Raw genomic sequence first — 283,713 nt, 5'->3', positions numbered from 1 at the left:
AGAACTATTGCTGCTGTACTAGAGAGGAAGCCAAATGGGTCAATGTTAAAACTAGACAGCAAAATCATGAGTTTAAATCTAGTTCAGCAAACAGAATATAGCGTTGTCTCTCACAATTCCTTCAACCAGTCAGTGACACATTTTCATTTCTCTACTCCTGATAACATCTGTTTGTACAGAACTCTTCCTTTATTTAGTTCATGTTGTCTTTCAAGATATCAAGTAGCAACAGTCAGTACTTCCTGAAAAACTACTCTGGAAACATTCGATAATAAAGAGCAACATCCCTTTCCTCCTACCTTTGCTTTATTTGCCTCTCGTTTTGCCTCCCCAGCCAAGCTTCCAACCATAGCATCTATCTGTTGTTTACTACGGGGCATTCCATCAAATATATCAATGTAGAGATGTTCCTGAACAATGTTCCAGATCTGGTTGTTCTGCTTTTCCTGAAGATGCCTCTTCAAGAGCTGGTAAGAGTCACGGGAAATACGCAGAACAAACTTGCTTGTTCGGAAATCCAGCATGGTCTCATTACCTTTCATGTGTTCTTTTTTGGTTAAGCTAGATAATACACGGAGGTCATCTTGGTAATAACATTCCTGATCCCCATGAAATCTATTGAAACAATTTAACATGTGGTAAGAGATTCATTAGGAAAATATTATCTCCTAAGTGCACCCTTAACTACATAACTTTAATGTGAAACACAGTAGCTTCCAAAGGGTCCCCATAGAACTATATATGGAATGATCTTTCTGCTGAAATAAAATTCCTTCCCAAGGAATCAACAACTTACAGTACGTGTTAAAAGTAATCAAGAGTTCAAAAAAACAAGATGAAGAGAGTACACAGAAATGCATATGCACAAAGGGTTATTGCCTGCATATTATTACACTAATATACCTATTTACATAAATGAAACTTCAATTTGTGGTACAATAAAGTACAAGGCATTTCTTATTATGCAAGACTACCTGGGTGTATTTATAATTGATTCATCATGTGGATATGCACATTTAACAATGGATACATTCCTCACTTTCCACCCACGTTATCTAATACCTGACACACATCTAGAGATATTTTCCCTAAAGTTCCCACTTTTAATTCAAATCATTTATAACATACTTGTAGCAGGGAACACTTTAACTATTTAAAGAACTCCTTTTTCTGACCATATCTGAGGGATAAACATGGGTCAAAATGCTTCATAATTGGTCTGATCCCAGAATACAAATCAAACTTATCCTCAAGTGATAAAGATGTGAAACACAGTAAGAGCACAGAAAAATGTACATTAATGATTAACCATTTCCTTTAATCTTAGATGAATTTAAATACACGTTCTATGATATTAGTAAACACTTATAGACTGCACTGCTTTGGATCTCAGTGCAACTTTCAAGTGCTAGAAAATGAGCCCATGACTTTTCCCTAATGCAGCATCATCTCTTCATTGCAACGAGGAACCCGCCACCTCAGTATAAACAGCATGAAAATCTGCATGTGTACAGTTCAAAAGCATGGAGTTTGCACATCTTTCTAATACTGGAGGTTGGAAAAGGATAACAATTACAGCAATCCACAGATTGTAAATCACTTCAGCATTACAAAAGAACACGTTTGTATATGTAGATATGCACATACACACACACACCCCTATGCCAGCCGCTACAGCTTACAGTCTTAATAAAAGTAGCAAACACCACACAATGGAATTACACAAATTAAAATCACTTACCTTTCAAAAAAAGACTTAGCTTCACTCTCATGTTGATTGTAGACCAACTCCAAGTACATGTGCACAAAGAGAGGATAAAACAGCTGAGACAGTTCTGCTCGATGACAGTCCAGGGAACACTCAATGAAGTTTTTTAAACCACTGTAGTACTCCTCGTACAGCGTTGGGTCCCCCTGCTGATTGTAGGCAGACAGCACTGCACTCACATCTGGCTGATCCTCCACAACAACACCTCCTCCAACTGCAAAAGCATTAGCATATAAGAACAGATTGTACAGCTGCCTCAAAGAGCAATACACCAATAATAAATACAGCGGCTAACAACTCCTATGCTAAGGTGAGACACTGAGAATAAAACAGAACATTGTCTTGTGTTTGTACCTTTAAGTGGTACAATAGAGAGGACGGGGGCCCAGCATCTGATTCTTCAAGTACCATTTGTCATTTTTTGTGCCCTCCCCGCCAAAAGTTGCCTACCAGGTATGTGGAAAGAAGCTAGTGTCAGCATCACAATCCTACACTGCAAGGGCTAAAAACTGTCAAATGAGGAGCTGAATATTTTTAAGCCCGTAAGATGTAATCACTATAATTATTTTGCTTTTAACAAGCAAGCAAATTAAGTTAATCAAGTGAACAATTTACCAAGACCACTACACATCCATTACAGGGCAGTGACTTTCTGTCACTTCCTAGCACTCTCACAGCAGTCATTAAAATCATTAATCTACGAAGTGATGCCAGGAACAAGCTGACCTCATGTTGTACTCCTACTGCCATTCAGACATATAAGTTCCTGAAATGCTTCCACTATTACATAAAGCTACCCCACAGAATATCTTCATTAAAATTTACTACCCTCACGTTGTCCGAGGAACATCTAAAGCTGCTGTCAGCTTGCACTGCATGAAGCCTTCTCCACAAGTACCATATTGCTCTTTCTTCAAAATGCAGCAGCTTGTACATCGGGGCTCCGGCATCATCCCTGCAGCCATCCCCTCTAACTACAAAGAGAATCTTCAGCCTCTCGTGATGCTCTTGAGATGGTACCCAAAGACAACAGGAAGCTCCTTTCACTCCGACACTGGTCCCAGCAAGTAAAAGACACCCAATCCTCGGCCCCTCCTCTGAGAAGGTGCACCCCAAAATCGCAATCTCTTCCAGAGCTGCGTGGGGGACTGCCACAACCCGTTATTTCCGCGAGGACTGGGGTGCAGCCTCATCTGTCCCCAGAGGAGCCTCAGCCCCGAGGCAGCGGCAGGCACACCGAGTCCCTCCAAGCGGGTCCCCTCCCGCAACTATCGAGCGGCTCTCACCTTTCCCCGGAGGCACTGCGGCGGCCGCCGCCACCCCCGGGCTGGAAGAGGCGACGGGGGCGACGCTGCCTCCTATCGCGATGGCGGCGGCAGCGGTGACCCGGCTGAGCAGCGCCTCGCTGCTGCTGGCGTCCCCCTCGCCCCCCGGGGCTCCCGGGAGCCCGGCACCGGCGGGGCTGAGGGCGGCGGCTCCGAGGTCCTCGCCGAGCAGACGGGCTTCGCGCCGCAGGATCTCCTCGGACTCGCGGAGGTTGCTGCGCCGCAGGAACTGCAGCACGGCCACCAGCGTCTGCCGGTCCAGCGCCGCCGGGGAGGCGGCCGGGCCCGGTGCCGAGGGCTTAGCGGACGACGCATCCCCAGCGCTCCCCACCGCCTCCCCCTCCGCCGCCGCGGCCGACGGAGCGGGGGGAGCGGCGGTGGCGGGGGGAGCGGCGGGGGGCTGCGGCGGCGTCCCTGCCTCCGGGTCCGGCTTCACCGCGGCAACCTCCGCCGGCTCCTCAGGTACCGCCGCCATCTTGCATCGCCCCCCATTCGCCGGTTACGGGCGGCTGCCGCCAAGCGCAGATGCTTTTTTGCGACAGTCAGGGCTCAGGAAAGGCGCTGCCTCCTGTCACCGGCAGAGCGTTCGTAGCTTCATTTTGCGACGCTGCCGGGAGGGCTTTACGGCAGCAAGGCGGTCTGCGGTCGCGATGCGCTGGGTGCGGAGCTGCTGCCCCGCGGGCGCCCGACCGACAACACGGAGCAGTGACCGTGTGGGCCCGAGCCGGGAGGCGCACCGCCGGTTACCGTGCGTGTATACAAGAGTTCGTATTCAATGTGACAGCGATCTTGTATTAACGAGCCACAACTGGCGTCCTCCCTGGAGAAGACCGTTATGAGGCTGGTTCCGAATTCCATTCTTAGCCGGAGGAGCGAAGAGCGCAGCAAGGCCCTCCGGACCGCACTATGATTACAGGGCGGACTCCCAGCCCTGTCTGCTACAACTACATCTCCCGGCACGCCTGCTGCGCATGCGCGCTGCCTGCCGGCCCGCATCCACCAGCACTACCCGCGCGTGCGCGGCCACCCCAGCGCCGGCTTATCCCGCTGCCCGCCCTCGGCCCGAGCGATGGACGCTGAGGCAGACGCGGGCTCCGTGGTTTCGGGGCTGTCGGGCGGGGATGGTGCCGGCGCGGGCCCCGCCGATGAGGAGCAGGAGATGGAGGGAGCCCCCAGCTGCTCGGGGTCGCGCTCTCTGCCCTTCGAGTTCGAGCGCAGCCGCTCGGAATCCAGCGGCGATGAGGACGATGAAGACGACGACGAGGAGGAGGAGGAGATGGAGGAAGAAGAACTCGAGGGGGACGCCGGGGTTCGCTTTGGTACAGACGACGGCGAGCTCGATTCGGACGACGACCGGGAGGTAAAGGAGAGGAGGGGTGTAAAGGCGGGGAGCGCTGAGGTACGGCCGTCCGACGGCCGTTGGCGGGGCAGGCGGGCCCAGCTCCCGGCGTGCCCCGCGCGGCGCGTGCGGCTTGAGGCGGCGGCGCGCTTAGGGGAGGAGGGGGCGCGGAGGGCTGGGGGCAGCCGGTGCTGGGGGGCTGGGGAGGATTCGGGGTGGGAAGACGAAGGATGTGGTAGTTTGGAAGCTGGAACCGGGTGACTTCGTGGCTTTGCGTCGGTGTTTAAATTCTTGTCAACTGTTTTTGTTTGTAGCGTATGATAAACCTCGCGGAGTTGACCCCTTACATCCTGTGTTCCATCTGCAAAGGTTACTTTATTGATGCTACGACTATCACGGAGTGTCTGCACACCTGTAAGTACCGGTGCTTCTATTCTAAGAACTCAGCTGCCAGTGTGACCGAAAACCAGATGTTGAGGTGTTCTGACTAAGCAAAGATAATCTGCTATTTAAAGCTGGATCGTTCTTAAGGAAAACGTGCTGTCAAGCACCAGAAAATCTTTAACTCAGTCAAGGATTAAGTCAATTTAGTTGCCTAGGTTAGGAGGGAGGTAGGGAAGGATGAAGCCCAGGTAAAATGAAAGTAGAACTGTTACATACGTTAAGCATGCATAAAGTACAATGAAAATTGCAGAGTTATTTCTTACCTCGGTTCTTCTTCTGACATTGCTTGTAGGATGCTTTTCAGCAAACCTTTGATCTGTAGCAGTCTGTCTGTTGACTTAACTCTGCTTTTATCCTGGGTATTGCACTTAGAATATTTAACACCTACCTTTGTATCAGTAGGATTATAAACCTATGTGTTGTAACCTGTATGGTACAGGCTGTTAGTGCTGCTGGATTACTTTATTTTGTTTCTAATGAGCTATTCGACAAGTCTGAATGTAATTGCTTCTCTTGCTTAAGCAGATGTTATTGTGGAATGGACACATGACTTACAAGATTTTATTTATTTTTTACAGTTTGTAAAAGCTGCATAGTGAGACACTTCTACTATAGCAACAGATGTCCAAAATGCAATATAGTTGTACATCAGACACAGCCCCTTTATAATATCAGGTAATAAGTCTGTCCCACTTCTGTAGGCATAACATCACGTTTTGCTGTTTGCTTTTGGAAGTATGATTTTACAGCCTGTAGTGCTTTCCAGTTCCAAATGAAGGAGCAGTTACAAGGAAGTCATAGTGTTCTTTGTTTTTGTAAGCTTCATCTCAATAGTGACAATAAAATTATTCAGTTTCTTTTTTTCCTCTTTCCAGGGTTTGCTTACCCTTCCATCCTGGGTAATTTTGTGCTCTTGTGCAGTGTTGTAGATTATGTGAGAAAGATCTCAAGCTATTTGCTTCTATTGACTTTTAGACCAATCTTTGTTGGCCTGGTGTATTTACTAGGTCTGAAAATGGAGTTTCAATTTATTGAATTGCTCTTGTAGGGTGCTGCATTTTGGTTTTTTTTAATATGGCTTCTTCTATTGGAGCTCTTGGTAGGACATGAATTTAGGCAGGTGGAGTTGCTGCTCTCTTACATCATTTCAACAGTGTATTTAGCAGTTTTCATAGAATTTGGTGAAATAAAGAATTCTTTACATTAAAGACTTTTTTTTTTTTCTCTTTGATAGACTGGACAGGCAACTACAAGACATAGTCTATAAATTAGTTGTCAATTTGGAGGAAAGTAAGTCCATTTCTTTATTTTATTGCCATCTAGAGATTGGGAAGAGTGAGCAGAAAGGACAGTAATTCAAAGTCCCATTTTAACTCTGAGCTCCTTAAAAATAGTTTCACAACGTTTGGCTATCGATCCTAATGAATTATCTGTGCCAAGTGGTGTTTTTCTGGCTGCTAAGTTTTGCTATGCATGGCTGTGTGTACCCTGGACAGGTCTATACGTGTAAAATGTAACATGATATACAACAGAGATCTGGAAGTTCTATTTTTAATTGCTATAATGAAGCAGTTGTGGTGCTTAAGTGAGCCTTGTTAATGGTTCCAGATTCCTATTTCAGGCCTGATTGTATGCAAGCTAATGTGCGTTTTGTTTTTAAAATAGCAAGTTTATTTTTTTGTGAGGGGGTTTTTTGTTTTTTTTTTTTCCCTAAAAACACCACAGCAGGAAAAAGCCTCAATTCTGATGATGGACACTACAGCTGTGCTGAAGATGTATTGGTTTGTTTTCTATCGTGCAAAGCAGGTGTTACTGTGTCTGGGTACATATACAGATCATTTTCCGTAGCCATGCTTCATGCTTTGTATAAGTAAAGAAAACGTCATTTCATCTAATTGTGAGTTCATTTGTCTCAAGAGGGGGAGGAAAATGAAAAACAAAGCAGTTGCTGGGACTGACAGATTCTCTGAAATCTTGGTTTTATTGTTTTTATTTTTCAATCTGCAATGCTGTTATGTTTTTCTTTCTGACTATGTACATTCACTGCCTCGTGTCCATTACTGTGTACCTGGGGAGCCATTGAATCTATGCAGTCTGCTTGGGTGGACTGCATGTATGGACTCTGAATGGTGTAAATGTCAGAGTAGTAACAAATCAGAAGGATCCTGTTTTGTGCAGATAATTCAGTATGATTTTTGTCCAACTTAAAGCTTTTTGCTATGTCTGGGTATTTTAAGCAGTTGAACGTCGTATGGAATATTAATGATAGTGGAAATTTGTTGGCATTTGGAAAGTTTTTCAGCTCTAACCATTGGAAACTGTCTGTATGTTCTCAGTATCTGAAATAACATTTCAGTCTGTTCTGTGTGGGTTGTTTTTCAGGAGAAAAAAAACAAATGCATGACTTCTATAAAGAAAGAGGATTAGAAGTGCCCAAACCAGGTGAGCTATAATCATTTAGAGGATGTTGTTAAGGAGATACTTACCATCCCATTTATTTTTAGTAGATTTCCTTGAGATATTATTTCACAACTAAAGTAAATATGTGGTGTTGGAAATGTGAGATTCTTGGTTACCATAGTTCTCAAGTTACTAAAGCAGGACGTGGAAACTAGCAACACTGAAACTTAGGTTGTGTTTGGGTATTTTTACAGTTTATATTTTACTTTTGCCCAGGAAAATATGTGAATTATTTGCTAATTGTATTTTCTAGCCCCTAATAAATATTGTAAGTTAGGGAGGTCTAATGGGTAAGAACTTTGAATGTCCATTGACAGATAAGGGATTATCTTAGTTGTTTGTTTGATAGTAAGACAAAAAACATCTTTTGAGAATTGCTGTGCTGAAAGCTGACAAAATGCTGGTTCAAATACACAGCAAGAAATGTATACAGAGCTGATTTAAAAACAAAATGAGTATCATGGGTGCTTCTTCCCTTTGAGCTCATCTGTTTTGGTTGGCACGTTTTAGCATCTTACTCCGTTTTTTATTTCAACCTGTGTTTGCATTTTGGCTATTTGAATATTTTAGCTGTCCCACAGCCAGTTCCAGCGAGCAGAGGAAGACCTCGAAAGGTTCTGGGCTCCGTGTTCCGGATTCCACCAGAACTTGACATCTCAATACTGCTCGAATTCATTGGGTAAGTTGTGGACAAATGTCTGAGCAAACTGCTGCTGTGAGGGTTCTGCTCTTGGGCTGTTTTTAACTCTTTTGTCTTTATTGAGTGTTTACTTCTTTCATCTCAAGCAGCAGATGGGAGGCTGTTTTCAGCTATTTTGCATGTCTAGGTGATGCAGATAAAATATTTAAGGTATCTTTTTAAGGAAATAGATTTTTTTAAAAGCTTAGAACTTTACAGTTTACATTCATTTTGTTTTTTTTAAAAGTAGTGCAGTTTCTGTATATAGAACAACATTCCTGTCTCTAATGGTTCCTTTCACCCTGTAGGTGGCAGTACTGTTAGTGTTGACTGTACTAGATCTTGGTCATGTAACTGGGCAGCTGCAGTTGTATGTGACATTCTGTTATTAGCAACAAAAAAACTGTTTTCTAAGGATGGCTCACCAGGAAGGGTTGTAGCCCTTCTGAACTGGGGAAAGGGAAGCAAAGGAACATCTCTGAAATCACTGTGGTTGCAGTGATTTTGTTTGGGGCAGTACAATTTCCTTCAGGGTTATAGCACATGCAGATGAGTGACCAGAACACTCTAGTCTGGGTTACAAATTGTATTGCAACTCTGACATGTGCCTGGGGGAGTCTGTTACTGCTTTGCTGAGTAATATAGAGCTCACTGTAGCCAGGCTTTACCAGTTAAGTATTTGCAAACAGTATGCCTGAAGCCATGGTGCTACTTTGGTAAAAGAAATGTGTTCTTGATGCGATGTCTACCAACATTTAAGGGTTAAGAGCAACTCTGACAGTGCGCTGGGAACTTGAGACCTACAATGAATTTGTTAAATGCGGTTAATGGCAGTTAGACAATTCACAGGAAGCAAGTTTTATTCTAAATGTATCTGACCAAAACAAGGTAGGAAACCTGAGCAGCAAGAGTAGCATTCCCCTAAATGGTTTAGATGGGACAAATAGTGTAGTCTGCTGTCAAGTCTGCCAGACAGTTTCTCAGACTTGAATGACTTATTGCTGAAGCTTTCTTTCTTTATTTTTAATCAGACATCACCTTTAGTCATAGCTCATGGAGGGGAAATTCCAGTCCAAGCATTGGAGCGGTTTAAAGGAGTGTGGGAAGCAGAAATTGTACTGCTTTGCCTATCTGCAAATTTACAGGGCAGTGACTGAGAAATGATTATGTGTGGAATAAAAGCTGTAACTACCGAGTGCACTGCACGGTGCAGAACTGATTGAATTGATGGGAGGATGCAACTTGATTCTTGTGCACTGCATATTCTTCCATGCAGATTGCCTCTGCCTTTGGCCTGGCTGTCTGCACAGTGTTCTGAGAGCTCACACACATAATGTTGCAAAACTGTTACATGAATGAGGTGAGGTGTTCAGAACTTGGGAAACTCTAGTAGCAAAGTGTACCAACCTTGTCTGACCTTACTTTTTACAGAGGTTGTCCTAGCCTTTTTATTTCTTAGCTCCAATCTTTCTACTGTGCTTTCTTTAATTCAGTGTACAAAACTTTGATCATGTAGGTGGTGTGACTTGTTTATTTTTTGTTGCCCATTATGTGGATTTTTGTTGTGTACTTTTCATTTCTTTAGATAGTTGAGACAGGAGATTGTGGGATTAGAGGGTGTTTTTCTTGAGCTAAATATCTACAGGAGAATCCCTGCCATGCTATAGAATATGCTTATGTCTCCACTTAATTGAATTCCATGTTAGTTTTCCATGCTTGACTGTTAGGATTATTTTGTGCTCGCATGTACATACATTGTAAAGCAGTCAGGGTCATGACTAAGACTGTACTATGAAGTGTTCTGCAGACAAATTCAGTTTTAGATGATGTCTCAGGTTGAACACATGGCTGTCCTTTGGTTTTTTTTCTGTCTTAGATTCTTTTTAAACAATGTATTACATTGCTGTTCTTCTGAGTAGGATGATGTTGGAACACATCTCTGAGTTGGAAGAAGTGAGATAAGGAGGAAATTAATGTTTTTTTGTTATGAGCAGGATCATTACAAGTAAAGCCAAGAGTCATATGTTGTACAAGGAAAGTGAAGCAAAGTTCAGTGTGTATTGTACAGAAAACAGTGTGAGGGATGCTCATTTTGGGACCTGTCAGGTAGCAGCCCGTGCTGTGCTGGCCCACCAGGTGGCAGAAGGAACTTGCTCACCCCAACAGTGCCTTCTCTTTGAGTGTCATATTGCCAGTTACGATGTGAAATGACTTCAAATAAGTGAAACTGGATTCCAGTTACGTCCCTTTCAGGTTGGAACACTGTTTCTTGATCCCTGTGTAGAAAGCTTTGTTGTGTTATCTTGTCTGCAGGATCTTATACAGTTTGAATTAGTGGTGAAAGTACAGTGATTTAGAGCTCTACTGTCATGGTTCCTGGTTACTCCCACTGTGACCCTGGGTGATTTTCAGCAGGTACATTTTTCTCTTTTGCAGAGTAAGAAATGGAAGGGCAATTTATACCTCACAATGAATTAAGCATGTACATGCTTGTATGTGGATCAAGATGGCTTTTGAATCTATGTTGCATTTGTTTTTCTGGTAGCTTTATTTCAAGTTTCTATTGTAGTTTAGCACCAGAGCAAGTGCAATTGTGCAAATACAATCTACAGTATGCAGACGTGTTCTCTGCTTTCATTATTTAGGTGAGTGAAGACAAGAAAGATTCAAATTAAAGAAGGAAATTGACTTAATATCTGTTTTGCAGTTTATGTTAGGGTCTTTTTTAATGTTTGATCTTATTTCTGTGTTTAAGGTTTAATCTGTTTTCTTCCAAGGTCAAAATCAAAGAGCTTATCTTGGCAGTGGAATATTAAGAAAGCCCTTTGGAGTAGGTGGAACAATCCAGCGATAATTGTTACTTTATAAGCTTTAAATTCTGCCTTGTATTTAGATGTATTGAACAATGTTCTGAAACAGTGGAACTGTATCAAAGAGAGTAACAAGAGTGGAAACGCTTGTCTGTTTGCTTCCTAGTAACTTTACATTTCAATTCAGTGGCAAAAATCAGTGATAATGCTACTTAAATCTGTTTGATAGCTAATTACACTAATCTGCAAGTGCCATGCTAGTGTGTGGTCTGAACAAGCATTGCTGTATTAAATAGTCAGTAGAAATATTGGCAATCTGTATTGATATTTCTCCTTGGCTCTCTTCAGAACAGTGAAATACTGTATTTTTACCTCTGTCATACATATGCACTTGCCACAGTAATGCAAGAGTAGTGAAATGTCATGTATTGGGCTTAATTCAGTGAGAACTTTGTACACTATGCTATAGGATGGGAATGCTGTGCGTAGATAAGTGGGAGCTCACATGCTCAGGCTATCCAAACCAATGAACCTCCATTGAGACCAGCTGGGAATTTGGTCATTTGCCACCTCTGTGTTTGACCTTCCAGAGAAGTTCTTGCTGCTTTCCTGAGTTCCTAGATAGCATTACCATTAATCCTGTAATTATAGTCTGGAAAGCACTGAAAGCCTCTTTAATGATTGGGCATGTTTTGTCAGCAGCTTCTAGGAACTGTGTATTAAGGTTCCAACTGTAGAGGATGATGAAGTATGGATATTTAAACAACATTCATAGGAATAGATTGTAATATCAAAACTTACCTGATACTGTATGTGAAATATGGCTTTAGTGTGTGTTGCTTTTTTCATTTCATATAGATAAAGTTTGTCAAAGTCCTGAGTAACTGAATTCAAAAGAAAGAAATGGGGGTACCAAATAAAGGCTAGGAGAAGATGAATAACTTTCAACTAATGTTGTTTCGTATACTTGATTTTAGTGAAAGGAATTTATTTTAAAAATGAGCTTGATATGCCAGTAATTAATAAGTGATTAAATAGTAATTACTTAGTAATTAAATAGTTCTTATAATAAAGAGCTTGAGGGTGTTACTAATTGTTAACCTTAGCAATACTGATTGTGTTTTCTCTTGTTTTTCAGAGCTAACGAAGGCACAGGGAATTTTAAGGTGCAGATGTGATTTGAACTTTTCTCTTATACGTATTTCTGAAGTAAATCATATAAACTGAACGTATTTAATTTAGCTTGTCTTTGTTTTTCTTACATTGAGGGCAGCCTGAACTTTTAGCAGCATAATGGAAAGCAACAAATGCTCAAACCTGTTGTCGTGTAGCATCACAGAGTAGGAAGTGAATACTTCCAAGGTGAGGGAATTAGGTATGGTAGGAGAATGGAACTTATGTTGATGAAACTTCATCTAGGTTATTATTCTTATATCTCCCACCAAAAGATGCATTAGTATGGCTTTTCTTGGAATGCTAAGCAGAAGTGTAGTCATTCTCTAAACAGGTTTTTGAAGAAGGATGTCTAGTTGTGACAAGCTTGGCTATGTAAAGCTGCAAATGTTCTGGACAGCACTCCCATAGCCTGCAGCAAACTGCTTTTCTGCATCCCTTCTATGATAAAGCTAGTTGTTTCAACAGTGGTTCTTCTGATGAGTAAGAAATAGCATTCCCTGTCCTCCTAAAGAATATCTCTTCTGCTGTGCATTGTTACACTAAACTGAATTAGTTGAGATCTGTGGAAGCACTGCTCATTCTTTACTGCCTGTGTCATTTCATAGGCTGTAATTAGAGATCTGCAGACTATGCTATTCCGCTGTTTTGGCTAAACATCTAGAAAATAAATCTCTGTTCAGGGCAAGGAGGGGATATAATTCCAAAGAACACAGTGAATGTTGCATTTCATTGTTTTGGGGATTGTAGGAATCAAAAGATGAAATGGCCCAGAATAGCAATGAGATGTTTTACTGTTAATGCTAGCAGCAAAACTCTGATTTTGCTGCATAGCTGTATGTATTACTAGTTGCCTTTGTTCTCAGCTGAGTTGATTTCTAATCAATATATTTTCAAGCACAAAACTGAAGTGTAGGATACGAATACTAACAACATTCAGTATGAGAGAGCTTGGGAGGCAATCTGAAACTGTTAGATAAGTAAGATTTCATGTGCGCAAAGTGTGAAAATTTAAGTTCAGTTTCACAAGTAGAACTTTTTTTCTGTAGAACAGAAGCAGTGATTCTAAAAATGTACCTGTTAATTTTATTCACCTGTTTCTCCCAAGCACCACCCAGCATTCTGTATGTTCTTTATGCTCCTTATCTATCACACTATTTTTCTTTTTCCCCAGTGTTCTTGTTTTTATATCACCTCCAATCCTTCATGTCTCCTATTTGCCCTTTTTTTGGTTGGTTGGTTTTGTTTGGTTTTTGTCTTTTTCATTTTGAGCCCACCACAAATGGCTCTCGGGCAATTCAAACGTTCTATTAACCTGTGTTTTCTAATTTTAAATCTGTGTCAGGCATTTATTCCATCTGATATTACACAGAATCACACCGAATGATCCGGGTTGGAAGAGACCTCAAGGATCATGAAGCTCCAACCCCCCTGCTTGGCAGGGCCACCAGACTTCCACGTTTACTAGATCAGGTTGCCCAGGGCCCCATCCAACCTGGCCTTGAACACCTCCAGAGACGCAGCATCCACAACCTCCCTGGGCAGCCTGTTCCAGGCTATTCTTCATGCCGTTCCAGAAGGAATGGTTTGGCCTTTTAAAACATGTTTAGCTCTTAACATAATTTAAAAAAAAAAAAAAAAAAAAAAAAAAAAAAAAAAAGATACTCAGAAAAGGGATTTTGTGTGTATTTTTCCCTTTTAACTAATAAATAGTGCATTTCCAATCACTTTAGTGTTCTGGTTTTCTGAGGATGTTGAAGGCCAAAGGCTGCCCACTGTAACTCTCAGGGAATCATTCTGTACTGCTTATAATGCAGTACATTAGGCTCCATAGACTGAAGTGCCATTGATTTTTATAGAAATACCACATCTTTTAACAGGTATTCTTCTACAGCATCTCCAATATTTTTTGCTGTGTATTACCTCCCTACTTCAATACATTTTCTGTATCTTCATGCTTTTTATTTCTATTTCATGATTAAGAGGTTTACTCATCTACCTTCCAAGTCCATCTCTTCTCTATTTCTCATACATACTGTTCTGCATAGTAGAGGATTTTAATGGATTCCGGTATTTTATGGACTATTAAGTTGATTCCAACCCAATCTGTAATACTTCTAACATGTTAAGCAAGTTAAGTTCCTTGCATTACAAAGTGATAGCATTTAACTGAATTCATGTCTGATGTGCAAGCCCAGATTGGTGAAAGGCAAATCTTAGGGAATCTCTCATGCTTCTGAGTAAATGCTTTTTAGAAGTAGAGAGGGGTTGAAGGGAAGAGTTCTAGAAATGCTCTGTAATACCAATTTATGTGTTGAATTAATAGGAAATCCCATTCTCTTTTATTTCATTAGTGAAATAAGACTGAAGTCAATAGTTACTTTTAAATTGTTACTTTTAAATACTTGTTTCAAACAGCAGAAAGTTTGAATGCAGAGTCTGTTAATACATAGTTAGTCCTTTGCAAATGAGGTAATCTGGAAACAGATCCAGAATTCCAAACCTTAAGCTGTCTTCTGCAGTTAGTGGGCCTTCAGTCGGGTTCAGGGATTGATAGGGATGATGGCTGAAAATGTTCAGTGTCTGAAGGTCATACGTTTATTCTTTGCAGCCTTTGGAAAAGAAGTTTGTGCGTGTTTCAGGGGAGGCAACAATTGGACACGTGGAGAAATTCCTCAGAAGGAAGATGGATCTGGACCCTGCTTGTCAGGTATGTCAGCTAGTTCACTGTGATCTAATGCCTGTGCCTCTGTTGTTCATAGCTGCAGAAGTAGGAGCAACTCTCCCAACTGATTTGCAATGTGTTTAAATTCTTATTATTGTGTGTGTGAAGCTTCTGTAGTGCCATGTAAGATTTCAACAGGTGAAATTCAAAACAAAGAATAACCTTCTGTTTCGAAGATAAAATTGAGTGGGTAGGTAGGGAAGTATATGAGCATGAGAGAATATGAAGGCAGAAACTGAGAGAGGAGCTAAATGTAAGTAAAACGAAACTGTATGTTGAAGGGAAGCAAAGAAGGTTTTGAAAGTTGTGAATGGATGTGTTGGAATGAAAAATATGAATGCAAATGTAGGCAGATCTTTCAGATTTTTCAATCTTGAGCTCATCTAATACACTAAACTTGAGATGACTTTTTTTTTTTTCCTGTTCATTACTTTGAGTTGGGAGAAAATGAGAAGATTTGTTTTAATGTGTGTTTTCCTTTGAACTCATCCTGCAGTAACGTTGTACTTCTTGGCATTCACTCTGTAAGGACAGGAGAGACTCCAGAGAGACTTGCAGCTTAGCTGATCTGAACATTTTTATGTAGAAATAGGAATGTTCTGCACTCAGATTTGTGTTCCTGCAGGTGTGTGTGTGAACTGCAGCCTGTGGGGTAAGAGTGGAAGAAAGTCTGTTCTCATACACTGTCATTGCTGATACAGCCTCTTTGTGCCAGTCTTAGCCCATGGAACAGATGTTTCTGGTACCTTAGAAAAGCAAATCAGTTTTTGAATAACTATCCCAAATATTCATGCTGACCTCCAAAACTGTTTTCTTTGTCCTTCCCTGGATTGGGTTGGCATAGAAACCATTGATTGAGATTTAGTGCTTTCTAGGCCAGATTTTCTCTTGGGGTTGTCCCTTATATGACCATTTTCCTTTTAAGTTTGTCTTACTTGCTGAGTATAATTTGTAATTGCCTGTTAACATGTTCTTTTGGGGGAGGTAGCTCTTGAGTGCAGTACGCATGTCACCTAACAAAAATAAATGCTATAATGGAAAGGCTACTTTGTTTTAATGAGATTTTTTCAGGTTGTGTTTGAGTTAAGTAGCTGCACATTCATTTTTCCTTCAAGCAAAAGGTCAAGCTGTATTCAGTGCTGTCTCACTTGTCAGTACTGTTAGCTGCAATTTTACCAGCTAGTCAGGACTAAAGTAGATTCACATCACTTGTGTTGCTGGTTCTGTTCATAACAGAATATAGTAATTTCTCTAAGCACAGGGATTCCTTAGAGACATGGGTTTTGCAACTGATTTCCATGCTGACCTAGGATTTTTTATTTATTTATTTTTCTTTTGTCATTACAGAATGAATCCTAGTAGAACAATTAGCAGGCAGAAATTCCGCCTTTGGTGCTAGAGAGAGAGGATTAGGAAATAACGTGAAGAGCATATGAGGAGGTGAATGTGGGGGGGAAAAAAACAATCTGTTAGAAGGCACTGAATCTTTAGTGACTGCTATTTGAAACTGGGGCAGCAAGAGGGTCAACTATGGGATATCTTGAATCAAGAATTCTCATTCTCTTTTGAAAGGATGTCAGCAGTTGCCACTTTGTTTACATCCTATATTGAGCAAATAGATACTTATTTTCCACTTTCTGCAGAAAATGTAAAGTGTGTGTATACATGTTTATATCAGTGAGAACAAGATAGAATTTTTCTTTCCTTTTGGTATGAAAATTGTGAACATAGCTTTTAAAGGAGAAGTCATTAAATTCATACATCACTGGAATACAAAGCAGGCAAGTCTGTCTTCCTACAGTAAGAACTGTAGAGGCTAGAATGCCAGGGAAAGAGGAGAAACAACTGCAAACCACTTCAAAAAACAAACAGGAAAAAGAACAGAAAAAAACAATCAAGATTTGAGGTGTTTAACAAACGTACCCAAGTGTGTATGTATTTTTTTTTATATATGATATCGATGTTTGATGTTACGTCCGGATTAATGTTTTCTTTCTGGCTTCTTTTTGCAAGCTAAAAGCAGCAATAATACTAAGCAGTTTATATCATATGTGCTTTCTGGAACCAGTATTTAAGATTTGTTCTGATAGAAATGGAGCATTCCACCTCAATTTCATAGTATATACATGAACTTATCTCTAAGGATTAGAATTCTTTTGTTCCCAATGCTCAGAACAATACAGTCTGCAAGCATCAGACACAAATGTTTCTAATTTTTTTTCATGAAGAGTAGGAGAAATGTCAGTGTGCAAAGGAACATACATAGAGACAAACCGAATGGCTGAAACACAGGGTGTAGTGGGAAGTGACTGTATAACCATGTAAGAGGATAGGCAACAACACTGCAGTATATGCTCCCTGACCAGTGTAGTGGCAAAGTCCCTCCCTGAAAACTGCATAACAACATGTTAGCAATGCTTTTAATTTTGAGGTTTGATCATTGTAATATACAAATGAGAGCCCTCTTTAGGAGTTGCTGAGAATGAGAATATAATAAAGCTGCAGTTGTGAGAGAAACAGTGCTGGGTTGGTTGCTCTAATAAAGAAGCCTATTTTTTTTGTAGTACTCAAGGCAAAAGGAGTTTGGATACCTCACTATGAATCTGTGTTTTTTCCCCAAAGTAACACTTCGGGTGCGCAGCTACTTAACAAAAGTGCATTGTCTGGAATTGCAGATGTTGGTGTAGTTTAGCTGCAGTCGAGGATGTTATTTGGAATTGCTGAGTATGCCTGTTACTTCCATCACTGAAATGTTGATTACATTTTGAAGGACTGTGCGAGAACTACTTGTTGACAGTGATATACAGTGAGCTTAATCTGTTTTATTCAGATCTTTCTTCCAAGCAGTCAAGCAAATTTACTCATGTTTTCTTTCTCAGAATAGGAGTGAGGGTGGTACTGGCCCATTACTTGCTGAATGCATTTTGACAGCAAAGTTAAAGATTTCTGTAGTGTTAATTGTGCTGTGATGGAATTCTAAGCAGCTTTAGTTTTACTTTGTGAACTATCAAATTTAATTGGCTTAGATATTGTCTTGCTAGTTCAAAGCCAAGTTAAACTTGACAATGTTTGTGTTCTCCCACAGGTAGACATAATATGTGGTGATCACCTGCTAGAACACTACCAGACACTGAGAGAGATCCGACAAGTCATAGGAGAAAGTGCTGTACAGGTATGTGTGGCAGCTGGGGCTTTGAGCTGTTTTAAAATAGGCTAAGAAATATTCTATCAGGTAACACCAACTTACCTGAACAAGTTACTTACAAAAACTTTCAGCTTATGCAAATTGTTCTTTAGATTGTGAACATAGTTGAAAAATGTATGTAGTTTTTTACTTCATCGTTGCACAAAGTATGAAAGATGCTCTTGGGAAATGACTGTAATGAAAACTGCTTTGTTTGAGTTTCTTGGCAGAAGTGGATCTGACTGAAGTTCTGTGGCTTTCATTTCATGTCAAAATAGGGTCTTCCTGATTAATGTTTAGTGCTAAGTACCAGTCAGCAGCTTCACGAAGAGAACAGTTGTTTAAGGTTCTGTTCTCCAAGGTATATCAAGTCTCACTATTACAAAATCAGTATGGTAGTGATGACTTCTAGCAAGCCTGTTCTCTTGAGAAAAGAAGAAACATCTTTGCTTTTTGCAAAGTCTTGTGTTTTCACTCGACCTAAAATTCAATGGTTTTCTTGGTCCAGTGAGACTATGGCAACACAGGAATGTTTCACAGGTATGTTTTACATTAAGCTCCAAGGGCATTTTGTGTCATCGTAACCTTCCTGCCTCAGCAAACAGGTATTGCTGGAACTGTTCCTAGCAGCTCTCACCAGGATGTAGAAATGCTTTTCAAAACTGCTGTTGTCATTGACCACATTCTCATGTTCACTGTAGATTATTCACACTGAGAAAATAGCTTCCATAGCTACTTTCTTCCCCTTTGCTGCACGAATGCAATGTGATCCCAGCTGCAGGTTATTTTCACCTATCCGAAACTGCCCTTCTCAAGCTCTGCGTCACTGAGGGATATAATGGACTCACACATGGGAAAAGCTAAAAAGAGTAGCTTCCTTTATGTCCCCAGCCCTTGACACAGAGGTCTTGCAAATGATACTTTTCCCTTTGCAGCTCTCACCTTGTTGTAACCCAATCCCATTGTGTTTTTCCAGTGTTTCCTGAACTGGACAGTAAGAACTCTGATCTAAGTTAATTAGCATGACCCTCTAGCACACATCTGCCATGGAAGTTTTTGGTTTTTTTTTTTACTCTTTTCTGTGGAAATGCTGGATTTGGAAAGTGGGGCACTTCTTGTTTCTGCTGCTTTTATAACATCAGAAGGTGCATGTGCCATGATGCTTCTGTCAGTCAGCTCACTCTAACACTTACGTTTGGATTTAACAGGTTTGGATCCTTTCCGATTTAGGTCAGGTTCACAAATGTCAGGCAAAAAAAAATCCCTGAGGACAGAGCTGCTATGAGAAGAACTGATTATACAGTTTCTCTCTTCTCTCTAGGATGGTTTACTTGTGCTGCACTACGGCCTGGTGGTATCTCCGCTCACCATACCTTAGAGTGCTACAGTATCAGGAGGTGAAAGAATCCGAAGTCATGAAGCTCCTTCACTGCTGTTTCTCACCAAAGAAAGCCGTCATATTTTCTGTGACAGGAAGCGAGTAAAAGAAACTACCACTGACTGCTGTATGCTTGTAACTTAACATCTGACTTTACCACTGTTTTTTGGTTTTTTTACAGTGTCCTATATATACAGCTATCGAATTTCACTCAGCTCAGGGACTTTAAACGCTCAGAGTTGCTGCATTTCTTATAATACTTCCTAAATCCACAAGATCTCACAGGGTGAACAGCCTTTCTCCCTAAGCTATGGGATTTTGTTTACTTTTAAGTGTCTAGCTAGAACAGTATTCTCAGGGATGATCCTCAGTGGGCAGTACAGTGTATTCTGGGGTGGAAACAGTCATTTGGTGTAAGAAAGCTAATAGTGATCATCTGTCTTCAGATGTGATTTGGGAGAGGAAGGCAGTTCTTCAAATGGAGACCAAAATAGGTTGGATGATGTTTCACAAACTTTATTCCGTTGTTTTTCTTGAAGAAAAACAATTTTGTTTGCACTTGAAAAATATTTGCTGGTAGTTTGACTTGCACCAAATTGTGGGTCATGCATCTCTAGTCTGAATGGAGATGAGCTGGCTGTAAGCTGGTTAAACTATGCATGGAGGCGGGGGGGGGGGGGGGGGGAGGGAAACAAGTAGCACCTCTTTCTACCTGCTTGCTGTGTTTTAAATAGCCTAGTTCTGCTGTCATGTAAAATCTGTCAAACGACTCGACTAGCAGGAGCACGGGTTCCTTCATTTTAGCACACATCTTTCTTGCAGCAGTGAAAGATGGTGGCTTTTCCCACTCTTGCCATTATGTGTTAATGAATTGTAGTGGAGAGCAGGTTTGAGGGGTTAAATAGCATAGCGTGTGCCTGTTCCTACCACCTTGATGCAGGATAGACAGTAGGTAATGTTTCTGTTTGTTTGTTTTAACATATTCAATTACCAGGTTTTGTGACAGCTGTCGTATTTCAGTTCTGTTCTGTTGAAGCTTTTCATTGTCTGTTGTGCAGCATGAAGGGACAGAGCTTTCTGTGCAACCCTCTTGCTGCACGTTGTGTCTGATGTGTGGGGATTCATGAAAGCTACTGTTGAGAACCAGGTTCCCTCTATAGTCGGTGTAGTAAAGGGAAGAAGATTCTTTAGTGAGGCATTTCAGAGCACTTACGTTAGCTCAAATGTTTGCTTACCGTCCTATTTGCTGCGGTGCTGTCAGCACAGGAGTACTGGCAGCTTTTGTCTAAAGAAAGCTTTCATGAATCGTTCTTCAGGCCTTTACAGTAAGTGTTAAGTTTTGCCTGTAAAGGCAACACCACAAGAAAAGGTCTTGATTTGAAGTAATTCTTGTAATGCTTCTAAAAAAAAAAACCCCAAACAAAGACATGCCTAACTACAGTTGCCTGTTTTCCCTTCAAGGTTTGTACAAAAGTAGTGTTTAAAATGCATTAGAAAGCGGAATTATTTTGTAAAGACTTTGTGGGTTGTGTTGATAAGAGATTCTATATTGTGATGGTAAAATAAAGTTTATTTTAGCCAATTTTACATTGAACTCTCATTTCCATTTCGTCTTCCCTTTGTCAGCCTCGAGGTTGTAGCAGTTCAACACGAAAACTGCTGGACGTGCTGTGGTGTTGCCAGAATCACACATTTCAATGAGAAGGTTTAACGATGGAAGATGGTTTGATAATAAGGCTGTCCCCTGGAGCTGACTGTAGTGTCATTACCTGGAATGAAATGAAATCTCAGCTGAATTTTCAGCACAGATACAGGACAACGAATCCTGTAAGGGAGACCTCATCATACCCCCTGTGAGCCAGGCCTTTCTCTGCCGCTCTGATCATCCCTGCTATGTATGAGGTGTCCTCCTTGACCACACTGACACTTGTTTCATCGCTACTTACAGTTTTGTTTTCGATCTGTAGCTCTATTATAGTTGCATCTTATGTTGCAAATCCTTCCCCAGTCCAGGCTCGAGCTTCGTGCCTACCAGAGGATTTTGCAGAGCTGAACAGCCATACAGAAGCTGGTAGTTGATTCAGATTTTTATCTTTCTAGGCTAATGCTGCCTTTTGCATGGCCGCAGCACTGCCTGTAGGTTTGATGTGAATGTCAGGCTTCGTAAATAAAAGCTAATGGCAGAGAGTCCAGCTAAACTGCCTGCTACATTGTTCCACTCTGAAGCAGTAACAGTATCAAGGGGGTTCTGCAACATTGTTACAGAGTTTATCCATAGAGTAAACCACAAAGCACTTAAAATGGGAAAGTCAAGACTTCATTCTTCCAGTTACTCAATGATGAAGGAGCTACAGCTGGAGTGCATAAAACTGCATTCAAAGCCAGAAATGTTGCCTGGAAAATTTTGCACGAACCCTTGGTGGCTTTTTATTTCCCATTTGCCCATTTCTTTCTTTTTCTTCCTCAGCTGCCTCCATGCAGCGTATTCTTAGCAGAGTTTTCTTGGCTGAACATTCTGCTTGCTTCTACCTTACAGCGTACCCTCAAGGCGCTGCTGCTTTATCTGTTCTCCAGCTCCCGCTGTACCCCCTGGGGCTCCGCTTGGCACACCAGCAAGCAGTGGGGGTGACCCTTGGCAACTGTCAAGGCTGAAACGTGGGCTGTGCAGTTTCCTGCATAATCTGCCCACTTGCTTCAAAATGTGCCAACCTTCTTTCAGCTCTGCTGCTGCTGTTTTGTTTCTGTTGGTCTCTTTTTAACCTTGGCTTTCCTCCAGCTGCTTGTGGTTCCGATGATAGAATTGCTTCTGTAACAACAGGCCGCCTAAGGGATGGAGTCTCTGCCCTCATGGGAGATGAGCCAGCCTCATGCTCAGGAAGTGAGAGAATGGGGGCTTGGGCTTGTTCATTGGTTTACAGACACTGTATCGTTTCATTGCATGATAAAGTAATTCTGGTCTTATTTTATGGTTACCAATTTAGCAATGACGCAGCAGAACTGTAAGCTCAAAATTAGCCAACTCCTAGCAGAAGACCATGAGCCGTGGTGTCAGGAGCTCTCATAAATGCAGTCGAGCTATGGTCGGGTCATGAGCACTGACCCATGTAGGTTAGGTTCTGTTTTCCTTGCATTTAATCTGGATTTAGTGTAATCAGGAGGTAAGTTTCGAGAGACTAATCAAATATACAGCTGAGCTATCTTTAGAATGGAGAGGCTCTGTGATAGGGATGTATAAGTATTATTGATTAATATTGCTCTTACACCTGGACCTGAATTGGTACAGAAGCAAGGAAGCACCTTAACACTTCTTCCCAAAGACTATGGAGCAGCCAATGAGTTTCACTGGAAAGTGCTTCAAGCTGAATGTTACTGTGTATTATCTTTTGTTTTGAAGGAAAGAGGGTCATGTTATCCACACGAGTCTCAACAGAGAGAGGTTACCGGGTGCCCAACTGAATGTTTATGTTTAAGATGCTGTTGTTCTGCTGTGCTGGATACTTGCTGGGAGATGGAGAATGTTGCAGACAGTACTTCCTCACCACCAGCTTTTTTTTCCCTCTCTCTTTTTTCTGTGACCAGTTCAGCACAAAGAGAAGAAGGGGGGCTGTAAGTTGAATTTTGCTCGTCACCTTTGGAATCTCTGCTGAATGAGCCAGCAGATCTTACGTTTGCTTCAGTTTCAGAAAGGGGCTGTGGATGCAGGTCGGCTGGTTGAATTCTCTTGTGTTGGGGGTTGTTTTTTGAGAGATGAATAGTAATCCCTGGTGTGAGATGTGGTGCTGATATACCGCCCTGCGCCTGCGGAATTCTTGCTGAGGCATCTTCATTGTGTTTTGATTTAGTGTGATGTGTCAAAGCAGCAGTGATCTGCAAAAGGCACGTCTCCCCAAGTGGAAGGGAGATGTTGTGTTTCCTACTTGCTTGATAAAATAATCCATTTGGAAATGAAAATCTTAAACTGTCTGTCTTCTACCAAGGGAAACATTAGTTTTAGAAAAGGGGGTGGTGAGGATTTGGCAGAGATTATGAAGAAAATAACGTGTACGTAAGGGAGCTGCTTTGCAACCCTTCCTGCGCGTTGCTGAGAAGGCGCCAGGCAGTTCCTCGATAGCACGACGTGCTCAGAGCCTGCTGCTGGCAGTATGATTTGCTGTAGGTGGTCCTTTCTTGTGTACGGTGGGGACTGAGAGGTAAGATTTCTCTGGGTGGGGATCTTAACACCTTCTGTGCTCTGCTGGGTGCATGGGGGCAGGCTGTTGGGCAGATGCTGCTTCGTTCTTGTAGAATAACAGGGTTTTTTTCCCCAGCCTCAAAATGGAGGTGTTTCCCTTTGGCAGGAATGCAAATGTTTGTTGGGTTTTCCTTGGCTTGTTTTCCTTTGGTTTCATCCTTAATGGATTCCAAACAAGTCTACCTGACAAAGCTGCTCCTTGTGCACAGTGGTTCTCCCAGCCTTTGAGGCGCTGTACATCTCAGCACTGTACATATCAGCACAGTTACTGCAGAACCTCCAAGTGGTGCTGAAGGGGATCCTGCATCCACCGTCCTGTTGGAAACAATCTCTTTCATCACTGGAGCAGCAGGAATATGACCCAGACCTACCCCAGGTGGCATGAGCTGTCCCATCTCATCCTCATGGAAATGAGCACAGACAGGAAGACGCAGAGCACAGCTGCGGGGCCAGTGTTTTCTTCCAGGAAAATGCAGCCACCCAGGTATGTGGCTGGAGCTTGCACCCCTGCGTGGGGGCTGATGTTCTCCCCAGCACAAAGATGAAGGCAAAGCAGCATGATGGAGGAGCAACCATTCACTGCTGCTTCCCAGGCTGGTGGTGCAGTCAATGCCTGCAGCTGCATTATTACTGAGAGGCCATGGCTTTGCAGAGGTATAAATCTTTTAAGCAGCCTGAGTGTTTAACCTGGTAAGAAAGACTGAGCTACAGGCGAGGCCTTATTGCAGCACCACAGCCTCCTTGGAAATCTGGAAATGCAGGAAATCTCCACTGCAGCCCCTTTACAAAGAGCTGCAGCTGGTTCCAAAGCAATGCCTTGTCCTCCCCCAGGCTCCTTTGTTCTCCTCCATGAATGCAGGCCCTCCACATCATTACTACCAAAGTAAATCCCAGCTTTGTTGGGAGCATGTGGCCAGCTGAGCAGGCAGGGAGCTGGACCGAGGCTTGGAATAAAGGATAGGTCAGGCCCTTCACACTCAAGGGACTGACACAAAGCCACACAGAAGGGCATATAAGCTTCAGATTCTTATTATATCAGCTGCCCAGTCCCATCTGCCTTCTCTTCCCCACCACGCCTGCTGGCCCATGGGCATGCTGGTGACCATCAGACCGTGTCTCTGTGGTGCTGGGGCAGGCTGTGGGGAGGTGGCAGGGAGGGGAAGACCCAGGACACCCCACTGTGGCAGGGCCATCTGTGGGACACTGCCTCCAGTGCTGCTACCTGCAGGGCTCTGTGGCAGCCCTGTCCCTGCTCTCACAGGGTTTGTTTGGGAGATGGGTACACCCCTCTGCTCTTCTGGGGTTTCCCCTGCCATAAAGTTCCTTCTTGTCTGCTGGCCTTTGTGAGAGCTGGGCCATAGGGTCTGTCACTGAAACCAGGATGTCCTTGATCATGGCTGTCTCCTGGGTAACTAGTGACAGAACAACAGGGAATGGCCTCAAACTGCGCCAGGGAGGTTCAGGTTGGTTGATAGGAAAGATTTCTTCTCAGAAGGAGTGGTGAGACATTGGCACAGGCTGCCAGGGAGCTGGTGGGGTCACCATCCATGGGGGTGTTCATGTGAAGATGTGGCACTGAGAGATGTGGTCAGTGGGCACGGTGGGGATGGGCTGGGGTTGGACTGGATGGGCTGGGGTTGGACTGAATGGTGGTCTTTTGCAACCTTAATGTTTCTATGACTAAGGGTGACACTGTGTGAAGCAGGAGGAAGGAAAGAAGACAAGAACTTTTGGTTCACGTAAATATTTCTTTCTTTTTAATTATTAACCTGTGCCTTACAGTACAATAGGAAGGAGTGTGAGTGAACAGTTTGCTGGTTCCAGGAACTACTCTGGCAACACTGAGAGGGCAATAAGGTCTTGTGATGGCAACCTCGGCTGGGCACCGACGTGTAGCACACACACACACACACACAAAGTCTCCGGCTCTTGCAGAAGCTGGCAATTTTAAGGCATTGAAAGAAACCTACAGTTGTAAATCCTACATCAGATTTGGCACGTGTTGGAAGGCTGGAGCGGAGGTGTGGATGTGGCATTTGGCAGCACCCAGCCTTCCTGGCTGTATATGGTGACAGGTACTGGGTGCTGGTTCCCAACCAACAAACCCCATGCACATGGCCAGGCTAATGCTACCAAGAAACAGAAGAAGTTGTTGGAATGAAAAAGAAGACATTCCTTATAGTTTAAAATATAAGTGGCTCACAGACCAGAAACAAGGTGTGTTTATGGCTATTTCTGTGCTTCTGGGTTGAAAGTGGATGGCTACACCTTGAAGAGGATGAAACACTCTAGCTACACATGGATTTGGACAGTAGGTGAAGGGCTGTAGCCTTAACCCTAGTTGCAGTTGAGTTCCAATGCCCTTGCCACCCCCTCCCCAAATTGCAGCGAGTCCCCTGCTCACTGCCACAAACCCCCGTGCACCCACAACACCCACCAGCATGCACCCAGCGACCCGTGTGGCCGCCACCTGACTTGAGAGGGAGCAGTGTGCTGAGCTCGGCCCTTGCTTTGCCAGAGGCTTCTGAGCCTTGACCCTGTGGGGGTCCTTGTAATCAGAGCTGCTGAGCACAACCTGGTGCCCAAGAGGCAATTAAAGGGCTGACTGAAGACTGCTCCCCCTCAAATGCAAAAGGGATGGGATCCTCGCCATTACACTTTAGCATTTGCAATGATTCCTCCACGCACGTTGAACCTCTCCGCTTTCTTGGCAGTTGTTATGGTCCCATCAAGCATCCCAGCCTGACCAGGTGGTATCTTGGAGCTTGCTCTAACCGCCTCTCTTTGCTCCTCTTTCTTGAAGGATGTAGTGGAGGAGCGTGGCTGGAAAGAGTAGGTGGGGTTGGGGAGGGGGTTCATGGCTGGAAGGCCAGCACTCCCCATGCTGAACAGGTTTTCCTCTCCCTCCAGCAGCTTCCTGCAAGCACAGCACAAGTGAAAAGGTTTAGGTGGGAGTCACTTCACAAGGCACCTTCACAGCACCGGGATGCAGCTGATTTGGATAAAAACAGACCCAGGTCTGATTCTGGTGCCAGGCTTGGCGGCATGGAGCGGGGTGTTGAATTGGGCTCAGAAAGGGCCAAAGCACCCTACCTGTAGGCAGTGATCTCGATATCCAGGGCCATCTTCACATTCAGCAGGTCCTGATACTCCCTCAGGTGCCGGGCCATTTCAGTTTTAGTGTTGCGCAGGTCAGCCTCCAGCTGCCCAATGGTGTCCTGCAGGGAGGCAATGACAAGGGTTCTCAGGATCGTGTTTTGGTTGTTTTTTTTCCCCACAGCTGTTCAGCTCTGCACATCCCAACCAGGAGCTTCAGTGCTAACAGAGATGAAGAAGCAGGCAGAGTGCTGGGCATAGCTTGTAACAGCATGCAGTGGGAAGGGGCTTTAAACATTGATGGTTTCATATATTCTTCAGTAAGTTTAAACACCATCAGAGCAAATATGGAGTTCAATGGGACCAGACAGAGCACCCAGCAGATGGCTGGGACACAGCTCCAGGGCAATGGAAGGGAAAAGCTTGCAGCAGGAGGGGAAGACCCAATCCTCCCTGGCAAATCCCCTGAGCTGATGGCCTGAAAGCAGCAAAACCCACTCCCACGGGGGAATCTTACCAGGCCAAATGCTTTCCCATGTTGGATGCCCCACTGTGTCACCAAGGCTGCACGATGGGCACGGACAATGAGTAAGCAGTTTGCAGCAAGTGCCTGCAGAACCTGCGGTGGCTGCTGCAAACACCAGCTCCCATCTCCTACAACCAGCCCTTTCCACTGCCTCTGCCATAGCACTGAGCATCATTTAGCTCCTAATCAGGCACATTGTGCAACAATCTCCCTGTCACACTCACAGCAGAGCCTGTGGGTCACGAAGCAAGAAACCACTGTTCTGCAGCTAAATCAGTTTGAAGTACAGTGCTGTTTAACCCAGCTGCACTGTTGAAGATTTTTAATTCCAATTTTATTCCAAATATAGGTTTCTCCCAGAATTCTTCTTTTCACTCAGCATTAAGGCTATTTAGGAACATTATTACATGTAATCCTTTCATCCACTGCAGGAAACATTGCATATTGTCCATTTCCACAATATTTACTGAAGGCCCCAACTACCCTGCGAGACTGCAAGCAGCGCAGAGCTGCAGCCCAGCTTCCTAGAGAGCCTGGCAGGATGTGGGCTCCATGACACAGCAGTACTTGGCAGAGGAACAACAGCAGCCCTTGGGTATGAAGTAAAGCTGTCGTTTCATTATCAATATGGAAATGGCTTGATTTGGAAATCAGAGATCACTTAGTAGACGTGTAATACAACAGTCTCAGGATTTATTACGTTCTAAACCATGGACATTTTCCCTGTAATAAGAAAAAGGGGTCATATTGTATTAATGGAATAAAAGATAGGGAGTGCTCAGTGTCCACCCCATAAATCTGTCCAAGGACACAGGATACTGGGATCTGGCTCCTTTTGCATCTGCAGAGCTCCAAGTTCTGCAGTGCCGGTGCCAAAAGCCAGAGCCCAGGGCAAGTGTCCAGCTGTGGGCAGGTGGCTTCGAGGAATTACCCACAGTGGTGGGGAGTGACCGCAGACTTGGGGGACAGGGATGGAGCGATGTCCCCAAGCAGCACCGGTGTGCGCACAGAGGTCTTTGTCCCTTGCGACAATAGGCTTTGCAGAGGGGCGTCCATGCTGATCCCTCCCGAAAGGCCTTTCCTTCTCCCCAGGGTGCTAAGTACGAAGGAAGGGTGAAAGCAGCGGGCGATGCTCAGGCAGGGCAGATGGAAGCCCTATACCGGGGAGATGGCTGCAAGGATGAGGGCACTGCGCAGAGCGGGGACACCGCAGCCGCGTGGGGCGGGCGCAAGGCAGCGGTGCAGGGGCAGGGCGGCGCCGTGCGAGGAGCCGGCGATGGGGCAGACGGTTCGGGAGGGCGGGGCGGGACGGAGGGGACCCGCTCACCTGCAGCCCCGCGGCCTCGGCGCTGTGCCTTTCCTCCAGCTCCTGCAGCTGCCGCTCGAGGGACTCATGTGCTCCGCGCAGGCTCTCCATCTCCACCACCCGGGCCTGCAGCTGCCGGCGGCACTCTCCAGCCTCGCGGCGGCTGGCCCTGACGGCCTCCTGGCTGCGGGCCGCCCGCTCGTGGAGGCTGGCGCAGCGAGCGCGGTACCAGTCCTCGGCCGCCTGCAGGTTGCGGGCCGGCAGCGCCTCGTACTGGGCGCGCAGCTCCCGCAGCGCAGCCGCCAGGTCGGGCCGCGCCGTCGGGGGTCCGGAGGCCGGGGGAGCGGCGGCGCGGAGCGCAGCTCCCAGCTGTGCCAGCTGCTCGGCGTGGGCGCGCCTCAGCTCCGCCAGCTCCTCCCGCAGCGCCTCCGCCCGACGCTCCAGGTCGTCTCGGGCTCTGGCCGCCCCGTCGGCCGCCTGCTGCCGGGCCCGCAAAGCCTGCTCCGCCTCGGCGCGGCCCCGCGCCTCCTCCTCGCAGCGCGCCCGCAGCCGCTGCGTCTCCTCGGCCAGCCGCGCCCGCTCCAGCGCTGCCTGCGCCCGCTCGCCGTGTGCCTCCTCCAAACGGGCGCGCAGAGCCCGCAGCTCCCCGCCCAGCAGCTGCCCCAGCCGGCGCGGCTCGGGCGGCAGCCGCCTTAGCTCCGCCAGCTCGCCGGCCAGCGCCCGGTTGCGCTCTTCCAGCGCCCGCACACGCTCGATGTAACCGGCGAAGCGCTCGTTGAGGCCCCGCAGCTGCTCCTTCTCGTTGGCACGGCGCGGCTCGACGCCCTCGCTGCGCCCCGGGGCGAGCAGGCGGCGGGAGGAGGCGGCCAGGGCCGACGGATCCGCGCTGTAGCTCATCGCGGCGGAGAGGAGAGAAGCGAGGCGGGCGGCGGCGGAGAGCTTATGTACGGAGGCTCGGCGCGGGGCGGGGCGCGGGCAGCTCCGGCGGGGGGTGCGGAGCGGAGCGATGGGATGCGGGGAGGGGCGGTAGGATGAGGAACGGAGCGATGGGATGCGGGGAGGGGCGGCGGGATGCAGAGCGGAGCGGTGCGGTGCGGAGCGGAGCGCGGAGCTGCGGCGGGGCCGCCGCGGAAGGAGGAGGCGGGAGCTGTCCACCAGGCGCGGTGCTGAAAGGCTGCGGCGGGCGGGTGTGGGGATTGATCGTTAGGTTGATGGATGGATGGGTGGGTGGGTGGATTAATAGATAAATGGATAGGTGGGGGGTGTAGGAGTGGACGGACACATGGGCAGAGAGATGGATACTGTCAAACGCACACAAAGAGCCAGGTGGATGCACAAGCACTCAGAAAGGCATGGACACATTCACACGCACACATACACATGCTGAGTGGCAGACAAAGGGAAGAGCAGACGTGCAGAGAATTGCGCACACACGCACAGGCAAGGAGAGGCAGAGATGCTTAAAGAAGCAGGCAGAAACGGGCAGGTGGAGAAGCATAGGCAGACATACAAACAGGCAGACACACCATCGGGTGGGCACACACCATGTACATGCACAGAGCACTCGTCCCCACCAGTTCTAAAGGGAAATTACACTGTGTGTTTGTGCCGGGGTAACAGTGTCCTGCGTGCTAGTCCCTGCCCCACCCAGGACGAAACATGCAGCTGGGCTTCCTGCTACAAATCCCTTTTGCATTGAGCAGTGAGCTGGAGCCTGGTTTTCCCACTCTTCCTGTCCCCATTTATCCTCTCCGGTGGCAAGAGGATTGTGTCAGTGAGGTCCAGATGGTGAGTCAAGAGGGTGAGCAAGCCGGGACTGGAAAGACTCATTGCTTCCATAACAGCTGCTGCTGTTTCAAAGAGACCAACCAAAGCAGGAGCAATGGTGCTGGGATTCAAATCCCCACAAGATCGGAACCTAATCACTATCATGGCTCTGGAGGAAGCCCTGCAATCGTGGCAACAGCTATGGCTTGTATAGGAGCCCACATCCCAGCTAGCACACTTGGAAGGTGATCACAAGGCAGAAACATCCCTTTTCTTTGTGAGTGAGGTGGGTGCAGCACTACACACACCACTGTTCACTGCTGCAGCAGGCTGGTCCCAGATGTGCTGTCAGGGGTTGGTAATGGGATGCACACGCATACATATAAATCCTGCCTTAGTCTTGTGCATCTGCCTTGTAGCGTATGGGGGGAATAAGAAGTGTCAGCCAGCAGAGACAAAATGAAAAAGACAGGAAGTATAAATACAAGAGACTTGGCTTGTGCACTGCTTTCCAGGACTCAGATCTGCTTGCTTTCCTAGAAACATTTGGTCTTTCTGAAGCCCATTTTAGAACAGCCATTGTGAGGCCGCAACACTTGTATCTTCCCTGCCCTGCCTCATCTGTAGAGGTGTTCAAGGCAGGGTTGGAAAGAGGCTTTGGGCAACCTGCTGTGGTGCAAGGTGTCCCTGGACATAACAGAGAGCTGGAACCGGATGGTCTTTAAGCTCCCTTCCAACCCAAACCATTCTGTGATCCTGTGACCCAAGTGCATATGTTCTGGTGCCCTGCTAGGCAGGGGGGTTGGAACTACATGATCCTTGAGGTCCCTTCCAACCCGGGTCATTCTGTGATTCTGTGGTGGCAGAGCAAACCCTGCAGTCTCATCCTATGGCCCCGCAGTGCCCACCTGGCCTAGACAGAAATCTTCACTTTGATCTAGGCTGGCTGTTTCTTTCACATCCTCACACACAAACGTGTTTCACTACTTCCTTGACCTCTGTCATTTTGCATTACCGCATCGCAAAGTGAGTTTTCTTTCCCGGCCTTCCCACTTGTGCTGATTTAGCCTCGATTTGGCAAAAGGGGTGAGTGCGTGTTTTGTGTTCCTGTTGGAGCAGGAAGCTGCTGCAGAGCTGAGGCCTGGGCTGCGCTCATTCCGTGCGGCTGTCGGTGGGGCGCGCTCTTTGCCGACGCTCCCTCTCCGCCCGCGCCCATCCGCCGGCCTCGCACACTCTCCCCGCTCCCTGGCGCCCGGAGGGGGCGGTGCCGATGCCGCGCATGCGCGATGCAGCCGCCTGTGCTCTGCGGCAGCGGTGCGGGGTAGTTCTTCCGAGCGCGGCGGGAGGTGAGGAGCGGCCCGGGCGCGCGGGGGCAGTGCGCGCGTGCGGGTGCGCGTGCGCGCGCCGGGCGCGTGGCGGGGACCGTTGGAAGCGACCGTTCGGAACCGGGGTGGGGGGGAGGTGGGGGAACGGGCGGGGGGAGCCGCTCCCCTCGGGAGCGCAGCCGGGGAGGGGGGCTCCGTGCGGAGGGGGAGCGCCGAGAGCGGAGCTCCGGCCGTGCGCCTCAGCCACTTCCCTTTCGGCCGCCGAGGGGAGGCACCCGGCCGCCCCGTCGCCACCTTCCCGTCCCGAGCCGCTCTGAGCTACCTCGCTCCGTGGGTGCGGGACCCCCTCGGGCGGGATGAGCCCCGCGCCGCCCCCTCCAACCGCGGAGCCCGAACAGCACGCGGCTGCTCGACCCGACCCGCGCTCGTGTCTCGTTTTGTGCCGAGAACGATGCCGTAAGACGCGCGGTGCGAGCTTCCCCTGTGTGCCCGGGGACCGAAAGAGGCAGCTCGGTTTCTTGGCCGTGCAGGATGTTTGAGGCGTTCCCGAAGTGTGCGATGGTGAAACGCTCGCGTTCGTTCCGGTGCTGCCTTTCAGAGGGCTGCCCTGCTAAATGGCCGGGAGCCGTTCGGAAACGGCCTTGAGAACGTTACCCCAAGGCGTGAGGACTGCTGAAAAGTTATTTATGTATATATTGTGTTAGTTCTGGAAGGTCTAAACCACAAAGATCGCAGCGCGCTTTCTGAGTGACATATATAAACGTAGCGTTTCCTGTCTGCCTCAGTGTAGGATCACACCTTATCACCGGCTCGAACACGCTGAGTTTGGTGGTTGAACCAGATGATCTGAAGGGTCTTTTTCTGACCCTAACGACTCTGTGATCCCATTGATCCATCCAGCTGTTTGCTTTGGGGACTGGGCGGTACGTGGCGACTAGTGAACAAAAGGGAGATGGGAAGACTTTGCAAGCCTTCTCAGGTGCTGCATGGCTTTGCTGAAAACCAGAAGCAGAACTCAAAGCTACGTGTTGATCTTCAGGTTGCACATCGTGTTTGTCATGCTGGCACAGAGGGAGAACTGTCGTGTTGTAACTGCAAGCTGATCAGCCTGTATCAACCTAAACATACTTTAGAGCAGGGCTGCTATTTAAAATAATCTATTGCCTCTAGTCCTGACTCCAAAAGATCATTCAGGAACTTGCTGGTTTGATTAACAGCAGTTGGAGTTTGTTCAAGCATGGACGTTGTTTCATTATATAGTACAATACAACCTTTACTCTGTATAGCGTCATTCAAGCAAACTGTATTGCAAAATGCGCCGCTGAATTACGTTTGAAATGCTCCATTGAATGAAGTACAATTGCAGAGATAAATGGGGAGAAAAATTGTAAGAATGGGACAAACGTTTTCAGCTGAGGTTTGAGATTTGGAGCCTGTCAGTACATTTGCTTTGGTTGCATTAGTGTTATATACCCTAACTAAAACCACTAGAAGTATTTGTCCTGTGCTTTTTTAACATCACCAGGAGTGTTTGTTTGTGGAAAGAAAAACCACCCAAAAAGCTCAGTTTGATGTTTCCTGGTAAACACAGCAGTATTGTAACCTTTAGAAATACACTGAAAGGAATGTTGTATTTCCCTTAAAACATACGCGTATCTTATTTGTGCATCTGAAGTAAAAAGGAAACAGACTTTAAATATGATGTTTTAAATGATACTCACTGAAAAAGCAGATAGGTTTATTTGCTCGCCTCCTACCTGTGATTTGTGGTGCAGCTTAATGAAGCGATGCTTCTGTTAAAAAATGAAATGCGGCTTGTTAGTTTGCAGAGCTGTTATCAGGAGATGGCCTGGGGCTGATGCAGGGTCGGCTGCTGCTTCCCTGGGGCAGAGTGAGCTGACCCACAGCCTTTGAGTCCTGCCTGGGTTGTGGATTCTGACTCACAAGGAGGTGCAGGAAGAAGGGCTGGCTGCAGCTCTGCCCAGAAAATGGTGGGTGAGAGACAAAAGTGGGTGTGCTCAGCAACCTCTTCTTTTGTATGGTTTCCAAGTGAGGGAATGCTGTGGGATCAGCTCCACACAATGCAACCTGCCATTGCTTGGACGCTGCTGGAAGTCGTGCTGAGGTCTGTAATGACCCACGGAAGTGTTACTGTGTAGGAGCTACTTGGCCTGAGGAAGGTGGATTAATGGTCTCCAGCCAAGCTGCAGTGGAAAGTTGTCATAGGAACTGGCTTGCTGTTTGGCAGGGCCATGCCTTGTCTTTAGCCTGTTAAAAGCACACCTCTGTAACTAATCACCTCGGGATAAGAAGGGCTGGTGTGCCACCCAGCACAGAGCCATGGAGGGGACAGGCACGTGGGCTCAACCCCAAGGGAAACTGAGGACAGCCCAAGTGGTGCACCTTGGGACGAGCTCACAGGGCCTGCTCTGCACCGTGTCCTTGCCTCGGGGTGACTTGCCAACGTGGGTGTCCTGATAGAAAACAGCTGTGGTTTTTTTAGCAGTGAGAATAATGGGATGGAAAACTGAACAGAATGTGCCCGGAGTGGAAGTCTTGTCTCACTCCTCAGGATGAGATGTTACTAAGTCAGCGCGTGGGAATTCTTTGCTTATTGTCTGCACTCCGTCTAGTGTTTTAATTTTATTTCTTATGTCAGCAACACAAACATTTGAAATGGCTGCAGTCATTTCTCTTAAAGCTGGCAGTTCTGTATTTGAGCACATCTTTTCATATTTGCAAACTGCATTCATATAAATACTTCTTACTCTAAAACGTGTTTCCCACTTCTAAAGAAATTACTATTATATGTCATGTTATGATGCTTGTAGCAATGATCAGTATTTTGCTTTTTAATCACTATGTGTCGTTTACTGGAATGGTTCCTAAAACCTTGGACTGTGTACTCTGCCTAGAGAGTGCGTATAACATGACTCTGCTTAACACAACCACAGAGACAATCCAGTGTGCACAATAAATAGAACTTAATGTACAGTAAATAGACCTTAAGCAACATCTGGAAAATATTGCGTAGGTATTTCAGGTAGCCACTGTAAGCGATTGCTAATCCAAACCTGGCTACGTGAGGGTAGTTAATAAGTCTTATGAATGCCTTTGCAGGACTAAAAAGGTGCTTGGGAGACCTGGGTGCGCAAACTTGGTTGCTTGCAGTGACCCCCGCTTATCATTCTCAGGGCATGGCTACCTGCTGCGGGCTTTACCAGCACAGCCAGCCCTTTTTTGGTCGTTTCATCAGCAAGAGGGTTCTGTCTGAGACAGGGAAGTTGGAAACCCCACTGAGCTTGTTTGTATGCTGCTTTCTGTTAAGGTGCAAGTAAAGAAGGCGGGCAGGTTGTTATCCTGTGCCTCTTAACAGCGGAAACTGCTTTAAATTCTGCGAAGGTGTGAGGTGCATTCGATGTGGAGAGCAGGAATTGCAGTAATGAAGTACCTGTAGTGGTGATGCTGGGTCGTGAATGGTCTGTTCGTTTCTCTTTTGGAAACAGAGGTTGCACCACTTCTGTAGAGCAATTGAATAAGAAAGGGAGGCCTAGTCAGATGTGAATCTTTAGAGATTGGCAGGTGGCATCAAAGTGAAGTAAACTGGAAGCAAATGTGTGGGGACAGTGTACCCGAATGCTGCTTACGTTGTACTTAAACTATACTTGAGCAGTTTCAGTGTCCAAAACTACCACTCCCCCTCATCTTAGCACTTGCAATTTGTTTCAAAACAAAGGTTCCTTCAACAGAAGTTGAGGTCATTATGCAGTCTAAACTTAGCCTAATTTAGTTACAGACTATTCACAGCTCCCAGCTGCGGTCCAGATATTTTCAAACAAAGGCCTACTATTTCACACATGTGCTTACTACTAGATTATCATTTAACTTACTTGGCACATTTGGTTCAGCGGAAGGGGGAAGAGAGGCTTCCTGTGTGCGTTTCTATGAGAGGCTCTGAAGTAGAGTGGTTTTCCACTGTTTACTTAAGAACAGCCCTTTGGATTAGCTGGTTTTGACCTGGGCCTTGTACTTCTCTGTGTTAACACTGGCATAATACATAAAACACTTGAGACACATTATTGCTGGATTTTTCAGGAAGAAAATTCTTGCTGAACCCTCTGTGAAGGTGCATTTCCAAAAAGTCTTTTTTCAGCCAGGACGGTTGGGCTTTGGCATCCGTGCAAGGCAACTCTGGACTGTGGGGCCTACTGAGTGAGTTGTCCCTTCCTTGGGTGAGCTGCTGCCTTTCCCCAGGCAGCAGCAGATGTCTGCTCTGCTGGAGTAGCAACAGCTGCATCCCTGCTTTGTGCATCTGGTTCACGGGGAGGTGGGTTGCTGGTGAGGTAGGGTTTGCAGCTTAAATTGGTATTCTTCATCTGCTTTGCCAAACAGTAGTAATGGGTGGTAATCAACTCACATGTTACTGCTTGGACTGAGCTCTTCTTGGCCTTTCCATCAAATGTAGCACATCTGGCCACAGCATGTAACAAGATAAGCTTTCTATTCAACGTCTAAAGTAACCTAGAATAGAAGGTAAACTCCAAAGAGAGAAGACTGATGGCTTAGTATAAAGCATGACAAAATCCCATTGCCAGCTGAATTCAGCTGGTGTTTGGGTTGGTTCAGCTGGTGATGAGTTGCATATCGATGTGAACAGCAATAATTAGGAACGTGGGGTCAGAGAAGAGCATGTGAATGTTCTGCCCTCAGAAACCCAAAGAAGTGCTGAGTGAGATGTATGCCACTGCTTTGTAAACAGCGATCGCCAGTGGCAGCATTAAAGGGTAAGTGCTAGTGAACTGCAGGTAATTTTGGAAGTAACTAAGTGGAACCAGTTGTAGTTAAAAGCAAATAATCTTTCTGGATGCTGTTCTTCGTTTTCTCCATCTGAGACAGATTCTGTCTTTTTTTTTTCCTCCTAAGGAGGAGCTACATATGTTTGATGTTTGCAGCTCACTCATTTAGATATTACAAAGCAATTCAGTCTCAAGACTGTGTGAAGATGTGTTTTTTTGAAGTCAGAGTAAAAGACTGCAAGGATTAATCCTGAGTGTTACGGCTAAATCGTGTGCCTTCTGATGTGCTGCAGTGTTCACTGAGTGTCTACAGATACCAGTAGTAGTTGCATAGTTGTTTATTTTTCAGTGCTTGTTCATTTCAACTCATTTCATGTTATAGTGTGTATGTGCTACTAGGTTGGGATGAGTTCATTCCCTGAAGAGAACCAATTAGTTGAACATAAATTTCAGGTGCCCCGAGCACCTGTTAGCTTGAAGCTGACCCTGGAAACTGCCCTTCCAGTTCAGTTCCTGTAGCTTTGCCATCATTGTAATCCAAGTGGCTGAGTGGTGTTGGAAAGAGGAATTGAAGATAGAGGCAAGCCAGGCTGGTAAATCATCTGTTCGTTCTGCTGTCTGGAAACTGAGGCAGGAGTCAGATTTCAGTTTCCACTTCACTGTTGCAAGCATCTGTCAGTTGGTGCACTAGTGGTGTTAATGGGCACCAGGAAAGTACCTGTTCTGTGTCTATGAGTGTTAAGGGCTGGATACTGCATTTGCACATTTCCACAAAGAAAAAGAAAAGAAAAGAAGAAATTGTTGCTGAAAGCCAAACACAAATACATTTGTGATCTAACCTTTCCTGTTTTCCTTTGCTTTGGCAATAGATTAGGCAGGTTCTTAACCTCTTCTGTTATGTGTATTATAACTTTTCTTGCAATATTGCACTGACAGTTTGATGAACTGAGGCCAAGAAATCTGCTAGCTGTGCTTGAGCAATCATGAGGGAAGGGATGATAAAACTCAACCAAGTTGTACTCATCTGCCACTCATTTTTCTTCACAACCTTGTAGCAGGTAGATATTAACAAAATAATAAAAAACACCTGCAGTGTTTGTAAATGTATGTATTCTGGTGTTGAGAACAAATAATTGGTGAGGATAGGGCATGCAGGGAGCTGTCTTCCCAAAGCCCAGTGCTGTGGGTCTTTGAGTCTCCACTAATGAGTTACTTTGTGTTCCCCAACGAGAAGTCATGGCCCAAGGGGGGGTTCAGTGTTGGTAACTGTCAGCTGTGATTCTGGGGTAACGAGGACCTGCTGACAATGCTGCTTTAGTTCTTTTTAATGTTCTCTCACCCTTCAGGCTGGAGTGTTTCTTCCAGGTCACAGATGCAGGAGTGGATTTGTTGCTTCATCCGAGTCCTCTCTGAGCGCGGTCTGTGTTGGGACAAGTACAGGGAGAACATTGTGTGTGCCCTCCTCAGCTCCTGCCAGGGAACAATCTCCTGCGTCAGCAGGATTGATTTGATGTATTAAAAACTAGTGAACTGAAGGGTCCATGGAGGTCTGGTTTTGTTTTCCCCAAATGAACATGGTGTTCTGTGTTGTGCTTGGGCAGGGTTGCAAAAAGTTTGTGAAGAAAAGAAGGAAGTTGATACTGTTAGAGAACCGCTTAATGTAGGCCTTTGGTATCAGTCGATAAAGCTGAGACAGTTAGGTTATCAAAGGGAAGCCAGAGACTGAGCAAAAGCTCAGTCATCAGAGGTGTTGGGTTACTTGGCTGATGAATTGAGTTACATAGGTTGCGTAAGAAGCGCTGTATGAATTAGCAGACTTTTGGAAGAGCATGAGAAAACTGCACAGAAAGGTGTTCATAAAATTGATTTACTCACAGAGTTTCTTGAAGTGATGCCTCAGTAGTACATATCTGTCAAGATTAAATGAGATCTGGGGGCTGATAACATGTAGGTGGGGACACTATTGTGCCCTAAGGATAGGTTTGTAATTTCATTTGCAATCAGACAGACTATAATTACTACATTTGCCTCTGATTAAAAAAACAGGTCAAAAAAGGAACGAGTTGTGCTCTGTATGCAGAGGGAAACTGCACACTGCTAAGAGCACTTTGAAACACCTCCAGACTTCACACTACCTGCCTTGCAACCGCTCTGCTTGTTATTGATAGGTAAGATCTCAAAAGGAGAGACTGAATTTATATATAAGCGGGATGCAGGGGATGGTGCTGGAAAACAGAAGTGGTAGCAGTGGGGGAAAAAAGACTTCTAACTGATTTTGACAGGGCAGCTCTTGAGATTACCGCGTCATCTGAGCTGTTGATCTCAGCATTTATTTTCAGTAACTTTATGAAAGAAAGTTGAAGCATGCCAGCTTCTTTGCTGAGCAGCACGTCCCTGGGCTGGTGCTGCGATGCCCATAGGACTAGTGCGGTGCAGCCAGCTGGCTCACGGCACCTGGGCTGGGCAGGGACAGCTTCCAGCCCACGTAGATGGGAACAGTCTCCAGCCTGCAGAGATGGTTCAGCTGCTGATTCTGCTGTTGCATCTGCTTTTGCAGCTCGTAAACATGTACAGAGGGCCCATTCAGCGTGGAAGATAGTTCAAGTGTCTTTTAAAAATCATCCTTATTTTCCCTTCTACTTTAAAAGATGAGAAGTCAGAATAAGCTTTCAGGATCTTTGCTTTTTTTGTGAAATATTAGTGAAGTAGGGACCATGCTCTTCAAAGACACCTCTCGTCTTGTTTTTCTCATACTGGTAAGCACTGTCAGCAAGGGAAGCCAATAAAAATGTTGTCTCCCCCACCTTCCGTGTTTAGAAGATAAAGAAGGCTTTTGGCTGTTTGCGTTATCCAAGCTGACCCAGTTGCATGCTTTCAGAATGACTGTGTGCCTGATCTGAACCGTGCAACTCAAATACTTCGTCAGTTACCACCACACTGCTGGAAGGGCTTGTTAAGGCTGTACTTGCTTCCTGAGACACAGCAGTATCGAATGAAAAGCATCATTGTCTTGAAATACCATGATCTGCAGCCAAAAGAGTTACTGTTGTATAATCCCTATTAGCAGGTTGGAGTGGCAGTTGTTCCTTGGTCTGAAATTGGTATGTGGACTAACGGCTTCCAGTTTTCTCACTGAGGACGGCACGTCTCATCATGCTCACTCTCTTTGCGAGTCACAAACTTGTAGGGTTGAGCCATCATGATCTGGTAGCAGCTTCTTACACAAGTAATGTTCCAGTTTGTTCTGAAGCAAAGCAGTAGAGACAGAATAGAAAAGTTTACTTTGGCTTTCCTTTTTGATTTGTGGAACTCAGCATGTTCATTTCTGTGCTGACATTTCTGCCTTTTGTGCTATTTGTGTTAACCTGCAGCTCAGCTAGCACACTGTTATGCTTCATCTTTGTAGTAATAAAATTAGGATCTGCAGATATCACTGAATCCCCACTATAGTGGGCATCTGCATCAAAGCTTACCCTCTCAGTTTTAAGCTAAAACTTACACATGGGAATCCCTATATGTTTCCTTTAGGGTAGACTTTATCACAGCAGAGAGATCAAACTCAACTCTGCATTTCAACCTTTTAAGACCTTGTGCAAGTAGAGCAATTGCTTACAGGAAGAACAGCACGAGCAAAGTATTTGAACTATCTTCTGGGTTTCTTGCAGGAATGTAACAGCTGGAAACAAGCAGCAGTGAGTACATGATGTTATTAGCCAGGTCCATGCTTGCTGTTGGCAGGTGGTCAATTGGACAACAGCTTGGGAACCTCTGCAGCAGAGGCTGCTGCAGGCTGCTGGGCTCTTTTCCTGCAGAAGGCCTCTTAAGGAAGTGAGTGGCCCAAGAAAAGCCTTTGTCCGTTCTCCTTCTCTCCAGGTGAAACCTTGGAGATTTCTCCTCAAGATTGCTGGTTGTCTCTTATTCCACTCCAGTTTTTCTCTCGTAGCTTTATTCTTTCCTCAGTGTAATCACAGTCATTGCTCTTAAATGGGGACAGGTGACCCAAAATAGCCTTCCAGCAGTGTTTGTCGCAGTGACAGATAGGTACATAGAGTCCTGCTTAGTGGCCTTTCGTCTGCAAGGATCAGATTTGATCTGCAGTCCCAGCATTTCTTTGAGTGTTTGTGTTAGTTTTTGATTCTCCATGGCATGGCTCCTGCTCTTCTGGATCAAGTCTCACATTCCTTAAGCGTACTCTGCCTTCTTTTTTTCTGGTGGTGAGGCAGTGCTGGCCACACTGGGCTTAGAGAGAGGGAGAGCTGGCACTACCTCTGGCAAATTGCTGGTGTAATGAGCAGCATGTTGGAAGTAACTTGACTGAAATGGCAACTCTGCAGGAGATACTGAGAAGCATGAGCTGTGTGGAAGCTGGAGAATGTTCTCATTAGCTTACTGGAGAATTTGTGGTATCCATTTGAAGGTAGTAAACTCAATTACAGGTGATTCAGGCGAATAGATGGTCTCTTGATAGTCAGAAAGGGTCAGGTTTGAGGTTTGCTCCTCCCAGAGCACTGTGGATTTCAGAGTATTTTTCCAGACTCCTTTCTAATCAACCCCGAAATTGGTGGTAATTAAGTCCTATTTAAAATAATGAAAATATTTTAAATGACTCTTGCTCTTTGAAGTTCCTGAATGAGCAGAACTCCTTGGATAGAGATGGGGGGAAAAAAGCCTAAAAAACCTCATTTATCTGTCCTACGTATTTTACTGCTTCTAATACATTTTTGCTTACTGGATCATTGCTGGGGCTCTAAGCATGGCTGAGGCACTCTGTGGATATGGCTGTCACTAGAAAAAGTCTGATAAAAAATACTCATGTAAAATAAAACAGAGGTTTGTTGAATATATTGTATTTTATTGTTCAATAGCTGTTAGTTTAAGATGTAGATTCACAGTAAAATTCAGCCTGGAATTAAATGAAATCCTCTAACAAGCTGCACAAGCAGCATTCTGCCTTCTTATCCCTTCCCCATCCAGAAATAACCCATAAAATACTGTCATCTATCAGTCAGAATGTACTCAGATAAGTGTACAACTGGAAATGCTTTTCCAGTTTCTCTAAAAGCTTTCTCTTGGAAATGCAGCATCACTGAAGTCCATTCTGTGGTAGAGCACAGGGGAAGTAGGTATCCTTCAGAGGGAAAACTTGGAGCTGGTATTTGAAAGGGAAAGCTGGGGATGGGAGGATCAGTGCAATCCATAGAGTAAAGGCTGTATTATGAATCTAGTGGGATATAATAGGTTTTTGAATAAACTGTGAGTGCATCTGTATTTATTATTAAAAGGTATTTAACGACAGATCTCTACCTCTTTAGTACCGTGTCATGCCCATACAGTTACCATTCTGAAAGCCTACCTCAAGTACAGTTGAACTTGAGTAAACTTTGAAGTTTCTTTTGGAAGTAATTTAGAATTAGAATAGGAAGAGACTATTGTCCTTTCCTGCCATGTGAGCCTGAAGCTGCGATGTCAAAGATGCAGATATGAGATGTTCCATTCTTCAAATGAATAACTTAACTTTAGACACAAAGAGAAAAATTACAAGTGTATTTATTGTTTATATCGCTTACAAACATCACTACTTGGAGACAGGAACATTACAATACATACTAGGGAGTCCTCCCATCTCTCCACCCATTTCTCTGTATTGTTCTTCCTAAGCAGAGTGTGAGTAGATTTCAGCGTTGAGCTCACATGAATAGTTCCCTTGGGTTTCAGAAATGCCACCCACTGGATTTTTTTCTCCTTAGTTGGCACTTTTGTTTCTAGAAATTCTTCGTTACTTTGCCTCCTGGCAGCCCTGAGGTGTGTCAGAAGTTTGCTACACACAGAATGACAGAATGATTGGATTGGAAGGGACCTCAATTATCATCTAGTTCCAGCCCCTTGTCACAAGCAGGGTTGCCAGCTACTGCATCAGGCGCCAGATCAGGGCCCAGGGCCACATCTAGTCTGGCCTTGAACACCTCCAGGGCTTCAGTGTGTTTGTGACACGCTGAGCTGGAGCTTGTGGAAAGTTTGAGGGAAGTTTGAGGATTGTTCCCTATGCTGTTCTATGCCCTGTTATCTGTTGCTGACAACATGGGGACAGCACCTTTGGCTGTCTGTAAATGTGTTTGCAGTGGAAGAGAGTTTGCAGAGAACTCTGGGATGGCAGGCATGAGGTCCTGCCCTCATGGTGAAGCAGGAGATGCCACTTAGGAGGATTACAGAGTCCAAGCCACTTCTGTACGCTTTCCATCCCAAGGTGTCAGATGCTTCAGAGGACCGGGGGGATGGTGCTAACCTGAGTGGGCTTCACCTCCTCTGATGCTAGTTGCCCAAAGTGTCTGGCCTAAGCTTGACACAGATGCAAGTTTCTTCTGTGCACAGCTGAGGGAGAAGGATGCTCCTGGCAAGCAAGCTACTCATTCTGAACCACAGTGACACAGACAGACCTCGCAGCAGGCAAATGTTTTTCCCTTCTCATTCCCAATTTGTGAGGCCATGCTATGACCTGGGCCTGGAGTTTGAACTGTGCTTCGACCGAACCAACCCTAATTCTTCTCCCTTTCCTTTTCCCCTTTCTTAGGACCATTAACTCCCTCCTTGCTGAGATCCCTGGGCCACCTGGGATGAAGCAACCTTGCAGCCAGGGGTCAGGAGCATCTGGTGGCTTGGCAAGGCACCAGGAGCTCTGTGTATCACTGCCTCGGGCCAGACACAGAGCCTTTATGTACCAAACCTTAGCTGTGATCATTGATGTCCCTGTTCACTTTGCCCACGTGCACATAACGCGTGTGGGTCGTGCTGACAAGATACCAAGGATTCCTAAAGCAGCATGTGTGCGAAAAGGACAGATGTAGTGCGTGGCAAATTGGTGCCTTGGGATTGGTTTGTTGAGAGTTTGTTTTCTGCTCCATAAGCTCTTGGACAGGATCCTGGAAAGAGTGGACTCGTCACTGCTGTTTTGTTTATCCCTACATTTTGGTGTGTATGCCTCTGATTTGGCATTGCATCATCCAAGTGTTGAAAACAAACTCAGAAAAAAATACAAGCGGTGCATTTAACCCAAACACATCAGGTATTATCAGGTGCAGAAGTTTCTAACTATTGGCCAAAATAGATGAAGAAATTAACTCGTAAAACTCCTTGAAGGGGAGTGCCTCTATGCATGTTGTTTAACCTGTAGGAGTGTCTGAAAGAAATATACTATCTGTGCTTCTTAAAATCAGCTGAGGCTTAACAAAAGAAGCACATTACTTTCTTACAAAATATGTGTTAAAGATCTCATGTTCTTCTGGACAAAAGCACGTGTAATGGATAGTAGCTCTGGGCCAAAGCTTTGACGTGGAGTTTTAAAATACTTTTTCAAAATGAACCCTGTGCCCTAAACGCTATCAGATGTTTAATTAAGACTGCACCAGCAAGGAGCATGTTTGCAATAAATTATAGGGAGGTGTTCTAACATGCTTCATCTATGTAAAGATTTCTATTTTTATGTGAAGCTATTTACAGATTATTGATTTCAAAAATAGAGATCTGTAACTAAAGAAAGATGCATCGTATTTCAGTTACTTGGAGTTGGGGATCTTGCCTGGCTGGCTGCCTGCTCTCTTAGATGTTTATTCCTGTGGCTTACGAGTGCATGGAGTGATTCACCCCTTCTTATTTTTCTCCCTATATTTGGCACCGCTGTGAAGGGGAATATTTGTATTCAGGGATCAGGTCCCATGTCTCTTCCTTGCTCAGGTTGGTTGGTTTTGGTACCTTGGAGCACTGGAATTCAAGTCAGGAAGACTTCTTGTGTGAGTGGAATTTCTAGGTGGGGAAGAGGTATCACAATATCATTTGTAAGTGATTAGTGTTTTATTTGAGAGTAGTAAGCTATCATCAGAGCTCCAGCACAGCCTGCTAAGCTGTAAGAGTGCCTTTGAGGTTATGTAATACAAAACTGCAGTAATATATATTTTTTATTTTACGCTATGTGAACATTAAAAACAACTATTTTAATAAATAAATCAGCAATGCCTGAAGGCAGAAGTAATGTCTTTTATTAGAGCAACTGATAGACTTTGAAAATTTAGACAAGCTTGTATGCCCAAGAGCTTGTCTATTTTTTCCAGCCATACCAGTTGGTCTAATAAAAGATATTGCCTCTGTCTACAGACCTTGTCCTCCCTTTGAACTCTATTCATCACAGCTACAGAAAAATAACTGCTGGAACATTAAAATAATTCATGTCTTTCTTGCTTAACTGTGGAAACTCAGATCTTTGTGGCTTCCTTAAGGCTTGGATTTTTGAATCCTAACACTCAGTATGATTCTGTCTGATCTCTCCTGAATAGAAGAGGGCTTCGCATGGGAGCTCAGACTGCTTCACCGACTCCTCATTTTAGATGGGACGCTGACAGAAGTAACCTGCTAACAGTCTTCTACCATCTGGGCTTTAGGATTCTTTGTGGGATGCTGTTGGGGAACTATCAGATGTCTGGCATGGATGACCATTGGGTACAGACCTGTCCTGGTGCCTGTGTCAGCACCTCTCTTTAATGTGGCGTGATAATGATGGGAAGCAGGTGAAGTGGGAAGCAGCTAGCATAATGGAAAGGCTCTGATTTTGGCCATGGTTGTAAGTCTTCAGATCTTGGTGGGCAGTTTGCATTCAGCTGGCAGATCAAGATCTCACAATCAACCATGCAACAGTTTTGTAGAGCTATTTGATTTTCCTTTCAGAGGTCTTGAACACGTATATCTTTTAGATCTGAATCCATAGCTCAAGGCTAGTAGCTTTACAATGGCTCCGGATAAGATGACAGTGGTGGTGATAATAAACCACCTCAAAATGCTTATGGGATAACCCATTTTCCACCTTTTGAAGACAGGCTTTCTGTAGCTTTCAGTCTTGTGGTACCACAAGATCCTGAGGCCTGTCATGTGTGGGCCTTGAGCTCCCTAAGCCCTCTCCTCCAGCAGGGCTGTTGCAGAAAGCCCCTGGCAGGCGGTGCTGTGGGCATAATGCCCCACTTTGAAGAGAAACAGGTTGATGCTCACAGGCTGTTCATTCCCTTACTGCCTTTGGGCATTGCTTAAATTGCTGGTAATTGCTCATAAGCCCTTAGCGGCTTGGGCTGGGGCTATTTTGGTAGCTGTGTCTCCCTGCATGCCCTGTTGTTGAAGCTGTGGTTGGCTGACGTGCCCGCATCCCTCTGGCTGTGCTGACCTCCTCCCTGGGGGTGCTGTGGGGAATTGGTGGCAGGCAGCTCTCAGCACAGGAATGCATCCCTGTGGCTGCCTGCCAGGGCCTAAATTTGGTGACCTTTAGGATATGGCATCAGATGCATTTGTAAACGTTGCTTATAGTAACTGAAAGACAGGCCGTGAATGCTGGGGGAGGGAGGAACGTATTCTTTACAGCCAAGCTATTTGCCTCCTGTTTGATTTTTATGACCAAGAAATAGTAGGTGAATGTACTAGCAGATGCTGTGATGATCACAGCTGTTGGTCTTTAATCAAAATTAAAACTAAGGAATGATACAGATTGCCTCTAGGAGAGCGAGCACTCCCATGACCGCCAAAAGCACAGTGACTTCCAGTTGTAACTTGGATGCATGCTGTGATCTCTGCTTTGTTGAAATCGTGTTTTCTTTCTGTAGAACAAGGGCAGGCTTCTTTTAAAGGTGTCTAGAGATGGTTATGGTGTCATTACCCATCTAGCTTGTGGGTGGTTGTGTTTCTTTTAAGGAAGAGCAAACAAGGCAAGCCCTGCGGTCTGGCAGCTGCATGATTGCACAGAGCTGCAGTTCTGTGTTGTGCCTCACTTGATGTCCCTGTGGGACATGTCTCCCACCGGTGTGTGAATAACACAGGGGGGAATGTACCCCTCTTGCTTCAATGCACGGCCTTCCTGAAGCTTTCTGCAGGTTTAGTTTTGACAGCCACTTCTTGTGAAGGGTTGTGGATGTTTGTGTGTATCAGCATGGGTAGCAGTGCAGTTTGAGTGGGTTCTCACCTTGCCCTAGTCGGGCTGACCTTCAGAGGACAAAAGATAATCTTTATACTTCCCTTCAATTTCTTCTGCTAAGTTGGCATCAGTCTGAAGTACTGTCTTTGCCCAGAGGCCAAATGAGAAACAAAGCCAGAGAAAAGGCTCCGTATTTTTACTGTGGCAGATGTGACAAGGTTGGTCCTGCTGGAGTTTGTAGGGTTTACTTTGCCTGATCTATCTCACGTGCAGGGGTTAACTTTTCCAACAGTGATAGTGTAAGCATATTTGTAGCTCTTAAGATTTAAAAAGGAAAAAAAAAAAAAAAAAGTGACTTTTCAGCAATGAAGGCGAGGTCTTTGTTCCTAAATGCATTTTCACCACAGAGGGTAGGTATATCTTAGAAGTTTCAGCCATATGGAAGAGCCTTCCCTACTCTTGTCTTGGCTCCCCGTCTCATCTGACATCTCAGGAAGGCAAAGTACTTTGCAACACTTCCTGAGTAATATTGCATCTCTTAGCATCAGGAAACAGACAATTTGTTGGTGAAACAGATCTCCAATTTAAGAAAGACTTTCTCTTCTGGCTCTTTCAGAAATAAAGAAGCATTTAAAGATGACAACCTCGTGGAGTGACCGACTCCAGAATGCTGCAGATCTCCCTGCAAACATGGATGGGCATGCTCTGAAAAAGTACCGCCGGGAAGCTTATCACCGGTAAGTCCTTGCTGGAGCTCCACAGCTGAAGTGCTGAGAGAGAGGGAAATAAACTAAACACAATCCTTACCTTTCTTGTTTCCTACAAGCTGTTACAAACTGAAAGGTCATTCCCACCTCCTATCCAGAAGTGTTGGTAGAAGATGTTTTAGGATGTAATGCTGTATTTGCCTGCAGGAATGTACAAACAGTAGAGGTGAGATACATGTGCTAGAGCAAGTGAAGGTGTGCTTTCTGAATGCAGTTGAAAGATTAATTCCAGGTCAGATTTTGGGATAGAAGCTTTGGAGTCAAGAAATACTAAGTGACAGAAATGTTGTAGTAATTACTGTGCTGCAGAGTGAAAGAGCATAAGCTTAGACACTGGAATGCACAAATAAAAATAACGAAGAATCAAGTAGGGCAGCAATTGAGTGTTCAAGAATTGTGTATCTACATATTGACCTCCTGGCTTCCCTGTCTATGGTAGGTGCTTAAAACTGTCTTTGCTGTAAAAAAAAAAAAAAAAAAAACAAAAACAAAACACAACAAAAATCAAACAGAAAAACAACAAAGAAAACAATCTCAATAAACAAGATTATGGAATAAAATAAATGTTGTTGCTCTCATTTTATCTCTTAGGAATCAAAGTACAGAGACTAGATTGTTTTCATAAGATTACATTGGATGTTTGGTTGAGCCAAGAATTCAGCCCACAGCTCCCAGGGTCCAAGACCTCGAGCATAAGGTGCTTGCAGTCTGTATCCTCGTCAGATGTCTGGACTGTTACAGCATTAAAATCAGCAGTATCTAGTAATTGTCAGTATTCTGACTGTGGGAGGTGTACCTTCAAATTTTAGCTTGTTTAATTTGAGAAGTCCTGCAGTATGATAATCAGAGTATGTTCAGCAGGAGTTGGGGAGATGGAAATCTGATACAGAAATAGAAAAAGATGTCAAGTTTCCCAACCTCATGCTTAAATGCCATGTTGCGTTTGTGATTCATACATGGTGGTATTTCTGAGGAAATGCTTAAGAAGTGTTAGATATCTTTGAATCTCCAAATGGAATCTAATTAGAGAAAAATGCCTTAACATGATATGATAGGCCAGATTGTGCAAGTTGCAATGTAAAAGGCTGAGTAATGGATCTTGTGATGCCTTTCTGAAGCTTTCCAATTTCCATTGAAGGATGTTTGGGTATGTGTCTTAAATGCTGACGTTATTTGATTCTCTATTGTGTCAGCTGGCTTGTCAAGATATGAAGAGTTCTGATGTAACTGTATAGTATGTAAAGAGATATGGATTTTATACTGTTCCCTCACAAAAATCTTAACCTTGAAGTCACTGACAAGTTTGTCTTTGAGTCATGATTTTATCTAGTTGTGTTACTTCTGATTTAGACTGATGTAAATGAAATCAGAGTAAGGCCTCTGCTTATTTATTTCCTAAATGTTAGCTCAACGTTTACTATAGTTAGGTGCTGACAGGTTGCTAAATGTAGTACAAGATCTGAGGGACGCAGTACTTGTCCTCAAGAGCTCACACATTTAAGTACTCTTCATATTAACCCTTATGTGTGCAAAAAATCTGTATTTGCAGAATCAGCTTCCCCATGGTAAATGAGAATGCACTCATATAAGGGAGGGTTTCGCAAAGCAGTTGGGATCAGGTAGTCTGAAATCGGTGTCTTTCATGGTTTAAATATCCTGTTATAAAACCTAGAAATATCTTATTCAAAACTTGTTGAGCAGAAATGTGGCTAACTCTTCAGGTTTTCATGGAAAGCACGGCATTTGAAATACATTAAGGGGAGGCATATTTTCTTTTTGAAATTACTATTCTTGTTAGAGAGGGAGGAAACGTGAGAGAGAATGAGAGAACCCAGTGCCAAGGCTGTAGTATAAATCTGTGCTATTAATGGCTTCGGTGTACCAATTTCATGGGAGTTATTTTAATAATCCAGTATTGTAAGAATCTGAAACAACTTCATTCCAGAGGCAGTGTTGTCAGACTTCTATTTCGGTAGTTTTTGTGATTTTGATGCTAACAGATGTGTTGTTGCTTAAAAGATAAATGCAGGCTCTATGTGACAGAGTGGGAACAAAGTTATTTCTCCTTGTTGGTTTTTTATTTGTTTTGTTTTTAGTATTTCATTAATTGTTCAGGTGTAGGATATGTATGCTTGTCACAGCCATCTCCTTTAGGATGTGAAGGATCCCTGTTTGCTTTGACTGTTGGTTATTGCTGTAGCACTCTCAGTTTTATGAAAAAGAGAGGTGGAAAATGGAAAGTATTGAGATTCACATTCCTTTCTTTCATGTACCGCTAGTTAATTCTTTGAGCATCAAGAAGGACTAATGGCTTAGAATCATGAGTGTTTGAGTCCATCCTTTCTCTTCTTTCTGTTTCAGTCTCTCTGTTTTTCTGTCTCTTCTTCTTCTTATCCTAGCAGCTAAAAAAAAAAATAAAAAATCCTTGGGGATGCAAATCCAAAGAGATTTAGGAATGCAATAAAAATAACAAATTTAAGACTATTATAAATATATATATTTACCTTTAAGCTTGTCCCAGTGATTTTATGGGCCCCATCTGGAAGGCTGGAAGGACTTGGCAGCAGTGCCAAACTCAGACATAAGCATGGCTGGGTCTATGCTTACCTCCATGCTGGAGTCCCATTTGTGCTCAAAGTCACTCACTGGGATTTTCTGATTGCTGCTACTAGTGCTTTTCTGAAGTGTGAAATGTCAAAAAAGATGCATCGCTGTTCATTTATTTCATGCTTAATTTGTTATCAGTGGAGATACTTAAACCAATTGATTTCACTTTCTGCTTCTCATGAAGTAGAGCAGATGCGATATGCTCGAATTGTAAATGTTGAAACAACAAAAAGTGAGGGGAAAAGTTTCCAAGCCAAGCAGTATAATGTACCATTAAGATGCTCTCATGGGCTTTGAACTTCTAGAAAACTTTCTCTAAAATGAGCTCTGAAGTTACCATTCTAATACTCATATTTTACTGTGATTTTTCTTTCCGGGAATCTGTTTTTTCAGGTGCTTCACTTCTTAGTGTATCTTATTGATGGATGGATCCTCAACATGTAGTGCTGTTGGCAGAAATCCCGTTTGAGACTGGTTTAACTGGTGTAGTGCTTACTGACTCAGAGTGTAATGACTATATCGTAATATGTCTGCATGCCATAGGCAAGAATGCTCAAAATCAATATTTATAGCTGCTTTCCTCCCTGGGTTTTTGCTTGGTGTTTGAATTAATTTGTATAGCATCTTGAGAAATTAGAGTTTTGAGGTTACTGAGGAAGCAAGCAGAGCTTGAGAATGTGAAAGTGCGTGCTATGCTGTAGTGCTCAAGGGCCATATAGGCAACATCAACAATGAAAAAATCTGTAGGGGAGGAAAAGGGGTGGTTTAATATCGTCAGAGTATTTCTGATCGCTTTAACTAAGACTGCACGTTGGGTAGTGTTGCAGTAAGCCACAAACCTAGTTATACAACATTGTTGGCGCCTGTTGGAGGTGAGGTCTAAAGATGAATTAATATACAAGCTAGATGTTATTCATTCTCTAGCAGAGGTCACTGGTAAGAGGATACTGCATCACTGCACTATTAGCAACATGCATTTTAATTCAGAAATAAAATGGACGTGTAGCTGCTAGGTGGTTTTTCCTTTGTGTGTGTGGTTGTGAGGCCACCTCCCTCATGCTGCACTTGTTGACTTTTCCGGGTAGAGGATAATCACCAGGTCATTTGTTCTGGAGGAGTACTGTCATTTAACGTGATTGTAATTAACCAAGAACTAGGCTGACTCCGAGCCACCAAATTGCCTTAGTGTCTATTTTTTAACTTGGAGTGAGCACTTCTAGGCACCCTCTGGATTACCTCGCATAGCTCTGTAGGGTTTAAATAGAAACCGCATCTAGTTAAAGCAAATAATGGAAAAAGTTGGTGTTCCATCCACTCTTGTTACTGACAGTTCCCAAGATCCAGGAAACAGGTATTTGCATTTACTTTTATTCTGTGGTTTTGGCTTCGCAGCAAGATTGGGGAGCCGTTTATGTTAAACATGTGGGCTTTTGGATGCTTTTGCTATTTTGCACCAAAGTCATTTGAGGCTCCTCGTCCTGAACGTGAGGTTTCTGCTCTGTAGTTTTGTTTTGTCATGGAGCTGTTTACTGGCTAGCTCAGGGGATGTGGCATCACAGTTTCTAATCATAATTCTGCTGCTGACTGATCACAGACCTTCAACTAAGTTGCTTCATAGCTGCATGCTCCAGTTTGCTTTTAAAGCATCTTATGGTGTTAGTATGAGTTATGCAATTTGAACTGTTAATATACTTTGAAATCCTGTGTCAAAACCAATGGAATATGCTTCAGGAAGAACAAAGCAAAAGGATTACCAATCAGTTGTTACCATTTCTAGACGTAAAGATGTATTTAAGATATGTTTCAGCATGTTCAAATTTGTGGATCCTGTGTTATTCACTGATATTTTAGTTTCTTCGTTTTGTTGATTTGGTGGTTGCAAATAGCTGAAAATGTTATATAGACTAAGTTAAGAGATTGAAACTGTCTACTTGGTTAGCTGTATATAAGGTCCCTTTAGTAATGATCATTTGGATCAGGTGGCAAACGAGAAAAAAACACTATTATTAGTCTGAAAATGCTGTGTACCTCTTCTCTTCAGACACGTTCCTGTAGGCGATAGGTGGAATTTCCCATGTAACTTCAAGTGGCGCAGTTCTGTAGGCACTGCTGGCTCCAGTCTGTCCTCATATGTCTTGGTGCAGCCTCCGTGGGCTCATGCAGTGGCATGTGTAGAGCTGCAGGCAGCGTGCGCCTCTGTTATTTATTTTGCTTTAGTGCTTTCGACATTGGAGAGAGGGGGAAGAGGGGGTGTTAAGGCGGCAGAATGGATGAGCTTATGAGAAAGCAGAACACTTGCCAAATTAATAATAAAGAAACGACTTTGAAAACGTCCCGTGATCTGTAATAGTTTCACGGAGCAGACGGGTGTTATTTTGGGATGGAATCCATACATGAGCTTCTTGGCACTTTGCTGTTGCCTGGGGAAAAAATGCAAACAATGGAAATAGAAATGGTGAAGGCTATCTGCTTCCCTCTGAATGCTGCTGGATTTTGGAGGGAAGCGCTCATGGTCGTGTTGCTGGATACAGCCTCATCAGACTTCTAAGTTCCAGCTGTAATCTGATTTCTCAGTTTTATGGCAGTGAGATTATGTAGGGAGGGTTGGTTAGTCTTGGGAAATTGCTGGGTGCTGTGTTAGGAATCTTACTACAAGTTGCCATAGAACTTCAATAACTTTATTCTCTGTCTCCTATCTGAAACTGTTTCACCTGCCTAAATAAATCTCAGACCCAAACACTCACTGTTAATACAATTACAAATATAGCTGTGTGTCTGTACCTCCTGGAGGTATCTCACACAATGTGTGCGGGTTGGGTGAAGCCACTGAAGGTTCATCTGAGCTCTCAGTGCTACTAGCAGAGCCACCTGCAGCCAGAGCTGTCTGTCATGTGTTGGGACCTCTCCTCTAAGCACACATCTGGGGTCTAACTGGTAACAGAGAGCACCTGGTCATCCTATCAGTGGTGATATATTTTTTCATTATTATCATTTTAAAAAGGCTTTGGGGAACTTGAACAAGGGAGGTTCAAACCAGTCTGCATAGTTCCCTCATGTTTCTTTATAACTCTTCCTGCTTATTAAAACACAGAAGTTGTCCGTAAAGCGAAGAGTGCCTCAACCATGAGGAAGCAGGAATCTGAGCCCCTATGTCATGGCTGGCTCATACCCAACCATCCAGCACAATCCTTTCTAAAACCATACATGCTAATCACACATAGCCAGCTCCCATTGCATTTGATGTTCCATTCAGCAGGGCTGCAAGTTTTGTTGCATTTCTAGTGAAACACACCCCTCTTAAATTAACTTTATTTGCTGCAAAATATTTCTGGACACGTTTTGAAAATCATTATAAAGTGCTCTGTCCCAGAAATCTCTCCTATGAGGAGTTAGGAGCCATCTGCCAACGTTCCTCCGTAGATGTGTAATTCTGGCGCATTCTGTTTGTTTTGTTGGTCACATTACCACAATATTATACATGCAAATTGCACTCGGAGTTCAGCGTGCTTCTGAGACTTTGCACAAACAAAATGAAAACGTTTCTCCCTCTCTGCCTGTGTTCCTCTCCTGTGTTACTCGAGAAGAGATAGGATCTAGATTCCTACCTCAGAACTGATTGACAAGAACAGTAACAAAACCCTGATCGGTTCACTTGTGAAAATATGAAGGACTGTGAATTGTAGCGTTGAGGATATCAGGGCTCTGTGACTCCTGTTATGTGTGCTCAGCAGTTCCTTCTTCCTTGCCATTCAACGCATTTTTCTCTTGTTCAGCACAATTCTTAGAGCTTAAAAAGAAAATAAACACTGTCATCACTGAGCGCCTTCTGCTGCGGCCAAGCTGCAGGCTTTAATCTTTGTGGAAGAGCTCATTAGTAGGGAAATTAGCACAGAAGCAGCACCTGAAGTCTGTTTTTTCTAAGGCTGCGTATCTGTTGTGGGCTTAGCCACCTGCTCCCAGCCTGGCCAGGGTTGCTGCACCAGGGATGCAGATCTCTGACACAGTCACAAGGATATTCCTCCAACCAGAGGTGTAATGCTTGCTTTTTCACCAGGGAAGGATAGGTGAAGGCAAGAGAAAAGCGGTGTCCTGGTGAGGGAGATGCCTGGCTGCTGATAGATGTGGAGCTGGGAACAGCACCAGCGTGGGGATGCAGGAGGTGATCTCATGCGGTGCCTGCATTTGGCTGGTCATATTGTCCAGTGCTGGTGAATTTCAAATCAGCTTAATTTTTAACTCCAGTGCTCCAAGTTAAAACAATTATATTCTGAATGGCAAAGACCAAAATCTGGGGAAGTGAAAGCATGATTACTTGTAATTCTGGCAATTGGAAAAATGACTTGAGGTTAAAATGTCTTTTCCTAAGAAGGTTGTGTGATATTAGTTTTCATCTTACGCTGACTCCTTCTGCAGACCTTTTATTAACATGCAGGGCTTACAAGCTCTTGTCACTTCTTCCTTCACCTAAGCTGCTGTGGTGACATTACATTTTTTGCACACCTGAGCAATATTACTGAGATCAGCTGAGCCTACGCTCAGTCAGCTCTAAGCATGGGGCTGAGCTGCAGCTTCTACCAAGCACCTGGCTCTTCCCAGAAACTGTCCTGATGATTTGATTTCAACTTTCACGTTCAGTTTCTAGGATACTGCAGATATTTACTGCTTTGAGTAAACCCTCCAGAATTAAGTTAAGCTGGCCAGCCTCTGGGAGTAAATTTTTGTAAGTATAGTAGAACTGTAGAATTGTTTAAGTTGGAAGGGACCTTTGAATGCCACCCGGTCCCATTCCCCTGCAGTGAACAGGGACCCCTACAGCTCCATCAGGAACTCGGAGCCAGTCCAGCCTGACCTTGGGTGTCTCCCGGGATGGGACAGCCACCCCATCTCTAGGCAACCTGTGCCAGTGCCTCACCATTCTTACCACAAAGCACATTTTCCTAATATGCAGCCTAAATCTCCCCTTCATCTACTCAGCCCTATGTGCATAGATATCCATTCATAGATGTCTTCCTTTACTGGGATTTGGAACTGTGCTTCTGAGCACCTACAAAGGAATGGAACATCTGCCTGGGCCTGCACGAGATAGGTGAGATTGCTTCCAATTGCTTTGCCACTGTTTAGTCTGCTCTTTAATCTGCCTTCATGGATCCAAATTTAAATCGATTCACGTGTTCTTATTTCCTGTTCTGAACATGTTGCACAATAGCCTTATTTATTTTTTTTAAGACTTATTTGCTCAGTTTCACTCCAGCACTGGTGAGTGAAGCAATCATCCTGCCAAATGTGTTGGTGGATGCCTTGAAGTCTGCCAGGTCCCACAGACTGTCAGGATACGATCAGCCCTTGCCACATACAGTTTCTAGGTCACGGGAGATATTTACAGGTTGATGGAGAAAGATCAGCCTTCACCAGCTGTTACCAAGTCAGGACTGGTATAGTGAATTTCTTGTTTTAGACCGAAGACCTGTTTTGGAACAAAAAATATGCTTATAGATGTTCCTTTCATTGCCTTTAGTAAACTTTCCCAGATCATCGGTATCACCACGTGCTGTATGTTTTATTTAGTCCCAGGGTTCAGTTTGTAAATATTCGGAAAGAAAGTGATGAAAAAATGTTGGAGGCTTAGAGATCTTTCCATGGTTTTGGTCAGTTTGGTGTCGTCATCATCTAAACATAGGCATGCTGGACTGGAAGCGATCTCCTGGGTCACAGCTCCCTTGTTTTCGCCTTTCCCAGGCACTGTTGTATTGCCCTTTTTATAAGTGCATTCAGCTCTGTCTCAGCAGCGCTTGTTTTCTGTCCTCGTTTGGGAAACCGTTCCCAAATGTTACAATTCTGAGTCGGCCTTCAGACTCCCGAGCTTCTTTAAATTTCCCTTCCTATTCCTGCTGTGTCCAGAGGGGACGGGCAGTCTGGGCGTTTTGCTTGGACAGAGAGCTATGCTCCAAGGGCTGAGTCTAAAGGAGAGAACAAAATGGGACTCCGCAGGTTGGACAAAAAATGTTGCTAGCGTTTCCCAGAGGTACGTCATTCCTTCTTAAATATCTCTTGTAGAAACAAACTGCACGAGGATTAGGACAGAAATCATGTGCTGGATTTAAATAATATCAATAGAACGCAGTTGTCTTCATTATACGAAGTATGAGATTCTTCAGTACTGAATAACATTTTGCATTGCCTCTGCTAAATCAGAGCTATCGAGATGTTAAGGCAAACAAGCACTGATTCAGGCTGTGGATTTGGGTAATGTGCTCCACCTACTTGAAAGCAAAAGTGCATTTTTGCATCGTAAGAGTGAATTTGAGTGATTTATGATCCCATTTTGTATTTCCAAAAGGCTTTTCTTTACCAGTTTACAAGGTGGTGTTTTCCCCTTCCCCCCCCCCCCGTAATTTTGTCTCGTTTAGGTAATCCATAAATCTATCATTAAAGATAGTCATCGCTAACCTCTGTGGCCCCTCGGTGACAAGCCCCATTGTCAAAGGCAGGCGATGTGCCAGGAAACTGTGACTCCCAGAGAGAGTGTGCAAGGTTAGGGGCAAAGCATGCAATTGCCAGAGAAACTATTCCGAGTGGATTTGTGTGGAACAACAACGATATCCAGTGACTAGTTAAATTAGCCACAGATGTGTTTTCTATAGCACTGTCCAAGAAGATACACAGTACTTTAAGGCTCGGTTGAGGCATAATGATCTTCTGAAGTCAAATCAGATCCAAGCAAAACTGCATCTGTACTAGGAAAGCTTTTAAGGACTTGTGTAACATGATTCAGGCGAGTAGATGAATCAGACTGCTGCACGCTGAACAAGGAGCACATCGGTGAGAGATGAGGTAAGGCGACTTGCATAGAAGCGTGACAGTTAGGTGTTAGTTTGTGGTGAAATCGCTGGCTTTGGGGGTCGGCACGGCGGTGGGCTGGCACTGCGTGCCTCCTGCCTGCAGCCGGGCTTTCCGTGAGCTTTCCAGAATATCTGAGCGCTTGGCTTTATACTTACCATCTCCATTGCTCGGGTTCCTCTGTGCCACTCCTCCTTCTCCTGCCGAGTTTGGTTTCTGATTACTCTGCTGAGGGCATTAGAGATGTTAAATATTTGGAAAATTCTCACGTTCTGAAAGCGAAGTACAGGTGGAGGACTCGTGGCTGTTCTCATACAGACCTTTCCCTCGGCATCACAGGGAATGATGAGCAGAATGAGGGATTTCTGTCTGAGCTCATTGCTGAGGAGCTCAGCTTCCATCCCGCACCAAACTCCTGCCTGTGCTGCTCAGTCTCATCCGCAGCGTTCCGATAACAGGCAGTGGGGAGAAGCCCTGCTGAATTACAGATCTGTTGTGTGCTGTAAAGTTCTGGGGAAACATGAGCTTAGTTACTGCAGCAGTTGGAGCAGGAAGCAAGAGAAGCTTTTGTTGCATTCCCTGACCTATTTCTTTACTGTGGTATTTACTTGAATTTAAATTGAATATAGTGTATTAAAATGTCATGATCAAAAAGAGCCTGGAAGTACACAGCTTGGATTCTCATTGCAATAAGCATTAACAGCAAAAATGGAATTAAAAACTGGTATTTTTTGAGGAGGAGAGGCAGATTTTATGATAGATATAAAGAACATTTTTTCCCCAATAGAAATAATATGGGTGAAAATTTCTTTCTCTTTTTTTCAGAGATCTGTTAAATGTTTATTAACTATATTGATATAAATGTGGCAGTGAGTATTTGCTTTGAGTTTCCAGATAGAATTCCAAAAAAGGTTTGGATGCTGTCAGTTTATTCACGGAAATGTTGTTTTCTTTTCCTTCCCTTCTTACCTCTTTGTAATCTTTGATTGTAATCAAGCAAACTGTAGTGCTTGCTATCTTCTGTTTGCATTTGAATTCTGAATTCTGCTTCAGGAGCTTCTGCACTTCTATTCTTAGGAATTTTTGCAGGTCACATGCAAAACCATGTGTGTGTGTGCATGCATGCGTGTATGTCTCTTGATGGCGTACCAGTAATTAGGATAACCCTGCAAAGTCATGGCTTTGCTTCTGGAGAACTCATGGCCAAAAGTGAATCTTGCCTCTGTTTTCAGGTATATTCTAGTTTTGACCTATGACACCAGGCAGATATATTTGTTCTAAAATATGGCTGTGTTGAAAATACTCTAACCAATGGCTTTGTTTTTTCTCTTTTTACAGGGTCTTTGTAAACAGAAGTTTAGCTATGGAAAAGATCAAGTGCTTTGGTTTTGATATGGATTATACGCTTGCTGGTGAGTATCTTCTTGCTCTTTGTCACTGACTTAGTTTGGAATATTATTTCTTGTTGAGAGAAGACCAGTAATTGATTGGGCTGCTCCAGTTAGCAGGTGCTTCCTGTGTTAGCAAATATGTCATTCACTGTTCGTTCCACTTTCATTTCAGGTGTTTAATTTGTTATCTGGAAGCTGTATTTGGTCACAAGCCACATAGCTTTAGTACAGTTTCAAGGAAATTGAAACTTGAAAAGTGTATTTACTTGCTTATATTCCACTGTCGTTTGATACTGTCCCTTATGAAAGCCTGGTTTTGACTAACAGTGTGATTTTATTGTCCTTGGTGCCTATGATGGGCTACACCTTTAGTCAACAGATGTTCTTGCATCTTGGGAGGGTCATTTTGAAGTAAGTTTTCCTTTTTCCCACTCCTCTCCTGGCCACATCAGTGATGTGTTTGTGAGAAGCAGCAAGGCAGGGGACTAGTGTTGGTTGATGGAGTTAATTTAGAAAGCATTGCCCATTCTTTGTGGCAGAAAGTCTTTGGGAGGTTGCATAAGATTTTCATACAGTTTTATGCAGGACTTCTCTATCTTTCAAATACTTGATAGGAAACTTCTCTGAGACTTCTGCTGGAGGAGAGGGTAAAGTTGCAGTTTTCTGTGTAATCAAACTTACATGATGTTACATGTTTTCAGGAAGGAAAAGATAAAAATCCCACTTCCACTTTCCTAGGCTGTAGTGTCAGGTAGGCTGTGACTAAGGTTGTCACATAGAATTCTACCTTCTTTCTCGCTACCGCTCCAATGTTGTGGATAGAAAATTTCTATCACTCAATATTTCAACTTAAAATACTGAGGATACACTGAGATATATTAAGTAGAGTAAGAGGGTCACCTAATAATAGGTTAATGCAGCGTGTCAAGTTGGGTCACCTAGTTACTGTGTCTACTGAGTAGATATGAGAGATGCTATGGGCAGTGCAAGGGATCAGTGGGTAAGTGAAGGTTAGGGGAGGCTCCGTGTGCTCACATGGTTAGACACAGTGCTCAAAAAGCAGTTTTGGAGGCTATGGCAAGTAATTGATGTTCAGATTTCAGTCATTTGCTTTGGTGCAATTTGTTTTCAAGCAGTTGTCAATGAGGTGCTAGTAACATGTAAAAGGTTTGGTTATTTAACACCTTATTTATAAATCTGCTTAAAATTCCTGCCACTTTTTAAGTCATAAAGTGTATCGCTGTTAATCTGTGCTGGATTTTCCAGATACAGTTCCAAAGAGGGCTCAGATACGACTGCAGGCACGCGCTTTCCGTGTTTGCATTTCCCAGCTGTGACAGCCTTATGGCCAGGCTTTTAGAGAGAGCAAAACAGTTCAAGAACAAATGCTTTAAAACAAAAAAAAAAAAAAGAAAGAAGTTGTGGGTTTCACTTCCGTACAGAAAGAACAACTTACTTCGACAAACTGGCAGCATTTCCAAGGACGCGGGTGATCCCAGTGGAACAAGAAGCGTGTTGCTAACTGACAGAAGGAGAGTTTCAGCGTTCTCCTCACTCCTCCGACTGTTCATTTTACTCAAGTGTTGCATGTTCCTGTAAACACAGAGCAAATGTGTTGCTATCCACAAAATGATGCTCAGTTTGATGAGAGGAAAGATGTGAATGCTTCGGGCATCCTTAATCGGTTCTTTGGGATGTGGTAATGTGAGGCTTCCAAGGCTGGAAGGTCACAGCCACACAATTCAGCAGGCAGTTGGTGCATCTGAGGGAGCTGAGTGGTAGGATATGGTGCAAAAAAAGAAACAAGATGGAATCTGAGCAGAAAACAGGAAATCTGGACCGCTCTTGGGTAAGCTGCTGGCCTGTGCCTTCTCCTGGGGTACAACAAAGATAAGAGCTGTAGGTCATTTTACAGGGAGTTGTAAGAATATAGTTAGGCTGGAAAGCCTTTCTCGGATGAAAAGCCTTATGCCTGCTAAGCACTAGTTCCCCTTTCTGCTTTAATCAACTGAAAGTATCAACTACCTGTTCATCTTGTTATTGTGTCTCACCATCATCCCTTCTTCTCCTTATGGGCTTTTGTTATTTGACCATTATTTGCTGTGCAAAACTGTGGCACACAAAAATTATTTATTAATAGCAGGGGCTTTAAAGAACACAGTGTAATTTCAGGTAATTAATTGGAATTATAATGAAGAAGTGGTGAAGTATAACATTAATGCATTGTAGTGCATTCATAAGACACCGTCATGTTTTCTGTATGGGCAAATTATCCCCCACAGACTCTTTCACATGGATATGTTTACTGTCTAGACTTGTATATGTATATTTATTTATACACACACTTATATAAAGCTAGTTTATCCACAGTTTAACACTTGGAAATAGCGTCTGCATACCAGGTGATGTATGGTGAGCAGATGCATTTTGGAGGCCTGTTCATGGCTTGTGTGAATAGATGAAGAATGGAAGCTCCTCCAGTGTCCTCATCTATTTTCTACATTTGTGCTTTCAGATGTTGCAAAGTCACTTTTGTAAAGCTGTTTAGATGTATCCCAAGTGCAGTCTTTTTATTCAGTGATTGACAGCAGTCAGATCCATTAGACCTGTCTAAAACTGTGTTTTTGCTCTGCTCTGTTTCATGACCTTTCACATTATCTGTAATCTGATGGCATTCATGCTGTAGCTGCCAGTCATAGATTTTGACAGCTCAGGAGCAGATTGGTTGTTTTTGAATGCCCTGAATTACCCATCTTGTGAAGAGGATGTGTCAGTGAAAGAGAACACAGTAACTCTCTTAACTCTCTTTCCTCCCAAATCAATGGCCACTTGTGGCACCAAAAGCCTCTTTAGGAAGTGATTCAGTACCAGAGAAGTCAGAATCTTTCTGCACTTTAGAAGCTTGAGATGGTTTTGTATTTGTATGAGTTTAAGCAGACAAACCTACTCATAATAGCACTGATTTCTGTCTGAAATGAGCTGATTTTGGTAGGAATGTGATATTTCCATTTGCAAGTATGTATGGATGTAGTAACACCTACTACACACATGCTGCAGTGATCATGCATTTTGCTACTTGCATGACTGAGAGTGTCAGCTTGCCAGCTGACAGCAGTGTTAGTATCATCATGTTACATTGCAAATAAAATATGATTCCAGACATTTGTTTCATAGGGTAATATTTCTTAACCTTATTAAATTAAAAGACCACTTGACTTGAAAACAAAATGATTTGAGGCTGCTCAATGCAGCACTGTCACAGTGATTTTGTTTGCTAGTCAAAATTGTGTAATACTTTAAATTTTGTTAATAACTTTTATGTTTTCTCATTGCGTTTGTCTCTTTCCCTGCATAGGGTTGGGAAATACTGTTAATGGAGGTGGGTTGGGCAAGTAAAGTCTTATTGAAGAAAAGAGCCTGAAGGTTTTAGCCTTCTCTTCTGAGAAATTATGAACATTAAATTGCTGAATTTAACTGTGGTTACAGCTGGAAATAATTTGGCCGCTAGGAGCTCAAAATAAAATGGAAGCAAATTGAAATGACTCTTTCAGGTTTTAGATTCCACCTTTTCCCCTCAAGGATTAATCCTCATGGGGTGAACGAGGTCTGCTACATGCATGGAAGCGCAGTGCTCCCTGGGTTGTTGTGCAAGGTATGTTAATACCAAAGGCTCCAAAATCTTTGTAGGACATCAGTCTACCTGTCCCCCTGTCTTGTGACCCTTTGGAAATGCAGCTGAGAGAAATGGCCTTTAGGGGAAATTTTGCTTGGCTGCTTCTTTCTCAGGGTGAGCTACACTTTTAATTATTAGGACTGAATCTGAGTAATGCAGGAGGCCTTGGCGTTCCGGAGTATTACATGGGATGGGTTGCACAATGAGGCAGTGGATAGCTGTCCCTTGCCAGGCACAGGGCTACAGCAGCAAGGTTTTTGGACTGGCTGTAATTTCACACCAGGCCATTGGCAGGTGGAGAGGGAGTTAGTAAGTATGACAAACTGGGTTGTGCTTGAAACAATTCCTCAGTGACCACCACCCTTCTCCAGACGTTAGAGCCATGCTGAAAATTTTATCTTCCAGCTCCAAGGTAGATAGGACATAAGATCAGCAAGATCAGCATTTGGGAGGCCTTCCATGTACTTAAATCACTGTTACTTTGCTTCCATGTTCTCCATTAAACTATAATAAAATCATCACTAGTGGCTGCAAACTGTTTCAATAAAAAAGAAGGGGAAATGAAGCTTGAAAAATACTGTTTTTATTGTGTGCAAATATGATTAATTCAACATAATCTGGAATGTAGCTCGTGTCCTGGAAACGTTACCAATGTAATGCCAAGATTTGGTGCACTGCAAATGTTTTATTGCAAAATTGCTTATGCTTTCAGCTACAGCATTTCCCTTCTTATCATATGGGAAAGACATGGGAAAGGCAGCTTTAGTCATTGTTTGTGGCTGCCTTTCCCAGCTCGCTCCAAAATGCAACATGCATAAACAGGTTTGGCCCCTTCCTCACATTCATGCCTAAGCCATCTATGCAGTCTGGGGGTGAGCGAAGCGTTACACACCTACATCTTATTTGGAAACGTTTGACTTTACATAATGGCTCTGGAAAAGATCCACCCAAACAGTCAGTAGGATTGGCTGCAGATCTGCAGGAAAAGGTGGCCTCTGAGAACTGGTTCTTGAGTCCATCCAGTGTTTGTACCTCCGTCAAGTTTGTATGTTTCAGTTTCCATAACTGAGAAATGGGACTGACGAATTTGTTCCTCGTGTAAGACTTTCTGGATTACGCAGATGAAAAGCAAAGTATAAACGTGGGAGTTTTACACATGAAAGGTTGAGCTGAACACTTAACAAAGCTCATAATGTAAGCAGCTACAAAGAAATATTTGTTCTGCTCAGATGCCACTGCTGCATGTTTACTGTTAAATATGAATGTTCTAACAGAGCTCTCCTGCTTAGGTTAAAGGTTTGTCATCACTTTCATCATGGTGTAAGGATTCTGGGCCTGGAAGCTCAGCAGCTCTACTTTTATCCTGGGTCTCTGAGTAATTCAGCTCTGTGTGTCACTTAGGCGTGTGGTGACTAGGGAGGGGGAGTGGTAGATGTGACAGCAGTGGCCTTCAAGCTGTCCTAGCAGACACTGAAAGATGCTTTGACTCTTGCACATCTGCTGTCTGCGTTTTCATGTTTGCACGTTTCAGTTTTAACAGGTGCAGATTTTGCAGATTTCAGAAGCTGTTATGCCCATTGGTGTTTTAAAGCTGAAGGCAGATGGAGAAGTCGAGTTGTTCCTAGTATGCTTTGAGCTGGATATTTTTCACATACCAGTGCAGTGCTAAGGGTGACTGTTGTCCCTGCTCTCCTTGGGTGGCTGCTTGCAGGAGTTTGTCCGTGTAAAGCTATGTACAGCAGCAAACCCAAGATCTGGAGCTGTGGCTTTTCAGAATGCTGGCATTGGAAATGAGGAGTGGAAGAAGCACGTGTTGCTTGCTCTGTGCCAGTAAATCACTGCCTGACTGTTCATCAGCCATCAGTGGATTCTTGAAGAATTGGAGCATTAAACAGAAGCTGGGGGAGGAACAAGCCCTCACAGTGTAAGGAAGGTTTCAAAGGCTGTGGTACTCTGCTGTCTTGCTGTCAAGAACATGAGAATAACCCTGGCTGGGTCAGCAGTTCCTGCTTTTGCCAGACAGATAGAAATATGGAGGTATTTTTCAATCTAATAGATGCCCTTATCTAGTAGTCTCAATACCACAATAGAAGTACTATTAAGTTGCAAATACCCCAGTGATGAAGCAGATAGCTTTCTCTGTAGGAGGAACCAAAGCTGAGAGCATGGAAGGATTTAACTCTGAGATCACATGTGTGCTAGTGCTTTGTGAATGCTTTATTTTAGCACATGGCAGAAAAGCTTGTGTATGCGGCTCATTGATGGCATGGGTATTTGTGCTACATATATGCCCAGGTGCATACTGTTAAACATATTAAATGTGTAGCTTTAAAGGACCACTCTCTTAAGTGAATGTGGCCAGGCAGTGAATCTGATGGAGCTGGGGGAGATGGATGTGGAGAATGCCTGACTTTGAGACTCCTACACCAACCATGAGTTTTGTTTTCTTCTATTTTAAAAATCATATCAGAAGGGAAAGTGAGCAAGTCCATCAACAGGCAAGTAGAAACGATGTGGAGAGAAGTAACAAGTCTCATTTACTTGGATGCTGATATGCCTGAAAAACGCCTTAGATATAGACTATAAATGGCTGCTGTGCCTTTAAGTCATTTTATTTCTAGATGCAACTGAATTATTTTTCAACGTGAAGCCCATGCAACTATTTCTTCCCTGTTCAGGAAGTCTTTATTGAACGCTAAACCCATATTTTGGCACAGTAGTTTGTTTCCATGGAAATGGAGGGATACTTCCATTATGGGATTATGACTCCCAGTGGGCTGTATCTTGAGAGAGGTGAATTATGAAGGCCACTCGGTAAGCACAGAAAGATTCTCTTGTGCCAGGGGAACTGTAAAAAAAACTATTTCCCCTAAAGAACAGGTGACTGTGCAGTCATCTATAAAATGCTATTCCGGAGCAAAGGGATGTTATGCCAATGATTAAAATTGACAAATTGAAGTTTCTTGAAATGCAGAGTCTGTCTGAATTGCTTCTCTCAACATGCAGAATGTCACCTCAGTGCCGTTGTTACCTCAAGCCATGCATTTTTATTCAGTAGAAGCAGTGTTTCCAAGATGAAGCTCTGTTTTGCTGGCCTCTGAGGCATATCCAAGCAGCCCCAATCTTTGTTACATCAAAGGCAAACAAAATGCAGCAGCAGAAAGCTAAAAATATCTAGCATTTACCAATGAGAGCACTAACAAGCCTGCTTTGGGAAGAGTTAAAGCTGATGATACTTGACAACATTTTTTCTTAGTGTTAAACAAGTAGAAACACAGCACTAAAGCAACCCGAAGTGTACAAATCCAGCAATTCAGAGCCAAGCTGATCATACAATGGTGGGTCAGTCTTCGGAGCAACAACAAATGCGGTCTTTACAGATCCTTTTAGCATGCAGAGTGGGAGCACAGGAGCTGATACAGTTCCAGGTTAGAGGTTTTATAGCTGAAAGCTGTGCTGTGCACTTGGGAATGTGTGCGGGAGCATTAGAGGTGAGGAATTTTCCATCACTCTAGGCTGCAGAGTGGGTGCCGAGCTGCTTTATGGGCACTGCTGCAGTTGCGGACTGCAGTGCCTTTGTTCTCCTCTGTAGGTGTGCTCTGATTACCACCCAAAACCAGCACTGGACTGTCTGAAGGGGCACTGGGCTGCCACTGAAGCTCAGATGTACAGGATCTAAAAGGTTTGGCCCTCCAGCGTGTGGTGACTCTTTGCCTCGCTTCCTGTTATCAGATTCACCATCAGAAACATCTGTGGCAGCACAGGGCTCAGTGCAAGATTGGCTCTTCATGCACAGAGAGCAGCTCCTGTGTGAGGCATACAGAAATACAGCCGGAGGTTTTGTTGAGGTCTTGATCGCTGATCACCTCAAAAACATAATTTCTAGTGAAATAGAAAAGATGCATTAAGTATTGAAGCATATTTAAAGCTCAGCTTTGTCTTGCTGGACAGAACAGTGCTGTGTTTGATTGTGTTTATTTGGATAAATGAAAGTTATGATCGATATGACAGTGATTTTTTCCCATTTCAGGTTGAAAACTTGGCTGCTCATTGCCATTTTGTTTGTTCAGTACTAGGAAATCTCAATTCAAATAGAAGCTGAAATACTGCAATTTTGTTTTGCATAATACAGTGTGGTTTTATGTATGGTCTAGTAGTTAAAATCAAACAGTGAGATTGAAGAGAGCTGGGTTCTATTCTTGGCTGTTTTTCAACTTGTTTTGACCTCGGACGAATCCCTTTTGGTCACAGTTCAGCCAAGTCCATAAACAAACGACAGTTGGGTGATTCACCACGTTCCTAGCTTAAAAGGTACGAGCTGTCCCTTGGGATTTCTTGAGGTTACGACCAGGCACGTTTACCAGTTTGTTTGCAGGCACTGAGCACCCAGGTCAGCACAGCACAGCACAGATGTGGGCCCTCAGCACTGAGAGGCAGAGCAGGCCCTTCTCCTTGTGCTGTGCTGTGCTGGGTGACTTGAGATCTGTGCTCTGCACAACCAGGCCTTCCTGCAGTGGTGTCTGTGTTCTCCCCTGCACTGGGGGAGGTTGCTAGGTGGTGAAATGCCTGCATTTACCATGGCAGAAGTAACAGTGCTCAGACTTCAGTTTCAGGGCCAGCACCTGACTGCAGCTACCCTGGTTAGAAAAGGCCACACAACACAAGCTGATGTCATGTTTATCCTAGAGCATTAATCCTATTCTTTAATAATTGTGTGTGCAAACGGATGGTAATAGACTTCCTAGAAGGGGTTTGGTGTGTAAATTACCATCATTATATGGTTATGTCTGGGGAGTTCTCATACCTCTGGGCTTACAGCTGAGACAGGCTTTCTTCAAACCATGGCTCTGTGGAATGCTCGCCCAGTGCTTATTAACCTGTTTAATTGGAATTCTTGCCTCAGTGGGGTTTACTTTCTAATTAAGTCCAGTGTGACAAGCACCTCTGGGTTTGGTTGCTCAGTTTCCTTCTGGATTCTGAATCGGAAGTGCCAGAACACGTGGTGGTTGTGTGGAACATCAGAGATCTGGTGGTACATCACAGTGGTACGTGAGTGTGTGCCCGGTGTCAGGGCTGTGTGCAGAGAAAGTGCTGACAGAGTGGAGAACAGTGGGGAGAGATCTGTCCTGGTCTGGGATGCTCAGCTGAGATCCCATTTCATAGACCATGCTGGGGCTGGTTCCATAGGGATTTTTACTGCCATGACAGACAGGTTGTGAAAGGACATCTCCTTTCTCAAGGCTTTAACTAAGCGCTTTTCATCAGCACAACACTGATAACAATGTATTCTTGATATGTATTTGCATTATGTATTTGTGATGCGATTTAGAATGTGGATCGATACTTCAGCAGAACTTTGATCCTGCTCTTTATATGCAGTGTGCGTGATTTCAGATATGTGTTTGCACAAGCTCAATTATGCATGCTGTGCCTGTATAGAAGAGCAGAAACCTGGCTATTGTTCCCACCTGCCCATATAGGTCCTAACTGCCGGATTTGCATGCCCCGGCCACTGGGGAATAGGCAGCAGCTGAAATAACCTGTTTCTAGTTATTTCACTTTCAGTTCTTCAAGATTTAACACAAAGTACTTGGGCTGCATTTCCTGTGCTTCAGAGGCAAGGCTGACCCCTCACATTATCTGTCTGCTTTTTGACTTACCTGTCTTTGTGTCATCTCCAGAGAACTCAAATAGCAGGACAGAATTTCTGAAGACTGAGTGTTCCTAAAGCTTCTTGCAAGCCATCAGAGAAGGTCATCACCTGTAGTTTGAGAAATGCTGATCTTATCTGAACGCCTGAAATTAGGAAGTCTCGTAGTTTCCATCTGCCAGCCAGAGCCGTGAGGGTAGTAGGCTAAGGTGTTTCAAATCCCAAATCTCAGCTACCAGGGCCAAGGACAGGGAAGCCCACAGGGTTGGTGCTCTCAGCACCTGCATTTGAGCCAGAATGTGTCCAGGTGTTGGGGCAGGCAGGTCCGGGCATATGCCAGGGGCAGCTGGGGCTGCTTGGGGCTCCCAGCCTGGAGCAACTGGCTGAGGGGATGAAGGGGTGGCACTTAAAGGAACCATGAAGAGCTGCCCTGCCTGTGAATTTGAAAACGTGTGTGTGGGGAGGAGGAACGAGGAAAGAAATGGGCAGCCCTTAAAGGGCTTTCTTCTCTCCACAGCTTAAACTGAGCCATCAGAAACACTGCTACCTCACCCAGCTACAGGCATTAAGCACTTATCTTCAGAGCAGCCTTCCAGGAGGTCTACATACTTCTGTGGGTCCTTTTTGCAACCACAGTCCAACTTGCCTAGCTTTGCATTTGGTGCCAATTTGATCTCGAAAGCTATTTCTGATTATTCTGTGCATACCTTGTTGCAGAGAGGTCTTGCCTTCTTCCTGTGTCTGCTTGCAAACCAGAGCACTGCAGTAGGCTGCAGCAATGGACAGGATTGATACTGCTTTACGCTTAGAAGCTTAAATGTAAACATAAGTGATAAAGAACGTGATTGAATTTGGATGCGCTGCATCAGACTGACTCCATGTTTGAGGCTCTTGCTGGGAGGGCAAAATTCTCTTCTCAGGTTCCTGGAGTAGCTCCTGACTGTCTCCCAGGTCTCCTGCGCTGACATGTGCAGGTGTTTTGTGCTGTGAACGAAATGGAGTGCCCTGACAGCAGCAGTCTGTGACCAACTGAGGGATGGGCAATAATGGCAAAGCCCAAAAAAGAGCACGAGACCCTTTCTTGAGTCACTTGCTCCATGTCCAAGAGAAACCTGAAGGGTTTATGTCACTTGGGCAATGCACATGTAGCCTCATCCTTCTAATTACCACTGAGCTGATGATCTAAGGCTGCTTTGTGGATATGAGGACAGAATTTTGCCTGCAGGATGCACGATTACCAACTGTGCCTCCTCTATAAATCAGCTGTAAGTGCATTTGGAATAGCTGCCAGGTCGGCTGCCGAGCTTACCCGAGGACACAGCTCCAGCGACACCGTCCCACGTGGCACAGAGCTGTTGCAGTTTTAAAATCAGTCTGATTTTTTTCTTTAACAGGGGAGCCCAGTGTAACTCCGTCAAGACTGGAGTGACACTCTGAATCTGCATCTGCCTCATGTGAGTTAAAATCCTGGCAGCGGCATTTTGCATAAGCTGGAGCCTCTGTAGAGATCTTTTTTTTTTCTTTTTTTTTTTTTTTTCCCTTTCTTTCTTTTCTTTTTTTTTTTTTTTTTTTTTTTTTTCCTTTTCAGGAAGGCTATAAAATTGTTACTGTATGTGTCTTGGCAGCAAAGGTAAAAACAACCACAAAAATGCATGAGAATGGCATACCTTACTGCACAACCCCGCTCCTTGCAGCTCGGCTCCCTCCTAACACTCCTCACAGACCAGAGGCTTGCAGCGTTCACTCCCGGGGTCCTGCTTTTAACTTTCACTAGTGTTGTTTTAAGGCAAGTGACGATGTGAAGGGGAAGCTGAAATGCTGTCAGCTGGCTGCGGTTTGTTAAAGGTTTGGTTGTTTTCTCTCAAGCGCAATTACATAACGCACAAGCGTGGGGTGTCCATCACCCTGAGCCATCGGAGCATCTGTCTGTGTTCAAGCACAAATGATTTTAATAACTTTTCTGTTGGAGGAGAGGACTTGGCACGGTGGCAGAGACACGGCCATCGAGCAGTGAAAAGGCAGAAAGGAGGTCGGGGTGAGTTGCAACACGTGCTTCAATTGTACTCTCGCCCTGCGTGCTTTGGGCCGAGAGATGGCAAGGACACTGTGGGCTGTGGTGTGGTGGTTCTGCTTCACCTTCATTGGGATGGGGCTGCTCAGAGAGGTGAGAGCAGAGCACAGGATATACTGCATGGCAAACTGCCCAATTCCTGCAGCACCACAGCCTGTGAGTTACCTCCTGTTGTGTTTCAGCACAGGACTGGGGGGATTCAAGCTCCCAGAAAGGTTTAAGCTATTGTTTTCATTGTCCAACTGCAGAGGAAAGTACTGCTGCGCCCTCTCTTTATCTCCTTGGATGCCTGAAGATAAGATGAGAAAGCAGGGCCAGCCCTGAGTACAATACTAGAATACATTTTCTATCTAGGCTAAGCGGTCTCTTAATGCATGTGGCGGGGGCATCATCCCCAGATGTGCTGCTGTCATTGCTGTACTGTTATCCTGTTCATGTTTGGTCTCAAGGAGATGGATTGCTTGTTTGTCTGAAAGCTCACGTTGCTTAAACAGGTGTTCACAAAGCTTACAAGAAGCGTGGGCTGTGGTTGGTACCGGCTGATGCAGCGCGGGCTGCGGTGTGGTGCTGCAGTGCAGTCTAGGAGGGCTCAGTCATCTCTCAGTCTGTTCCCAGCTGTGTGTAATTAAAGGAAAGTTTGTCTTAGACAGTATCATGGTAACTGGGGAGTGCTTGTTGTCCCTTTCCCATCCCCGGGAGCTCAGTGTCCCCATGTAGTTTGTGTATCAACGAGAAGGCTCTTGTTTTCCAGGTGTGGTGGAATGGTAGAAAAATAAGGAAGAGACGTGAGGTATGAATGAGCTGGTAGCTTACTTTTATGCAAGGAGGAATCAGGGAGGTGCTTTTCGTAGCTTGAGAGGGAAGGGGAATCATTACAGCCCACAGAAATTAGAGTTCAGATTAACCATGTTGTGGTACTGTCTGAGCAGAGACTTGGGATGATGAAACCTGTTCTTCAGTCTTTTTCCTGCTGGCGTGTCAGCTTGTTTCAGTAGGCTCAGAGAGTTCAGGGGAGGTTTGCAGTGATAAATGTGATGGAAAGAGAAATACAGAAGGGAAGAAGCTGAGTGATCAGCCGCACGTGAGCTGTTTGCTGAGCAGATGCACAGGCTGTGTGACTGAAAGCCCTACGGTTTGCCTAGAAGGGTTCTGCTGGAGAAGCTCACAAACCACGTTTGTCCAGAGGAGGTGCCAGCATGCTCCTTGGTGTTTGTTATGTCTGGGCCGTGCCATGGTGGTTGGTGAGTTCGGAAGGGCAGGGATTTCTGGGAGATGTTTTATTGGGAAGTGATGGTTTATGGACGAATTGGTAATGTGGTCTCAGGGAGCTGCGTGGACACAGTGGGGAGTAGAGGCTACTTCACGTGATGGGGCCAACTTTGCTATGCTCTCGCCCTCTGAGAGTATGTGCAGGTGTATTTATCACTGTTTTCCCTGGGAAGTATCTCTGTTGTCCTGCATCAAAGGAGTTCCTTTTTCCAGATGATGCTCTGGTGTCACTCTCACAATGTTCATCACCTAACTGCCTTTTGCTCCCTCCAACTCTAGCTCACTCCCCAGGATTGCCTTGTCAGTCACTGCTTCCTTCATTAGCTGTAGTTTTTGATTGCTTATTCCTATCTGTAGCTCAATCAACCCTACCTTTCCTAAAGGACAGAAAAGGCTACGTGCACTGAGTGTAATATCGTGTTATTGATACATGATGTTTGTCACTGGTTTAATGATGCTTGAAGATCTTGGTAATTATTTGGCTTTGGTTATCTGTTCAAGAACATGACCGGTTTGCTTTTTGCATTTGAATGCTGTTGAGTTTAATGAGAAGAATGAACTTACAGAATACTTCCGGATTGTTAATAGATACGGGACCCCTCTCACATGGTTACTCTGAGTCTTATTTCTTTGATAGTTCCTACCTTTTTAGTATTTTCTAGTATTTTATTCATTTGTTTTCTCCTTTCAGATTGAGCTTCTGTATTCCACAGTATACATATGGTGGTGATTACCTGGGCAGTATAGACAATGGCATTAATAGGCATTGTGATGCCCACAGATGTGTGAGCTACCTCTCAGGAAAAGCAGTTTGTCTTCTAAAAAGCTTGCTTACTTCTCAAACTTAGCTGAGTAAAATACAACATATGCAAGAATCAGAGACACAGCTGGACCCATTGGACCCCCAGTAGGCCTCACTGATGTAAAGGGTTTTGTTTGACCTCATTATATCTTAGAACCAATTTAAGACAATGTCATGCAACAAATATTAACACACTGTCACAGAAATACAATGATTTCCATCTGTCACAGACACACAGCAATTTCCTTCTAAATATTCAGTTAATGATCTAATTAAATAGTAACATTCCCAGTGCATGGGAAGGTCATCTGCAGGAAGAAGACAGTCCTGAAGGTAGGAATGACTTGGTTGAACGAGTCATTCGTTTTGTGTTGAGCTAAGGTGTGTGTCACAGATGAGCAGCTTGTGGGAAATGTGGGAGCAGCAAGCTCGCCTCAAAGAGTAGCATTTAGGTACAAGAATAATAGCTAACAGATTTGTACAGTACCATATGGTGTTATTAACAAACAAACCGTATGTTAAGTTGACAGCTCTACCTTCAAGCTAACTTAGTCTGCAGCAAACATAAATTCCCCTGAGATGAAATCTGAAGACAAAGCTAAGCTTTGGGACTGTATCCAGTAGCACAGCAGCAATGAATTTCAGGCTTTCTAACCATGAATACACGTGCTCCCAAAATGTATTGGTTTCTTCACTGGCTTTGTGAAATCACAGCAAACCAAACCTGATCTGAGCAGGTGGAAGAGGGAGAGTTTGTGCATCTGTGTAACGTGGAGGAGGGAGGAGGGTGAATGGGAACATGACTTGTAACTGCCTTCTTGTTTAACCCCCGAGCTGTGTGCAAATTTTCTAACTGAAATCTCATCTTGGTACAGTGTATAAATCCCCTGAATACGAATCTCTTGGATTTGACCTGACCGTAGAAAGATTAGTTTCCATTGGATACCCTCATGAGCTGCTCAATTTTGTGTATGATCCTGCATTCCCTACCAGGTAAATGACTAACAGATACCAACCCAGCCTGCTCGAGGCCTTGAATACTTGTTCTGTTACGTTCAGAGGTGATGCACTGAGGCCAGGTGTTCAGAGATGTGCCTTTGAAGCCTGTGGTTGCCCACAGATCATGGGGAAGGGAGAGGACTGCTCTGGTACATGGAAGGCCTTTGCACGCTGAAGTCCATGCTAGCAAGGAGAAGGAGAGCAGGAGAAGCTGCTGAAGTCACGGTCCAAAAATAACTTTAAAAGCAAAAACAACAGAGACACAGTGGGACCTGGAACAAAATCAAAATCAAGGCTTGGAAAGAAGGAGCTGCTAATGTCCATGAGGCCAGAAAGTCTTAGAACATTTTCTGTAATTATTTTAATGAATTAATGTGTTTTCCTTTGATTTTGTCAAGCCAGATGCAACAGCATCCTGGTGCATAAGATATCTTGAAAAACTAAGCTGATAGTAACCAGCAATAAGAGCGGGACTTAGCAGTGCAAAGTTACCGAACACTTACATTTAGTCTGTTGGTAGCAGAAGTTAGAAGGATATTGCTTGTTCCAAAGGCTTTTAACCTAACTCGGTGCCTTTAAGCCATTTCCACTTGTGTCTTTGCTGCATTTTGTTTTTGGCTCCTCTGGGGCCTTTTGCTTTTTACAAAAGACTGAAGCAGAAGCTTGGTGCTCCAGTTTTAGTCTGGCAGCCTCCTTCCTTCCTGCCTGCATGATTTACACTGAGACTGGTGCTGTGTGCTCCCATACCCGTAACAAAATGTTATGAGCATGTCACGAAGACTCCTTAAATCCCTCCCGTTCATCTCAGGGAAAGGCCAGGAAGGGTGTCTCTGTGGGAATGCTGCTTTCTCATGTGCAAGATACCAAATAAGCGAGACAGAGTTTTGCTGGACTTGGAAAAATTGTCCCAAGCATTCTGTGCCATACGTACACACCTCATCTGGCTCTGTCTATGACAGACAGATGGAAAGGAGAAATTCCCTTATTCCAGCTCCCAGCAGGGCTGTCAGTGACCAAAAGCGCAGGTTTCAGATTCGTGACCCTGTAGAAGAGGTCCTGGTAAATGCACAGCTAAGCCTGTGCCAGGTTAAATGGCTCCACTTTCAAGTCCATGCAGAGCAGATCAGCTGTATCTTTTACCCTGGCAATGCAGGGCTTTGTTGTTGAATACCTGCACCCAGGTAAAAAGCGAGCACCCATCTGCACAAAAAAAGCAGCTTTGGTCATGTGCCCTCTGCCAAGCAAGTCAGCTGCTCTAGAGCTGGGTTGAAAAGAACTGGTGTTGAAATGGTCACCTCTTTCACTGTTCTCTGCTTCATATAATTAATCGCTTTCTTAACAGAGGCCTGGTGTTTGATACCCACTATGGAAACTTGCTGAAAGTTGATGCCTATGGAAACCTCCTGGTGTGTGCACATGGCTTTAATTTCCTCAGAGGGTGAGTGCTTACTTTTGACCGCTCTTTCTGACTTAATGTGATCTGTAGGGCATCTATTGCATAAGGACTTGTGAAGACTTCCGATGCTGCGTCTAAGAAAATTCAAGGGCCCAAGGTCAGAGGCAGCCAGAAGTCTTTATGCAAGGCCTGCCTGGATGCTTTCCTGCTCAACCTGCTGTAAGGAAACTCTGCTGATCTCCAGAGGTCACTTCTAACCCCTATGATTCTAGGTTCTGTGATGGATCGTGTGCCATTTCCTGCACCCTTTTCCATCTGCTTGCTTTCCTTGTGCCCCAGAGAAGGTGCTTAGGGAAGCAGAGGGGGCTGCAGTGCTGCAAGCCTGATGTATCCCAGCAAATCCCCTCCTACCTGCAAGGCAGAGGAATGGAAGGCAAGCACGGGCCAGCTCCAGGGCCTCAAGGTGATGAGCCTGTCACTGTAGGCATGTAAGTCCCTGCAGCAGGAGGTGAACATTTTATAAAAGACCTTATGAGTGCAGTCAAGTTCCTCCTCGAGTCAAAGGTGATCTTCTGAAGCTCCAGAAATGAAGGAAACAAGAACAATTGAGTGACTTTTGTCATCACCACCCTGCTGGTTAATTGCAGCAGGACCCAAGGCTCCTGCAGCACAGCCCTGTTCTGCCCTGCGGGAAGCTGCTCAGAGGGATGTTCATCAGCACATGGAAAGTGGGGGAAAGTTTAAGATAAGCAAACAATGAAAGTGCAGATGATGTAAGGCATACCCATAGCCAGCAGCATGGGGCTTAAGGTCGAGTTGTGGACTCCTGACCATGGTTTCCCTCTGGGGGCTTGGCTCTCTTGCTGACTCAGGATGAGGGCTCTGTGCCCGGTGCTGCTGCAGCCAGCACAGTGACAGTGACATGCGGTGGGTGCTGTGCACGTAGGAAAGCTGGGTGTTGGTTAAAGCACAGAGATACTACTTGCTAATGGACCCTACTAAACCCATGTTCTGCCGGTCAGCGTACTGTATCCACAGTATGTTTTGTGGCTTCATTCTTCTCCACCTTATCTGTTCTCAGGCCTGAAACACGGGATCAATATCCGAACAAATTTATCCAGAGGGATGACACAGATAGGTTTTACATTCTGAACACATTGTTCAATCTACCAGGTGAGTCCCATATGACTGTCCCTGTATCTTTTGAAGCCTGTAAAGCTTTGCTAATGTCTTACTCAGCTGTTTGATTTATTTGTTTTTGCATGAACTTTCTTCTTTCAGGCACAGGGCCCAGATTTAGCTGGCTGTGTGGTGTTATCCTTGTTTTAAGTCTTGCTTTGCTTCTTTGCAGAGACCTACCTGTTGGCTTGCCTCGTGGATTTCTTTACTAACTGTGACCGGTACACTAGGTACGTGTCTCCTCTGGTTAGACACACTGATAGTACTGTAAGATTGTTGTTATAAAATGCAATATATATAATACAGATGCACCTGCTGTTAGTATCTCTGAAGACCTCTCAAGTGGTTTCAGTGGGGAAACATTCAGACCTCTTTTGATATTAAGAGAATTTAGTGCTGATGAGAGGGATGAACCAGCTGAGACTGGTTATGTGGGTCTCCTTCACAGGGCATGCCAGTGTCACTGTAGTGACTGACACAGGTATTTGGGACAGTTTCTAAGACCACATACATATTAAAGAGTGATTACAGCCACTGCGCAGCTCGTTTTCAACCCATGTCCTTTGGATCCATGTTTGAGCAGGTAACTGAGAGGCAAAGTTTCCTCAGCCAGTTACCACAAGTTATAATTGAGGACTTTGTGTAATCAGAAGTGAAATATTCAGATATTCAGTGTAGTTTAAAAGGCTATTTCAGCAATGTATGTATTTTCCTAGCTTTCAAATAGATAAAAACATAAAAACAAGCTGCAAGTCTGAGTGCTACTGTGCAGCTGACTTATTGATGGGTCATTTTTGCATGTTTTGTGACTGGAAAGGAAAAGTTTGATCATGTAGTGTATCCATTGCTGCAGTAAAGGAGTCAATGAGTGTGGTAAGATAATGCTCCATAGGTTTTGAACTCTGCAATTGACCGCTGCAACCTCTCCTCTGTCTCTCCACAGCTGTGAAACAGGGTTTAAAGATGGAGACCTCTTCATGTCATTCAGGAGTATGTTCCAAGATGTCAGAGATGCTGTTGACTGGGTTCATTACAAGGTGACTGCAAGAACTCCTCGAGACATCTGTAGTCATAAATGAGTTAGAAGGACTGGTTTGTAACTCTTAGTTAAGATATTCTACTTTTGGGCAAGGGCCTTGCTTTGCCACCTAGTGAGCAAATCATAAACTGCAGTTTATGCGAGGGAGTCAAAATAATTGGCACTGCAGTATATCTCTGCTGGCTTCCTATTTCTTTTTGTTGTGCCTAGACTCTGCTTCCTTGCTATAATTGGTGGGTTTTAGAATGTGTTGCCACGAGGATATTTGCACTTACAGTTCACAACTTGCACGTTGTCACTATTTAAAAACAAAAAGCAATTTTATTGTAAATATGTCACAGTGGTGCTATCTTATGTTGTCTAAAAGCTGCCTGCATTAAACAGAATTCATCAGAGAGGAAGCCATTTTTCAGCACACTTGTGTGCAAAGTTAGAATGTAGATCTTGTGAGCATTAATACCTCGTCCAGGACCTGATCTTCTTGTTCTTCCGCATTCAAGAGGTCTGTGGGGTGGGATGGGGAACTGTCACAGGACACCTCTGCTCACAGTTGTACTTGTGGTTGTTTGAGTCATGCAGAAGCTGGGAATCTGTTTTTCTGTCTTTATGCAGTGTTATATGGTACATGGTGCAGTCGGCCACTATGATGGTCAGTGTTGGAGACAGGTCGTTGACTGTCTTGTTTGCTATGGCAAATCTATTTTTTGTTTGTTTCTATTGTATTCCCTTCTGAAAGGGTTAAAATGCTGTTGAAGTGGATTATTTACCATGGTGAGGGAATCGATGGATCACAGAGTTTGTGATGGTCCCTGCTACTCAAAGCCTCTCATCTCTAGAGTCACTGGTTCAGATTCGCCCTGGTTTGTACTTTCACAGCATTTTGAAGTGTGAAAGTTGGCATTACTTTGATGTCTCTTACATCGTAAGTTTCCATCACCTCACTGGATTCTGTTGTTTCTATTTCAGGGATCGCTCAAGGAGAAGACCCTTGAGAATCTGGAAAAGTACGTGGTGAAAGATGTAAGTGTGAAGTTGCTTCACTTGTGCTACGTGACATTCTGTACTGAGTAAGCAGGCAAGAAGTAAATACGCTGATTTGCTTTACTACATCACAAAACAGATAACGCTGTGATTTCCATTGTAATAACCAAAGACAAAGTGGAAAGTTCGGACGCAGCCTTTATTCTGAGCCAGTGATCCACGTGATTTCGTATTCACACGCGCGTTTTTTACGTAAAATATAAAAGCCAGAGGAATCGTTATCATGGGACACAGGTGGACATGCCGGCCAGGCTTACGTTGTTTCTTTTGGTGCTGAAAGCAGCTGGAGTCCCTTGCCCACATTTTCTCTGCCCAAACAATCCTCTGCTGCAGAACTCTTTCTAAAAGTAACAGGCGAGCATCATTGAAACAGAAGTATTCCTCCACCATCCAGCAAAGGCTTTACACATCTCTTACAATGAGGGGAAAAAATTGAGGGGAAAATCCTGAGAGACTCACCAAAGCCCAGTACTTTGATAAGCCCCAAAATATGTGTTCAGCACATCTAACTGAGCAAGCTCCGGTGGCTCCCTTATGTTCACCCTCTGCAGTGCACAGGGCCCTGCGGACCCATCATTTTATAATTATTATGCAGTTTAAATGCTCTCTGTGGGCTTCTCCTTTGGAGGTGGAATACTGTTTTGAAGCAGTTAACCTCGTTTCTAGTTACATGCCTGCAAAATTCTTAGGAAACTGTCCTGCGAGGTGATCAGCTCTTATGGCAACAGCCCTAAGATTTACGATTCCATAAAAATAGCTCCGGGAATAAATTCTCTCTAATTTGAGGTTGGAATCGTAACACACTTCAACTTGTGGCTCACGCGAGCTCAGATTTCACCTCCTGTGGGACCATTTTGGGAGGAGATCAGGGGCTGGAGGGTGGTGGTAGCAGTGCTTCCCTTGTTTTGTCTGATGGGATCACAGCTGAGCTGTGTTTTGCCCATAGTGTAGCTCTCTGTGTGTCTGACTGTTCTGTTCTCTGACTTGCAGGGGAAGCTGCCACTGCTGCTGAGCCGCATGAACGAAGTTGGGAAGGTGTTTCTTGTGACAAACAGCGACTACAAATACACAGATGTAAGTGCTGTGTGAACTGGTGCATCAGTATGTAATGGAATGAACAAAAGCCAACCACCTAGTATATGGGGTTTGGCAGGATAGTAGGGAATTGGTGGGGGAATTGGTGGGGAAGTGGGTGCTTTCTGAGCCGAGATGGTTTAGTGGTGAATGCCAATTAGGTGGTGAGACTTCTCTTTTATAGTCCTGGCTCTGCTACTGACCTGGGGTAGGCCTGGCTTAAGTCGCTTTGTGCCTCTGTTCCGCAGCAATTAAGAAGGTGAAAGAAAAAGTGGTAATCTGCTCTTCCAAGTGAGACAGTTCTTAGTAGGGAAAGGTCACCAAACCCATGATCTTGGAGAGGGCTGGGAGCCAGAGCAGGCTGTGTGCTGTGCTGCTGGCTGAATGTCAGCTTGTTGCCACACTGCTAAAGTATAGAATCACATGCCATTATAAAGCATTGCAAGATACAGCTGAAGCAGTGTGCAGATTCCTGAGGCAGATGTGTTCTTCGATTATATTTCCTTTTACTTTAAGGTCAATCCATTCATTCTGTCTCCAAACCTTAGGCTGACTTTCCTGTAAATGCTGAAAATAAAGTTTTGTAGCCTGAAAAGACAAGAGCAGAGAAGTATGTTTCTATTACCTAAACTGCATTAAAAAATGCATCTTTGAATACTTTCTGTCTTTCAGAAAATTATGACTTACTTGTTTGACTTTCCACACGGACCAAAGGTATGTGGTTTCTAGATTGCAGTTCCAAAAGGAGTTGATGTGCCTAATTATCTGTGTAGCTGGAAAGCATTTTAATCCTGCTTCATCAGCTGCATGGGATTAGTTGCTTTAATCTGGTTAAAACACGCTTGCTGTTTAGCACCCTATTTGAATAGGATCAAAGCAAATACAATATAACAAAGAGAAAAGAGGCATCATCTAGTCTCAAACAATAATCTGTGTTAGTGATAACATTATTTTAGCATTAACACATTTTAGCTGTGGCATTTTACAGCCAGATTTCTTCCTAATCTTATACAGCGGTTTGTTAAATAATGTCTTGATGGAAGGGAAGGAGTTGTGTAAAACAGCAGATGGCCTTGTTGTGCCTCTGCTATGGTAGTTCCAAACGTTTGCCATGCTCTCCCTTCTATCCCAAGGATGAAGCTCAGCCCCGAAACTTCTGGAGAGAGGCTTAGGAGCTGAATTCATGCTGCTTTCCCCATCTCTCATTAGGAGACCATCTCATATTCAAAAGATGTGTTTCCACACTGTGCACTGAAAGTAGAAGAACAAGGGAGAATTCTCTTCTTCTCTTCTTCATAGGAAATCACACCTGGTGTCCGTCAGGCAGGGCTGTGGTTTTGAGCTGCGCTCTGTAGAATGGAGTCTGGGCATTTTCCAGCTCTAGGCGAGTGTATCAGTGTGTGTCTGAAAGGCTGAAGCCACAGTCACATCTGTAACGTTTGGAAATGGTGGCAGCAGTGTCAATTAGTGCATCCCTTGCACGACAGCTATGCTGTGACATGGCTGTTAGTGCCGTTCTCCTTCCTTCCTCAGTCCTCGCTGCTGGGCTGGGTTGGGATGGCTTTGCCAGAAACAAGTGCTTTAGGAGATGGCAACCAAGGATCGTGCCACAGAGGCATGAACTAAGAGAACTGGTGCATTTGATGGACCAGCTGTGTAAAAGATGATGGCTGTGGGCAGTGACGCTCCAGTTAAATTCCATGTGATTGTTTATGTGGTGCCCAGTTCTAGGGTTTGTTTTTGCTTTTGCAGCCTGGGAGTGCCCATCGGCCTTGGCAGTCCTACTTTGACCTGATCCTGGTGGATGCACGGAAACCCCTCTTCTTTGGGGAAGGCACTGTGCTGCGGCAGGTGGACACGGTGAGCACCACACAGAGGGCGCCTCAAAGGCTGGAGGGGCTCACATGCAGTCTCTTAATGGGAATGGGCAGTGCAGTATTTAGGCTGGCCTTGCCCTAGAAAGAGAGTAAAGAAAGAATAGGACGGAAAAGACTCAGAGCATCAGCTGTTCTTTACTAATGCATTATCTCCTCCTTCAGGTGACCGGGAAGCTGAAGATCGGTACCTACACTGGCCCACTGCAGCATGGCATCGTGTATTCAGGAGGTGAGGCAAGCAATTCTGGTCCTGTGAAGTGGCTTTGACATGCCCTGGTGGCCTTCATCCACTCATGAGGACACATGCAGGGTGGCTGTGCGTTATGCCAGAATCTAAGCAGGGCTGTGTTTTGTGAAACACATCATTTTGTGCCTTCTGTACCAAAAAAAACTATCACTATTGCTGCTCAGAGCTGAGAAGAAAGGGAGCTGTTCCTCAAGGCCTTTCCTTGCCAGGAAGGGCCTGGGAAATGCCACTGCAGGGCTGGGAGTGGGGAGAGATGCAGCTGGTCCCGTTGGCAGCAGTGAGGACAGCTGGGAATGCTGCATAGAGTGGCTGCAGCAGGGAAATGCAGTGGCTGCACGGGGCTGTCCATAATGCCCTTGGCTCCATCAGTTACATAGTCAGGAGGCTACAAGGTCCCTTTGCTGCTACACTTGTATGAAGGTGTGTTTATATTCCAAGGGAAGGTGAGTGTGCGGTGCCCTGTTATGTTTAGCAGCTGGATATTTCTGGGAGGAAAATGAAGCAGCTGCATCCCTAACCCTGATCCTCAGAATGAAGCTCTGCATTTCCCTTTAGCTCCTCATTCCAAGCCAGTCTGTTCTTTGTTTCAGGCTCCTCGGACACAGTCTGTGACCTGCTGGGGGCTAAAGGGAAGGACATTCTGTACATTGGAGACCACATCTTCGGAGACATCCTCAAATCCAAGAAGCGCCAGGGCTGGAGGACCTTCCTGGTGATCCCTGAGTTGGCACAGGAACTACACGTCTGGACTGACAAAAGTGGTCAGCAGGGGGCAAGGGGGCACAGGGGGGAGATCACTCCATCTTGCAGCCTTTCTCCCAAACCCACCTTAGATCCTTCTTCCCTGGGATGGGTTGTTGGTGCAGCTGGGTTGCTCACAGGGTCCCAGGTCATTTGCCTGTGATCACCCCAGCCTTCTCTTGGCCAGGGGTGAAGCTGCTGCTGATTTGGTTTGGGTTGAGCTCATCAGTCCCCAGCACTCCTCTGCCTCTTGTCTCAGTAGAGCCATGGCTTGTCTAGTAAAAAGTATCTAACAAGATAGCCTTTTTTTTCATCCCTGTATCACCCAAGCCATGACTACTCTCCAGCCTGCAGGGAATCCCTGTTTACCAGGCACTTCCTCTTCCTTCCTCCTCCTCTTCCTCCTTCTCCTCCTTCTGCTGCCAAAATGCTGTTTCCCATCCTTGAGCACTACTGCCTTTCTCCCAGGTTTGCATACTGACGTGTGAGTCAGTTTGGGGGTTATGCACATTGTCCCATGACTGGCTGAAAGGTTTCTGTGAGGGCTGTGAAGGTTCAGTCTCAAAAACTAAAGTGGCAACCAGAAACTAAGCCCAGAGTTTTCTTGATGGCATAGAGCACAATCAAACCCCCTCCCTGCACAGTGGCTGTGACATACTACATGCCCCACCACGGCCACCTGGGCAGGATGGTGCATTTGCTTTCAGCTTTTTCATTTTGAGGTTAAACTTACCTTTTCCCCCTTTCTTTTCTGGATTATCCAGCCCTTTTTGAAGAGTTGCAGAGCCTGGACATCTTCTTGGCCGAGTTATACAAGTGAGTGTTCAAACACTGACAAGTGTACTGCTGCCTCTCCCAGCCTAGCGACAGCTAATGCGTGGCTCTGGTTGAACCCTTGGGGTTGGGTTGGCAGCACTGCTGCCAGAGCTTTGCCTCAGGCCTGGGTTCCTCCCCTGAGACCAACCTTCCCCTCCAGACCAGCCTCCCTCCCTAAGCCCCCATCCCACAACATCTGGTTCTGAAAGGCTTTTCACAGCATGTATTTACCTTCTCGCCTGTAACTAGGCATCTGGACAGTAGCAGCAATGAACGCCCTGACATCAGCTCCATCCAGAGACGCATTAAGGTACCAATCATAAAAATCCCTTCTCATCCTTTTGGATCCCAAAGGGCTTGACAACCCGACCCACTGCTCAGCCCTGAAATGCTTTGCTTTGCCTTTGGGTGGGCAAGGCAGGCTTGGCAAAGCCGTTCTGTCTGTGGACGCAAACGGAGGAGCTTCCCAGCTCACTGGTGTCACTGGCACTCCTGAAAGGCAGCCTGGTCTGGAATAGGGTCTCCTTCCTCATGTACGTAGCACCTGCTTACAGTGCTCACTGCTACAGAGCAGGGTGCTGCTGTGTGCCTGGAGGGGCCGTAGCCTCTGGTTCAGCCAGCCCTGTGTGCGAGGTCCCAGCCTGGGGCGGGTGCTGGCCCTGGTGCCACTGCTGCCTTCCTTTCTGTTAGCTGGGGCCCGGCTGTGCTTTGATGCCTTGGGATAAGAGCGCACAAAAGCTCACTGGAGATCCTTGCAGGCTTCACGTAGCCCCCAGCCTTCAATGATGCTGAGGCAGGGTCAGCTCTGTGCTGCCGTGGGCCCAGGCCAGGATTTAACCTACCCTTTGCTTGTAGAAAGTGACCCATGACATGGACATGTGCTACGGAATGATGGGAAGCCTTTTCCGCAGCGGCTCCCGGCAGACACTGTTTGCCAGCCAGGTGATGCGCTACGCCGACCTCTATGCAGCCTCCTTCATCAACCTCCTTTACTACCCCTTCAGCTACCTCTTCAGAGCCGCCCACGTCCTGGTGAGTTGCAGATACTTGGGAGCACTCCCACGAGCTGGCAGCACTGGGAGGATGGGGTGGCATGTGCTGGGCCTTGCGCTCTGGTTGCCTCAGCATCACCTCTCTCTCTCACACTTTTAGATGCCACACGAGTCCACAGTAGAGCACACACACGTTGACATCAACGAGAAGGAGTCGCCCATGGCCACGCGCAATCGCACCTCGGTGGATTTTAAAGATTCTGACTACAAGCGGCACCAACTGACCCGCTCCATCAGTGAGATCAAACCGCCCAACCTCTTCCCTCAGGCACCTCAGGAAATCACACACTGCCACGATGAAGATGACGATGAGGAAGAGGAAGAGGAGGAGGAAGAGGAGGAGGAAGAAGAATAAGAAGGAAAAAGTAAAGCATTTCTGAAGATAAACCATGACTCTAGCAGTGATCAGGAGCAGATTCCTATGTTGGGGCCCTTGGGGTGATGGGTTGGGGGTGTGTGATTCCTGCAAAGGCACATTTTGAGAGCGGCCGGAAACTTTCAACAAATTAACACTAATCAGGAGGAAACCTTTGTTTTCAGTTCTGCAGACGGTTCAACGAGCTGATGGATCTGCCTGGGTGGTGCAGTCAGATGGCAGCGCCCGCCCGTGCTGTAATGCCGCTCCCGTTCCATTTGGGGATGCTGCATGACTTTTCCTTTCCCATGATGTGTTTCCATTCGAACGGTGTCCTGTAAACGGTTTTTGCCATTTGTTACGTTCATGTGGAGGAGGAAGGGATTTGCTGAGCCCTGCGGGAGGCGCAACAATCCAACTCCTGCTGTTTGGGTTGCCACCCTTTCCTCTCCTGCATTTAAAGCACCCCCACCACGTTAGCCAGGGCGCTGCTGTGGCTTCCAGCTCCACGTCCACGCCTGCTTGCAGGAGTCTCCCTGTGAATGGTTCAGTTCCTCCGTCCACCACAGATAGCAGCAGGATTTCGGCCCTTAGGTGCATTTTGCAGCTGTACACATTTTGGTTTGTAGGCGGCGTTGTCTCCTCCCTCTGCTTCACACTCTCTTCCATCAGCAGCATTCAGTGCCTGACTGCCAGCACGTTTCCCAAACAGCGGAGCCGCACGCTGTGATTCTCAACTCAACTCCTGTACTTCCAACAGTAAATATTAACCCCACAGCTTCAAGCTACTGCTTTAGCATTACATTAGTCAGCTTGTCTTCCTCGCTGCCTGTTGCTGACCCTTCTGTCTGCTCAGTGTCCCAAAGACAAAACCAGCCACGGTGAAGGGCCCAGTCTTCCAGGGTGCTGCGGGCCACGCAGCTCTGCCCTGCAATAGGAAACAGCGTAAGCCACAGCGGTGGGCAGGAGGCTCTCATCCGCCCGCAGCTCCATTGCCTTTGTCCCAGTGTGGAGCACAGCGAGGGCCACGTCCTGGCTGAGGGGTGACTCACGGCTGCCATGCGGGGATGGTGTGGCTGATGGTGCAGCTCTGCCATCGCTGGTCTTTCTTTGTGCTGTGGGTGCAGCTTCCCTGAGTGCAGCCTGTGCCGTTCACATGTGAAGGGATTACAGTGGGGGCCTCTTGTAATGAACTCGACTGCTGTTTCAGTACCATGAGCGCATTTAATCTTCTTTTTTTCCTTTTTTTTCCCTCCCATTTTAAAGTACCTTAGGAGAAAATAAAAATAATGCACACCACCACCCTCTGAGCAGGAAACGCTGCTACTGAAGTGGCAGTTCTTCAAGTCAATAAACCGTGATGTTTCTAAGAAGTGCCTGGTGCAATGTGGCACGGTGCTGGGCCGGGGGGTGGCCGGCACTGGGCAGCAGGTGGCAAGGGGGGGCAGCAGGTGGTGTGGGGGGGCAGCGGGTGGGAAACAGCCCCAGCTGGAGGGGAGTGCCAGAGCCGGCCCTGCATCCTCGCACTGGAGGCCATGCTGGGATTTGCTGTGTTTGACCACCATTTCTCCAAGCAGAGACACTTGGATTCTTCAGGCTTTAACCCGGCAGCTGAACGAGGCACGAGGCTGTTAGCAGGGCCGTGTGGGGGGCACTGCACATTCCTTCTGCCTCTGTAGTCCCACAAATAGCTCACTTCCAGCCCAGGGCTATTTCTGCCTGTGACAGGGAGATGTTGAAAGGCTGGAGCAATTCCCTCACATTTGGGAAAGCAGAGGCAGAGCCAGCCAGGCCCTTCTTCCTCATCCCACCTTACGGGGCTCTGAATCACAGAGTCATTGGGTTAGAGAGAATATCTTAAAGCCCACCCGGTCCCACTCTGCTGTCATGAGCTGGGTGCCACCCACCAACTCAGGCTGCTAAGGATCTCATCCAAACCAGCCTCGGGCACCTCCAGCGATGGGGCACCCACAGCTCTCTGTGCAGCAAAGCCAGGGCCTCAACTCCCTCTGAATAAAGAATTTCAGACAGCACACAACAGCCAACGCCAACACAGCTGCCATCAGGACTGTCCAACAACCAGCAGGCTGTCAGTCCCCGTGCCATGCCCAGGGGTCTCTCCACCCACAGGGCTGGGTGTGACTGCTCCACCAGCACCCACCTGTGGGACCACCACTCCTCATGAGCTGCTCACAGTGACCTGGCAGTGACCTGGCCCTCGGTGCTGGAATCCCACAGCTGCTGCTCCAAAGAACACATGTAGAGATGCTGGGTGCATCCTGGGTGCTGCCAGCACCGCCTCAGACAGTCACACTACACAGCAGGAGAAAAACCACAGTCTCACAGTCAATAAAACCCTTTTTCTGCTGACTTCTAGGCACTGCTTGGCAGCGATGCAGCCAGGCCCTTCCTACACCAGGATGGGGCAGACAAACCATTCCCATTCCCCGGCCTCTTGTGCCCACCCTGCCCCATTTCTCTCCCTTACACTCTCAGTCTGGCCACACCAAGACCCTGCACGACACACAGTGGGGATGAGGTAGGGCTAAGCAGATGGCGTTCCCACTTCCCAACAAACAAATATGATGTATGGCAAGCATGTTGTAAATAAGGGACTTTTATTAGAGGAAGAAAAAGGCCATCAGCATTGAGGCATCGCTGCCTTTGCCTCTTCCCCCTCCCCCCAAATGGATGGCCCCCAGGCCCCAATGCAAAGAACACAACCTGGCCCTACAAGATCTGGCATCTCCGTGGCTCCCAACAACTGCTGAGGAGGTAAAAGCTGCCCAGTGCCAACAGCAATTCCTGATCAGCAGAGAGCTGGGGCCGGGGTCACCACCATCAGCCCCCCACCCACGTGCCAACAGGCGGCCCTTTGAACAGGGGGGGGAGGAACGGAGGAGGGAAAAATGCATAAACCGCAATGTCCAACAGAAACAAAATCATCATTTATCTAGAAGAACAGAAATAAACAAAACGCTTTTCAACAAAATCACAACATATACAAATAAATCAGGTACAAAATAAATAGGAAAGGTTGGAAATCTACAACAAAATTAGAATAATTATAAAATCCATTTGTATGACAATCAGTATATGAAACGTATACACTTCATTCACGATTTCGGTTGTGCTTACTCGGGTTTATGTACACGCATGGAAACACTGTAGTCAGAACACTACAACTCCGGAGACCCGACATAATGTACAATATGATACAACCAGCACAGACCACGTGTGATGGGCAATGGGACGTGGGAGGGACCAGGGGAGCACTGGGCTCAGCCGGGCTGGGGCTTTGTGCCATGCTCCCGAATGCAGGAGGAAGGTTTGGTTTCAGAGCCCACTGGCTGCAGAGAAGCAGCTCGGTGTGGTTTCCCGGTGACACAGGAAGGTGCCCTCAAGTACTTGAGATTTTGGACTCAGTCTGTTTGGCATCCAGGTGCAAAGCAAGCTGCTCTGCTGAGGGCACACGGACAGAGCACCCACAGCGGGTAAAGGGATCCAGGCCTGGCTGCAGAGCAGTCACCAGGAGCCCCGCTGTCCTCCCACACTGGTCTTTGGACAAAATCCGAAGGCATTCCTTCAGTATTGGCACTTCCAACTAAAGGCCTTTGGCTGCTCATCTGACCCCTAGAGTTCTCTCACTTGAATTCAGGACTGGGTTCAACAGCCAACCCTGGAGGATCAAAACTTCCTTTTTAAAGTTCTGTGATCTCCAAACAGCAGAAAGGCGATACCAGACCTTTCCACCAAGCACTGAATGCTGGGATGAGCCCTTCCTCCCCAACCAGCCCTACCGCTCAGCCAACTCCTGTCCTGCTTTGGGGGGGAGAACAGAGACATCAAAGCCACCTCCTGAGCACCAGAGCTGCCACAGCTTTTGCTGCAGGCACTGCTCTGCCCCCAGCCTCAGCACAAGCCCAGGCCCAGCTGGGGGAAAGACTAAAAGAGAAGTGCTCAGGGACTGAGCTCTGCAGGACTCCATTATCGGCCCTACTTGAAGGAAACCAAGGCCCGAAGGAAAACCTCAGGAGAGATCACAACATTTTTCAACTGTAGCCAGAAAAGCAGTAGCTCAAGTACCTTATCTGCAAGGTGCAAAACCTCTACGGTCCGACACAAGGATAACAAAAAGGACAATGCCACTTTGGTAGAGTTTGATGCTACTGACCCATGAAACCTTTCCCTCACCACCTGCACCCAGGCCTGCTCTGGGGAACATGCCCAGGGCCCACATCCACCTCCTAACACAACGGCAGCTACACAAATCCAACCTGAGAAGCTCAGCCGTACCACTGTGGATCTGCAGCAGGCAGCCGTGTCCCCTCACCTGGGCACAGCCTCGAGCACAAGGCCATGAAATTGAAAACAGAGGACCAGGAGGACAAGCTCCAGGATGAGAGCAGAACACCAAGCAGGTCTGTGTCCCCCTGTGCTGGTGCTGTCTCGGGGGTCACAGTGCAGGGCCCTGCAGCTGATGGACCAAGGACACTGGAGAGCAGTGCAGGGCTTGTCCTCTGCTTGTTAGGTCAGGATGAAGGCCGCTCCCTCTTCAATGCTGTGCAGTGATGCCTGGTTTCCACTCCCATTTGTTAAGATTGTTGGTTCAACAACAATCAACCCTCAGTATCCAAGGACCAGGCACTTCTTTGGCACTCTCTCTCTCTCACTACAGATCTCTCCCCACCCGCCAGCCCCAGCTTCCTACTGGCAATGCAGACATTGGATAATGCAACAACTGGTACGTAGGCACTGGTTTTAAAACCACAGGCGTGTATTAGACAGCATATAAAATATGGTACGTCTTTCATGTGGGAATGATCACTACAGTCAATTTCAGCACAAGGAAGATGCACATCCCAAGCAGTCCTGGAGAAGGTGGCCGTGCTCTCCTTAGGACAGGGTACTTACACAGGATGTTCGCTGGGGGGCAGCCCCTCACAGAGCCGCCTCTGGTTTCCTTTCCTCTGAGCTGAACTGAGCCAGAGTCCCACCAGTGCCAACCTCACCTCTGGAACTGGGCCTGCAGCTGGGGAGCAGCACAGGGCGATGTGTCTGTGGGTGTCACGGGCAGCTGAGCTTCCTGCAGGTGCCTGCTCCACCCACTCAAAAAGGCACTTAAAGAAAAGAAGAATAAAAAGTGATAATAACCCTGAAGTGAGGAAGGGGGGATAAGTGTAGAAGAGAGGGGGGACAGACTGTGGAGCACAGCGCTGAAGGAGTGACCCAGCCCAAGGCCTGCAGGCCTCAGCCCCAGGCAGGGACTGTGAGCCCAGAGCAGTGCCATGTGTGCATGTCAGGGCACAAAGAGCACAAGGGGCAGCAGGAACAGAGCTGGGGCACGACTGGAGCAGGGGAGGGAAGCGTGGGGAGGACAGATGCTGCTGGTGGCACCGCCAGGGCACGGCCTGCCCTGCCGCTGGGACCAGCACCCAGCCCCCGAGCTCTCACCCCTGGGAAACCTCATCCTGAGCCCTGGGGACAACGAACAAGCTGGGGTCCGAGTGAGGGGACAAACCAGAGCGCTCCATCAGCTCCAGAGGCCGAAGTGTCTCGCTGTGCCCACCCGAGCCCCTCTGTGCTCAGCCACGTGCTTCGTATGATCTCCATGTCACCAGAGCCAGTCTTGTTTGGAGAAAGATTCTCATTGGAAAGCAAGAACATTCCTTCACTCTTTACAAAGATTTGGCAATACACAGAATTTAAAAAATAAAATAAAATAAAATCATAGTTACAACAGATTCAGGTTCATTTCTTTAAAGGAAATTCAACCAACAGGAGTGTAAAAGTTATAATTCACAGTTGTGCATTTAAGATATTAGTGTTTAAAATGTCACTTCAAAGAACTCTTTGTGCAAAATTGTATTGACAGTAGAAACCATGGCCAGATGCCCTCCCGGCCCCCAGGCTGCCACCTGCCCCATGACGGACACGGTGAGCTCGGTGGCAGCAGAGCTGACAAGGGAAGATGCAGTATCCGTTCTGCAAGCCAAAGCCTTGCCGAGGTCTGAGGTCAAGCCCAACGATTCCCAAAGCCACCACCAGTGCCCCAAGCCACGGCGCTGAGCCGCTGCTCCACCACACACACGTGGCACAGGCTGTGGCATCTGAGCCCACCTGAACAAAGAAGCCAGCAGTGAGCCCGGCTAACCTGACCCAGCGCTGGCACTGCTCAGAGCCACAGCTTTTCCACCCTGGTGGGGAGAGCCGAGCTCCAGAGCCATCTGAGATGAGCTTGTGCTGGCTCCTAGCACAGGGCTGGGAACCCCTTGCCTTTGTGGAGCAGTAAGACTGCAAACCCCCTGAGAACAGGGAGATAGGATTCCTTCCCCTCCGCTGTGCGGACCATGCCTTGCACTTCAAGCTAATTCATAGCAGCAGCTCCCAACCCCTCCAGGTCAGGTATGTATTTTCCATGTGGAACACATCTACAATCAACTATTTTTCTGGAAATCATTTCACTTTCCATTATCAGACCTGCGTATATGATGAAAAAGTCATGCAAAAAATACAAAATAAAAGGCCTGGAAATTTGTGATCAGTGCAGCATGGGCCGAAGCAGGAGGTATTTCCTTTGGGATCACAAGGCTTTGGTTGGAACATTTGGCTTTTTGGGGGTTTTTTGTTGGTTTGCTTTTTTTTTAATGGAAACAGACACTCCAACAAATCCATCACCTGCCATAAGAAGCAGAACTCACACCCAGTGGGCAGCCTCCCACTTTGAGCCTCCTGTCCTTTGGCAGGCTTTACAAAACAGATACTGCATCTCAAGTTCACCACTGTGTCGGTCACTTCCAACAAACCATTACATTCAGTAACACTTATAGGAACAGCAGCACAGCAAGGGGCTCACTGTGCCAAGGCAAACACAGTCACATCTCAACGCTTTGCTTTGGGAGAAAGGTGCAACACTGGCAGCTCTTGGTGCAGTGTGAGGCGCCTCAGAGTGGTGGCTTTTAGACGGGACCCAGCACGTGCTAATGCAAAGCTGATAAAGGAGTTAAGCCTCGGGGCCTTGCTTTGTGCCCCCAAGCCTGCCCCAGGGCTGCACACCCTGTTTCCTGCAGGGAGTTGCTGCAGCAGCATTGTGCCCTTCCAGCTGACATTCACCAAGGCAAACCAGATGGTGAGTGAGCCCTGAACTCAGGTAGGCACGGAGCTCTGGCAGTTGCATTTGGGGCTTCTCTGGGGGTCAGAGGAGACCATCTGGGTGCAAAGTAAGGAAAGGAGATGCTACATAATCAGGGGCCACGGGTCTTGGAATAGAGAAATCACAATGCCTGGTTTATTGGTCTCTGCTTGCATTAATACTGAGGGCAACGTTCACATTTTGTTTGAGACAGCACTGAACAGGAGAGGATAAGGAGGGGGGAATGTTTTTGATTTGTTGTTTGTTGTTTTTTTTTTTCAATTTGAAGACTTAAACTCCATTCACAGGACTGGGGAACATGCAATGCACAACTGCCACAGGTGCCCCTTGCTGCACCCAGGCTGCGTTCAGGTTTCGGGGTGGAGGACCTGGCTCCTGCTGCCCCACAATGGTGGCACCTGGGTAGGAGGCTCACTGCTCTGCTACCATGGTCACCCCTAAAATGGCTGTTAAAAGGGGCCAGAGAGAAGGAAATGCACCGAAACCACTCACTGGAAGGAATGTGGCTGGGAACAGCCTGGGAATGAACCTCTCTGAATCCCTGAAGTGCAATACACTCATGTCTGGAAAGTTGTCATCAGTTCTTAGAGAGGACAGGATGGTCCCAACTCCTCAGCAGAGCTGTCCTTGTGCTGGCGGAGGTTTTCTGTCACCTGGAGGATGTACTTTGGGCATAACTGTAGCAGCATCTTTTGTGTTAACACTAGAGATTTGAGGGAGGGATAAGGACTGCTGTACGCTGTTACTAACAAACACTGCAATCTGCCCCTGGCCGAGGTAAAGGTGTACAGACCACTACAGCACGTGGGTGCTTAAAAGTTAGTTGGTTTTGGGCGCACGCATCACTTCACCACGCCATCGTCAGGAGTGTCAACAGAAAACCACCCGGTGACTTTGGTATTGAATGTTACACCCGGCTTTCGTCTCACGAGACCACAGCATTGCTAACTGAGTGAGTCCTTCCCCCCAGCATCATCGTCAACGTACACAAAGTTTTCGGAGGTCACAAAGCTGTAGAGAGTAACAACGCGTCTGCCTGTTTTACAGATAAACCTTCTGGAATTTGAGAGATCATTAAATATTAAAACAACCGCTCCTTCCCTGAAACTAAACTGCAAGAATGTAATAATCCTCATCCCGTGACCCTCCAGGTGGCTGAAACCAGAGTTCCCTTGAAGCTCGCTCACTCATTCTTAGGACACAAATACATACAAGTACCAGTTACTAACTTCTTCGACGTGGCAACAAAAAGGAACAGAGAGAGGTGAAAAGAGGCCTAAGGCCATCAGAGCCAACGCACAAAACCACGACGGAGCCTATTTTGAGGTTGGAGAGGGACAGAAACAATTTAAAACTCTGCAAAATACTCTTCAAAAACATGATCTCTCTTGAAAAAATAACCGGAGCAGTTTTTAAACTTCTCCAGATGTGTCTGAGGAGGAAAAACCCAACAAGGATCAAAAATACAGATAAAAAATAAACACGATTCTACTTTGCAAGAAGTATTATCATTGTTCTCAAGGGTGGCTCACCATTCCCAAAGTACACTTGGGGCTTCAGTCTCTCTGTCTTGCTCTTTGCTCCTTTCTTCCTGTTTCTTCCTCTTCTTGCTCCCACAACGGACGCAAAAGTCTTTGGTCTCAGAACACTGGACGCAGCACAGTGTCGCAAGCACGTACTAACGGTTGTCACACTTGGGGAGGAGACAGGAAGGAGCGAGGGCTGGTCCTGCTGAGGAGATGGGATGGGTGGGATGCGGGGAGTCAGCTCCTAGATGGCTCCTTCACTGTGCATACTGTGGTTGGGCTTGTTGTGAGTCACACAGTTCTGTTCGTTCAGCAGGTTTGCTGTCTCGTCCGGCAAACCGTCATGCAGCTCCGTAAGAGTCAGTTCGATTTTAGTGTTTTCACTGTCCGAGGACTGAGGTGTTTTGTCCATCCGGGATGCCATCAGGGCATTTTGGTACTGCTGTCTTGAGATCTGCTCCGAGCACAGAAGGAAGGAACAGAAAGAGCCAGTCACGCTCGAGAATCTCTCACAGGACACCCCAGGAAAACGAAGAACCCTCCCTTTCCAGATGATCACACTTCAACTCCTGTTCACCTGGCATTGACTCCACTTATACTAACATCCCCGCTCTTTGCAAGAGCAGAGCAGCCTGGCTGCACGGCATGGCGATGCTTCCACAGGCAGGGTGGAAGCCCAGGGCTGTGTGATCACTGTGCTGCCTGCAGGCACGGATTTACTCCTGTGCAGAGATTTTAAAATCAGACTTCAACTTCCTTCTAACCACGCATCTTTTCAGGGCCTAAACCAAAGTTCAGTGAAGTCTTTTCCCCAGCTTTGGCGAGCTCTGGAGGAGCTTTAATGAGTCCTCAGAGAGCCAGAGGGCACGAGCATTAGTGCTCTTGTTTAGCGTAGCAAACATGGCAGGAGCCATTCCATAAGCTCCTGAGGTCAGGCAGCACGATGTACGTGCACCAGCAGCACCATGTGCTACAACAGCACTGGATTATCTCAGCAGATGAAAGAAGCTGAGCAAGATTTTTAGAAAGCCTCAAGTTTTTGCTTCAACACAATAGAGAGACTGGAAATGGAGAGTGTCAGATGGACGAGTCACACCTCCAACAGCAAAATCCAAACATATGCAAGTAAGTCACAGCCCTGGCTTACAAGGCATTACTTGAATAAATGCCCATGTGACACACTGAAACACACAGTCTGAGTACTCCTGTCCTACATATAAAGCAGGGTGATACAAAAAGAGGGCTACAGGTCTGACTGCAGAGAAGCCAGGCAATGTAGCGTTCTTTAGACTCAGTACGAACACGGTGAGAGCTGGAAGGTCTTCATACAAACCAGCACAAGATAAGCAGCTGCTCCATACAGCAGAGATCAGCTACTGGAATCTGTAGTGAGAGTCACTTGCTCAGGAATAACCATTTACTGACCTAAACTGTGAAGCCCTGAACCACTGATCAGTACATTTCCATTTGCCAAGTTCTGAACACAAGACAATACCCTCTTCTTAAAATCTGCCTACCTGTAGATGTGAAACAATTGATTTAGCATTCCAGTATTTCTATCCTATTTCCTGCTTTCAACAGTGAATTAACTTTGACAGAAGTTGAGGTCACAAGGAATCTAGAGGAATCTCCCTCCCCAGGCTCCCCAGCCCACCTGCCCAGCTTTCTTCCTACCTTGACAAACTGAATATCTGTGAGTGCTTTCACTGAGTAGTCTGGAACGTACACTTGCAGGAAGGACGCATTCAGCTGGTTGTTGCTGCTCCCTAACGTTGGTGTCACCGCGTCGATGCGATCACTTCGGTTTAAAGAGTCTGAGTGATTCAAGCCACAGGGTCGAGGTGGAGACTTGTTTTCAGCTGGGAAACAGGCAAGAGCAACAGGCTTCTTACATCAAGGAGAAAATACTTCAAGTCATCAGTTTCAAAGGGCCACAAGAAATTGCAGTGTGAAACAGACCACCAAGTAGTTAGTCTACTCATAACTGACATGCAGCTAAATAAAATGGTCCAGAAAAAGAGCACATTTTGAATCCAGAGCTGGTGGTGGACGTCACTGAGTACGATTCAAACAAACCTGGTTCTGTCTGTGCTACAATGGACATGCCCTGCCCACACCTGCTCACAGTGCTTCCACTGATGAGTGGTGGCCATCAGAGAAAGGCAGCTTCCCTCAGCTTCCTTACAGGAGCTCTTTGTAGTCCAACCACACTTAACAGATCTTACTTTTTTCTTAACCATGGATAGCTGTAACTCCACATCAGACTTTTCATGCACACTGCAGGATTTCACTTGAAAATCCCCCAGCTATCCCTTAGGAGTATGACTGGTCACAGGCATTTTGCATCCTCAGCTTCCACCCATACAGGGACCCAGATGACAGAGGACATGCAGAAATACATCCTAAAAGAGTTCTAAAGCCCTTCTGCAGATGGGCTTCTCCTCATGTGGATGTACAGTGCAGAGCAATAGAACTCTTTGGGACTGGTGAGTTACTGCAGCTAAATGTTACCCCTTCAGCCCAAGCACTAATTGACACCACCTGTACCACTCCCAGCGTGGTCCCCATTCTCAGCTGAAAGGTTACTTTCCAATCACCTTAAGACACAAAGCCCTTTCAGCACGTCAGCAATAGTATCACATTTGTTTTGCAGTTATAACGACTCTTACCTACAAAATGGTCTTAAAAAAAATAAATAAAAGCTGACTAAAATTCAACCCTACCTCTGCCACTGCATCACCGTAAACATCTCTCCCTGGCAAATAGATGCAGCTTGCTCTACGTCTCTGCATCCAGCCCTTCCTAAACCAAGCCCTTCAGACGCTTCTAGATGTGTGGCACAATCACCCCACGTTGTCTGCTGTAGCTGCTGTTTTTTCATTATTTTCCACTTGAAAACCCTCCGCTGTCTTCTTTCTTTCATTTTAGGAAAAGGCAATGGAAAAACACAGCTTGTGACAGCTTGGCAACTGTTCTGCAGGTCCTTATGGTAATACCAAGGAGGGGCGCAGAGGGAAGCGCTCAGAGCCCCACATGGCTCCCCCTCCACACCCACCCTCCATCTCCAAAGGCACAGCAGGCTGTGCCCAGGTGTCTCGTGGTATGTTATTGATAGAAAGGAGGAAGGACAGGCAGCTCCATGACAAAGCACATTTAGGAAAAGAAAAGGACAAAAAGACAGAACAAAGAAGTGAGACTACTGAAATCTGAGGGTAAGGACATTGCTTTTGGAATCACGTACAAGACGAGAAGGGAGAGGTTACTAGAGAAGGGGGGAGTACAGGAAGAGCGGGTGGCAGAAGGCACAGCACACAGGTCTGTGGTTGCTGAGCAGTGCCCAGCCCATACCTGCACAGATCCTTACTACCCAGGTTCTCCTCACCTTTAAGTACTGAAGATGCCAAGAGCACAAACCCCAAGGCAAACATCAATGCAAGCACGCTGTGATCTCATAACATGCGGTTCAACGAGAGGAACTTTTTTAGAAGGAGCCACCAAAAGGTGTTGGGTTCAATGGAACAGGAACCGCGCTGCTGTCACAGTGCGCAGACTCACCACACCGGCTCCTTTCTAAAGGGATTCTTCCCATTTTCCATTATCGATCTAATTTTTGATTATTGTTATTTGGAGGGAAAAAAAGCTAGGAAAATACGCTTGGCATTTTAATTGGAAACAACTGTATGTGCAAGGTGCACGTTTACTTATAGAACAGAAACAGGAAAAACAGATGGAAAAGGAAAGAAGACCTGGCAAAATTAAAGAACTAAGCTAAAGAAATAAAAGATAAAGCCACCGAGCTTAAGAGAAAGCCATCAGGTACTTTAATTAAAGAAAGATTATATTTCTCCCTGCTTCTTTCAAGCTTAGCAGCAGGAAACCTTAAAAGAGCAGGAAAAAATCCCCTGCAGGGCAATGACCAATAGTTTATTCCATAGTTTATTGGGAGTGTGCCTTAATTTAGGGACTGACGGCGAGAGACATTTTCAAAGCTGAAATAGAAGAGAAAATACAGGGAGCAGAGAGTGGAAATCTATGAAATGCCTGACATGTACTGATGGTTACGTGTTTCACTCCAATACCCCTATCACATCATTCCATTCAATATCATTAAATGTATCTATCATTTTAGGTCCAGGAAACACCATTTCATCAGCCCAAACTCGTTTAGGATTCTGCTGCTCCTACACACTTTCCTGATGGTTTCCATCTTTCTCAGCTACTCTGCATGCAGTATCTGCAAAGTTCGGTTCTTTCCCAATTCCCAAGTTTTCAGCCACATCTCAGAGCTCATTTTGACCCAACAATCTGTTCTCTCCTTGGTCTCTGCTCTCCAAAGGGATTTCTGTGTCAATCAACTTGGTCATTCATCAAGGAAAGGTCTTAAGCAAAATGGGAACCAAAAACCCCGCAGGAGCTCCCACAGCCTTCTTGCACATTCCATTGCAAATCCACCCACTCAGTACATTATCACAGCATTAATCTCAGTGAAAGAGAATTCAAAGTTTTTGAGCACTTGAAATGGTTTCAAGCCATAGAATTTACCCATAAGAGAATGTAAGAATTCTTTCACATAAGTTCTCATCTTAAGGCGGTGCAGCAGCACACATTCCCCTTTGCCAAATGCATTTTCTTCAGGAAATTTTTCACTTCTTAAACCTCATCTTGGGGGAGAAGATCTTCTTTTAAAGCCTCCCATCCTGATCTCCCACCAGGTCACATACAAGAAATCTGAACACATTAACAAATACATTTTCTTAAACATGTTTTTTAGTTCTTCCCATTTGGACGACTCCATCACGTCGCTACCAATTACCACAAACACAAGTTCAGGATACCTACCTGTGAGGCATAATTCTGTGCTGGACTTCTCCCTAACGAGCAAAGGGGTCAGATAAATACAGACTGCAGCTGACTCGTTACGGTATCAGGGCAGTCACAAGAATGGTGAAAATAGAAGCATGCGGATTTACCTGGAGAACCTGCTGCTAACAACTCTGTTCTGCTGACAACAAAGGTACGAGACAGGGACAAGGGAACTAGAAGAGGGAGAGAAAAAGGATGAGATCACGACCAGAAGGGTGGCAGCTATCCACACTCGACAGGGGAGGGAGCCAGTTCACATACTGAAGAACTAAAACCAGAAGTGCAAATCAACTGTGGAAAAGTAAAGGGTTAAAAACCAAACCGAAACAAATCAAAAAAAGACAACTGAACAATTTTAGGAACGAACCAAACAACGAGACTGTGGAATTACAGTGAAACAATGTTCACTTGCTAATTTGAACGGTCATCCAGCATAGAATGATCCATCAGGGTATGCTCACTTTTCAAATGGTTCAAAAGGAGCAGTGGTGCCCACTCCAGCCTGGAAGGCAAAGAGTCAGAAGAAGCCAGAAAGCTTTCATGGGTGCAGTTCCTTATGAGAATAAAATAAAATAGAAATAAAGCCAAAAGACACTTTGCAGTTCAAGTTTTCAGTAAAATGTCAAGCAAGGCTGTGATTCTCCAAGCTCATCCCTACCAGAATGGGTACGGTACTGATAACTACGTCTCCAGCTACCATTAGGGAACGTTACACTTTTTTGTTGGTGGGTTTTTGAAAACAACCTTTAAATTCCTGTTATTGGCTTCATATTCCAGATGGAGAGAGCAGCTATGTGACATCCCACCAGGAGACAGGGAAGAACAGGAGCTTTCCCTTGTTTGTAAGGCCTTTCACATATACTCAAAGCAACAAGAATTACTTTTGTTTTTACGAGCTCAACCTAACAGAAATCTCACGGTGCAGCAACTTCTCTAAGACCTGGGGAAAAAAGCCAGCAAAAAGGAGGGTCTGCTACTGGCACAACCAGCTGAAGGTAAACAAATCCAAGGCTGGTCAAGTTTAATCTAAAGTAGTGTATGTGCTTGAGTTTGACATAACAAATCCGAGAGGGATTCCAGGGCAGAGGCAGGAGAGGGGAGATCATTTGATCTCACAGGACTTGGGCTAACTGGTGTGGTTGTGGAGTTAGCAACACGGGAAAAACAGAAACATGAGAACATTCAAACTGAACAATGCTGGCCAAACAGAGATGCCATAAATCATTTCCAGGCGTAGGTGTGATAGGACAGAAGTGCTCATGCCTCATCCAGCTCTGTGTCTGGCCCACAGTGCAAAAGCTAAGCTTCAACGCTGAACGAACAGCAAGGGTATGACACAGCTGTACATATTACATGCGGTTCATTATGAACACTGCTGTTACTGCACAGATAAAATCCTCTCAAGGTCTGCACACTTACAAACTTGTCAAGCCTCAAAAGGTATAAGCAAGATTGATTAAAGAGCATATACTTAAGGAAGAACAACTCCTTCCTGAGCTCCTAGCAAGAAAAGAGCCTGTGCAAGACTCATACAGTGGCAACACAGAGCTCAAACATCCACAGGAGCTGCTGATGGTTGTACAGTTTAATGTGGCGATACTCATAACTTACAAAATACATTTCATTCCAAAGCCATCCACTAGTGTACATCTACATACATTAGCATACATGTAGAGTTCCCATTAACTTATTACTAAAACAAACTGCCTCCCAGGTGAACAACAACCTGTGGTGCCTCTATGCAGGAGGTGATATTAGCATGAGAAACACTCCTTGAAGAGATCAACTGAGCATGTGGCCACTGCCAGCACTAACACCCAGCTCTTCTACCAGGGCTGAGATGCCAACCCAACTCTTAGATCTTCATCATGTAAAAGGAGATGCTGCTGGCACTGAAACGCACATGCAGGCACCCCAGTGAGTGCAGTGGACAGCAGGGCATCACCCATTGGAGCAAGGGAGCATGCTCCTGATTGACTGTAAGGCAAACCCCTGATCAGTGTCCGTGAGATGCTGGGCTGTGCAGCTATTATTTATGTGCTGGAGATTTGCTCACATCTCAGCCTCTTCCTTTGCTGATCTCTCAGCTATATCCCTGCAAAAGCTGACAGACTCAACCTGTATATTCCTTGTTCCACTGCCCTCATTCCCCTGAGAATGGTTTTAGAAATAATGATTGGTAAAGCAAACCATATCCAAACTAGCAGGTTGTTTGTACATTACACCACTAGATGTCCCTCTGCTACTAATTATTTATTCTTAATAATTCAACGTTGTGCCACAATGAGAAAAGAACCACATAGCTCTCCTCTAGTGCCCAGTACCTCCTTTGCTAAGGCCAACATGTGCATCCTGCAGGAGCCCACCAGACTCTGCTGGCTGCTTGCTTGGATGTCAGAGCCAGCACTGCCACCGGGCTGCTGTGTCAGGCAGGGGGTTCCACTTGCAGTACAGTGTTGCTTCCATCAGCCCACAGGATGGCATGGGGGATGCCCTGCATGCTCCCCTCACAAACACACACCAGCAGACAGACTTGTGCACAAGTATATTCCAGAAGCAGAAGGTAAGAGGACATACCTGGTGATGCTGTGAGGGCCATCACCCCATAGTAGGAAAAAGCACCAGCTTCAAACTTCATCCCCTCCTTCCCAGCCTCCACTTCCACCTTCCCCTGTTAAGGAAAAGGAGAGAGAGCTGCAATTAAAAGGGACCATAGGTCCTGAGGCACAAGACCAGACTTCAGCCCTAGTAGCTAGTCTTTCCTGACTTTGCTAAGTAGTGTCATGGTCCCTGCAGTTTGTAATGATGCCTGAAAAGGGACAGACCCTGGGGGAAAAAACGTATTTGTCCTGGGCAATTCTGGCCCTTGGGTCCCTGTGGCAGCTAAGTCCCTGCAGGGAGAGTAGGGTCACAGGGATGGTACTACTGACACTATCCAAGGGTGGACAGGCTGCCTGCCCTCAGCCAATATCACAGGAGGCTTGTAAGCACCCAGTCATTTGGGGTCTTGAGAAGCCTACACATCTGAGGGCATGGCTCACATTCACATCAAGTCCCTTCTACCATGAATACGGGAAATGGAGATGGAAAACAACATCTCAGATGGAATTTGTTTTCCCCGATGGGATTCCCACAGAATCGAGGCCCTTATTCCTGATGCAGCAGTCCTGGGGCTATTTTGATTTTGTTGGTTTCTGGCACTTTTACATATTCCAGCACCCTGAAATTAAGACTCTGCAAAAGAGCAGGATCTTGTTTAGAAGAACCCTCAGTGCTTCCCAGGCTCCACACCACCCTACCACACAATGTACCCATTTCTGATGTGGTCTGTACCAAACATTTAACAACAGATACTGATATCATACAAACAGCTCTAGAAGAGAAACTACCATAATCAAATGTAGCAGTAAACATCCCAGTTATTTTGATATATAAATAGCAAGAAATAACTTGCTTCTTAGTGGGATCTGGTTTTCCCCTCCATCCTTACTGGTACTGTACTGAGAATTACAGTACCTAACTGCAGACACAAGCAATCTCAGGCAGCTTTCAAGCTGAGCTACATGAAGGCTGAGATTTTAGGCAGACAACATAATTACTTGCAATGCAATGGAAAGGGCAGACAGACTGCCCATGCTACATGTACCAAGTGAACTGACCATCAGATGGACACAATCAGGTTAAAACAAGTCCAAAAGGTAGCTGTTACTTCTACGTGTTTACTGTACGAAAAGCAATTTATATTAATGAAACATGTGTTTAATTTCACAGCACAGGGCAGAAAAACACGAGAAAGAAATCAGGCTGTGTGTGACCCCATATCAAGTCAGTTTTTCTAACCATTGCAGATCAGAAAAAAAAATGGCATCTATCTCATGGGAAGAGGATGCTTAGCTCACAAACCCACTTTCCTGTTATCAAAACCAATCACTTCATGTAGACCCTTTTAAAATCACTTTCACTCCACAATACCAATAATTAGCTACTTGTTGGTCACCCAGGCAAAGACTGGCTATAAACAGGGCTCTCACTCTATTCATCATTGGTAGTTCCCCACCAACTGAGGCCAGGTCTTTAAAACACATATGCAAGCAGGCTTTGATCGTCACATACAGTCAGTCTGGTGTTAGAACCCAAAGAACAACAAGGTTGTAACTAGTACTAAGAGCAGAGCTTAAGTTCCAGCGCTGTTGTCAGCACACACAGCACTTTCCAGTGGTGGCCACAAGAAGGCTGCACATGCTTGGCAATGCCACAGCAGCTGAAGAGCGAGCAAGGACTCTCCATGTATGCTATGAGATGGGCTCTGCTGCTGAATTGTACACAGCTCTGGTTTCTGGGTTTGCACTGCTTAATGCTCCAATGGGAATTCTGAAAGAACACAACAACAGTAGCAAACCAATACAGAAGAGCTTCCCAGAAGCTAAGAGAAAAACTGCTGCAAAGAGGTGACTTTCCAACTGCAACAGTAACTCTGCAGAGATTAAACTAGCAAACTTAATGCAAAAAACATGCATTTGCTTCTGTTCTGGTATCATTTACTGTGACGGTACTCTCGATCTCTCCAGGTGAGAGAACATGCTCCAGAGCAGCTCATTTAAATAACAGAAGCAGAGTACTGATCCACTGAGCCTTGCAGAACCAAGACTTTCTGTTTTTGTAATATATCCCTACTGCAAGACTCCCTTTTCCAAAAGCATTACAGACTTAGCACACTGTTTTTACTAAATACTTATTGATTGAAGAATAGCTCAGAAAGAACCATTTGTTCTTTTGTATCGCACACGTCCTCCAGCTACAGTTTTGCAGCATTACCTCATGGAGGAGCACTATCTGGCTTCTGGAATATTTCAGGGTGCAACAATTCAGCACATAAGAACCAGCAGTTAAAGAAACACTTTAAGAAAAAGCAACAGATTCTTTTTTAAGAGAGAGCTATCTTGAATCGACATCATCATATTCCAGTGTTTTCTTTGTTGTTGAGCACTGATGATGTTTAACACTCTCACCCTTTTGCTGTTGTTAGAAGCAATGGAAAGGAAGATTTCAAGCCGTCTGCCACAGTTTCAATTGCAATGCTCTCGTCTGTATGACCAAAACTCATTTCAGTTACCCTCAAAGATAACATGAGCACCTCTCCAGCAACATGTCTCTTATTTAAAAGACTGTTACTGCTCCAACAGTGCTAGATGGGAGTTAAGCTCCTGTATCAAGGGAACCTGGGAGATGTTCAGCACTGGGAGTGACCCTATAGTGAACAAACAGAAATCAGTCCTTCCCCACCTCCCTCAGGGCTGCGACCTAAAACCACTCAAAGGCAATGATCTCAGTGCAGAGTGAGAGCTCAGGTGCCCAAGGTAGCACAGAGCTACGGCAGGAGGCCGCAGGAGTTCAGCAGATGGCGCAGTGGCCCCACAGAAACCTGCATTTATCACAACACCAAAGGCTTTGGACTTCAAAACTGCACAGAAAAAAGGCCTTCTTCCCAAACTGTCAAACTCCCCATGCCTCCTTTTGCAAATGGAAAAATCCATTGGTGAAAGCATCCTGGCCAAGCTCCTACTGACACAAGGCTTTTCATACCCCTGTTCTACAAGCAGTGCCAACTGCACACCAGGGTTCTTTCGCACTGTAACACCTAAAGCACAAATAACTTTCAGCAGATATCACAGCAGGTTTAACTGGGACTAAAAGCAACTGAATGAGCTCTTCAAGTGTGGCGAGATCATGAAGGAGACAGAAGCTCCAGTCCCATGCTTGAAAGACGACAAACTTCAACATGTGGAAGAGATATCAAGAGTGATATGTCAGGAGATGCACAACAACGCACAAATCAAGTACATAATCACGTGTCTGACCTGTAAAATGAGAACAAAGTAGTCGACAGGCTTGTTTCGCTGGTAGAGGTAGTGTTCTGGGGCTTTCTTGTTCTTCTCGTCATATTTCAGCTCCTGGATGACGTTGGGATGTTTTAGCAGCCTGAGAAGGATCTTCTCTGACATCTGGGATGGACCAAAGGCTTCTACTTCTACAACACAAGATACAACTAAGCATTACACTTCATACGCCTGGCAAGAAGTTAGCAGTACTCATTAATAAGCATTTGCCCATAAACGACACACAGATGCAGGGAGATCCATTATGGAATTGCCCGCTTCCTGTCTCTTAAGACTGTTAAATTCGTAAAGGGAGAAGAACATGAACACCCTGATGAAGTATTTATAAAACAAACAAACAACAACCACCAAAAGCATGTCTTCATCTGAAAGAAAAAAGACACAGGAAGGCAGTCTTGCCCATGTGAGAGTGCGGTTGAACAAGTTGACTGGAGAGTTGTAAATGGAAGAGCTTTACAGTTGGGGTACACAGAACCTTTGGATGTATTTTTTCCTTCCTCTGAATGTATTGAAGTTATACTGTATTTACTGCATTTTAAATAAATAAATAAATAAATAAATAAATCACTGTTTGGGGCCTTGAAAGTTACTCTAGACAGATACTCTGCATAATTCAAAGACACTATTTGAGCTGCCATGGTTCACACGGGAAGTTACTCAAAGTGATGCACAGTACAAGTCAGTTCAAACCATGTGGGATTAATACCTGACACAACAGAACACGTTCCCTACCCACTTGCCCTTCAATCATCAGTACTGCCAACAACAGCTGCAAGAAGTGAAAAAGCTCATCCTTGTGTGAGAGTTAGACCAGGAACGTCGAGATTCACACATGCAATCTGATAAGCATTCCTAATGCCTAATTTCAGAACAGGACCATTAATGACCAGCACCTCTCACCTGCTAGAGACACTATTCTCAGACTAGAGCAGATAACCCAAAATTGTAGCTTTCATCGCATTTAGAAGTGCCACTTCGAAGCACAGGCAGTTTGAAGCTACACCGTTCTCTTATCCACAAAACAAGCAGAGACACAGCGCTACAAGACTATGTCTGTTGAGCAGGTGCTTAGACAACTCCACTGAGTCTCATACAACTATGTGAACAATGCTTTGCTTGCTGTTAAATCCACATCTTCCTGTAGGAATGTTTCCTCTCACCAAGGAGATGCTCACGTGCACGTGAGCCGCAGAAATCCAAGCCTTTTAAGGACTGACGGCCCTTCAGCTGAGATGCGATAACTGATCACACACACGTTTAAGTTGCAGAGGCAGAACAAAGCATGAAGGTGGACTGAGAGCATCTAGGCACGCAGTTACTGTATCTTAGAGGAGGGGAAGCATTAATTTCCAGCTCGAGCTGGCCAACCGGAGACAGAACTTTATCACTTTCAATCCACGAATATAGAAGTGAAAGATGCACGTCTGAATGGCCTGCATATTAAGAAGTCTTTATATGCCAAAGAGAGACAACATGAGCAACAGGAAGGTCTGCTTTCCACAGGCTCTCCTGTTAACAGGTCCCATCCCTGAGGTGAAGGGACCAACTTTACGATGAAAGGCAATGTCAGCATTCAAGCCCCGGGCCTCTCTGCCAGACTGCCCGCACAAGGGCTAAAGCATCAAGGTGATCTGAGATGGGGACAACTGTCCTCTGAAGCCTGAAGCCATCAACGGAGGTCACGCAAGCCAGCAAGAAATCCATTTTTAAATGTACAGTTCAATAGCCTGCACAGCCTGCATTAAGTGCGTTGAGAGTTTTTCACTTCAAGTCACAAGTCTCATGGAACAGGCTTATGCCGTCCTGCAAAAAGTCCAGCATCTCTTTCTGGATGAAGTGCCAGAGTGCAATTACAGTCAGCTGGCCAGCGGTATCGAGTCCTCTGCGGTTTGTTCCCTGAGCTCTTCCTAATGGGGTGAGCTTGCTAGTCGTTAATCTGACGGACTCTACACATGCAGTGCGGCACTTGGCATTCATCCTTACCTTTCAGACCAATTTAAAGTTACTGGTCCACCCCTGGTAAATGTCTCAGAGGGTTCATGCCGACACTGAACACAGGAGAGGAGAGAATTTAAAAAGAAAAGCACAACAGTGGCATTATTTGTCACCCCACAGTCCAGCCTCCCTTCCCAACTGCACTGTCCCACCCGCCTCACCGGCCTTTGCTGACCAACTGCCTCCGAGGCTCTGGCACGATTGTGAAAAAAGATAATCCACACTTGCCTGTTGCCAGGAAGCGGTGCATTGCCAGGAGGAGCTGCGGTGATATTTTAACCTTCATCTCGCTGTCTGTCTGCTTGAAGGCAGAGAAGTCCTGCTTCCTGTCTCGATGAGCTACTTTCTTTTTCGTCTTGTTATCAGCTGGGGAAGGGAGGGTGGGAAAAGAAAGGAAGGAAGCGATTTCTGTTAGAATGGGGTCCAACATGAACTGTGCTGGATGGAGCCAGCAGGGACAGCCATCCAGAGCAACTGTGCAGACAGACCCATCTGTGGTACACATGCAGAGCCCTGCTTGCTGATACACCTTAAAAACTAGAAATAATCGTGACCTGTGCCACAGGCTCAGATCCCAGAACCCATAGACTTCGTTATCTCAATAGAAGAGAAGTGACTGCTTGCAAGCATCTAACTGCAGAGCAGTTCTGCATATTGTGTATACAGTGTGTTCACTTCTAGGCAGGCAGGAGGAGTCCAGCTCAGTGTTAATAACAACAGAAAAGTGTTCAGAAAGAATATGTGCCCACTATCTTCTTTTACACACATGCAGTAGCTTCCTGTAAGGATGCTGCTCCTACAGCCTACAGTGCTATGGTACAGAATGTTAGCAAGTCCACAAACCTAGGGGCCAACAGTGTAAGAGCACCACTGTCTAGGGGGTTATAACAGCCCGGGTATGCCTAAAGATCAGATTCCAGCTGCAAAAAGCTCTGTTTTCCTGCCATAGCACACTGATTTACACACTACCAATACCTGCAGGTCTAGCCAGGCAAATCACCATTGTGCAAAGTATGTTGCTACCATTTCACTGGATGTCAGTGAAGATGCTTCCTAGGACAAGCAATTTTTTGCCTTGTAGCTCTGTGGTTTACACAGCAGAAGTGGCACAGAGTTTACAAGCACAGATATTTAACATACCTGTTTTGACAACTCTTTGGAAATAGGAATATTAAGCTAAGATGTGGTCTTCCCCTCAGGTTCTGAGCAACCTGATTGAGCTGTAGATGTCCCTGTTCACTGCAGGGCAATTGGACAAGATGATCTTTAAACATCCCTTCCAACTCAAATGACTATAATTCTATGAAGTGCTGATCATTTGTAGAAGAGTCCTGGATTTCATATGGGACCAACCCTCTCTCATCTGTATGAATGCAAAACAGCAGCATTCCAGTCACACTAAGGGGACGATTAAACTCATCTCCTGCTAGAGCTAAATAAGTCATGTCACCAGTCAAACATGGGTCACAATGGTGAACTCCATGCCTCTCAGGAGATGCTGCACTCTGCACTGAGACCTGTTGGCCTTTGAGAAGGCTGAAAAATGTTCTCATACTATGGCCAGTGCCACAGGAGTGCAGCACACATTCTTATGGTGCATCAAATGCTCCAAACTTCCAACACAGCTATTCACTGTGACACTGGCTGAGACATTTTCAGAGCCTACCTGTATCACAACAGAAACCTCTTCTCTGCACCTCATCAGCATTCCCAGTACAGCTGCACACTCAGAAGCACTCAATCCAAGCAGTTGGTGACAGATCAAAGATATTTCACACTTTCTCTTGCTCCTGCCATTTCTGCAAACTTAAAGGTATAGCAGATGGAGCAGTATGAAGAAGTACCATGCATCCACCGGGAGCACAACCTGTGAGAAATTCAGCTGCGGAGCTTCAGCAGTGACAGCAGCTTTCAACAAGATCCACAAGGTTGCAATTGCTTCTACCCTAACACAGTCAAAACACATTTTCATGTAAGCAGCAGAAAGGCACAGCTCCAGAACCCAAAGCCATTGCATCAAATTTCTAGTTTCCATCAAAACACAACAGAACACGTTGAAAGCTCCAGAACAAAGGCATAATAACTGCCAAAATTCATCATAAGGTCTACTTATAAGTAAACACATAGGACAGAGCCAATCAGTTCAAAGGCTTCAAGTTCTGAGAAGCTGGCTTGGTCTAATAATGAACAGCAGCAGAGAGCATGAATACAACAGGGAGTTATTGGCACTGACACACAGCAAAAATCAAGCCGTCTTAATATATCATGGGCAGTAAGCTTCCTTACTAGCATGTTTTCAACACTACACCAATGAGAATTTGTTACAGCCTACCTACACGCTAAAAGTGTTTGCCTCAGTCTTCACTGGCAGTTTAGCTTCCCACGTCTCTCACACCCCCAAACCTCCAGGTGGGGTTCAGGAGATTGAAATCCCTCCCAGTGTATGAGCAGAACAAATCCCAGACCACCTCTTGAGGGTGAATGTGTACAAGCCTATAGGGCAGGACAACATGCATCTCAGGGCTCTGAAGAAACTGGTTGATGTGGCTGCCAAATCACACTCCATCATATCTGAAAAGTTGTAGCTGTCAGACAAAGTCCCTTGTGAATGGAAAATGGGTAACATCACACTGACTTTTAGGAAAGGGAGAAAAAAACACCTTGAGAGGAGTCCAGCAGAGAAGGACCTGGGGATCCTGGTAGATGAAAAGCTGGATGAGAGGCAGCAGTGTGCACTTACAGCCCAGAAGGTCAACAGTAACCTGGGCTGCATCAACTGAGGGGTCTCCTGCAACATAAGCCATTCAATGATTCTATGATAATGAAACCAGAAGGTGATCTCAACTGTATGTGGTAGGAAATACCCCTCAAATTCTCCTGTATCCTCCAGGAAGCCTGAGAAGCAGTTTCCCTCCTGTTCTGAAATCAGGAATTTTCTACACAAAACCCTCCCATGAAGGATGGTTTCAAATGAAATCATACTTCATGTTCAGCTCTATCTTGTTAATCTAGGAAGTCTTCATAGAGTAAAATTAAATATTGATTTATTTGCCCTTTAACGTGCTATTAATGGTCTAAACTTCTTTTTTTTTCCTTGAAAAACTACACAGTATGATCTATACAGTTTCTCTTAACAAACAAGAAAAAATAAACAAACAAACCAACCCCAGTATTTTGGATTATTACATAAAGTCTGAATTCACCTTGTAAAAGCATTATGTTGTAACTGATGAGCCCAGCAATTCAGTTGTGAAAGTACGAAAAAGATCAGTACTAACTGGAGTTCTGTGACTTCCATAGTAATCAGACTGTTCAATACAACTCAAAACACAGCCGTGATTTACAGGAATCTTTGGGCACGTAAATACTGCTAAAATACAGACCAGCTACGGAAAGCAGCTCAGGCAACTGAAATATATTAGGAAAAGTACAAGTCTGTCTATTCCACAGTGCAAAGTGCTGATTTGGCTTCTGGGCTGGAGGGAAGATAGGAAAATGCTTGCACTGGCCTGAAAAAGATGCTGCAGAAACATCCGGATCCTTTTCATGAGAAAAGGAAAAAAGAAAAAAATAAAGTGAAGGGCAGATGAGCATCATAAGCTATATTTAAAATGACCATTTCTATTATTTCTATTACAATAGAGTCTACAGACATCCTTGTGCTACCCATGAATACGTAGTAAAAAATAGCATCTGCCAGCAAGCGATCAAAGTACAGATAAGACAGATGAAGAATGACAGAGCGGAAGTCCAATATGCACAGGCTAGATTGTGCAGATGGAAACAGAAGTAAAGACACTTTGATAACTGGCCAAAAACCAGAGAAATGCTAAACTCAGAAAGAAGTCCAGATCTCTCAAGTCTCAGATAATGCTAAACCTGAACCATCATCTGTCATACCGTACACCAACACTAAGGAAAGAAAGAGCTGCACTGAGTGATAACAAGAGGAGTTACTTAGGACTTGCTGATTTGCAGCCCTGAAGAAGCCTTTCCATTCTCAGGTTCTCCCTGACTGAGTGACAGAGATGGACTCCAAAGAGAATCCATTCCTCTTCCCTGAGGCACAGATATCCACCTGCCTGCCTTCTTTATAAAGTATGGTGGGGACACAGACTACAGGCTTAGGAGAACACATGGGAGGTCACAAGCATTAGAATAAAGAAGTTTAAACTATGGTGGAGAACAGCTCTCCCGGAGAGACCGGGATGCTGCAAATCTTGATCTTCTAGATGGAAGGATCAAATAAAGCAAGCTGTCCTACTTCTGAATTCATGCAGCTTAAAGAGGTGAGGTGCCCTTGCTGTGAAAATAGAAATCATTTTGACCACCTGAGGGATCTGCAGATCATCTGACCATCAGCAAGTTAGCTGTAAGGCACAGCTGCTGCTGGATGGTGTCTTCTCTCTTGACTATTAAGAAAGTAAAGGTGCAAATATTTCTACTCACTGTATAGATCTGTTTCATCCAGAATCTCTGACTTGATGATCTCTTCAATCACATCTTCTAAAGTGACAATTCCCAGGACTTCATAAAAAGGATCCCCTTCTCCTTCATTGTTTACTCTTTGTACTATAGCCAGGTGAGACTTGCCTGCAAGGGAACAGATCAGTAGTTTAGACATTTCAGAATTCCTAAAAGATCAGAAATTACAGCAAAATTACAGACAGTCAGGTATAAATAGAGAGACAGAAAGGTTGGTGTCACACCCCATCAGTAAGATCCAAAATGTTTGAGATGCACATCTGATGTCCCTGTAGGAAACACAGTCCTGGACCACATAGATCCACCTAGCACACTAAAGGATAGTCAAGACATCAGGAGTGGACGGTTGTTTCTCTTCTCATGTCCTGCACTGACTGAGGAAGGACATAAAATCATAGAACGGTCTGGGTTGGAAGGGATTTTCAAGATGTAGTTTCCAACCCCTGCTGTAGGCAGGGACACCCCTCATCGGACCAGTCCCACCCAGCCTGGCCTAGAACACCTCCTAAGGTGTGGAATTCAGAACCATTCTGGGCAACCTGATTCAGCATCTAACCACCCTCACAGTAAAGAAGTTCTTCCCGATACCCAGTCTGTATCTACCCTCTTCCAGTTTAAAGCCATTTCCCCTTGTCCTGTCCAGATCAGGCTGGAGCCCTCTTTTGTAGGGAGCTCCTACAATGGTTCCAAAATGGCCAAACCACAGAAGGACACGGACAGTGCAGAGCTGGGGAGAGGAGCTCAGCCAAATCCACAAGTTCTCTTCCATCTCCCTTCCCACAAATACAATTTATTTAGACAGGCTCTATGCAGAAAGGGGCTTATTTATGAATTAATTAATCAAAATACGCAAAGCAACGGTGTCTGATTAACAAAGAGAAACGTTAAGATGAGATATACTAGTGCCTCTAAAGATTCCTAAGCTGTGCATCACCCACAGTGTATCTGATAAATCCTAAGGACCTTTCTGCCACAGGAATGACAAAAGTACTGCAACCCTTTGAACGTGCTCCCACACCCTTCCAGCTCCCCTAGCCACCACTGAGCGCCGCTCTTTGTAAAGGTGCACAAACAGGCACACTGATCTCTGCATTCAGAAGCTTCTCCAAATGCCAGCAGCATTCTGAGCACAAATACAGGTCTCACTGTGCCTTGTAAGCAACACAGTCTCAAGTTCTTCTTTGCTAGTCTCGAAAATGATGCTTATCCCCATCCATGGAAGATAACCAAAATAGTTCAACTCCTTTTAGACCCCTTTATAGGCAACAACGTCTGCATGTTTTAAGATTCAGATTATTAGACTAACAAGCATTCAAACTATTCCAACCCAGACTTACTCATGCCTAAAGAATGAAAATATCCTGAGCAAATTAGATGAGGGAGGAAAACTTATCAACTACTGATATAAACATTGCATCAGGTCAAGTCAATTCACTTTGGTAAGTTTTTCACATCTGCTTTCCCAGGGACCCAACATAAGCAGTTAAAAACAAATTCTTGGTGAATGCTGTCTGTCGAAAGTTAAATTCTTTTGCTATTCCCAGCTTGTGATCATTTAAAAGGAATTTTCCAAAGCAGGGTCTAATATTAGACTCAAAATGAAGTTTCCATTCCACTTAGGCGATATTCTCACCAAAGTAACTACTGCATAATCTGATTGTCTTGGAGCTACTCGTTTAGATGCAGATGGACATACTTGAAATACCAACTCCACAGCACTGCTGAGTCTTATCTTGAAGAGACCTTATTCTACAGTGAATTAACAGAAGGATGACTTGTGATTTTAAGTATGTTTGTATTGTACTGAAAGCCTTTCACTGCGCCAGATTTTCTTTGTATTCCTTGTAAGACTTCCAGCTCTTTTTACTGCTCAATGAACGGCGTTAAAAAAAAAAACAACTTCATAGAAAGATGGAAGATCTGCATGTTATTACCATTCCCCTTCTGCTGTAATATATTACTTCAATTATAGAATTGAATCATAGAATGATTTGGGTTGGAAGGGACCTTTATGATCATCTAGTTCCAAACTTCATGCTACAGGCAGGGATACCTTCCTCTAGAGCAGGTTGCCCAAAGTCCCATCCAGTCTGGCCTTGAATGCTTCCATGGAGGGAGCATTCACAACAAAAAATATTTCTGTTCTATCTACTGATGCTCAAGAACTGCAGCAGCTAAACGCCACATAAACAAAAGACTGATTTCCTAGTGCCTGTTCTGATATTAGTATATCTGCTTTCAAGCCAAAACACAACTCCTTCAAGACTTAAGTCCTTAAGTCTATCACAGACCAGAGCAGCTCATTCACACCTGCCCATTTAGATACTGGTTCCCAGTATCACCATTCTCCTCCATCAGTTAGCAGTAAGACTGCTCAAATCCATTCGAGTGGGTAAAATAAAATAAACCTCCTTCAAGCAACACAACAGTGCTATTAATGCAGTGCTCAGCCTTAATGAAAGTCACCAAATGACAGCCTTTCCCTCCACTTCCATACTTCCTATGGTAAAGTTTGCATAACTTCACTTTTTGAAGAGAAGAGTCTTGGGAATGTCTACGAGCAATCGGACAAGTTTAAGGGAATGGGACTGAGGAAGGAGCTGAAATGAAAATGAAGGCAGGAAACAGTTTTCTGGATATGCCATAATCTATGCCTATGCTTTTATTTATCACCCAAAGCACCAAGACAGTTGAAACTTGTCCTGGTTTCAGTGAATTTTTTCCTGGGCAGCATCAATCATCAGCTAGATGCTCATCATTCAAATGACATGTTGCAGAGCATTTATCTGTCAAACACACCATTTATCCAGTTTGATGCTCATCTTCTTTCCCTCTTGACTTTCAAGTTTTCATGTTTGCAACTATCATGAGTTCATCACATTGCTGGGGCCAGGTGAATTTAAACCAATCTAATTTGTTCTCAAACTCTACTCCTTTCCTTCAGTGCTCCTGTGGTCACTCAAGGAAAATGATCAGACCTGAAAATTATATTTCTTGGTTCTCTGTACGTTAATTTTGATCCAGGTCCAGAGATTTGCCAGAAATCATCAGACAGTGGAACACGCATTGGTTACAGTGATGTGAAGAAGACATGATCCCAGACTGGCTGCCTTTTCAGTGTCAGCCTGACTTCTGGTTGTTGTAAAGGAGACTGCCAAACACCCCCCAAGCATGGAAGCAATCAAGGCAGGAAAGGCGAAAGGAAAAATCAAAGGAGTGCAAAGAGTCCTTAATACATCATAAAAGAAGCACAACACAGCATGCAACCAATTTTAAAGGTGGTCTGTAAGTATGATAATGACTCCTCTGAGTATAATAAACAGAAATTGGCTACAGCTTTATTCAAAGATGTTATTAGGCCACTGGCATGTGCCATACCTTACTATTCAATTGAGAAAGAGAAGATTCAGCTGCACTTTCCATTGTTAAGTACATGTGATACGTATCCAACTAGGAGCTGAGCAAAGAACAGGTCCAGGTAAGGAAACCTGGATTGTCTGTATTTATTAATAGGCCTTTAATAACAGAACGCATATTAAACAGAAAGAGGGCAAAGAGGCAATGTTTGCTTTCTGCCTCAGCTTCCCCATCTACAGCAGTGGCTGGTAACATCAGCAAGAGCCTACAGACCTTACACGTGTGCACAGCGCCGGATACAAACTGGGACAAGTGCTAATCTCTGTTACTTTACCAAGGAGTTTTTTTAAAAGCAAATGCATTCTCACCCAACTGCTCAAAATCTTGCCTCTCAGCTTGGATTTTGCTTTGTACCACTGCTTCAGATTAATTTATTAAGCTAATCAAGGAGCATGAAGATGCTTAGTGGAATCCACATGGGTCAGTGAACCTTGAATGAGCTCAAGTGAGTCCATGTGACTGGTTGCATAGAACACCGTGGGAAGAAATGCTTGAAATAATGATTCTCTTGGTCAATACCTTGATCAGTCCTTGAAAGAAATGGGGGGAAAAAAGGAGAGGGAAAAAAAGATCCTTTGATCCTGAGGCACTTCTAGGTTCACAGCAAAGGCTTTAAGAATACTGTCAAGCAGCCCAAACTAGAGATGCAAATGTTCCATCAAGACCAACACCTGCTCCAGACAGGAGAGAGGTCCTTGTCTACATGAAGAGCTTTGACACACGAAGAGAGCTTTACCAACCCCATTCCCATAAACCACTTCCCCATGGACACATGGGCTGAAGAAACAGGCTGACAGGAAACCCATGAAGTCCAAGAAAGACAAAGTCATGAAGTGATAAGCTGACTCCCTAACTGACAACCTGTGCTTCTGAAGAATCTGCCTGTTTATTCTTTACATGACTGCATTGTTTTGGGTCAATTTCAGTAAAGGGCATTGTTTTGGGTCAATTTCAGTAAAGGTACACAACTGTGTCTGTCAGTGAGACTCACAGGTCCAACAACGCAATACACAAAACAATCAGTTTTAAAACGTGTTGTATAATTTAACCATTAAAACAACTCCCTTTCAAATACCATTGGCTTGCAAGCAATTCTGGACACATAACGTGTGTTTTCCTAAATCTCCTTTCTGCAGCACAGCTCAAGGGCATTACATCTCTTTTCTACTAGTGAAATTTGCATTCATGCTGTTTGCTTTTGCACGTTGATTGTTTTCAGCAGGGGAATGGGGCTGCTACTTTCCCCCCATGTCCTCTTTTACCTACTGCTGCACACCGTCTGCTGGTTCAACACACCACCATTCACAGAACCCAGGGAAAACCACAACGCCTGCACAAATGTAATCTAGATTTAGAATAGGCTTTTTACATCCAGCTCCTTTCAGCAACAACACACACACATTTAATATACATTTGGGAAGGGAATCCAATAACTACAATTCACTTAATGCAGCCGCACAAAGCTCAAGGAACAAGTGGAAGTATTAGTGGTACCATGGGGAATATGGTGATTCTTTGCCTTTAAACCAGAGCTCACAGCCTTGCACAAACATTAACTAGAAACCACAGCAGCCTTGACAGGAAAATTAAAAAGTCACACTTTAAATAGATTTTTTTTTGTGTGTTAAAACACTGAACGCACATTTTAGTGGGAGGACACAAATAAGGGAAAAATTACATAGAGATGCAGAATGACTTCCTGACAGTGAATTGTATTCATAAGGAATACTTTCCCAAGGGAAATGGCAGGAGATCAGTTACTTGCAACTTTGAAAACTGGACAAGTCTCCTAGAAAGGGCTCAGTAGCTCTCTGCTGCCCTGTGGCAGATGGAAGAGAACAGATGAGCTAACATTTTCCATCTCCAGCAGCCTATCACCCTTTCTATGCACTCCAGTTCTGCTGCCCCTGCCTACCCTTCAGTTTGTTCTGGTCAGACCTTGGTGAGAAGTGTGCCACCAAACTTAATGTATTGCGCAGGTTGTCTTTTTACTGTAAAAGCATAGCAAGAGAAAGCTGTTACCTGGGGCAGGTTAAACACAACCAGACTGCACTGGGCAAATTCAGATCGGAGGCTGAAAGTCCATGAGTAGGTCCATGAGTAGAAGAAATCAGCAGGAAACCAGACACAACTTGTCAGTAAGGAAAAAAGTCATTTAAGGTGCATGCAAGCAGCAAAACTGAAATGAAAGAGTAAAGAGGAATGGTTTCAAAGTACATTAGTACTGGTCCCCTTGACATGGGCAGTGTGCCAATGCTTCCTGGTCACTCAGTCCCTATCCAGGAAGGAATTTGGGCTGGATACAGCTGAGAATGGAAAAACCAGCGTCTGGTGAAACACACACCACTAGCTGCTCTCAGTATTGTCCAGAACGTCTGATTGCAGTCTGGTACATGGGCAAATAGAAGCTGTCTCCCAAAACTGGAAGCTAACATCCTAGAGAAGTATCTGCAAGGTCTTAAGTGGGAGAGGAAGAGATCGAAAATATAGGGTTTGAAAGAGGACACTCTCAAAACAAAGCATTTTTGATACCCTCTCTTTTGAGACTCAAACCAGAAGTTGTGGTATCAGGACGCCGGTGGCTTGAGATGAGAAAAAAGCTGGAAGTTTAAAACACGAGTCAAGGAAGTATTTGAAAGCATGCAGCAAATAGAAGCTGAGAGAAGAGGTGGCAACACTGAGAAAACACTGAGTCTGGAGGGAGATCAATTGCTGTTTGGGCTAACACTGAAGAAAATAACACAGATAAAATGTAAGGCAAGCAAACAGAATATTCAAGTCATTCCTGGTCACGGTTCACATCTTCCACACCAGCTTCAAAAGATTCTGAAGTGTGACTTATGCTGCTGTGCTTCTACTTCCCAAGGCAAACAATGACCTTTTGGAAAGGAGCACAGGAAATGCATCGCTTCTGACCTGAACCTTCACAGCATGGCCAAGGACCCTGTAAAGGACCCATGCATATTTCATTACTTCCTTGTTTGTTAGGATTGCCCCCACCAATTCCAGCACTCCTTCAGGGATGAACAGCGGGCATCAGGCAGCAGAAATACAGCCAGTAGAGGGAGTGCAAAACCTTGGGTTTGTTAAATTCAAAGCTGCAGGTCCTGAGAGCTCAGGTGGAGCGGACAGGTCCTGGCTCTCAGGACCTGGACCTGCCCTACCAGCTGTAGGGCCCAAGTGCTGGCCTGCTGCTGAGTCTGGGCAGGTCTCCTCTGGGAGATGCATACCTCGGGCTGAGACTCCACAGCAACGACCAACAATGGCACAGGCTGTGTAATGTCTCGTTCTGCAGCTCTGTGTCTTTGCTACACCTGCAAACCCTATCTTCTCAGCTATCCCCTGCCCTGGAAGGGGCAACTGCTGAGCCCTGCCATCACTCATGGCAAGGGTGTTAGTGCCCTCCATCACTCCCACCTGTCCAGCTAGCCATTTTTGCTCACCTATAGCTAATTCACTAAACAAAAACATGAATGTTAGGAGATGGTTTAGTGGGAACAGTGGTGATGGGTTGGTGGCTGGACCACAGGATTTTAGAGGTCTTTTCCAACCTTAACGATTCTATGATTTTATGTTCATGACCAGAAGTCAGCCATGAAGAGTGATGAACTCGAATCACTCCCATGTTCAGGTAATCAAAACATGACAAACAACAGCCCGATGTGTATCGTAACAGCCAAAAATCCTAGATCCTAATCCTCCCTGCCCCCCTTGATTCCTGGAATGGAGTTTAATTTGGGATTTTGGCAACTACACCATGGGATTTAAAATCCTGCAAAGGTAAAGTACTAGAAGGCATAACAGAAACACACTTGGACATCAGGAGGAGGTTAGCTAAGGCCAGCATACTTACATAAGGACCCAAGCAGTGCTGAGAGCAAAGCGTGTGAGCTGAGAAGGAAGAGCAGCATCTTGGGACTGTGGTTGAGATAGGAACTGGGGGCTGGATTTGATTACCATCAGCAGCTAAAAGTGGTTTACTTTTAGCTCACTATTCAGGACATAAATTAAAATGGGTTACTGCATTACCAACACCTTAGATCATGAATATTCTATTTTAATGACCTGTTTTACTTTCAGCCACTTATACCACACACAGCTTGCAATTCCAGCAGCTCAAACCCCAACCGGTCAATGGCACTGTCTGATCTTTGAGCTAAGTGCAAGGCTTTCTGATTTCTATTGTGGCATCAGCCAGGGGAAGCTTAACAAAAAGCTACCCTGTTAGCTCTCTAAATTGGTAACAGCAACCTCTACGCAGTGGGATTTATACAACTTTAGAAGGACATGCATGCCTATGCTTTCACAGGGAGCAAAGCAGCAGCATAAACATGCCTGCAAACACAACTAGCAGCAGTAAGCTCAACTTTGCATGGTAGCAGAATCAGGGCCATGTGAGCTCTTGCTCTCTGACACTGCACATTTATTTCTCCAACATGTAACACAGGATGTCCCAATTCCACATACCAAGCTGTGACAGCCACCATGAAAAAAAGACTTCAGATGGTGTTTATGCAGGTTAGGCCTGGGCTCAGGTACCACAAGACGTAAGGATGCAGGAAGGGCTGCACAAAAGTGGTCTTATGCTGTGAAATGAAAGGGCGGAATGTTTTCTGGCTGGAAAGTGTATGGGCTTTTATTTTAAAGCCTACAGGTATGGTACATCTAAGCATAGTCAACTGTCAAGACAGTGCCTCAGAGAGACTCAACTGGACTAAATGTTTCCAATGCCCTGAACCCACCAAGCACATCTTCATTCGGAGCCATTTCCACTATCAGCACAGAGCAGAGCACTGCTGACTCTCAGACCCACGCCTCTTTATTAACAACATGCACAGACCAACAGTTATGGACATGAGAAAGGGAAATCATTTAACACCCCCTCCGCCCCTCCCAAAGAGATGCTGAAGCTGCCTGACACAACAGCAAAGAGACAGAATAAGAGCAGCTACTATTTCAGCGCTATTTCAGTGTACAGAAGGAGAGAAAAGTGACTTTGCATTTTGCTAAGGATTTAAATAGATTCTACCTTAATGACACATTATTTAATAACCCTATTAAGCAAAGCAGCCAAATGAACCAGGATTTGTAGTTTAACTTCTGAGTCACTATATCCAGGAAAAGATAATATTACAGTAAACTGCCTTGTTTGAAAGAGTGACAATAATGTCACGTTAATAATAACATTATTAAAACTACTGAAGAACAAACATAGAATAAGTGGCTTTGTTCCTAAGTGCAGGGCTTTCAAATGAACAAGGAATACATCACCACCGATCCCTTCAGACACAGCAATGTTAACTCTTTCAAAACAAGTGTTACTGAGTCAGATTTTAGAAACAAGGACTTCAAAGATCAGTCTTTGGCCACGACACCACAACCATTTGTAATTACTGACTATATACAGCAAATTTTTGAAGTCTGAGTGTGGGAACAATGCAGTTTTTAGCAATTCTGTTGGCCACCCTGAGCATCTCTCTGGTAGGATGAGTTTGCCCAGAGCAAATTGAAGGAGGAAGGAAATCTACCAGATAAGAAAGCAAAGCCTTTCCTATCGAGAAACAAGGCACTAGAGAGCAAACAAAGAGGAGTCCAAAGCAGGATGCTGTGAATTTGTCACCACTGTTTTTGCTGTGATGAAGAGTTCTTCTGTTTCAGAAAATTAAGGTTTAACAGGGCCTATCTAAATAGCGAAGAAAATCAGTTTGGAACAGCAACCACAGTCTATAGTTAATAATCAACAGTAGCTATAAAGAGCAATTAAAAAGACACACTGAGAGACAGCAACTTCTAGATATATTTCAATTGAATCTGAGTCCACTTTTTACTGAAATATTTTGCTACAGTATTTATGACAATTTCCATCACAGTTTTCTGAATCAAACAACAGAGACAGTATGCACGGTGTCTGAGGAAGCAAGAAGACAATACGAAGTATTAGTGCAAAGGCTGCTCCTTGTTTTATTATAAAATTCAGGCCAAAATGCTTTCAAAGAGGGCACATAAATCAGGGTAGGCCAACAGCGTGTCAGCTGGATGGGAGGGGGAGACAAGCAGTTCACACCTCCATTACAGTATTATCCAAGTTCCTCTTTGTCTAATATTTACCATAAAGTGAAGAGATGCAATAACCTTTTTTTTCTTCTGACAGGACGATATTTTAGCCTGACAGGATGTATTTCTTCCCTGATCTGCCTGATTATCTCAGGGAAGGGGTAGTGCAACTAACCCCCCCATTCTGACTGTATCATTTTATTCCCACCCAAAATGAAGCTGGATATACTTGGTCCCATACGACCTAAGCAAGCAACTTTATTATCACTTCTGGGATTTTATTTATTTTGAACATTTCACTCTAGAAGAAGCTAAGCCCATAATCCAAGGAAGTCAGGATGTACCCAGCTGCCTTCACAACACCCTGATGAGAGCTACAGCACAGCACAACCAGACTGGATAGAGAAATCATCTCAGTTCCCAGGTTGAAGTCACTGGTAAAGGTTGGATTAGTCAACAGACCCGTGGTTCATGGTTCACAGTTCGCTTGCTTCCCTGTCCAGAGGTGTATTGGAACTCAAGCTTTCCACTCAGCTTTGGCCACAAATCTGCACCCATGCTACCAGGGCTCAGTAGGGTATGATACCAACAATCATGCATCACTAAATTGCTCCGGCCACAGAAAGGACCACAGAATGATGATGTCCTGTTGTCGTGACTTCTACTTCACATTTGTTTGGTTTTAGATGGATTAGGCTGAATGCTTCTACATCTCAATAAACACTAAAGTAAAACAGCTCTAGCTTCTGCTAGAAAAGACACAGGCAATTAGGTCACGCAACGTACATGCGTGCACTTCACTGCTATTTTCCATGACTGCTTGTAAATCCAAACATTCTGGGTATGCCCATACAAAAACATCAATATAAACCTCAATCAGAAAGCCAGTCTACTATACTCCAAGGACTTGCCCTTAAATCTACAAGTATAAACACCAGTATTTATCCAGCATATTAACAATAGCAAAACAGATGTGCTTCACAGGAGATGATCCAAGGACTGGGGCATGAGAAATGGAAAAATGAGAGCCAGAGCCAAATGTCTACCTGCCTTTTATTTTTAGATGGATGGGTCTAACATTTCCTGTTCCCACTTTCCTTCTGCAATACCAACTTATATTTGAAGGGAGATTATAAAAAGGAGGGAATTCGACTTTTTATACAGGTAGGACAGTGATGGGGTGAGAGGGAATGGTTTTAAAGTAAAGGAGGGAAGATTTGGATTAAATGCCAGGGAGGATTTTTTCACTGAGAGAGCGGTGAGGCACATTCTGCCCAGAGAGGTTGGGGATGCCCCATCCCTGGAGGTGTTCAAGGCCAGGTTGCATGAGGCCCTGGGCAGCCTGATACGGTGTTTGATCTAACAGATGGAAACCCTGCCCATGGGAGGAGAGTTGGAAATTGGTGATCTTCAAGGTCCCTTCCAACCCACCCATCCTATGACCCCCACCTTTCCCTGCACCCCCTCCTTAGGCCTGCAGAACTCCTGGCCTCTTCTTGCATCTTTAATTTCATGATTTCTGGAGTCGTGGAAGACCAGAACAGGAAAAAAAATAATAATAAAGAACAACTAAGACTGTTAGAAGTTTTGCTTTCAGAAAGATTCAATCTTAATCAAAACAAAACCAACATATAAAACCACAAACAAATGGGAGGCCCCCCAAGAAATCCTTCTCACAGCAGCAGGGGGGAAGACCACCTGCCAGCCCCCCAAGTGACAGGAGCAGAAAGAACTTCAAAGCATCACTTCTACCTACAAGAAAAACATTATGATTTCTTCAGGGCAAAGTAAGGAGCCCTGGTGCTGCCAGGCTCCTTTCCCTGCTGCCCTGCAGCCACACAAGGGTTAGACAAACAGGCCTGCAGGTGCTGGCAAAAAGGAAATGCTCTCTGAGTTCACAGCAGGGCTAGCACTTGGATATTTCTGTATTGCCCACATCTAAAAAAAGACTCGGTTCACACAAGTAGCTATTTTACCTTACTGTCCCACAAGAACTAAATGCATTTTTTCCGATTACACTTTCCCACCATAAAATACACGACAAAATGTGACAAATATTTTGAAATATTCCTAGGAAAGCATTTTGCTTATATATAGAAACATGAGTATATATGGAAACACACAAAATGGTGTGGTTATATATAGATGTCTCCTCACTGTATAACTAATATTAGTTCATGGAATTGGAAGTTACACACAACGAAAAAAATGACTTAGAGATCCAGTGAGCTTTGCCATGAAGCAGACAAAGCAGCAAACCACCCTTGGATTTATGATGATTTCAGTATGAAATGCTGAATGGTGAAATCCCTCGAGCATTCCTCTGACACAAGAAATACTCAAAAAAATAAACAAAGTAGGAGATGAGTCCAATAGGCTGGCTGGAGAGAATTCTATCCCTCATCTTTTTTGTTCTTCCACTCCAGCAAAACCCCTAAAAGGAGCCATAAGTCATTGGCACAGGAGTCTTCTGGGGCCATACAGTTTGCTTCCCAGTCAACAAAAGATGGTTTCACTAAGGTCCTTAGCACTTCAAATTGCTTCGGAGGAAACATTCCAAGTGACCATCACCACTACTAGCCCTGAGAGAATATTGCACACCACAATGCCCCTTCTGATATAAACAAAAGTACTTTGGTAGTCACATGAAGGTCATAAACATTCTCTGTAAGTCCTGTTCACATAAATGATATCAGATTGGATATTGGGAAAAATTTCTTCTCAGAAAGAGTGGTGATGCACTGGCACGGGCTGCCCAGGGAGGAGGTGGTGAAGTCACCATCCCTGGGGATGTTAAAGAACCATGGAGATGTCGCAATGAGGGACGTGCTTTGGTTGGCACAGTGGGGATGGGTTGGACTACATGATCATCATAGTGGTCTCTTCCAACCTTAATGATTCTCTGAAATCTAAAGCGTTTTAGTTTTAGTTCCTAATTTCTCCTCCATGGTTTGCTGTTTCACACGCCACATTTTTGCATTAGATTAGAATGTAAAGAAGTAAAATTATCTTACCTGTCTAAGTGTTAAAGCTGAGGGAAAATAAACAAGCGGAAAATGCAGCAAAAGTTTGTTTTAAAGGACATTTAAACAGTATTTCCTTGCCCTCAGAGAGTTAGTGAAATAGCCGCAGAGTACACTCCTTCCCATTTTTCTCATTAAACAGCCCTTCGATCCCATCTCATCACATTTGTTCAAGCACTGTTCTAAACCATGACGCTTATTGCACAGTATCTAAACCATAGTCCTTAGAACTATCACAGGTGTCTGTTTTAACCAAACAGCTCTGCTTGAATGTCTTAACTGATGGAATCAACCAGACAAAGCAACCAAGAATAACGTTCAGAAAGTGGTCTGAGTGGGGAACCACACACTGAAGGCACTGCTCATAGAGCTGTAATGGAGACCCACGTGTATGTGTGGATGTACAGCAAAAGAGGCAGACAGCTCTCCAGAATTTAAGACATCCTGTTTACTCTCAGCAACAAAATTTGTCTCCTCTCAATCTTCAAGGGCTGGCAACATCTCACCTGCCTATTTACATGGCAACTCTTCCTGTCAAAAAGCTCTTGGTATCTACTGGTCTTCTCTCCTTCACTGAACTTCTGCTGCATCAGAGTATCCAGAAACACAAACAGGACTGAGGATGAATAAGTTCAATTGCACTGTTGGGGCAGTGAAGACTCAAAGACTTCTTAGAAAAGCTTTACAGATTTCTGTCCCATTTAACAACATCACAACCTTCCAGCTGGCTGAAAATCAGCAACTTCTAACAAGTTTCAGCTGAGCAGTAAAGGAGTATTACACTGATCTAGAGTAGGACTAGACCTTGCTCTAGATTCCAGGTCCAAGAACCCCAATCCCATTCAGCCTCACAGAACACCCAGTTCTTTCATGACCACAAGTGATCAGGAGCTGAGATCTATTATTCGTGTAGATGATGACGTGTCTGGCAGAACAACAGCTCTTGGCAGGACAGCGGAATATTTAGGCAGTGTAACAACCCAAAGGAAACGATTTGCCAAACTGACTGCAACGAGAGCCTTCAAACTTCTTCAATTTGTGGACTGCTAAAAACACTCAGTGGGAATGCAGAGCTTTGAACAAACTGTCACGGACAACAGAACTAGTGTTTCCAAAATACCTTTCACCGCAACATCAGAAATAGTCCTTAGGCTTAAGATTAAAAAGCAAAAAATCACCAGACCTTGTTGTTTTCTGGAAGTCTTTTATCCAAACAGTAAGCAATCTTCCTTACCATATAAAATACTAAGACTTAAAAGCCTGAAATCAAACTGTTACGGGTCTTTGCAAAATAAAGACCTTCTTACTGGTGACATCGGTGAGAAGGGGCTGGAAGTCTCTATCTGCTGTTCAGAAGATTTTCTGTGAATTAAACAGGTTTCTGAAAAACTTGTTGCACTGCCTACAGTCTGACGGTCCAGTCGACATTATGGGATGGCTGCTCAGAGCAATGTTCCCAGACAGCTACAGAGCACGTACATACCTGGCTACCCTACTGTCAAACACAGCTGCTGATTCAAACACCAGACCTGGTTTTGTTGCCAGAGTGATGTATTCCCTTCGCACAGCAGTCCTCTAGCCTGGGACTGCTCGTGGTGGGTACACCATGGGGCAGAGCACCCCAGGGCTCTGGGCAGAAAGTGAGAGTGGGTGCAACTCTGGAGCAGACCCCAAATGCCAAATCCCACACCGCTGTATTGCCGAAGAACTGAAGCTGGGATCAGCGGTTGGCAGCAGTGGTTTTCTTTGAAAGGCAGTATTTAGAGGCTAATCAACAGGAGCAAAATAGAGGGAGAGGAGAAAGAAAGGAACTGTGGGAACTGCAGATGAGATTCATGCTATTTTTCCACTGCGGTAACAATGAATCAGTGCTCAAGCCACCATTCCTGCCCCAGTACACTAGGTTACCCAATCATTTGTCTGTTTCTCTAAGGAAACCTCCAGAGGCAGTCACAGAAACCAGGGGACAAGAGAGTCCTGCAGACCTAAGAGAGGGCAAGAGGAAGGTGACAGACACCTGGCAAGGGAGAGGTGGGAGGACTGGGGGTGAGACAAGACCCACCTGGCACAGTGTGATGCTTCAAACACTCAAGTGTTTCCCCACATTTACTGTCTGAGTAAAGAAAGAGCTCATGGCAGAAAGTGAAGCTGAGGTCGACACCGCTCCTGATATGTGGATATCAATTTAGTAGGATACAAGAAGAAAAAGGAAGCTCTTGTTCAGCCCGCATCTCTGGATTGGTGAGACCTCAGTTCCCACCCCCAGCTTTGTGCCTTAACTTCCTCACTGATCTTCAAAGCAGCATTGCCCTCTGCCCTTACACCCCCTTCTTTAATGCCATGCTATGGAACACCCTTTCAAAACCCAAGCCTTAAAACAGTTGTCTCCTTGCAAGCAAGAGCAGGGGCTACAGCACAACAGAAGTTCAAATCTGTAAACCAGAGCAACCACTTACATACTACAGCAATTCCTTTGTCAAAGATGGAGGAAGCAGAGGACATAAGGAATGTCTGGAAATGTTTCAGGGCTGACAAAACGGTGGCAGCGTGAACACAGTCAGAACTAAGAGAGAAAGAAACAAATCAAAGACAAGCACAGAAAGTACCAAGGCATGACAAGCAGATGCTAAGGCAAGGAGGTACTCAGAGGGGTGACTTCTGCTAACCTTCTGCTGACCTTAAGAAGTAGATGAGATATTCTAGAAACAAGAGGGGATACTAAGCCCTCAGTCACACAAATGAGTTGTTCAGTGAGTTATACACCAAGCTGCTCGTGAGAAAGTCTCCTGAGCCCTGTGAACAATGAAAGCAGCCCTTTTTTCCATCCATCTCTCCCAGAGTATTTAAAGATTTGAATTTTCCCATATCAATTTTGGTTTGTCTCTCTTCCTATAAATAGAGAAGCAGCAGTGCATCCATCTCTTCTTCATCTTTTTTGGTGGCCTAGCATTGAGCGCTGGCTGGAATGTTTTTCTAGTAAATGATAAGCGATGGGAAACAAGTCGAAGACAAAGGATGAGAGACCTTGAGCTCAGACAAATAGGAGAGATGGGAGCCCTCTTGTCTCTCCCAAGAGGCAGGTATCTTTTCTCTGGACCAAAGGGTTTTGTTTTGGAAACAAACGCATCTATTTCTGTCATTTCCTTTAGACATGCAGTCTTCATGGGGTTGATAGCAAGACTGACTACAGTGTCTGAGAATGACTGTTTGGCCCCCAAAAGAAAGCATTTCTAACCTAAATATGAGACCCAAAGGAAACAGACCCCTGCTGCTAAGCATATGTCTCAGTGGGCTGACACTGCGATATGTGCTCTGCTCCCAGAGCCTCTACTTCAACCCGAAGTTCTAATAATCAAGTTAGTGCTTTATCAGGAAAGCTAAAGCCACTGGGTTTTCTGCTGAGAGTTGGGCTGGTGGAGAGGCTGGAGGGACACCAGCAGGTGGCCTGGCTGACATGAGAAAACAAGGGTGGTTTGAGCACTGGGACAAGCAAGTGAAGAGCTGCAGGAATGCCTACCCTGACCCACGGGAAGTCAACCGCACCATATGTTCCCAAAGAAAACAAAAACACAAGTGGAAGAGGAAGGGTCAGTCATGGCAAAGAGAGAAAGTACCCTGATCAGGGCTTGGAAACTGCTTCAGAAGTCAGTGAGGCCCACCGGTGCCAGGATGCTTCAGCACAATGTGAATGCAGCTCAGGTATCTCAGGCCATGGCCCCGATGTACCACTGCAGCGATGGACGGGACCAGCAAGTTGCAGTAACACGGCATCATCTCCATTAATTGGAAAGGGAGTTGGGGCAAGCAGAAGGGAGGGGCAGATAATGAATTCCAGAAGATCACAGACTTCAATCTCTGCCTAAAAACAGGAACTGTGGTCAAGGGTTTTAGACAGAGGGAGTCAAACCTCAGCATTTGGATCCAGACTCTGAAACCACAAGAGGTCAGCGTTAATTGACTGCTGGTCATTCTGAGGTCCTGGGACAACTTAAGAACCAGTAGTGTGCTGTAAAGCCTTACTCAAGTTTGGCTCCCATCTCTCATCCAAAAGAAACAACAATATCCCTGAAAACAGAAGCCCAGACCAGCTTTGTTTATGGCTTACCTACTTAATACTTCCTATAGGGAAAACAAACAAAATGCCAGCTAGCAACAGGGTCATGGAAAGCCTGAGTGCAAGAGGAACCATTTGCTAAAGAGACAGCAGTGGCAAGTTCTGGTGAAGCTGGTAGGGCCACTGACTCTGGGATCCTAATCCAATATCAGGTAAATCCCCTCCAACAAACATTCCTTCCTATCTGAACAGACTGATTTGGCAACCAAAACCTCCTGCCTTAGAGCAAGAGCTGGAAAGGAATGTGACCTGTGGCTCTTGACAGGAGTAGGCACCAGCACACGGAGTACCAAGACCAAAAGCAGTTTCCCACTGAGCAGTCCTGACTCCACATATGAGATCATAGCTTGGCATATGGGACATGAGAGGTTAAAATTTGGTGCCTGATGTGCTGTTTACATACATAAGGGACTATCTCTCCAGACAGCCGGATCTGCAGAAAGAAGAAATCTGTCTGGTGGTTTTGGCAAATACCATCCCAAGCGTAAGCATTCAGCCTGCTAACTCCAGTAAGGACAAAGCAGAAGGGAAGTCAATAGCTCAAAATGAAAGGCAAGTGAAACAATTCCACAGTGAACCCTACTTCAACATGTTCCTAGACAGTGCTTATACGTGGAGCAAAAAAAAACATGGAAGCATCTCCAGGGAAGGAAAGAGTGAGCATTAAAACTGCGTTCCTGTGAGTTGGCCAGACCCAGATTCTGGATCATAGGATCACAGCATGGTTTGGGCTGCAAGAGACCTTAGAGACCATCTATAGTTCTAACTTCCCGCACTGTAAGCAGACACCTTCCACTAGACCAGGTTGCTCAAAGCCCAGTCCAGCCTTGCCTTGAACGCTTTCAGGGATGAGGTGTCCACAGCTTCTCTAGGTAACCTGTTCCAGTGCCCCAGCACCTCCACAGTGAAGAATTTCTTCTTTATATCTAATCTGAGTCCTCTTGATTTATCAATCCTTTCTGTTCCATTTTTGCTTTATGAACTGCAAATCCCAGCTATCGCCACTAGATTAACAAACCCAACAACTCAAATCACACTCACTGAGACTGCTGAGGAGGAACAACAGACTTTCTCTGTGAGGATAAGACACGCTGCACTGTAGCCATGCTGGCATTCTCAAATAGAGATGCCTTACTCCCTGCCCAGATACAGATTCATAGTGGTAAAGACTACAGTCTGGCACAGCATATGATCTGCATGGTTACTCATTCATTACCTCCACTCACACGGCATCAACTCAAAAGGCAGGTGTGTACACATCCATCTCACAAGAGGTGTTGGCCAGTTGTGGTGGCTTTGTTTCAACAGAGCAATAGAACAGACCTTTACCTATGCAAATGCAGGGTTAAAGTAGTCACTGGACCCACTGCAGCTTCTCAAGTGTGCAGAGATAAGCTTTGTTATCCAACCTGAGTCAGTATAAGATTCAACTGTTTTCCTAAAAGAATCTTCACTCACCCGATTCCACACCTCATTTTTGAGTAGGTGGCAACGCATTTTTTTCCCCATCCCAACAAATGACAATTTGTTCTCAAGAGCTGAGAAAGCCAAAGCAAAAGAAGCTTTAGATTTTGCATAACCTGGGAAAACAGATCACTGTTTTGATCTGCAACTAAAATAAGTATGGAAATGTACTATAGGGGAATTAAAAAAAAAGAACAAAAAAGGAACTGGATGGTTAAATCATAAAAATATGAGGAGGACACCCAAGGGTAGAAGTATACAGAAATACTCAGAACCAGCCATATTTCAAATCGACGACTTCTCCTTACACATACCAGAATTGGATGCTATTTTTGCATTACTCTCCATCCAAAGAAGGACATGTGGTAAGCACGCAGTTAACCATTACCAATAATTTCCTGTATTATTTTAGTATCTGGGAGCACCAGACATGTACTAGTACCCTGCGCTACCAGATGCTTGGGCACTGCTCCAAAGAGTTTCTGATCTAACACTGGAGAGAACTGATGCATCCAGACACAAAGAATTACGATGGGACAGCACTTTCAGCACAGCAGGTGGTGCTCAACCCAACCTCTGCAGTCTCATGGCAAAGGGGAGATCTGAGAAAGGACCTGAAGGAAAGCAACAAAGCACGCTTGTATAATGAGGGAATGATTAAAAAACAGTGAAATTTCAAAGAAGGCCAATGTTTCTGAGAAGTGGAGGATGATGAGAAGCAGTCCATCTTCCTTTTATCCATGAAACCCTCTCAACAGAGTCTTGAGAAATGAAGGGGACATGACAGGCTACCCACAACAGCTTGCAACTGCTGTGGTCACCTGCTGAACAAAAAAGCAGCGCTCACTGACCGCTGCAGCTGCTACAACAAGCAGTAAAATGCAGTTTGTGGACAGCAGAATGCGCAACTGCTCTTTCCAGAGGAGGCTGGAATAAACAGATCCTGACAGAAGTAGATGACAAGTCCTTTGGTCCCTACAAAAACAGGTGGCTTCAATACGCTCTGTTGTACACAGGAAGATGTAAAGCCTTGTTCTCTACCAAGACGAAGGCTTGCAGGTTGTTTCTTCACTTCTCCTATTGGCAACAGCACACAAAATCCTAAAGCCGCTCATGGTATAGAACACATCTAAAGCAATAAAAACAGTCACACTGCACTAAAGGGAAAGGAGGGGGATGTTAAAGGAGAGAAATACCAAACGAGCAAAAGCAGGAACTCCTTCAGCCAGCTCCTCCACCCAGGATAACACATCAGTTGCGCAGTTACGCAGAGATCACAAAAGCAAGCCTGTCTGCCTGACACAGCACAGCAGATAAACCAATGCAAACACACGTTCACTTTACAATTAGACAGCAACAGAGATTTTGAGCAAGAGTTTGTGGTGCATGGAAATTTGCTTTCCAAATCCAATTTCCCGCTGATCCCCTCAGAGCTTCTCATCAGCAATTTTGTGTTTCTGCTGTGAAGGGCTCTAGTGCAATTACGCTCAGTTACCGAAAGCCTCTTTACTCTAATCCTCTTCTGAGCCTCGAAGTAACAGCATCAACTGATACCTGTGAGCTTAGCCTCCGCCACGGGACACGCACTGGAGTTCCCAGCACAGAAAACCCTTATAACGCACCCACCTACTCCAGGTCCCTTTGCTCACCTCTCCCTTGCTAAATACCAGAACAGCAGCACAGTACAAACAACGTTCTCAAGGTCAAAACCTATAATTTTGGTATTTTAAAGCCACAAGCTCCAAGCAGAAAATGGATGCAAAAATCTCTTTATTGTGAGAACACGTTGCTCAGTTGTTTTTTGTTGTAGGTTTAGGTTTCTTTCGATTTTATGGTTTTTTGTTTGCTATTTTAAACTATATTTTAGAAATCCAGAGGAAACAACGTGTCATGAAGCTGGTGGGAAAAGGGTGCAGAAGAGGGGGCACTGTGCTCTTTGTTACTTTTGGCAGTGCCGCTGAAACCAAAGCCTAACATGGATAATTATTGGGCAGATTGAACTTCTCCCTGATGAATTTTCTCCAACCATAAAGCTAAAAGCAAACTTAGGGAGGACTGCAAACAACTCTGATTCAAGTAATGAAACAGAGGCAAGTAGAAGTTAAAAGCTTCTTGAAAACTCCTTTTGAGGAGTATTAGAGCTACTGAATGAAGGCAGTTTTCCCTTTAATTCGTAGAGATCTGCAGGTTTTTCAGTCCAGCTGTTTAACCCCTGCAATACACAATGACCTTTTCATTTTCCATTGCTCTTGCAGTTTTCCAGCAGTTTGAGCTCACAGGAGCTAATTACCTCAACATGGAGCTGCAAATGGAAAATGCTGCTGGTAAGTTGTTCCATTCACAGCCATTTAGTCTTGCACTGCTTGCGTCAGGGTGCACTACCTGTTTTACCATCTCCTTAAGTGGCAAGGCTTCAGACCACTCACTCTGCTCCCAGAGGTCACAAGTCTCTGTGAAGTCAGTGACCTTCCAGCAGAGCACCCCACCCTGCATGTGCACCTTTCTTTCCTTTGCAGCTGGTCCTGTGCTGACACCCTAGTGCAGCCCCAGGCAGGAGGGCACACTCATTGACCTGCTGGGGAACCTACACACCTCAAATCCCATTATGGAGAAATAGAGCTTGCTCCAGAGCCACGACTGACACCGAGTTTCCATCATAAACCAAGGCTGACCCTTTCCCAACCCCGTCTTCAAAAAAGCACTGGTTTATAAAACATCCATCAACAAGGAAATTGGTAGGTCTGATTTGGTAAAGGAGAAGAAAAAGCACTTTCCCAGGCAGATCCCAAGTTAACTTGAAAGCTGGTTTTCAAAAAAACAACAGGGCAAGTACAATCAAATATCTAATTGTGGATTTGGACCCAACTTTGAGAGATACGTCATGAGAAAGCAACCACCAATGTCCCATATCAGCATTTCTAAGCCCTTTTTTTAAATAAAAAAGAAATAAGACAAAGAAAGAAACAAACCACATTGGCAAGGCTTGCCTGCCAGCAACTGCTCAGTACCAGGATCTCACTAACACAGAGTTCTGAGTTAATTGTATGGCAGGCACTCTTGCCAGAGAGGTAACTTTTAGGTACTCTCAAGAGCTGCTGCACTAACACAGCTGGTACCAGAACCATGATGAGCCCGCTTGGGAGATGTGGCACAGAATCTTCTTTGCTAACCTATGCCCAGCACATACACAGCAGTACCCAGAGGAACTGTATTCTTTTGCTAGCTCACAGCAGAACCCAAGCAGTGCGGTTACACCTTTGTTACTCCAGCATCTCACCTAAATCATCCATGCACATCAGTTATCCACAAAATTTTAAGTATTCAGTACTGTAAGTCTCATTCATCAGCTCTCCAGTTCCTGGCACCTACACATTTTAACTCAGGTTGGCCGTTGAACTTCTGATGCACAGGGTATCCTGTGGCTAATGAGTCATACTGAGCCTAACAAGTGTTAACTGAATGTGGTTTATTCCCACTAAAACCCATGTGGGTGCAGTATGATGACTAAGGAGGGAGCAGTGGGACTTCCCCTTTACTACCCATATAGCTACAGTCACTCCAGTTGATGCCTTTCTGTGCTCCTTTAACTAGTCCCCTACAGATGGCACTGTACCACCATCCAAAATACCCCTTTAGGAAAAAATGAGAGCTCCAGCTGAGCCTCCAAGAACAGCCAGGTGATCAGCAAGGTTCCTGCTTTCTAATCCAGATTGCTTCTTGAGAAAGGGCAGTTGAATCAAATAGAGAAAGATCACAAGACTATGAACATCCAACTCTCTCTACCACAGACCAAGATGGGATCTAGTGGGAAGATGGGTCCAAATACATACACACCCTTGCTCCATGTTTCCATGAAGCATTTGGTCACTGGCACTGTTGCAGATGGGACACTGAAACTGGACAGATCTTGGGTATGACCTTGTCTGGCAGTTCCTACAGGAGACAACTGAGAAACCTCACAAGAAGCCTGTGTGTGTCCAAAGATTTACAGAGGGGGCTACAGTGTCAGTAACTGGATGGATGCAATAAAATCTGCAGAATTCCTTTTCCCCAGTCATGTGTGGTATTTCTATTACTTTCTTTGTGACTGTTTTACATCCAATAAAAACACACAGAATAGAAAATACAGTAGCAGAAGTTACCCTTTGCTCTTGGTAAGAAGAATAATTCATTGGTTTGGCACTTCCCAAGGCATGCGTGAAGGGGAAAGTGCTTGGCTCGAACAGGCTCATAATTACTAGCAGCAAATTCAATCTATGGCGTGTTCCACCAACTACTTCTTAATCTCATTGCCTCTCAGCAATACAGATTTATGTGACAAACATTTCACCATAGCATCCCATGTACTGAAAACTTTTTGCTTTTAGTTCATTATTCTCATTAGTCAATGTCATAACTTTATTTTAGTCAATAACTTGGTCTTTAGATTGACAAACAGATTTGCAAACAGAATTATGGCAAGGCTTTTAAATGCTAAGCTTTTCAGAAAGTAGTAGATCCTCTGAGGTTTCTCTACCTGGGTGAACACCAGAGCATCACAGGCACTTGAGTACTCTTGAAAATCTTAGCTTACATCCTGCTATGAGTATTGCTCTCAATATCTGCATAAAAAGAAGTAGATTCCTGAGCAGTGCCTGGTCAGGTTGTGTAAAAGAATGGAAATAAGGATTTTATCTACTGAAACTACAGAAGAAAATGAAGACCAAGATGAGATTGGTATTTAGTTAGGATTAACTGAAATACCCGAAAATTACAACCAGGATTTCAGTTTCAGTACCACGAAAGAAGCTCTCTATAATCACTGTGCCTTTCAATGCCAGCTCTGGCTAAAATGATCTGATCCTCTACTCAGAGAATGAGAAAAAAATGCCCATTCTAACACCACAGCTCTGAGATAATCCTTGATCAGAACTAACTGTTCCATTTTCCAAAGCTACCACAACCTACTGTAGTATAAGCTAGATTTACATCCACTGGTACTCTGGCAGTAACATCACACCACTGCCTTCAAAAGGCTTCAGCAACACAGGTCAGGGGAGAAGGAAATAAAAGCAGATAATGAACAATTGTAACCCTGCAGGATTTAAGAGCTGATATTCCTAGAATGGTAATTTGTGTGGTTTCATTTACCAGAAGGAACAATGTGAGTACAGAGTTCAGCATGGCTTTCTCTGAGTCGTGAGCAGTTTCAATAAGGAAAAAGACATTAAAATATATATATAATTGAGAATGTCTCTCCTTTGAGCCCCTGCACTTAAATAAGCAATACTGCACTTAGAAAATATACACATCCTTTCAAATTAAATGCCCCAAATCTGTTGTACTCAAATATTTTGCAGTGCCTGGCTTCTCTCCTCAGCTCAGCCTTATCACCTCTGCTTGCTCAAATTTATCCCAGTTCTTACAGATCAACAGAACTGGGATATGGTGTTTTAGAACTACAATACCCTCTAATTCACTCCATTAAAAACAAAAGTAACAACAACATAAAATAACCCAAACCACTGCATTAGACTTAACTACCCATTCTTTTCACACAGAGGAACATACCGTATTAGTCCAAATGGATTTCAGCCCTTTTTCAGAGTACCTGGTCTTTATTTTGTCCCCCAGAAAATTACACAGACATTAATGTTTTCCTTATTTAATAATGACCGATTTCAGAATTACTAGACCTAATGAAACACGACTGTATGGAAAAACAGGCATGATTCCATAAAAAACCTTCCCACACCCTTTGCTTCTGGTATTTTCTAATTTATTCCCTCCACTCCCTTACAGTACTTCTCATTCTATACTCCAAACCAATATCCTCAGGTCCTTCATAAATCCTTCAGAACTGAGCAAGGAGCAGCACATGCTATGGTTGGCTCAGAAATGCAAACACTGATCGGATGCATTGTGAAGTTGATGGTGTTGCCTTCACTCCGAGGGAACTCCAAGCTTTTGGTTTGTTTGGATCTTTTCCCCCCCCCCACCTTTCTCACCTCGAGCTTCCTTGAACAAGTTTAAATTTTGTAGCCTTTTCTCATCTGCCAAATGTGATAAGTTTCCTAAGTTACTGGACAGATGGTGATTAAAGAGGGGAGAGAAAGGGATGAGATCGGCAGAGTGCCTTTCTACATGTGCTGATAAAGAAAACAAGCAGGTACATTCAAAGCCTGGACTCTGACTAGGCTCCTGTACCTGTCTCAGAAGGGTTTGGGGGAGTAATTACAGATGATGGGATACTCATCTAGGCAGGACCCTGAGCCTCAGCTAAAAACACAAGGTTGTTCCTACTGAGGAACCCAGAAGCAGGTAATAGAGCAGGAGTAAGCAAGAGTATTCCCCAGCTCCTCCTCCATAGGAGCAGTAGGACCTTACCCTCCTCCTTCACTCTGTTCTTATCAACCATTTATGATCAGCTCCTCCTTTTCCAATACATCTAAATTCAATTCTGGTCAACAGCTGCTTTTCACTCAAAATCTGTAATGCCTGAACTGAACGCCCACCAGGGAATATTGAATAAGCCTCGTCTTCCCAAGCATTTAATCACAATTGTCACAAGTGAATAAGCAGCCAAGCATAGCTCTAATGAGGTTGTGTTTGTCTGGGAGGTTTTACTGGGTATGCAGCTCACTCCTAAATAAAAGGAATTCATTTCCCACTCCCTGCTTTCTAATGTAATAACGCTGCTGTAAAGACTGATTTACTTACAACTTATCTTCTCACATAGTAGCAGAACTGGAAAAGCTATTTTGTGGCATTCATAACAGACAAATTGTTTTATAATCCCTTTTATAAGCACCATTGAGCACCATCTTGCTGTGTTCTCATTCCTGTGACTGACTGGCATGCCAGTCCAGACCTAACTGCTGAAATAGTGAAAAAAAGCACGTCCTCCTACTTCCAGCATAAATCTACCCATAGACAGTTCAGACTACTTTGTTCTAGGGCTGCTTCTTAGACTTCTCTAAGAACGTACGGTGTTCAACCCTAAATCTTTGCCATACCTACTTTTATAGCAACTTCTCACCTCCAATATACCACCGCACTTAGGTCCACATTCATTTGGCTTCTGCCAGTGGTGAAATGAGAGGTAGGCTGGAACCCATCACTGCAGTTACTCCACAACTTTCCTCAATTAATTTAATCTGACTTGTAACTTAAGCTTGTAACTTACTACCACAAAGACTTTCAGCACCTCTATTAGATTTTGGTTTTCACTGCCCTTAATTGGAGATTTTGGTGAGAGACTGTACACTGATGGCAGTAGTTTAGATATTTTGGCTATGAATCCATAGTAAATTCCTGAGTGAATATAGGCCTTGAACTTTGCTACCGTTTGTTCCAGACCTTCTTCAATCAGTGTCAGCTCCTGCACCCCCCACAGAGGAAATCTGGTGTGGCAATCTTCAGCCTCCTTCAGAGAAACCAGATCTTATTTATACCTCTGCCACAGCTCTGTTATTCTCTCTGAATGTTCCTTTATACGTATCCTTATCATCTAGCAACTCTTGCTGACCCTCTGCCAGTTTTCCAGCTCTTTATTTAGCTTTGATACCTTTTGCAATCTTCTCCTCTGACTCCTTTTGCCCTGACTTGTACATTCTACAAGTACTTGCCAGGATGCTTTTCAGCTATGTTTTTAATTTCGTATTTATTTCTTCCTGAGATTTGCCCTTCCCAGTATATTTTACCAGGAATAAACAAGGGGTATGCACATAAGGAGAAGAGTCTTTCTGAATGCTGTAAATGAAAGATAAGCAGGTAAGCGTCTCCACCTTGTGTTCAATATAGCACACAGAGACATCTTCTACCCACTTCAATCTATTTTACGAGTTTAGTTCTTACACAAAAAAAGCAGCAAGCAAAATACACACGTGAACCATCATCATCCAACACACCAACTCAGCTCTTCCAAGATGTTCAAGAGTGACATGGCCCAATGCTGGAGACGCAGCCTAACACACAATGACATTTTGATTGCTTTCCGCAGGGCTGCATCACTTCTAAAGCTGTAAGAGTTTGCACCAATCTTTGATCCAACAGCCCTCATCCTTTAGCTCTTTAGATGGCCAGGATTTATGCTTCAGCACTGAAAGATGATGCAATGACAGCTGTCAATAGAGGCAATGCCATTTAACAAGAAGCAAGAGCTCAGCACATTAGCTTTCTTGGCAAGAGAAGCTGAGGCTGCAGGGACACCTTCTGTGCAGTTTCCACCCCAGCCACTGGCTGCAGGATCCTGCCTGCACGTGTTGCACTGGCACTGAGGGCTGCTGGGTGACACAGAACTGATCACACTTCAAAATAACCATGAGAAAGGGAGATCTTTTTAATCCAGTTCCACCTCCTCAGGCAAACAACAGTACAGACCACACAATGATATTGGCACAACCAAGCACAAGCTAGTAGGGCAGGCTTCCTATGTCACTTATCATCATGAGAGGTGTCCCCTATAAAGGGCGGGACCTCAGAAGTCCAAACATAAGACTTGAATCATGGTCTATTATCCTCAAAAGTAGGTGAAGGAGAGTAAAAACATCATAGTTACTTACCCAGAGTGTCTAGATGCAGGGAGCTCAGTGGTGCTGCAATTGCATGTCCTGCAGACCATTACTCAGTCACAGAATAGTTAAGGTTGGAAGGCCATCTGCATGTTGGCTACATGGCAGCCTCCACCCTGACATCCTGTGCCAGAAGCTGATAGCATCATTGTAGGATATATCCTTGTATGGATATTCAAAACCTACTCATCTGATCATCACCATAAATCATGTCGTAACTTTCAGCACACTTTCCCTGCACCCCATAAGCAGAAATCATGCCACACACGTCATACCTTAGAAAGTAAAGCATTAGGTGGTCTAAAGGGAGGCTGGGGAACATAATGAACTCATTTCAGGGAGATTGCACTTTCTGGAATAATTTCAACTAACCTTGCATTATGTGTTTCCCTTCCACAATGCCTTAAAAATTCAAGCAGCTCATAAAGTTCAATAATGCATTTGGCATTGATCTTCTTATCCAAAAGAACTTTTACAGAATGCTTTCTGCTCTGCTAAAGCACATTAAGACCTTCATTTTAACAGTGGGGGCTCTACTGCAGCTCTGAACGGTAATTTCACTTCACTGAGGTTTCTTCTTAATAAAGAACCTATCATTACTAACCTTGAGCTTTTCATTTCTACATAAGAATTCTTAATAATATTCAGAGGAGGAATAAATTAATGACATTGTCCGCTAAAAGGATTTGCGGGTGAGTACACTCTAACTCCAGCTGCAGGAGGTTTGTCCAAGTACATTTGCTGCAGGATGTTTGAGGCTCATGATTATTTCCTTTCTCCTTCCGGTAGCCTTTCAACTTCATAGAGAGAATCTACACAACAGTCTAACAGTGCTTCCCAGCTGACATGGGGCTTTGCTCACTGAGTTGTTCAGCACCTTGGATCCACTATGGAACCTTGAGCTACAGAAGAACTGCTTTACATCTCTTCATCCTGGGAGAGCAAGGAGTCTCCAACAAGGTCCATAAAACAGATACTTAAGAGGACAATGCCACAAAGAGTAAGACAACTTTCCTCTAAGTCAGAATGGAGAGAAAGCACTGACATTGTTTCAATATTATGATTCTTAAAATCATTTTTTCCTGCTAGCAGAACATCCTTTGACTAGCTGCGTATACACAACTGACCACAGGAATTGGTGCTTATCTGTCAGTTTTACTACATCAGTCTTACGTGTCAGAATCTCACCATGTACTTGCTCATGCTGAGTTTAATTAGATGATTATAAATTACTGCATTACAGCAGTTAAAGCAGCTGCGTTCCAGCACTGGAAGTCCCCTGCTCCTCAGCTGGGACACACTGACTGACCCTTATCCGTTCCACATCCGCTACAAAGCATAACAGAACAGGTCTGACAGTGCACAGAAGAAGAAATAAGATAAAAGCTTGAGTCTGCAGGGGGGACTGTGGGGACTGAACAGTTTTGAATGGAGAGGCAGCAGATAAACAGCAAAGAAAAGAGCTGACAGGTTATTTAAAGGTGGGAAGGACATGCGTGATAGCAAAACTGCTGTCTTTACAGGCCTCTACTGAGCCGTGCCACTTATTCAATACCTAGGGAAGAAAGACAGGATGATACTTAAACATACACTTCTGTGCAATAACCAAACCACCTCCTGGCAGCCTCTCCGGCTGTGGCTTTGCATTTGGCAGCAAGGACAGCCAGGTGAAGCGGCCCTCCTCCTGTCCCCATCTCCTGGGTTGGTTCCTGTTCCTAGTGCCATTTCAGCATACTGCTCCAGTGATAACACCATCCACATGTATTTGAGGATCAAGGCAACCATAATTCAACCCTATTGGGCTATTTGATTTCCTCTTGTGTTATGAGACAGTAATTGTAGGGTTTTTGTTTTGTTTTGTTTTAAATATACATACAATTTGTATTGAACAGTTTAGAGAGAAATTGAACCCAAACTTACAAGCAAAAGTGACAGCATTTAAGGTTATTTTAACATTCCACATTTTAGCTATAACAGATACAGTTTTTACATGATTAAGTTCATCTGAACATGATTTACATTTCAAAACTGTTCAAAAACTGGAGGAGGTATTGTCTGCAGCAAAGGAAGTGAACTTGTCTGAAGCATATGATAATCAGCCCTCAGAACTGGCTGATATCATCATCTCACTCCTGCTCTTTTATTCATGGATACACTTTTTTACCGTGCTTTTTCAACTCCCAATTTATTTCACTTGGTCATTAAAATTCAGAAGCTGAGATACAGTCTCTCAGTATTTCTCTCTATACCCACACCTATGTTACGGTCATCAAAAGTTGCTTTACTTCAAATGAATTCTCTTCCCGGCCACAGAGCCACTGACCTGTACAAAGTGGATGACATAAATCTTCAACAGGAGGCACAAAGTATGTAATGAGAGTAGGTCTCGTTAAGACAGTAAACGCCACAAGGATATGTTGGATCGTGAGCACAAATCCTGCTTAAGAACAACATGAAAGGTTTAAGGGTTTTGTTGTGTTGTTTTTTTTTTTTTTTCCCAATAATTGATATTTATGCAGCTTACTCTGAATGCAGCACAAATATTCTTTAATGAAAAAGTGCCTTCTATAGAAAAGTCCATCAGAGCAATACCACAGGCAGCCAGCCAGCCACGGAGTTGGCAGGGGTCAGCAACCCTGACACTGCTGCGTGTTGGTAAAGCTCCTTAGTTTGATCCCTCTACTCAAGAAAATCTGTCAGGTTTTTGCATAACTCCCCCTTCTCTCCCAAGTATTTTGTCCTTGTTCTTATTTCCTTGGTTAATTTTACGTCAGCCCCTGAAAGAAACAATGGTGAAACACCAGTGGGGCACAGCTCACTGCCATCACCACTCTGAGGTGCTAAGCAATTAGCAGTTGGCAAAAAAGTTCAGGTCTGGCACCAAGCCTTGTGATTAATGCAATCTTCTGCGGTACAATGTAAACAGTAAAGTTGACCAGGTTGCTCTTTGAAGGCTTACGAGAAGGAAAAAAAAACAAACAAAAAAAACAACCTTGTCTCCTACAGGTATCTCACTGCAACTGAGAAATCCAAGTTCAAGCACCATGCACTATCATATTGAAAGGGTCACTTTTGCACTTGCTCCATGCTGTTCCTCAAGGTCTTAGTGGTTTAAGCTGTACAAGGTGAAAGAGAACAATAAATATCTGCATTGAATTCATTAACATCCTAAAGAAACTTTTAAGTTTAGATGTAGAAATATTCAGTGTTCATACAAGACCAGGCGTTATGCACACATACACAAAGAGACAGTAACAGCTGCTGGGCAGACAGTGACTGATGCAGTTCTGTGTAAAGCTGCATTAAGATGAAGTTGAGAAAACAACAAAACAAGAATACACTTCATTAAGCTCTTCTGCTCCAGAGGGGGCATTAAGCATAAGTGCCCACAGTCTGACTTACAGCTCATTTCCAAAGGAGAACAGAGCTACTGCATAAACACGAGAAGAAGGTGGTACAGGGATTTATAACACTGCTGGAACTATTAAAGTTTGAGAGAGAGATGAGAAGACAGCATTCAACATTTTTGGTCACTCTTTAGCTGAAGTGCTGGGGAACTGGGCAAGCACCTGTCTAACATCTCAGTGAAGGCTGTTCTCTGTATGAAATGGGAAAAGGTTCTATCCTAGTTCTCATTACCTTGAGAGGAGTGTTCAATACCTGTTCCTAAGACCAAAATGAAAGAGTCTTGGTGGGCCAAAAGGTGGCAGAGCATTCCCTGAACATGATGGAAATGGAACAATACCTCATACTGACGTATGATACTGACTCGGGAGATTTTCAGTTTTGTTTTGTTAAAAAATATAACTTTTTCCTGCATCAACAGGGATGGATATTATCTCAAGACTTAATTTTTCCATAATCCCAGAGAAGCTCTGACTCAGGGAAGAAGCATTCCCTGTTCCCGGAGGGCTGGGGACCGAGCCACTGTTCCCCACAGCCAGACAGCCCATGGGAAGCACAGCTCTGGCTACAAAGACTGGTATGTGTAATTCCATGAGCTTTTTTGGAAATGAAGTAGGGAGTGGATATCATAGTTAAAATTCCCAAACAGATGAGCTCTGTAGGACTAAAGTGACTCAAAGCTGGGATCATACTTACAATTATTGTAAAAAATGGAAAGGAGACAGTCGAGCAATTAGAACAAAGGGCAGGAATCTGGCAGTCTTAGCCCTGCTCCTGCTTTGCAACTTGTTCACTATCCTGGGCAATTCTCCTCTACTCCAGACCCATGTTCTTCTTCCTATTCAATGCACCAGTATCAATTTGTCTTAGCACAGAACCTGACTGAACATCATTCACAAACTTGTGTGAGATGTGCTGGAAAACAGAAGAAGCCTTGATATATCCTTAGTCCACACAGAGGATTGTAAGTTTACAGTCTGCCCAGGTAATACTTGTACTTGTCTGATGAACACTATCACACCTAGTATTAACTTGTGACTGCCAGCACAATACACAGCACAGGGACTCCCCCAGGGACTGGATGGAGATCAATCAGAAAAATAATGTCTGAGAGTCATTAGCAGTTAAAGAAAAGAGTAAGCAATGGAAGAGAAGGAACACAACTAGTATTCCTTTTGTTATTTTAGTGCACTAATCTTCTAGATATATTGAATTCAATGAAGCCAGAAAGCTTCTCTATGACAAATATTTCCCCTCACTTTTTCAAGGATTTTAAACATACAAGACACAACAGGGGAACATATCCCAATTAATGGAGATATTATTATAGAAAAGAAAGAAGATTAAATCAAAGCACTGTGCCAATCAAATACTATTAGCAATGCTCTTACAAAGGCCTTGAAAGACTCAGCAGTGCAAGGTAAAGAGCAAAGGAATGAATCACTGAGCACCTCACAGCAGTACGGAGCAGCTGTGGTCCCCAGGAAGACTGCTAACAGGTTAAGGAAATCTGTATCCTGACCGGAATCACCATTCCTTTTAATCAGCTGAGCATTGTAATGAGATTAGAGGTGATTGGGTAGAGTAGTGGGATTAAACCCATCCACTAATCCCCAGAATTTACTATTCACAGCTCAAGTGCATTAGCCCTTAAGAGCAGAAGGGCTCCATCCTCCTAAAAGACACAACAGTCAGGAGAGGTATATGACATTGGGCAAAGGAAAGTATTCTCTAACACCGTTAAATGCACACCAGAGATTCCTGCCTTTAGAGCATGTCACAGCTTCAAGGCTGAGCTGGGCTGTGTATGAGCAAGCAGCCCCATTCCACTATGACACTGCACAGAACAACAGTGAATTTTTGCTTCAGACCTATCAAAACTAACCAGAAGAAGAACCTGTTATTGAGAGGGGGAAACTTCCATTCAAGAAAGTAAGAAAGGCTGTCAGGAACAGGTCACGTATATTCACTCTTGTGCCAACTTTTTCAACCTACATGTATAAAGATTCCTTGAAGGAAGAAGGTAAAACACCAGCAAAACAGTACGAGCATGCAGAAGAACTTATTGCAGTCTCTGAAGAAAGAGGTGATACAGTACCATCTAAAGTAGCAAGCTGTCCAAAATAACTGTGTGACAGCATGGCAGTAGGTGGTTAAAACAAACACCAAAGCTTGCAGCAGCAGCAAGAAAGTATCTATGTAAAAATATTTTATAAATATATAAAAGCTTGTTTGTGAGCTGAGAGATAACTGGAAGTTACGTGGTCAACAAAAAAGCACAAAGTGATGAGCCAAAACAGCCACCAAGAGCACCTCTGGGCTTTTCCTCCAGCCCTTATCAAAATCCTTTCCAGTTATTTATCCTGAATGGGAGAAGGTTTAGCATCCTTTTGGGATGCCATCCAATCACACATTTCCTGCAGGCAATGACCTGCTCTGTCCCCTCTCTTACCATTTTCATAGTAAATGGAATTTTCTTCAATTATACGTTTATTTTCAAAATACCGAAGCACCTCACACTACCCGCAGCAAAAGAAACATGCAGGATCCCTCCAAATAGCCACTTTTATTTTTGTAACTGGATTAGCAGGAAAATAATAATAATAAAAAAAGGTTAAGATGGTCAAAGCTGATTGAAAAAATGCTACCCCTTTAACATGATCAAAAAGATCTCCAGTGAGTTTCACATACCAGCATTCAGCATTGCCCAATTTCCTTCATTTTCTTGGAACACCGTGCTACTTGTTAGACCTGAAGAGCCCTGAGAAAGCTAAGATGGAAAGCTACTAACACAAAGGTATGAAAACACATTTCCAAGAAACCCACTTGGTCTGCAGATGACCTTTTAATAAGAGAACTGTTTCCTAATGCAAGCAAATTTTATCTGGCTGGTGTAGCGAGTGGGTGACCACTGACCCAAGGGCCTTTTCTAAAGACATTAGCAGAGTATGAAATTTCAGGAACTGGCAGTGCATTGCTTCTGTCTGAGTCTCTGAGGCTGCACTGAGGCGGCCTGGGGCCATTCTGTGTTCTGAAGACCGCAAGGGGAGGGCTTCAAGTGCAGTTGTTGATGAGAGATATCAGTAAGTGCAATTAGTGAGCATGCTTTTTCTCTCAAGTCACGGATTTGTCTAGGGGGAAGGCTGCCTCCAACACTGCACTTACTGAAAGAAAGCTAAGACCCAGGGCTGGGTCAGCAGGTAGCTCAGCTCCACTAGACCTCAGGCACAGCAAGTGTCCATCTTTACAGGGCATGACATTAAAACCCTCCTGAACACAAGTCTTACTGGATCCAACCTTTATCTACATCATTTTCAGAGCTACATTTTACAGAGCTCTATGAAACAGCCAATGGAGATTTTGCTTCTTTGTTTTCTCCTCCCACTTGACATGCAGAGCAGGAGCACCTTCCCGAAGCTGTGTCAGGCAGGTCACAGCGCAGCTGCAGACGCAGTCCCCTGCTTTCTTGACACATTTCATAGTATCATAGTATCATAGTATTGTGCGAGTTGGAAGGGACCTTAGAGATCATCGAGTCCAACTCCCGGGATTCGAGCCCTCTGTGTAGCAGAGCGGCACTTCTACCCCCTGCTCCACAGGTGGGGATTCGAACCCGGGCCCCCTGGTGTTGCAAACGGGAATTCTACCGCTGCGCCACCGGAGGCACACATACCATACCAATGATGTAACTTCAGTCTGTGAGGTGCAGGCCCAGAACAAATGATGGATCACACGGCCTTTTTGCATTGCAGCTTTAAGTGGATAATTAAGGACAAGGTCTACTGAGAATGAGGACCATGAGGCTGAAGTTCAGATGCCTGCACCAGCAGTTGTTCCTGTGGCACGGACTCCTATGGCCCTAATGGAGCAGTAAACACATGGCTGTGCTATTCTTCCAACCCTGGGCATAATCACAGAGTCCATCACATCCAAAGGGCATAAATGTACTCAAACATGCATTCCTGCACTCAGCAAGCCCGAGCACCTCTAATGAGGGAGGAATTCAAAACATGACATGTTATCACATTGTATGGTTACAGGGGCTGTCACAGGACAGCTACTCAACACCACAGAGAAATGGAAACTACTAACCCAGAAGTATAAGGTGCTGTTCACATCAATTATGCATTTCAAGGAGGTTGATGATGGCAATTGCTTTGGAATAGTCACCAGATCAAGCCTTAAACACTGCGCTCTTCTCTCGACTGACATCTCTCCATGCCTCCCTTAGACACTTCTGACCACACATATTCAAGCACGTACTGTTTATCTCCTGCATTTCATTCACAGTAAAATGATTTGTTTTTTACAGAACAAAAACAAATAGCTCTGGACAAAAGAGGGGGCCCTTGACAGTGAGGATAGCTCTGATTTTGAGACTTAGAAACTGCAGCAAAGAAACCATGCAACATTCCAGGCCAGGAAGCTTCAAGAGGAGACTGGAAATGGGCTCCTGACTCTCAGCCAACCACCACCATCATACATAGAAAGTAATTATTTGGAAACTAATATACAACAGCCACAACTGAGAGGTGATAAAGCAGGAGTAAGGGAAAACTTTTTGTCCACTAGGTCTCTATCAACGCATCAGATGACAAACTGCAAAGTGTCACCTGAGGAGTGAAAAATGAAAGCATGCAACCTTCCAAGGTAGTACTGCTGCTGTTGTCCCCATCGCTGAAGTGACGACCCCTTGTAGGGAGGATAGGAGATTTACAGCTGTACTTCTCTTCCAAGAAAAATCCAAGCAGAGCTTCTGCAGCTCCTGCAGGCAGGTTTCTGTTCTCAGGAGTTCATTACTTATCCTAAGCTTATTTGGCAGAAGTGAGGCACAGCCACAACTCCTGCAGAGTTATGGACAGTAAAGCCAAAGCAGATTTCTTCCACTGGGCCACTGAATTTGTTACTCTTTTTTTCCTATTATTTTCTGATTTTTTTCTAGAATGTTCTATCACTGAGGTCAGATCCTTCCCCATGAAAGTTAACAAACTCCAGCCCTCTCATGTCCTCCCCCCTAACCAGAGTTCCTCTCTGCAGAGGAGGGAAGGAACTGGACAAGGGACACATTCATCCCAGCCTGCTTCTAACCTACTTCCCAGGAAATGGAATGACCAGAATGAGGAGTTTGGTTCCTGTCTAATCTGTATATACTCTCACAAACCTAGTCACTGAAGCCAATCTGCTCCAAACATCTTTTAAGCTTGGTATTCCCATCAAAACATACTGCATGCAAAATCTGAGGCAAAGAAAGGCCAGGTTGGATGCTGCTTCACGTTCAGAGGCTGGCTTGGTTATGTACATGCATGACCCCACAGGCAAAGGAAGGAGAGCATGGATTGACACTAAAAGGTGTCCTTTGCTCTGCAGCCCAGAATGATCACACAGATGCACATCCCTACACTACTGTGCAAGAGGGAAGGAGATGCAGTGAAGGACACCAAGCTGTCCTACACCTTCCCTTCTCCCACCCACAAGGCCTGGGGAGCCCAGAGAGAGGAGTTAAGCATATCTGAGAGAGGGCAGAAGGCAGCAGCAACTCAGACAGCTACACAAGTTTCTACTTCATTTGAACTCAGCATGCTCACCTTTGCTTGTCTGCTTCTCTTTTCTCATATGAATATCTCCCTGGCCCTTCCCTATTTCCAGTCACAATTACAGCATCAGATATTGCTGCTCTCTGACACAAATGCTATTCCCAGCCCGCTCTGAATGTACTCTAGAAAGCCAAGGTAGGTCACTACCCTGCGGGCTGTACCTTTACAGCATGAGAACGTGTTTTAGGGTCACCAACCTACACTGTCGTAATAAATATGGCAACGGTCTCTCACAGGAGGTCTGGACTCTTGGCATCAGTAAATGTGGCTCTCAGATGCCAGGCAGTGAACCCAGCAAGAGCAGAACAAGTATACATATCGAGGTATACTGAGAAACAGGCCTGCGGTCCAGTCCAGCTCAGGAACAGCTCAAGAGATAACGGAACTTATCTGGCCCAAAGCAAGCTTTCCCACTGAAACATGACCTAGCTTGTGCAGAGGCCAAGCATCCTCTTTCATCTACATGCACCTGAGACCTCTCCGTTCTTCCTTCAATGCCCATGTTCCTCTGACATCAGAAGAAGCTTACATACTTAATGCGTGCAGTGGCTGCCAGAGGATGAAATAACATCCTGACTGCAGAATTACTATAAAAAACACATTCAAAATCCACAGGTAAAGCGAAATCTGCTCAGAGGTCAAAGTACCCTGCAATCACCCAACACCATTCAAGGACACTGCTAGAGGAGGGGAACAGTAATACACAGAAGCATAGCATAAAAAGTTGCATTGTATGCAGACATCCAGAACAGACAGGACTAGGCTACTGTTTATTCAGGAAAGCCAGATAAAATAGTGTCAACTTTCACCAGAACAGTACTTCCAGATAAAAAGAGGAGACGTAATTTGGGTTGCGCTGGCTATAATGTACCCTGGGAAAAGAATGCATAGCAGAAGAGATCACTGAGAGCTTTATTTAGTTCTAAAGCTACCAGCCATCACCCTGAGAAACAGAGAATGGTGCCAAGCAAGAAACAAATACACCTGATAACACCCAAGGAAAGTTTATTAGTCACCTCCAAATAGGAAGCAGAAGGAGGTCTTTTTGAGACTGAAAACAAAAGCTTAATATAAAATTTGTCAGAACATGACCTTCACTTTAAAAGCTCACCCCAAAACAATGTGAAGAGAGAGAGTCTCCGGGGGAAGGAGGCAGAAAGCCTTAGAGACAAAGGGAAATGATCATATCCTGCTATCCCCATCAATCCCTACAGTCCCTTCAGTCACCAGTATGTGTCAGGAAGTATCAGCCAGGCACATGCAAAGAGCACATCTAAAGCAGAAAACAGACCATTGCACAGAGACAATTCAATCTATGGCAGACCTCCAAGACCCTGCAGCTTATTCACCCAAGTACAGCAGCAGATTAACACAAGTAGATTGGATACATGAGATTCAGGCCCAAGCAGACGTAAAAAATCTCTGCAATAGGCTAGCCTTTATTTTGGGCTTTTAATATTAGCTCGGTCTGTAACTGCTAGTATAAAAATATCACATCTTCAGTCAAACAGTACACATACAAACCTTGTTAGTGTTGTATTGCCCTCAACAGTGGTCTTACATCCAATACTGTATGTGATTTAAGGAAAACAGGAAGACACTGAAAAGAATCATAGAAGGGCCTGGGTTGAAAAGGGCCTCAAAGATCATCTAGTTCCAACCCCCCGGCCATGGGCAGAGTCACCAACCACCAGCCCAGGCTGCCCAGAGCCACATCCAGCCTGGAAGAACTCATGGCCTGGCAGCGTGAAGAATTTTTAGATTAATGCACACAGTTAACTAACATTGATGTTAACAAGGGAGTCAAACTGCCCAGTACAGAAGAGTAAAGCAGCAGGCAGTACAGAAGAGTAAAGCAGCAGGCAACATAGAGGCTGCAGGCTAAGATGGCTCTGTCATTTTAGATCCTCTCAATCCAGCCTCCCTAAACGATTTCCTAAAGCAGTCCTATTTCTCTGGTGTTCCCAAACAAACTGCTGTAATTATGGTTACAGAAACAACATCTGCAGTGCAAAGGATGAAGCTGATCTAACCAGGGCATCATCAGGTAAATTGTACTCTCACTCTTTAAATGATGCAACAGCCTTCCTACCCTGAGTTTATTCTCAGAGACAAAATAAACAAGGTTTGTTAAACATCTTAATAAAGAGATATCACTTTCAAGGGAAATTCCTCACAGGGGGAACGTATGTATCACGAGCAGACAGAAGGGACTAGTTTATTATAAAACGACAACAACAAAAACCCACCCCTTTAATATCGGCCTCTACACGAGCTCAGCAATGGCAGAGAATAATTTTTTAACCAGGCAAACACACCCTTTCCATCTTCTCACTCAACAAATCCTTTGAGTGTCCTCACCTCCTAGTGCTGTTCAGTACTTCCCTCATTAGCTTATTCCATTGCTCTATCATCACTTTTTCCTGATGTGTAGTCTGAATCTTCATAAGTGGCATTTAAGCATTTTACTGCTCGCCCAAGGAAGATTAAAAATAGGGACATCTCATAGCTCTGGCACATCCACCACTGCTTCAGTATTCTGTTGTTTTCTTTCTTATTCTGTCTTGGATGCAGTGCTATTCTGCACCGTCATCAGCCTTCACAGTACAGCCTAACGCAGTGAGGGAAAAAAAGATTCAAACAACAGGATAAGAACAGGGAAGGAGAACCTGACTCAAGCTGCCTTTTCCTACGGTCAGCTGGTGATTCAGTTTCGCTGGTTCAGTTTCTTACTGATCAAAAGGCTTGCACGGTACCATCAAGATGAGCAGTTCAGATGAATAAGCACTGCCAGATTCACTATGGCTTCTGTAGGTGTATAAGAATCAGTGATGTGGAAGAAGTAACAAAGCATTGCTCATGCTCTTTTCCAGCAGAAAAGGAACCGATAGCAAAGACAAAGCCGTCAAGGAGGTAAGCAGCCACGTTCACTCTGTGAATGAGAACGTCTTGGCATAGGATGCTGTAAGTGACAGAAGTAAAGCAGAGGGATGCTAGGAAATCAACTGAAGGCTAGTAAATATAAGGATGCTACTTCTGTTTTAGAAAGGCTTTGTGCCAGAGGGGTTTGGAGATAGAAAAAAGTGTACATGCATGCACGTGCATGCATACATGAAAGTGCACAGCCTTGTATGTATATATACTACTTCTACTACTCCTACTCTCTAGGCTTCTGTTCTTTGCTGTTACTAGAAACAAGACCTGATCTGGAAGGGCACTTGTTCTCACCCAGAATGGCCATTCCACAGATGAACTTGGAAACACTGCAACAGAGTAAATGCATTGGAATGCATCTTCAACTGGATCCAGCTTCATCCATTTGCCCAAATTTACTAATCTGGTGCTGGGAGGACCCTGTCCTGTTCCAGCTCAGGACAGCAGATTTGCTGAAAGTTAACCCAGAAAAGGAAATGAATATCTTACTCTGGGTTCAATATACCGAACTTACTAGCGCTAGGATCACCTGTGTAGAATAAAGATGTAGTACTGAAGGGCATGGTTTGGTTGGCATGGTACTGATGGGTTAACGGTTGGACTAAGTTAACTTAGTGCTCTTTTCCAACCTTAATGATCGATTCTATGATTTTAAGTGGGATCCTGCAGGAGGAAGGTGAAAGGACCATCTCACTTTGCCTTACATTGTTAGTTTGTTTGTGACCCAAGCCACAGGTTTGGTTTAGTACTCCTCTAGGAGCTCCCAAACAGCCACACAAAGTCAAAACAGAGATCCACCTAGCCTAGCACACTCCTCTCAGCAACAACCAAGAGCTAACAAATCACATAAGGCATGTCTTAGGTCTTACAGAAGCTTAACAAAATACCTGCAAATTAGGGACTTTCCTAAGAAAAAGTGGCAACCTTGTGAAGTAGATGCCATGCAGGGTCACTGCTCCTTCAGAAGCCTGGCTTAAGTTCTCCTGTAACAGAAGATCCTGCCCCAGCCTCCTGTGCCAGCACTCAGCTGGTTCTTCACCCCCCCATCACTGCTTGCCCATCCTGGCTCAGTGCGCTTGGAAATGCATTCCCTGAGGCAGTGGGCCCTGAACATTGAACAAAACAGTTTGTACACTTGATCAGCACCTCGAACACTATGTCCAGGTTGAAGCATTTTATAAGTGTCCACACTTTTTGCCTTTGAATATTGAGCAGAGTAGGCTATGCATATGAAGTAAGTTTAAAGACTGAGTTAACAGAACCATGTATTTCCACTTGCAACTGCAGTACCCAGGCTGACCCACTCTGTACTATTTGCAGCACTAGCATAAAATTATAAGCACCAGGTTATCCAAAAGGAGCACGTGCTGCTTATTTTGCCTTTAATTTTAAACAGGTCCTGAATAGATTTTGAGAGAACTTGAGTCACTCGCCTTGATCCTGCACAAAACAACAGCTTCTTGACAGAGAAATAGGAATGGGAACAAATTCTGCTGAAAGGCTCGGTTTGAAGGTCCCATGGATCAGCAAGCAGGTACAGCCATGGGAAATCTGAACTCTAAACAGTTTGCCACAGAGTTGTGAGAAAGAAGGAAGAAAAATGTGATATGCACTTAGGGATATTATGCTGTAACTGGAAAAGGAATATTCTGCTTCATAGAACAATTGTGACTCGCATACAGGCTCTACTTTTGCATCAGGTTTACTATGCTAGCCAATCTATTAAACTGCCCATATATTTTTAACAAATCCAGACATTCTTAATGTGACCTTGCTACTTAGTACTTGTCATCATCTGCCCTTGATATCTGGGCCAGTGCATGTGTACATACAAAATAGTTTTAAGTATCTCACCTGCCTCAGGGTTCTGATTATTTTTGCAAAACAGACTTCTTTGCTGTGCAAGAAAAGCCTCAACTTTGAATCAAGTAACAAGGACCCCACTTCAAACAAAGTTAACTGTATTCATAAGAGGGTTGCTGTGATGCACAGACATGAAAATACAAGTTGTCTACATTAGACATGACTTAATCCGGTAGTTTAATGGAATACTTGCATCATTATTCACATCATACATGTGGCTTGCTTCATTTTAAGGACCAGAAAAAACAATTTTCATCTTAGGTATTCAAAAAGGGAAAGTGTGCTCAAATGCATTTAGTGCTGTTGCTCATAGTAGCAGATAAAAGTAACAGAATGACTTCATGTTGAACAAGTTTCTTCTGTTAGGAAGGAACAATCAAGTGCATCCTAGTCAGCAGCATCCTGAACTGCAGCCCACAGCCATGCATCCTATTACATCCTTCTCTTACTTCAAAACCCAATTTCTCATTAGTTTGATGGATAAAGGCCTTCGGAAAGACAGGATTAAAACAAGCAAAAAAGTCTGCACAACAAAAACTTAAACTCCTGCCCAGTAGAGATCTTCAGACATGTTAAGCCTGAATATAGTTCTATAAGAATTTAGTGCAAACATGCATTCTGACTTCAACTGGTATTATAGCATTTTCAACATAGCACCTAATACAGCAAACAACTAACAGAAGCGTACAACTGTAGCTGTGATGTAAATGCAGAACCCTTCCTGCAATTGAAAGCAACAGGGAGTCCTAAGATCTGACTGAACAGCCTTCTCATTTAAAACATGCTTTTAATCTAAATGAAAGTGACCAATTCCCTTCTTCTTTCTTATAGAAACTGTTAAGGAGCTACAGTGGTGAAGAGCTGAGCTGATTAATTCCAGGAGAAACCTTTGGGTCTTAGTTAAAATACATGCATCAGACACCAAACTTCATTCTGACACTGTTCATGTTTCTAATAGCATATAATAAACACGTGGTTGTGCTATGTATTTCGCATTTATCTTGACCTTTTAGGTCCTAAAATTCTCAGTCTTAAAATTCTTTAGTCTTCCATAAAACAAACCAGAATCAGTGTTGAAAAATCAATGATTATTATTACCATTTTTGAAGGGTTTTACAAATTAAAAGAAGACAGTGCTTTTCTGCATTCAAATCAGCAGTCGGATTGCATCAGCAGGTGGATTCCGAGCCACATCAAACTCAGGTAATTGCAATAGTAATGTTGGTAAGAGACAGAATTTAGAAGTTAAATTACTCTAAATTCACTTAAGGACAATTGGCTTCCATATGTCTGCACTGTACTTCCAATTCTTAAACCAACGGGTACGTTCTGTTTAATAAACATAGGAGCAGAAGGCTCCTAGAGCTTTGCAATTCACCTAAATGCACTCTAGGTTTCACATAAAAAGAGTTTTTAGCTTTGAACTCAAGAATATTGCAGCTGAGAAAGAAAACTCAATGTTCATTAGTTTAATGACATTCTGGAGCCAAATTTACTGTCAGCTGTTATGTAATCTTCCCTTTTGATTTCCCAAGGCAAGATGACATGTGCAGCCTGCCGAAGACAAACTTTCATATTACTTAACAGCTGGAATAATATGTATGACGTGGATTGAAGGCAAAAGAGTTAATTAGCTTTTAAATGAAAAATAATAATGGAATAAAAGTTAACAATGGCTTCTGCCCGGTAGGGAAGTGTTGAGTTCTCCATGCTGAGTCACCAAGGGAAAGGTCAACAAGCAAAGCCCCCTCTCAACCAACTGAGCGCTGAGGAATTCTTTCCTTAATTACATGTGAACCAAAGCAAGTTGAACAAATCTTTACAAATGAGACTTCAATTCTTCTACCAAAAAAATAAAAAATAAACTGAGGATTTGGTGCAAAACTATCCTCTAGAACAGGGCCTCTGACACATCCATATCAAAAAACATTAATGCTGTCTCAAGACATCAAATCAAGTACGTTCTAATTTGTGGTACAATAAATTTGGGAATGACAGGATGCAAAGCTCTGTCAGCCGATAAAAACTTAACTCTGAATTTGCTTAGAAACCATCAGGCTCACTCAGCCAAGCCAGACAATTCTGAGAAATAGTATGTTAGTTGACAATCGGTGCATTCCGAGATAATTCCATTTTAACTGTGAAATATTTAGCTGTTCAGAACAAAGTCACCTTCATAAGCAGCAGCCCTCCAAAGAGTGATGAAGAAGAATGCATGCCTTTTCCATGACAGTGATGTACCAAAGATTTCTATTGTTTTTCCTGGTGATGCTGCCATTACTGAATTTGGCTATCACTTCTAACTGGAAATATTTTGCAGATTGGTCGCCTAAGTTGTTGCTGATTTAAGATTAAAGTGAATAAACCCACTTACTTCTGGCTTTATTTTTTTTCAGAACACTGGAGACTCATTAACCAGTAGTGCAGTAATGAACATTTGTGCCGTAACTTGTAGCCTAGGCAACAAGGGACCGTATTTATCAAGCGTGAAATTAGCATCAGAAAGTAACTCCTATGGAAATTAAATGGAAGCTGTTGTAGCATTGTAGCCTCTCACCAAAACTTGAACACTGTTGTGATAATCTAAAGAGAAAAGACTGGGGTAAGGGTAATCTTTTCTTATTGTAGGCGTGAGTCAGCAGTAGTTCCCATTAAAGTCCTTACAGTCACAGTGGTGTAAATTCAGTAGGAAAAATTAATTAGCAATTCCAAAAGAACTTACTGTAATTTAAATGGTACATGAGAGTCTAACTGAAGGTCTGGAGTGGAAGACCAGGAAGGGACTCTGAATGTCTGTATAGCGGGGTAATCTATTTTATTTGCTTCATCTTCTTAGTGTTCTCAGGCACCCATTCATACCTGAAGTTCAATATGTACCTTGCTTGAGGGTTTATTGGCAGCTAGTCTAGCAAGAAGATTAAGCGGTTCAACTAATTATTTAGCAATGCTCTTAGCTCTTCACTGACAGAGGAGCTTTGTGAACTTCTGCAGCAGAAGCCTTGCACACAAGAGCCATTTCTCCATCGCATCAGAAGAAATAGCTGAGCCAGCCCACCAAGGAATTTCATGGTCCATCCTCAGCCCATTTCCAAAAGGCACAACAAAAACCTTCAAACCACACTGACTGTAAAATGTCAAGTCTCTGATCCTCCCAACTTCATCTCATTATTTTCACTGTCCCTTCAAAGTTGGAGCCACGTGCTTAATTCAAGATACAGATAAAAAGCTTCATCTCCCTGCATAGAGTACCTGCTCCTAAAAACCCTGTAACTTTTCCTAAGCATTCTTGGTTTCAACAAACATTCAGTGCCTTTTTTCTTTGTCCCAGATGACTCTGAGTCCTGCCCTTGAATGGCTGAATGATTTGCCTGCTCAGATTTGCTCTGCTGCCTGTCCAGTGCATAGATCAGGCTGCTGAAAGTGTAATAGGATTACTGAAGAGTTAAAAACAAAAAACAAAAAAACACCAAAAAACAAAACAAAAAAAACCAGTAGCACAGTAGCATCTAAATACAGTTGGCAGAAGAGTTAATTTTGCTAAGCCAGACCTGTTAATTGGGTCTGATGAGATTAAAGAACACCTAATGAAAGAAATTCACCAGAACACAGTAGCCCCAGTGGGAAAGCTCTTCTCTAGCCCCATAAGCATCTTGTCATTATTGACCTGCTCACAATAATAAATGAATAAACTAAAAATTCAAAAGCCTCATGCTCCCCACAAAAATAAATAAATACATAAATAAATACAAAAAAAACCCACAAGGAACAAAGTCTACAAACCCAGAAGAAATGGCTTTCAAAGTAGCACACTGAAAGCCTTACCCCAAAGAATGCAGAGCTCCATCCATACAGAACAGCTGAGCTATGATGCAGTGAATGTCATTTCTGCCCTGTATTGGCTGCCTGGTTTGCTTTTAGTGAAACAGCTCAATGTAGTAAATATTGTAACATAAGCAAGATCAAATACTTTTGCCAGATAGTCCTTTGTAAAGGAGGCAGCAAAATGAGCACTTTTCTCACAGACCATCTTGTTAAAGAAAATCCAAGAAAAGAAGACATTGCAGGGAAGATAATTGGCCATGGGTAGAAAGCACCAAGGAGGACACAAGAAGTGAAGTGACAGCCTTTAGTCAGATGGTGACAGTAGGTTAAATACACACCTGAGAGGACAGGATGTAGCTATCACTGCTTGGATTGTAGATTCTCATCTAATTCCCATCTTCTCCTCCAGAAAGACAGCAGTAATGAGAATCACACCTCTTCCACCTGCACTGCCATCACAGCCCTATTTAACAAGCACACACATTGCTTTCAATCCATGAGAGCAGAGTTAAACCTGCAGCTTCACCCTAAATAATGCTGAGAGGTCTGTCTGCAGTAATAGCTGCTAAGAGGCAAGATAAAGCATCTCTCTAACCCCAAACCTTTCTGCCCAGGACCAACAGCAGAAGTCCAGGGAAACAAAGCAAGCTGCAGAGCTCACATAACATCACAGCTGAGCTTAAAGTGACAATGACATCACCCTTCAGAACCGTAGTTTTCATTTCTACTCTTTCAACTGTAAAACACTACCTCTATTTTCCTTATAATAAGTACTGAAACTGTGAGCACAAGCTCCCTGACAACTAACCTTACAGAAAAGATGGCAGTTACACAGATACACCTGTATTAACTTAGCCAGACAATCTAAAGGCCAGGAAAGGAGGGACAATGTTTATGACACCAGATGATGTTCTCCTTAGCATGATGTTCACTATTTCTAGACACTTTTAGCTATCATTAAAAAGGTGTTGCCCCACACCCACGAGGAATACCAAGCAACATAATGACAACTGCAATCAGGGACCGCTCCAAAGACTGTCTACCAAGACCTGCACCTCAGGGCTGACATCTTAATAGTCATTTATTTGTTATGGAAGTAGAGTTTTGTGATCTACTCTCATGTGACCCGTCTCAACCAAAATAGTTACACAAAAGCTCTACAACAGAAATGCGCTTCTTGGCCATGCTGTACTGAAAAAGCTCAACTTAGTTCTGAGATTCAGCCCAGAGTCTCATTAATAGAGACACCAGTAAAACCTAACAGGTGTTAAGCAAATTTCAGTTTTGAGGTATTCCTTCCTCCTCAACAACCTCACGCTCAGAAGTCAATAAACTCACTACAGACAACAACAGAAACCAGCTTGGGCTCCACCACACTGTGAAGAACCATTAATCTAACTGTCTGTGACCCAAAATAGCTGTAAGCATACCTTTATTTTCAAGAAACATTAACTTAAAAAGGAAACAAATCTAGGCTTAACTTAACTAGTCATGGATGGCTATCTCTACCTAGATTAGATACGGCAGGTACCTTTCATTAACAGCTCTCCAGCAGTTTCCTTCCTAGCCCAAACACTGTGCTCTACTACGTATAAAAACAGCCTCACTGCAAACAGCCTCCTCGCAATCTGTCCTCTAGGCAACGGTCAGGATTGCAAGAGCTTTGATAGGAGATACTTGAAGCTGCAGCACTGCTGCAAAGAGTGCGCTGGTGGGCAGGGCAGGGGAGGTGGGAGGAAACGCTAACAGCTGAAAGCCAAGTTCCAAACATCAGGTAATGGCTTTCCTTATTTAGGTCTGGGGAAGCATCACAGTCACATATTGTGAAGCCTGCTATTTTTGTGTAAATGAGCTTTCACACTGAGCAAAGCCATTACGCTTCCTGGTTATTTTGTATTTATTTTTTAAATAATCCTTACAAAGTCACTGGTGCCAATCCCAACACTTAAACCCTCACACAGGTCAGACCATCTGTTTCTTGGAAGGGGAGGAGAGAAAACTGGATAAAAGTGCCTTCCCCCATCCTTGCATAGAAATCTAAAACGGGCAGTTAACTGGAATAAATAAAATGAACAAACATACATATATCTAAAACATCTTCTCAGATTCCTCCTACTTCCCACTATAGAACACATTTAGAGGAATCAGCAGTAATGAAAGCAGCTCCAGAACTCAACATCACTCTTCAAAAAGCCAACTTACAATCTGGTTTTTATTATGACTATGAAATCAGTTTTCAAGTATTTGTTGTTCGATGTTTACAGGAGGGTTCTTAGTGAAAACAAAAGAAGATCTAATAGAGGGAGGGAGGGATCCTCTGGGAAAAAAAGGCAAGCCTTTCAGCCCACGTGGATTTTGAGGGAGACAAATCAACCGACAGAGCACAAACCAAGTTCCCATGGATGCACACTACGAAGGGTCCATGAACACAGATGCACCTCTCCTCACCACAAAAGGCCGGCTAGCAAGGCTCAGCAGCACTTTCCCAGTGTAGCAACTCCTTTTGTCATAGCCATCAACAATCCAATGCATGCACTAACACAGCACTTATTTTATCAGTGTTTATGACCAGAATTATGAATCCATCCTGTTTTGCTTCACAGCTTTGACATTTTCTTTGTTGATAAATCCAGTGCTCAAGAGCCACTCATCCCACATGGTCAGAGACCACTTCCACAGCAGAAATCCAGACATCCAACCACCTGTACCGAGTCTCTATCCTGAAGCCACAATAGCCACTGTCCTGCTCCACCCAAAGATGCTGTTAGGGCCTCCCAGAGTCCCTGGTATATAAAGGACCCTGTTTCATTGAGTGGTCAGTAAGCTCTCCCCACGTGAATGAATGAAAACTCAGCTCCACTCAGTTAAAAGGAAGGTTTGTTCTCAACTATAATAGGACGAGAATTTCATTGTAGTTCTTAGTCTGGCACCATTGCTTTTAAAAAATAAATAAATTAAAAAAGAAAACCAGGAAAACAACACTAGAAGTAAAGCAAAGTGATGCTAACCTGGTAAAAATATGCTCAGTAAGCTGCATCCTCCCCCAACCTCCAAAGAAGGGAATCAAACAAAATCCAATGTGTTTGTTTATCAGAAGACCTCACATGCATGGCTTTTTGAAGCTGGGCTCCCTAAGCCCTTGCTTCTGCTCAAACCATTCTCCTTAAAACAGACTGCCCTGAAAACAAACACCTGGACTTGTTTTTCCCAGTTCCACATACTGCAATGTAGGAACTCAATAGCATCTAGGAGGTTAAAAGTATGTTTTGCATACACTTCTCTGCAACAACAACAAGGGCAGCGCAGAGCTAACCCAGAGCTGAACAGCAAAACAGCCATATCTGCAAATGTGCACATTCTTGGCTATAGCTGTTTACAGGTTTGTGATTCATAATTAATACCCCTGATGAAAACAACTCCTCGTGTCTGAAAGCCCTAAAGTCACAACGAGCTAATTACTAATAAAAGCTCTACGGTCCCTGTTAAGCTGTGGGAATGCAACCAGGCACAGCAAATAGTGCCACAATGAGCAAAGTTAAAACACTCTTCCACATCGAAATGAACACCTTGCTCCCCCACACCAGAAGGACCACAAAGAGACAACCTGAGCAGGAAAACCAAAAACAAACAGAAAAATATGGCTTGTAAATCAGTAACTAGCTAAAACTTGGCTTAATTACCTGAGATTTCTCATTATAGGATCTCGAAGTCAGAACTCATATTCAACAAATATGTGGAGCAGGTTTATCTGCTGTCTGTGCAGTAGGGAAATTTAATGCTCTCCAGCTCTGATTGGGATTGAATAATCAGCCGAACAGCCCCGTGGTGCGCCTTGCTGGGAGCTCGATACTTATAACTGGAAACATAGATTATAAAGATCAGTATGGGTGGGAGGTTCAACTCAGTGTTTGCAGAGATTATTATCTGTCATCCCTGTGTTACTGAGCAGCCATTCCACACAGAAAAGCAACAGTGTTGGGCTCAGCTCTCCTTTGGGTTCCCTTTTAAGCAGCTCTAGTACCAAGAAAAGTGAATGGCAGCATGTACATGTGCACAGGGAGTGCAAAGTATTACCACTCAGCACCAGAACACACTCTGCCAAGCACACATCCCAGCAGTACCAGTCAGCATAACACAGCTAGCAATTAGCAGGTATGTTAGCAGAGATGTTCCAGCCCATCATGAGATGGCATTTCTGCTAAACCATTCCAGTAACAACTGTGACAATTAGCAGCGGGGCTGACAAGAAGTATTTGCTCTGAAACTTGGTATTACCGTGTCAGAACAAGGCTCTACTGGAATAACATCTTGGAGGTTGTCTTCATTTCCCTGCTGGCTTGCACACAGTCTCTGACAACTGCAGCAATGTTCAGAGCAGTACTTCAATGCTAGCATGGAGGGCTTAGAGGGCAAAGAGGAAGAGGCAAGAAATAAAGCCAGTAATCCTAATGCTTTGCAAAATAAAAATAAGAAAGTGACTCACAAGAATGAGCTGCCGTGTTTGGACATACAACAAGAACAACAGACCAGATGTGACACATTAATATTCATTGGAGCTACTTCTGTTTAAAAAAGAAGCAGGTCCTTAAGCATAACACACACCCAGTGACTTTCAGAAATCCTCACCTTTTTGGAAAAATAACCATTTTGGCACTTAAGAAGTTAATCTGGTCCAATGTAGCATTAAGAGTTTCTAATTTTCCTTTAATCAATAGCCGCTGCTTCATGAAGGCAAACCACCTATGAGATTCAGAACTTGCACATGTAAAGCTCTTGGTGATTTTGTCAAAGCAGTGAACCTTAGCCACTGCAGTGCCAGTACATTGCTGCAAGGCTTCCTAGAGTAACAGGCTACGACTGAGACAGGATCCAAATCTCTATCAAGGGAAGAATCTGTGGGAATGGAACAAAGAGAAGGTAGGAACTCTCTTGCCTACATTAATCATTGGCATATTGCCTTCTGCACACGGCTTAGCATTTAAGTACCCACACAAACCTGCTGCTAATTATCTAACAAAATATTAAAAAAAAGAAGAAAAAAGATGTTGCTTTTATTTCTCAAAAACAACAGAATATCCCACTTCACAAGTGTAAAGTCAACAGCTTCAAGGACTAAGGATGCCCAAAGCAGAAAGCAACAAAGTACTGTGATGCAGCTCCCACACCAACCACATTTAGAACTCACATGTGGGCACTGAAACTCGTCCAGAAGCACCAAGGTGGGCATTCATCACCTCCTTTCCCTTGTTCACAGTCTGACAATAAGATAACTATTGATTCTGCATTCAAGTCAGTCAAAAGTGCAGACCACCTCCAGGCTCCTCGGCAAGTATGAAAGCATCGCAGCAGTTGCAAAGAGCTGCTGCAGAGAAGCAGCACAGTTGCCCAGAGAACAGCCCAACAAGTGCAGCATGGCAGGTTTCACCTCCCTCACCCCCTACCCAACACACTCTAAGGCAGCAAGGCCAGAGCAAAGCCACAAAGAAATCTTATAGGGTAAAGAGAATGAATAAATAGTTAAAGAGGTTCAGTTTCCCCTTCTCATTCCTTATCAATAGTCAAGCTGTAAGTTAAGGACAGGTATCCTTAACCTGCAGTTAACTGCCAGACCTTTTCCATCCTGAACTTTAGTAGCTATTAGATGAACTCATTCTTTCACATCATAGATAACACACAGCAGTGACTGCTCATACTAAGACCGCTTTGCTTTTTAGAGGCCGAATCACTGAATCCATGCATGCTATTTTACAGCACTGATGCTGTACACACAGTCACCTCCTGCCTTCAATAAGCAGGTGTCTTCCAACTGTTCACCAACCTCCTGCAACTTGCATTTTCATTCACTGTCCCATCCTTTACTCAGGATTAAAGGTGAATTCAAGCCTGCAATATTTATTAACATTTCTAATTAGGCTTACCTAGGGCACTGGCAAAACTCCGAGATAAGTAATCAGATTCAAATGCTGAATTCCGTTGTTTTAAGTGGAATATATTCTTTATTTATAGCCACTGTATCAGTTTTATCTATTTACAGAAATCACGTCTGAGTCATCTCTGTGGAACTTGGACTCAGCATTTATGTTATCAGCTTTGAACTTGGAAAATAAGGAGAGCTGAACCAGTACGGTCAGCACTTGCAAAGGAGACTGCAGAGATGCTTGCTTTGTAGCACAGTGACAATTTTATAGGTGTGTTTCTGTCTAACAAAGCATATACAAGGTTACATCATTTTACAGCCATCAAAGGATTTCTAGCAATAACCAAAGAATGGCACAGGATTCCATCTATTTGCCATTGCAGAAGTACAGATGTCCTTCTCCTTGTCAGTAGCTTTTCAATCAAATTCAAAGTAGTTTCTATACGCTTCTCACACACATCAACTGCTGTGAAAGAGGCAAGTTGTCCTCTAAGCCTTCACACTGCCACTCAGCTAAGTCATATCAGAAACTACTTGCACCATACAGGATGCAAACTTGCAGAAATGTACTTTCGTCCTCACTTAGAAGCTGACCTCTGCAGAGTCTAAGGAAACAGCATTAACTTGCATTGTTGTCACGTGATTATGTAGACAGAAAACAGCAAACCGGAGCACTGGAAAAGCCCAAAAAGCAAGAGATAATCTTTCTATTAGGAAAAAACAAAGCTTGTCGCCCCTCACTGCAATAGATGGTACAGGACCATGGCCACTTCAATGGACAGCTGCATGCAGTTAAACTAAACACACTTTTCTTGACATCAGGATTTCACCATCCATGCCAATCCCAAACCCTGGGGTTTGACCTCCCACCCTTTTGGCCAGACCCACAAGATGAGCCACAAGGAATTCACAGGAAAGACCAAACACAAGTGCCTCAGACAACTGTAGATGGCAGCACACAGCACCTGCAGCTGCAGCAACACAGCCTTTTTTCACTAAATGAAGGCCTAAGCACAAAGCCCTGCCAGCGCACAGCAGATTTAAAATCCACCTGAAAATATGACTGGCTGGTTTTGCTTCTAGGTTCACTACGTCTTTAGGTTTCTGTTGTCCCAGTTCAGAAGTCAGTACCTCTCAACTTCCACTTCAGAGCTGTGGAAGATCTCAGGCACAAAGTTCTGCAGTCCCTGAGCCCAAAAGCAGCATCTCTGCACAGCTCCAATACTGACTGCCCAGAGAAAAGAAAAATGATTGTTGTCAACAGCAGGTTTCAAATCTACTTTCAGCTTCTCTACACAGAAAACTTGTTTGATCTGTTTCCCAATTAGCTGTTCCAGCATGGGACAGAAGCACACTTGGCAGAGTAGGTTCAACTCAGGATCCCTAGATGGCCAGCTAGCCAAGTAAACCAAGGAACACCTCACAGCTAGCACAAAAGATCACACCTGTTCAAAACAGAGGAGACATGCTCACTGGGTCTAGGTTAGGCACCTCTTACAATTCCACCTTTGTCAGCACGATGGCAAAGGCACTGGATTGGCTTGGGTACGATGCTCTTGGGCAGAACAGCTGCTCACCACCAGCTTGTGGGATCAGTGAAGAAAAGAGGAGCCCAGGGTGGCTTGGATCCATTAGCAGCAGAGGGAAGGTGTGTCAGTACAACCTGACAGCTGACCAGGACAAACAACACAGGAACAGACACCGCCAGAAGATAAATACATCTAGACTAAGAGACTCCACGCTACATCCAGGTCAGTGCTATCCAGCAGGAGCCAAGGAAGGTTGGGACATCAAGATAATCTCACAGTTGCCTTAAAAGGAATGGAATTAATGACCACCAGCATGAAGACCATAGCTTCGTGAGAAGTCAAACACAAGCTTCCTGCCAAGCAATGCTCCCTGCCCTCCAAGTGACATCAGCATCATCCGAAGCTTCCCACTAGTCCTTCTTTGCTGTAACAAGCCCCAGTTCCCACGGGGTTCTCAACTCAAAAGGCATACACAAGATGACATCTTCCATCTATTCTGGAAGGTCAGCTGAACACACGCTGGCCACCAACATGAAGTCAGTGGAGCACCTCACACTGTCACTGCTTGGTCCAGCAACACTAGAAGGCCCTGGTTCCTTCACTGCAGCACAAGGAACAGCTATTTCTCATACCCTTGGACAGTCCTCAGCACTAAGACCACACAGACAAAATAACGTTACCTTTTCCCCTCCTTTTTCTCATTTTACCTTAAATTATATTACTTTGCTGTAATAGCCCAAAAAAAGCTTGTTTGGCTTTTGTTTTTCTGCTGTGTCATGGTACTATCTGAACTCAAAGCAGCTGCTGAATATGCAGGCTCAAGAGCTGTAGTGCATCCACCTGAAGGACATTCTTGGCTTCCAGGACCGTGCCACAGCAAGGTATCCCTTGCAATGTGCCTTATGACGCTTACTGGATACGTGCCTATTCAGAAAAATGTTTTGCTTACCCAGCAAAGCACCTTCACAAAAATAACTTGAAGGACAACAAATGAGTTGGATTTCTGTTCAGCAAGTGGTTCTGTAGTGCGTGGTCCCTGCAGACTACATCACTGCACTAAGAGTCACAGCAGAGAACACCCAACACGTGTTCACAAAGGTGACTTTCTGTATTCCCTTCTTGCCTAGTCTCAGACACAGACAAGGAAGAGAGAATAGAGAGAGATGAAAATATTACTCGTAGAACCTCTTACTTATCTTCAAATAGAGGAAGCATAAGCAGAGATACTTTCAGACATCTTGAATGCTGAAGCAGGCATTGTGCTAGGCTGTACCAAGAGCTCAGACCTGCTGACTGTTGTAAAGGCCACATACTATGGCAGCACGGATGTGCATTTGTTTCTGATGCTTTGGAGGCTCTTCTTCTCCAAACTGAACAAGCCTGGTTCCTTCAGCCATAGAAGATACTCAGAGGGCTGGAGCACAGTGGCCCTCCTCTAGGCCCACTCCAACGTCTTCCCCATGTTGGGGGCCCCAGATCTGGATGCAGGTACCCCAGATGGGACCTCATGAGGGCAGAGCAAAGAGCAACAGTCCCCTCCCTTGTCTTGCTGCCACCACTCTTCTGATGCAGCCCAGGATGCTGTTGGCCTTCCAGGCTGCAAGGGCACTCTGCTGGCTCACGTTCAGTTTTCTATCTACCAGGACCCCTAAGTCCTTCTCAGCAGAAGGGATGGAAAATACTGAACATGTCACCAAATATGGTTTGAGAGCAAGTGAAAGTGTTATTCCCATCTAAATAATTTGTATAAAGCTATCTCAGTTATCTTAGTTTCAGCTTGGTGCTCCACTTGGTTATGAAGTACCAAAGCTTCAGTATGTAGGCTGCCCAAATTGCAAGGAATCAGCTTTGAACCGAAGTTTACTTCTTTCATCAGTTTTTAATTAATAACTACAGATAAAACAGATGGAGAGCAGCTTTTATCTTCATGCTGCATTGGTCTGCCTCTGGTAAAGATAACGTAAGAAAATTCCTTTGACAAATTAACCAAACAAACAAGATGCCAAGAGCTGTACTAGAATGTCTTTCCACCAGGGCAAGAAGGACCAAGCCCCACAGAGCTGCCCAGAATACCACCAGCTTCATATACTCAATGCACACATTGTGTTCTGCACATGGACTAATGAGCCCACATCCCATTGCAGCAATCGCACAGCCTTCCAGATGACTCAAAACAGATATTTGGTAATAAACTGGGAAATCAGGAGCTCTTTTAATTAGGCTTTATCTTGGGCAAAGTCACTTCACTGATGTCCATTTTCAATTCAGAGGAGGTAGCAGACCTTAGCCTTTGCTGTACTGCTAGCTATTGCTCTTTTGACTGCAAAGGGATCACTAAGTAGATGTCAGCCTCTCTACCTCACTGTAGGCATGTGTTCATTTTCTCCTGAAAAAAGTCACGCACCAAGAAGACCAAGTGATGGCTGCACCCTCATCCCAAGTGCTCTATGAGAGGTATAGACCATCCCTGAGATGTCAGCCAGAGACAAAGTAAGCCCAGCTATCCAACAGTGCTGTGCTACACTGTCAATCTCAGAACAAAGCAGCTTGCTCCAGGAAGGAGTATTTTGCAGGTCAAAGAAGTTCTGCACAGAATGTCTGTCAGGAAAAGATAGCCTTAAATCTACAGATTGAAAGTCACACAGATGTGCTCTTTCAAAAGATGTTATTCTGCAGCTCCTTCTATCTCTGCATGCTGAGAAGACTTCAATCTTCAGAAAATGTTCAAAGAATTTTACAGGGCATTCAGACCAGAGGACAACAGTCTCCTGAGTTGGCTAACAACAAATGGAGACAGGTTAAGCACAGCTTCACCATGAGTCTGCTCTGGGCTTGCAGACCGCTAGTGAGAGACCTTACTAGAAATGTACATCAAGTCAAGATACAGAGCTTACTGCTAATTAGGAGTTTTTATCAGCAGCTTTCAAGACAGAAACTCCAGCAGTCTGCTGCCAGCTCCCACCTTCTTGCAACCCAAAGTTCAATGCAGTAATGGTCCAGACTGCTCTTTTCCTTGTGCATTTCAGAACATTTCAGTAATTCTGTGCTGCAGCTGAACTGCTGCACACTACGAGCAAAGAAAAATGTTGGTACCAAGGAACATTTCTTATTTGATCCTTTTCAAACTGCAGTAGTAGAGCTTTTCCCGAAAACAAGGTGGGTATGTTAGGCTACCAGAGACAACCAAATTCACTTCACTGAAACTCTGGTCTCCATCATCGTACACATCCCAAACACCCAGCAGCATTTCTCAGTTCCTTAAATGTGCACCACTTGCTTCAACGCTCTTTAAAATTCCATATCACTTCCATTATACCTGTTTAACATTCACACTGAGACTTCTTAGATTGCTTTACTCTTTCTACAACACTACATTTGATACATTAAAATGATCTCAACCTCATTTCCCTCTCCTTGAGGGATGGTACGTTTGCCAGTTTCTCACAACAGTTTTAATAATTCATCTAACAGTGAAATGCTGTACTTCCAGTGTCAGAAAACAAGAGAAAACACTTGTGTTAAAAGGGGAAAAAAGCACTTTTCCTGAAGAGATTCTCGATAAGCAGAAGATTAATAGCAGAGCCAAATGTTTGCCACAAAGCACCTTCAACCTTAAGGCAGCTGCATTTCTGATTTGCCTCCAGAGTTCTAAAAGGAGTAAAAAGCAACTAGAAATATTTTAGTAAAGCAGTGAGACTGCAATTTATTTTTATGACACCTGAATTCCTGTGCTGGGGCTTCCAAAAGCCACTAGTAGGAAAAGGAAAAAAGAAAAAAAGAAAAGAAGAAAAAAAACAAAACAGAAAAAGAAACCCAAAAACCAACTAACTTCTATGCACGATTTGTCTAATCCTGAACCTTCACAGTACAGGGTAGTGACTATTTTGGCATGTTAACTCCCAAGAGGAAAAGCGATGGGAGGAAAATTGATTTGCTCTGTCATGCACGATGAAGCAACTGCTCATCTCAGGCAGTCACGTTCTGTTATCTTCTCTCTATCAAAGCGTAATGCTGCATTTTCAGGGTGAAGATGACCCTCATGCTCTATTTTAAAGTCCAGAGAGTCAGTCTTTGCTAGCGGTAGGTTTAAATGTTTAATTTAAGCCACAAAACGACAATGGAAAGTGTAATAAAAGCATTCTGGAAATAAAAAAAGCATCTCCTTTCTTATCAAAGGCAGATTAAAGGGATGTTTCAAGGTCAACCATAAAGTCCACTGCGACTGGGCTTAAGCTCCAGAACGTGATGCCTTTCTGCTGCTGACCTATATGCAGATGGCCTCCACAGGCCAACTCCACAGAAATTTGAGGCACCCTTAAAAAAGTAAGGCCCTGAAATGACTGCAGTCCTACGCACTGATGCACCCACCTGTCTGCAAAGTAAAAGCCAGGCTGAGGACTGCCATGGCAAGCAGCAGGGCCCTGCCACTGTGAGCCACACTGTGCCTGTCAGAGGAAAACGTGCATGAGCCCAAACACCATCAGAAGGAGCCCCAGCCCCTTTCAATAGCATGAACAGGCTAACAGAGCAAGTGTACAGAGAACACAGATAAAACAGTGCTGACTCGGTCATGCTGCTGATGGAATGGACGGGCTGGGGCAAGGAGTGCTATGCCATTTCAGCTTTTCCAGGGCCTTCACCAGGACTGCGCTCTGCATAAGCCCTGTATGCATGAGCCCTCGATTCCCTAACTGGATGCAGCCAGTCTGGAGTTAACAGCACCGTGGCTGTTCCATCTCTTTATTCTAGAATATTTCCATGACATTATTCAGTTATTTCTGCTTTTAACCATGGAAATAAATATGGGGCTGATCTCATTAAAATCTCCCAAAGCCTTTGATGTAATTTTAATATATTGCCGTACTTCATTTCCTGCAGCTCTCTAGGGCTGAGGTGACACACTTTTCCTCCTGCTCTCCCTGCAGTGCCGGCTGCCGTGAGTCAGCAGCTCCATCCGCGCAGCTCAGCGAGGAGTGGAAGCAAAGCAGGGCCATCTTTTTTGATGTTGTCCTTCTCAACACAGTCGGCCCTCCCTGCTTAATATTCACTGCTCTGTCATCTGCTGAGGAGTGAGAACTGCAGGTGCTTTCCTCAGTAGGTGCAAAAGCTGGAGCCCTGCTGCTGAGCTGCTCTTTGCTGGCTTCTTACAGTGCCCTTCTGCTGCTCACCTCCCCTGCAGCGCTCCAAAGCATCACAGTCCCTCTACCCCCTTAGAGAAGAAAGATCAGAACTCAGCAAGGTACGAACAGCCACAGTATTTATCATTTAAAGGCAACACTGCAGGACCCAGCCATCTCTGCCCTAAACTCTGCATCTCCTCAAAGTGATGGCACACAACAGAGGATGGCTAGGCCACACTATAGCCCAGCGATGAGTTAAAGTGAAACGAGCACCCAACACTAAGGCAATATATATGGTTTGGGGATGTCAAAGAATAATAAAAATCATAGGAAAGTACCATTAGTCAAACAACAACTTTAAGAGAAGAGAAAAAAGTCAGAAAACGCTGACTAGCCTGCTAGCTAACAGTCACACATTGCTGTGCCACCCAGGAAGTGTGAGGTCTGGCAAAAAAAGTACCATTGCAGAACTAGTTTGACAGACTAAACAGCATCACAAGGCACATTTTCTCCTCCAATTACAAGTACACAAGCAAGAAATGTCATGTTTATTTAGTTTATTTGATCTTGCCATGCAGTTCACTGACTGTCAGCACGGGATGCTGCATCCCCCTAATTCCACCCTGTGCCTTGACAGTGGCCTGTTCTTTGGTTAAGCTGCATCAAGGAGACCCTGCAGAAACATGACATCACCTCAATTTCTTTCACAGCAAGGACTGTGATTAATACTACATGACCAAAGTTCCTGACTCCCAGTCATGCAGTTTTGTACAGTTAATCTTCACAGCAGCTCAGTACTGATGCTGTTTCTGGTCCCTAGTCCATGTGATGGGCAGCCACGTTATCTATCCCACATTTTTCAAATTATTTGAGATTATTTCCTTAAGCTTCTGTTCCACGATGGGAAGTAGTAAAACCTCCAAATCATCATGATAGAAGATGCTAGCCCTGAAGAGCTATAACCACATGCTCTCTGCGAATTCACTGCAGAAAGCTGAGTTTAGGTAGAACAGTTCTATATAGCCAAGTGACCTCATTAATGTTTATAAATACACAAAGTGTGAGTATCAGGAGGATGGAGCCAGGCTCTTCTCAACATCTGACAAGTGGCAATAGGTACAAGCTGGAACATAGGAGGTTCCACATAAACATGAGAAAAAAGTCTTCTTGGTGACAGAGCACTGGAACAGACCACACTGGAACAGACCACAACCAGAGAGGTTGTGGGGTCTCCTTCTCTGGAGACATCCAGAACCCACCTGGATGTGTTCCTGTGTGACCTAAACTAGGTGTTCCCGCTTCAGCAGGGGACTGGACTAGATGATCTTTCAAGGTCCCTTCCAATTCCTGACATTCTACATGATTCTGTGAAGTGCTCCAAAAAACACTCCAAATGCACAGCAAGCATTGTAGGACATGCAGAGAAATGGCAGGAAGCCTATCTCCTGAAATGGGGTGCCGGTTCCCAGCATGGATGGGTAAAGGCCATAAGACCAACTACTCTATGTAAGGTTTCACATCAAGCCCTTCTTGCTCTACAGAATATATTAACCATCAGAGCTGTATCAGCCACAGGTGAGAAAAAGAAAACATGTGGGAGAAGAATCATTTAGCCAACAAGTTATCATCCATTATATACCCCTGAGCCTTGTACACCAACACAATCACACTCATACTACTGAGGACATGGTATGGCAGTGTTGTTCACGCCATATTCTAAGCACAGGCAAAGATGCCAGTGGATGTGGATGGAAAAACACAGCTATCTCACACTTAATGCTTTGCTACTGTTGTTTGAGGGCATTGCTTCAGTTCCAGTAACCCTCATCTTCTCTACACATCCCTTAGGCTGACAAACTCCAATGGAACACGCAGTTCTTACTAGTAAGGCCAATCTTTTCATGGTCAGGCTCACGTCAGATCTCCAAATGGAGAAATCTTAAGAAACATTAAGAAAACTAATCATCTAACTTCACTTATACCAGACACCAAATGTTCTCCCTGACCAGCTTCCCATCACTTCAGCCTGACATTATACATTAGCAAGTGGCTAATCTCAGCCACTTAAATGGCAACCAGTTACCTGCTCTGCATTAAAAGAACTAAAATGTTTCACAGCATATTAGAGTACTTCCTCCACACAGCCTGGGCATACCAGCATTAGCCCTGACACAAGATCTCAGAAAGGTTTTGCTTTTGTTTTGTTTAGACGCCGGGTTCTCTAAGCAGAGGTCACACAACCTGAAGAAAGCAATGAGCCAAGAGAGGCCCACCAGACTCCAAACACTGTTTGCCCTCACTTCCGAACTGAGTTCTTACAACAAACTTACTATTCTTAGAACTGTGGCAGAGTGATTTTCTTTCAAACAGTATGAATCAGAACAAAGTATCCACTTCTCAGCTCTTTCAGCCTGCTCAGGAACATTCAGCAGACCTTCCCTGGAGCCACATTCCCAAAGCTTTTCCAGCCTTTAGCCTCTCCTTGTTTCTCCTGCCATGCTTTCCATCTTATCCCTCTCCTGCTTTTCTGCTCTGACTGAGAAAAAAATACTCGTTACAACAACCAATGAAATATCTATTCTATGTGCTGTAAGCAGAGATGAGACTTTGTGGAGAGAAATCTGTTCATCGTTCCTCTTGGAATAGAATAAGTCCTTCTTCTATCATCACCTTCCCTTCCCTCCCCCTCCCCCCTCCCCCCCCCAAAAAAAAAGGACTAAAGAGAAAATTCTGCAAGCAAGAAGTTTCCCCCAGCAGCATGGAGGAGAAAAAGCTGTAGACAAGTCCCATTTTGCACACCTCGGCTCTCTGCTCTCAGTAGGCAGAGAAGCAGGCAAGGAGCATCTTCCACACAGGGACAGAACTGGGCCACAAAGCTGAAGAGGAGAGAAACAGCGTTAGGCTGAACCAAAAGGCTGGAGGGCAACAGCTCATTAACATCCCTGATAACAATCCTCAGAGGTGCAGAACGGGAACAACTCGTTACTTCCTACCTGCCTTATTCCAAATCTCCCACACCCAAGGAACTGATTAACTCTCCCTTGGAAAGGCACAAATCCCCGCAAGGCAGGGAATGAGCTGGGGGAGGACAAACAGGTGGCAGAGCCAAGCGGCCCGCATGCGGCCGAGAGGAACGGACAACTTTTAATTTTGCTTCCATGGATTTTAACAGCAGCGAGGGCCAGGGCTTACTCAATTGGGATACCTAAAAATAGCACTTGCCTAAGTAACCACACAGGACCACATGGGGCTCTATTTTCCTTAACTAGCTTTTGATCTAATGGAATTCTTCAGTTAAGTAAAAGAAGAAACAGGGTCTTTGTGGTGAAAGCACATGACTGGGCATTAGGAGAACTTGCTCCCACTTCGAACTGCTACAGATTTGGTTGTTTAGTCTTCTACGCAAAGAAAGCAGTGTGGCTCTGAAAGCAAGCCTCACCCTGAATCCAAAACCTGACTGCATTTCAAGGCAGAAACACCTAAGCCTGCTTTGCTCCTTCCAGCAAGCCACAATCTATATCCATGAGCCAGGCAAGCACCCAGTTATCCTGGTGCACCCCATGCCAGCAGAGCCGATCTTAAAAGCCTTTTGTATATCTAAGCACATTGCATTTATCCTTCTACACTCTGTTGTAGCACTGACCTTTGTACTTGCCTCACAAGATGAAAACAAACCTCCTTACAGAGGTAGAGCACAGTTCTTTACGTACTGGTAAGATGTTCCTCCATCATCCCAAAGGTGCTCGAATAGTGCAGCAAAATAACAAAGTTATTGCACTCAGCATGAGAAAGCAGAGCGGCTGTTCAGTAAGGTTGGAAAGTGCAAGAGCAGAGCGGAAGCTACATGCTGGTATTTCAAACAGTCAACAAGCGAGTAACCTGGTGAGACCTCTAAGACCTTGACCAGGATAGACAAGCTCTGCCCTGCCCGAACCGGCAGCTCTCCTGGGTTTGCAGAATCCTCCTGCTTTCCCACACCAGGGTGAGGTTGAGCCTCTTCCTTCTACCCCACAACCTGCCTCCAAAACTGCTTTTTGACTCCATAGTTGCTGCAAGAGCTGGGATTCTCCACAACAGCAGGTTTAAGTAGAGGAGACTGGAGAGCAAGACAGGAGCTAGAGGAGACCAGGTTGGCTGCTCTCTGGCTGACAGCAAAGCAAGCCAAGCTAGCACGAGAGCAGGAGAGACTTCAGCAGCCATGCTGCAAAGCCAGGGTTTAGCACACCTGACAATACACTTAAACAATGCAAAACATCCTTTCCAACGCCTGCAGCAAGTCAGCTCATATCCTAAAGATCTAACACACATGGGCCCACAAGCTCTTGCCAAGTTGTCAACATGGCCTTTGATATCAAAAAGCTTTGAAACCCCTGCCTTAAAGGCCAACGCTTGTTTCTCCACCCATAGTTGAAATGCAAGATGCCTGAAAGCTATAGAACTATTTTAACACTGAGCATGCAGGAGTCCACACCGCAGAGCAGACGCGTTCACTGGGAACTGCAGTTGGAAAACTAACAAGTCTCCTACTGCTACAATAACCGTAGCTGCGTAATGCAAGACTTGCCAGGATCGCAGGACACTCCAGTGTTTCTAGCGCTTTCTGTGATCTCCATTAAGTGAACAGCCCAAGGAGCACCTTATTTAAACTTACACTAAGGGCTGGAATATCAAGGGATGCTGGGCAGGAAAGATATATTACCACCTTTTTTTTTTTTTTTTTTCTTTTTAATCTCTTCAATTAACCTGTACACCAAATAGAGATTTTTGTTTTCTTTCAGGAGGCAGGGAGAAGAAAAGAGAGTTACTTCCCTATATGGCAACAGAAAACTGAGCATCTCACCTTGCAGCCCAAACGTGACAGCTAGCAGAGGAGCATTGCATGCATTCTTCACATAGATGCAATCTGTTCTCTATTGTACTCCCTTTTATTTCTTTTCTGAGGTGATGTTGACATAGAGACTTCTCAAGTCAGAGGACACCATCTTTAGACTCATGTTTTTCACATTTCCCTGACATCCCAGCTGGCCACATTATGCTCTGGCTGCCCCCCTGGCACAGCCCAGGAGGACCCACCAGCACCCAAGACCCACGGCGTGCCATGACCCACTGGTCCCTACCAGGACAGTGCACCAGCCCCCAGATTTACACCCACAGCCCTGAGCTGCGATTCCACCCCCTACACAGCACCACACACCAGCTGCTCAGACCACCCTGCCACTGACACACACCATGCAGCCCTAGCACACACTGCAGAAGAAGCCCAGTCTTCCCCTTTCAGCACAGTACTTAGGAGTTGTAAGACATGCATTAAGGCTGGTCTGATCCAGACTTTTACAAGCTTTACATTTCACACTAATGTTATCAGCTAGTAAATCATGCATGTTGAAAGCAAAAGAATTTTTTAATTTGCTTTTCCTATATGCGTTGCTTGGAACCAAATGCTCTGCATGCCTTAATCGTTTTCTGTCAGTCATCCTTCCAATTAAGACCTGCTCCTTCCTTCCTCCCTAATTTTCCCAGTATCTTACACAAAATTTAGTTGCTGACATGTTCCAACAGGGACAAGAGAAATGATCAGTGGAGATTAGACAGTGCCATGCATCAGCCAACTTCTCAAACAACTGACAGAGGAAATGCAAGGCATCTTCAAAGGAGAGGATTTCAGAGATGGCAGCTCTGTTATGGTGGCTGGTCCCACTTCTGTCAGTTGTCGGAAGTGTTTCATGGTTAAAAAGAAAGGCAATGAAACCCCCAAACAAACACAAAGGATGAACCCCTTCACATCACCTCTACATTTTGCTAATTTGAATCCAAGCAAGACTGATCACTTATTGTAGGGTCATCTTTCACATCTACTAGAAGGCACTACATGAGCTCTGTCCTGGAGTAAGCTAATCCAGAAAGCAAAACAAACACAAGGACAAAAGTGAACAGTGTCTTTATGGATTACTTTTGCAGGAATACTCATTTACATGAGCATTATAGTTGTTTTTGCAGTCCTCAGGCACAGGAGTTTGTCAAGGGCTTCAGATCAAGAGCTTGTCTGGTCATACATATCATTATGCAGAGTGCACTATTATAGAGATCAGCACTTATCACACAACTCCGGATGAACAGTAAATGAACCATCCATTTGAACCACAAACAGAGTAGCTAGTGGTAGGTTTTGTTTTTAAACAAAGATGCTACTGATTATATATCAGCAAGAAGTCAAGTTGCAAGGCATTAACTAGTATGCTCTCATCTCATTTTCCCACCAGCAATAGAATTCACAGATCCAAGTTTTATTGCTCAATAGCCATAGTTTCTGCCAAAAATCACAAGGGAGCCAGGGGGAGGGAATGGCAAATATGAAATGGGACAACAGCTGTCAAGGTAATTTGATAGCAGTGATGGCTTCTTGAACCAGTGGACACTCTTGAGAATGTGAGCCAAGGCCTCCAGGCATCCACAGAAAAGCCAAGCAAGATAAAGAGCTCGGTGAGAGAGCTGATACAGATGTCTGAGACAGAAGAGAACAAAGAAAGCCAAGGCCATCTAATTTCTAAGAACTTCAGTTTTCCAAACAAACAAACAAAAAAATACAGAGCAAGTCCAAATCAGCCCTCCCAGCCACAAAGACAAACCATCTTTTGTTTGAAAAACGTTTGCTAATTTTCCCAGTGCCCTTTCCAGAAACATGCCAAAACTACAACACCCAAACAGAAAACAGGAGCAAAGAATGAGCTGACGGGTTAGGGGATCAAATTAGTATTTTTCTTTAGGTTTGAAACTAGCAGAACTTTACTACCAAGCAGATACCAGTGCTGAGGCTCACTTAAATTACATTTACATCTCCTATCCAATTCATAATACACCAGCACCCGCAGTCAAAATCTTATTTGCTGTCTCCATAACACAAGAAATATCCAAAGGAAATAGTTATCGGTAAAAAACCTGACAAGTTCCACACTTTTAACTCAACTGCTCTGCTAAATGAACCATCACTTCAGCGATGAGTCACATCCTTCGGTGGAGCAGTAAGAGGAAAGCTCGTTTGCCTGTCAGTAGCACCTGTTTTAGTGACTTTATGGATCACCGAGACACACCAGAAGGGCATGAAAGCTCTACCAGCAAACCAGGAGCATGCTGGCTGTGACAAGAACAGCAGAGTAAGGTCACATACTTCAGCAATTACCCTAATCCGTAGCTTTTACTGCTATTTTTTCCCTAATTTTCCATCATAGCTTTTATTTTCTGCATTCTGTGCTCTAACCTTCCCCCACGCACTGAATAACAGCACTTTTCCCCCTTTCAGAGTTTCTGGATTCCTCCCATCCACCCCCGTGCTCAGCCTTGTCTCAACCATTTCGTAGGATGTTGCAATATCTGAAAGGAAAGATAAAACACCATAAGCACACCATAAGTGCTAACGGCTTTGTTCAGTATTATTGTCACCCGCTAAAAACGTGCCATCTCCCAAGATATGACTGCTGTCAAGACACATCTGTGTGCACATGATAGCACTGAGACGGGCGTTAATGCAGTCAGCTACGCATGTTAAAACCAGTTTGCTCTCACAGAGAAAATAAGAAGCACGTGACTATTGTCTTCAAGAATTGCTAAGCTTTTTTGTATTGCTTTAAATGCGTACATCAAACAGCAGTAACCTTAGCATTTAGCTTTAAACCACAAACTGCAGACCTAGTTTACTGTTCTATTTCTTCTCTAATAGTATCTTCGAACACCATTCTCAAGCACACCCCTATGGTGAGGAGTCACTGCCTTGTTACACTGGGGCTGCAGTTTTCCCATAAGCACTGCAGCTTTCCCATCTGACCCTGGAGGGGCGATCTACCAGATCTTGTAAGTACTCAGTAAAACTCAACCACCTTTACCAACCAATGCAAAAGCTTTTGCCTTAAGTGCATGTCCTGCAGAAAGGACCTCGGGCACAAGAAGAGAGGGCTTTTGTAGCTCCTGACCCTCACACAAGTTGATCCCCAGAACGACTGACTCGAAGTCAAACAGGTTTAACAACCCTTCACCATCTCTGAGGCAGAAAGCCATTTGCTTGGTATGTCACAGGTAAAAATGCACATGAGTGGGGACAAAGGCAATGACACATCCGCCCCATGCAGCTTGTAAAGGTTAACAGTTCTGAGGTTGCAACACTCCATCTTGTCCTTGCATGTCCTTCTGGAGCTGCCCTGCCTACACCTGCCATCACAGCCTCCATCACCCTGCTGCAACACAAAGGGATTCAAAACCAAGAAAAAGTACTTTCTCTAAAAACATCAAGCTACTTGTGTTACTTCTGACTGTGACTTTTCCAATGAGATTTCTGAATTTGCTGACAAAAATCACTCATTCCTCACTTCAGCAAGCCAAGGGTAGGAGAAGGAGTGAGACCCTGCACACCTCTTCCCTCCCAGGCCTAACCACTGAAGAAGGAGGAGGAAACAGATCAGGTCTTCAGTGAGCATTCCAGTGACGTCCATTTTCTGAATGAAACAAACAAAATTCTCAGCTCCCCCCTCCTGTTCCTTCCTTCCACATCACAAAACAGCAAAGAATCAGGATAGAGCTAGACATTACCACACGGTCACAGCTCCACCATGCCATCACTCAAGTGGCAGAATCCAATCTGCCAACACACCCAGAGAAAGCAGGAGTGTGCCATACAGGAGAGTAAGCCTGCACAACCACAGAGCAGGGCTGATCCATCAAGAGGGCACATATTGCACAGTGCATTTGCCATTATTACCCGTGTCACAACAGCGTATGTAGAAATAAGGGGAAAAGTCCAATTCAACCACCCCTTTCAGATCAAGTTTCACCAGCAGTGAGACCAGGCCCGGACCTGTGTCACTGCACCCCTCACCCAAATGGTTCAAGACTCCTTTGAAAGTACAGCAATTACGAGCAATAATACTAGAGAAACAAACCTGTCCACAGTGTAAAACCAGCTTTCCAGTCAACAAAGGAAAAAAAGCTCGAGAATTCATTTCTCCTGATGGAGCCAGGGTTTTTTGTTTTGCTTTGGTCAACACCTTGTTACTTCTCAGAAAGGAGAGCTACCTGCACATTTCCCTTGTAGTGAGCAACCTGATGGAGCTGTAGGTGTCCCTGTTCATTGCAGGGGAGTTGGACAACATGGCTTTTAAGGGAATCTTCCAACTCAAACGATTCCATGATTCTATATTGCACAAGGGTGGGAATTTAAGCAATAGCAACAGTCCTGCCACTTGCCTGCTAGGTTTTCAGCCCAGCAAAAACAGAAAAACATTTAGTACGCAATCAATCATAAGCTGAACGTTACTTTAAAGCTGTCTGAAAACAAAAGACACATGGGATAAAAAGGATAAATGGTGCTTCTGACACAGTAAGAAAAAAAAACAGATCACAAACTCCTGGGTCAGTAAGGGGTTAGAAATCATTCGACAGTGAACTTTACGGCACTAATTTTAGTATCCATAAACTACACAGAATAAACCATTAACTGCTAGAGCATTCACCTTAACTCTGTCTTCACTTCTTTAGCAGATGGCCTCATCTCACCTGTAGCTACTATCTCCCTGTTTCTCCTTTCTTCACTTTCTGCCAACAAAGAGTGCCAAGAGTACTACACTTTGGGTGGCACAGAGTGATGACACTAAATAAAGACATTGACAGATAATAACCTCAGGGCAAGAGAAACCAAAATATGACTCATTAGTGGGACTGTCAGTCCACAGAAAGTTGCAACGGTCATATAAGAAACCTCTTACATGAAGGGCAAACCAAACTCACATTATATACCTAAAATTACAGGAGGAAAGCAGAAACGTACCTGCTGAAAGGTTTTGCGTAAGCCAGCATAAGAGAAGAGAAGAGAAAAATAGTTCTCATTCTAGTGCAAAATAACTGAAGCACAAAAAGAAGGCATAGCAGCTTATATGACAATTTGATCTTTTGGATTTCCAAATGCCATCCAAACTCTTCCCCTTCAAAAGGAACATGCTCTTAGCTGGACTTCTCTGACACACCATCAAAGTGAGCAACGTGAATGCAAAAAAACAGTCAAATACCTTGAATCTTAGCGAAATGGAGAGCTCTGCTTCTCATCTCAGGTAAAGCCAGCACAGACTCTTATTCTGTAAGTGGACCTTTTCCCACCAACCTCATCACCTGCTCCCTTGTGTATCAATCAAATGCAATCTGATAAAGTAGTTCAGTCATTACCCAGTCATGTCACCACATCTGTTAAACAAACATCCTGGGCTCTTGGATTAAGATATTCCAAACAGTTAATAGATATACAGCCATCCTGGAACTATTTGGAAAATAATAAATAAAATACTGATCTATCTTTAAAACCCAGAAGCCTCATTAGGAAATGGTCAGGGATACAGCTAGACAAGTTTCCCCTCTTTGAATATTTTCCTTGGAACTTCTGAGTTGGAGCCTGTGCATTGCATGGGGCTGAGATGGCTATTACTCTTGGAAGCTGTTCTCCCAAATTCTTTCCTTTACTGGAAGATGTGAGATTGATGACTTACAAAGGAGAAACATATTAAGGCCTCTTACCACTGGGCCATGTCCAAACAGCAAGCAAACAATATGTTCAAATCCACCTTTTCAGACCAGGAGTCAGAAAACAAAGTGCCTTCAATACTCAGAGGTATACGCATCTTCCCTCCTCCCAACTCCCTTCCCCAGTTTATCTCTTGCATATAAAAGAGAAAGTTTACAGCAAATAAAATAAAATAAAATACAAAATTCACAATAGCTGTTCTGGTAGGTAAGAAGTACATCAGCAGAATGGAGCCCTTGACATCAGAGCTCACCCGGTAGACATCTCATCCTATATGCAGCAGGTGTGCCCCCAGGGAGAGAAGGAGAGATTGGGATTCCCATCTGTGATGCATCAGGCAGCATGGGGAATCCTTCAGCCCCACCTTTCACCCCAGGGGCACTGGAAAAAGCAGAGAAAAAGAATGTTACTGTATTTGCTTGCATATTGGCGGTGCACCCTACTACTGCACTGACAGGTTCCACCTTCCAACAGGCATCGAGTAACAGATTGCTGTAGTTTTTGGAGACTGCATCCATTATGTAGGTAATTAAGTTCCCTCACTGCCTCAGCTGCCTTCCTTCAACCCTAACCTCAGGGGATTCCCATGTTGAGAAGACTTCACCCCCCACCAAGACAGCCTGTGGGGTGAACTGTGCAGCTCTGTGGTGTCCAGGTTTTTCTTGGGAGCATTCAGTCAGTACAGCATGAGCTGGATTAAACCAGTAAGCTACTGGCAAAGCAGTTCCACATTAGCGATCATAACCCCCCTCAGGCCTTTTGAGCTGAACAGACAGAGCTACAAAACTGTCGGTCCTGGTTATGACAGAGAGGCTGACTTTATCATATGGAAAAGGAACAAAACTTGAAGGTTGCTATGACCTCTGTAAGGGTCACATGCAAACATATGAAACAAGGAGGTTTTTGGGCTTGTCATTGCAAGCAACCATTTAGTAGCTGATGTTAAGTCTAAAGCACACTGTATGGGATTTTCAATGAGAGAGAAAAATAATGATTTTCAAAGGGGTTTTTATTTTTCTTAGAGAAATCCCATTCACTTTGTGTTGGAGAAGTGCTTGAGCTATGAAGAAAAAAGTGCTCCCAGTGCAGATGATGAAGTCCTCGAATGTAGCTGTGCCTTAACCACCCCAAAAGGCTCCAGGCAAACTGGAATACCGAGGAGAAGATAAAAGTTATTCCAGTGAGGGCAGGGAACCAGCACACATCTAAGGCCAAGTCACAGTCATAGAGTAAAGCAGCCCATACTGGGAGCCACCTTACCCTGTGGTGGGGCATCCCTTACTCCTCTCCTCTCTTGTTGGACAACAAGACCTACTCCAGAAATCTTCATCCAACATGGGCCTACAACCCTCACTCCATCACAACACTAAAAACTTCTGCTTTCAGCTTTTATTTTCTACACATGTATCTCAGTTATACATGAGTGAAAAACATGAATTCACACAGCAAAAACGTGTCACGCTAATTTATCCATTCTGAAGCAAAACCAGCTTAGTGCTGTCCCTTGGCACTCAAGTCAGTGTTACTGGATAATTCACAGCTCAGCCCTACTGCAGCAGGACAGCATTTAACTGAAACCTCTTACCAGGTGCCCTGTAATACTAAATTAGGGCCCTTGTCTGCACTTGCTGTGTATGGGAATTGTAACTGTAAGAGCTGTACTTGCTTCAAATGGAAAGATGTCCCAGCCTAGATAGGAAGAACTAAGCCTGCAGCTTGCCTAAAACCTACAGCCACACCTACTCTTGGTGCCAGATATAATTTTTTATCAAGAACAAGTTCACACCGGCAGAAGGTTGTCTTCCTTTTTTTTGTTGTTGTAGGAAACCAGAATATGCTGACAAGCAATCCGCAAGCAATAAAAGTGGGCACCTGCTCACCCCTGTCCTCACGTAACTGCCGCCCAGGAGGGGGGCCTGCAGGCTCCTGCTCAGCAAGGCTGCACTTTGAACCCCATAGTGCAAAGGGCAGGCAGGACGATCTTCCGAAAGCAGGAGGTGGAGTGCTGGAAGGAAACCAGAAATGGCAAGATCCTTCTTAAAACTGTTTGCTGGTAGCAGAGCAACCAACTCGGAGGCAGAGTCAGCATTTTGTTGCTCTGATTACCGTGGACAAGTAGGTAAAGAAGCCTGCTTCATCTCCACTCCATAATGGTCAACAGCCATGGATGACTCTGTTGTATCACTTAAGAGATTATACCACCATAAAAGCTCACTATAAAAGAACAACTTTCATTCAGGCTTCTTGCAGAAGAGATCCTCAACTGAGTAAGAAGCCATTCTCAATGACATGGCTCACCCCACAGGGACAGCCTTACAACATCACTCTCATTTGAAGCGTTATCCCTTTAGGACTGCCAGCAAGAGGATGGTGCAATCCCAACGGAAAGCATCACACAGAACAAAACTATACAGATCTTTCATACTAAATGTATGCGCTCATCTCCTGGCCCCAGCTCTGTCGGCTGGAGCAAAGCTCTTGCTTGGTTAATTAGTAACTGCGGCAGAATCACATTAACTTATAACTCTTGAGGCCCCAGTAATCACCAGGTTGCAGTTCCCAGATTGACAGGCACCGCACTTGCTCTACCCTCCAAATTACAATTCCTTGATGAGAAGGGCTGTTGCTTCATGTTTAAACACTGAAATTACTGTACCTAACTTTGTTTACAAGGAATACTGTTTGATGCAGAGACAAGTCCCACTCACATGAGCTTTTAGCTCTGAGGTTTCTGTCCAGTTTAAGGCTTTGGCAACTTGAAAACAACTCAATTACAAGACAAGTTGCTTTTCTAGAATTTGTTTACTAGAACTCTCAAGCTGATACCATCACTAATAGGTAAAGAGCAAGATTGATTCATGTCTCTAGATTACAAAAATAACCACAAACACCCATGTGAGAACCCTAATTTGCAACACGCCATCTGACCCAGTCACCCACCTCTTGCATTTAAAGGTTGTGCACAATGCCAACACAACTACCAAAGACAGGTGGCCCTTTCGATGTATATACCATAGACAACACAGAAGTGTAGCAAATCCTGAAAATCACTCTTCTGTTCAGTGAAAACTGGCTGTCTACCAGAATTCTGCAATGCTGAGAGGCAGTTTTAACACAAAACAGAAGAACAATGGCTCAAAGGTCTCCAAGGGCCACTACTCACGACCCTCCAGAGCGAAGTTATACAGACAGAACCATTAACAGAGAGTATTTTTAAGTAATGGAAGATTGAAAAGAGTTAGTAGAGACAAGTTTGGAAGAAACAAAGCCTCTGCATTACTGGGACCAGGAATGGAAAGACAAACTGACCCAGCCATTGCGCGCCAGGTATATGCAGCATGAAGCTGCTCTCTAAGCTCTGTGCGCTTTGCTCTAAGAAACAGATCTCTCTACCCTCTGTGCTCTGATCTTGCAACATCATTTTAACCTAGACTCAGCAGAGCTTCTTCTGCCAGCACGTATTGGGCCATGTTGGTTCCTAGGCCAAAGGAAAGAGGTGGATTCCATCAGAAGTTACTGACAGATCTCACTTTATCAGCATAACCACAGAAAAAGTGAAACAAAAATCCATCACTGGATGGTCTTGAAAGGACTCTGTGACCTTCGCAGGACACACAGGTTAGATCAACTTGCTGATCAGGTATTTTTTTTGCCATGTGTTGTAGCTCATTAGCACCAAGTAGTTGCACTTCCACGTGTAGCTACTAGGCAGTATTTTAGTATCTTGCCAGGGTGAACCTCACCAGAGTGGTTCAGAGGAGTTTGCAGTGAGTCTGTGTTTTATAAGCTCCATGAGTCAAACCGTAAAGGACTTGGTACTAGAAGTGCAATTGGTTCACTCAGACTGACAAATACACTACAGCTCTACAGAGGCACATCAGCTAATGAAAATGAGAGTTCTTCTTAAGTATTAATGGAAAAAGACCCATTCAACACACTGCTCAGACACTCCATTCTAGGCCACTTTATAGTACTGAAGCAGCTATAAAACTGACTTATGACTCTTAATATTAAGCATACACTACAAAGTGCCTAAAAACAGGCCTTCAAATTCTCCGTTTCTTCACTCCTCTGTACTATGCCTGCTCTTCAAGTGAGCAAGACAAAATATGACACTATTCCTCTTTCCAGTTGAGTGTCAGTGATGCTACAAGCTAAGTGCCCTAAAAACCTTGATCATAATCCCAAGCACTATAGTGTTTGATTCCTTCAACAGAGAAGGAAGGGGACTGGGGCACTGAACGTCTATGAAATGTGAGCTGGCCAGCTCCTTCCTTTCCTCTAAAACCAGCTTGAGCAATATTACAGCGCGCCAAATATCTGAATATCTCAGATTCACTTCTTCCATCACATGGCTACCCAGAGATCTTGAACACACAATAACCACATAATTAAAAACTGCATTATAATGCTTTCATACTGGGCCCTGAGCAGCCTGACCTAGTGGGGGATGGGATGATCTTCAAGGTCCATTCCAACTCAAGCTACTCTATGATACTTTAGTGTCAAATAATAGTTGTACAGATATCTTCCATTGTAGTATTCTGACCTTTGACTGAACAGCAAAACCACAATAGCATTTCATTCCTAGTTTAGCATCTTCCAGAGATCACAATCAGAAACGCAACCTTTAGATCCATCTCCTTCTGCCACTCATGTTACAAAGCAACTGATGGAAGATACCACACTATTACTGATCACCTACACACAAAAGCTAACAAAGCTTCCATGTTGATTAGACTCACTCACAGAAAGGAGCAAACCTGTAGGCCACTTATCAAAGGCAACCTATATGGTTTCAGAAGTTCCTGAACCATAGCTTGGTGAGAGATGGTTGCACTGCCCAACCATTTAGCTGCACTGCTGAGCTTGCTCGTAAGTTTAGGCCCTTCCTCTCCATTCTGCTTCAAAATTGCCACTAAATGCAGCTGTCTATACAGCTGAAGTTTACATCTCTTCCCGTGGCAGATAACATTTACAGACAAAGAGAAGGCAGAAAGGAGCCTGGTTCCCTTGCGGGATTAGTTTTAGAGCAGAAAGGAGTCTGCTAACTTGGCAAATGTTGTGGAGAAAACAGCATCATCTTGTCTTTGCTGAGCAACAGGAGATCTTAATAATTAGAAAGCAATCAAGAATCATTCCCAGCACAAATGTCAGATTCAAACCTCTACTGCTCTTCTTCTCCTGGGCTCTAACAAAGTGTAGCAGCTGGGACCCCAAGAGGAATAGGGGCTGATCTCAACATCCCCCTCTCCACATGCCAACAGGATGGCCGCCTGCAGCAGCCCACATCTGCCCTTGGCAGCGCCGCAGGCACACACCCCCAGCATTCTGCAAGGGCAGCAGAGCTCCTGGCAGCTCTGACCCTGTGGGTGCCACGCTGTCAGGCAGCCAAGAAGCCTCTGTCACATGGCAGCCCCCACCCCCACATGCAATCTCTGCTCAGGGAACAAATCTGCATGCACATCAGGCTAAGTCCTCTGGATCTTGGTGGGCAAATTCTTTCCCACCTACAGCTCCCCAGTCCTCACCACACATGAAGTCTCCACCCTGGACCTCAAAGTCCTTCCCTTCACGTGAATTCTCCCAGAAGGATCAGAGGAGATGGCTTTTGTTAGCCAAGCAACCATGAAAACTATATTGTTTTCCAAGAGGTGTCTTACATATCTTAGATAATTCCGGAAGGGATTTATTTACTTTCTTCCAGTCTCTGGTAGTGCTGCAGTCACAGCCTTAAACAGAGAAACAGCTTCAGGGACAAACAACCTGTTAGATGAGGCAGAAAACAATTCAGGTCTGTGACATAAATGTTATGTATCATGGTAAACCGCTGACACTTACGGGAAGCCTGGACTCATCAGGATGGAAACCCATAAAACTCAAAAGGGACCAGAAAAGCAACCACCTAAAAATGCAGGTTTGACAAGTACCAGAAAGGTAAGTGACCTTCAGCAGAAAGAACTCAGATCAGAACAGCAGCAGCGCTGAGCTTTGGGTCTCTGGGCTACCAGTTGCTCGCTGTCTCACTTGCTGACAAAATGATCATCTGTGTACTCAAAAGAGGAGTAAATATGTCTGGGCATTCCCCTCTGTTCCCATTAAAAGTAAGGGTTTTATGTTTCTGGTTCCCATGGCTTTCCTAGGAGCAGGGTAGGAGCTGAAAAAGAAACAGGCAAGGTCCTGTGTCCACACTAAACACGCACACTATTAAAGCAAACAGATGATACAAGATCAACAGAACATGAAGAAAAGATCATCAAGTAAATCTGACAAGGTTTTAGGGAAGAAAAATCTTTTATGGTCCAGTTGGTAATAATTTTAATAAGGAATCTAGGAATTTCCTCAAGGTTGCCATGTGATTCAGAAAATAAGAGCTCAGAACTGCTGCACAGTCACCACGACTTCTTTGTAATGGGTTATTAACTCCAATCTTTTATTATAACCTAATAGCAGAGGCAGATAAATGAAATCAAAACACACAGCTCCAAGTCCCCAGATCTGCAAGGGCAGATAAGGAGGAGCATGGCTGAGAAACTGTTGTATGTTGAAGCTGTCCAGGCCACCAGGAGAGCAGCTGTACAACGGCTTGTAAAAAGTGGGCCAATCTTAAAATATTAGTATTAGAGCACAGGGCTTTTCAAGCTGAATTCTTGTAGCTGTGGCATGCAGGGAGCTAGAAATAGAACGCTTTGGATTTGGGATCACACACGCAGAGATCTGCCAGTGAAAAACACTACGAGCAAGTGCCAACAAGCATTTGAACAGAACCCTAGGAAAACTGTCAAAAGGGGAAAAAAAAGCCCAGACACCGATCAGCAGGGAAGGAGAGCAATGCAGATAGCCCATAGCTTCTTTCCAAAAATGACTCCCTTGTTCATACACTCCTGGCTGCACCTTAGGAGCTGGGTACTGACTGATCCTGGAGATGATGGCAGACCGAGATGCATCTTTGAACTGCCTGACTTTGCTCACTGCATGCCCTTGCCTAAGGGAAAGGGTACCTTGTACTTCCTTGCATTAAGCTGGAGCCGAACGGGTCAGAGTCAAGCAGTACACGCAGCCTGCACAGCTCGCTGGCAGACGCACTTGGCAGTGCTGGTAGGGGTTCGAGGTCTGTCAACAGGAATAGAAAACTGCTCCACTTTCAACAGCTTTTTATTTATTTTAAAATGAGCAATGCTTTCTAGAAGAAAAGCGTTTCTGCAGACTGCTTCAGAAGTCACGTTTATTCATACTTCAAGAGATTAGAGCAGCAAGGGAATGAGAACGTGCTGCGGCTCTCTCAAAATTAAGTTTCTTGCCTGGCAGCGTAGAAGTGAAACATATATTCATTTTGCAGTTGTGGGCAAAGAACATGAAGAACAGGCTCGGCACCAAACCCTCCTTCTGGCCTGCCCAAGCACCAGGATAAGCACGGAATTACCAGCTCCATCCTCCAACAGCATAAGGACATCTATCCCGCCGTGCTTGGCTCTTCACCTCCTCCTTGTGAGCCTCCATCCTATGTTTGGGTTAAAAATATTTTGTTCCTGCCCAAAAAGTGCACTTCAAAACCCCACCCACTCAGCTCATTTCCAAGCTTCTTTAAGAAAAGCCTCTTCCCTTGATCAGACTGAAGCATTTCAGTGACAGCAGCACCGTCCCACGAGCTTCCCGCTGCTCTGACAGCAGCAAAGGCCCTTTGGGCAGCACCCAAGGCTTTGAAGCAGGCAGTGGAAGGTCAGTGTGGTGGGAAAGGGGCAATTAAGAACTGTAAGCTTATTTATTTCCAACGTTGTACCAGAGAGCAACGTGCAATTTGATTCTCACCCTTAATTTGTACATTCTCATGGGAATTTGGCAAGGTTGCTACAAAGAAGAAAGTTTGAAGAACTCTTGCAAAAGACACTGCGCTATGCCAGATCAAGCAAGCTATCAGTTATTTACATTATTTCAAAGGACAAAGGAAGCCATTTATTTCCACCGTATCTGTTTGTTTAAAGAGAAACCAGTTAAGACAGAGCTCGTCCTAACCCCAGGGCTTGTCGATGCAGACCCACCAGCATAACTGCTGGGGAGTAAAGGCTGGGTAGGATCGAAGTACCCTGAATTAAACCAGAACCACAGAACGCAGGGGGGCACGTGCATTGGTAAGCTGTCCTAAGCCTGAGCTGTTGGGAAGCATCCTGGTGCAGCAGGGGAGGCTCACTGGCTGTCAGTATGAGCATCCTCTGGTCCGTATCTCCCAGCAGCCCAGGGGAATTACAAAGCCTGTTTTAATCACAAATTGCAGAAAAGAAAAGGAGGCATATCTGGCTCTGCCACAATTCCAGGATTGAAATGCTTACCTGGTTCTGCCTGCTATCAAATAAAAGGACTAACACACAGGTGTACTTCACCTCCCTCAGCCAGGGAATAAAGTATCCTCCTGTGTAACATCCATTTCTTCAGACGCACTAAGCCTGGCTACAGACTCAGAACCACATCGTGCTGTCTGGAGTCAGAGAAACAGAGGGGAACAAGCACCATGACCACACAGACAGCAAAACCCACTTCACCAGCCAGCAGTTAGGTGACGTAACTGAGGTTCCCAGATCCCAGATTCTGCAGCACTGAAACCACAGTCCAGGCTCTCCCACCTTTCCCACTTAACAGCTCCGAAGCAGAGTAGGATTTCCCCACCATTACACTGAGGCAGGAGGAGGTAAACAGAACTGCAGTTCTGCTCTGCAAAATGCGGTACATTTGACTTCCATCTCTGAGAGCGAAAGGAAAAAAGAGGAAACCAACAGCATAACCCTGAAATCGCCCACCCTGGGTTAAGAAGGAGGGAACAGACCAAACCCTGTACTGTCACAGCCCGGTGCATGGACCAAACAGCACCTGGAAACGTAGGTGAACATTGCAATTTATTAACTAGAAAGACCATTTACTAAATTTACGGAGCTCTCTTCCAGGTAACTCCTGAGTTTGATACAAGGCAAATTCAGATGTTCCCCATTAGCCTCACTGTGGTGCCAATGCAGCTATCTGGATCGCTTCCCAAGAGCCAAACTGCTCAACAGCGCAATGCTCTGAGCTCACCTCACCTCTCGTCATCCAGCATGGGAGTCTGCAGACATCCCATCTGTTTCAAATCTACCTGCTTGTTTTCAAGCACTTTCCTGCACAGGGCATGCAGCCTGCAGCACTTTTGGGCTTGCGGAGAGCTGCAGGTTCCGAACTGTGAAGAAGTGTTTTTCTATTTTTTCACAAACAAAACTTCATAACAATTAAGAGATCTGCCAAGCCAGCACTCGCTGCAATTAGAATGGAAAGACTCGGCCCTGTTGTGAAGCTACAAATACAGATGCTATAGCAGAGATGCGGAAAGGCTGATGTGTTCGCCCGGCTGAGTGTGGCTCTCAGGGTAAGGGACGACCTCGGTAAGAAAGCCCAGGACCCGAAGTGCAGCACAAACAGGCGCACTCAAATACACCGCAAAGCTCCAACACCGTCTGAGTCACCGGATCAAAGCATCAATCACCATAACAGGAACACAACCGCAGGGCTGAAGGCGGCCAGCCGAGCCAATGAATGGAATGGGACCGCCGTGTTTATCTCAGCACGTGTGTGCGATGAGCAGGAAGGAGAGGAGCGACCTGCACCAGCAGCCCACCCGCTCCTCCTGCCCGGCCAGCTGAAAAAGCACGGAGAGATGCGGCCGAGCAACGGCTGCAGATTCACGTCAGCAATTCCTGCCACGATGGGCAGACGAGTGGAAAAAAAAACGTGCCTGGCACAGTGCCCACACACACATCCCAGAAGCGGGGGAAAGAAGCCGGGGGCACAAACCACCGTCCAGCCCCGGATCAGCTTTCTGGATCAGGAAACCGGCCGATGCCAGAAGCGCGGCCCCTCGTTGCCCCCCATGCACACCTCGGAGCTCCCTGCAGCACTCACACCTCCCGCCCGGCCGCGAGCTCACCTTTCTTGAACTCCTCCAGCATGGCGTCCAGCTTGGTGTCGTTGAAGACGAAGTGCAGCGGGTGGTTGTAGAAGCGGGTGATGGTCTTGAGCAGAGTGCAGTCGTCAGGGTCCACGAAAGCCAGGTCCTTGACGAAGAGCAGGTCCACAATGTTGGACCGGTCACCCTCAAAAACGGGGATGCGGGTGTAGCCGCTCTCCATGATCTCAGACATGGTGTTGAAGTCCAGCACGGCCTCGGCGGCAATCATGAAGCAGTCTCGGAGCGGAGTCATCACGTCCTCGACCGTCTTGGTGCGCAGCTCCAGGGCTCCCTGTATGATGTTGAGCTCCTCCTTGACCAGGTCGTTGTAAGGGTCGGTGACCCGCAGCATCTCCAGCAACTTCTCACGGTTGTAGACCGTACCGATCTCCTGGCCCAGCACGCAGTCCAGCAGCTTGCTGACTGGGTAGGAGGCCGGGAAGGTCATCATCATGAAAAACTTGGTGAGGAAGATGGTGTTGGCGCCCACGGCCAGGCCGTGCCGAGAGCAAATGGCCTGCGGCACGATCTCGCCGAAGATGACGATACCGATGGTGGAGACCACCACGGCCACCAGCCCGGAGCCAGCGATGTCGTCCAGCAGGATGGTCAGCGTGGTGTTGACCAGGACGTTGCCCAGCAGGAGGGAGCACAGCAGGTAGTTGCCCTGGCGGCGCACGGGCTCGATGCGCTTGGCGTAGTTCTTCTCCTTGTCGGTGCCGCAGTTCTGCACGATGCGCAGCTCCATGGGGTCCAGGGCCATCAGGCCCAGGTTGAGGCCGCTGAACATGCCCGAGAGGCAGAGCAGCAGCGAGATGAAGATCACCTGCAGCCAGAAGGGCAGCAGGAACTTCTTCTCCTCGCCCACGATCATCTTGGTGTCCTCCCCGTCGTGGTAGATCCAGGTGGTCTCTCCCCACGGCGGGGGCCCGTCCCGCCCCTCGGCGTCCACCATCCTCCCGGCGGCCCCGGGCCCGAGGGCGGCGGCGGAGACGGAGGTGCACAGGTAGTAGGACTTGCTCTTCTCCGTCTTGCGCAGCGGCTTGATCTCGATCTCGATGATGCCGGAGGTGCGGCGGTTGAGCACGATGTGCGGCAGGATGATGATGTCCGACGTGCGGATGCCGCAGCGCTGCGGGGCTCCGCCGCCGCCTCCCGCCGAACCGCCGCCGCCTCCGCCGCCGCCGCGCCCCGCCGTCCCCGCCGCCGCCCGCCCGCCCCGCCGCCGCTCGTGCTCCGTGAAGGCGATGCGCGACCACGTCTCGTTGTTGATGTTCTGCCCGTAGACCCGCAGCTTCACCCGCGTCCGCTCGCTCACCCGCAGCGCTCCCCCCTCCATGAAGGAGACGTCGTCCGTGTCCTCCAGCCGCAGGCCGATGATCACCGTCTCCTCCGCAGAGGGGACGGAGGCGGCGGGCGGCGCGGCGGCGTGGGCGGCCGGGGTCCGGCGGCCGAGGCAGGCGGCGAGCAGCAGCAGCAGCAGCAGCAACGGCGGCTCCACCCGCGCCCCCCGGCCGCCCCCCGCCATGTTCCCACCGGGCAGCGCGGCCATCTTTAGTCAGGGCTCGGCGCCGCCGCGGCCCCGCATCGCCGCTCGGCGCCTGCGGCGAGCCCCGGTCCCCCCGCGGCGGCGGCGGTGGCGGCGGGCGCGGTGGCGGCGGGCGAGGCGGCGGGCACGGCTGCCCGCGGGACCCGACGGGCGGTGACTGCCGGGCCGGGCCGAGCCGAGCGCCGCCTCAAGCCGCTGCCCCCGCCCGCCCCCTCCCCGCCCGCCGCGCGGGGGCGGGGCCTCAGCCGCGCTCGGCCAATGGCCGCCCGCGAGCGGACCGGGGGGGGCGTGGCCTCGGCCCGGCCCTCCGCAGCCGGCCTCTGCCGCGGCCTCGGCCCGGGGGGCGCGTGACTCCGGTGTGTACGGCGGGAGGCGGGGGGCGGAGCCGGCCGCGAGGAGGCGGCCAATAGCGGCGCGGTCGAGGGGCGGAGGGGCGGAGCCTCGGAGGGGCGCGACCAATGGAGGCGCACAGCGGCCGGCGGGCCGGGACCGGCGCGTGCCGCGCGCGGCGGGGGGACAAACGGGACGGGAAGGAACGGGATGGAACGGGACGGAACGGGCAGAACAGCACGGGACGGACCCGCTCGCCCCGGTCCTCCCGCCCGCCCGCCGCCCCACACCCTGCAGCTCCCCCCGGCCCGGCTCCGCTCCACCGCCGTCTCTCTCCGCTCAGCGGTCACGCAGCGCCCCCTGGCGGCCACGCGCCGCCTGTTCCGCGGGGAGCTGAGCGCGCAGCGGGCGTTAGTTGTGCTCGGCGGCCTCTCCCAGCCGAGCCGGTGCCGCGATGCTCACATCTCCACGTCTCTCGAACATCCCCAGGCCCGCGGGTCGCCCCGTTCAGCTGCCAGAAGCGTCTCTCCCGACACGCGCACAGACGGGATTTGGAGCGTCCCGGCCGAGCGCGGCACAACGCGGGCTGGGGATGCTCCCGTACGGCTGGGATCGGGCCGGGACGGCGCCGCAGCTGAGCGCCAGGGCTCGCGTGTGCGGGACTCGGCACGGCCGGCACGGCGCCGGGTCTGCAGAGCCGCCGCATTTCCCCGCACGAAGCTGCGGGCTCGGCCTTAGCGCCGCACGCGGGGCTCCCCGCCAGGTGGAGCGCGGGGAAAAACAAACCTCAGCAGCGCCGCGCGGGGCTGGGATTGAAGCCCGGCTCCAGGAGCGGGCGGCGGGGCTGGAGGTTATAACAAGAAGAGCGGCTCGCTGCGCCGTTTGCTTCCCAGGAGCGTTGGCTGAGAGCTGTGGGATCCCAAAGATTCCTTCGCCGTATTTGGGGCTGCCCGGCCCGGCTCCTGAGCGCCCACGGGGAACGTCGGGGGATCCAGGTGCTCGATGTGATGCGACCTCACGTCCGCTGTCTGGTCCGCAGCGCCCCCCGTGGCCGTGCAGGGCGGTGAGACGTCCCGCACGAGGGGGTCCCCGAGGTGCTGCCCGCCCTCACCCCAGGCAAAGAAAGCACACCGCAGCTCAGCCACGCAGCTCAACCGTTTCTTTGTATGAAAAACAAATGAGCCGAGGCCCCCCGGCTCCCAAAGCTGTGGGGACATCGCTCTCCGCTCAGCAGCAGCCCTGCGGCCCGCAGGTCCCGGCAGCGCCACAGGAACGAGCTGGGGATGCCCGCTGCTGCAGCAGCAGGAAGGGGTCACAGATCTTCTCCTGGAGGGCAGAGAACAACAAGGGATGGGGTCAAGGCCGTGGGGAAGCAGCAGTTCCCCACCGCTTTCTCCCAGCCCCAGCAGAACCCCACAGGTGACGGCTGATCAGCCGTGCCACTTTGCCGTGCCATAAGGGGGACGCTGTGATCTTCTCCAGGACTTTTGCTCTGCTTTTATCTGAGAAATGCTTGGACAGGGACCAGAGACTCAAGTGCAAGGCTGCGTTTCAGGGACAGGCAACTGCAGGCTCCTTTGCCTGCCAGTGACCCCCACTTCACAGCCCCAGCTGGCCCATCTTAGGCTGAAAGGAAGGCAAAGGGGCAAGGAGAGGCCGCCAGCAGATAAAGGAGCTGCAGGGTCAGGGCTGGTAGCCAGGGTCAAGCTCACAGCAGCAGCAGAAAGGGGCAGCTGGGGGTGGCCGCCACCTGCCTAGAGGAAGGATATCTCCCATGGAGACCTGCAGCAGGTTCAACCAACAGCCACAGTGTCCTCCGCAAACGTGTGCAGGGGATGAAGGGCTCTCAAGCCCCAGCAAACCCCTGTGGAGGCAAAATAAACCCCAGCAACCCTGAAAGGGATTGCAGTTGCCCAAACTCATGCACCAGGTGCCATCCAGTCTCCCATAGGCTCCTGCCTGGCCCAGAAGAACATGGGTCTCCTGGTGTCATGAGACCACCCTCTGATACTTCAGGGTATCCCTGTGACAGCACACAGCAGCAGTGTCCCCATCCCTGATCCCAACACGTAGCTACCAACCTTCATCTTCCCATGACAGCAGCCTGGTGGTGCAGCACCATCAGACCCACCAGCCCGGATCAGGAACTCCTCCGCAAACCTGGAGCTCCGCAATATCGCAGCCATTTCAGCATCCACATCCACCACTTCTCCTTCCTGGGGAGGGGGAAACATCATGGGGCTGGAGCATGGGACGTGCAGCCCAGGGGTCCCCCACTGCCCAGAGAGATGATGATCAGAGACCAAAACCTGGAGATATACCCACAGGGAGCAAGCTGGCTGCAAACCACCTCGTGTAGCACCAGGGATGTATTGCTCCCATCTTCACCCCAACACATTGCACAGCTCTGACTTCCTCTCCATGCCCTGTTTTCAGCTCCCTTGGTTTATATGGAATTTTAGCATCATTCAGGTTGGAAAAGACCTCTAAGATCATCCAGTCCAACCATCAACCCATTCCAACCACTTCCCCCCACTGCCACATCTTCACAGTTCCACCTCCAAGGACACTGACCCCACCACCTCCCTGGGCAGCCTGTTCCAGTGCCTCACCACTCTTTCTGAAAATAAACTTTTCCTAATGTCCAACCTGAACCTTCTATAGTGTCATCCTCGGGAGCTCAAATGTGCCTCCCCATACCTTGAAGGTGAAGTTGGCATCAAACACCAGCTCTTGCTCGTGCCCCACAATCCCACCGTTGTAGATGACCTGGCCTGGCCCAGCTCGGCTGCTCCCTGGCACCTTGAAGAGCCGGAACGTGGCAGAGACGAAGCAGCAATCACCTGCAAGGGAGAGGCACTGCACATGGGGTCCCAGTGCCATCCTCATGGCCAAATTGAGATGGTGGAACCCTCACCAGTGATTCTCTCCAACTCCTTGTTGCTGATAGTGATGGGACTGGCGGTGACCAGGCATGGAGGGCTGAAACCCACCTCCTTGGCAATGCTGTACAAGTCTCTCCAGAACAGGGCTCCTGCCAGACACTCTCCTGCCACGAGGACATGGGCACAGTGACACCACACGCATCAGACCCAAAGGCTGCCCATCCCATGTGTTGCATCTCCCTACGCACCCCACAGCACCCTGTGCTTCCGCACAGCCTCACTCAGGCGCTGGCTGGCATAGACATCGCTGAAGTACATCTCTCCTCCAGGCTGGAAGGCAGTAAGGAGTGGATGAGAGGTGATGGGACAAAACAGGCACCTGCAGCAGGGCCAACCCAGCCCCACCTGGCTCCCCACCTTCAGCACACGGTAGGCCTCCCGAAGCACAGCCCTCTTGTCGAGGGCGAGGTTGATCACACAGTTGGAGCTGGGAGGAGGACACCAAAGACTCTTTGCAGCATCACCACCAGCTGCCACACAGTCCATCACTCCTTGCAACATTCAACCATGAAAAAGGGAAATTCCATATTCCCAGGCTACAGCTTAGATCCTACCTTTAGTTTTTAATTTCCTAACATGCTGTTGAAGTGAGCAGCCCAGCAGGAACGTACATAGAATCATAGAACGGCTTAGGTTGGAGGGGACCTTAAAGCCCATACAGTTCCAACCCTCTTTGGTGGGCTGCACTCCTCCCACCAGGTCAGGACCAAGGTCTCCATTCAACCTGGCCTTGAATGCCTCCAGGGATGGGACACCCACAGCTATCTGGGCAGCAGTGCCAGGGCTTCACCTCCCTCTGAATAAAGGATTTCTTCCTAATATCTCACTTCAATCTCTACTCTTTTAGTTTAAAACCATTCTGGACAATGTCCCTTCCTTCTATTTTATCAACTGCTCCACTCAGCTTGGTGTCACCAGCGGACTTGCTGAGGGTGCACTCAATCCCACTGTCTATGTTACTGAAAAAGATGTCGGAGAGCATTGGTCCCAAAATGGACCCCTTGGAGATGGGGGTGCAGATCCAGTACAGTCCCTGCAGGGTACCTACACAACAATATCATAGCTCTCATCAGGCAGCCCAACATCACCAAGGTTCTCCATGTAACCCTGGAGGAATTCCACATTTGACTTTTGGTAGCCGAACTTCTCCATGTGATAAGCAATGTGCTTCTTCGCCACCTCGACCTGGGAGGAGGAAAAGAAGGAGCATGGCAGGACTCAGGGTGGAGACAAGGTGACCTGACCCCGTGGGTGGCCCTGTGCCATACCTGTGCCTCGGTCATGTCGATGCCAGTGACGTGGCCCTGCTCGCCCACCAGCTGGCTCAGCACATAGCAGTCCCTGCCACTGCCACTGCCCAAGTCCAGGACCCGGCAGGATGTCAGGCACTCAGGGATGATCAGACCACAGCCATAATACCTGGAGGGTTGGGGCTGAGTGGGGGGTGCTGCAGTCCCTGGGAGGTGGCATGGGGGGGAAATGCAGGGCTCACCTGGCCACCACCTCCTCATGGACACGCTGCAGAGCATCTCTCACCGCCTTGGGAACAGGCCTGTTCGGTGTGATGCAAGCATTGGTTTTCAGATCCTCTGACTTCTGCAGCTCTCTGCCATAGTAATCCTGGCACCGGAAAAACAGGAGCCACCCAACTACAGCAGGCTGGATTGTGGTGCCTCCACACACAGCAAACGTGGAGTCATGCAGCTTGCATGTGCCAGCAGTGCTCTCTGCAGCTAAAAATCTGGGTAACGTGACATGTCTCTCCATCCCAAGCTTCCCCAGCTTCACCTGCTCGTCCCTTCCCATCCCCACCATGAAGATGAGCAAAATGCTGCTCCAAAACTCCACAGGCAGCAGCCAGCTGCTCTTAGCACTCTCACCAGAATCCCACATTAAGTTTTGCCCTGTCCCGGCTCTGCCTTGGCCCAGCACTCCTTCCCGACTACCCCTGCTCACCTGCACCTCGTGGTGGATCTGGTCCTGGGAGATGCAGTCCTCAGTGGCACAGTTCTCGCACGGGGCAGCCACTGCAGCAGCAGGAGCACAGAGCTGGTGCCAATGCTGCTGCCACGGGCACCACACCTGGCCCTTCTCAAAGACCCTCCTCAAAATAGCAGAACACTTCCCCCACCTCTGTCTGGCAGCACCAAGGAGCCCCCCCAGACCCACATCCTAGTGAGAAGAGAACCCCTTACCAACACCCCAGTTGAAACACCCCAACCCCACCCCTGCCAGAGATATCCCTGTAGGACAAATCCTCTGTCCACTGTGCCTCACAAGGTCCCCTGTAGGACAGGGCCCAGCACCCTGCCCTGTGCCTTACTGCTTCCAGCTGCAGCTCAGCCACACTCCGCCCCGGCTCTCTGCTTCCGCCTGAGGTCACTTCCCACCAGGCCTCAAACCCTGGCACGCAGCCCTGCTCGCAGCAGGTACCCGCGGCCATTCCCATTCAGCTGCGTCCCTCCCACAGCACAGCCCCATCTCAGCCTCCTCCTTGCCCCGAACACAGGGAGACCCCAGCGTGATGCCCCAGTGCTACTCCAAGCCCTGCAGGTGGGACCTCCAGCAGGGAATAGGTGACCTGCAACAAGGACACGCTGTTCCACGCTGCTCAGGGTGACTGGCAGCACACACAGCTGCAACACGGTAGTGGCTGGGACAGCTCTTTTATTCTCAATAAGCTCCAGGGAAACTGTTCCAAAGGGCAGCTTTGATCCAAGCACTAGGAACCCCCAGGGCACAAACATCCCCTGGCACCCACCTTGTTCATGTGTCACCTCACACAATGCAGGGTACGACCCCTGCTATGGAGGTAACCATGCACGAGAGACGAAAAGGCTACAGACTTATGGTGTAGAAAACCAAGCTTTTATAACAACAAAGCAAATCACTGCAGCTCTCCACACTCTGCATGGCTGTGTTCCTGCCTGAGCAGAGGAAAAGCTAACAGTACCATTGCACACCTCAGTGGAAACAGATTGGGTGCTGCAAGATGAGGGCAGGCAGGCAGTGGTTCTGGAAGAGCAGCAAAGGCAGAGCCACGTGGCACCGCACACCAGCAGAACCACACTGCAGGAATGGGGCAGGTTGATCCACACTTGTCCTATCAGCTGATGAAAAGCACACTTGGGCAAACAAGTGCTTCCAGTGTGCTCCAAGTGCGCCAGATAAGAGACTCAAGAAAAACAAGACACACTATTTATAGCATCTCACTACCTGAGAAGCAGACAGGAGCCCAGTCACTAAGTCCTCAGCGCAGAGCACTGCAGAACTGAATACACCCGCTCCTGACATTCTTTTGCCCCTCACTGCCCACACCCCGGCCGTGCCTCTGGACACCTTGCCCATCTGACAGATACACAGCACTACCAAGGCTGCTTAATCAAGAACTGGCGGAGCAAACCAGAACTGGAATGCAACTGAAGGCCGAAAGCAGCGCAGATGTGCTGGCAAAGAGATGACGTTCCAAATTCTGGCTTAGCAAAAAGTTAAGATAACCTCAGAGCAGGATGCCAAGCCATGTCCAGCTGGCTCAGGGACAGCAGTGCCTGCACAGAGCCACGCTCTCTACAATTCTGCCCTGCGACAGGCACCTCAGTCCACGCTGATGCACCTCTACGCCCACACTGCCACTCACAGCTCCCACTGATTAACATGCCCTAAATAACCTGCACCCATCATCTCTGTGTGTAAACGAGGTCCAGTGTCAAGCTGCAGGTATCTGTATTTAAAACCCTCAGCTCTATTTCACTTAACTGGGAGGGCAGGGAAGGGGGGAAATTACACTGTATGGAAATCCCAGCTCTATGATAGTTGCTGTTCGTTAGGTAAGTATTCCACCACCTTACAGGAGACAGCTAATGACTTGGCAGAGATGGAAAGAAAACTCATCCTGCTGTGGACATGTAGAGAAAAGGCTTTGGACAAACAGCACGTGCCGCATCCTGGGCTGACAAACCATTTCAAACACAGGGCCATCAGCTGAAGAACACGGGTGCTGAGGTACAGGCACAGGGTGAGCACCTCACACTGCACATGGGGAAAAAGGGGACACAGGAACTGCTGTAGAAGTGAAGTTTCTGCAAAGGTTCCAGTTAAATGTAGGGAATCGGGAGAGTGTTCTGCACACAGAGATGTGGATGGGAGCACCTGAGAGGTGCCTGCATGCTCAGGAATGTGCGCTCTGCATGAATCCCAGCTGGCATCCAGCACCATCCAGACACAGGTTTGAGCCCCAGGCCCAAAAGGAAAAGGACGGCTCAGTGCCAGTGGAGATGTCCAGTGCCTTCAGTTAGGCTTCATTTCAGCAAGTGGCTCAGCTGGTCCTGCAGGTTTGATGACTGCTCCACACTGGGGACAAAATAAGAAGAGGTTCACAGTGAGATCTGCACTCAAGCACCCAGAATAGCTCTGACACTGACATTACAGAAAAAAAAAGAAACCCTGGATCTCCCCAGCCCAATAATAAATCATCTCTTCACCCAAATTGTCAGCTCTCCACAGTACTGATCTTCACAGCAGTGAAGCGTTATCGTGCTGGGCCAGCATCTGTTTCAAAAGCAGCTGTAAAAATTTCCAGTTGCATTCTCCCCCTCCCTATTCTATCAATCACTCATCCCTTTCCCATCAGCCTTGACATTCTGCTTCCCATGTCGGCCTGGCATTCCTCAGCTGGGTACTCACTTCTTCTGAATTGCTTCCTGCCTAGAGAAGAAAAGCAGAGGAAAGAGCATTAGAAAAAAAATACCAAAAATCTCAGCAACAGCATTTGTGTAATACTGAAGATAAGGGATTTGACTGAGGGCTCAGGAGGCCAAAACCTTCAAACATGTCTGGATTATGCCCAGAGCAGAAAGCATCTCCCTCTCAGCATCACACACTGATACAGGAGACCCAGTGCATGGCACACAGGAAGCAAAAATCACAGCTCTCACCCCAAAACAGCCTCGTCCACATCAGTGGATGTGGTGGGGCTGGAGGGTACTGAAGTATTGGCATAGGTTGCCCAGAGAAGCAGAGAAGCCCATTCCTGGAGACACCCAAGGTCAGGCTGGAGGGGCTCTGTGTGCCTGGCAGAGCTGTAGGTGTCCCCGTTCAGTGCAGGTGAGTAGAACCAAATGGCCTTTCAGGGTCCTTTTCAACTCAAATGATTCTACAGTTCTACAATCCCAGCCCCAGGGTGTGCTCAGCTACAGGCCTGCATGGAGGCCTCCACAAAATCCTTACAGAATCACACATTACAAAGAAGGAAAAGCAATGAAAGGCTCCGCTCAGATTCCCAGAGAGCACACGGTGTCCATACTTACTGATACTGCAGGTGCGTGGTGATTATGGCCATTTTCCTTAAACTCTGTGAAAAACAAGACCGAGAATGAATGCCTCCGACAACAGCCACCCGAGAAGAACCGCGGCTGCCCCAGCAAACACAGCTTACGTCCTCAGAGTGCAGGATGGCGTCCTCTTGCATCACCATGTTCCTGGCGGCCTGGCCCAGCAGCTGGCAGAGGAAGGCACGAAGCGCTGAGGGGCACCGCCAAGCGGGGGGGGGGGGAGCGGCCCGTCCAGGCCCTGCCCGTCCAGGCCCTGCCCCTCCGGCCCGTCCTGCGGCGCCCCGCAGCGCTCCCCGCCGCTCACCTCGGCACTGCGGGAGCCCTTCAGCACCTGCTTGGTGAGGGCGATCACGTCGGTGCCGCAGCTCGTCACCTTCTCGGTCAGCAGCCCCTTTACCGAGTGCCCGAAGCGCGCCTGTGCCTCCGCCGCGCCCCCCGCCGCCATCTTGCCGCGCCCCACGGCCGCGCTACGGCGAGCGCCGCGGGCCTGAAGGGGCGAGAACGCGCTGCGGCTGCCCGCTGCTGTCCGCTCTGTGCTGCCCGCTGCTGTCCTGCAGTGCCGCACAGTGCCGTCCAGTAACGCCCAGCGCCGTCCAGAGCTGCCCAGCCGTTCCAGTGGTGCCTCGTACTACCCAGTCCTGACCGCTATTGCCCAGTGCTGCCCAGTGCTGAGTGGTGCTGCTCCAGTACCGCTCTGAGCTGCCCAGTGCAGCCCAGGCACCTGGAACGTCTCCTCGAGTGGCAGCAGCCCCCAGACCCCTCCTGCCCGCCGCCGCGGTGGCTGCAGCTGCAGCTGGAGCTGGAGCATCCCCAAGGCTCCGCTCGCACTCCTGGCCCCGCTGCCCTCAGCCCAGCTGCAGTGCTGGCCCCCCGCCATCTCCCCGATAAGCTGCCCAGCCTGCCCCAGGGTCAAGGGGATCCCTCTGAGTGGGTATAAAGAACCTGGAGCCGCACAGTCCCGCAGCTGTCCCACCATGCCGCCGCTCGCCGTCCTGCTGCTGGCCCTGGCCCTGCTCTGCGCCTGGAGGCTGTCGTGCAGTCAGGCTCCCACGGGGACTGGGACGGGGCGGCTGCGGAACCTCCCGGCCCTGCCGCTGGTGGGAAGCCTGCTGCAACTGGCCGGGCACCCGCAGCTCCACCTGCGGCTCTGGCGCCTGCAGGGACGCTACGGCAGCCTCTACGGGCTCTGGATGGGCTCCCACTACGTGGTGGTGGTCAACAGCTACCAGCACGCCCGGGAGGTGCTGCTGAAGAAGGGGAAGGCTTTTGCTGGACGGCCCCGCACAGTGAGTCATGGGGTCACGGCAGCAGTGTTGGTGGACCCCCCTGAGATGGGGCGAGGATGCTGCACGGGGTGACCCCGTGGCTGCGTGTCCTACAGGTGACCACGGACCTGCTGTCCCGCGGGGGCAAGGACATCGCCTTTGCCAGCTACAGTCCCCTCTGGAAGTTCCAGCGCAAACTGGTGCACGCCGCCCTCTCCATGTTTGGGGAGGGCTCAGTCGCCCTGGAGAAGATCAGTAAGTGTTGGGCTTTCACCGTGCGTGGGGTTCCTGGGGTGCCAGGGGAAAATAACTGGGGATTGGTGAAGCAGCTGGGAGTTCGCCTTCCCCCTCCCTCCTCCTTGGCTGCCCCCAGAGCTCACTGCCCCTCTCCTTCCACCCAAAGTCTGCCGGGAGGCTGAATCCCTATGTGAGACACTCAGTGCTGCGCAGGATATGGCCCTAGACATGGCCCCAGAGCTCACACGGGCTGTCACCAACGTGGTCTGCTCCCTCTGCTTCAACTCCTCCTACCGGCGTGGGGACCCCGAGTTTGAGGCCATGCTGGAGTACAGCCAGGGCATCGTGGACACCGTGGCCAAGGAGAGCCTGGTAGACATCTTCCCCTGGCTGCAGGTGAGTGGGGACACAGCAATCACGTGGGCCTCTTGTTTTTGGAATAGAGGAAGGGGTTGGAATGTGTCCCACAGGAGCCTTTTGATGTAACGGGTCTTTTCTCCCCCAGATCTTCCCCAACAAGGACTTGGCCCTGCTGAAGCGATGCCTCAAGGTCAGGGACCAGCTGCTCCAGCAGAAGTTCGCTGAACACAAGGTGCTGAAGGGGGCAGGGGATGCCTGGGGCTGCAACTGCTGGAGCTGGGCCGTAGGACTGTGCATGGCACAGCCCAACTCATATGTGTCCCCTGGCAGGAAGCCTTTTGTGGGGACACTGTGAGGGACCTGATGGATGCCCTTCTGCAAGTGAGGCTCAATGCTGAGAACAACAGCCCTCCTGAGCCAGGTCTGGAGTTGACAGATGACCACCTCCTCATGACAGTGGGGGACATCTTTGGGGCTGGCGTGGAGACCACCACCACCGTGCTCAAGTGGTCTGTGCTCTACCTGCTCCACTACCCTGAGGTAGGGTCTGCGGGGTCCCTCGTGCAGCAGGGCCGTTGCAGAGGGCTTTGGGAAAGCATGATGCTGGGAGAGATGTCAGGCTTTAGAGATAAGTGGTACTGGGATGTGAGAGCTTTGTTTCTGCCCTTATCTGCCAGGGTGTGCTGGAGGTGCCTCCCAGGCTCCCTATTTCACTCCTGTTGCAGGTCCAGAAGAAGATCCAGGAGGAGATGGACCAGAAGATTGGCCTGGCACGTCACCCCCACCTCAGTGACCGCCCACTGCTGCCCTACCTGGAGGCTACCATCAGTGAGGTGCTGCGCATCCGGCCCGTGTCACCCCTGCTCATCCCACACGTGTCCCTTGCTGACACCAGGTGAGACCAACCGGGGTGTGGGCAGAGGCTGGGGAGGGAGCATCCATCTCACACTGTGTCTGCCCTGCAGCATCGGTGAGTACTCCATCCCCAAGGGCGCCAGGGTGGTCATCAACCTCTGGTCTGTGCACCACGATGAGAAGGAGTGGGATAAACCCGAGGAGTTCAACCCTGGTGAGTTGTGAGCTCCCAACCCAGTGCCCAGGCGGGAGGGATGATGAATTAGGGCAGGTCTCAGGCAGAAGGGACAGATTCCCAGTGGTGCCCTTTCCCCTTGCAGGCCGCTTCCTGGATGAGCAGGGCCAACACATCCACTCCCCGTCTCCCAGCTACCTGCCCTTTGGGGCCGGCGTCCGCGTGTGTCTGGGTGAAGTCCTGGCCAAGATGGAGCTCTTCCTCTTCCTGGCCTGGGTGCTGCAGAGATTCACACTTGAGTGTCCGCAGGATCAGCCCCTGCCCTCGCTGGAGGGCAAGTTTGGCGTCGTGCTGCAGGTGCCGAAGTTTCGGGTGAAAGCCAGGCTGCGGGAGGCCTGGAGAGGTGAGATGGTGGGGTGAGATGGGGTAGTTGGGATAGGTTGGAATGGAGTGGGTGGACACCACGGAGACTGTGCTCTGCCTGCCTCGTAGATGTGAGATGGTCTGAATAAAGCTGTTCCCAACCCACTTGGCTCAGGTTGCTTTTTGGGCAGGTGTCAGAGGGCAGAGCAGGTGGAAGGGTTCAGATGGCCCCAAAACCTCGTGTGAGCGCTGGGCTGAAGTGTGGGCATGGCCCCTCTGCAGGGCTGCAGCCATTGCCCCATGGACATGGGCTGGAGGACCATCTGGGGGCCACAGTGACATGGCTGGGAACCTGCTGTGTGCAGGGAAACGAACAAAACAGCTCAAACACTGCTGCATTTTTAGCTCCTGAGTGGCTCCCGCTGTGCACAGACACACACTGCATGCAACCTGCACAGCTGTGTGCTTGCAAGTGTGTGCAGGCACTGAGATGAGTTCCTGCATGCCCACACACACATGCATGCACATACACATTTGTACACACGTGTGCACGCTGAGCCCATGCCAGTAGGAGCCAGTTGCCATAGGACACCCTGCCAGCGAGGGCAGTGTGAAATTAGGTTTCTGGTTCTCTATTACCTGACCTCTTAATATTTAACTCTGTAGCTCTGCACACCTCCACCTTCCCTGCCTCCCTCTGCTTCCCTGGCACTTTAACTCTTGCCGGTGGGCAGGAAAGTCAGTGCACAGACCGTCTCTCCTTGCTGCTAACTCTTCTACCCACGTTTGGTTTACATTTTCTCTCTCAGTTTGGATGGCACCAGCCAGGCTTCCCCATCTAACCACCTGCCTCAAGAAACGAGGGGTCCCTGGGACCCCAAACAAGCAAACCCTCGGTGCCTGGGCTGAGCCCTCTGGCTTTGTTCCGATTGGACACCAGCCACCCAAGCCTGGGGGCTGGCGGTGACCATACTGTGGGCAGCAGAGGGGACCTTGGCAGCAGCCACCAGGTTTTGGCCAGCCTATTGCAAGCAGCAGCCACATCTGCAACTGAAACAGCCCTGCTGATGTAACCACTCAGGTGGTATTGCATCTCACGTCCAGGGCTGCCTGGGACATTTACCTGGGGGAAGAAATGAGATATAAGCACGCACCTCTGCTGAGGTGCTTGGGCAGCAGCCACATGGGGCAGATCAGAGCTGTGAGGGAGCGGGGAACAGCTCTGAGGAAGAAAGCAGAACGGTCCCATCCTTCCCAGCCCTGGAGAGCACGGCTCAGCAGGACAGCCTGGCCAGAAGGAGGAAGAGATGACCCTGCACGGCTCTCAGGCCGCGGGCAGGAAGCAGCGTGGGCTGGGCACCAGCTCTGTTGCACATCCCCGGGTGCTGGGGTGGAGGCACAGCTGGTGGTATGAGAGCACACCGCTCTTCAGGCAGAGGCTTGGCCTGCTTTCACACCCAGGGACAATTTCCATTCCCTGAGCTCCTGGAACCCCCAAGACAAGTGCTGTCCATCAGCTGTTTCCCTGGAAGGGAAAGGCTCAGAGTGAGAACCAGCACTGCTGCCCAGAGCGGTGGGCGCCCCATTGCTGGAGGTGCCCAAAGCTGAGCGAAGGGCACCCAGCCCATGGCAGGGGGTGAACTGGGTGGGTTTAAGGTCCCTTCTGACCCAACCACTGCATGATTCTATGACTCACAAAATGATCCGCAAACACAGAGGCAGGTTATCAGAAAAGGCATTATATTTTGGTTTCCACCTTATTTGAAACTGATTTTGGTTTTCAATCAATCAAATCTGAATACGACTGAGTTCAGTTTTCAATTTCTTTCCCCACAATAGTAATGATCCGGACGACCATAATTATAAAAGGGATGGGGAGATAACCCGAGAACAAGATACACAGTCTGAATTGTGCTCTCTTCCACACGAGCACACCAGGGAATGTTAGTTTTCAGCTCGTTTTGTTTTTCCCTTCAGGTTGTCACTAACAAAATCTCTACCGTTTATTAAAGCAAAGCTACAGTAAATTTTCTTGCAGTCTTACAGCAGGTTTTCATATTACCAGTAGGACTCGCATGCATGGATTGCAGTCACACACACACGCTCACAGACATGATACAGTAGCCAGTTGCCACTATTTAAAAAAAAAATAATAATAATAAAAGAAAACAGACATTCATTTGCTTGAAGTGGTCAACATCAGAATCGCACCGAACTTCTGGATCCAAAAACAAAAGAGGAAATACTGCACAGGTGTTCCACATCTACACGGTAAGTCACCCCTTCGCAACGGACGGAGCTCTCGTCTCCATTTGTTCAACATGCATCGCTGAAGCTTGAAGGCACGCTGGCCAAAGAGAGCCCTGTTCTGTATTGTTTTTTTGTCACCTTCACTGAGTGTGCTGCCCTCAGGGTGCGAAAATAAGGGAAAAAAATAAAGCCAAGCCCTTTTGCAGCACACCGGGAAAAGGTCATTCGGAGACCACAGTACTTGGAAGGCAGCCCAGCTGCCTTGATTCTACTCCTAGCTGTGCTCTTGGAGGCATTGAAGGAATACACTTGTCGTTGAAAATTACACAGAAAGGCAAATTTCTGGAAAACCTTTCAGACTGCTTGTGGTAGACCCGACACTCCTGGAAGAAACTGGTCTCTCTGCCACCAGCTTCAAGTGGGAAATTTCCTACCTGCTGTCTTAAACACTGAAGCACCAGAGATTCCGGGGCTGATGTGTTGAGGCATTCATCAGCTTTGGGAAAGTTGAACACCGAAAGAAAAAAACAAACAAACAAACAGAAACCACCAACAAACCCTAAAAGTGAAAAAGAAACTAAACCCCCAATGCCTCAATAGCACTCTATCAGACCAGAACTCTTGGGCTACTGACTGCCGGCACTGTCAGAAGCTGCTTGCTTCTGGGAAGACACCTGGAGGTTGAAGCGTTGTGGTGATTTCGTATCCTCCCAGGGTGAGATTTGCTGAGCTTTACTGATTGCGAGATAAAGCAGTGTTCTGGAAAACTAATACCAACAAACTCATAATAACCATCACCAAAATCACCAGTGGGAAAGTTCCATTTGTGAGAAGGTCTCATCGACAAACAACAGTCCCTGCCCCGTGGAGCAGAACGGACGTGATTAACGAAACCCAGAGCAGCCCGTCCCCCACAAGCCGGGCCTTCGGGACGAGTCCCCGACTTACACTGGAGGGGGGAAAAAGAAAACAAACAAACCAAGAACAAAAAAGGTTATATCACCTTTTTCTCCTTTCAAAGTTTCTGTCTGCGTGTTTCACTAATTTCTTCGTTTTCCCCCGGTTCTCCTTCCCGCTCTGCCTCCTTAGCTGGGGGAGCTGTTGGTGCGGGAGTTTGGAGAGTCCTGCTCATTTATTGTGTTCAAGAGTACACACACCGGCTGCCGGGGCAGGTGGTGGTGGCTGTGTTCGCGGTGCTGCTCCTCCGTGGCATTAAAAAGCCCTTCCTCCTCATCGCCGTGCGGGCGGCCGCTGCAGCTGTCACAGAAGTCCATGGGCCCATCCAGAGCGTCATTGATGAGCCCGTCAAACTCCTTGAGGTCATCGTCGTGATGGCCCCGGTTGCATACGCAGACCTCGATGCCCGAGTCGCCTGTGAAGCGGCGCTGCCTGCCCGGCGTCTTGTCCTTGGCGTCGGGAATGGCGCCGCTCTGCTCTAAGCTCTCCGTGCTGTAACCTTTCAGCAGTTCCTCCTTGCACTCCATATCCTTTTCGGGACCGGCCCTCTCCACTAGCTCGGCTCCCGTGCTGGTGCCGCCGGGCTCCACGCTCTGTATTTTGGCTACTGCTCGCTCGACCAGCGCGGCGGTGGAAGGCTCGGGGTCTCCGAGGCCAGGTGACCCGGTGCTGTCAGTACTGCTGTTATTGCCACTGGGCGCTGCCGAGCTGCTCTGTGCTGGCTGCAGGTTTCTCGGCGTGTCTGGGATTGTGCTACTGCTGCCTGCTGGGACGCACTGCTGATGTAAGGCACTGTACGGCGGCGGGGGGGTCGGCGGTCTGTTCACCACTTCCTCATAGGGAGGTAGTAAATAATTTGGCAGAAACCCTGAAAGTGGGAGGCAAGGAGAAGTTATTTTGCGAACAGCCTATCTTAGGAAACTTGGCATTAATGTAGGTCTGTGTGCCATACCAGCACCCTCCCACCAAACAGCTCAACGGGCTTTATATGCAATGCTGGAACTCAAATCAGTGAGATGCTCTGTGTTTTAGAGGAGCAGCAATTGCAGCACACAGGAGGGCACAGATACATGAAGAGATGGACACAGCTGGGAACAGCAGCCAGGTTGCTAAATGTACCAGGTCACTACCTCCCTGTAAGGTGGAATGGCCTCAAGTTGTGCCAGGGGAGGGGAGTTCAAGTTGGACATCAGGAATGAATTACTCTCATAAAGAGTGGTGAGACACTGGCAAAGGCTGCTCAGAGAGATGGTGGAGTTACCATCCCTGGAGATGTTCAGAAACAGTGGAGATGTGGCACTGGTTGGCATGGTGGGGGTGTCCTGATGGACTGCATGATCTTAGAGTTCCTTTTCAACCTTAATGATTCCACTACTCCATATACCCCAGCATGGCGCTCATGAACCTCCTCAAGGGAAAGCATGTGTTGGCTGGAGGGACAAGCTGGGAGATAACTCACCTCCAGCCTCCTGCAGTACTGTCTTGTCAAGCTGAGCTTCCACTTTAATGAGCAAAGATTTAATCTCACAGAACTTTGTGCAAATACAGAGAGACAAAAAACTTAGGATCTGGGCTTATAGTTGTTTCAGTGCTAGATTCAGCTTTTCTGATGTGGTCAGAATAAACTGGCAGTACTGGCAGTAGAAGTGAGCTTGCTTTACAGTACAGCCCCTCAAATCTAAGGAGGATGTTATTTGTTCCATAACAGGCAACAGCATAACCTACATAGACAGAATGGGCTTAAATAATGGAAACATTTAGAGACAGCACTGCAGTTTTCCATGTGCAATTGCTTTGGACTGAGGAGTAAAGGACTGCTGGGGCAAGAGTGTAACGAGAGCAGGCTGGGAAGGAGGAGCATCCTAAAGGAGGTATTTTAAAAACCTTCCCAGGAAGACACCCAGCTTATCACTGCACACACACAGCTTAATCAGTGGTGGATTCAGCAGGTGTTGCAGCTGGTGTTGCTCAACTTCAGACATAGGAGGGCTCAGATGCATTCAGAAGCTGAAATATATCCCTTCCGTTCTACGACCAAAGGTTAGAGCCGCCCCCACCTCCTGCTGAGCCCAGCCACCGCTCCCCGTGACTGCCAGGTAGAGATGTGAGGTACGTACGGAAATAAAACGGCAGGGCTGAATAGTTGTGGGCTTCCCGGTAAGCAATCAAGTTGATCTCATGTTGCCTCTGCTGGGCCTGCAGACGATGCTTGGTGCGGCGGTGGTGGCAAACACAACAGCAGCTGAGGATGATGATGATGGTCCACACCAGCCAAAACCCTGCAGAGGGAGAGCAGCGTTAGTCACAATGAAGAGCCACGTCCAACACCAGGGAACCCTACAAACACAACTGGGACAACTGTCAGACAGTCTGGGTCTGTGCACTGGGAGAACGCCTTGGCACAGCATGGAGCATGTCTGACAGTCATGGCTCTAGAGCAAAATATGGAGCTTAGGCAGCTCCATCCATCCATCCATCCATCCATCCATCCATCCATCCATCCATCCATCCATCCATCCATCCATCCATCCATCCACCCCTCCATCCCTCCACCCATCCCTCCATCCAATCCTTTGGAAACTCTTCTGGCAAAAAGAAAAACGCAAGCAGATCATTGACTACCATTGAATTTGACTCCCACAGCCACATTGGTTTCAAAATAACAATCAAGACACAAAAGACATTCTGCAGATCAACCACAGAAGAAGAGAAAAACCCCGAGCACTACGTTTTGCTTTTGTTCGCGCTGCTCTTTAATTTCCAGCCCAAATCCTTCATTGTTACGTTTAACAAAAACATACTCTTTTTACATAAGCGTCTCAAAATATTTTTAAAACTTATTTTTGTGTTCAGTGCCTTAAATTATCCAAAATTAAATTAATCCAGCCCCTGAATCCTCAAGAAACCCAACTTCTGCTCTGCCCGTGGCCACAGCTGGTTTCAGTGCATGGTTACAGGACACACGGTGCTCTCTGAAAGGAAATTTAACATGAGCACTTTCCGAATTCTCCCCTGTCCTGCCAACATGCCAAGAAACCCCCTTTCCTTTAAAGCTGCCTCCCTGCTGCCATACATTAGCAATGAGTTTCAGAGACGTACCAACAAAGCTACACCTTCCTTTTCCCAGACACACAGAGCCAATGCTAAAGCCCATTTTCAACATGGTCACTCCACCCTTCGATACTAACCTGCCCTAATAATATCCTCTAGCCCAACATTACAATACCTCCGTGCTCTCAGCATCTCCTTCTGGATTAGAAATGTTTTCTTTGCTAAGAGCTGGGTGGGGAAAGGTGAACAGTTGAGGAATGTGAAGAACGAGAGGAATACTGCTCTGGCTCAGGACGAAGTGTCAGAGCCCTGTGCTGGTGGAGGTGAGTTAGTGCCGTGCCTCCAGGTATTCTGAGCAGGGACTTGCACCTCCCTGTGTCGTAACCCAAACCTCCATGTTATTTTGGCACAGCAAACTGAAATCTCTGCCTTGCCTTGCACAACCTGCTTCCCTAATGGACTGGATTCTGTCTCATACTCAGATTTATCAAAGCTTGCTATCAAATTAAGGCATTGCACATTCCCTTCTAATTTATTTTTTAGATGTTCTTTTTCTTTGTGGCTGGCAATCAAGGTTTCCAGGCAGATTTTCCAGCCAGCCTGCACAGCCCTATGAAGAAGGGCAGAAAGAAGCCTGATCTCTGCTCTACAGAAGCAAAGGAAAAAGAAAAGCACTAGAGATGCCCTCTACACTCACTTCAAACTGAGCCAAGAGACATCTACTGCCCTCCAAACACCCCTTGATCCTAGCAAAAGCTTTCAAAAGGTTTTCCAGGGATTGCTGAAGTCCTCCCTTTCCTCCAGAGCCAGTCAGACAGACAGGATGAGGGGTAATGGCCTTAAGCTGTGCCAGGGGAGGTTCAGGTTGGATAGTAGCAAGAATTTTCTTCTCAGGAGGAGAGGTGAGGCATTGACATAGGCTGCCCAGGGAGGTGGTGGAGTCACCGTCCCGAGAGGTGTTCAAGATAAGGGTACATTGAGTGACATGGTCTAGAGCAGTCACAGGCATGGCCTGACGGTTGGACTGGATGACCTCATTGGTCATTCCAACCTTAATGATCTATATAATTCCATGCTACGGTTTGCAGTTGCTGTCTTGCAGTTTGAAGACTCCCACCAACATATTTTACCTCTTGCTAAGGGAAGGTTCCTCAGCTCTTGCTGGCCAAGGAAGCAAGAACAACTCATGGAAACCAGGTCACTCGCACAACACGTCACCATGTGCCAAAGCAGGCCTGCAGTTCATCTTTCAGTACTCCTCAGATTCAAAGAGCAATCCGTGATCATCCGTTCAAAAACAATGGAAAATTACACCCAGCTATCCAGGGATTTCAGCTAGTTATGAAAATAGATGATTTTTAACACATTTTTTCATGTTCTTTCCCAAGCACTCTAGATGCAACGGCAGCAAGCAGCACTTAGTTAAGAGGTCCTGGAGAAGAGCCACTGTTAAGCAATCTCAGCTGTAGCAGCAGAATTTTTCTGCAGGGAATAACTGCTCCCACCCAAGCCTGCATCCAGTGGATTTAAAAAGTATTTCTTTAGAAATCTTCTCTACTCATTCCAAATCCCAAAATGCTTTGCAGACAAACTGGTGCATAAGCTCGGAATAGGGGTCAAAATCAGCTCAGCCATTCCCAAGAAGACGTGCAGCAGCTCTGTAAACAGCGGACAGCAGTTCGGGCTAATAAATTAATGCTGGATCCTACTGAAACCACAGGTGGCGTTTGTAAGTAAACAGATTGTAATTTACTGCGCTGCAATCTGGTCACGGTGCCAGGAACAACACCTCCATCCTTGTGCCAAGGGTCTCGATGTGCGCTCGCAACCACAAGTGCACAAGAAGTCGTGTTTTTCATGGGAATTTCCAGAAAAAGAACCCACTAATACCACGGTATTGCTTGGTTTCATTAACCACCAACACTTCCTGGAGCTTCTAGGAATTACTCAACTCCTGACTCAGCACACGCCCAAGGACTTGCCTGGGTGATGGCAACGGGTCAGCGTTGTGTGCCCCCAGATCTATTTGCTCCACTTGGCTTCTGGTCTCCTCTTTAAGGGCTTTCCCCCACTTTATCAGACAAGCAGCATCCTGTGTCATAGGACCATAAGCCTTCCCAGTGTGGAGGAAGCAACAGGACGGGACACCGTAGGTGCTGAACTGCTCACCTGTTGCTTGAGCAGAGGAGCCAGAGCCAGGAGATGGAGCAGGTCTGGTTGTGTGCCCAGAGCGGTGCTGGGAGTCCATAAAAGGCTCCGTAACATGCCCTAGCCAGAAGTCTGGGCACAGCTGCAACGTTGGCTGCAGAACAGAAAAACTGTAAAAGCCTAGCAAATATAGAGTACAGTCATTTATTTGAAAGAAAGCTACGTGTAACTGCCAAGTGTAAATATTATGTCTAAAAGTATGGAGAGAACAGCGAATATGTCCAGGGCTGAGCTGTGCATTTGTACACCTGGTGACGTTTGGCTTCAAACTAGCAGCAGGGAGCAAACTGAGCAGAGCACTGGCCCGTGCACCCAGCAGCTCATCTGGCAAGAGGGGAAGAAGGGAAATTTCAGTTTCATCCAAAGACAACACTATGGGAACAGGAAACGTGGAGGCTGAGCACAGTAACGGTGCAAGCTAATACCTGGTTCGTGGCAAAGCAGGCACCGGCCCTGCCTCGTGCTGAAAATGGGCGATGTGCAAAAGCCACAGAAGTCTGGCAAGAAAGGGTTTCTAAAAGCCCAATAAAAATGGGCTTCTTGCTGTCTCTGTCCTCAAAAGCTTTGCCAGTGCTCTTCCACATGTGCCTCCTGCCCATATGGACATGAGCTGGTGTTCAGCCATACTGCGCTGAGCTATTGCAGCCATCACTGGAAAAGGAGAAACTGCTGGGAGGCACCACGCATCCTGAGCCAGGTTTGTCGGAACATTGTCTGATTTAAGAGAAAAGCTCCAGTGTGTATTTCCTACTAGGGCAGGATCATGGGGAGCAAAACTTGCTGCAGTCTGAAGGGCAGATGACAAATAGAGAGAAAAAGAAATAATCAAAGCTACTGATGGATAACAGCAATGCAGCATTTTGGAGCTCAACATGCAGCAGCAGGCCGTTGGATTTCAAGGCAACTTTAGGCTTGCTCTTGGCTTATGGAAGAGTCAGAAGCGGAAACGCTATGATCCCAAAAAGGCTGAGTTCTGAGAAGTGCTGCTGTATCTTCTGTCAGATTCACTGGTGATGCCAGTGGGTTGATAATGATGCAAAGACTGAATCAGATACAGCCAAGGAACTGAGTTTTGCCAAGAGATTTCCCTGCCAGAGCATCGAAAGCTTTCATAGAAATACAACAGAAATACCAGCCTCTTACTCAGCATCAGACAGGCTCGGAGCTCAGGGAATCAAAAACAGGAACTGCAGAAAGACCTGAGAACAGAATTACTTCCTAGGAAAGCCACTGCACACAGGCAGAGAAAACACCCAGGAAGGAGAAGGCTGTGATGCTTACAGCTTCCTTGGGAAAGGTGACCCATTCAAAGGGGATGTCCCATCCAATGGAGTGTCTCCATCCACTGGAGATGCCGCCTACCAGCCATGAAATAATATGTCAAGCTTAGAGCTGTGAGAAAACTTTTCTGAGGCACTAACCAGACCATAGTTTTGCCCAAACTTAAGAAAAATAAACTATCTATCTCATGAGTATGAAATAGAGCATTCTCTCCCTACAAAAAAGCGAGGAGCTGTGTCCGTTCTGATGCGGAGAAGGTCATGTACTGTGCTTGCTGTCTGGGATGCTGCCACCAGCAGTCCCATCGAGGGAAGCTCCTTTTATCCTGTGCAAAATGGAAAACATGTTTTCCGGAGCGTTCCAAGGGTAGGAACAGAGAAATCTGCCCTCAAGTTCATGGTAAACTTGGGCAAATGCCATTGTTCTATTGGCAGGAAGTCCCCTAAAAGAAAGCCAAAATATACTGCAAAGTGTTTTTGTGTCTGCCTGACAAGTATCTGGGTAATAGCTTTGGCTTCACAAGAGCTGGTTCTAAACAGAAGTGGGACAATTTCATTGACTAAAATGTGATCTCCCAACTAGTGGCCTCACAGCTGGCCATAGCTGGGAGGAAATTGTCTTTCCTAGGGCCAATGCTACTCTCAAGAACAGAAGGCACTTAAACAGTACCACAGTTCAGCTGCACATGGGTTTTACGGTGTCCTTGGCACAGAGACCACATCATCTCCTGCTTCTTCAGCCACGAGCCTGTATGAGTTGGTGCAGCTGCTCCAGAATGTGAGATGGGGATCCAGGCCATGGGCCTAAGAACACTTAAGGAAAAAGAAGGCTGATGAACAATGCGGTCCTCTCCTGCCTGTCCCTTCCACACCCCATGCTGCCTCCTCCAACTCTTCTTGTGCCAGCACTATGCTGTGTGCAACTGTGCTTTTAACTGGTTCTGGGGAACCAGAGCGGGCTGAAGCCCATCCATTCGACCAACGAGCCACAAGGGAAAGACTGATTTTCAGTGGAAGCTTTATGTTAGTGGAATGGCAGCCCCAGCCTAACTACACTGCAGGAAAAAGTTAGTGAAGTTACATCTCCAGCTCCTGCTCACTCGCCCCCAGATCGATGACTCCAACCAAAGACGATGGATATTAACGACAGCTGGTTTCTAGCTTTCAGAGCCGCAGCCAGTACACACAGTACCTCCACTGCAATGAAAAAAGATGGGAAAAAATAAGTTGTTTCAAAAAGACCTTTTGCTTATCTTGCAGTTGAGGCAGTCAATCTGCAGACACTGTTGTTATGGCTGAAGCATCAGCCAAGGAATAACAGCAGCCAGAAGTGAAGCACCTGAAAAAGGGAGGGCAAGGAGAGCCATGCAGGTGGCTGGGAGAAAGGTGGGGAACAGGGCAAACCCCTCCAGAAAAGGACTTGGTTAAACTGAAGGATAACACGGGGCTAGAAAGAAAACATGGGACTGATGTTATTTGTCTGAGGGCTTTGGAGACTGCAGCAAAGTCTTTGGGAATGAATTCCTGTTATGAAGCTGACCTGGAACACGTACGTGTTACAGCAGTTGCTGGAGTTTCAGCAACTAAGCAGATCCCTGCCAACATTTTCTGGCAGCACACTTTTTGGGGAAAAGAGCTGTCTAGAGATTCCAAGGGGAAGCGTGCAGAGATGAGCAAAACATTCAAAATCAGCAAAAACATCAACTGTGCTGCCTGCAAACAGAACATTTCTTTCCCGTACAACCCTTCCACTAAGGCCCAAATAGTCAAGATGACTTCCCTTCCCTAGAAACAGAAGGGCTCAGTGTCACTGCTAACGTAGCCAAAATGAAGCAGAATAAAGCACGTGTGAATCCTCACTCAACACCGCAGCTTGCTGTGCAGTACCTCAATGACCGAGGGGCTGCAGCTGCCTGCCTCCACGCTCTGTGATTCCCCAAGCACCACATACTGCTCTTCCAACTGCGCCACGTAAAATACTTTTCCACAGCTTTGTTTGCTGTGTTTGATGCCTCAGGAGCCATCTTAATTTAGTGCCGCTCCTCCACGGGGTAAGGGAGACGTAAGGATGGGTGTCAGGAAATCTGGATTAGGTTCTCAAACCACATTATAGGCACAAACTTCAGAAAATCTGGAACTTTTGAGCCTTAATTCTTAACCTGCAAAACACAGTAACTGCAGTCCACAATTACCTCCTTATTTCTAGTTTGAAAAGTGCCATTTTGGAACATTTTGCATCAAAACAACCATTAAGCCTGGACAAAGGCCAGTAACAGAAAACTCTGGTAAATCACAAGCACATCATAAGGGACATGAACAGAATCTACTTGTAAGCAAAATCCAGCAGCTGTCCCAAGACCACAACCTCCTCCACGGGTACTGTGACCTCTCTGGGGAGCCTGAAGAAACTATTAGGCCAAAAAGTGCAACCATCAGCCACAAGGCCAGCTTCCCCTGGGTGGGGAAACACAACTGTAAAGCCTCTTCTCTCTGTTTTGCTATTTAAGTCCTGCAGCACCCTCCCCACACCATCTCACCCTCTACCAGCCTTCAGCTAGGAACTAATTGGACCTAAATGTATCAGTCCTGCATACGTAAACCTGGATCTAACCTTATTATTCGGCAACACAGAGCCATATATATTTTTTTAATAAGAGATGAGCGGGGAATCTGAACTGAGCTGTTATCTAATTTTAAACACAGGCTGTCCACCTGCTTGGCATATCATATTCCCCATTCCTCCGCTCCACCCCTTAACAAAATAATACCTTGATTTCACATCCTATTCCACAGCCCTCAAGGACTGCTTTATAATTACCATAACCTTACTTGCTGTCTAGAAACGTTGAGATCAGCCATTTTCAAAGACAAACTTCCCTTAAATTCTTAAACAGGGAAAAAATGATCCTTTTTATAGGAAATCCTCCAAGTGGCTGCAAGACGGGATCACATTTCAAACGGCAGAGCCAACAAAGCCAGACGAGTTTTCTTTTCCATTTCAAGTGCCACCCTCCTCTGCTGCTTCTCTCCACTAAGTGGTGAAATATCCAGGACTTCACAGGACGAGCAAGAAGGCCTTTTCCAGGCACTGGTGCTCAGGGGAGCTTCTGAGCAAAGGAGAAACTCCTGAAAATAGTTACTTCAGTCTATGCACACAATGGTTAAAAGTGAACTACAACACAAGTGTGAAGCTATACCTAAAAGGTGCTGCTGACTTAACTGTTCATTAACCAAAATGTACTATCAGCTTCAACAAAGCCAATCAATTTCCTTACTGTTGCTTGCCACGCTGTCACTTCATAGCTGTTATTAAAACTACTTGCATATATTCCTGCTGCTGTTCACCTCAGAGGTCTTAAGGGTGCCTCACTACATGCATAAATGGAAGATATTCCACAATTTATGGAACAAGAGAATGACTCTGAAGCTGCGGTGGCACGCTCTACAACATGAGTTTTCATTTAAAGGGACGTGCTCCTCCCCGCATGTCCACCCCCACCCTAGAAACCTTTTCCTGACAAATGTAAGGGCAAAGCAAGCCCTGAAAACATTAACCAGCTGTAAATCAATGCTGGGCACTTGCCCGGATTTGCAGAAAGCCGGGGAGAATAGGTCTCCTGTTTTCATTACTGCCCTTGTCCCAGAGCCACGTATGATGCTCTCCCCAATGCAGAAGGAACATGAAACTCAACACAGAAACCCATTTCCCCCAAGGAACCATTCATCAGTGTGTGCCATTAATGCGCTCATTCCATGATCTCAAAGCAGCTTGTGTGCTTGCCCTAGAAAGAGGCCTGAAATGTTCTGCTTCCTCCTAGCAAAAGCTGTTTTTATCTTCCAAAACCATTTATGACGCAGTCAGACATTGTCAAATCTAAAAGCCTGTGCCATGTAGAGAAAACTAAGACAGTTAAAGTAACATCCTTTCATTAAAATAGCAGGGGGCTATTGTTCTGACTCTGTTGTTTGCATGCAGTTCCATTAAGTCTCTCTTTCCAGGCATACAGGGGAGAAACATGGCAACTCTGCGACAAGCATCGGCGTGCAGCTGTACTCCATGCTGTTGCTCAATTTAGATCCTGTTTGCCACAGAGCATCTAAGCCCTTGGATACGTGCCTCTTCCTCTACATTCCCACCCACACAAGCCCAAAGCGGGGTCTGACCTTCCCAACTCTGCTCCGTTCATGCATCCCCATTTGGTCCAGACAAATCCCAGCCGGCTGTCCCTGGGGTTACCCACCCCATCCCAAAACATTCCCGCAACTGCTTGGAGCCTTCTGAACATAAAGCTGCTGTCAAAAGCCCGCAGAGCATTCAGCTGCTGCCATTTGCATTTACACAGCCAGGCACAACACCCTCATGCCCAACATGTCTTCAACGAGTCCATTACAGTCCTGTTTAATCTACAGCCATGTCCTCCATACTTCAGTAAAAGCATGTTTCTAGACTAAAGGATGAAGCATCAGCTATTCCTGTCCTTAGATTCAGGCTAAGTGACACTCTTTGTATGTATAATACATTTCCACAGACACAAGCTACTCTGAAAGTGAAAAACTGTTGGCACTGCAGAGGGATTATGTAGATACCAGAGTTACATAAAAGCCACAAGATACCACAGGATATGGTAGGAAGATAACACCAGTCCCTAATGCAGAGATACAACATTCAGAGTTCCTGATTTCCAGCTTTCTGGAGGACAAATGTCTTTCCACATCCCTGGTTCCTGGCAGTACTGCAGCATGTCAAGGTCAGTGTTCAACCCTCCACGGCTCCTCCTTGAGAAAGGAAGACACTGTCAGCCCAGGCACAACTCAAAGGCTGCCTTGGAACTTCCACATTTCTTACTTTCCTACCCTTTCAGCTTCTTTATCAGCCTTGCTGGCCTGCTTTGACCTGCCTGCTGCTCTCCACACACTTAGCACAAAGTTCACTTAACCATTAGCGAGAAAAAAGTAGGTTTAAAGCCCAGATTTTGCAGAAATGGCCAGGAAATAGGAGAACCTGCAATGGGCAATATGCACGCTTCTCACAGTAGACCATATTCAGCTACTGCTGAAATACAGCTCACAAAATTTGCCCCAGGCCCACTGTGCCCAAGGAGCTGTGCTCCTAACACTGCGTTTCCTTGGAGAACAGAGGTTCTGGCCCCTGAGAGGACAACTTTAATGAGATAAATCAGATGTAAACTGTCATTCTTGAAAAAATACCGAAACAGTAAGAAGAAAGATACTGAATTAATTCTGAGCGAGTCAAACTTAAGATTTGTGCATGTGAACATTTTCCCTTAAGTGTGGTTTCCTCAGTCACATACTATTGCCCAGACCAATATGGCCCATACCAGTAAGAAGACCAAACAACAAATTTCCAGTCATGAACATGTGAAGACAGCCCCATTACTCCCCAGAAGAAGGCAATGCTCATTGCAATAGCCCTATTTCCCCTGCTTTGTTGAGTCAACTCTAGTTTGCATTGCAGCGAAATGCAACAGCAATGCAAAACAAGAGCTGAATACAACGTTCCCAAGACACAAGCCAGACCTGCAGTATGACAGCCATGCAGATTAGGAAGGGAAGCCATACAAAACAGAAGGACTTACACCAGAGTTCATAGTAGTAGTTGCAACACTGGGACTGTCCACAACAGTGGCCCGTTTCACATATGTAACTTTGATTGTTGACACCCATGCAGGTTTCCTTGTCCTAAAATTAAACAGACACACTTTTAAGATGTTTGGTCAGTATCTTCTGAAATGTAATTTATTTTACCCAGCAATCTGCAAGCATTGTAAGAGTCACAAGTTATGGGCTTGGGAAATTTTACAATACACAAAGAGATTAAAACATTTCAAGGGACCATCAAAGAATACGTCCCACAAATGACAGCTTAGAAGAAAACCCGTTAACTCTCTTAAATAACTCCTGCTTTAGCATCTAGATAATACTGTCTTCTTATCAACCTCTTCTTTTCTGTTAACAGTTATCATGCTTTGGGCACAAGGCATTCTTTTGTAGGTGAAATGTCATTTATTCCCTGTTTTACACGGTATCACTGCATTACTGGGGCTGAACGCCGAGTGGAGGAAACACAGCATAAACAGAATGTTATAAGCTGAGAAAAGACTGCTTGGATTCATTTAGATCTAAATGGTAATTACAGTATGTTCCTGCAAGATTCCAATCTAAAACGAATCCCTCATAATTAGCCATGTGCTTTATGTAAGATCAGCATTCCTGTAAAACTTCTTCCTGGAATCATGAAGTAGCCCAGGATCAGAGCCAAATCAGCTGCACTGTGTCACCCAGCAGGTCCTCAGGACACTTAAGATGTAAAAGTGAGTTTGCTGTGAAGTCTCAGTCCCCCCCAATCCCTTCGGGAGTCCCAGTTTTCCTTCTAGTCTGAAAACGTGAGTGGAAAAAAGTACCAAACTACAAGAAAACAGAATTGCTTTATGGGCTGTGGTGTGTACACCTCTAACAGGTGGCAGGGCAACCTGGAAGTCAGGAGACAAAACATCTCTCCTTGAAAACAAACAAACCTTATTAAAGCACACCGATGTTGCAAGCACATCTGCTTTGCAGGTAGCTAAAGCAAACTTTCATACTCTGTCTTAAAATGTCGTACATTAAAAGTAGGAACTTTCTCATACAGAGTTTCTCATATAGAGTAAGGGGCAGTTTTCCATCTCTAATCACAGTGGCCTACAGCAACTCTTAGCAGGCACTGCTGAGCTAACATAGCATTTTCCATTTCAGGCACACTGCTCATTCCAAAAATGGTAATTTTGGTCAGGGAAAGAAATAGAACATGTCTATTCCCTTATCTGTTCTTATTAGTTTATTTAGATTTTTCCTCACTTTTGCTGGCCTCACAGAGTTAGTGCAACTGATGAACGTGATAGATTTTGGCTCTCACATCAACCCAATTGAGAAATTAGGTTCCTATTGCGAAATTGCAATCCTATTGGTAATTCACGAGCCAGAAAGTCACCACTGGAGGTTTACAGTTGTGACACATGAGGATCGATGCTGAACTAGCAAATGAGTCCTGCGAGGCTGGCAGAAGAACAGAGTCCCACGGTGCCATTTCAGGATCCCCTTTGCATCACAACCGATCTGTCCTTGACCACCTGTGTTTATTCTCCCCACAGAATTTGTTCCACGCTGTGTTGCCTGCTTCAAAAGACTAACAAGAAGGAACATAACGGTGTCTTTTGGCAGCAGCAACCTATATCAACATCAGCGTTTCCAAAGGATCTCCTGTCTGCTTTTGGAGATTCAGTCAACCAACATACTGCTTTCCCACCTGAAGCAGAACTCAGGCTTGCTGTCCAGAGTTTCTCTGCACTCTGACCAATAGCAATACTCTTCCTTGCTGATGTGAGAGCACCCATAGCTGTCAATGAGCTCAGAGTTTGCTCTCTGCACCCCCAGTTCAGACAGCCCCAGGTTTCAGAGCCCATCTGGTGCTGGCCACCAACCATGCTGCCAAAGCCCAAGCAGGACGCGGTGCTGGCTGCCCCGCGTTGAGGCCAGCAGGTGGCTGGGAGCTCTTCTTGGAGCTAGATGGAGTTCCACGTGTCAAACCCAGAACTTGTTTCCAAATTGTTTCACAGAATCCAGGAATAATTTAGTTTGGAAAGAATCCCAGCAGGTCATGTGGTCCAAACCCCAGCTCAGAGCACAGCTACCTCCGATGTTGGGTTACACACCTTGGCATGGGAAAGAGATAAAGGGGAAAGGCACCAAAAAGATACTAGATAGAAAGTCCAGCGCTGGGAGAGCGCTGGGTTAGAGTTACAGGGACATCCTTTGCAACAAGTGTTTCAGCCTCTTTTCCTCTCCCTTCTCAGGTCAAGCATAAAGAAGAGCAAAAAGAAGAGCCCCTGCGTGTTTTCTTCTGCTGTTTCACAAGCCAAGAGGTCATGCCCTGCCATGTCTTGCCAGGAATCCTCTACCTACCGCCAAGCACATTGATTAGGATTCATTTTCTAATTAAATCCCATCCTGCACGTTTCTTATTATCACCGTGGCATTACTTTCTACTTCCTTCTCCTATTCATTCCTTTTTGTCACAAGCAGCCAAAGGGTTACTACTTAAGACATATCAGTAACGGAGTTATCTACAGTCTAAGTGTCGCCTGGAAACAAGACAAGGGCTTGCGCTTCCTCTTTCACACCAACAGCCACAGACAAGGCACAGGATTGAAACAGTAATTTTATAGATAACACGCACACGGGAAGGGAAAAAAAAAAGCCTCACAGAAGCAAAATTGGAACATTCACACTTTCTTGGGATGCCGTCATTTCTAGCTGCCATCTAGCACCACTTTTAATGATCGTTTTAAATCGTTCTTAGCAGCATGGAGTTTGCACTGAAGTACTACAAAGATGCTTTGTTGGTATATATACATATTTTAAGATAGCCTTACAAAAACAACCCAAGGGGAAGGTTTCTTCCCTAAAGCACTTTCTCAGCCAGCAGCCAGTGGCTATGGCATTCCAACACAGGCTTCCCTGCAGAAGAGGACTGCCTGCCTTCTGGTTGCCCCAGCAGGCACACCCCTCCTGCCAGCCCTTGCTGAGCCAGCTGCAGACGCCTCCAGACAGGATTACTAAGCAGTGTCTACACGGGGTTGTTCTCAGTGTGCTCAGCCCTAACAGAGCAGAGTATTCCTGTTTCACAAGTAAGTGGTCTGAACATGCCATCCCTTATCTCCCTCCTGCAAAGTCTTGGAGAATTCCAGCTAATTTCAACGAGCTGGCTTTGTCCTGTAAAGCAGCACATACTGGGGGCTGCCCATGCGTCGCTGCCTCCCTGGCATTACCCAAAGAGCTGACACCGATATCTGGGAAACTGCAGACACAGAATCCCTGGTGCACACTAAACATCCCTGATGCACACTAAAAGGCAAGAGCTTTCCTGACAGCTCTGCAGCCCCAAAACCTGTTTCATTCCCCTGCCCAGGCTAACAGCGGCCACCTGTTAAAACCTAATTCTTAAGGAACTCACTGAGTTGGGAAGACTTCATTTTGGTGCACCTGGAGAGTCTTTATATTCTAGATCTGGTGTTTTTGGATTAGTTTTCCTCTGTCATAAACAAACTTTGTAAACCAACTGTGTTTCCATACAAACACAAGATGATGATGTTTTTTGCTTCTTTTTCTGTTCTTGTTGATACGCTGGCATTGCTGATAGACTCACAAGCATGCTGCCAACTCTGCCAGGAGCACGGTTTTGCTGTCAAGTGCTTTTACAAACAATCCTTAAAACATCCATCAGCAGCAGGTATAAGAGGACTCAAGGCAGCAGCACGCATCAGGCTTGAAGCCACAGCAAACACTAACATCAACATCAGGGAAAAGTGCCAGCAACTTTCTCCACCTTCCAGCTCTGTATTGGACCTTTGCTGGAGGTCTACGTGACAAACTAAAGGTCGAAATGTGGGACATAAGCAAGACTGGAGGCATTCATGGAAGTCTGCAAGTTGCCCACACTGCCCCTCTGTAGAGGATTTCAGAACAAAATGGTTGGGTTCAATGTCTGTAATCATTAAGACCAATGTAGGGAATGGAGGGACCAACAGCGCAGTATTACTGCACTCAAAGAATCAAGGAACTTCCAAGCACATGAAAAAACAGCACCTAGCCTGGTAACACTGTTGCTATGTCAAAATGGAGAAAGATGAAGATGAGCAAATTCCAGACCCGCGTGGCTATATTCCAAGCTGAAAATTAATATGTGCAACGGCAGCAATAAACACCGCAGCCCACGCTCAGAAGTGCATAGTTGGCATGAACCGCCTACAAAAGATGACTCCTCAGCTGGCACTGACCAGGTAACTCAAACCAGGAGTGCCTGATACTGCTGAGATCTAATAACCGCTGTAGCTTTTTGCTCTGTCTCTCCTTTCCACAGAAATCCAGCCTCCACTACCTTAAATATGAGCACCTTGCATGCGCATGCCCTCTGTGTTATTTGCCCTGCCCTGCCAGGGTATATCAATCCGTCCTGGCTTCAGTGACGTCCAGGGAGCCAGAACACTTGGACTTGTGTCTCCTGGCAGCAGGCTCACTGCCTTTGCTCTCTTTGATAGGGTAGCCAGGTTTTAGGCCTACGCTAATACTTTCTCCACTCCAAGCTTCGGGCTTTGTCATGGCATACAGCAGTTAGTGGCTGGAATGTAAGAGATGAGGATTAAAATGGTATGCCAGGGGTAAAGAACCAAGTGCCATAGGGAAAAGAGCTGCTGCAGGCTGAAGGGGCCTGCCAAGATGGCACTCACACCAGGGCACAATGCTACTGGCATTAGTGGTCCTCAGGCACAACCTCTGACCGTGCCAGGCCTCCTGGTCGCATGGTTCTCATGGGACTGCAGCAATAAGCATCTACTAAAAAAATCTTGACCCAGATATTCCCCCAATCTCACTGCTCACAGACCCGCACTTCCAGTACTCAGCCACTGCCAGGACAGCCACATAGGATGGAACTCAAACAAGAGGTGCTACCTGCAGGAACGTGCACAAATGCCAGCTATTTAGAGTGACTTGCAAGCAGTGTTAGAACCATATATACTCATAAGCACCTGGAGTGACAAAAGTGACTATTGTTATCTTAGCACACGTCACCAGTTTGGCAAACACAAAACTGCTTCACAAGATGAGCTGCTGAAAATATCAGGCTGGGCCAAGACTAGCTGCAACTAACTGAACAGCACCAAAGTCTGGTGAAGATGAAAGCCGTGTAGACCACCGTGATGTGCAGGAACCTTGGGTATTGGCCCCTGGCAGCACGACAGCAGGCAGATCCCTGTAAGCCTGCCTTGTGATGGACAGCTTAGGCTGAAAATAAACGAAGCCCAGACATTCCTTCATAAGGCACCCTACACACATGCCCATGCTCACCCACACAGCATGCAGCACCTCTGAGGTTGCATCAACCTTCACCTACGGAACAAATCAGTCTGTAGCACTCAGTTACTGCAGAGAACCACCCCAACCACCTAAAGGAGTGCTGCCCTCCCACACATGACAGTGCACTGGTACGCTTTGAGAAGGGCTGCTTTCATTTTTGTTTATGGCAAGTTTCACTTTCAGGCTGCAGAAGCTGCCATATCCACACCTCACGTGCAAGTGTTTACATCCCAGCAGAAGCTTCCCAGCTGCAGCCGTCATCACACAGCAACACCAGTTCCAGGAAATGACAGCTCTGAGGTTGTTGCGTTTGGGTGTTTCACGCCACCAAACAGCTGACAACACCAAAAAGTAAAAGATTGGAAGTTTGGCATCCAGTACTTTAACCTTCTGTTCCTTTGTTATTTCTGCAATGGAGCAGAAGGATGCAGCCAAGCTTCCACCTGCAACCCTGAAATGTGCTTAAAAATGATCACTGAGCTCCTGCACCACCACGCTTCCTGGGGCGGGAGCTTTAAACAGACACCCACTTAGTGCTGACGTCAAAGGCATTTAAACATCACTCCCACTGAAAGAAAAACAAACCCAAACCAAAACACCGCTTCCACCGCGCATCGGGCAGCCCACCTGCTGCAGCGCCATGGGGCCGAGGGAAGCGGGGTGCCCTGGAGCTGGAGCACAGCAGAGCCCTCCCCGACACCGCAGGGTTTACAGTCCGAATGCAAACAGCGGAGACAATAGAGGCGGATGCGTGACGAGATGTTCCTGAATTCCTCCCACGCTTTTAATTAAACAGCACTGTTCGCTACCAGCTCTTTTGTTCCCCACTTTAGAAGTGGGAAAAGAAATTTCTTACTGCAATCTGCACGAAGGACACGGCCCCAAATACTTTCTTTTTTTTTTCCCTCATCTAAAACTGAAGTTCAAGCAGTTCATTTCCACTGGACCTCTCATCGGATAAAAATAGTCGAGAGATTTGCTCAACTGCTCTTGAGGCAACACCTTCTTCTGCTTCCTGTAAATGCCTCTGTAGCTATGCAGAAAAGTCACAAGCAGTCAGAAAAGCACCATCCAGCACTCCGAGATAAACAGCTGTGAGCACTGCGAGCAAACCAGGCAGCAGAGCACCTCACTGCTCGCTTTGCACTTTACGCAGCGCCTCAATCGTGCCAAATATCTTCCCAAAATGAAAAGGTTCGTTTAGAAAGAGGAACTTGAGAGAAAAACATGCCCGTGGAACTGGAGCAATCTCAGCATTTAAGCCAGCTGTGCTGACTGCAACTTGAGTTACCCAAAGCTGTTTAGGTTTTGTGACTCCATCTCCCTCCTCGGTTCAGATCCCGGGTTTTTAGGGAAAGCCCCTTTGCCCCGAGTGCCGACAAGTGAAATGTTGTTATAGCTATTGCATCCAGCCACAGAAGGTCATTGTGCTAGAGGTAGTTTCTTATGTAAAACTGTTTTCAGATCAGCAGGCTGAGAGGGAGGGGGGGGGGGAGCTGCGTTTCACCAAAAACTGAACTGATAAGGAAAATGAGACAGCACTGTTTGCTCAGCAGTGTGTTAAATCATTTTGCCTTCCAAACAACAGCAAGTTGGGAGTTCAACCATGCTGCAGCCAGACCCTGAAATTTTAAAGCCCCCTCAGAAACTGCAGGCAGCACGCTGGTATCAGGCAGTATCCATTTACTGTGGATTACAGAACCCAGCGGCACTGGAGAGAGTTTACAGTTAAGATTCCCCTCCAGACGTGCCTCCCAGACCAAAAAAAGGGTTTGCTCTCCCTGAGCCCAAGAACAAATAGTTGGCACTCTCCTCCGGCAGGGAGCAGCTGGCCAGTTGCTACCGTTTCTCACTCCCCTCCATGCCCAGCCACATTACCCAAGCTCCTCGTTCATGTTGAAAAATCAAAAAGCCACCAAACTGGGGAGCAGCAAGTTGCCGTTTTCTGTTTGGTGACCATTGTCAGAGAAGAGAGAGTGAGATTATACATGTGCCTAACTTGTTTTTCTATTAAACGCAGCTTAACACTCAAAATAGTGCTCGTGCAAGAAAGTTTGGCACAAGTTTCCAGGCACTGTATACACAATCTCATATTAAGGACTACGGAAAGTATCCATAATAACCGACCAGGCACAAAGAGCTGCAGCCCTACACGCCGCCACCAAAACAGGGGTTTCTTCCCCCAGACAGCTGCTTTGCTCCTTCCTCACTAAGCAAAAATCAGCCACGCTCCCCGGTTAAGCGCAACGGGTGGGGAAGTGCCTCCTGTAGGGCTTGTGGGAACTGAAAATCATTTCCCAGTGCAGGAAGGGGAAACAAAACAAAATTAAAGCAAGTCACAGCCTCAAGCAAGCAGCGCCCACCACACCGAGCCCAGTTACCTGTCTGAGACCCAAGAGGAAAGGCATTCTGCAGGCTCATCCTCTGCACCCGCACATGGGAACGCAGGAATTTAAAGCCCCGCAGCAAGCATTTCCTCCTCAGCTGTGGGCAGCCCGCGCCTCCGATCCTATTTAAACCAGGGCTTCCTCGGCCGGGAATGCAAAGTAAACAGGGTCCTGGGGCACGGCGCGCACTCGCTGGCTCCCCCTCCTCCTCCTCCCACTCCCCGTGACATATCTCAGACGCAGCCCAGCCGGGGTGGAAATGACATCAGGTCGGGCACTTCTGAAAAAAACAGCAAAGAGAAAAAAGGCTGAACCTCGAGGCAGTGCCGGTGAAGACGCAGACGAGCTGCGCTGCCGGTGCGGGACAGAGGCAGCAGGTCAGGCTCTGGGAGCTGGATGCCGACAGGTCCCCGCTGGGGACTAAAGCTCGCTAAGCAAAAGAACTTTTTCCCTTAGAACAGGTTAAATGCCTAAATTTGCTTGCCGTTTGCTGAGCAGCGGGTTCCATCTCCAGATGGTCCCATATCGTGTCCTCACTGCTTCCGAGCACCTCTCAAGTCCCCACTCAGCCCTGGCCCCACAGAGCAGTAGGCGCTGATCCCCCACTGCCACTGGCATTGGGTGCCCTGGGACAGGAGATAGCAGGCACTTTAATCCCTCTCCCTAGGGAAAGCACGACCAGCCCCAACCCACCAATGGTTTCTAATTCTAAGAGAGCTCATTTCACTCTGCTGTGCCAGGGGGCAATTAAGCCTTATAAACAAATTCATCATCTGGTGCGCAGGATGGCATTTCTTGTTTGTCCTCTCTCCCCAGCAAGGAGTACAGCAAGTTCCACAGTGAGGTAGGAGATGACACTGCAGAAGGTAATCTAAATTTAACTTCCTTTTCCTACCTACACTCAGCAGTCTCTATTTTTCGGGCATCTCTTCAATGAGCAGCTGTCCTCGTCCGTCCCATGGGGGCCAGCACCCCTCCAAGCACCAAAGGGGATGTTCAGCAGAGAGGAAACTCCCTTTGGTTTTGGCCTCTCTAACTTCTGGAACCAGGCAGTTTGCAGCAGTGCCAGATGCAATACCCACTGTCCTCAAGCCAGAAGTCCTCCCTGAGCACTGCTACCACCTCCCAGCCCCAAGCAAGAAACCCCATGCTGGGCATGCCCATACAATCAGGCTGTGAGGATGTCATAAATATTATCTATTTTTCACTAGTTTTAAGCCACCATAGAGACTTGCTGTCCACGGTAAGCACATCTCTGTTTTTCCTAATAGGCATATCAGCAATTTCCTGAAGGATACAAAACATCAGCATGAACCACCATCAGTTAGGCAATGGGATTTTCCAGCTCTTGTGCTTTCCAGACCAAACTCTCAACCTTTGCTTTTCCAATTCTGAGGACAAACACCAACAACACAAAAGGGCAGCTTTCTGTTCTAGCAATCACTTCTGCAGCCTCACGTTATCCTTTGAAATACCCCGTTTGGCTGCTGCTGTTGGGCCCTGGGCAGATCTCAGGGCTGAGCCAATGCAGCCATCTCCGAATCCCTCAGACAGAGGTAATGCAGCTTTGACAACCTGCTCTTCCCCAGCATTATTCAAAATGCAAAGTTTTATTGCAGATCTAAGACAAGTCATGAAGGACTATCAAAGGCAGTAACTTAGTGGAAAAGCAGTAACATCCTTTTCAGCCCCAGCAATTGGGCAAGTTAGCCTACACCCTTTTGATCCCTGATTGACACAATATCTTTCAAAACACATAGGCTCTCCTTATCTTTGCAACTGCTTTGGGTGTCCCAAGTGGTATCATTTGACCCTCTTTTATTTCACTGTTTTTAAACCCAAAGCCCTAACCCCAATGATTTGTCTAGTAGCCATGAGCTTCACAGGCAGCAGTTATGAACAAATAGCTCCTTTGTCTGTAGTGAATTCACCACCTTCTAATTTGACTTCCATAATATTACCAGGTGGGAACAGAAGTCCCCAATCCATCTTCTCACCCATTCATTAGTCTGTACTTGTTCACTAACTTCTTGTGAAAGATATCAATCTTCCTGCCCCTCTTAATGCAAAATCTTCTCCCAAAGCCCTCATCTGCTCATCACGTGTTCCTAAACCCTTCCAGTTTTCTACTGCCCTCTGCTTGTGAGCATGCAGTGCTGAAATAATTATTATTTTAATGAAAGCAACAGCTCGGCATGGGTTTCACTTCCTTTATGCGAACCTGGAGCTTAACATCTGCAAGGCCACATATCTCATGTGTTTATCAAAGATAAAACGAACAGAGCAAACACAGGTTTTTACAGTTTCTCTGTAAATAAATCACGTGAGGGCTCTGAAAAGTCAAGGCTGAAGTAAGAACATGTTAAGGGATCAACATTATTTTGAACATCCGCTTGCTTAGAAAGCCACCAGCCACCCTTTTTCAGCACATCAGAGTGAGTCGCACTGCAGCTTAGAGGGAAGGAGGGAACAAAGAGCCTGAGCTCTACCCATCGGTAGGACTGCTCTCCTGAATACGCCACCCACCCCAAACACGTTGCACAAAGGATGCTCTGTGACAGTTCCACAACCCAACACAGACTTAGGCTTTAGCATGCTACTGAGGTAGGCAATAGAAGTTGTTTGGCCCATTGTAGAACTGCTGCAGTGTTGAATGGGACAGGTTTGTGAGTGGATGAGTAACCCAGCAAGATGCATTATCCATTTTGATACCCTCAAAAAGATAGCTTGACCTTTATATAATCCAAATATGACAACATGATTGGAACAAAAATGAACTTGTGCAGCTCCAATCTGTCAGGCCTGAAGCACAATACTAGTTTTAGTGGCTCCACTGCTGGAGTCCTGTTGAAGGAACAGTAAATCTGTGTCGTCTATAGTATGCCCTCAAACTTCAATATCACAGTTCTAGGGGAAAAAAAAAACAACCAAAAATCATATAGTGCAGCTATACATATTCAGGATGACCATGAAGGTGGAACAATTGTATCTAAGAGCTCCTACATTTATCCCAGGACACTGTTATTTTGTTACCAGCACCATCCCTCGAGCATCAGCTATCTGCTTCCATTAGACATCATACAGCCTGGGATGCTAGAACTGAGACTGCACAGACCTGCCAGGCACTTCAAACAATGAGTGAAAGAAGCAACCTGAAGGAGCATGACTTTATCTTTCCCCATCATGAAGATGGCTTTGGGATTAAAGAGAAAAACAGGGTTGGGGGAACAGTGTATAGAAAGGCATGAAAGCAGATCCCTATTTCTCTTCAGTAAGATAACATCCAGGAATAACCAAGCTCCATCTGCTCTGACAGAATAAGTTCTAAAGGGACTTGTTTGCTAGCAAAAACAGGATGAGCTATCAGGAGATGAGCAGCACTGGAACAGAAAAGCAGTGTAAAGCTGCCTGCACACCATTTCTGCCTGCAAAGCCTGCCCACTGGTCACTGATTCCTGAAAAGCAAAGGGCCACTCACCCACTCCAACACAGCAACACAGCTTTCCAACACAAGAAGTGTGTGCACTGGGTTCTCGTAACATGTACCACTGATGTTGTCTTCAAAGAATGGCCTCAGAAAATTCCAGAGGACAATAGGAACAGGCCAGTCTGAACATCTCCCAGCACCCAGAGTATCTGCTCTATTCCTTAGGGGATACATGGTCCTGATAAACCTTCCAGATCCTCTGTGTCTACTGCCACAGGGCTATTTTGGAGCTGGCTAAGCTTGGTCTCCCCAGTTTGTATGCAGTCCAAAGACAAAATGAGGACACCAAAGTCACTTACGTTTAATGTTTCCCAGGCCAAACCAACTTCCTCATTGCTAGAGAGAACAAAGAGCAGCACCAGCAAAACACACTGCACGTGTGGAAACTTGACTTGTGAGCCAGAGCCACAGCTAGACTGTTCAATACATTTAAACATGCAAGGGAGCTCAAGGCCTGCTGGATCAATACATTCTGATGTGCAAGGAAGCACAAGGACTTACAGTGGTCAGAATCTCCTTGGGTAGGTCCCTCTTCCTGCAGCCCGCTGCTGCTCCTGTCAGCTCAGTGGCTTCAAAGCACAATACAGTTCTACTGCTTTACTAAGTCTAGATAAGCAAATAGGGACACTGCTTTTCAACCTCACAGCTGTCACCAGCGCTTTGTCTCCAAGTAACTGGTTAACCAGGGAGGAAGAGGCTGCGTACTTCAAAAAATGCTCAGTGTGGTGGAGAGCCTCAGTGGCTGTAACTCAGCCAGCAGCCCCTTTTCTGAAGCTGCTTTCTGTATTAAGCTGCCGCAAGAAAGGGCAGAGAGCTGAGATGGGGCAGGGGATGCCTAAGAGAAGCCCTTCCCAGCACCCACCCAAAAGAAGAGGCAGGAGCCAGCTATGTCCAGGCTGTCCCAGCCCCACCACCAGCCCCGCTGCTTCAGCTGATGGCAGAGCAGTGGCAATGAAAAGTCCAGGTTCCTTCCATGAGATCAAAATAGTTTTTGTGAAGCACAGCTTGAAATTTTCAGCCCTCAGTGACGTTATTTCCCACTGCTTTTTGCTTGAGGAGGGGAAAATGATAGCCACAGGTCCAGCAGGCACTTCTTCCCAGCAGCAGAGCTGTGGCCAAGCCAATATGTGGTAACACCAAAGGCTATTGGCACGGTTATTTTGTGTGGCTGCTGTTTCATACCCAGGCCTGCTATGGAAGCCCAGAGACCTCAGAAAAAGTTTTGAAGTCCTGAGCCACTGAGGTAGAAGGGAGTAAAGAGGCAGAATTGCCCTGTTAGAGATGACTTTTCCTGCTTCAGTGTAGTCGGGTTCAATTCTGTCCCTTTAGTGCTGCCAGATTTCGGGCACCCTTTAGTTTTAGTTTGGAGCGGGCCATGAAATCATAGGAAAGGCAACTCCTCCCTCAGAGCCAGCACAGGGCAGGGTGGGGGATCAGCTGTTACACACTTGATGAGACATCTCCAGCAGGGCTGGCGTGTCGGGGTGCTGCAGGGACACCCGCCAGGCTTCTCGCTGTTGGCAGCACTGCTCTTGTTTTCCGTCAGCTCGTGTGTGCAAACAGGACCTTTGGTACGGGCTCAAGAAGAGACGCCGTGCTCCAGACTGGGCTGAAGGCAGAGTGCAGACAGTAATAGGATCCTCCAAACATGGGATCAAGACGGTAAGAGTCTGTTCTTGTTTTAGCGTCTTGTGCCATGTGGGTACCAAAAATACAGCAGGTGCCTGGCCTCTGGTCACATCATCACAGCAGACAGCATTGTCCCAAAGCTGCTAATGCTAGTTGCTTACCAGCATAACCTTGATGGAAATCTCAAGACACCCTCCTCTTAAGGGTGCTATTTGTTTTCTCTCCAAATGACAGCAACTTGCTATTTTTAGTGCTCATCTCATGTCTGCTTGGCATTTCCCTTGGGTCTTACCCTTGTTTCACACCGCTGATGCCAGCTCCCACGAAGCTGTGTATTTGGTGCCAGAGGGGCTGATGCCAAGTCTGCTTGTTCTGATGCCAAAATGGCAGCTGGCTTTATTGTTGAAAAAGGGTTTGCCAAAGCTAACGGCACTAGTGCTGGGGAGACTAGCTTCGATTCCAAGGTTACTTTCCTTCCTTGCTCTTCTATTGCCTTTAGACTTCATGGAATAATGCTGCTCCAAATGACCCTCTGGTGTCCTAGGAGATGAATTTTTCATCAGGGTCTAAGGCAATTATGCCAGCAGACAGTCTGAACGTACGAGTTTTCAATAAGAAGGATAGGTACAGACGTGGGGCAATTATCTGGGATGCAGCACTGCTGCTGCTGGGCCTCACCACGACAGGAACAAGCCCCTGCAGATCACACAGGGCTTGATCTTTCTCTACCTGCAGATGTGTTTTAAAAGAATCTCTCACAAAAACAGAGAACTGAAGATTAAGAAGGTTATGTGGCATTTCATCACCAAGATATGCATGAAGGCAGAAGTCCGGAGCAGGAGAGGGTCAGGGATCAGCTAAATTGCATCACATCAGCATGGGCAGGAAGACAAAACCCAGGAGAGGCCATGAGTCTCTACCTCATTTGCCTCCCCTCAAGTGCCACTCAGCAAAATGCTGCTGTGCAGATACAACCTGGTCCCACACACCAGGTGTAGGTGCAGTGACCTGGGAAACACCCACAAGCAAGCACATAGGATGTGCAGCCTGTAATTCCACATGTACAGGTATGCAATTTGAAGGGATGGCATCCCTGCACATTAGGAAGCATTTGCCTGTTTGACCTCTGCTTCTTTTCTTATTAGCCAAAGAAAATTGTTCAGCGACAACTGTCAAATGGGCACCTGACAGCACAGACGTGCTCAGAACTTTCTTCAGACATGGTGCAGTTAATTGACCATTTAACCAACTCTGTGCCTTGACAGGTTCTCCCATTGCCTAAGGCTTTGCTGGGATATCTGTGACTTATAGAGCCCGGTCAGATGTTTCTGAAGTTCACTGGTGTTTTCAGAGCCTAACCCGGGCTCTGCCATAGCACCTCCACCCACTGATCAGTGGGTGATGGATCACACATCACAGGACACATCCACAGACAAGGATTTTAACTGAGGCACAAGGAGGCAGGGAAGGCTTCCCACTGACAGCAACAAGGCAGCACTGCTGGATCTCCAAAATAAAGAGCACTAAGGGTTGTGTACGTGTATCTTCATACAACCAAAGTGAAGAATAAAAGGAAACCACAAGTTCAGCTATTAAGAAAGCTCAATACCACAAGCATTTAAGAGATCACAACACAACAGTATTAAAGGCATCACTTTTAAATCAGCAGACAAAACACAAGGAGAGCTATCAGATCTTAACCTCTGCTGTTAGAAATTTGTTAAAACACGAAACTTCGGGGAAAAACCACTTCAGAAAGCCTCATCTGAAGTACATCTTCTCTATCTCAAATTACTGTGTTAAGGAGCTCTCTGAGTGCCCGGAGAAGAAATGCAAACTCATCACTTTCTTTTGAAATGAGGAATAAATAGAAAATGAGGAATAAATAAACCAACTCAGTATATATTTAAGTACAGATTCCAGTTTTCCTGCTGTTTCAGACAGGGGTTAGGTCAGGACCTGAAAGCCTACCCATTCCTCTGCTGTAGCATAGGTTCTGTTTGGCTTGTGTTGCCAAATGACAAGAATGGCCCCCCAAAATCCTACACACTTTGTTGCTCTGCCAACCACTGTGGAGAGCTTTTGGGATCGCATCAACCAGGAAAGCCCTCAGATAGCATCACCTACATAAAACACAGAGCACGTGGATGTGGGTTTCCAGGTACCAACTTGCTTTGATTCAAGTACACAGAGCAAATTAAAGGCCTCCCACGATCAGCTGTGCCCTTCTGCTGCAACTTCCTTGAGCGTAAAACATGGAGAGTGCCAGAAAGCTGCTTGAGATCTCAGCAGCGGGGCTCTAAGAACACCCATTGGGTGTACATACTGTGGGTGCCCAGCAGCACTGCTGCCCCAGGACAGGCATGTTGCGTAAGGAGCAGGCAGCCTGCAGGAAGCCATGCCTGCGGGTCGAGTTTCAGTGCTGACATTACACAGCTTGCACTTCGCTCAAGCATTGGAAGCACTGGTGGCACCTGGAATCGCAGCCAGGTTCTCAATCTCTGCCGCATACCTGCAAGTCAGGCAGCACTGTCATTCCAAGGGCAGACACCTCAGACACCCCGCTGTCTTGCTTCCCACCTTGCTGCTATCTGTAGGGTCACTCCTTCGGCATCAAACTACATTCCCCTAGCATGCATCAATATGCTTTATTAAATAAAGTTCAATGCTCAATAATTAGAAACACATTTCAGCTTTATCTCAGGACAAAACACTGACCAGCACAACTTGCCTTAATGGGCATTATCTTATCCCAATTGCTGTAATTTCCATTAGTGGTTGTTATTCCACCAGCAGATAAGGTGAGCACTCCCCTGGCTGCAGCAGGCCTGGAGGAGGACAGGGTGACCCGCAACACCAAGCCTCCTTCACACAGCCATCTGAGCCTCTCACGTCAGGGCTGCTCAGAGACGAGATGCAATCCCAGAGGCACCAGGCTGGGAAGGCTTCTCAGGATCCCCCAGTCCATCACATTACTCCAGGAAGGTCTCAACATACCTAAAGCACCAATGTTTGCTGTTCTACTCTTCAGAACTGCTTTCAGAAGACATAACAGACTTTTTTCAAAGTCCATAGAGACCAAATGTTAAGTTTTACTTTCTTTCCAATATCCATCGTAAACAACTCATAAAATACAGCATCCCAAACCATGCACATCACTTACTAGTAGAGTACAGTAACAGACCAGCATAGGACACTCTCCCACACTGTTAGCACAGAGCAGAACAGACCTCTCCAGGATCTACAGATAACTCTTCAGCATATATTCCAGTCACTTAACGAACCCAATGTACCATAATTTAATCCGAAACACAGTTCTCTACTCAGCATCCCATAAGCAACACATTCCCTCAGTCATCCTTAAGTGCTCAGTGGCAAAGTTCAGCAGCCCCACCATTTTCTACCTTTTTCATTTCATTTTAGATTAATACTTTCATTCACTTTTTCTCATCAAGTCCATATTTTCAGAACATTTTCTTAAGCCTTGAGTCTTCCTCATCAGCTGCAACATAACGTAAGACCAAAAGTAAAGAAGAACAGTAGTCTTTATTATCCCTCCAGTTCTGGGACACTGAACTGAGTAGTTGGTTCCAACATCAGCAAAAGAAAATAGAAAGATAAAAATAAAAATCAGATGTGGCATAAGAAAAAGATGTCAGACGGCTTAAAACATATAGGCCGTTTGTGCAGCGAATTCAGCATAAACCAACAACACAACTATCTTTTAAAGTGTCAGCACCCAGCAGACTATTTGTCGAGTCTGACCTCATGCTGAGTTAAGGTCAGTGTGAGGAAAAATAAGTGACTGTCAAAAACATCCCCGAATTCCTGGGAACTTCGAGCGGCGTTTCACTCAAAATAAACAAATAAATAAAACACAACGCAATCTTTTGTACATGCAGAAGCTCGTCAGTGAAATGGAACTTGCTTGTCTCGCTGCCGCTTCTAGCAGCTCTCAAGCAGATCCCAATTCAAGTCCTCCTGGTCTCTCTTAACTGGATGAGCTGGAAGAAATCTGAATGCGCACAGATGCCAAGAATGTCCCTTGTGAGTTCCATCCTCAGGTATGAGACGTGTCAACTGAGGTCAAGGGTTTGACAGAGAGCCCAGATCTCGCTGAAGTGTGATAACCCACCCAGAGCCTCCCGCCAGGCCTCCAAATCCCAGACTTATGCAAAGCAACACGGCAATCTGAAATAAGATCGGTTTCTGAAGGATGAGCTGGTGCTCTACACGTTTCATTTTATTTCAGGCTGTTGCCCAAGATTGACCGACCTGCAAGGAACACCCGCTACTGAGGCCAAGCATTTGGTAAAGGCAGGAAATGCTCAGAAGACTTTACAAGCACAGGACAGTCCCCACAGCTTCACTTCTACACAGATTGTGCCCAGCATAAAACAGCCACTCACAGCCAAAAGACAGAGATTCATTCTTAGCAACAGATCAAATGGTGGGACAGCTCTCTTAGGAATGCTCCGGTATCAGAAATGCCCGAGATTCCCTCTCAATGACTCTTACTGGGAAACACGAAAGGACCGACTCTTTTCTGTAGTAAACAGCACAGATTGAGACATTGTATCAAGACCTGAACATCCCTGCCAAGTCCTTTACCAGCACAGTAAAGGATCAAAAGGCATGGCTGAAAACGAAGGTTCAATTTACCCAGTTCAGGTCCCAAAGACTTTCTGAATTGTAATCAACATCTACAGCCAGCCAGCAAAAATACAGAAATCCAACAGCTAAAGGGAAGGGCGTCACCAATGTATCCCTCTCTACATGTAAACACTCTGAGAACTGTACCAAAGTTTGTTTTGTAACAGCTTCTTCGTGAGACAGTCAAGCCTTAGCGATCTAGGAAGCTGTGGATAAACCTCAAGAACTGAAAATGTCTTTTGGTGCATTTTCTCATTGCTCCCTGGGGAATCTAGACTTTCGGAGAATATTAACATGAAGCATGCAAAATATCCTGCGGACTGTTTATAACCTAATGACTCCAAATGTAACCTTAAATGCCATTCTGTAAAGAGTTACCCATGTTTAGCAATCCCAGCAGGAGAGCACTGTAGCCTCCCAAGCAGCCCACCACCACCACTCTTCCAGTTGTTTTGTACAAGCTTTTTCACATGATATAGTTGCTTTGTGGTGGTATTAGTGAAACATTGCTCAGAATCAGGCCAGTATAAAACTCAAAGTGGCATCAATAACTGGTAGAACCATCCCAAGGACTAGTGTTTAGAAATGTCTGTTCACAGGTACAGCCAAAGCTGGAAGGCTTCAGTGCTTACTTACTATACAGTCCTGTGTGCTTAAGCTGGTGGGTTGGTTTTTTTGTGTTTTTTTCCCTGGAAAAGAGATTTTGAAAGAAACGCTTCATTAAAAGTCAAATGTGAAAATCATCTGGTTCCCACTGGGTGCACCTACTGTAAATCAAGTTACCTTCCTGGAAGCTCAACATGTATCTGCTGAATGAAAGCTAAACACCTCTCATGGCTTCACAACCAGAACTCAAAGAGTAAGAAGCTGCAAGAGTTAAGGTTTTCATTGCAATGTTAGTTTAGCCAATTATACATCCTGAAAGCTTCAAAAAAAAAAAAAAAGTAAGAAGGAAAGAGTGTAACAATCTGTGAAGTCAATCCTTACATTAAAAATACTCATGGAAAAGAAAAATAAATAAATGAGTTGTTTGCTTTCCAGAAGCCACTATTTGGTCTTTTCTACTTCTACAAATTAGCAGAGGCCTTTCCAGAATTATAAATAAAACACTGAAGGCTCCATGTGACTTTCCCATATGTAGCTTTTCAACAGCCAAATGATTTCCCTTCTTCCATCCCCACTGTTTGCATACTAAGGCAGTGTTTGCCAAGCTCCAACTCAAGAATTTTTAAGCCAAATTTGTAAAACCAAGATAATAAAGATTTTGTCGATATACTTTAACCAGAGAGAATTCATAGGAAAGGTTACACGCAGGAAGGGAAGTAAGACCAAAAAAAAAGAAGAGTTGTATGTTTTGCCATCCATCTACAAGAGACGTCTCTGTGGAAGCACAGATGTGGGAAATGGTGAGAATGCCTATTTTACCTTCTATGGGCTTTTAAGAGCAGTATATTTAAACATCCCACTTCTCCACCTGTTCAGATACACAACATGCTCTTCACTCATTGAACAAACAAGTGGACCTAACCCAAAAAGTGGGAGAGTTGGGTTAAGAGAGCATCTCAGTCTTATCCCATCAGATAACTGGCAGACTGTGTACAGAAGGGATTTTCCAATCTGCTGCCTTTCTGGTTGCCTTAATTCCCAACACAGTATATAAGTATTCAAATACCCAAAATCCATATGACTTCCATGCTATGTGTTACCTCCAGAAAACATGAGGAGGTGACTTAAAATCAAGCCTTCAGCATTCTGAAGGGTGGGATATTGGGCTACACCTACAAGAAGCAACGTGGTGAAATTCTGAGTTGGGAAGGTGCAGCAAGCAAAGCTGAAGAGCACATGCTGGAGCAACAGAAAGGATCGTCTCCGGGAGGAGTAGGTAAAGGACAAAGCACAGAACTTCAACTGAACAGTCAGAGAGAGCAGCCCAACAAGGAAGACAAGAAAGTCACTTGTCACATAACTTAAGACTGCCATATTAAACCATGCCCCAAAGCAGGAGTTTGACACACATTCTCTTCTCCAGTTTGAGTTGCAGCACAGCATTCATTCCTACTGACCTCACTTTTCTCCTTGGAAGACAAACACACAGTACTATCTTGATCAACGCAACCTCAAAACGGCCTTCATAGCATGGAACAGCTCAATAAAGCAGAGCGCAACAGAAACCCACACTGGGATGGCTTGAAATTCATACATTTGATGTGATGTACATTAAGTCTTACTAATATCTAAATACCCCTTAGACACGAAGAGTGGAAAAGCCATGGCTTTCCACTTCATCAGGCTTCACTCCTTGTGGTCTACATTCTGTGTTGTAAAAGCCTAGCACAAGACTTGGATCAAGACACTGCACACACACCAAAGCTGTGTGAAACAACGAGAGAAGGTGTTCTCTGCACATCATGAAAAGCAAGAGGAAAGAGGTTCTATCTTTATTCTCTACAGTCTTGTTCAGTCCTGCTGGATGCCTACATGACTCTTAAATTATGGTTAATTCCTCTTGACAAATACGTTCATCTGCAATCTACTTCATCTGTTTCCAAAAAAGACAGGCAATATTTTTCTAACATTCAGCATTCCTTTCTCCTTCTCTCTCTCAGAATCAGGACTCCAATGACTCCTGGTCCATCTTCACATGATGCTGAACTTCACATTTGGCAAAGCCTCGCTATTTTCTATTATTTTCCCCCAATAACATTTATGGTATCAGAAGTGGAGGCAGAGTAATTAATATTTGTAGATAACATCTATTATTTTACACAACGCCAAATATTCAACATGTTATTTCACGCTAGTTCGGTGTTTGTCTATATACGTATCAGGATTCATACCTAAGTGAAAGATCACAGGTTTCAAAATTGGATATTGCACGACTCAGTGATTGGCCAACAATGAAGGAAAACAGATACAAAGCTGTAATACCACTTGTGAAAGTCAGAAATTATAGATGACTACCATGTTTTTAGGACCAAACTTCAGAAAATGAGCAAAGCAAACGGGTAACTTCCTTTGATTTATCCCCATTCCAGACCAAGGATGGAAAGAAACTCACAATGCTCCTTTGAACTCCTCCACAGCAGCAAGGAGACTGAAAGCGTAATTCACCCTTACTACTTTTTCGTCAAAGGAGGATTTCATTGTTAGCTACAGTAAACACCAGATTTATATTTTCCCTTGCAACTTGCCAATCTTGCCATGACTCAGTTAATAAATAAATAAATAAGGCTTCCTTTGCACTTTAGTAACTCTCCATTTTTAGTCTCCAGCAAAAAGATGGATGATAATTTATGATTTTGTGCTGTTTCTGGTTGAAATCACAGCAATAAATAGTCAGAAACGTAAAAGACAGACTGAAGTTGTCCAGTGGAATCCCACTGCAGCTAAGATTGAAACTTAACAGTGCCTTTATAAAGCAAATCAGCATTAAAACAAACCTCAATGCTTCTGAGACACTTCTTTGTAACAGAGTATTCTAAGTAATAAATAACTGACCAGTTGTCTCTGAGACACCCAAGGAAATGACAGCAATAAGTGGCATCAGGAACGAAAGTGAACTACCTCACAACTTCTCAATTGCCAGGGTTCCATATTGACCTCAGACTGACAGTTCCCTCCTCAATCATTCCAGAACACAAACATATAAAGACACATTTATAAGACACACACACAAACCACTGAAAACTCAAGTCAAAAAATGCCACACTGACAACTGAAGTCCTGTGGGTGGTTTGTTTGTTTGTTTTTTAATGTCACTAAATATCTTTTTATTCTTTTTCCCTCCCTCACCTTCATATCTTATAAATACTTTTTGTACCTCAAAACACTGAGGGAAGCCAGCAGTGATTTCCCATGGGATGCTGCCCAGCACACTCTGGGGAGGGGAAGCCAGCTCAGATTTCTCAACTCAGGAGCACAAAGAAAGAAAATACTTGTACTGGCTTTAACATCTCTTCACATCTGGAGGTCTCTGCTAACAGATTCTAACAATCAGGACACCAGAATTCAGCATCTCCAGCTTCTTTCCTGAAAGACTCCAGCTACTGATTCCTGATACGCTGCCGATCTGGTCCCTGAAACAAGCCAGAGAACGTTCAGGAAATGCTCAGGAAAAGGTTGGGAAGCAGGAGGTGGCTGCAAGTAGATCAGGCCCTTGGCTGCAGGGATTCACAAGGCTTTTTCTATGTTCTAACACATCTAGAAGAGATTGCATGGAAAAGGAACAAAAAAGATGAACTGCAACACCGTGGGAGGACACAGGACTGAACTATTTCAAGCTCTCTACAGTTTGGAGAACGTACAGTCCTGTGAGTTAGTACTACATGTTACCCTGAACTAAAGTCCTGACAATTCCTGACCAGAAACATGAAATAAAATGCAGGGCTTAGAAATGAAGAAGCGAATCGTGCAAAGATTCTGAAACAAATGCTGGAAGAAACAAGGAAAGAACCTACACAGCCACACACCCAGCCCACACCCAGCCAACCATCCACCACTGTTTTGAAGAGCAGCTGCCTTGAAGAATTTGGGAAGCACTTTGTCCAGAAATGTTTCTGATAGCATCCAAAACCTTCTCCGTCCAATTCTAATATCACTCACACTCTTCAAAGTCTAATTCTTTCTGTATTGCCTTCAAAGACTCTTGCAATTCAAAAGCCATAGGAAAGTTCACATAATAATAACACCACATTTAACTTTTCTGGCCAATGAGGTCACTTTTCTGCATTGCATCCTATACAGCGAACCACATGCTCCTCTGGAAAGACACTACTTTTATTATTTCCAAAGCACTGACAACCATATAGATTTACAACCATATACAGAAGCCAAATAGAAGTTCTTGCTATAGAAAAATCTGCTTCTAGTCTTTACTTTCCACTTGAATTCATAATTCTGAGTAGCAAGCAGTGTCTTTAGTTGAAGCAACTACACATAAATCTGGATGAAAGATGTCAAAAGTACAAAAATATCCATTACTGCTTTGGACTAGATTTGAACTGGTGACCGAATGATGTGACACTTGATAGTTCTTTAACAGTCCTATGATCGCAGAGGTTTGCATCAGCAAATACTTAAATCCCAGGAGACGCCACTTCCTGCGTAGGAAAATGTTAAGACAAATGAAATCCTCAGAAATAAAAGCTTCTCGATCTGTGCAACTCCAAAAAGCAATAAAATTGAAAGACAAGTCACCAGATTCCCAGGGGTTTCTGGAAGACCCATATATTACATGTATTCAAGCACACAACTTCGTGCCAGAAGTCACAATTAACAAAGTTCAGCCTTCATTACTAGATGAGGGATAAACACAGTGAGTCCAAAGAAGTCTCCCTTGTGTCTTTAGAAGCACACAAAAAAATTCAAGACATTTTGGATTGAACTACACAAACAACTCAACAGTGACTCAGTGATTAACAACTAATATCGGCACCATCTGCCCATCAACTACATCGTACCAAATAAGCAGAGCCAGGCATCTAACACCCATCCCACCTGAGCCATTCAGGCCCTTGCAATCCATGAGCCTTGCATCAATACCCCGGAGCTCTGCCAGCAGATAGGTGCAACTGCCGGTGAGGTGTGCACGCACCTCACCTGATTCCAAAGACGTGTTGGTTGAAAGCAGCAATCAAGTTTCCACTTGAGGTGAAGCATCCTGTAATATTTTATTAGGTTGCAAAAATGTCACCGTGGTATACATCTGCTGGAGAGGCAGACTGAGCCAAAAGCACAATTAACAGCTCCCATCAGAGGGCACATCCTGTCTCACATTTTTAATGAAGTGCTGCATATGCACAGGTGCTCCATTTCATTGGAGAGCCTCCACATAAAGAAAATCCCCTGATCAATAGCGATATCTTTCATCTCCCTGATGAAAAGTAACACTCCCTCAAACAGCCACCAGCCGTCCCCCCTGCGCACACAACAAGCTCAATCACAATGGTGACCATCACCACAAAAAGGCTCTCAAGAAGAAGTACTCGTGCTGCTCTCCGCCTGCCTAGGAGATGCAAGGCCTTTCCCTGCATTTGTTTATAAGCTGCAGACATTCTTCAGATGCCCTGCGCTTGCTCATTCAACCACCCCAGACATACTAGCCAAAAACCTCTTGCCATCCATGTGTAGACAGTCACGTTCTCCAGTTTGTACCCAAGGGGCATGCAATTTAGGGCTTGCCAAGGAAAGCTGCTTATCATTATTAACTTTAACTATATCCTCTATATCATTTAGAAAGCTTCAAGCGAAGAAAGAAAAGCATAATATAAATTACAAAGACAGATGTGATAAATCTTCCAAAATCATCAAAAACGATCACAGTAAAAGCTTTGAAGAATAAAGAACCTGGTTTCATAAAAACACTCCTCAGATTAACCCTTTTGCAGCTTTAGAAAAGATAAGATCTCTGTTGTTGCTGAGCACATCTGCAAGAGCTTGCCAAGGAAAGCATGAGCAAGCAGCTTCAAAGGCAGAATGACGTACCTATGGCAGTAAACTCTAATCCTCGCTGTGGAAACCACGCAACTGAAGTTAGTCATAGAAAATGGGATTAGAAATTCTAAAAGAAAACAAGGGGCTGGAGGAACCAGCAGTCATCCCAAAATCATGTTGAAAAACTTGAGCAACTTTTAAATAACAGCTGTTCTCAGAGTTGATAAAGAGGGGAGCAGGTCTAATAACCCACAGGAAACCTGTAGTGGATAGGTAGTGGATAGGGACCATCCAGGTCAGCTCAAAACCTTGAACACTGGCCCTGATGGAACTTGGAAAGGAGTAAAGGTGCCAGCAAACACCCCCAGCTATCACCTCCGGAAGTCCAAAGGCGTGAACCTCTAGCAAAAGGGCTTTCTGATTTACCCACATAAAACTTAGCAAGGATCAAAGCAGAATGTTCTTTTGGAGATCAGCGCATGGGCTGAGGTAGAGTCCTAGGAGACTATCTGGGGAGCCTGGCATTCTTCTTTCCACCCTCCATAATGTTGCGCATTCAAGACTGTTGCAACTACTCAAGTGACCATCATTGTGAGCATCACCCACAGCACATGGCAGAAATGCAGAAGTCAGGCCTTCTTGGAGAGAACGGAGGCAGTTCTCCAAGCAGACTCAGTTAATGTGACTTCCAGCGGTTCCTCATGTTTCTCGCACTGTAACTTCCCAGACAACAGCACTGCCTACTTTCCAAACCAAACCCAAATTACAAGTTTACACAGCCCACGTGAAATTCAGGTTTTGAAGAACATTTTTGTTTTAAGACAAGCTGATTTTCTAACTCAAGGCAATCTCTGGGAGGGGGAAAAAGCCACCAAAAACATCTGCAGCTAGGGTCAGGATGCCTAGAGAGATCCTGAAACAACAGTTTGTTTGGAGGAGTTTCCCTGGTCCTCTAATTGCCAAAGAACTTCATTAGCAAGTACCAAGTACTCCCTCCTGATCACTTCAGTAGATAAAATTAAGAGAACACAAAGACTTGCATCAGGAATACGAAGGCAGTGGGAGGAACAAAGACAAGCAAGGAGAGAAAAGAATAAAAGAATACCATGAGAAAATAAAGGAAAATAAAGGAAAAAAGAAAAAAAAAAGCAGACTGGTGATGAAATCTGCTCCTGATTGATATGGAAGGTGACCATAAGGTACTAACCAGAGCTCTGATAACAGAGTATATTCTCCCTTTGATCACCCTCTGGTGTCACTGGAGACCCACTGGGCCTTGTGGAGGTATCAAGTCTTCAAGAGATGAGTATCTAGCCTAACACATAGACCATGAATGAAAGGAGAAGTGAGTTTCCACCCCTCCTCCCAGCACTATTGCTTGCATTTAATCAAGTCAGAGCGGTCAGATTTCAGTGAGCTTCCTCCAGTTTCTGCCCAGAGATCACATCTAGGACTTTTTCCCTTTCAAAATGCCAACTTTGGTGAAATCCAAACTTAAAAGGAAATGGGAAGATATATTCGGGACCGCAGCTTAGGAGCAATTCCTCACGCTAAGCAGGGCACCACGGGGATATCCAAACTCACTGCAAGAGCCAAGCATCTGCGTTATCCTTCATTTAGTGATGACATCAACATGCAAGCCTTCTTTCCTTTATGGCCTTACAGGCCCTAGATGAACCCTGAGGAAGACAGACCTCACAGCAATGGGAAGCCACATGGCAAGACCAGGTACTTCCCAAAACCAAGGCTACAGCAACTTGGAGCACGGCACGTGAGTCCAGAGGACTGAGAACTGCTTATCCAAAGTCCCTGCAGCAAAAGGGTAAAGACACTCAAGGACCACCCCATACAGTCCCTCTGAATCTGAAAGGTAACCAGACCTGCTCAGGGTCCCAGAGACACGGCACGAAGGTTCAGCTTCCAGCAGCAGCAGGATCCTGATCAAAGAGCGCAGGGTCTTTGCTATACTTGGTTAAAATACTAAAAGCAAGGGAAGTCAGAGCATTTCTCACTCGGCTCAGCCTCTCAGAAGATGAAAGCAAAGAGGGGATTTTTTGTTTAATTACTTGCTTAGAAGTTCAGTAAAGAAAAAAAAAAATCCCCTTAGCTTCCCTTCTGTGTTTAGGCAGAGACCTTCTCTATATTTCCAGTGTTGCGAAACAGAATACAGAAGAAAACAAATCTACTTTGCCTACACAGTGGGGGGGAAAAAAAAAGCCACAAAAGCTCATATAAATACATGCACGTCCCTAAAAACAGATGCACCTATCAAAGCATCATTGCGAGTTTTTTCGAGTTGAGAGCCTAACAACTCCCTGTACTCGCTGTTAAGAACAATCTTACTCAAAAGTAACACACAGAGTTCACACTAAGAAGTAATGAAAGAACTTGGCCCTACTTGGCTTGTAAGAAGCCCGATTTGCAAATGCTGCCCATGGCCAGCTATTGAAAACACAGGCTGACAGAGCCCAGAAGGCACTGCAGTGAGTGACTTAAGTGGAGGCACCCTACACCCACCAACATTCCTGCTGAATGAATGTGAAATCTGCAAGAATTGCTTTTATTTATCTTACTAGAAGCGTTTCTTGGAAGGGCTGGAAAAAATTTATTTCAGATGGATTTTTCAGCTGAGAACAAAGTTGTATTTATTGTAATTATGCACTCTCCGCTGTGGCCTGCCTCGCTGAGAAAGAACATTAAATTCAGCTGCACACGAACTCACGGAAGTGACCTTTTGAATGAGAATGCTGCAACAAGAGACTCATGGAGCATTCTCCCTGCATAATACCCCACTGTCTGCAGCTTGCGATTAGCACTCTGACCACTGATTTCAGCTGCTTCTTACACAGGCACAAGTCCACACGAGGTCATTCTGCTGTGAGTAAGTCATGCTTGCTGCAAACTGCACTATGGAGAACTGGACTTGGGAAACTATTCAAAGTCTCCAGTCCATTTTGTTTTGATGAACATTTATTAACCATCATGTGGCAGCGTAACCTTGGGAGGCACTCTGAAGAAGGCTCTTCTGTAAGACACACACTACCTAATTTGAGTAAGAAGCTCAAAGGTGTTAGTGGTACATACTCACTTTAACGAGAGCAATGAATGCACAGAGGAACACCCACCGCCAGGCAGAAGCACTCGCTATTCTCAGAAGAACTTGAGGGTTACCTGCAGGGTTGCTGGATGGAAAGTCCAAGCATGTCAGAATGGAGGTGCGCTAACCCTAAAGAACCAGGCAGTCAAATCAGCAGGTCCACCTCATCACCTGAATGAAAGGTGCAATGAGAAAAAGCAGGAGGTGCTTGTTTGGAAACAGAGGGTGTCTCTTTGGTGTGCCAATATAAAACGTCCTCCTCGCCCTCCTCAAACACATCAGATCACCTTACTCTTCAAAGAAAGTTTGGCTATTACGAAGGGATCCCATCCTCTAAGAACTTAAAACAGATGTCTGAGCCTTTCCAGCAGCTGAGTTGCTGGGCAGTTGAACTTGTCGCTGCCAAAGAAAGCAAGGCAAGCTTGCGTGCTGACGTCCATGTCTCGGGGGCACTTGGAAGCCGTACTGCCTGCCTGGCCAACACCACCCCCGTGCAATAGGACCTGCTGGCAGCGTGCTCCCAGCTTCTCTCCCCCCCACTCTCCAAGGAATGTACACCAGGCTCCTGTGGTTCACGGCCATCCAAAGGTTTTTGCTATTTGGTTCACAGGTCTAGAAAACAGACTGCCCTGTTCTAAGCATCTGAGGATTTTTAAAGCCAAAATGCAGCTATCAAAACAGTCTGCACCGCCAGTTTGGGCTCTGTGCTCACTTTGCAGATCCTGTGTTAGCATTGCAGAGCTCTGGTTTCACAGCCTCGCTCACTCAACCTGCTGGTTGAGTCCCAGCCTGCAGCTCTGCCTGCCACTGCCTCCAAGGGGAAGGCAGTACGTGAAACTCAGCTTCCTGACTGCAGAGCCAATTAACCAAGAGCTGAGAAGGAAGAAAAGCTTTCACTTGGAGTATTTGTTCTCCGTGCAGCAAACACAGCACATGCCACGCAAGGGGCACAAAAGCTGGAGCCTCTCACATCGTTGCATGTAGATGATTTACAGCAATGCCTTCCAGACAAACAGAAGAACAGCTCTCACCTGAGCACAGCAGAAGCCAAGAACCATAAAACCATGTCTCAATGATTAGGTAAAAATTGACCATAGCACTGGAGGCCATTGAAAACCTCTAGACCGAAACCTTGCAGAAGAAAACCAGCAGCTTCTTGGTTAACTAATAACTGAGACCTGAAGGCTCTCATCTAGGCCTCCAGCTGATGAGGGAATTTACACAGCATCTACACACCAGGTGCCACGCAACCTTCTCGTATCCTGACCCACACAAAAACCCCACAGCTCACAGTGCATCACCACCTGACACGGGGATGCTGAGATGAGAAATGTGAAACTGCTTGCTTAATATCACGCGGTGAGCCGGGATCAGAGCTGAAGAGCTCTTGCAAAAAGCAGCAGTGTCCCAAAAGAAAGACCCAGAAGCACAAAGTGACTTCTAAAAAAAAACCATTATTTTTGACAATAATTTAAAATTCACCATAGAAGGAAAAAAAACCCTCTGCAAAATTAAAAAACAAAATTGTTTATTTTTTTTTCCTTCCATATCCCTCCCTCTCATCAAAAGCTCCCAAATGCGAAATGCTTGCTCTTGGGGCAGGGAAAAAAGCTGACACAGAAGCAGAGTCAGACCTGCAATTAACAAGTTAATGGGATGAACTGGGTAAAAGCAGTATTTTTGAAGCCTATTCCTTTAATGAAAGACATTAGACATTAGTTAAAAGCATAAACAAGTTTTACCTTGCACCCTGTCCTGCAGGGAAGGAAAGTGTCTTCAGAAGAGCTGTTGGTAGACAGTGCCTGTGCAAGAGAAGAGCTGGTGATAAGAAGAGCTCTCACAGCAAGGACACAAATAAACAAAATTTAGGGGCACTCATTTTGGAGCCTGACCATACTTGAAAAATGCCACAGGAACTTAAAGTTTCCTATGAAAAGCAGTGCAATGGTGAGGAGAATCATTCCATGCTTTCCTGGAATGAAATCCTTCATCTTGTAATGAAAGGATGGTCCTTGGACTTTGCAGGCAAGGGACAGACCTAGGGGCACAAAACCGGTTTGCGGAGCCTAACTGCTCTGTGATTACACTGGTAAGGCCTGGGGAGGACAGAGCATAATAGCAAGAAATGCTGTAAAATAAACCACAAACTTAAGAGGAAAATTAATATTCAAGTAGACAAGATAGAAAAGATTCCTATTGGATGCTCCTTTTCCCTACAAAAGCAGGAGGTGAACAAAGGAACAGAACAATCAATACAGGCAGAAAAAGGAGCGAGAAGTAACTTAAGGGAAAACTTATTTTTGCCATTGCAATTTCAGGCAGGCTTTGTCCGAGCCCAAGCACTAAGTGTCACTAAACAGGGACAATCAGCAGTGACAGATGTCTGCAAGCCTGCTTTATCTCAGCTTCACATCACAGGAGGCTGAAGAGTCGAATGAAAGCTGCTGGTGAAGTTTGTTCCTCCTAAATAGGCAGAAGTGAAAATGACAAAGCAATCCGAAGACAACCAATACACCCCCAGCCTTCCTCCTCCACTTCAGTGTTTGCTGCTTGAAAAGCAGTCTGCAGACTAACCAACAGGACAACCAGCAACAAAGGGAGGAATTCACCACACAGGAGACCCAGGCATGAGTCATGACCCTCAAATGCATTCAGGTAGCCGAGCTAAATGCTTTCCAAGCACAGAGCAATGGTCCTTCCAATCATATCTGAAAAAGAGACTTTTCTCCCTGCAAGAAGGGATGAGGGGAACTTCCATCTCATAGCAATGCAAAAGAATAAAGAGGAATGGAGAATTTAATGAGGTAAAAGCTTTCCACTGCTTGTCCTAAGGATTGCATCCATGATCTTCATAAGGGGCTCTCCTGCACTTCCCCACACCCAGCACCCCATGCCTTGTACATATTGGTTGCAGCTCATCATACCGGCACACCTCTTTGCAGCCCATTAACATCAAGAGGACAGCAGTACATTAAATGGCAAAAGTTTCCTGAAATCATCCTGAGGTTCCATGCTGCACGCTTGCTTTCTTCCAGTTTGGAATCACAGACCAAAACCTGGCCATCAGGGAGTATGCAACACACAACTTAACACACTGCCCATTTATGAATGGTTGCCCCTCCATGATTGTCTGTCACTAGCCTGGACTCAAGGACTGCTTTTGAGATGTCCCTGATATGCTGGGTCCTTACAAACCCATCAGTAGCTGCCCAGTCCTCTGGGATTCATGAACCCACTAAATCAAATGCCAGATGGGAGCACGTACAGCCATAAAGTCACCAGTTAAACACATCAGCAAGCCGAGGAGATTCTTACGCAGCTAACCAGGAAGGGTTACCTGGTTACCTCTTACCTTGTCCCCTATAGATGAGGGCAGTGTGAGTCAAAGGAACACCTCCAAACCTGCACGCTGTCAGGAGACAGAACAAAGGGCCACCTGCAGCAATGCATTACCAACAGTCCGGGATACGCCTGACAAGGACAGAGCTGCACAGGCACAGCCATGACCAAAGGGCACAGCACAGACACCGTGGGACAGAGAACGAGGCCAGAAGATCAGCCCATCACTTCTGGCCTATACAAAACACCCTGCTCTAGCCTAGAGTGCACAGGATACTTTCAGACCAGGCCTTCCATCTGCTGCACAGCTGCAGAGATGCAATGAGAAATTCTTACAGCATCGTGTGCAATCATGAGGGCAGCTCACGAATGGAAGAATGTTAATCAGTGGGGAAGCACGCTATCCAGATGAGACACTGGGGCGCACAGAGGTATAGCCACGGCGGTACGAGCAGTCCTTAATTCAATCTGCACAGTTATTTAGTGGCTCTGCTCTGAGCAAGTACAGGCTGTACTTTGATCTCTGCTGCCTCCTGCCAAAACTGGGGAAATCAGCAAGCCAAAAAGCAAGAGTCACAAAGATATTTCAGCAGGCAAAAATACAACTCTGGGGTTGTATAAGCAGTTCTCCTCCTGAAAGACCCATAGCATTTCAGGAAGCACCAAAGTGCTATTGCAACTAATTACCTATACGTTAACTGAAGAAGCTGGTGTGTATTTTGAGATGGGTCATAGATGTGGATAACTGAAGCTTTGCTGCTCACACGCTACTCAAAGTGACACTCCTAAAGGGTCCCAAGTGCAGGCAGGTCTGGACCAAGCCCGGTAACTTCATGTGTGGTCACAGCCAGCACAGCCCTGAGCACAAACACTGCGCTAAAGGGGTGTCAGATGCACCAAGTCACGCCAGGCCTGCCCTGGACACAAGGCTCCTCTCTGCCACCCAGATGAATCATCTCTCACAGCATTTGTGTCACAGCATTTCATGAACTCTTCAATTTGGAATGAAATGGGCCTTTAAGGAGATCCGTGCTTCTGTCAGATTTTGGCTCAAAACCATCTTATTAGAGAAAGACAGATTCCTCGGGCTTGCCACATAGTTAACATTCACTTAAATCTCTTGTTTTTAAAGAAAACAACAGTTGAGAAAACGATGTGATAATTAAGCTGCTTGCAGTGGGAAGCAGATGGACAGTCAAATAACCTTTAGTTCGCCCCGTAGGGATGTACTGCAATAGAATCCGCAACAGAATAATGATTAATGCTCAAAGTTTAACGTTACAAATTTGATCAAGCTTGTTCCTAAAAGACATTTATTTTAAAAGACACCCTAATTCATTTCTTACTTCCCCACTTCCCTGTCCCTCTCTGTGCATGAGGACAGTGCACAGCTAATGCTATACAAGTGCAGCCGTAACCGGGCATGGCCAGGTTTCTTTTTCCTGTGTATACTCTGATCTTATTTTTGTTACACAAAAGCAACATATCTTCCTTTAATCTGCAGATAGATGCTCCAGCTCCTGTTAACAGTGCTTTATGCTCCATGGCAAGCACACGTGCAATGAACAGTCACAGGGTAAAGAACCTGGACTCAGGATTGGGCTCTGCTAATTATCTTCATTCTCCTCCACCTGCCACCTAAAACAAGACTTCATTAAAAGAAAGGTCTTCGAAGATTTCCAGCAGCCTGGACTTATTTTAACCTGAAAAAATCAGACCCTCCTGCATAGTACAGCGTGTTCTCAGCAATGTTTGCTCAGTGTGGCTAGGCAGCACAGCTCCACCTCCTGAATTATTTAGAGGACACATTTCCTGCAGCACCTCCCAGCCTCAGACCTCCAGCTCTGTAGGAGAGTATTCAGAGAAGCACAAACCCTGAACAAGCCCTCCCCAGCACAGAAGCAAGCAGGGCACTGCAGCTGTCTGATACAGAGATGGCAGCAGGCAGGAGTCACCGTGGGCACTGAGGGCAGCCATGGTCTGCAGAGACCAAGAGCTGAACGCTGTCACAGGTCTAGCTAAAAACATAGGAACCCTTGGTGCAGAGATCTTCCCAGGCCAGCACTGCTCACCACTACGAGCCCATCACCTTCAAGGAAATCATACTCCAAGGCAACATGAAAGCAGACAAAGTTTAGTTACATTCTCATTTCCCAGATCACACATTATTCAAATATACATATATATATATATATATATATATATCCCACATGACTCAAAAACGACAGTTTATGAGTGGGTTGCTGTCAATCTGTAGTATGCCGTGAGGTAATACCAGCTCTTTGATAGACAGTCTAAGATCTAAAATAAACCGCACGGGTTTTATATAGACAAGCTATGAAAACAAAACGAGTAAGAGACGCATCCATATCTAAGTGCTCTAAAGAAAACACAGGCAGCCAAAGCTCTTCTCTCCCACCATCACGTACTGTACCACCCAAGACTTACTATTTTAGGACTATTTCTGGTGCACTGATGGGAGAGGATATCTACAAGTCAGGCACACAACTATTCCACAAGCAGGTCTGTGTATGAATACCCTTCTTTTTCCCTTCCTCCATTTCTGCTTCCCATTCCTTTCCTCCACCTGTTCCTTGACTAATGCACAAGCAGTACAAGGAGTGCCTTTCACAACCTTCAAAGCAGGTACAGTGTTTTTATTAGCATTTACAGAAGACTTTCACAGCTTTTTTCACAGCTTTTGTCTAGACAGCCCTAGCACCTGGCTGCCGCTCATAGCTGGAACACCACAACACCTTGTGCCTGTATGCACTTAGTTTGTGTATGTTGGCTTGGTGGTGGAGCAGAGCAAGCACTGGGACTTCCACCAGTTCGAGGCAGTTGAGACAACATGGAAAACACACGGTTCATCACAACTCTGCAGCTCCCTACTGCATCAAAGGCCAAATGGCAGCAAGAAAATCTGGGACGGCGCTACCAATCTGATGGTTGGACCAGATGATCTTAGAGGTCATTTCCAACCTTAATGATTCTAATGACAAAGCCTTTAAAATCCATCCAGTACTCTCACTGCCCTGAAAGAAGGAGATTTAAAACATCTGTCGCCAAACTCCTCACATTTCTACTTGCTTCAGAAGTCAGGATGTTTTCCAATGGACGCCTTTCCCAGAAGGACACTCCACACCTGCGTCCTGGTGAAACTACACACCGTGTAACCACAGCCTGTGGTCAGCAGGCATGGATCAGTATCCAGGAGGATTCAGACCTTCAGTAAATTCCTTCACGTAACCTGTGGAGGTTTAAATCTTCAACAAACGCGAAAGGCAGCTCCTGCCTCCTAAACAGAGCATCAAATCTGAAGGAATCCTGCTCCATTTATGTTCTACGGAGGATGAAAAAGACATAATGACTCCACGAACAACAGGTTCCAGGTTGTGCACAGGACACCTGGCCCAGCACAGTTGTCTATGAGCAGCACTGAGCAAGGTGAAGGTCTATGGATTCTGCATAGGGCAGCCTAAGAACACTGCTGGAGCACATCATGGCACAAGCACAATATCGAGTAAAGTGATGAAGGAAAGCAAATGAACTTCTTCAGAACCCTTTGGGCACGAAGAAGGCGGTCGCAGCCTACAAAGACAAGGGCTGGTCCCCACCATCCTGGCTGAAACACTCTCCCTCCTTCCTTCCCACGAGGAACACAGGTCTGTGGGCACGGCGGTGACAGGCTGATGTGTTGGACTAGATGCTCTTAGAGACCTTTTCCAACCTTACTGGCTCTATGACTCCCAGCGCAGAGGCTCACCCCACACTTCCTGCACAGCAGCAGCCTCCCTTGCCCGGGCAAGCCCCGCTCCTGGGCCAGCCCCCCCCCTTCCCTGCCACCTCCCCAGGTGACACCCGCACCTGCCAGCGCCCCAAGCCCGTGCCCTCGGCAGGGCCGCCCTTCCCCGGAGCGGTGCTCCCTGCGCAGTCCCTCCTGCAGCCTCCAGCAGCCCTGTCCGCACGCTGCTCCTCCAGCCCCAGCGCGGTCCCAAACGCCGCTCCCCGCACCCCCAGCTCTATTTCAGTCCCAAACCTCGGCACACCCCCCCGCCTCGCCCCCAGCCCGCAACCCGCCTGCTGACAACCCTCGCCCCTCGCAGCCAGCTGTCGCTCAGGACCCCTTAGCACACACGGAACCCTCCGACCGGCGCCCCCCCGGGCTGCCTCCTACCTGGGCGGGCTCCACGCTGGCGGGCAGCCCCTCGGGCAGCGCCTGAAACAACATCAGGGCCATGGCGGCGCCGAACCTCCTCGCCATCCCCCCCACCCCCCGCTCCCCGCCTCCCCAGCCCGACTGCGGCCCGGGACGGGAGCCGAGGGGGCACCCCGCTTCTTGTCCCGCCTCCTTCCCATCGCCGATTGGACAGACGGCGCGCGACTTGGGCGGCTATTGGCTCGACGCGCCATCGCTCAGGGCAGAACGGGGAGGGGCGGGGTCTGCTTGCAGGGAGCTGCCATCTTGAGTGTGGCGCGGCGGAGAGGGGGCCCGGGGCGGTGTGATGGCCGCCATGCTGTGAGTGGCGGAACTGTCTGTAAGGGGGGTGTGGGCGCTGCCCCTCGTGCCCGCGCCCCGGCGTGGCGTGCAGCTGTCGCCTCGCGCCTGTCAGGGCCTCTCTGGTGGCCCTAAAACGCCCGTCCCCATCTGCTGGCCGTGTCTTCTGGCGGCTCTAAACCTCGCTCAGCCTCTGCAGTGCACACAGAGCGCCCACCCAGGCCCGGGGGGTTCAGCAGGAAACGCGCAGGGAAGTGGCTAAAATGGCCACAGCAGCAGCAAGCAGAAGCAGCGCGTGCTGTCAGCTGCACTGCTACCCCACGGCGGGCCCTGGGGATGGGGCAGCAGACTGCAATGGGGCAGCAGACTGCAATGGGGCAGCAGACTGCAATGGGGCAGCAGACTGCAAAGCCGCTCCTTCCCTCATCCTCCAAAACCCCGGCAGCTGAGCGGGGGCTGCTGGGGCCGCTGTGGGGAGCACGGCCAGCCCCTGCCTGGGCTTGTCCCGGGTGCAGGTGGCAGCGCTCGGGGATCGCTCCCAGCTCGTGGGCAGCGTGCAGGCTTTGTGCAGGCTTTGTGCCGTGCCGATCCCTGGGTGCCAGGCAGTCCCCACAGGGGATTGGCACGGCGATGCTTCTGAGATGCTCTGATAACGTGCTCAGAAAGAAAAAATAATCATCTGAGCAGCTTCTCTCCTGCCCCTGGGATTTTTCAATCAGGGCGATACTTGGGGCACACCTAACCCTGCACCCCTGCAAGCGTGGGTTGGCAGCAGTTAACCCGTTGGGCACACACCCTGCATGCTTAACCTGGATTAAGCACCTCCAGCAGCTCTTGGACGAGGTTCTGGGGCTGCTCATCATTCGTAGAAATCAATTTTGGTCTTCTGCAACTCACCAGCCCTGCTGCAGCCCAACAGGACGTCTTTGGTCTGGTTGTTATTGAAAGAAGGTTGTAAACATGCTGCAGCACCAACACCTCAGCCTTGCAGAGCTTCGCTCCCTTTCCCATCCTGTCCTGAAATTAGAAGTAGGAAGGAGGCAGAAGCTGGAGCATGGGACGAGCCCAGATTGGGAGTGACTCATCACTGGAGTGTAATTAACACCCGCAGCTCTTCGCAAATAGGGCTGAGTCCGGCACTGAGTTCTGGCAGTGAGGTTTCCTTCCTATTGCAGCAGTGTGATGCAGAGCTGAGCTGGACTGAACCTGGCAGCACGGAGCCACACTGCCTGCAGCCACCTGCCAGCACTCCACATTGTTCTGGAGCTGTGAGTGGCAGAGATGGCACAAACGCTCCCATGGAGGCTCCTGCTGCAGCTTAGAAACCTAGAAACCCTGCAATCTGAATGTAGGAGTTCAAACAGCAAGCAGTGATGTCTTCCTGTGGCACTCAACTGGAGAGACGTGGTTTCACATGCAAACAGAGAGCTCGCACCTTCCCTTTTTCCAGGGCAGGTATGACCTGTGAACCAGCCCCATCCAGGGAAGCAGGTACCCAAAGACCAGCCAAAAGCAGAGCCCACAGCTGATTTAAAAATCACATTTTATTTGCCATTCCCCATCTCTGCCATTTGCAGTGTGGTCTGTTTAGGGCCTGAGTTCATAACCCAATGGCTTTGTGACCCTCTCCAAGTGAGGGGGGCCAGAATGGCCAGAATCAAGTGTTCCCCAAGTCCTTGGTCCCACCATAGGGACAGTGAGGCACAAGATGGCAAGGCGATGCCTGGCTGTCATGATTAGTGCAATTTGCTGATTGCAAAATTCAGAGCTTAAAAACAATTATTTGTCTTTGGGATTGTGACAATCGCAAAGTGAATAAAACCTGAACCTCAGAGTAAGGCACAGTCATAGCACTGGTCCCAGGACACTGGGTCATTGGGGTGTTCCCCTACACAGGGGACTGGTCCTTTCCCACTCACCGTGGGGGAACCAGCTCTTGCAAAGAGGCCTCTGCATCAATTTAAGGCAGCAGTGTGGTTTGGGGTGGAGGAAATGGGAAATGATCCCAGATCCACTCCCACACTGGGTTAATGGGGGCTGCACCATGCATCCAAGCCCCACAGTGGCACACAGCTGGCAGTGGTGGATGGCTGGAGTGGTGCAATGGCTCCCAAGATAGCTTCTATTCACAGCCCTTTGTTAAAATAGACATATGGCACTTTGTCCCCGTGCATGGCCACGATGCTGTCCCGCAGCTCCGGCTCAAGGTCAGACAGCGCAAGGGAGCTGTGGGGAGAGGGGGCAGACATTGAGAACATCATCCTGTTCCTCCTGGGTGACCATCAGGACAGGCTGTAGGGAGTAAGAGGAGGAGGGGGGCTCCCGTGGGAAGCCATGGACAGGTACCATCTTTGAGGGAACAGGGCACAGGCTGCCGGCACCATGAATAGCAGGCTGCAGACAAAGGAGAGTGGGTGTTAGTGCTGGAGCTGCATGGTCCCAGCCCAGGACCCAACATAACAGAGCTCAGGTTGGAAGGAAATAAGCTTTGCCATCACTGCTGGGTGGGGGCTTTTTCCAGGGTGACTTCAGGCATCCTCCAGAGCCATGCTGGTTTTTTGAGATACTCACAACCCACCACACAGCAGCACCTGCAGCGGCGCGTGGAGAACCCGGATCCGCTGCAGGGGAAGAGCAGGGTCAGTCCTCAGCTGACTGCCACAATCCCACACCCAGAGCAGCAAGAGGGGCTCACCTGCATGAAGGGAAACTTCTCCAGCCGCTCCATGATGATGGGCAGAATGACTGCACGCAGGGAGAGGAGTGAGGGACCCCACCAGCCCATGCAGCTCCATCAGCACAGGCCAAGCCGAGTGCTGCAGGGCTGCAGTATGGATCTGATCCCCATCCTCATCCCACACTCACTCATGCCTGGAGCTGCCATGGTGATCCTGGAGACCACAACCTGTGCAATGCCCTTCACCGCTGCTCTCTGTGAGCAAGAGCGGTTGCTCAGCCTTGCTGATGCATCCCCATTCCAATATCTGCTCTCCCTCCCAAAACACTCACCCTGGAGTGCCCAAGCTCGTTGTTGTCTTCATCGGTCACTGAGATCCCATGGATAATCTCCCTGTGGGGACAGCAACTCAGCGGCCCTCGACTGTGCCACCCCTGGACTGATGCTGCCACCTTCAGGGTATGGCTGACACAAGGGACCCCCACCCCATGGAACACCCCAAGACTTCTGCAGCACCAGGACATCACAGACTCCAAAATGGACATCTTCACCCCCAAACCACCCTCCTTGCTTTGTTCAATGCTGGGCCACCCCACCAGCGACAATCTCTCCCAGATGCAGAGTGGTGATCACACAGATCCCATCCCACCTCTCCCATCCTCCCTTGGGGCCAGGGAGCAGAGGCAGACCCCAGGTACACTCACTGTTGCCTCATCATTGGGATGTTCACACAGTTGGCAGCAGCTACAGCTGCAAAAGGGACCCAGCGGGCAAGCAAGGGAGGAGCACGCTGCAGGACACAGGATGGGATCAGCATGGGGGTGGGATGTGGCCAGGAGCTGTTGCAACCCCATCCCTACATACCTTGGTGTAGAGGTTGAGTCCCACAGCAGTGGCCAGGGCTGCTGAGGTGGCTGTGACATAAGCCACTCCTATTTGCCTGGTTATTTGCAACAGATGCATGGAAATATAAAACACTGCCTTTGACACTGAGATCCTCTTCCTTTGGTGCCTGAACATCTTTTTGGTGCATCCCACAGGCACCAGGTGTCCCATCCCAGGGGCACACTTACGCCAGAGAGATGGGGGATGCAGCATTGCGGTTGGTGTAGTTGACGATGGCGTTGAAAGATTGGTTCACCCACTGCCAGAACACCACGGCTGGCACTGTCCTGCAGAGGGAAAAGGGCCCGCAGAGCGCCCAGGGGCCATCAGGGAACAGATAAGATGCCCTCTGTACCCTTGTCCTGGTGTCTGCTGGGGGAAACTGAGGCACTGCAGCCTGAGGTCAGGGACTGAAGCAGGGGCAGGGCTGGGAAATGAATGTGTTTGAGAGGGTCTTGCAGACAGCACAGGAAGAGGCATAGCTCTGAGGGGTTTGGGATGAGAATGAGATCCACCTGGCCCTCAGTGATGGGAGCAGCACGCTCATGGGGACAGAGGTGTCTGAGAGCAACCCACTCCTGAGCCCCAGCATTAGTGCCCCTAGAGGAGCTGAGGGCCATCCAGGCTGTGTCCCAACTTGTGTCCCCAGCTCTCACCGGTAGAACTGTAGCATGAAGCCAGTGATGGCCATGCCACCTGGCACCTGGAAGGACATCCTGCCAATGAGGTTCATCTTCTCACCACTGTCAGGGTGGAAGGCCGAGTCGTACAGTTTCTTGGCATAAAGCAGCTGCTCCTGGCTGCTCCCCGGCGGCACCATCCCAGCCCTGCAAGCCCGAAGCCACAGGAGCTCAGCCACGATAACTCAGGGCTCCCAAAAACCCAATAAACATCCACAAAACCACCTCTGACAGATCATAGAATCGTTTGAGTTGGAAGGGCCCCTTAAAGGTCACCTAGTCCAACTCTCCTGCCACGAACAGAGACATCTACAGCTCCATCAGGGTGCTCTGAGGCTGCACCAGCACTCGGGCAGGTGACGGGCACACCCCCAGCAGCACAGTGGTGCCACCAGCACACACTCACCTGCAGCCTGCCACCACGGCCTGCGCCCGGTCCAGCTCCCGCTCCGGCACCAGCACAGTGCGCGGGTCGGTGATGTTGAAGAAGTGCCGCAGCCGCCCCATGAAGGTGCTCTGGTCCCAGCGCGGAGCATCGATGTCGAAGCCGAGGGGCACAGCAGCCATTTTGGGATAGTGCTGTGTTGCTGCGGAGCGCTGCACTGAGTGAACTGCTGCAGGTTTATATTTAACGGCTGGGTTGGACTTTCAGCGACCCAGCACCCAAGGCGCTGCTGCCACCGGCCTCCAGCTGTGCTGCTGCAAGGCACTGCATTCTCCCTGCAGGGAGCAGCCCTCAGTGGGACTGCACGGCACTGCCCTGCAAGCGTTTCCCTCTGGGTCACTGCACAGCATACCCCCCACGTACATACCCATCCCCGGGGTATTGCACTACGCTCCGTGTCCCTGCAGCACTGCATGCCGCTGGCAGTGCCCGCGCTACTGCCTTACAGACAGCTCAGCAGCACAGCGCACCTCCCTACGGCACGGCACGGCACAGCACTGCACCCCGATAACTGCACACACCCCCACGGCACCTTCCACATTATGCTGCCCTGCACCCCACCGGCACCGCATGCTTCCAACGGTGCTACGTCGCATTCCCCCCGCCCCTTTAACGCTGCTGCCTGCACACCCGTAGAGCTGCACGACACCTGCCGACGTGCACTGCGCTGCTCCGCTTTGCACCGTGCAGCAACGCATCACGCCGGCAGCGCAGCCCCCGCTCACCCCGCGCGCCCCATCCCCACGTGGCCCTACCTGCGCGGCCCCCAGACCTTTGGCGCGCCGCGTGGCCTCCCTCAGCCAATCAGAGCGAGCCGAGAGGCCGCGCCCACCTCCCGGCGGTGGGAGGGGGCCGCGTGCTCTCTGGATGGGGGCGGGGCTACGATCGGCTCCGCCCCCTCCCGCGGGCCGCGAGCGCGTTCCGTACGTCCGGCGGGAAGCGGTGACGCGGGACGTAGCGGCGGCGTGTGTGACGCAGTTGCCCATGGTAACCCCGCTGCCGCGTAGAGGATGGTGAGCGGGGCGGGGGCGGCGGGCCGGGCCCGGCGGGACAGCGGGGAACTGGGGGGGTCCGGCGGGAGATCGGGGCGGTGGGGGTGCCGGGGTGCCCCTCGGTAGGCCGGGAGGGGGCCGCGTGGGCCGGGTAGGAGGAGATCGCTTGGCCTCGGGGCGGTGTGCATTTGGGGCGTCTGGCCCGAGGATCGCGGCTTGGGGGGCCGCGTGGGGATCCGTGGGTCCTCGGCGCCGGTGGGAAGCAGAGCCGCAGAGGCCCGGTTGGCCCGAGGAGAGGAAGAAGGGAGGACTGACAGAAGGGACCAGGCAGTGATGGGGGCAGCGCTCAAGCACCGAGTGCTGGGGAGAGCGTGGGGGCACCTGTGGCCGTGGAAGGACCATGGACAGGGCAGCCGGGGGAAGAGCTGGTGGTGTTGGCCCCAGCACAAGACATGGAATGTTGGTCCGGAACGGAACACAAGGATGCTCAGAGGGCTGGAGCACTTCTCCTATGGAGACAGGCTGAGGGGCTGGTGTGTACAGCCTGGAAAAGTTGGACCTGGGGAGACTTCAATATGGCCTTCAATATGGCCTTCCCAGAGAAGATGTGGTTTCCCCATCCCTGGAGGAATTCAAGGCCAGCTTGGATGGGGCCCTGGGTGGGCTTTAAGATCCGTTCCAACCCATCCGTTCTGTGTTGGTTCCTGGGGGCTGCAGAAATCGAGGGAGCTCCAGGAGGGCATGCGGAGTTGGAAGGGCTGTTGATAAATGGCCTTAAAAGGGGAGCTCAGTCTTGGCAAAGAAGCCTGGGTGAAGGAGCTGGGTGTTTGGGCACGGGTAGGGCTGAGACACTGCCCAGGGACTGGGAGAGACCTGGATGGGATGACCAGTTTGGGAATCACTGTACCGTGCCAGTCACAGTTGGCTGGCTAGGATAGGTTGATGGGATTTGGGTGCTCGGGTTTTCTGCCGTGGGCTGGGGAAATGGGGACAGCACAGACTGAAGAGAGAAGAACTCGTTGTGGGAAGGAGTAGAGGAACTTTGGTGCTACTGAGAGAAAGAGATGAACCAAGAAGGAAAGGAATGCTCAAGTGTAGAAACAAATTATTGAGAGGAACTGGAGCCTCACTGTATAAGATCTGGTAAGGACGGAGGACACTGCTGGGAGACAGATGTGTGGTGAGGGTGAAATGTTGCCTGTGTCAGGTTAGGGTGAGGCTGAATGATAGACGTGGGTGCTGGATGCTGCAGTAGTTGGGGTGGGACGGGAGATGCTGGTGGAATCCATCAAGGACTGTCAGGAAAGGATGAGTGGGGATCAGCAGAGGGGTGGTTGGGGAGCTGCAGCTGGGGTGCAGCATGTGCAGAGAGCCCAGGCTGAAGGAAATGGTCATGCGGGAAAGAGCTTCTGTAGCACAAAGCTGTGTTTTGTCCAGGAGCACTCTGGATTCAAGCTGTATTAATGCACAGGAGGAGGCATAAGTGAGAACAGCAAAGGCAGCTCCTCATCTTTGCGGAGTTAATTCTGGCTGCATCCCCACCTGCCGTGCCACAGAGAAAGAGATTGAGATAAAGTCTGTGAGACCTGCTCTATTTTAGATCAGGCGATGATGGAGCTTGTCACACCAGGCACCAAAGCCATCACAGGATGGACATCTGCTGTGGAGATGAAGGCAGCTGCCTCCAGCAGCGCCATGCTTTGTGGGACGCATTTGGCCTGCAGCTGCTACCAGCCAAATCTGCTCTTCTGCTTTGTGATGTCCTGATAAACTGGTGTAGTCTGGGATCTGGCTGTTGTTATGTGAGCGCTTTGTGCACGGGGAGGGTGGACTGGGTGTTTTCCAGTGCTTGTGTTATTTGGTACAGCATTTTAATGCTTCCTAGTCTATTTTTCAATTCTGGGAGTTGTTCTAGGAGCTGCAGCCTCTCAGACGGTGTGGGTAACGGACTGGCTGGGCTGGGCAGCAGGCTGGGGAGCTCTGTTACTGGCTCTCTGAAGTCTCAGCTTTCCCTAAAACTGAATAACCCTCCATGGCAGAAACTCTGGAACAACAGCCGATACATCCAGGGCAGCTCTGCCGATCCAGACAGCCTGACATAACAATGCACTGCTTGCCATCTGAGCTGCCATAGCTGCCCATGGGCGCATTTCTGACCCATCACGATTGCGCTGGTAACCACCGAAACCCCCTTCAGTTCTGCTTGCTCCTATTCCAGTGATAAGATGGTTAATGCTGTCGTTTAAATTATTTCAGTGCTCATCCGAGTAAGTGCAGAGGGGAAGTGCCTTGTTCTGCAGAGCATACCAGCACTTCTCACAGCTGTGAGGCAGGGGTGCTGGAAGGTCGTAGGTGGAGCACGGAGGGAAAGAAGAGCCATAAAAATGCATAGCATGAGAGATACGTGGCGCTGAAGGCTTTGGCTCGGTTGAGCAGCACATGTGCTGTGCTCACTGCAAGAGTGAAGGGAGATGTTACATGAAAGGGTAAGCAGCCTTCAAAAGTTTTGGAAGTGCTGTGTGAAGCAGAGCTTGCGGCCTGCTTGTCTTCACCAAGTGAGATGGTATGTTGCTGATGGGGGCTGGGGGACGACCTGAGTTTTTCTAAAGCTGTTGACTGAAGATGACATCGCTGCATCAAAACCAGGCCTGTCAAAGCCTGGCCCCACTGTGCAGCCGAGGAAACTGAGTCACGGAGTGGTTGGATGACACCAGGCAGATCTTGTTCAGAGAATGAAGGAGCAAAACGTGTAGTCAAACATCTTCCTCCTGGCCTCGAGCTCCCAGCTTTAACAAAAGCAGCAAGTATTGTTGCCTGCTGCAGGCGTACCTGCTGCTCAGAATTTTCCTTTGCCCCTTGTCTGACATGGAGGCTGTACCCAACCGACTCCATTAAAACAAACCATTTTCCAAAGCTTTAGCAGTGCTCTGCTGCTCCAGTTTCCTAGCAGAGTTGCACATCACTCATTTTTCATTTATTTACTGGTTGTGCGATAGCTTTATGGGAAATAATGTGCAAGGAGTGCAGCATACCAACAACTGGAGGAGGTTTCCAAGTACTGCGCTGCTGAAGGGGAGACAAAGCGGCAGGCATCAGCAATGCCCTGCACAGGGCAGAGCGCTTCCTTGAAGTCTGCAAAGAGCAGAGGAGTTTGCTTTTAATTATGAAAGGAGAACTCATGCTGGTGTTGGTTAATGCACCGAGAGAGTGAGTGCCGTGTGACCTCTCTGACAGAAAACTGTGTTAGTAGGTTTGAGCTGGAAGAGCTCTGTAGGTGACTCGGCTCCAATAAATGTGGGATTTCAGCACAGAAAAGAAAGTCTGCATTGAATGACACCATATGGTGGAGACATGCAGCAAGCAAATGATTTCGTTGGGAGTTCTGCCAGAGTAAGAAGTATTGAATAAACCGTGCTCAATAGATTAATTTACTTCGGTTGTGTTTTGAAAAAGGCTGGGTGATTTTATGACCATTAGTGACATTTGCAGTTCTGCAGCCGAAGATAAAGGTAATCAAACGTCATTCTTCAGGGCACCAGCTAATCAGTGCAGTTGTCAGGCCGGCTCCCCTCCTCCAGCTCTGTATGTGCAGAACCACACTCAGGACTGCAAATGGAGCCTCAAACATTCACTGCTGAAAGCAAGAGATTGGGCTCAGCAAAACCTCTTGTCCTTCCCCAGGCGCGTGACTCCTGTGTGACCGCCTGCGAGCACCGCTTGTCCCCGCTGCCTTCATCTGACTATTTAGAAATGGTGAACTGCTGCTGCATTGCTTGCTGAAAGTCGGTGGTGAGCAGGGCTGTGCTGTGCTCGGGGTGTGAAACAAGGAGACGTTCCCCCTCCGTGGTGAGAGATAACAGAGCGATAGGAGGAGGGTGAATTCGAGGCAGGTTTGAACTTGGCCCCTCTACCGCCAAAACCTCCTGGAGGACTGTAGGTGTGGCAGACACAGAATTAGCAAGAGAATCGTGGGCCGCTTTGTGGGTGTTGTGTGAAGTTTCTCCCACGGTTGTAGGGGAGGCACAAAGGGGTTGCTGGAGGACAGTGAGACACTGTGTGCTGCTGGGGAATGGAACCGGCACCTCCGCGGCTCATGAGCTGGCTGGAAAGGGCCAGGAGGTGAAGGTCTGACCCACGGCCATGGCAGTGGGGAGTCTGGGCAGGGGGGGGTGGGCAATGTGATCACAGTGGACAGAGAGGCGCAGGGTTTGTGGCCGTGGTGCATCTCGGTGAATGGATTCCATTTCAGCTGAATGCCCGCATCCACGAGATAAGAGATTGCTGGTGACGGAGGATGGTTTTGTTTAAAATTCATTATCTGAGCTTTGTGGTTAATAAAGTTAAACAGAATACATTTACTTCTCTTGCCTAATAGGAATCAACTGTGCTGTGCCGTGGCTTGCGGGCCGAGCTTTATCCATGCCCCTGTGTGTCCTGCCTTCAGTACGAAGGGAAATTGCTCTTTCCATTATGGTCTTATATTGCCAATCTGATACAATATTTAAACAGATTATCTCAATGCTCTGTTTGTCCCAAACCAATTTCTGTTTTGGCCTATAAAGCGAATCTTCCTTTCGGCGGCTTCTGTGGTACAGGATGTAGTTACATGCATCAACTAGTTCAAAAGGCCCATCTACAGCCTGGATTTAAAGCTGAATAAACCCACAAAAGCCTTAGCTAGGACTATAAATGTCACCGTATTTTTATATATGTCTGTATTTTCTTTTTTTAAGGAGAACAGGATTACTGCATGCAGCTATAACTGAACGTCCTTCGATAATTCAGTGGGTATTTTAAACCTAGCAATGATAGGCTTTCATAAAACCGCACATCCCTGTTTTCAGAAGGATGCTAATAAGATGGTTAGCTTCCCTTTCATGCTCAACGTGTTTATGAGTGCACTTACCCATTTAGTTGCATCTCTGAATTTAAAGCCCCGCTCTGATTTCACAGTAATTGTCAGGAGTCTTTTTTTCTTTTCCTATGTCCCCACTCACTGTCTGGAAAATGCCGTCTTCTTGTTGCTGACCCCATCAGTCTGTCTCCTCACAGTGCTTGTAAAGAAAGCCCTCTCCACCAAGGATAATGATGTTTTTAAACGAGCCAACCTGACATAGGACACATAGTTTGCTTAACCCTGATGTGACCAAGTGGCAGTCGCTGGCTGGCCATGCCCTGCCTTGAGTTGCTCCTTATGGCTGCCCTTCTCCAAAGGCTGCACACGCTGCCATGCTGTGCTGCTCATTACCCAAACAGCATCTGCAGTTCCCTTCTCTGTTACAGATGCCGCAGTCTGCTTAGTCTGTGCAGCTGCCGTGCTGCCCTTGCAATTCTGCTGCCATCCCTGCAGCTCCTCTGCCAGGACCCATCCTGCTCCTCACCCCACCTGTGCTCCCTCCTTGCTCAGGGTACGTTTGCTTGCGGCACCGCCTCAAGGCCTTGCTCCTCTCCCTTGGCATTTGAGTCTTCTCTTTGCACCACAGTTTCCCATTTGGTGGCTTTTTTACCCTATGTCCGCCATGGATATCAAGTGGCTGTTTCCTGTCTCTCATTGGGCCAAGTTGGTTTCAGCGCCGTGTCTGCAAGCACAGAGGTGCAAATCCAGTAGCATGTGTGCAAGGAGGGTTGCTTGTCCCTTGTAGTGCCTGCACGCTGCAAGGAACTCAGCTGAGTTATTTTTTTCCAGGCTACCAAGCTGTCAGGAAATGCTTTTTGTCTTCCTAACTGCTCACAACAACAATAAAAAAAACCCAGTAAGTATATTAGAAACCAGTCTGTGCCCAGCATTACTTAACCTTAAGTATTCACTAATTAGGGAGAAAATGCTGGGTGCCAGTAGTTAATAATATTTACAAAATACTAACAATTGCAGTAGCCTGGGCTATTACTTGGCTCTCAATTCAAGTTGTGTACACAAACCATGTAACCTATGCTGGCGGTTACTGAGATAGAGTCCACCTCTCTGTGTTGGCCTGCTTGTCTTCCAGCCTTTTAAATCAGCTTACTTTATACCTTAGAGAATACTTTTATTTCTATAAATATCCTCCTGTCCATTGGCTACCCCAGATAATCCTGCGATCAGCCGTGCAGCGGTGTCACTCGAGCAGAATATGGAGCGATGCTGATCGTTCTCTTGTAGGCTGTCATACTGGCCCAGAAATAGCATCTGTCTACAATGGGAGCAGCTCTATTAACATTTACAACAGTTCCTTTTCCCGACCCCTGGGAATTGCTCCCTGGTAGATAAGCAACACTTGGTAATACGTTGCTTTGCGCTCGCTGTTTCGGAGTTGAATTCTGAAACATAGCGGCTCCTAATCCTGATCTGCTCTGGGATGCCCTGCTCCACTCTTAGCAGTGCTGCGAATAGGATTAGCATTGCAACAACTTCTTTTTTTAACCATGAGCAATAAACTGAAATAATGGGGCCTGGTTCAGAGCCCTCTGAAGTCGGCAGCGGCGCTTTGATGGGTCCGTGTTGGCTTGGGTCAGCCTGTAGGAATGGGAAATTCACAGCCTTTCCTGGGAAGGGGGTAGAACGTGTGAATTTTAGAGTTCCTGCTCTCGTGGGGAGCTGAGCTCTGTGTATTTAAAGGCCAACAAATGCAGCCATAAATCTGACTGCAGGTGAAAAAATGTGCGGCGTGAGTCGGGCACTTACAACTTGTGTGTTGAAGGGTGTGCAGGCACTGGGGGCCATCCCATTGCTGGGCATTTTTCCTGCCCTCCACCCCAGCATTGCTAGGCTGGGGGAGCTGCCTGCACTCACACAGCATGGCCCATCTACCTGCTGCAGCTGCACAGAGCCAGCTGTGGGCACCCGGCCTCGGCATGGGGTGTCACAGCCTGGGCTGCAGGTGATGCATGCGGGCATTGACCACCAGCAAGCAGAGCCTGCTCCTGATTAGCACCTTGAGCTGGGCCTGGCCTCCCAGGTGTTTAGCTGAATTTCTGACCCTCAGCTTTCCACAGAATTGCAGTCACAATGGCAGCCATGCAGCATTCTACAAATATCCATCACACAGTTTCAGTAAGTTCCTCCTCTTCTTTCACGCTGTGTATTTGTGAGCTACATCTGCTAATTAAATAGATAGCCAACAGATTACTTCCAAATCCAAAATGCTTGGAGGGGATGGATCAAATCTAACCTATGTTTGGGTCTGGTGTATTTTCACACCGTGCAATGAAAGCTTTGACATCATGACAGATAGAGCCACGTCCTTTCCAAACTGCACTTTGTGCAGCAGCAGCATCCTGAGGACAGGCTTCTGATTGCTGTGATCTGGAGGGGATGGGGAGCAACCTTCATGGCTCAGATAGTCCTCAGCTCCCAGCAGGAATATTTAGAGGGCGCAGTTCCTCTTAGCAACAAAGCACTTTGTGACATTTAGCTAATTTTGCCCTTGCAGGTCGACAGGATTTGTTGTCTCTGTTTTGCAAATGGGAGAACAAAACTGCTTTAGAGGCGGGTCCCCGCAGCCCAGGCTTGTGCTGATATCTGTACTTCTCATGATTGCCCTTCGAGACATGGCAGTGGTCTGTGGGAGGCTGAGCAGGATCCCGAAGGCTCCAGAAGGAGCTGTGGGTGCATTTTCCCTGGGGTTTGCCCAGGCAAACAAGTTTCAGGAGCATCCGTGTATCTCAGCCCTTCTTCTGCGGGGCTGAAGGTCCAGATGGAAGGAGAGTGATTTGCTCCCTGTGGTTGCACGTCAGGATCTGGACCATTTTCCATCCATTTCAGAAAGGTGCAGGTCTCTGACAAAAGCTTGGGTGTGCTGCTGTAACGTGCACAGTTGTAAATGAGCTGACCTGCATATTCTGTTTCCTAATCCTGAGTGATACTGTCAGCTCAGAGAGCTGAGCCTGGCTAATGACTGAAATCCACTGTGCTTTTCTTAGCGAGGACGTGTGGTGATCTGAGATAGCTGTTAAGTGCTACATCCTGAGAATCAGAACTGCACGTGCCCCATGGGTCCGGCATGTTTTAGACAGATAAACGGGGTTTGAGATGATCAGGGAGTTACTATGAAAAGAACTGATGTCAGGTATGCCGTAACCTACAGTTAACTAGGAGGGAGATTAAATTAATGGGGTTTTCCCTCTGATAAAGATAATGAAGAGCTCGCAAGGACTTGGTTTGCAGCTCCTACATGTAATATCCTTAGGCACTGCCTTCCTGGCATAGGCAGTGCCAAACATCTTTGCGACATGAGTGATGCAGCCAGTGGTACATCACACTGAGTGGCATTTGTGCTGCCTGAGACCTCACTGATGCTCTTGGAGATGAAGGAGAATTGTGGGGAAGGGGAAGAGTAGGAAAGGAAACAGGAAGAGGGTAGGGGTTCAGTCTGTCCTGGAATCCAACACTGAACAGAACCTGTTTTAAGGGATGGGTTGCACAGCCTGGTGGGGAAAGTCAGAGGGGAAATAACAACTACAGCCTCTCTTGCTAATTTAGGGTTTACTGTCAATCCTGCGTAAACTGAAAAGCACCCCAGACCAGGAGGTGAGGATCCTCCTCTTGGGGCTGGATAATGCAGGCAAGACCACACTCCTGAAACAGCTGGCGTCTGAGGACATAAGCCACATCACACCAACACAGGTGAGGAAGGCCTTTATCTTACATCCAGCCAACTCCAAACATCCTGCATATCATCATTCCCTCTCTGGTACCTCTGGCCCCCTTTCTTTGAGCATCAGGGTTGGGGAGAGAGATGTCACCCATCAGAAATGCTGCAGCATTGCTCCTGTGTTGACCAGAGGAGGTTGCTAGAGAGCTATGGGAGATGCTTCCCCCCACCCTGTAGCTGCCTTGCAAAGCTCCCAGCCCCAACACCCTAATTCCAAGTCCCAGTCCCCTGAGTGCTGCGGCAGCACGTTGCCAGCCCACGCCACATCCTGTTTTTCTACTTGAATGCCCTTTCAGTTGGTGCTTTAATTGATGAAATGGACCCTTCAGACATGCAGCTGTTGCTCTTTTAAGCCTGGCATTAGTTGCGTTGTGTCGAATTGAGCTGAGACCTCTGGCTTCACGTGAGCTGGGACTCTCTACTCAGCTTTCACAAGCTCAGTCCTGCTTCTCACAGTGCCCTTGTTTTCTCCTTATCTGCAGCTCTCCCACCTCTTCCTGCACCCACCCTGCTGAGCCTTTCCAGGGTACTAACTGCATCATATGTTTCCATAGCCATGACAGCGTCAACCCTTGACCCAGGAACACAGGCCAGCTGATGGTTCAGTGGCTGTGTTCATTTTCACCAGTGTCTCTCCCGCAGCCGATCCATCTTTATGGCTGCCTGGCCCATCTCACAGCATAGTGCAGGCATGGGATATATAAGGTGCTAATGCCTGCCTGTGAATCTGATCCAGCCGCTCAGGTTTATGCTCTATGTGCCTTTGTTTCTGCTCTTTCCAGGGCTTTAACATCAAAAGCGTACAGTCTCAAGGCTTCAAGCTGAACGTATGGGACATAGGCGGACAGAGGAAGATCAGGCCATACTGGAGGAACTATTTTGAAAACACTGATATCCTTGTAAGTATTGGCTGCAGTTGAATGCTGTCTTCATGCAATCCATGATCTTGGCCAGAAAGGAACAAGTAGCGTAATGTCCCAGTTCTCAGCAACACCATTGCCATCATAACAGGAGTTATTCCAAGTGAAATGGCAAGATTGGTTGGGTGCACTAAGAAAAATACAGTGATGTTTGGAGAAGCCGTTTAGTTGTATGTTTTTACTTCCATGGAACGGTGCTGGCTGTTGCCAGTTCCTTTCTTCTCATCTCAGGCTCTTTCAAATAAGCGAACATCAATAACCTGTAGTTTTCCCATCTATGGCTCTTTTCACTGGAGACTCTGACAGCCTGTCATGGGTATGAGCGACTTAAGCCTCGTGTACGGCATTAGGTCAGTATATGTATTTTATAGTTGGGGAAACCGAGGCACAGAAGAGTTAAATGTTGTGTCTGGAATCAGACAAGAAGGCTTCTGGCTGAGGGACACAGAGAGACCCCTTGTCTTTTCCTTTGGTCCTTTCATCATTACACTGTCCTTTAATGTTTTTGACATCTTAGCTGCAGTTACCTTACAATTAGCTACAGTTGACTACCATTATAATTACACTGTGGGACCATGCCAGAGCTCGTTACCCTGGGACCTTCTAAGTGCTATCCTGACTAGTTTCAAAGAGCACCTCTAAGATGCAGCCACACGTGGCAGGATGGAGACAGTCTGGGGGCTCCAGGCCCACCCCCCTGCTAAGCACTGTTGCCAGTGGGAGCAGAGAAAAAGCCATTCTAAGCAAGGTCTGCAGGCTCCCATGGGAAAGCAGGAAGCTCTCTCTGAAAGACGCCCTTCCTCCCTTCTGTCTCACACACACATACATACTCACTGACTTGCTGGGAGCTTCAGTTCACTTCCACAGTGAGGATCAGTGCAACTAGGAGTAGGGCTCTTTGCTCTGAGGCTCACGTCAGGGTCCTGAAGGGCCTGGCTGTACCTGCAGGCTTAGAAAACATTGTCCAAATGGGTAAGTTATTTAAATAGGTGTAAAAAGTCCCCTAGTCTCTTCTGCAGAGCCTCTTTTTCCAGTGTTAATTTGAAATCAGATGTTTGAAGGCAAGCTCCATGGCATAAACCTGAGTGGCTGCTTTTTCAGGGATTAATGGTGAGATCTTTATAAAGAGAAAATGTCTGTTTGAAAAACTAGCAGGACAAACTACATATACCCTTCTGTGGACGTCAAGAAAACATGGCATGGCTGCAGTTCTATCATGCCCACTGAGTCTGAGCTCTGCAGCTGCTGGTGGGGTGAATGTAGATTTGCAAATCAAAGTCAACACTGCAAAGCAGCAGCTAGGGGATCTTTGCTCCAGCAGTTGTTCAGACTGCAGAGGCTGCGCAACTGCAAAACAGTGCCTGTGAGGCTCTGCTGGCAAAGCAATGAGCTACGCTGGTCTGTAGTCTTCCCCCCTTCCCAGGGTGTGCTGCAGGAGAGGTGTAGAAATAAAGGTGAATTCAAAGACAGAGGATGAATACAGCTGTGTTCCCAGCCCTCCTCCCACTCTAGCTAAAGCAACATGCAGAAGAAACCTTTCTTTTCATACAAGTAAGATAGTTGGTAGAACCAGAGTCAGTTTGGAGGAAAGCAGCAGTGTGAATTCAGAGAGGGAATAATAGATGTGCATGTGGACATAAGCCTGCACTCCCTACCTGCCAGGTAGCAGCCAGTCCTGGACTGTCCGCACGTTAGTGCAGTGCTTTGCCACATCGGTATGCACCAAAACTGGGATAGCAACAAAAAGGATGAGATCAAGTTCTCCTGCCAGCTCTTGCACCCCTTAAAGCCAGTAATTCATCTCCTCATGAAACCTGGTCATGCCTCTGTAAATTGAGCTAACAAATCCCTTGTATTATTTCCTCATCCAGCCCCACCACTTGCAAAATTTCTGCCCAGCTCACTTAGTCCAGGTTTTGTTTAGGCCTGCTATTCAAAGGAGACACCCACCCTTACCTGAGTTTCTTTCTCAAGCTCCAATACACTACTTCAGGGCTGCTCAAACTGGCAAACCACGTTACAAAACACTAGAGCCAGAAACAAGCCTTGTGTGGGCCTAGCTGCAGAAGAAAGATGGAAATAAGATATACCACAGTTCCCAGGACCCCCCCCGCTTCCGCCTTCTCCTAAAATATACTGCAGAAAGCAGAAAGGACCCTTTAAAAAGCATTAAAAAGCAGGAAGTGATTGCAGATTCAAATCCATGCAGGTGCCTTTGAATGAGTGCTAGGTCTTGCATCACACACCTGTGATATTTGGAAGCTTAACCCAGGCAAATAAGGTGTGGATATCTGGCTGATTGCATATTCAGACAGGCACCTGCAGCTATTTGGCACAGTGGTTTCTGGTTTGGAATTAGGCACTCTGCACATACTTTACCTTCTCTGCTGTGCTTTTGTGGCTTTTGCCCTGAGCACTGTGTCTCTGGTTCTCATCTTGCAAGATAGTTCCCTAGCAAGAAACAGCGGTGCAGGAGAAAGCCTGGCTGGCTGTGACATGGGACTCCTCCTTGCCAGTTAGAGAAGCACCATAATACGTAAGGTATCACCTTTTATCTAAGAAGCAGCACTCTAATATTGCATTCACGTGTTGCTAAGCTTCCCCTGAGATGTCCTGAAGGAGGAAAGATGATAATCAAGTTTCACAACCACCACTCTACATCTTTCTTTCTTTCTAGTCCATGCTTCCTGCCTCAAATGGGATGCAGGGGGGTGGGTGCTTGGGAGGGGCAGAGAAGATGGGTGTAGCTGATGCAGTACTTTTGCAGGTGCTTGGGATCACACTGCAGGGAGAGGCTGTGTCACGCATGCTCATGGGCTTTTCCCCATCACGTGGCACCAGGCACATGCACTATTGCAGTGTCCCTGCACAGCTGCATCCAACCCTGCTATGTATGCATAGGGTCTCTCAGTGTGCATCAGCCACAGGGAGGACCAGGGACCACAGCTGATCAGCTAAGAGGCCAGTGAGCTTGCAGAGATTCCTCCTTCTCAAGGCTGGCACACAGATTCTCCAGCTTTCATCTGGTCCCATTTTAAACAACCCTAGCACTGCTCACTGAGGGTGTACCTACAGCTTAGTAAATAGTGCTGCTGGAGATCTTCCCTCCCCCTACTGTTTGGTCAGAACTATCCTGGAGGCATGGAGTTTTGCGCTGAGACTGCCTGCAAGGATGCCATTTATCTTGATGGCAGGGTGCTGTGCTCATCTATTCCCTCAAAACCAGGCTGACACTTGCTCCCTGTAAGCTACCAAAGAGCATGCAGATGACATCCTAGCAGCTTCAGTCAGCACTGATGAAGAATGGCAGGGGCTGGAAGTGAAAGACTCGGTGTTTATCTCCAGTCCTGTCCATGTCTGCTGCCCCAGCAACCTTCCCCTTCCTATACGAGGTGATTCTTGTTTGGATGTTATACAGAGGTTCCCCAGTTTCTTTAGTAGTTTGTTATGTGTGCTTTCTGAATTACAGTAGTGCTGCTAGAGGGAGAGAGGAAGGGTGGCTGGATTTACTGATCCCTTACCTAGTGGGGTCTTTGAAGAGCCTTTTAGCCTGTGCAGGAGGCATTTACAAGAGGAAAGCAAGACATGGCATGCTGCTGGAGTGGGCGGGGACCCTCTACAAAGGCAGGGAGCCTGCAGGCTGGAGAACCACCCTCACCCAGGGTCAGATGTCTGCCTGGGACCTCCTCATAGACTGTGAGATGTGGTGCCCAGCTCCGAGGAGATGGAAGAGCTCTGTGGTCAGACTTCAGGAGCCAGCTGCTGCCTGTCTGCTCTGCCACCCTTAAGGACAAGCTGACAGCTGAAGGCAGAGTCTTGCAAGCTGGATCCAGCCATTGTCCCCAGCCACCTGTTCCAGGAGGTCGTGGTAGGACAGAAATGCAATGTCACCAATATATTCAAACTTCATCTGTCCCCTGAGCACCGTTATATGCCACGTTGGCTTATGAGAAGGTGACGTGTTCTGCTAGAAAGCAGCTTGGTCTATTCACAACACTGCAGCACTGTTTGAATGACTGTGTCTGGATCCCCCACATTTTGCCATCCTGTACTCGACTTCAGCCTGCAAGATGGCAGTCTGTGGAGATGCCAGGCAGTCTCCTATTCTCTTCAGATAACACGGAGCTGGTAAAAGCATCCCCAGTACTGCCGCCAGCCACTTTCTGATCCTAACCACATGGCTGTCCACTCCCTCTGGTTTTGAAGAAGGAGGTTTCTCTCTAAACGTCATGGTGTTTTGCCAACACTTGGTGTATAAATAATACTGAGTATCTTTGTGGCCAAAACCATAATTATTAGGCTTAGCTCATTTATATGATACTAAGGAAGAGTGTCTTCTGGGAAAAGTAACTTTTTCCCCTCATTTCTTTTTCAGATCTATGTCATTGACAGTGCAGATAGGAAGAGGTTTGAAGAAACAGGTCAGGTGAGTTACTTATGCCCAGCTTCCTTTGAAGTAACGGAGTGCTTCTGAGTGCCCCTTGCTCACAAAACTTAGGGAGATGATTTTGTTGTTTATGAGGGAAATTTGCATTTCAAGAGAGACTTGCCTTTCAACATCAATGCAGATTATTTTGGTAGATGTGAAACAAGGAAAATAGGTAGCCTAATTCCGTTTAAATAGAACGGTTTTCATTAAAACTATACAAGAATAGCAAACGGAGCCCAATACTGGAAGAAAAAAAAGAAATAACACAAAAACTTTTCTAAGTCCTTTAAACCTTGCCAAACCAAGACCCTTAGGAATCTTATTTCCTTATTTACGAAGTTGAAATGGAAATCATATTGACTTGATTGTCTTTTGGATGTAACTGAAAAAAAAAAAGAACAACAAAAAAACAACCCAGGAAAAAACTTTGTGACTAGAACTGGCTAGAAAAGAAGATTTCCATTCTGCAAAGTTTTGATGTTTTGTAATGGTTTGTGTTTTAGGATGGAACAAAAAATAGGACACTTGAACTTTCTGGTATAAAAATTGGCAAGTGACGGTGTGTCAAAATACCTGCCAGCAGATTCACCCCTTGAAATGGGAGTCAGAAATGAGGGACTAAACCTAAAGCCCTCTGTTCTGCCTGCTTTGAAGGAGGCACTTGATCTTTTGTCTCTGGAGTCTCAAGGGCACACCCGAGCAGAAGGGCTGCTGGTTATTCGAGGAGCAGGGGAAATTTCTCTCCTGTTGATGCCGTTTTGTTTTATTATCAGCAATTAAATATTCGTTAGGCAAAAGAGAGGGGGGGAAGCAGAAGCGTAGAGCACTTGCCTGAGTCAGGTGGACTCGGGCTGGAGCCCTCACATTTCCACAAGTAATCTGATTTCTATAAATCAGCCGTGTCAGATGAAAGAGACCTATTTGGTTGAAAAATTCCTGGCCAACTCTGTTTATAACTCTGTTCTCTCACCCTCATTTCCAAACCAAATATTGCTTTTGAGGGGATGAAATCGGATTTCCACTGCAGTTTAGCATCTCCCTGACTGCGCTCTTTTAATCCAAAAGTTTCTGGTCAGTGAATGAAAGATATCAGGACAGCATATGAGAGCAGAACCTTTCCAGCTAAATAAGGAGCCCACAAAAACCTCATCTACTCATCTCTCTGCAATGCCAGCAGACACTACAGGTTGAAGTTCTGCCGGGTTTGCCACACGCTTACACACAGGGAAGCAACTTGAGGCTGTGCTTGTTTCACATGAGGCCATTGCACAACCCTAGGCATGAAGTATTTCAGCCATCACAGATCTACTGCAGATTCAGATTTGGGCTATTGAGAGACTCTCTTTGAGTCATTCTGTTTAGAATGAACAAACCCATTTCTCAGGATGCCACCCAATGCGTACTGTGCATATGGAGCTAAAATCCAGCTTGCAGAGCTGACCTAGCTTGTCTTCAGCTAGCCAGTGCCTTCAAAAGCATTGCCGCTTTCTTGTGGGATTTCCATTTCTGGGCGAAAGGAAAAAAAGAAAAGAAAAAAAGTCCTCTGCTGCTCAAGTTGCAGTTTATGGAACTTGGAACAAACTCCTGAAAGTCATTATTAGCGCAGATATCAGGGCTGGTGTCAGCGCCTGCTCAGGTACAAATGCCAGTCAGGCAGTAACTTAAAACAGATTCCTCATCCTGCCAATTTACATGTTTTGCTGCTGTTTCATCAATTTTGGTCTCTGGAGAGCAGCGACTGGTAAAACACAGAGCTGTAGCCTTTAAGGCAACTGCTAATTTCAGACTAAGATGAAGATTTTTGTAACCTGTAATTGGAAGAAGTAGCTTTTGAACCTTGGGCTCGGATGATTGTATACATTTTTCTTCTCTTATAATAAGAACACTGGAACACGCTCTTCCAGCATTTGCCCTAAATATATTTCTAATTAGAGACAACCACTGGTGGTTGAAGATTTTCTTCCCTTGCCTCCCTCCGCCTTCCCCCTCACCCTACTCTCTTGTAAACGATATAGGAGCTGGCTGAGCTTTTGGATGAAGAAAAGCTTGGTGGAGTCCCCGTGCTCATATTCGCTAACAAGCAGGATTTGCTGACGGCTGCCCCTGCTTCAGAGATTGCCGAGGGACTGAACCTACACACAATCCGTGACAGAGTCTGGCAGATCCAGTCTTGTTCCGCTCTTTCAGGAGAGGGAGTACAGGTGAGGCACCGGAGAGGGCTGGTTGTGCCAGCAGGCCATCTGCAGAGAGAGATCCTTGTCTGTGGATCTGCAGGGTGGGGCAGGACTGGCTGCATCTCAAAGGAGGGTCAGCAGGGCCAAACACTCACTGCTGGGCCAAACCCTCACTGCTCACAGGGGTCAGTATCTCACTCACCTCCTGCATGGAGGGGAGGGGCAGCCATGGGCCCTGGGGACCTCTCTGTCCCTGGAAAAGGGGGAGCCTTCGCCTCCCCACCTGGGACCCCTTGACCGGGCCAGATGAAGACATTGATTTATTTTAAAGAGACTGCTGTCAGGTTAATCATTTTCACAAAACAAATCGCCTTCTACTATTAACCCCTTTGACTGTTACAAGTGTGCACTTTAGAAATCTGATTTACCTTCACTACTAATGTCATTTGGCGTTTTGCTCAACCCAGGCGCCAGAGAAAATCCGATCAATTTTTCTGATCTGAGAAACAGGAGAACAGCACGTGGGGCAAAGACCGCTTCTAATGGCAGCATGTGGGACGGCACAGACCCGCACAGGGGGCTGAGCTGTGTTCCTGAGCTGAAGTGTAATAGCTGCGCCTTGTGCTCCTGTGCTGTAGCCAGTTCCTGCAGCATAGCAGCTCTTTGTAATGTAAATGGGACCTAGGTTTGTTTGTTTCACTCTTAGGCTTTCCTGAATTAATGAAATATTTGCAGCGCTCCCAATCCGAGCGGTCAGGATTATTCCCTTCGCTGATACTTAAAGAAACAAAATCATGAAGCCATTTCTCTCCGCTGCATATTCAGTGAATTCCTTATTTGCAGATGCTACAGAGCTCTTCAAGGTAGCCAGATCTCAAGCTGAGTATGAAAAGTCAGAGCAGAAGCCCACAGTACTGAGTGGGCAGTAAAATGGCAGATGAAATTCAGTGCTGACAGGCGCAAAATAACGCACACGAGGAACAACAACTCTAACTAGACATATATGATGATGGGCTCTAAATTAGCTGCCATTACTCAGAGAGCAGATCACTGGGAACAGCAGCTCAGTGCTCAGCAAAGGCCAAAAAGGAAAAACCAAATGCTAGGGAGTTACCAGAAACTAGAAAAGGAACTTTCCAGAAAACTCTCTTCTATAACAGAATAAAGGTGTGGTAGGCTCCAGCCTTGAACATGACATTCCTTTCTGCCTCTGTTCCCATCTAAAAAGACTTCAGCAGCAGTAAAATCATAGTCTAAGAAGAAATTAGGCTGAAGGGTCTTTCACTTAAAACATGGCTAACTGAAAGTACAAAAGAGGATGCTGAGGGCCTTGTCCATTCAAGCTGTAAGTATCTCCAAGCATGGAGATTCCCCTGTCTCTCTACATAATCTTTTCCAGCACTTAACTACCCCCATCCAGAAAAATATTGTCCATACATCTGCATGGAAATATGAGAGATTTGAGGATCTTCTTTTGAGATTATTTTGGGAATGATCAGCAGTACAGAGTGACATCTGTAAACAAGGAGAATAAATAGATCGGGATTTGCAGCTTAGAAGAGAGAGAGAGGACAAAAAGTGAGAATGTCTTTGGGGTTTATGAGATACAAAAGTGACAGATAGACTATGTGCTATTTTTTCCACATTGCTAGAGGAAGGAGGTTCCTAGTGAAGCAGTGATTTAAAAGAAATAAAAGCTGCTTCTTTGCTAGTTGCATAATTGAGTTGTGGATCTCTTTGGCTGAAGTTGTTGGGGAGACCAAAGGTTCCAACCGGAGGTCGATTGGTTCAGAAAAATAGTAAGTGAATTTCTAAAGAAGAACTCCTTAGACAGGATCTGGGGATAACTTTTGAGTGAGGAACAGCCTGGGCCGTAGACTGTGAGAAAGAACCCTGTTCCTAGTTGTTCTGTCCTTTGGCATCCCATTGACCTGACCCCTTACAGTAGATACTTAGCTTTGAAATTCTCAATCTAACATTTAGACCTAAATGTTGCAGATGGTGTCCTTCAAAGGCCCATGGTTAGCTAAAATACAAAGTGAGCTGTGTTGTAACCAAACCTGTGAAAAGCTTCAACTCTGCAACCCTTATTTTGAAGTGGCGGTCTTAAGAGGGAGATGTGTTCTGCAGTGGCAGTGTATGTTGAAGTTCAAAGGAATGTGATCATGATCAAGATAGAGAAAGCAAGGTTACAGTTTCAGAGGGTTGCAGACAAATGCAGGCTACCTGCTTCCTTCCTCCAGGACCTCCTCTGTTTTATCTAAGTCCAACTCATAAGGGCAGTAGAGTGGCAGGTGAGATTCTGGGAGGAGTTCTGGATGTGGAAGAGCTACATGACAGAAGATGGCACTTTCTGTTGATGAGCTCTGAAAAATGCCTCATCTCCAAACTGATCTGCAGCTCTCTGAAGTGCCCTGCCCACTTATTTGTTGCTTAGTTTTCCTTTCTGTGCCCTCTCCTCAAAGTGTAGTGCATCTTCATATACATTCAATTGACCAGAATATAAGCCCAGTGTTCTAACCCAGAGAAATTAAATCTAGTTCTGTACTTACTTCCAGAAAACAGAAGAGCTAAATTAAAGTATTTGCAGCCCTATAGATGTTGTTCATCATGCTTATCTGGACAAATTAATTTAGATGCAGGGCAGATAACATATTGTTGTCCCAAGTCTCATTGCTCTAAATACTGCAGCTTATTCCATAAGCGACTGTTGCAAAAAGACAAGTCACAAAGTCTCTGCAGTTTATAGTAAGAGCTCTTATATTTCTCTTGTGCCATAACTCCAGTCCTGTCAAGTCAGGCAGCAAGGATGCCAAGCTCTCCCTTTCCTTGGCAGTTCATTGAACAGAATGTTTTCCAAGATGGCTTTTAAACTAAAGGATTTTAGGTGCAACTGGATCAGCCTAGGAATAGAGAATGTCTTCATTCCTGGGACTCTCAGAAGTCAACATGCTCAAAATGTAGGGGAATCAAAGAAAAGCTTGTTGAGAACATGAGATTAAGAGAGAAGAATTTGAGAATCATGGTACGCTCTGTCTACCAGTGGCTCAGAAGGGAGCTCTCTGTGTATCTAGTGCTCAGGTCACTGCTTTAAGGACTTCTTTGAGAAATGACAATGAGTGACAGAAAAATAAATGAAGACGTGGAAGCATCAGGTATTCAGAATGAAAGCCAAAGAGCAATCACGCTAACCATCACTGCTGATGAAATGCATTAGCTGGAGGAAAATCGAAGGCGTCACCGATGGATTTCACAAAGAAGAGTAGAAGAGTAGTATCTAGTACTGAGCACATGGAGGAACAGAGTTCATGGGAGAAGATCTTGGTGATGGCTTGTAGGAAGAGCAGTGAGCAAAGATAAATAACGCCAATACGTGAAGGAGAAATAGTTTGAAGGTCATTTAATTAGTTTAGCTGCTAGCACCATGGTGTATAGAATTGGGTAGTTAAGACTGGGGATTTCAAGGTTAATGAGATTAGATCATGGTTAATAGAATGATATAAATTTAGAGAATTTAACTATTATTTCAATTGGGTTATTTAATAAAACTGTTAATTAAGGTGGGAATCCATATTGTCATCTTCTCTTTTAAAATTAACCATTGGGGACTCGAGAAGAGGGGCCCAGCAGTGTTCTGAGCAGGTTCAGAAGAGAGGTGGCTGGGTTAACTGGAAAGCCCACACAGAGCCCTTTGGAAGCCAGCTGGCATCCTGCATTGTGCCAGCTGAAGACTTTGTCACCTCCAGAGTGAAACCATGGGCAACACTTGCCTGCTCAATCAGCCCTTGTAATGCTATTGCAAGAGGAGTGACATCCCTCACCTCAGAGGCTATTTCAAACAAGCCTTCTGCTTGGGTCTGATTTTAACCTTCTGACTAGTTATCAGTCAGGAAAGCCTTTTCTCCCTGCCACAACCGTTTGGACTCTGCCTCTGGAGCAGCAGCAACCTGTTCCAGCTTACACTGGGATCCTTCTGTATGGTGCAACAAATGAGGGAGGGGATTGGCAGTTCCAGCAGAGAAACACAAGGGAGACCTTGCCTCACAGCAGCTCTCCATTGCCATGTGGGCTCTCCTGGGGTTGCAGAACCTATACATGTTCCATCATGGCCAGCTGGGATGAGGTAAAAGCAGAAGGGACTCCCCTGCTTAGCTGCCCGCCCTCTTGCTGGAGATGCTTCTGAGGGGCCAGTATGTATTAAACATGACTCAAGACTTTGGACCAGTTTGTGCTCTGCAGCTCATTTCTTGTTTGAAACAAGAATCTCAGATCAAGGCAGCAGGAGCTCAGCCTGCCCCAAGGAACCTCCTCCAGAGCGATGCTGCAGCATATTGTGTCCAGAGTCTCCCAAGCATAATAGCACCCAGGAGACTATTGAAAACCAGTGGAAATGAGAGTAGCCACTAAACTCTAATTTATGCCAGAGCCAGTCTAGCCCAAAGGACTGCAGGATGGGCTGTGCACTGCTTATTTCTCCCTGTTGGGCTCCATTCTCCACTGGGAGCCCAGTGGAGCCCAAGACCAACGTGATGCTGATACTGCAATTCAGCACTTTGACAGGGGCAAGATTCAGAGCAGAACTCCCAGCAATCTTCTGTGTTATATCCTCTGAGCTCGGTTTTGTCTAAAAGATGTCTAAGCCACAGCAGGCTGGCCAGAGATCTCCCACATCTTAAGAAGGTTCTGGGGCTACTTGTGAATGTGATTTTTAAACCAATTTTGACTACTGCAGCTCTCCTGGGGCAGGCAGAGCCACTTGTGATGAGGAAAAGCAGCAGTATTTCCAGATTACAGGGTGAAGTCTTGTGATTTTTAAGCAGGGTAAAAAGAGACTCTACAAGGCTGCACTGGGGATACAAGGTCTCAGAGGACAAAAAAGCTTGCACCCAGGCAAAGACAAGGATGGTATACTTGTGGGAGCCTATAAAAGCCTGCCTGTGTGCTGAGCAGAGGAGCAAAGAAATGACAGATAATGAAGCCACAGTTCTAGCTGTGCAGAGGAAGAAGAAAGTGACAGTTAAAATAACATACACCAAAAATGCTAGAGATGGAGAAATTTGTACTTGCATGACCCAATTTGTTATGGCAGACAGAAGATTACATGAAAGGATTAAGCTTTGCTGTCCTTAAGGTCACATCAGGGGTCACAAGTTTGTGGCCTCGCCTGATCCCTGGCTTGCAGGGGAGCAGAAATCAGGATGCTTTTTTATGGGGTGGAAGGGACTCATTCGCTGTGTTTGAAGTCAGATTACTTCACTCCCACAGCCACAAAGCTGATAACGCAGAGAATAAGCAAGCAGTGGGCTAATCTCAAACAGGACTTTGCATTCCTCCTGGGGGAGGCTCTACCAGTTTGTTCCCAAAGGGTGTCACAGCATAACTCCCCTGGTGCAACAGCAGACGTGACTGCAGCGAGGCGGGGTTGCGCTAAGCAGCATTTCTCTGCAAGGAGCATTATCCTCATCCCTGGAGTTCTCTCTCTTTGCTTTGGTAAAGTTTACTAGCTGCTTGTTAAGGAGCTAAGAGAGCTGAAGCTGAAAGATCTGAAATCTTTCCCTGGCTAAGTTTTCCCATGGTTGACTTGAGGCTGGAATACTAATATTGTATCCGGCTCCATCCTCAGAATATCTGCCAACGTCTCTGTGTCTCAACAAAGCAGCCCAAGGACATCTATCAAGATCTAAATGTTACTGTAGGGACTGTACTTTCTGCACAGAACCATCTTTTAAGCATGCAGATATAGGGACAGAAAATGCAGGGACAAAAGATGACTGCAGTTGACTCCTCGTGGACTCGACTCTTTCAAGCATCTTTTCCTCCTTCCCCCATGCTTTCCCCACAGACCTCTTTGTGTTTGTAGCAGCTTCCCTCCATTTCTCTGTCTCAACAGCCCCCTGTCCCACTTCACACCTTAGGTAGAAAAACTGCAGACGTACCTTTTTGTTTCCCTTTGCCTTCTGTTGCATTTGCTGTTGCTCTCAGGGCACCGCGGAAAACATGAAGTTGCACCAGAAGCTGCAGCAAGGCCAAAGATGAGGAAGATACATCACACGTAGAGCTAGCCGCATGTTTCCTCTTTATCACTGTCAGGCAGGGAGATATTCACAATTAAATGTGATTTTTCCTGTCAATTATCTTATGCCAGAAGAGAGTTTTAAAATCAATTCCTGCTTTAAAAGTTCAGCGACCTACTTACGTATTTCAAGCCTGTTTGGAGTTCACCTTTCCTCCTGCATTTTGCTATGTCATTCTTTTGCCCTCATTATATGCTTGATGCAGCCAGGCTCTCAGCCATGGTAAATCCCATCATAAACTCTGCTTTATGACCCTCACCACGCTGGTGCTAAAACGGCCTGTCTTTCCCCTTCCCGAGCTCCCCTGATGGCAGCAGGCAGAGTTTTAATCACCGTGAATTCAGGTTGTGGTCAGATTAGGTAGAAGATAGGATGGGTGTTTGTTGTTTTGCAGTGATGCATTGTTTCTGAGATTACTGTGCTGAATAGCAGAGGGTGTCAGCTGATATTTATTACTTTAAGCTGTCTCAGCTGTTCTGGTTCAGCAAATAAACCTACATTCAAAATGAATGAGGAGCTCTGCTTGCCTTGTATGCCATGATGTGTGCAAATGTGATTATTGCTTCCGAGGCAGGGGAAGCTGAAATCATTGTGGGAGCATTTTTAGTTATTTATTTATTTTCACTCTTTGCAGGCAATCATGCGCATTTCTAAAGCACACAATGGAGCCAAAGGCTTGACACCTCTCTTCCCAGCCCCATTGTTAAGCCCTGGCATTCCTCTGGCTGGGAACGGCTGGCTCCCTCTCTCTCTAAAGTGATAAGCTTTAAACCGCGCTATTGATTGCTTAAGGCATTACATGTTTTACACCTAGGTTATCGGTGTTATTGAAAGGGGAAGACACAAAGCTACTGGGCCTTAAAATGAATCTACTTCTCGTCTTTTCCCATTTGCTCTGAGGATTTCAGACAATTTGTTTTACGCCGATCTCTGCTGTGGAGATAAATAAATGGAACTGGAGGCAGCAGCCCTCCCCCAGGTTCGAGGTAGCAGTGTTATTAGTACTGGGCCCCACATGCAGCCAGCACAAACTGGGCTTGTTTATTCTATAACACAGCATGTTGACCATTGAACATAATGCACTGAAATCCTTCCCGAGCTCCAGAATGGCTTTCACCCAATTTACAAGCACAACCGTGTCCCATCCCACCTGCTTTCTTTCTGCCCGTGGCACCAGCAATGCCTTGTAGGTAGGGTAGAGGTGGGTTTGCTGGGACACAAATATGAGAACTGTACATCCTGTACTCCGTTCTCTGCTCCTCACATCAGAGAAGTGACAGGAATGGGATAAAGCATCACTTTGTCCTTTAGGGGCATGTCCCGTTCTGGGACCTCAGCAAGAAACTCGCACTCAGTTATTCACAGCTGAAGGGCTGCCCTATTGCTTGCAATGGCAAGAAGTGCTGCACACGTTTTTACTCAAGTACCCTAACGAGCGTGTGGGCATCCTAACACGTGACCACCCCCGTTCCCACTGTGTTACCCCACAGCGCCTGTTCCTGAGAGGCACAGAGTCCACATCCCGTGATTAAAGGGACTTTCGTCCATCTGAGCTGATGTGATTTGCCTGGGGACACACAGGAGGCACGCAGCTGTGCAGAGAATTAGAGGCACGCTCTGAATATGGAGCTGGCTGTGTAACAAACAGCTTAAAATGCATAGTCTCAAAGACAAGGTGGCACGGCCAAGGTTACACAAATGATCTGAACCCAGAACTGAGCCTCGATCTGCTGCTGACATACCTTAACTGCAACGTGATCCTTCCTTGAAGGACCGAGGCATAGTGACAGGATGAGATGATGATACTTTTTATGGTCAGAAGAAGGCTCTGATAACCGAGCAATGAAACGCTTGCTCTTACGCACGGTGGTTTTGGGTGCAGAGCGCAGGTATGGGGCAGAGGAGGACTGGAGATTCGCTTTCCCTTCCCTTGACTAACACTGCCTTTCTCTGTCTAAAGGACGGCATGAATTGGGTGTGCAAAAATGTCAATGCAAAGAAGAAATAAAGCGCTCTGAGCTGCATGGAAATGGAGGAGCGGTGGGAGCAGAATTCTAGCCTGAAAACACTAATTTGCTGCTTTCTGACCAAATGTTTTTCCATCTGTGCACAGCTACAGCTGTTAAAAGAGAAAAAAAAAAAAAAAGACAGAAAAAAAAAGGGAACAACATCGGTTAAAACCTACTGCTGGATTTGGAACCTGACCTGCTCTTTAGTATCGGTTTTTTATCCCAATAAAGGAATTATATATTTCCTCCCTATGCATAAATAGTATTAAATGTCTGAATAGCCAGCAGATTTGTAAGCAGATGCAAGACTGATTCAATGTGAAGCAGAGGGAGTGGTGAGTTACTGTAGTTGCTTAAATGCATAGGAGCTGCCCTATCCGTGCAGGCTTGCAGTTGCTGAGGACACGCTCAGGTGTCAGTCACAGCTTTTCCTCAGTGACAGATAAAACGTGGTTTTGTTACCAATTGTGGGTAGTTTCTTAAAAAAAAAAACAACTGATAAAAAGTCATTTGTGTAATGAGGGTAGAAGACTTCAGCATATTCCTATAGCCATAAAAGAGGAGTTTGATCATAACGAGACACTGTTACATTGCGACGCCGCCGTAGAAGGAAGAGGGTTATGTGTGTATAATTGAAGCTCTTTACAATTGGAATAATGCAGGATGAGCGTGCCTGGGGCTTTTCTCGCAGCTGAAGGAGAATTTAGCCCGGCGTTTCACCTTGAGCCAGCAAAAACGTGGTTCCTGTGTTCAGTAAGCTCCATATGCGAGATTAGTCTTGATGTTGAACAATCCCTGTTGATTTTCCCTTGATGTTAAGGCAACTCCGCAGCAAAATGCAATTAAGTCCGTGATTACTTTCTAGAATGAGATAGCGGGTCCCAGGCTTCCTTTCTGCAGTGTGCAAAACCCACTCCCACCCTCCTCAGCAGCCCTGCATGGAGGTGCCCAGCCCGCTGCCAGCTGCAGCTCATCCGGGTGGAGGTGAGGAGCCTGCAACAGCAGATGGGAAATGCTCTTTATAGCTAGGGTTTGTTCTGCCCTGAACTGCCTTTCCTGCAGAAGGACGTGGTTGCTGAGATAGAAAAGCAAACGCTTTTTCCACCTCCTTGTCCGTGATTCAAATCTATCCCCAGCTGACGGAGGGCAGGAGTCACTTAGCGCGCCAAAGCAGCCATGTCCTGTTGAAGCGAGCCTGGTGACTCCTGGGCCAGTTTCTAATGCACAGATGGTAAAATAATCCCACTGCCCTGCTTGCCAGCTTTGTTTGCTGCCTGCCTGTGAAAGGCCAGGGCTGGCTGGGGACCGCCTTACCCCTTCCACCTCTCGCAGGCTGGCGGCACGGGGCGAGCTGTGTGTCCTGCGGCATGTGGCTTCACCACGCGCCAGCGAGCTGACTCATGGAGCCAGGCGGCCTGCTGACACCCCCGGAGCTCCCCACCTCGCTCGTCCCTTCCCCAGGACATCTCCAGCTCACGGCAGAAACATCTGCACTGCGCGTGAAGCCACCTCCGTGTTACAGCCCGGCAGATTGAAATCGTCTGGGGCAGCTTCCAGGTCCCCCCCGTACATCGGGATGGTTCAGGGGTTGGGCTGCGCGTGGTTCAGCTGTCGTTGCTGTGGCTGGGGGCAGAGGGACAGCTGGGACAGCAACTGCTGCAGCAATCCGAGTGTAATCTGCCTGCGTCTGTGAGTCAGCACCCTGAGTGCATCTGTCTGCAGCCCAGGCAGGACGTGCAGACGGAGTGATGCAGCCTGCTGCAAAAAGCAGGGCTGGGAGGGGAGCAAAGGCTCTGGCGAGCTGTTAGGCAATAGCTAATGACACAAAGAAGTGACACGCTTCCAGTTGGCGTGCGTTGAGCAAGGAGTCGTGAGGAGGGATGTTCGTTTAAACAGAACAACTGTGTTAGCTCATGGGGAGCCCCAGGAAGCTGAGCCCTCGTGTTTCTGGAGCCAGAGGAGGAGAAATGTATCCCAGCACGTGTGTGAGAGGTCCCCTTTTCCTCCCTATCCACACATTTGCCTGATGAAAGTGCTGATGAAGTGTTGCAGCCCCTCCTGGAAGGTGTGCTTTGGGCTGTGGGATGTACTCCCAGGCTTTACGCTGGCCATCACTGTGCACTGGGTGCTGTGTGACATGCTTTGGCTCCTCTCCTCTGCCCCATCAGGACAAAGCAAAACCCCCCTCAGGGCAGAAGAGAGCCCTCCTCACCTACAGGGCTGCAGAGCTGGGTGCTGCCCCGCTCCCTGCTATTTCTTTAGTTACACTTGGAAGCATGTATAAAATGCTGTAAATTTACTCTCGCTCCAGTTTGGAAGGAAAAATTGCCTTACTGAACTCAGGATCCAGAAGCGTTTGCTGGCTCGTTCCTTATGCTTGCACACATCCTGGTTGCTTGGTCCTGCTCCAGCCAGAGCTTCACCCGTCATCTGGTAGATGAATGTGGTCTACCTGGGAGGATGGAGGTGGAGGGTTACAATGACTGAAGTAAATCATCTCGCAGTAATGGCCATAAATGTTCTCTGTACTGTAAGCTCTGTGTACTGACCTGGTGGAAATGTAAAGGGATGTGGGGTTCTGCTCACCTCCCGCTCTGCCCCCAGCAGCGCCCGGCTCTGTACCACCTGTGGAGCTGGGAACGGAAATGCTGCCCCTCTGCCTCCCGACCCCTTTGCTTCATGCTAATGTCCTGAGGAGGCTTTGTCCTTCCACCTCTCTGCTTTGCCCTCTTTGAAGTAACATCCGAGGAAAGCAAACCATCTCATTGGTATGGGTGGAGCTCTGCCGCGCATTGCATCGATTCATAGATTTTTAAAGCCAGAAGGGGCCATTATGTTCCTCTCTCCTGACCTCCCGCATAACACAGCCCATTAAATTCCACCCAGCGAGGCTCGCTGCAAGCTCGATGCCTTCGCTTGAATGAGAGCCCCTCTGCCAGGCAGGCAGCGGCCTGATTTAAGGCTCTGAGCGACGGCCGAGCCCAGCCTGGGCACGAGGAGTCTGTCACAGGGGTTAATTCCCTTCTCGGGGGGAGGCTGTCGTGCTTCACTTTCACATCATTAAATCTGGTTTTACCTTTGCGATAGATTAAAGACGCCTCTCCTGCCCATTGGTGTTCTCTGGAGGGGAAAGATGATGGAGATGTGAAATTCTCCAAGGGCACGGCAGGAAATGGGGCTGTGATGTTTGAAGCAGGGACTCGTGCCCACAGCCCACCTCCCCAGTTGGCTCCGATGGAGAATTTCCCTCCTTGCCCTCGTGTTGTTCCCCTTGTGAGCCAGAGGTGTTTTTCTCCATCAGAACTGTACCTGATCAGCAGACGGCGTTGGCTGACTGCAGTGGGGTGAGGCCTCTCCTGCGCCGCCTCTTCCATCGCGGTCCTGCTGCGGCCGGGCCCACACAAGCTCTTTCTTTTATGTTCCCTTTCTGAATTCCACCAAAAAGGGGTAATTGCAATATCTGCTCATGTTGGTACTCAGTGTGTGGTTTAGATGTCTTTGTCAGAAAATAAATAAATCAGTACAATTTAGTAGAAAGACAAATGGTGTCTCGGGGTGATCCTTTCCCTTCCGCGGGCTTCATTTCCCCAGCAGCTGTCCGTATGTCTGCCTGTCTGTCTGTCCATCTGTCAGGCCATCCATCCATCTATCTGTCTGTTCTGACTGTCTGTCCCTCTATCTGTCTGTCTACCCATCAGTCCGCCTATCTGTCTACCCCTCTGTCTGTCCATCCGTCTGTCCATCTGTCCGTGTGTTGCCTCCTCTGCTTTCCCTCCATCTCACCAGAGGAACGAGGCGGCTGCCGG

The 283,713-nt window shown here is 46.4% G+C and overlaps 11 protein-coding genes across 23 annotated transcripts in view; 4 read left to right on the top strand and 7 right to left on the bottom strand.

The window, feature by feature from the left end:
• Positions 1–3,585, bottom strand: part of TAF5 (TATA-box binding protein associated factor 5) — a 10,726-nt gene extending 7,141 nt beyond the window's left edge. The window contains exons 1-3 of the mRNA XM_072339735.1: positions 3,055–3,585; positions 1,742–1,982; positions 300–615 (exon numbers count right to left, since the gene is read on the bottom strand). Coding sequence (XP_072195836.1) covers positions 300–615; positions 1,742–1,982; positions 3,055–3,568 — 1,071 coding nt within the window. The 5' untranslated portion in view covers positions 3,569–3,585. The remainder of the gene's footprint in view (positions 1–299; positions 616–1,741; positions 1,983–3,054) is intronic.
• Positions 3,586–3,944: 359 nt separating this feature from the next.
• Positions 3,945–20,871, top strand: PCGF6 (polycomb group ring finger 6). Its single transcript, XM_072340714.1, is given in 11 exon segments — positions 3,945–4,113; positions 4,116–4,453; positions 4,747–4,846; positions 5,455–5,551; positions 6,111–6,166; positions 7,259–7,318; positions 7,907–8,015; positions 11,964–11,991; positions 14,610–14,708; positions 17,809–17,895; positions 19,229–20,871. Coding segments are annotated over 11 exon segments (1,080 nt in total). The 5' UTR covers positions 3,945–4,064; the 3' UTR covers positions 19,286–20,871.
• Positions 20,872–25,252: 4,381 nt separating this feature from the next.
• On the bottom strand, positions 25,253–29,534 carry INA (internexin neuronal intermediate filament protein alpha). Its single transcript, XM_072339773.1, has 3 exons — positions 28,466–29,534; positions 26,610–26,734; positions 25,253–26,433 (listed from the first exon to the last, which is right to left on the bottom strand). The coding sequence occupies exons 1-3, from the start codon at positions 29,339–29,341 to the stop codon at positions 26,169–26,171; spliced, it is 1,266 nt and encodes a 421-aa protein (XP_072195874.1). The 5' UTR covers positions 29,342–29,534; the 3' UTR covers positions 25,253–26,168.
• A 1,919-nt stretch (positions 29,535–31,453) lies between these two features.
• On the top strand, positions 31,454–84,524 carry NT5C2 (5'-nucleotidase, cytosolic II). Of its 4 annotated transcripts, XM_072339770.1 has the most exons (19): positions 31,454–31,557; positions 46,889–47,009; positions 57,822–57,895; positions 68,592–68,651; positions 72,215–72,332; positions 73,681–73,776; positions 74,816–74,907; positions 75,086–75,143; positions 75,857–75,950; positions 76,919–76,972; positions 77,984–78,067; positions 78,740–78,781; positions 79,820–79,927; positions 80,107–80,173; positions 80,782–80,952; positions 81,697–81,748; positions 81,998–82,058; positions 82,604–82,780; positions 82,901–84,524. In XM_072339770.1, the coding sequence occupies exons 9-19, from the start codon at positions 75,891–75,893 to the stop codon at positions 83,153–83,155; spliced, it is 1,131 nt and encodes a 376-aa protein (XP_072195871.1). In that variant the 5' UTR covers positions 31,454–31,557; positions 46,889–47,009; positions 57,822–57,895; positions 68,592–68,651; positions 72,215–72,332; positions 73,681–73,776; positions 74,816–74,907; positions 75,086–75,143; positions 75,857–75,890; the 3' UTR covers positions 83,156–84,524. The 4 variants fall into 4 exon arrangements, with proteins under 4 accessions (XP_072195871.1, XP_072195869.1, XP_072195872.1 ...); XM_072339768.1 differs by lacking the exon at positions 68,592–68,651 and having other exon boundaries at positions 31,471–31,557; XM_072339771.1 differs by lacking the exons at positions 31,454–31,557; positions 46,889–47,009 and adding an exon at positions 55,431–55,668.
• Positions 84,525–89,801: 5,277 nt separating this feature from the next.
• CNNM2 (cyclin and CBS domain divalent metal cation transport mediator 2) lies at positions 89,802–188,015 on the bottom strand. Of its 2 annotated transcripts, XM_072339766.1 has the most exons (8): positions 186,384–188,015; positions 109,039–109,182; positions 104,818–104,955; positions 102,556–102,725; positions 99,275–99,368; positions 96,805–96,870; positions 93,509–93,693; positions 89,802–92,288 (listed from the first exon to the last, which is right to left on the bottom strand). In XM_072339766.1, the coding sequence occupies exons 1-8, from the start codon at positions 187,954–187,956 to the stop codon at positions 92,079–92,081; spliced, it is 2,580 nt and encodes an 859-aa protein (XP_072195867.1). In that variant the 5' UTR covers positions 187,957–188,015; the 3' UTR covers positions 89,802–92,078. The 2 variants fall into 2 exon arrangements, with proteins under 2 accessions (XP_072195867.1, XP_072195868.1); XM_072339767.1 differs by lacking the exon at positions 96,805–96,870.
• Positions 188,016–189,428: 1,413 nt separating this feature from the next.
• AS3MT (arsenite methyltransferase) lies at positions 189,429–193,677 on the bottom strand. Of its 2 annotated transcripts, none has more exons than XM_072340452.1 (11): positions 193,552–193,586; positions 193,185–193,255; positions 192,721–192,848; positions 192,497–192,647; positions 192,277–192,413; positions 191,586–191,655; positions 191,417–191,498; positions 191,201–191,332; positions 190,984–191,126; positions 190,365–190,499; positions 189,429–189,609 (listed from the first exon to the last, which is right to left on the bottom strand). In XM_072340452.1, coding segments are annotated over exons 1-11 (1,149 nt in total). In that variant the 5' UTR covers positions 193,553–193,586; the 3' UTR covers positions 189,429–189,510. The 2 variants fall into 2 exon arrangements, with proteins under 2 accessions (XP_072196553.1, XP_072196552.1); XM_072340451.1 differs by having other exon boundaries at positions 189,444–189,609; positions 193,185–193,277; positions 193,552–193,677.
• A 403-nt stretch (positions 193,678–194,080) lies between these two features.
• Positions 194,081–197,052, bottom strand: BORCS7 (BLOC-1 related complex subunit 7). Of its 2 annotated transcripts, XM_072340467.1 has the most exons (5): positions 196,863–197,044; positions 196,663–196,725; positions 196,535–196,578; positions 195,912–195,932; positions 194,081–195,578 (listed from the first exon to the last, which is right to left on the bottom strand). In XM_072340467.1, the coding sequence occupies exons 1-5, from the start codon at positions 197,001–197,003 to the stop codon at positions 195,527–195,529; spliced, it is 321 nt and encodes a 106-aa protein (XP_072196568.1). In that variant the 5' UTR covers positions 197,004–197,044; the 3' UTR covers positions 194,081–195,526. The 2 variants fall into 2 exon arrangements, with proteins under 2 accessions (XP_072196568.1, XP_072196567.1); XM_072340466.1 differs by having other exon boundaries at positions 196,535–196,725; positions 196,863–197,052.
• A 54-nt stretch (positions 197,053–197,106) lies between these two features.
• CYP17A1 (cytochrome P450 family 17 subfamily A member 1) lies at positions 197,107–199,972 on the top strand. The gene is made up of 8 exons (XM_072340465.1): positions 197,107–197,844; positions 197,940–198,078; positions 198,227–198,456; positions 198,566–198,652; positions 198,751–198,960; positions 199,146–199,315; positions 199,386–199,489; positions 199,596–199,972. The coding sequence occupies exons 1-8, from the start codon at positions 197,533–197,535 to the stop codon at positions 199,868–199,870; spliced, it is 1,527 nt and encodes a 508-aa protein (XP_072196566.1). The 5' UTR covers positions 197,107–197,532; the 3' UTR covers positions 199,871–199,972.
• A 1,560-nt stretch (positions 199,973–201,532) lies between these two features.
• On the bottom strand, positions 201,533–249,798 carry WBP1L (WW domain binding protein 1 like). 5 transcript variants are annotated; one of them, XM_072340035.1, is made up of 6 exons: positions 249,672–249,710; positions 243,898–243,957; positions 222,852–223,137; positions 215,157–215,259; positions 205,138–205,299; positions 201,539–203,888 (listed from the first exon to the last, which is right to left on the bottom strand). In XM_072340035.1, exons 3-6 carry the CDS (start codon positions 222,876–222,878, stop codon positions 203,149–203,151), a joined length of 1,032 nt encoding a protein of 343 aa, XP_072196136.1. In that variant the 5' UTR covers positions 222,879–223,137; positions 243,898–243,957; positions 249,672–249,710; the 3' UTR covers positions 201,539–203,148. The 5 variants fall into 5 exon arrangements, with proteins under 5 accessions (XP_072196135.1, XP_072196136.1, XP_072196133.1 ...); XM_072340034.1 differs by lacking the exon at positions 243,898–243,957 and having other exon boundaries at positions 201,533–203,888; positions 249,672–249,798; XM_072340032.1 differs by lacking the exon at positions 222,852–223,137 and having other exon boundaries at positions 249,672–249,774.
• A 1,721-nt stretch (positions 249,799–251,519) lies between these two features.
• On the bottom strand, positions 251,520–255,517 carry SFXN2 (sideroflexin 2). Of its 3 annotated transcripts, none has more exons than XM_072340978.1 (12): positions 255,435–255,517; positions 254,641–254,821; positions 254,211–254,381; positions 253,743–253,841; positions 253,534–253,609; positions 253,374–253,459; positions 253,002–253,062; positions 252,858–252,924; positions 252,688–252,737; positions 252,564–252,613; positions 252,339–252,386; positions 251,520–252,218 (listed from the first exon to the last, which is right to left on the bottom strand). In XM_072340978.1, the coding sequence occupies exons 2-12, from the start codon at positions 254,799–254,801 to the stop codon at positions 252,119–252,121; spliced, it is 969 nt and encodes a 322-aa protein (XP_072197079.1). In that variant the 5' UTR covers positions 254,802–254,821; positions 255,435–255,517; the 3' UTR covers positions 251,520–252,118. The 3 variants fall into 3 exon arrangements, with proteins under 3 accessions (XP_072197079.1, XP_072197078.1, XP_072197077.1); XM_072340977.1 differs by having other exon boundaries at positions 254,641–254,848; positions 255,435–255,490; XM_072340976.1 differs by lacking the exon at positions 255,435–255,517 and having other exon boundaries at positions 254,641–255,280.
• A 41-nt stretch (positions 255,518–255,558) lies between these two features.
• ARL3 (ARF like GTPase 3) lies at positions 255,559–283,444 on the top strand. The gene is made up of 6 exons (XM_072340979.1): positions 255,559–255,692; positions 264,130–264,273; positions 265,084–265,200; positions 269,597–269,647; positions 271,666–271,851; positions 279,859–283,444. Exons 1-6 carry the CDS (start codon positions 255,690–255,692, stop codon positions 279,904–279,906), a joined length of 549 nt encoding a protein of 182 aa, XP_072197080.1. The 5' UTR covers positions 255,559–255,689; the 3' UTR covers positions 279,907–283,444.
• Positions 283,445–283,713: the final 269 nt, after the last annotated feature.

Source organism: Excalfactoria chinensis, chromosome 6 (genome assembly GCF_039878825.1).
Source record: "Excalfactoria chinensis isolate bCotChi1 chromosome 6, bCotChi1.hap2, whole genome shotgun sequence".
Taxonomy (NCBI): domain Eukaryota; kingdom Metazoa; phylum Chordata; class Aves; order Galliformes; family Phasianidae; genus Excalfactoria; species Excalfactoria chinensis.
Note: the sequence above shows the minus strand (reverse complement) of the source record. Positions and strands in the feature narration are given on the sequence as shown.

Coding starts and splice junctions, on each gene's coding strand:
- INA (XM_072339773.1), bottom strand. CDS start 29,341: ATGAGCTACAGCGCGGATCCGTCGGCCCTGGCCGCCTCCTCCCGCCGC. Junction 26,735..28,465: donor CCGAGGCCGCGGGGCTGCAG/GTGAGCGGGTCC, acceptor GCCTCCCTGCAG/GACACCATTGGGCAGCTGGA. Junction 26,434..26,609: donor ATCGAGATCACTGCCTACAG/GTAGGGTGCTTT, acceptor CTGTGCTTGCAG/GAAGCTGCTGGAGGGAGAGG.
- NT5C2 (XM_072339768.1), top strand. CDS start 31,482: ATGCCGCGCATGCGCGATGCAGCCGCCTGTGCTCTGCGGCAGCGGTGC. Junction 74,908..75,085: donor CACATTGTTCAATCTACCAG/GTGAGTCCCATA, acceptor GCTTCTTTGCAG/AGACCTACCTGTTGGCTTGC. Junction 82,781..82,900: donor TCAGAGCCGCCCACGTCCTG/GTGAGTTGCAGA, acceptor TCACACTTTTAG/ATGCCACACGAGTCCACAGT.
- CNNM2 (XM_072339766.1), bottom strand. CDS start 187,956: ATGGCCGCGCTGCCCGGTGGGAACATGGCGGGGGGCGGCCGGGGGGCG. Junction 104,956..109,038: donor GGATGAAACAGATCTATACA/GTGAGTAGAAAT, acceptor TCCCTTCCCCAG/CTGATAACAAGACGAAAAAG. Junction 99,369..102,555: donor ACTTTGTTCTCATTTTACAG/GTCAGACACGTG, acceptor TTTCCTTAACAG/GGGAAGGTGGAAGTGGAGGC.
- AS3MT (XM_072340451.1), bottom strand. CDS start 193,677: ATGGGAATGGCCGCGGGTACCTGCTGCGAGCAGGGCTGCGTGCCAGGG. Junction 193,278..193,551: donor CTGAGCTGCAGCTGGAAGCA/GTAAGGCACAGG, acceptor CATTGGCACCAG/CTCTGTGCTCCTGCTGCTGC. Junction 192,849..193,184: donor AGATCCACCACGAGGTGCAG/GTGAGCAGGGGT, acceptor TTCCGGTGCCAG/GATTACTATGGCAGAGAGCT.
- BORCS7 (XM_072340466.1), bottom strand. CDS start 197,003: ATGGCGGCGGGGGGCGCGGCGGAGGCACAGGCGCGCTTCGGGCACTCG. Junction 196,726..196,862: donor AGGGCTCCCGCAGTGCCGAG/GTGAGCGGCGGG, acceptor TTCCTCTGCCAG/CTGCTGGGCCAGGCCGCCAG. Junction 195,579..195,911: donor CAGGAAGCAATTCAGAAGAA/GTGAGTACCCAG, acceptor TTTTGTCCCCAG/TGTGGAGCAGTCATCAAACC.
- CYP17A1 (XM_072340465.1), top strand. CDS start 197,533: ATGCCGCCGCTCGCCGTCCTGCTGCTGGCCCTGGCCCTGCTCTGCGCC. Junction 198,653..198,750: donor AGAAGTTCGCTGAACACAAG/GTGCTGAAGGGG, acceptor GTCCCCTGGCAG/GAAGCCTTTTGTGGGGACAC. Junction 199,316..199,385: donor GTGTCCCTTGCTGACACCAG/GTGAGACCAACC, acceptor TCTGCCCTGCAG/CATCGGTGAGTACTCCATCC.
- WBP1L (XM_072340032.1), bottom strand. CDS start 249,758: ATGGCGAGGAGGTTCGGCGCCGCCATGGCCCTGATGTTGTTTCAGGCG. Junction 205,300..215,156: donor CTACTACTATGAACTCTGGT/GTAAGTCCTTCT, acceptor CTCCCTCTGCAG/GGTTTTGGCTGGTGTGGACC. Junction 203,889..205,137: donor AGCCCTGCCGTTTTATTTCC/GTACGTACCTCA, acceptor TCCCACTTTCAG/GGTTTCTGCCAAATTATTTA.
- SFXN2 (XM_072340978.1), bottom strand. CDS start 254,801: ATGGCTGCTGTGCCCCTCGGCTTCGACATCGATGCTCCGCGCTGGGAC. Junction 253,460..253,533: donor GACTCAACCTCTACACCAAG/GTATGTAGGGAT, acceptor TGTGTCCTGCAG/CGTGCTCCTCCCTTGCTTGC. Junction 252,738..252,857: donor CATGGCAGCTCCAGGCATGA/GTGAGTGTGGGA, acceptor CCCTGCGTGCAG/TCATTCTGCCCATCATCATG.
- ARL3 (XM_072340979.1), top strand. Junction 264,274..265,083: donor GCCACATCACACCAACACAG/GTGAGGAAGGCC, acceptor TGCTCTTTCCAG/GGCTTTAACATCAAAAGCGT. Junction 271,852..279,858: donor TTTCAGGAGAGGGAGTACAG/GTGAGGCACCGG, acceptor CTCTGTCTAAAG/GACGGCATGAATTGGGTGTG.